We start from the raw sequence: 243,897 nt of genomic DNA on the forward strand, positions 1-243,897 counted from the left end.
CATCCTGGTTTATACTTCTGTGTTGACTCTCCGCTGATGTGGCTGACACGGCTGACGCTTTAAAGAGTGTGACACACTTTTGCGCTGATGTTTGTGGCTTCGCTCTGTCACAAAGCATGCGAGGGCAGCCAGATTGACGTTTTCTGGTCCAGCTTTCTGTTCTACTTGTTTGATTTTGACAGGGGGCAACATCTTGTTTAGAAAACTGAGGCCAATGCAGAAGTGCTAAAAGTTGCTTTTCATCAGCATGTACATGAGGCTGGCTGCAGAGAGACTGGACACCACGTTAATACAGACCTACGCCATCAGCTATAGTGTTGAATCGAAGCAGAAGTATAAACCAGATTTATCTACTGATCACTGTTACCCATCCAAACACGTGTAGGCTCCACTGCTCTGCTGAACTCTGCTGAACTCTGCTAAACTCAGCTTCACGTTTCTGCAAACTGGTCTGATTAAGCTGCCTGAATTTGCTTCAGAAAGAGGAGGAGCAGAGAGGAAAACAAACAGAGAAGTGTGATTACACGATCCACGCAACCAGCTCTCCCACCTGTTTTTACATATGCTCTCGGTTACTAGATTTGAACATCTTTGTAGGTAGTTGTTACTGTGGGTGAATTTTTATTTCACTAAACTTTTAAGTTGTATTTTGTTTTCTCCTAGATTTTTTTTCCACTTGGAGAACTTGGCACAAAGGCTACATCATGATTTAATCAAACAAGATTTAATCAAACAAGGTCATTTGCACTTTTTTTCTCACAAAATTGTCACTTTGTTTACAGCATGTGGTTAAAAACACTTGTGTGATACAGTTTTTTTTTTTTACCAGAATGTTATCTCTGATGCACTTGCATTGTTTTTTTTTTCATGGCATTACCAGTTTACCACTGATTCATTTTGAAGCTTTGTTTTTATCAAACTGATGGTAAACATTGAAATATTTTATAGTTTAAAAAGATATTAACTTCAATAATTCAATTTACTTGTAGGTTGTATTGTTTTTTTTTGCATTTTTACCTAAAACATTACCAGTCTTATCCCAAAGTAGGGCATGCAGGTAATGACGTTACTATGGTATTGAACTAAGTATCTGTACCAGCTGATACCCAAAGCCATGGTACCGGTTTTAGTAACAGGACCAGAAGAGTTAGGTTGGTGTTTCCCTGGTGTGAACTTCTTATCCTGTTTCGCTTTTGTAACTTCACAGCTATGTAAACATCTAAATGAAATACAGAAAAAATCATTGCATCACAGTCTTATCATGTGTTGATGTCTTATTTTTAGAGAAAAAAGGGTCTCACTAGACGTAATATGAGCCACATTTATGTGAAAAGTCCAGAAAGTTGTCTCATTTCCAGATTTTAAAGGGGGGAAATGTCGCCTGAATTGTAAAGAGTTAAAAAAATAAAACATAAACACTTCCTTAGATATCCTAAAAACTTAATCTAATCATGAATGCATTCTTGTAAAGGACTCCAAATCTAGGAACAGGTTTTAAAAAAAGCATCTAAAATTCAGATCTAGAATGTTGATTTCTGAAATAAACTACAGGTCCCTGCTCAGGTGATGTCACTCGATTTTTCTGATCCATTCTCTGTAACAGGTGGTCAAGTTTGACGTCTTAAGATCTGACACATAGGTCGGCTTTTTGGAAGCTGTACTCCTCCTCTGGATGAATTTATTGATCTGTCCTGAGACTGGGATTGGAGAGGGCAGAGGATGGGTCGAACACACACAGTCCAGTCATTCAGGAGATCAGGATTTGACTCCGGAGTCAAACCCGCAGAGAACAGCTTCTTTTAGGCTTTTTTCTTTGAATACAAAACATAAACAGGCTATTTACTTGATACACATAAAGTAGACACTGCTGGAATGATCACATCATTGACAGATGGACTGTCTGTTCTCAAACCTGAAGCAATATTTATGCCTTAGAGAAAAACCAACATTCAGAGCACTGAAGGTGGGTGAAAGTGACAGACAGGTAAGGGTCAGAATCAAAAACGTGCTTTAAACCAGTTAAAACAACATGTAAGATGTTTGTTCAAATGTGTAGTTAGCATTTCTGTTGGTGTCACAGTATTTTATGACCTTTTTACCATTTTTACCAACTAAAGAACCAGTCCTATTAAAGTGTTTAATGGTGTTACCACAAAAATTGGACAAGTATTAAATCATTTTAAAATTAAAAAAATCATTTTTTACTGTGTAATCAGCTACCCAAATAATATTCTTTGTTAGATTTTTTTTTTTTCAATATCAGACGTTTTTTAATTAATTTATTTTTTTCAAATGAAAACACTGATTACACCAACTGACATTCATCAGTTGCATGTCTTACACCCAGGTGTATATCTTGAAGGGAGATGTACATTTTATTTAGTCTTTATTCTGTCCCTCTTATAGCTCTTCATGATTTACTGAAAAAATGCTTTGGTTACACTTGCTTCATTTTAGCTACTGTCTCTTTAAGACTCCCAATTTCACAAACCCCCTTCCCTCTGATTCTCCACTGACATCTACACACAGGCCTGTAAGAGATGGAGCTGTGGGAAGACGTTGGTGTTTGAGGCCTGTACCTTCAATGTTTCATAAACCAGTCAGGAGATGCTCATGTGATGACCTCATCATTTCAAGTCTGGTGAAGATCTGGTGCTATTTTTTATATGGAGTGTTTTGATTCGTTTATGGATAGATTCAGGGATTTCTAAAACATATGATTATGTAGAGGATTGAGGATTCTGAACATCCAGCATTGTTACTTTAAAACCATGTTTAAAATATGAGAAAGCAGAAAACCCCCTCTTTAACATTGAAATAAAAACAGAATACCCCCTCTTTAAACTTGTAAAAGAACTAAAACTCTATCGCAGGGTTATTCAGATACGCAATGCAAAAAGAAGTCAGGACGTGATGCGAGAAGCAGCTGTCACATGTCATACGTTGCCTTGACAACACCTCTGCAGGCTGGAGGAGCATCTTCCTCCCAGTCTGTTTGCTGGGCAGCTTGGATGTGTTTGTTGGTGTGGTGTTGAATTTATAAAATATTTGGAGGGAAATGATAGAATACATAACCACAGGCAGATCTAATTTTAATTTTTTGAGAGCAGGGAACAAATCCAGTTTGTAGAGGTCACATTTCTGCAGCTCTGCAGGGTATGACGACATTAACTCTGAAAATCTACCTCCAGCTTTTTCATCCTAAACTCTACAGAATATTTTCTCCATTTAAAGTCAAACAAAAGCCCTCACAAAGAAGACCCATAATGCCTCTCTTCATTTGATTTTTTCATCACACATACTTTCTCATACACACACACACAGACACACACTTTCTCACCTAAACAAACAGCCTTAAGCCGGCCAAGGCTCCCTCCCTCTCACACACACACTCGTTTGGCGTGCAGCATCTCGATCAGCAGGTTGTTGCAGGGCATCTCTCCGCTCAGGTGCATGTAGGTCAGGTAGTCCTCAGCCTGCGTGCTCAGCGAGCGCAGCTCCGGCAGACGCACCATCAGCTGGCTGAACTTCTCCTGGAACTGAGGGTAAGTGGACAGAGTGTACTCCAGCAGGGCGCCATTCACCTGCTCCTGGACGCCTTCCACGAACGCCTGGTCCTCCAGCAGCTTCACATCTACACACACACACACACACACACACACACACACACACACACACACACACACACACACACACACACACACACACACACACACACACACACACACACACACACACATTAGAGATGTGCCTCTGTTGCCTCTGGGCTGATTTCTGGTATTAGTAGCAGGATGTAAAACATGAAAATATTAGACTGATGTTTTTTCTCGCACCTTGCTCAAAGCCAATAATTCTTCTCACAAGTTCATTAAAATTTCCTTTAAATAATTCATTAAATGTTGGAATTTAGTTTTTTTATAAGAAGATAAAGAAATTCAATTTCAGATGCAGGCATGTGACACATTCATGTATAGTGAGGATTTAATACGGTGTATTGGCTGTATGCATACTTTACGTCAGAAATATGGAAGTGCACGATGCGTGGGTGGCTCAGTGTGTGTGTGAGACAAAAGCCGAGCCCTCCAGTGGACCGGCATTCAGCATCAGCTGAGCCCAGCTCCGAGAGCCCATTCACGCAGTAATTAAATGTTTTGAATCAATGTTCTGAATCATCTTTTCAAGCTGCTTAAGGGCAATTAAATTACCCCCAAAAAAACCTGACTCTGGAGACGAAGGAGAGCGTGAGCAAAGCAGCCACAGGCAAAGACGGCAAATATTTTCTGCCTCTGACAAGTGCTCTCACCATTCAAAAGCTCTTTGTTCCTGCTCTGCCAGCGCTAAACAGCAAACACTTCTGGGAATCTGGGCAAGCCACATCTATGCTCTCTCCATCTGCACGAAGCGCCACATGAATGTCGGTCCTGCCATCGAGTGATAGAGCCATCCATTACGCTTCTTTTGAATGCCATTAGTGGACAATGGAGGAGGATGTCTTTGTTAATGTTGGCTTTTGTCAACCCTAGAAATTTAATTAAGTGAATTTATTGGAGGGAAAAAGGCCAGTTTAGAAAACACTTGTAACCTTAAAAATAAATAGCTACCGCAGATAATCAGCGATTGTGACATTTTTTTTTTTTTTTTCATTACCATGTCAGTCGAGCTATTCAAATTCCGCTAAAGGACAGCATCAGTATGGCCCTGCAGATCCACTCAGGAGATTGATTTTTACATCCAAACACTCTTTTCTTCTGGAAACATCAGCAGCAGCATGTGTATGCTTCTGCTGATGTGTCTGTAAAACACAGTTTTAAGCAGGAAGGAAAGCAAAGCCTGAAGACATGTGTTAAAGGAGGAGGCTCCATAGGTGTTATACGGCCCATTGTAGGCTGATTAGAAATTACAAAATAAATCTATTTTCTAATTTTATTTTTCGTTTTTATTTTGTATTGATCATTGTGTTTTATTTGTTTTTGTATTTACATACACGACGACACAATCTGTGAATCAATACACACACATGATTGAGTTGTCACAAGGTCACAAGATGACTTTAGCCCTTAATGTCGGAATTAGTTAAAACTTATTATTAAAATTAAAAAAGATTGTTTTTATGTGTTTTTGCATTCCTGCAGATGTTGAATTAAGTGGAGGTGTAAATTTGAGTATTGCACATCCAATAGTGATAACTAAGTTACATTATATATCTATAGACATGAGAAGTTCATCCCCAATCAATATATTGTGACACAGTGGATCTGATACAATCTTGTGTTGGTGTAGAATATAAATCTATAGGAAATAATAAAGTACAGAGGTCATTTCAGCTGCATCAGGACCTGACAGGGTATGTCGCCAATCTTCAACAACAGGCATCAAGGGGTTAAAACTGTCTGCTCATGCTGAAAAAAAGAAAGCAAAACTTTGACTGCTGAGTATTTGTCTACTGAAGTCAGAGGTAAAAAAAAGAGTGTTTAGTTTGTGAAGAGCTAATCACTGTGTTAAAGGATTACAAAAACTTGACCAATGCTAAATAGGCGCAAACATCAGAGGCTATGCTAGCTAAGCTACAATGGCAGAAAGTCTTTTTTTTTTTGTTTACAAAGCTTCACTCATCTGGGGCAGCAGCAACCAAGGCCAGCTTTGTGATATCCCAGAAAAACTGCTAAAAAAAAGTAAGACGTTCTCAGAGAGAGGGTTTGTCAGAGAGTGTCTGGTGGACTTGGCAGTGCTAATACGCCCTGAAAAAAAAGAGGAGCATTGAGCAAGTCCTGTGCTCCAGGTGAACTGTGATGAGAGGGATCGAGGACATTATGGGGACTCTGGAGCTTCAGATGCAACGTGAAGTGGTAAGTTTTGACTTTTTCTCTCGCTAAAAAAGAAGACAGAACTAAAAATAAAAACCAAATGAGGCGGTTCAACAACAAATGTAGGCGTTTTAAGGCACCAACTCACAGTGAACTACCATGACACAGACCTTTTCCTCAAAATCACAGTTTGGTAACAACCATTAACAAAATATTTTGTATCTTGCTTAATATTTGGAGAGATGTCTCTAGAAAGCTAAGACGTTTCCAGCAGTACATGAAACTCAAAATGTGTTTTGAGGTGAATGTGACTGAGAATGATCACTAATTTAATGAATCACAAATAGTGAAAACGTTTAACATTGTTGGGGCAAATTTGAGTGAATAAATGACATTTTTTTGCAAGGCGAACTCACTTTTTCATTGCTTCATCATGGCATATACTCTTACCGGTCTTACTAACTTGTCAAAACAAAGCAATTTACTGCTTTTTATAAAGAAACACAATAAATATGACGCAGGATTGAGTCCTGCCTTCTGGCCTGGCTCTACATATTTTCTAATGTGGTCCCATGGAAAAAATAATCGCCCACCTCTGCTCTAAATGTAAAACTTAACCTCTAAACATGATAAAAGTCAGACGTAAGCTGTGACAGGGGAGCTGTTTTTCAACCAGACTTCATTACATCCCCGTGATGCAGAGCAAACATGAGGTGGACTCACTCGGGTTGAACAGGAGGAGGAACTTCATACAGGCGACCTCTCTGCGGTCCACCTGCAGCGCCCGCAGCCTCGCCGCCAGCTCCTGACCTCTCTGGACCAGACCGGACAGAGTGGCCTCAGCCTGGGACAGGATGAACGACAGCTCCACCTGTGGACAGAGAACGGATCAATGTAGGACGTCCAAGATTCATAAGAGTGCCGGGTGATGTTTCTGTTTGCATGCTTCTCATAATAAGTTAAAACTCCTATTTTTTGTCATAGTTTACAATAATGGATGAAAAATGCAACTGTAAATAGTTTTTGATTTTGGATAGCATTCTCAAACCCCCCATCAGTGTTTCAAGACCTCCAAGGGGGTCACAAACCCGACTTTAGGAACCAGCAAAAAATACCTGAATGCAGCAAAGTGTTTTTCATGAACTGGTCTGATGAGGAGACGTAAGATTTATCATTTTTGTTAATTTCAAAAATGTCCTCGGTGTTTGAGTCCAAGTCAAGTCTGAGTCACCAAAGGAAAAAAATCAAAGTTGAGTCCTCTTCATCTGAATATGAGTCCAGGTTGAGTCCGCATTACTTTAGCCCAAGTCCTAGAAAAGCCCCCAAAACAGGACACAGGAAAATTGCCTTGTGGAACTTTAAGTATCTTACTTTTAAAGCATTATGATGAAAATAGCCCAAGATAGGGTTACAGGATAAGGAATGATGCTGTTTGGCTCCAGATTATTTCCTGTGTAAACCTGGACTGACTGCGTTAGACAGTATTAATGTGCAGAAAACACATTCAGTAAATTCACATTAGTGTCTGTTGATGTGAATTTCAGAGTGTGACAGCTGAGGAAGGAGCCTCCACTAGAAACCTTGGCCGAATTGCACAGACTGTAAGTATGATGCTTACAATAAATCCTTGATCAAATCACTCTTTATCCAACTTAGAAGAAAATTATTTTTGTACAGACACATCTGCAGTCAGAATTTATTCATGTGATGTTACTTTGTTAAGTTAAAAACAGATCACAACTTAACCAAACACTGTGGGACCATTGTTTATCTTATTTACATGGCTCTGTCTCTTCATGGTCATGCTTTCACTGTTCTCTGCTGCTCTCTGAATCTCACACGGCAGAGCTCCAACCTGATGTGTACACAGACACACAGACACACTGTGTATCAGACAGAGAGTCAGGAAAAATAATGTCACAACCACCACGAGAAACACAGAAAAAAAATCTTTTACTCAGCGCTGCTTGGGCGTCTCAGTGAAAATGTCCCTGTCTTCTTTTCTTTTTTGTTTCTCCTTTTTTTATTTTTATTTTTTTATAGGGAATGTGTTGCTCCATACATGACAGCATTAGCTATAGTTTTTAAAATCCACAATCTGCGGCCTCCCTTAGACATATTTCCACTCACTGTTGCTGAATGAAACAGCACATGAACGCACATGCAAGTAAACAAACGGTGCCAGCTGTAGTCTGAACACTGATCTGCCATCAGCCCTGAGACCAGAAGAAATAATAAATCAAAACTAACAAAGGATTAATTGAAAATAATCCTTCGAGTCCTCTTGCAGCCAGAGCTCAAGTCCAAGTCTAAGTCATCAGCACACAAGTCCGAGTCAAGTCACAAGACCTACATACACTTGAGTCCTACAACACTGTCTTGAATAAGTATTTAAGAGAAGTGAGATCTTGATGTAGAGTCCTTGTAAATAATTACCACTTAAAGGGCCATAATCATTAGAACACCTGATGAATCTGAAGGTCAAAAAAGACCCTTTTTGTCTTTAAATCCTGAAACATGCAGATGTTTGCTCTGAGCTCAAGAAATATTACATGAAGCGAGTCCTTCTGTTTTTATCTACTTTAACTAAAATATCTGGTTTATCCACATTTTAAAGCAGTTGCAACAGCTCATGCCTCTGACACAGTGTCAGTATATTTCCTGGAAGCTTCAACACTAATGTTATCCCACGTTGTCGACCGCAACCCAAGACAAAGACCTTTGACTGTTCAACAGATCTGTCCAGTTTGTTATACATCTCAACTAAATCTGCTGGATGGGGTTGAGGTCTGGACTTGAGGGGTCCAGTCCATCATTTTCAATGTTCTTGCTTATAAGAAAAATGACCCATACCTCCTTATAAAGGCTCTAATCACTGGTACATAGAGCATTATGTCATCATGAAGTCTTTTTACACGTTTGATTAATTTAATGGATATTTTAATGGCCAATTCTACTTACACAACTGAAACCTTAGACCAGCTGGAACAGTTAGACATTTATACAGTATCTCCAAGGCTGGATGTGTCATGTGCCCTTTGAGTCAGGATCCAATGTGTAGGTTATTTCAGACAGTGTCATCATTATAAAGCCAGCGACGTGCATGTTTTGGGATATTTATTATTTTTATTTATTTATTTAATTTTCATTATTTTGACATGTCACTTTGTTACATTGCCACTGGCAGACAAACATTTTAGTTATTATAATTTGTGTATTTTTTCTTTAACCATTGTTGTTCATTTTTGTTTTTTATTTCATGTTTCTGCTCCAAGACCTGAGATATCAAGGATTTAGAGAACTCTGACAACTATTTTTTTCTCCTGAAAATAGTCAGGTTTGAAGAGATTGTGTACAATTTAGCGCGTGGACAGGGCGTGACCGGTGCACTTTGCAAGTTTCCTGCAGTTCCAAGAGAAGCGCAGTTAAGGCGCAGAGGTGCACGTCCACGCCTCCCTCCCCGCAAATGGCAGAGAGGGAGGAGAAAAGCCGTGAGTGGGTTTAACACAGCCGAGTGCTGTTTTCACCAATCATATGAGCGCCTCTCCTCGCCTTTAAATGCCATGCGGCCGAGGCGCAACGTCTGATTGGTCTGAGTGATCCCCAGCACCACAGAAACATTGGTGGTAGCGGAGACGGTCAGCCCCGCTGTCCCTGCAGCAGGAGAATGGACAGCGGGGCTCATCGGAGGACACGAAGTGCGTCACCTTGTGGGCCAGCTCCCGGGACAGATGTAATCTGTTCCTTTGTCATTAATAGGAGTACAAAATGAAGAGACAGTTACACAGCTGGCTTATCCATTCAGAATACTTTTGATCCACCTGCACTCCTGGTTTGTCATTGCCAAATAGCAGAACCTTTGGAGATATACTGTATACTCTCCTGTTGTTTCTGCCTCATCCTCCTTACAACTTCCCATTATGACAAACAGCTTTAATCTGACATCAGATGTGACGGGACATTAATATAGATATAAATGTATATGCTGGTTCAGACAGTTATATTAAGTAATGAATGCTGTGATTGTTTATTGCATTAAGATGTGCCTGACACTCTGGAAACCTCCACTTTGCGCCGAGAATAGACCAGGTTGGAGCTGGCGAGCTCTCAGCGCACTTTGTGCGCTGTTTTTGGCACAAAATTGTCACTGCGCCAACATGAATCTGCCGACACCTGCCCCTGGTGCGCCGTCAACTTTCCTGGCGCACTGTCACACCCATCTCTGCGCAGACGGCCTATCACATTGTCAAATTGGCTGCGCACAGCAGTGCGCCGCACAAAATTAGCACTGCGCAGGGTGCGCCAGGCTTGCACCCCCTGCTATGCGCCACAAAATCAGAGCCCTATCAGGTGATAATTTTGTAGGTTGTAATGACATGAAGTAATAACATGAAAAACATCTTTATGTATCAAAAAAAACAACCTTTTTTTCATTAAAAAGGGATACAAACCTTTTTTTCACCCAAGTCTAGCAGCAATAAGCTCCCATCCAAATACAGACAAAACTTTGACATTAAGCTCAGATGCCAAATAAAGCCATTAAGGGTGACAACTTCAGGATTCAAGTCAAATATTACCTATGAGGTAATAATTTCTAGAGTAAAGTTGTAAAAACTGAACCATGCCCTTGAGGAAACAGTCAGTGCAAAGCCCTTTCTGTCCCTGGTTTACCCTCTGTGTGCTTCCTTTGCTAACACGACGCTTCAGTTTCTTGTTGCTGCGCCAAAACTGGAGCTAAAAGCAGAAACACAGCCACCTCCAACCACAGTCCCTCATTCAGTCAGCTGTTGAGTTGCTGACTTCAAAGACTCGGTGAGGAAACCTCATTAAAGCACACTCTGACTGCAGCACACTAAGCAGGGGCTGATGGGAAGTGTGTGTGTGGTTACCTCCTGACCGGTCACCAGCAAGATACTCTCTTCCTGTCCGTGCTGCACTTGTCTGAAAATGTGATCCAGGACCAGGAGTTCAGACCAGCAGTTATGGAGCAGCTTCATTTGATCTCCCACCTTCAGGAAGCACACACACAGAAAGAGACAGAGACAGGGAGGAGAGGGGGGAGAAAACACCTTTAGTGGCTGGATGCCCTTTTGTTATTCAATATTCTCATACAAGTCTTTAAAAACACTGTATTCACTATGTAAGAACAAAAAAAAAACTACTCAACAATAAACTCTTGCTTGTGGTGCTCACTAGTCATCTGCAGATCTACTAAATTATGAACTAACTCATTTTTAACAACATTAACACCACAGGCTGCTCAGCTTTGCTTTGCTGAAAGACCTCATAACATTTTCCCTTAAAGGTTGTTTTTTTAAGAGGTGTCACTGGTTTGTTTCTGAGCGTTACGAGGAACAAACGCTGAAGTTTAGAAATACTGACCACCTCCACTGCTCTTATCCATCAACCAGCAGCACCCCTTTATGCACTGAATCATTCACAATGTAAGTTTTCCATCGAAACGCATTTGCCATCAATAAGTTAGATTTGATTTGAATAAAAGCTTTTTTTTTCTTTTTCTTTTTTTCTTTTTTTATTTAATGCATTGGGACATAATTCCTATACTAAAAAAACCAAACGAGCCCATTTTTCTAACCCCACTAGCAGATCTAAAAATATCTCTAGAAAAAAAAAAAATCTTCACAAGAAATTCAGTAATTATTTAAATGATATTTAATTTAAGTTAATTTAATTTAATTTATTTCTTTTATTTTGAAAAAAAAAACATTCTTATATTATATTATTCTTATATTTGGGAGAAGGCCTATTTTTTGTGAGTTTTTTATTTTTTATTTTTTATTTTTTTAACCCAAAAATAAGACGTAAGCACTCCCTTTGATTCTAGTTTGTGCAGTGTGGAGTTAATTTCCTTCTGCTGTTTAAATTAAAGTGGCACACATAAAAAAGAAGATAAGAAAGAAAGAAAGAAAGAAAGAAAGAAAGAAAGAAAGAAAGAAAGAAAGAAAGAAAGAAAGAAAGAAAGAAAGAAAGAAAGAAAACACAACAGTGACTAAAGAAGTTTGGCACAGAGACTAAAACCAGGTTATTAAATGGCCTTTCATGGTGTTTCTTGGTTTCTTGGACACAGCCTCAAATGGACACTCAAGGAACTGCATCTCTTTTTCTTCCCTGTTTTTCTTTTTTTTTTTTTTTAGTATATCATCAAAGGTCACGGCTTAAATTTCCTGAGACAGAGGAGGTTTTTCTGTCTTTGAATAGCCAACAGTCAAAAAGCATCATTCACTGTCACACACAAAGCTGCACATCCTCACATCCAGGGACCTGTTGCCAGCAAATGTTGAACCAAGAGTTTGAAAGAGTGTCAGAGATAAACAACAAAATACCTTACTTCATCATATTTTCTTCTTAGAATGATACAGGTACCATGTTTGAGAGCCAGGTCTGGGAAAACCAGTCTGAAAAATTAGGAGAGGTATTGTTTGTTTGTGGTGTTGTTAAATTGTTTGTTTGCAGCTGTCCTGGAGCTACATCTGCTCTGCCTCTTGTTTACGAGCATCGTCTTCAACCTCATCAACCTGTTCACCTCTTCATTCACCTCTCCTGGCTGCATCTGCTCTGCTCTGCTCTGGGGGATGGGTGTATGTGTGTGTGTGTTCATCTTAACCCCCCCTCCTACAATATTGTCTGTGAAGTGAAGGACACAGCAGTCAGTAATTCTGCAGCCGCAGCTGCTAATAGGCCCAGACACACATTCGTCTGACACAGAGCTGACAGAATTACTGTCCAGCTGAATGAAACTATATATCAGAAGCAGAGAGGGTCCAATCTTGTTGGCCACACACTCATCTGGACTGGAGCAGAGTGGGGGTGGTGGTGTGGGCGTGTGGTGATAAAGGAGGGGGTTAAGGAAGCAAGAGGTCTCGGCGACCTCCTGTGCTTCCTCTCCAAGAGGAGTTGGACACTCAGCCAAAGAATCTCTCTGAAAAACGCTTAAAGGAGCAGAGGGTGGGGAGAGGAGCTTTATTTAATCTCCACCATAATGTTTCTGTCCATGTTACAGCGTGGAGCTGCATGGGCCCAGCTCATACATCAGGTTATATACCTGTCAGGTGTCATGTTGTCCCATTGAGAGCCATATTTTACCTCACAGCCATGGAGGAACAGTATTAGAAAATAAAACCTGTGCATGAGTCTGGCTCAGAGATGAACTGTACGACTGGAGACAACGCTGCCAAACAGACAGCAGAGGAAGAAACAGATGTTATTTATAATTTCCTCTTCTGGAGTTGTTGAATGAGAGAACAAATGTGATAAATCAGAGCAGAGAGAGAAGACAGCCCTGAGGAGTTCTGCTCCAGATTACATCTGAGTTTTTCCCATCATCCTTTTCTTCATTCTGCCTTTTCCCTGACCACTAGGAAAAAGATGCTGCAACAAAACCTGGACTAACAGACTGAAGAAAAGCCTCTTAGCCTCCATCAACCCTCCTCCCCTCAGAGCACACACACTCACACACAAACACAGGTTAAGAAAACAGCTAAGACCCAGACATATTTCACATCTCCTGTACCACTGCTGCAAAACAGACCCATCATTATCTTTTTTCTAATTCACTTGTTTCTAAATCTTTTGTGTTTAGTGTGCAGTCAGCAATCACATGATCTGCCTGAGTGGCTGCGTGTTGCAGCAGCTCTTTCTTTGTTCTTTTTTCCCCTTCTTTTTCTAATATTTTCAGTTATCTTTGTATTTGGAGCCTGCCATTACTTTTTACAGCTCATTTCTTGTCCTTTGACACCAAAATAGTTGTTTTTGCCATGGTGTTTTTACTCTTTTATTCCTTGGTGTGTCTAAATATCTTACATGTAACCATGGTTGCATTGTTTACATGCAAGACTTCACCTGGTAGCAGCCTGTAGCATGTCCGTGCTAAATGGTGCTGAGACCAATGTTCCCTGTGAGCTGAGGAAAAGGTGGTAAGGAAGATGTGCTGATGCTGTCGTGTGAGCTAAGAAGACACAACATTGACCTGTCATTATATCCATGGATACTGTGGGACATGGATCCATACGATGGACAAGCTAGCTGCAAGCAATTACTAGCAGAGTAGCATCATGCTAGTCACAGACATGGCTAATGGAGTTAACACCGACACCAGCAATACATTTAGAAGGATTTTACCTGCTGTACTGCACTATTTACCAATAAAATGCAAATCACACCCTCCTAGCCCTCCCCCCTACACCCTCCCCTCAATTAAAAGAGTACAACTGAAGTTAAAACAACAAAAAAAGACGTTGAAAAAAAGAAAAAAAAACATTGAAAAAAAGACTGTGATTTATAAAACAGTGACTTCAGAATAAATCATACGATTTTTATCCAAAAACATCAGAATGCAGAAATTCATAAAAATGGAACAATTAATAAAATTAGATATTTGTGTATTTACTAATGCCATCACCTGTCTTAATACCATTGTAGTGGTGGCTGGCGATCATGATGCCAAAGGCAATTTTCAACTGTGTTTTAAACCAATGGGCAATAAAGTCATCTATTCTGTTCTATTCTATTCTGTTCTATTCTATTCTATTCTATTCTATTCTATTCTATTCTATTTTATTCTATTCTATTCTATTATAATTTTTAATAACACATATTTTAGATTTCTCTGCTTAAGTTAAAGTTATCATTCAATAATTAAATGAAATACAAAGCACACTGAATGCAACTTCACTCCCTATAGTTATACTTTACTAGCTCTTCCTTTTTCCTTTTTATTTTTTATTTTTGTGCCGTGCTGAACATAAGCCGGACAGAAACAGGGAGTGAAACTGGGTGACGTCACTCATCAGTTTCTGAATGGTGGTTCTGAAACCCAGCGTGGCAGAGGTCAGAGTGGAAATGCTGACTAGAGACAGGGCCAGGGTGGCTTTTGGAGAGAGGAGGAGATTGACTTTATAAATCCTGAGAGGAAATCCATTTTTTTTTAGTTCTGGTGTTGAAGCATGCCTCCCATACAGATGAAATACACACATGCACAAACAGGATATGTGGACATGCACTGATGAAACGAGCAGCTCAGACAAAAACTTAACTGTACGAATTTCCTTTTTATTCCTCATGTTTCTGTGTCTATAATTCTACAAATTTCTCAGTCTTCATCAAATCAGAATGGGAGCACAATAAAACAAAAGCACCGCCACAAACAAAAACGTGAATACTGATAAAGATGATGCCCCCCACTCTGAAGTGTGTTCTGAAGAAGGCAGTAAATATCCTCACTTTAATGAGGAGGCCTTGCTTTGGACAGTTTAGGAACAGCAGCTTCTTCTTAACCATTTTAACAGTCGGTTGTTTGGTTAGTTTATTGAAGGAGCTGTTTTCTGTTCAGTCCCCTGTGGCCCATGGGTCTCTCACAAGTGGATGACAAATGAGTGAGTGTGTTGTACGCAAAGGGGGTTGGTGTTATATTTGATATATATATTGACACTTAACAAAATACATTTGTTGCTCTTGGAAGTTAAAAGCTTTGGATTTGTCTTCCACCCAAAAGTACTTCAGACTCCAGCTTTCAAAGCAGAAACTCCTCAAGATATCATCTGATGTGAATACACACACAGACTCAAGCAATCGATAAATTGATATTTTCGCATGGTACTGAGCAACACACACTGGATAAAGATCCAAATGTAGTGACCTGAATAACATTCCCACGCCATCACCTAATTTGCATAATACATCATTTGCATGTAATTGTTGTGGATGCTGGAAGAGTTGGAGGAATAACATCGGGAGGGACAGAAAGCAGGTTAAAAACACTATAAATATGTTTAGACTAAAAATGACGATTCTCTCTCCAAATACCAACCTTCTCCTTTATTTGGTCTCAGGTCCAGCAAAAGTGATCCAAAAAAAAAAAAAACAATAAACACAATTTATTCAGAGGACTTGTCTGCCTGTGTGTGTTTTGGGTTGGGGAGGGCCCCCGGCACCTGCTGCTTGTTACGAGGTGGAGGGTGCTGGAAATCAATTCACACTTTCACATCAAAGTCCCCAAACTCTGGAATATTGATAGGTTTGTCACTAGTCCCTTTTTTGGAAAAAACAAAACAAAACCAGCGACTGTATAAAACATGGACATAGTCTCGCCGACGTCACCCGTCTGTTTTTGAAATAGTAAATGAAGCACATCAGCTAAAGCAGCCATATTGAAAGTGGCAAAGGCTTCGCGTACAGCTATAGGGCACCTGTCGGCCACGTGACCCTGAGGTGTGCCTCTGATTGGGCAAGCTCAGGATCTTAATATCCTCTGAACTGCTAAGCTAGAAAAAAATTCACCTCGCGTACAGTGTGTGCTGGTAGTGAAATCAGCGACTCAGACAGGAGACGTTTTTTGAACCAGGCTGTAAATAGGTTAATTTCTTCTTTGAAAACTGCTTTTTTTGGCTTGGTGTGTATGTGATTTCCGGTACTTCCGGAGCCAGCCTCAAGAGAACTCTGCAGAAACAGCAGATTTTAGCACTTCATCATTGTCTCATATTCTCAGACAAAACAAAAAATACAGGGAACTAAAGGGTCTGAAACATTGCTAAATGCAACAACAAAGTTGCCAAGTTGGCACTTAGTGCTACTACTACTCTGGTCTTGGCTGCTACTGCTACTTCTTCTTCTTCTGCTCCTGCAAACACGGAGACGAAAAAAAAAAAAAAAAAAAAAACAGGTGACAGGAGCATGCATGCATTCAGCAAAGATGGAGCAACAGCTTGCACTAATTTTCAAAACTGACCACTACTGCATTGTTTAATTCAATGTTTTGGTGTAGTTATTTGTGAGGTTCTGCAACGTGGTCCCCCACAAAAATGAAGGCTTTTAGGTATCGCTTTATATTAAGCATTAATAAGACCTTTGTAAGTACTTATAAGATGATTATTCACATTATTGTTTGTTTATAAGACTATATAACTGCTTAATAAGTGTTGAATAAAGTCATTGTAAGGGTTAGGCCTGAGGCCCCACAGGTTAGGTTTAGGCATGGGGCCCCAAATGTTTAGGTTTAGGGGAAGTGCTGGGGTAGGGCTCATGAGAGACAAAAGCAGAAGACAAAAAACAAAGAGGGTTAGGGTTAGGTTCCATTTAGCTTATAGATTAAGTTGTATTGTATCAACTATAACAATGACCTTATTAAACACTTATTAAGCAGTTATATAGTCTTATAAACAAATAATAATGTTAATAAGCATCTTATAAGTACTTAGAAAGGTCTTATTAATGCTTATTACAGGACCTTTATTTAAAGCGTTACCGGCTTTTATTCTGTAACGTCAGACTAAGTACCATGTACTGAACAGAAAAAAACAAGGCAACATTTTTCTGGTGTTTGGCACAAAACGTGTCACAATTTAAGTCCTTGCATGGAATTTGTTAAATGAACAAAAATTAAATAAATGTCAGTATCCAAAAACTTTGGATCTCTATTAAGTCTACTTCACTCAAAATACAATGATAGACATATGACGCCTGACCACCAAATGATTTAAGTACTTCAAATTCTACTCTACTCTACTCTACTCCCCTTTGACCCCTGTGATCATGAAGTTTCTTCTCTCCCAGCCAAAGAGGGAAACATATTTTTTCAGACTGTTTTTCCCGTCTGCCAGAATTTTAATCCCCCTCTCTGTTACACTTTTCAGCCTTCAGCCTCTCCTACAAACCTCCATATACTGTCCCTTGTTAGCAGAGATAATGCTTGTTTTTTTTCTCATAAATGCACTGTTTGAGTGACTCTAGGAAAAAAGTGTAATATTGTTGAGAAAAAAAGAACACATCAGTGCCAGAGGTTCATGTAGACATATCTTGATACAGGAGAAAAATGATGAAAGTCTGAAATGTACTCCAGCAATTTAAACATCTGTCCGGTTTTTCTATCTCGCAGCACAGAGCAGATATCTATAACATCTATTTTTGAGGAAAAACTCTTCAGATTTTTTTTTAATTGACTGCTCTGAGTGCCGTGCCTCCAGCAGCTGAACATTTGTGATGCTCATTGTGTGCACTCACAGGGAAACATCTTCCAAGTTCAACAGGTGAATGGAAGGTCAATCATAAGGCAGGACAAAGGCCGCCTCTGCTGAACCGCAGCAATCAATGGCTTCCATTCTGTTCACTATTTAACAACAATGTAGACGAGTGCAGCGCAGATCTGCAGAGGAGAGCCCACATTTCCCCGTTATCGGCTGCATGGAATGTAATTATCCAGACGGGGAAACGTCTCTGTCTCTGTGAGCCTTTCCTGGCAAAATATGCACGCTTTGTTCACGCTGTCCACGCCGGCCGTTCAGCCAGTGTTAAAACACTCTGATTTCAACAGAAATACATCAGAGGGTGCACAGTAAAGCTGCACCGCTGCTGTAATGAATGAAAAGAAATGACTATTCATCACATTATGCCTCCACAGTCTGCTTATTTCTTTCTCTCAGGGATTCATTAGATGGCAAAGGTCGCTAATACAAATTCAAAGGTCGCTTTATTTTGAAAGGGGAGTGAGAAATTCACCAGAGTTTTTACAGAGAGAAAAGAATCTACATGTGGATGGTCCATGTTTTGGGAGTTTGTTTTCAGGCATTTAAGGACGGTAAGTTTGCTCTCCTTTTATTTTTTAACTCATCAGATAAAAAATTCACATGCAAACCTTTCAGTCTACACATTTTAATGTTAACTGTTAATGCTCCAAAAACCTGTTCATTGGGTTGACTTGATTAATATTTCACCATTATAAGTTTGACATGGTCTCTTCACCAAAATATCTCTGCTGCCTTACATCTTATTTAAATACATATCCTCTGAATTTAAATTATGATTTTTGAGATTGAGGCTTTGGAAAAACATTCACCTGAAGGTTTTTTGAGGGAAAGGATGTCAATTCTTTACTGACACAGACTTAGAGGAGCTTTCTAGTATTTTAAACCAGGGTCTTAATTCTTTTATGAACATGTTTTATGCTCTGGATGAAAAATGAGGTTGAGAACTTTTGGAGTTGCCTCAACACAGGCTGAAACAGCTAAGACAAGAAGCTACTCAGAGAATTAAGTTTTAGCAAGTAGCCAAAACCTGCTTTAGAATATTATGCTATTATGCAGAAGTATTAAGAACTGCAGTTCAGGGGCGCAGATAGCCTAGTGGTCTAGGTAGGGCCCCATTTGGTTTGCTCTCGAGCAGGTGTCCTGGGTTTGAATCCAGCCTGTGGCCTGTTTCCCACATGTCACTCTCCACACTCACCCCCTTTCCTAATCTCTCTTTTTCTGTCTCATAAAAATGGATCAAAAGCCACAAAAAAGAAAAAAAAAACTGCAGTTCACAGAGTGTCCACATGAAGCTGGCTGCAGAAACACCAGAAACGTATACACACCATTACAGCAAAAATTAACATGTTCACAGCCTGCTTAAAAAAACAGCTCTTGTCTAAATAGCTCATTGCTCCATCAGCATTCACTGTAAGGGCAGTGAATTTGTCAATAACTCGTTATTTAAAAGTTATTAAACTTACAAGTTTTGCCCATATATGGGTATTGCTCACTTGGCTGATAGGTGAGCATCCTGTAGGTGTCCTTGGAGAAGCTTAAGGCCCACCACTTTACCACATCCTAACTCAAACAGAGCTAGGTCAAATCAAGCTTTACCAATATCGAATCCACTGGCTGTTGGCTTCAAAACTCTGTATCAGAAACACATGGGTGATGTCACAGAGATTGTGTACATACATTAAAAGTCAATACTCCGGGTCCAAATGGTTGCCAAGAAGCTAAGAAGAAGAGACCAGCTTGCCTGACATGTTTGATTCAGAATCGATTCTGAGCCAAGGTTTCCTTTGATACTTTTATTTTCCTGCATGGTGGCATCACAACAATTTGTGAAGTGGACAAGACTCTGTTTAGTGCGCATGCAGTCAGCAAAAAGTACGACTTCTTCCCCTCACCCTCCTTCCACCAGGAGGTTCAAACCTGTACTAGTGAATAACTTGTTAATCACCCAACACACCACGTGACCCAAACAATAAATAAAGTTCAGTCATACATATTTGTCACCTACTCAGGTGAGGATGGGTACCGAATTAGGTACTTTTATAGGTACGTACCAAATTCCATCTGTAGTACCCACATTTACCTAAAATTAAACGGTACCATGTTTAGGTACCTGAACGCACCCTTGTGACTGTGAGGGAGTGGAAGAGTAGGCGATTTTCCATGCTGGATTTGAACACAGCATTGCAAGTTAATATATTGTTAAATTTAAAAATGTTGATTTTTTTTTTTATTGGAAAAAAAAATGTTATCAATACAAGCAAAAGTACTGGAAATTGTTACCGTTGAGTACTGATACTGATTGCAAGGTACCGGGCATTGGTACTGCATTGTCTCAAACGTGAAAGGTACCCACACCTACCTACATATATTTTACAGTCTATGTACACTTTTTTAAAGACTATTATGTCCTGTTTTTTTTCTGTCTTTCTTTCTTTTTTAATGCAAAAGTTGCATAACTTTCTCCTCAGTCACTGAACTTGAATTAAAAGTTATCCTACAAGGCAGGAAGCTCCTGCTTCACCTCTTCTGGGATATTTTATAAACACTTGCAATGAAATAAATAAAAAAAACACAAAGCAATGCAAAACACAAAACCAACATTTCAAGTTGTAGTAGTCAAGCAGCTGCTGTGTGTAAGATGATGTCTCTTTCTGTGAAAGACATCTGGTGGATGGAGAGGTTTAAAATGCACAGGAAAGGGTCTGTTTCTGGATGACTACTGTCTGAAATGCTGTTCAGCATTAATAACAACTTCACTGGACAAACTTTGATTTGCAGCTTATGTAGGAAAATAAAATCAGATTTTACATTTTCTTAATATCAAAAAGCACCTGTGCTTGTCTCCTGTATCAGTTTTTAAAAAACATTTAATCCACAGGCAGCACAAAGATTCTTTCTTCTTGTTACTCAGACAAGATACAACAAATCAGTTCAGCTCAACAATGTGCTCTTTCTTTTTTCCAGAAATGGAAGTTACAAGAGTAACAACAACCACAGAGAGACAAATCCTCCTGAATGTGCACAGAAACCACAGAAACATGGTTTCTTAAGCCGAGTTTCACTGCCTGAACACAAACTGCCAAGGTGAAAGAAAATGTGTCTTTATTTGTTTGTTTGCAATAGATTTTCTGTATAAGTCCAAGTTACATGGTTTAGAGATGTGTTTGCTTCATCTGCTGCATCTTAGAGAAAAAACAGTGATGACGAACTGTGTTATACCACTACATCTGTTACTGTGGCAGACTACTGAGCATCATTTAGTGTGTTTACTTATAATCTTAAAAATCCAAGCTTTACAATACATGAAATGACCAAAGCAAAAGGGTGAATTTAAAACTAAGCCACAGCTCAAATAAACACAACAACCAATCAATAACAAACAAACAAAACCAGACGACTGCTTAACAAAAACACTGAAATGACTGACTCTGTCTTTTTGCTCTTTTTTGAAATTCATTAATGATTGAGTCAAACTGTTATAAGGTGGGTGACCACACCCACATTAATATATTTATAGATTACTTTTTATACCCGTCATATTTTGGAGCTGTCCAAGAATAAGGACTTCTTGTATTAAAGAAGAGATGGAAGCAGACATCCCCTGGACCCTTTGGTCTTCCTCTTGGAAATCTGACACCTGCTCACGAAGGATCAGGGTTATGTTCTGCACATTTTGTTGATGTAAACTATCTCCATTACCTGAATGAAGCATAGGGTTCCCTTAGTTGACCAAAGGTTACAAAAGGTCAAACATGTTTACGTGATGGAACATAAAACCACCTAGCTACAGCTGACACTGTCTGGTTTTAAAGGAGACGGAGAACTAGGGGTGGGAGAAAAAAATGATGTATCGTATGTGAATTTTTGGTGAAAGATATTAAATTGTGATTTTTTTGTTTAAAATCTTTTCTTTTTTTTCTTTCTTTTTTTCAAATTGAGTCTTTCATTTTAGTCTTCGTTTATAAGCTAGGTTGAAAAAACATTAAAATGTCGGATCCCCTGAATAAATCTTAAAAACTGACTCTCATGTGATGTTTAATTTTGAGGAAAATATGGCTCCATGGTCCATTACTAGTTCTGGTGTTCAACAAAACTGTTGTCTTTTACTAATAGCAGTAAAGTTAAAAAAAAAAAAAAAAAAAGTTTTGGTTGTGGACGCCCTGTGATAGAGCCCCATACATTCCAAAATCCCTCTCAGCGTCTTCATAATATCATCAACAGAGCTCAATAACAGCAGGATCTCATCATGTCTGAACCCAAACAGGAAGTAGAATTTCATCACATCATCAAAGTGAGCCTTATTCCACAATTTAACCATCCACTTTTCAAGTTTCAAAGATAAATTTGACAATAACAGCAATCACGTTGATGTTACATTGATGATTTACCACATATATCAAGATTTAAAAAGCGTCCTCGTGTTTTCAGTCTGTCTCTTCAAACCTTGAACTGTTTTCAGAGAAAGAAAAGGAATGCAAATATGCAGTTTATGTCACTCACTTTCTTCAATTTCTTTGTCTTTTCACCCACCAGTATAACAAAATCTGCAGATATCCACCTGCTTGGATCTATCTGAGAGAAACTATTTTAGTGTAACTTAATAATAAAAACGGTTTGGAATTATTAACAAGTCTGGACATGAACACAGGTTGTGTCTGAAATAACCCACTCATTCCCTATTTATTCACTAAATGGTGAATTAGATGTAGTGGACTATATAACCCACTCACTAAGAAAAATGAAAACAACATTTCAGACACTGCTTGCTCACTCGCCAGCCACTAATCAATGTCATTGATTTCAGTGATAACTAATGTAATGCTTAGTGTATTTTTCCCAATAATCATATATAATAAATAAATTAACTGCATGTTATCTTAATAAATACCAACCACATATTTGTTCAACAAAGTTGTGTTGGAGAATAACAAGGTCCAGTGAATGCATCACCAGCTATGGCTGTTCAGCGCCAAGTGGCAACATCCAGTTTAAAAAAAATGAAGCCTGTGTGGCAGTGCTAAAAGCTGCTGTGCATCGAGAATCTGATGAGGCTGGCTGCAGAAAGACCGAAAGTCATGTACACATGTACACTAAGAAAGCTCAAAGCTGGTGTTTGATCCAGTGTGGCTGCGTTTGCAGATTGGCTTCATTTCAGGTATCAGGAACAGACCAGGGATGTGGAGGAGACTACGTTCATGTTTTATACAGTCTATGTTCAGCAGCCAATGTTGTGGGAAACACTCATCTGAGAGTTAAACAGAGCTCAGTGTTATTCTTTGGTTACATCCAATTGTAACTGGTTTTGAGTGGTTCAATAAGTGGTTGAAACCTGGTCCAGGTCTCAGGGTCTCTTTTGTAGGTGTTACAATATATCAGAATGATTCTATAATTAGGGCTACATTTCATGTTCATAAGATATACTTATCAATTTTATTGAGTATTAATTTCAAGCAATGACCAATTTGACAGTGGGTGATTTGGCTGATATTCCACCTTGATTTAACACAGAAAGTTAACAGGTTCCATCATTTATTCGACTAAGAATGCAAATCATGTTGGAATTTGCAGTGTTTGTGCTGTCTGATTTCTTAAATAACAAGTTTGGTCTTCAAAATGAACACTATAATACATGTATGTGAATATTATTTTCAGTATTATTTGTTCAAAATAATCAAAAATGACAATACTGGTTTATAAACTATTTTAATAATCTATATGGATAAAATAATTTGTTTTGTGTGCGTCTGAGAAATCAGTGTCAACCATGTTACCTATTGGAAAAAAAAACAATAAATCAGCAATGGTTTGCTCCAAAGTTACATGACTTAAATCAATTGAGGTCCCACCCTTTTTGGTGGGACCCATGAAGAAAGTGTGGCATGTTTCAGCTCCTCCTCATCAATACTTAATTAGAATGATTGTCTGTACATGGGGCGCTTTAACTGTTTGTCAACTGTGTTGCCAACATTTTCTGCTGTTCCCACTATAAACATTAAAAAAACAAACTTTGAAGAAAATGCACAGAAATATGAGGTGATGGAGGTCAGGTAGTGCCATGTTGAAGGTCTGCAGTTAGAACAAGGACCAAAAACGGAGGAAATGTCAACCGTGTTACATGTGATTTTTGTGCCACAAGTCTTTTAAATTTAGTCTAAATTGTGACATTAATAATGAGGGACATTTCTAGAGGGCATAGTCTGACATAGTCTGACATAGAAATGTTAAATAACTCTAATTTCAGCATAATATGGATTTATGTTGAAAAAATAGTCGCAACTTTTGTCCATAGCACGGTTGACAAAATTGTGCTCAAATAATTTTTTCTTTTATTTCAGTCACTTGAATATTTAAAATTTCGTAAGAGCCTAAGCTTTCCTAATGATGGATTTAGTACATTCCAGGTGTATCAATTGCAATCAAACAGTATATACATTAAAAAAAAGAACATAGTCTTCTCACTTTTTTGTAAACCTGAAATGTTCCTCTAATTATAGAATCACTCATCAGCTAATGTGAAAGTATAGCATGTAATGTTGTTTCATGTTATCAGTAATCATGTTATCAGTCATTTCTTCCGTTTGAACCACAATGCATGATGATATTTATACAATGCATTATGCACAGTGAACATTGCTCATACACTACTTTTAAAATGCGTTGTGGGATACGAACGGGCTTTACCGGATGTGACCACACTCACTCAGAATTCGGACAGCACCATAAAGTGGCGTATCTACTAAATCATTGTTTCCTTTGGGTATTTGCAGTGGTTTGCTGTTGAAACAGTGTTTTTCTGAATTTTGTAAACAGACAGGAGGGAACATGGACAAAGTCTCTGGGACGTCACCCATCTGATCCGTCCACGGGGGTCTGTGCGGCCTCGCACAAATGAATGACATAATTTTCACACCTATGCCTCCTTGCACAGTCCTTTTCACGTTGGACACCCTCAACAATTTCTAACCTGCTGGACAGAGATGCATGGACAAGATGGCGGAAGAACGGGATCTCCTAGTGGTCAAAGTGCAGAAATACAGGCATCTGTATGATCATATCACATCAGATCGCCGTAATAATCAAGTGGTAAATAATGTATGGCGTGAAACATCGGCATCTCAGCAGAGAAGAGGAATGGGTTAAAAGAACCTGAAAAATCTCTGGGGCAGATATGTAAATGTGTTGTAAACAAAAGCCAACTTCTTTGACTCTTGGTTGGTACTCTGGTAGATATATATCTGTGATACACCGCCCCGTGCAGTTTGGGAATGGACACCAAAGGACGTGGCGCGGGGTGTAAAAAAGCATAAAAGCTTCACACGTTCTTGCTCGCTGATCTTGTGCGTCGTATTTTCACACATGACGTTCACCCAGAAAGCATGACACAGCCTTAACGAAGTTGAGCGTTGGAGGGGGCCATATTGGATATGATGCAGGCTTTGAGTTTCCCTTTTAACAGCCATAGGTAGGCCTGTCACGATAATCAATAAATCGATTAACCGATCGATAAATAAAAACGTCCTTGGTAAGTTTGCCAGCCTCGATAAACTGACACGTGCATGCATATTTGTTTTCCTCCTATGAGCAAAGAGGCTGAATGAGAAGATGGCTCACTACGTCTATCTTTCCTAACATCAGGGTGCATAGGTTCTATAACGGATTTAGCGGATTTATAGCGGACTGAGCATCTGTCAAAAATGCAATCTTTGGGGTGAAGACGGGGCTGCTCTTGCATACACACGGAGAGAGCTGAAGCAACGTCCTGAGGGGTAAGGAGGAAACACACGCTAATATGAGTGATGGCACGAAAGATACGGTTCTTAAGCCGCTTGCCACAGTCCCAGTGTGGGAATATTTTTTTTTTATCAGAATGAACAAAGTGTGAGCTCATTAACACCAATGAGCTGATATGTAGCATTTGTTTGAAAATAGTGGCGACGAAGAAGAAGAAGGGGAGGTGCAGCAGAGCCTTGTTCTTTGACAATCCGCTCTTACTGAGGCTTTTGGTCGGCAAAGTAAAAAGAAATAAAAGCACCAAATGGTGGGAGCTCAAAGACAGCTACATTGCCAAAGAAATGCAGCCCTTCAATACGGTTGAAAGCCAGAAATGTTCAAAATGTTTGACAGACAGTACGGATTGACTGGGAAAAAGTACATGTTACAAACAATTCAGGAACTGTATAAACTCCCTTTTATTTAGGCTATAGTTTTTATTGTTTTTTTTGTTTGTTTGTTTGTTTTTTTTTGGAGTTTCGTTTTTTCTTCAGAGACAGGGTCTATGTTTTATTGTTTTTGATTAGTATTTATTATTTTCATTGACATGTATTTTTTTCTAAAAGAGAGTCCATTTCATTTTCATTGTATTTTTTTCTCTTTCTTGTTTATTAAATTTATTATATTTTTTGTTTAATTTATTTTATTTAAAAGATCCTGACCTTTTAATTACAGTTAAATACTCTTAAGAAATTAAAGTTTCTTGTTTTTGATATGGTGTACTCACTTTATTATCCCATTTATCATAATTACATCAATGAAAAAATGGAAAAAATAATCAAAATGATATTGACAATAATATCGTTTATCGGCAATAATATTTGGGAAAATTATGGTCGAGCAAAATTTGTTATCGTGACAGGCCTAGCCATAGGGCACCTTTCAGTCTGGTGACCAGAGCTGTGCCTCTGATTGGACCAACTCATCATCTTTATATCCTCTGAACTGCTGAGTTAACCCCCCACCCAGCTGTACAGTGTGTGTCGTCTGTAAAATTAAGGATTGAGACCCAAGCTGTTTCTGAACCAGGCTTTGAATCTGTTTTTAACGCTGGAAAGTCTGTGTACATTTACGGTCTTTCTGCTGCTAGCCTAAAGCCGCTAGTAGTAATTCCACACAGGCTTCAGTTTTCTAATCTAGATGTTGTTCAGTCATTGTACACATTCCACAATCTAAACAGAAAAGCTTGATTCAAACATGTAAGGTAGAAAACAAAACGAATCAATCTATGGCAGGAATTTATCCTGCAGCTGGACTGTTATCAAAGAAAAAACCTGATTAAGACAATAACACGAGGCAGGAGTCTTTAATTTTTTTTTTTTTTAAACTAATCTCTCAGATTGATTTTCAAGCGTTTTCAGTTTAATTTGAAAGAAAAGCCCTTTCTTGTGATTCCATTCCTGCAAACCTGATGACAAACTGACTGTGGACATCAAACCGTGCACGGCTGCGGTGACTACATGTCCAAGCCTGGGATTAATTTTTTAAAGTGAGTGATTTTCAGCAGGAAAAGGAGCGACGCTGTGCTGAATGCATCAGAGTTAATAAAGTGAATCTGATCAAAAGACGGGAGGGATCCTCACCATATTTCACCAAGGTCACAATGGGCCTTTTGTTGCAGTTAAACTGTTTAATTGGTTGATTCAGTCTGGCCATGGCTTGTTGACAGATGTTTATTTGTCCCTGCAGGATGATTTTAACATGACTCACTGCGGTAGGTAATACTTTCATTGTTGTGTAACCTCCTGATTCATCAGAGGAGAGTTCAATTCGTACGTTTCCATGAGGATCTCCGTGTGTGTGAGATCAGGCTTATAATAAACAGGAGCAGCAGCAGCATTGATTTTTCCACCAACGGACCTCGGTTTGACTAAATCATCCGGACTGTTACACGCTGCAATCCACAAAGACAAGCACGGGGCTGAGGATGATGGAGTGAGACAGTGATAAATGTGTCAGCTCATTATCCCCAGAGGTGTGTGTGTGTGTGCATGTGTACATGTGTGTGTAGTGTGATCAGCTACTGTTCACCACCGAGGAAAAACAGCGGCTGAGTGTATTTCACGTCTTTGCTAAAACCCAGCAGACTCAACCTCTTTGCAATACGTTTTCCTATTCATTTCTGGGCTTTTCTTCCCTTTTTTATCACTGATTTTTCTGGATTCAGTCAATTAAGAGGCAGATCCCATAAATTTGAGGAAAATAAAAACATTTCCCATTGTCTTATTTTAATAAAAATGAACTGATAGAAATCAGAGAAATGTGGTTATCACATTTTAGGATTAGCTGTTAATGAAATAAATGATTTAAAACCGTTTTGAGTTTTATAATAAGTGGATTTACCATGGCACCATGATGAACAGACAGTCGGGGAAAAGGCTCAGACTCTGACAGAACAAACTGTAGTCATATCAACGCCCAGAGAGAAAACATAAAAACCGTTAAGTACTACAGAGAAGTCTAAAAAACTGGAGATGGCGCATGAAGTGGATACAGCAATGTTTAAAGAGGGGCTATTCTGCTTCTCCATATTGTAAACATGGACATAAAGTAACAATGCTGGATGTTCAGACTAAACGTGTGCTGACTTTTAAACCTCTGCATCTTCATACATTGTAAAAATCCCTGAAACTGTCTGTAAACTGATCAAAAAATGGCTAAAAAGAAAGCTAAAAGTAGCACCAGATCTTCATGAGACTTGCTAAAAAATAATGAGGTCATCATTTATAAGGATCTCCTAACAGGTGGGCCCCAAACACCAAGGTCTGCCCATAGCTTTGCCCCCAAAAAGGCCTTGCGAGGGCTGGCCAATCAAAGAGAGGGGGTCCATGGAGTGGGGTGCTTTAAAGTGACAGTACCTGAAATGGTAATAAAGGTTTTCTGAAACACCAGGAATTATTTTTTTTTTTACTGTTAATAATATAAAGCTTCTATGGGGACCAGAGGGTTGGGAAAAATAAATAAATAAATAAACAAAAACAACACCCCTTTTTTAAGGCGACCATATGAGAATAAATCTGTAAAACAGCAGATGACAGGCACCTGAACATTTCTGAATGACAGTTGTTTCCATTGAAATGCCAAAACCTTAAACACCCTGCTTGTTTTGGCAAAATAAACAAAGGTACAAGCTACGCTGTGTTATCAGTTAGCATTCACTAAAGAACTGTCAATGAAAACCGTCTGGACTCATCATTAGCCCGCTTTATGCAGTGTCAGATCACCTCTTAGTTTGGTAAGGAACATGGTGGACTTCTACAGATTATTAAACTACAGGTTAAAAGGTTTCAAATGTGTGTGACAGAATCTGTCTAATCCACAGTAAAGTCGACAGCTAATGAATAAAAAAGCCCCCTCTCTATCAGTTTACAACAAAGCCACAGCAGTGCTTCAGGATACTCTGATTATATTTTTTCTGATACAATTTGAAAATTACTTCACAAAGATCTTCACAAAAACATTTTTAAAAAGGACATTCATGTCTTCAGTCATGCTTTAAAATGCCTTTTCACACTGGTGTCTGATCTGTGTGTGTTGGTGTTTTTTGCTGTTATGGTTGTGATGCTGCAGTCAGTCCGCGCTAACTGAATTCTGGTCGTATGAGTCAAACTCATTAATGGTGAATGTGTTCATTTATTTCACAGTGAAGAGCCTCTGAGCCTTTAATCAGCATTAATAGAGACATAGACCAACTCAGCTCATCTATGAAAAAAAAAAAGAAATTCTCTTCAGTTCATGCAAAGCGGATGTTGTGTTAGTATGCTATTTTTATTAACTCTATTAAAACACACTGAGAGAAATCACAAATTAAAAAACAAACAGGATGAAAAGAAGAACAGGATGATGAGTATCTTCCCGCTCATAATCTGTTTACTGTCTTGTTTTTATTTGGATTTTCCTTCTTTTGACTCAATGTGTTTTGATTAAAAATAAAAAGAAGGTGTTGTGGTGTAGCTGGGTTTGATTTAGGGCTGCAGCTATCAAATATTATAGTACTCGAGTATTCTACTGAAAATCCCATCGATCAATCGAGTAATCGGATAAAATACATTTTTGTTTAAAGAGCAGTTGTTTTTCAAATAAAATTTTTCTCTATAAGAAATAGAATTTTCTGATACAGCATGTCAGTAAGAGCACTTGCTTTGGTAGCTCCAAAATTTGTAAAAACACTGTAACACATTTTTTGTGCCTTGTACATCTCATCAAACCCGTTTCGTAGAATGACCCATTAGTCTCCAAACTCCAGAAAAGAAGCTAGATTTGTTGCTAGTTGTTATTTTGTATAAGAGGTAGCTTGAGGGGTCTGAAAACTCTCTTAATATGGCCTCAGCTCTATTTGAAACACCTAACTAAAAGGATTCCTCTAGGTGGAGAAAATTACTCGAGTATTTTTTGTAATCAAGTACCTTGAATAATTTAAGGAATCATTTCAGCTCTAGTTTGATTTCAAGAAGAGCTGGTTCACTAATGTTTGGAGTGTTATGGCAGGGGATGTTAAAACTAACCAGATGAAAATGGACAGAGGGAAGAAACAGACTCAAACAGATGATATTTAAAATGCTCAGTTTCTGCTTTGCCAACACAACTGAATTAAAATGTATTCTTATTTAGAAGCAGTTTTATTTCTCTGTGACAAAGATAAAATGTTGTCATTCTGCAAAAATGTGATGCACAACAGAGGTTTGTTTGTAACACTTGGACTCAGGTCTTTCAGGATGGTGTGATACAGAATCAAAAAAGGTTTTAGACTCACCCTGAGCTCCTTGAAGAAGATGCAGCTGCGGGCCCACTCCACTATGGAGAACAGGGTCTGGTCTGCCATGCGGCTCATGAGGCTGAAGGTGCTGGGCTTGTCCAGGCGGCCCCGGCCATTCTGCTCCTGCTGCAGGTGAGCCACAATCTTATTCTGCACCACCAGCTCATCTGGATCGCAGCGCAGCAGCTCCAGCACCAAGGGGGGCAGGTTGGGGGGCTGCGGCGAGGCAGAGGGGTACATGTCAGGGTACGGGTATCCTGTCAGGGACTCAGGAGAGCTGGTGTAGTCTGGGCACTCGGCTTTGATGGCCCTGCCGGGGAAGGCTGTGTACTGGTACTGAGTAGTGAGGGGCATGTGTGACTGCATGGTCATGCCCAGGGAGGGGGGGCCATAGAGGTTGGCCTCGTAGTCTGTGGGGGCAATGGAGCTCGGGGTGGATGGGAGCAGGCTTTTTGAGATGGTGGGCAGGCCGTGCAGGGTGCTGGTGAAGCTGTAGTCGGTCTGCAGAGGAGAGGTCGGTGGAGGAGCCGTGTTCTCCAGCTTGAAGCCGTTGGATCGTATCAAAGCCTTCTTCTGCTGCTTCAAGGCCCTGTCTCTCTTGTACATGGGGCCAAATTTATTCCTCCCCCCACGCATGCGGTCTGCACGCACGGCTGTCACAGAAAAGAGAAGAAATGAGCAAAGGTTCACAAATAAAGCTCCAATAAACACTCCTGCACTGCGACACTCCTCTACAAGCATTACCCTCACAGAATTAAACCCCAACCTCTTCCCTCCAGGATCCCCAGCTCTCCAGCCAGTACACAACAGACATGTTGGTCAGATCTACTTCCCTTTTTAGGGCTGAGAAGATTCCCCAGAGCCTGTGCTGCTCTCCTCCTTCTCGTAGCCTAAATAAAGCTTTTGATTTAAAACAGGGGAGTCTCCAGGGTTTTATCAGTGAGTGAAGAATGTGTCCTTTTTTCTGCTACGGAAACAGGTGCTTTCCTGCACCGCTGTCTGGGAATTAATCTCATCCCATGTGTAGGAAGCAACATGGAAGCCACCAACCATGTCATGGAAATTTTACATATGATGAACAATGAATTATTTTAAAACTGATTCAAGATAGCACAATATTGTGAAACCTGCACCCCTCTATATGAAACAGCTTCAAACCAAAAGCCTGGAGAATAACTTTATATTCTCTATGATATTATTATTATTATTATTATTATTATTATTATTATTATTATTTTTATTATTATTATTATTATTATTATTATTATTATTATGAGGTGTACCTTCTAGTCTCATCCCGACGCTGAGGCACTTCTGAAAGCGGCAGAAAGGACACCTCTTCCTCTGGGTTTTGTCGATTTTACACTCCTGGTTCTCCGCACATGTGTACCTCTTGTTGTTCTGAACTGTCCTCTTGAAGAACCCCTAAATACAAATAAAAATAAACGGCATGTCAGAAAACGAATGAACCAAAACGAGCAGACTGATTTAATCGAAATTTCCGTGGTACAAACTGACGCTTTTCAAAATAAGATGTTAAAAATTTCCTTATCTCGTACTTAGCCCGAAAAGTGTCTGTTACGTGTGGCAGTATTGATAATTTGCTTAAGGCCTAGGGTTAAAGTAAAATGAGAAAAAAAAATCTTTAAGTTTGTTGTTAAAAATCTCCAAAGAAAAAATAATAATAATTCCAGCAACGAAATTTCGAAAGGCGTTCATTTCATTCCATTTTATTTTGAAATGATTTAACTACCCGTGGTGTGCTGCGTATGAGTTAGCATAAAAAATAATGCTAGCTAAAAGCTGTAACACCTCGTTTAGGTTTTAAGTGTGTGTGTGTGTGTGTGTGTGTGTGTGTGTGTGTGTGTGTGTGTGTGTGTGTGTGTGTGTGTGTGTGTGTGTGTGTGTGTGTGTGTGTGTGTGTGTGTGTGTGTGTGTGAGTGTGTCACCTTGCAGCTCTCGCAGGTAAGCAGACCATAGTGATATCCGGACACTTTGTCTCCGCACACAGGACACAGCTCTTCCAAGTCATCGTCATATGTGTATTCCATTACCTTTATAGTCACACCTGCTGCATACACGCACGTGCACACACACCGACACACGCATGCGCCCCAAAAAAGACATAATGTAAATGAAAAACGTATCCATACACCTGCTATCCGTCAGGAGCAACTTTGAACCACTGAACACCTGAATATGGGTAAAAAATAAATAAATAAATAAATAAATAGATAAATAAAATAAAATAAAATAAAATATACAGAAATCTGTGTGGGGAAAAAACAGTGACACGTGTTTGGTTTCAGACTGCTGAAAGAATATTGTCTTCCGAACATTATTTTTCTTTTTAAATTAAAAAATACGGAAATGTTTATGAGTGCTATTCTGCAGGGTTACTTTTTAACTTAACAAACCAGATAAAGTCCAAAGAGTAGATGACAATAATGCTTTAAAAAGTAGGCTATTTTTCAAAGGTCCAAAGATTACGATGTTCGGAAATGTAGCCTATTTAATCGAATTTTAAAAACTGAAAGGCCGTTAATTGCATATATATCTACAGTGTGTGGGCTATGTGCGCGTAATTCTTATCGAAGGAATACTTCATGTAACGTTTCACCACAATCCTGTTCATCCAAATACATATTAGAGGTCAGAGACGTCATCAAGACGTAATCATCTAAATTTAACAGTTTCCACAGCCTCCGTGGGAGTGATGAGAGATTTCTGAAGGCCTAAAACACTTCCCAGTTTGTGGAGAAAAACAGCGCATTCATCTGCAACAACAGTTGTAATAGTTTACCCAACAGAATTATGACATTAGAAATTTAAAAAAAAAAGGAATTAACCATAAAAATGACAAGGTAATTATAAGCATACAGATGTACATCAAGTTCAAACAATTATTTCCTGTCTTTTGGTTTTCTATTTATTGAAGATATTTGGTTATCCGCACAATAAACAGATTTTTTTTTAATAATCTTTTTTTATTGAAAACTTTTTAGAAATTCATTGTCGATTTTTTATGTCCATCCAAACTAGATATTATTAATTATTAATCAGTGTAATTAGTAAATTAGTACATTGATTAGGATGACGCAGATTAGTAGCTATTTGCGTCAACGTTCAAGAAAAAGTTTCAAATGCTGTTTCATCTGTAGTCCAAAGCCTTTTTAAAGCTGCTAAAAAATAGAAAATATTTTTAAAGGACCCATCACAGGACAAATCCACTTTCTGCGTGGGTATTGTAGGCCTGTGATGCCTTTACGAGCAGGCACACACCTAAAAAGTGTCAGAGAGCCATAAATCAGACTGGAAAGTCTCTGTAGCAACATTCAGCCAGCAGCAGTTTCTAAAAATTAAACCAGGAACGAGATCACGCTCAGCTGCCCCACGGGAGATTATCCTCCGTGAAATTTTACATTTCCGTCACAGCTAACAACACGTCGTATTTTCATAGGCAAAATTAAAATAATACGAGCTGACAAACAGGTGAGGACGTGCGTGGTAAGCGGAAGGTTTCGGTCAGTGGGCCACGCGCGGGTCCCTGATGGATGGGTAAGTGGCGCCGCGCGCGCGAGGAGGAACACAGGTGAGCCTCGTTATCAGACGACAAACGGAATAAATTTACAAACTATTTCTAGATCATTTACATTTTAAAATTTTCTAGTTGATTTTGCTATTTTGAATATTCTTACAAAGATAAAAGATCACAAGGACTTCCAATAATTTTTATCATTTCATCATATTTTCAAATTAATTTTCAGTTTTCAAAATAAGGCCCGTGTCTAAAAAATAATTAAAGATTATTATCATTTCTAATTAAATTTGAATATTTCTCCTTCGTTTTAATTATCAATCCGGACGGCTTTTGCTTTTTTTCCGTTACATGCACCTCAATGCGCTACGACAATCTTTCATATGTTTCAAGACAACTCCGACATGTAATGACTGATCATAAGTCTGAGGATCTTCGTTATAATTTAAAGCTAATTTCTTTGGTCATTGGATCTTTATTTCAACAGTCGCCGTATTTTGTGATTCCCTGACCCGAACATCAGAAGCGCAACTCTCCTTACCGTCCTGGACGTCAAAGCTGTGAAGACAGAGTGAAATTTGCAGACTGACTCACCGTGAGCTTTATCTCCCAACATCTGCTCAGCAGACAGCCGCCGGTCACTGATGATTGTCTGATGATCAAACCTGGATGTGGCTGCAGCCTTGCATGGGCTGCCGAGGAGGACAAAATGAAGAGGGGCGAACAAATCCGGACTCTTGCGGTCTAGGAGAAAGCCGCTCGAAAGGCCAGTCTGGGTCCTACGTGGGTGATGATGACGATGAAGATCTTGGAGTGAAACTCCTTCAATCTGCTCGCTCTTTACTGTGATTCCCTTATCACAAAAGTTAGAGAGCTGCGAGGCCATTGGTGGAGGGGAAGTCACGTGGCATGTGCTCGCTGCCTCCTCCGGGAAAGAGAAGCTCGGACAGGAAAGAAGAGAGCGGTGCTGATGGAGGAGACGCACAGAAAATTGTCCGGCAGAGTTCAGGGAAAGACAAATTTTATCTTTTCAGTTTATTTTTAACTTCAGAATATTTAAATCTGATCACAACCTGTTATTTTTTTTAAATAATCACAGTGATGCCGCGTTTAAGAGTAAAGTTCTGCCAAATGAAGACCGTTTGGAGCAAAATAATGCAGTATAGAGCCAGAATAATACAGTTTAAAGAGGAATTATTATTATTATTATTATTAATAATGATAATAATAATAATAATAATAATAATAATAATAATAATAATAATAATAATAATAATAATTTATTTTATTTTATTTTATTTTATTTTATTTTATTTTATTTTATTTTATTTTAATAGGGGACACCAGGGTTGGTTGTGACAGAAAAGGAGTGGACTCTCAGAGGATGATCAATCTGTGGGAAACTGACACAGATTAAAGTGCCACCGAAACAAAATAAGTCATCAAGATAAAAGAAAATATAGAAAATTTCCCTTGAGACTTCATTCACATGTATGTTATTCTGTTTCCTCCCAGATAGCGTCTGTTTTTTGCGGTGGTCCTGTGACCACCTCATTCAGCGATCGTTGCCATACTCTTTTCATTCAGAAGAACAGCATCAAACTCAAAATGCAGAATATATTAGGAAATGGAATAAATGGAATGACTACAACACCTCCCAGAAGCCATTAACACTCTGTTGAAGAAGGAGACATTCAAAGCTGCTTAGAAAATAATTAAAAAGCTAATATCACCTGTTTGTACACAAGTATACACACACAGCTTGTTCAAGGGTATTTGTAAGTACATGCCGAGGCCTTTGTGTTTATTTCTGTGTTTATAGTGCTCTGTCCTTTATGAAAAACAATGTAATTTAAGTGTTAATGTTATTTAAAAGCACAGTATTTCTGATGGCAGAATGCACTGCACACACAGAAGCTGACATCTCTCAAACTCAATTCCAATCATAGGCATATATGATAATAATATCAATAAAATGACTAAAACAGATAATAAGAATTTAAATGATAATGCTTTTCATTATAACCTCATGGGAAAATATATTTTTAATACATTTACTCGTCTTTTGTGCTGGGAAGTGGTTCAACTCTTGGCCTTATTGTTTATTTTGGGCCTTACATGAATCTTCCAGATGGGGACAAACAGCAGATCTTGTAAAACAGCTGACATTAAGCTGATGGAACAGCGCCCTCTAGTTTTGCCATGATCAGAACCATGATCAACAATTTTTTCTGGTATATTGTATCTTAATTTTGTTAACACTTTAGCCCTTACTGCTATAGTTGGTCTTTTAGTGGTACTGTTCATGTTACAGCTGCCTGGTTTATTTTTACTCTCCTTATAGAAACAATGGTCCATGTCAAATTATAGACACATGAATGCCCCACATGTGAAGAAGTCCCAGCAGCTCCAGGGTGTACCTCAGCAGAATTAAACACACTGGCATTAATACTACTTGATAGTGACAGGACGTTTTGCTTGGTAAGCGCTGTGGAGCGTCAAACCGTCCATTGTTTGCTGAAACAGGAAGCAGTGGGAGGCAGCTGAGGGTCGATGTGTGGAAGCAGAACCAGAGACTGCTTCACCGCTGTAAAGACAGAAACATCAGCACTCAGCTACGATCACTACGTTTACACCGTCAGCTAACGAGCAGTCTCTCTGTGCCCACAGACTCATCTTAAATATTCTCTCTCCCTTCCCTTCATGTTCGTTAACCTCGCATACTTCACAGATAAAAACCCAAAAATGTACAACAATTACATTTTTCCTGCAAAGGAAAGCTGATAATGAAGATCCTCTCAAATGCTGTAATCATATTGTGCACATACAAACCTTCACTGTCATTGACCTTTAACTGTACCGTAAAAAAATATCTCCATCAGAATCTGCATGTTTGAAAAACCTGTATCTAATTTACTGTATGTGCTTAAACCCCTCGGACAGGCACGTCCTAAGTTTTCCTTAACAATGTATTAATTATGTCACTGAAATGAACCATGCTCTAATGATGTGAACATTTACATTTTCTGTCAAGGTCCTAAACCAAACCAGAGTCCATCCAGTGTCGTCTCACTTAACTCCAGCTGGACTGTGCATAGGCTGCTGGTATGAAGCTAAAGCTTGGTAAATTCTGCAAACTCTTCCAGTTGCCTTCTTTAAATGAATGGATGTGAAAATGTGAGAGTTCAAAAACACATCAGAGGACACAAACGTTATGAAATGGAGCAGAAAATACAAAAGCCTGTGCATTAACATGGCATAATGAAGGATCAGAAATATTTGGATGCAAAAATGTTGTTTGCGGGTTAAAATAGTCAGAATCTGAAAAAAATAATTCTAAAAAAATCCAGATCCCGATCACACCATAAAAACATCCTGACATATTTTCTCCATATCGCCCCCTAATGGAGAACATGATCCTTGGTCAGAAGCAGAGTTTGCTGATGTTTACGCAGCACATAACACTGCAGAAAACTGAATACTGATCAACTGGGATCAAGAGACACCTAAGGGGGGTGTGAGCTTTGGTTTCATCAGTCTGTGATGATGGATCAAGGAGGTTTGAGCACACTGACAGACTGATTTTTACAGAAGCCATGAAAAGAATTACTGAACAAACAGCGCATTCGGGGTTAATAAATGTGTCAGTACGAGCTGCTGGCCTTTAGTCCTTTTTCATAAAATCACATGTGGCCCTCTTTGAAAAAAGTTTGGACACCCTCACCTTAGGTGACATGTCTTGTAGAGCAGAGAGAGTAAATACAGCAAAAAGTACTCAATAAGTCCTCATTTAAACCAAAACCCTGTTACGCACAGATACTGCTTTTAATGGTGGGATGTATGGTGGGCTGCAGATGCATCCTGAGTGAAGACAGCTCTCTCCATCTTTCTCTTAATCACTGATTCATTTTAAAATACGTAGTAGGAGTATTAGTTTTCTATTTTAGATTTATTATTTTTCTGGCAAAACTGTTACTTATCCAACCTCCTCTATTCTCTCCTTTCTTTCTTGACAATAACCTTGTTATTTGCCAAAAACACAAAAAGTCAAAATGTTCTCTAACATCAGCTTTTAATCATCACTGTTGGCATGTTTCCTCCCTCCTTAAATAGTCTCTGTTAGCATTGTGGTCTTTTATCACTATTGTTTGTTTTTTTTAATTTATGTCTTTCTACTATTATGTGGAACTATTTCAGTTTTTTATTTATTTTTTATTACATTTTATTGTATTTTATTGTCTCAAGAAAGTATCAACACTGATAAATGAAAATTAAGAAGATCACAGGACTGTTTTTTTTATGTCTCATCAAAGGCACTTCCTCTAAAATGATTCAGTCTTGATGAGTGCTTGGTTAGGAGGTCCAGACAATGAAATTTAAAGCTGGTCTAATAGATTTTATATTTTCAACACCCCCTGCTGGTGACTCTGAGTGGAGAGACAAATGTGCCAACATTACCACACAGGATTCTGAAAGGGCAACAGATATCAAAAATATGCATCTGTATATATAAATCTGTATTATTATTATTATTATTATTATTATTATTATTATTATTATTATTATTATTACATGCAGTTTATTTTTTATTAATTAATTAATTTATATTTTTCTATTTATTTTTATTCAGTTTTTATCATATATGATTTAACCTCACCCTAACTTTTTTTATTTAATTTTTTTTTTTCAAATGCTAGTTGTTTTAATTTGAATGCTTGGTTAGGGATCATGTTGGTACGTGACGTGTTTCTAAAAGTTGGGTTACATTAAAGTTTGATGTTTCGAAAGCAGATGTGTTTTAAAGAAATGATGAACTGATACTTTAAGAGTTGCACAACAAGTACTGAGTTCCCAACAGTGGGGGAAAAAAATAAACAAACATCCATTGGAGTCTATCTTCTCAAATCATAAACCTGGAAATCTTAAAAAACTGAACTCAGGATGAAAAAAAAATAGAGAAAAGGAGAGTTTTGCTCTTCTACTAGATGGGACAGGTGTGTAGGAGCGGAAGAACAAAGTTAGCGAAAAGGTTTTGTACCAGCTGTTCATTTTCTGCCGATGAAAGTCATTCATACTCCGTCGAATTTGACTCCTTCAGTGTTTGCAGAACAGGACCAGTTTTCCCCACGTTAAGAAGGAGATATGTTGAAGAAGACTAACTAAATCTTCTGGCTGTTCGATGCACATATTAGTAAAGTGGTTGAACTCCTGCCCTGTCCCTGACAGAGTTCCTCCTCGCTCAGCGTTTCTCTGTCGTCCGACTGTTTGCTCAGCAGAAGGCACATGCAGGGAGACACTTTCTATCTGTCATTCTGCTTCACCCCTGACCTCACTGCAAGGTCCTCTATTAGCCTATATCTGGTCATCCTGCCATGAGGGAGCACAGGCCACAAACCAGGAGGCCCCGAGCCAGCCGGGCCCTCTGTCAGCGGGGCCGGGTCAGAGAGAAATATGGCCTATCTTCTGTTTGTCTCTGGCACGGTTTTGTTTTGCAAGTGTGCTGTGGCTACAGGTCAGCCGAGCCCCAGCATCAGACAAGCTCTGTCTCTGTCTCCCAGATATATTTGTATAATAAATAAAGGGGACGGGCTCAGGCTCTGCCAGTGTTTTGACTTCATTTATATTTGGTTCATTTTGTGCCCCCACACTGACAACTGTTTTTCTGCTGCAGGGGCAGGATCTCTGTGGATAAAAGGAGATAGCGCTGCAATCAATCTGGGTGAAACCTCCATCCTGATGACTCTTAACGTCTCACTGAACAGATAATTTATGAGATTTCAGATTCAGAGCTGCTGTTCCCTTTTAGACCAGCTGAGAAGAGTCTTTTACGAGTGTTTTGCTGGTCATAATGATCAGCTGAACCACCAAAACAGAGAGTTAACTAAAATACAAACTCAAAAACAAGATTATCTAACAACTTCCAGCATTAACTACAACTGTCACTATTCTATCAATTTAAGAAAAGCAGTTGCTCTAAAGAGCTGATGCAGAAATGTGAGTTTCTTAGCATCTTTTTCTCATGTTTTTGTTGCAGTGAGTATGAGAGGTGTCCTCAGCGTCTGGATATGAAAGCAAATCTAGAAGTGCATTCCAGAAATTACCAGCAATATCCTTTCCTTTTCAGTGACAGGATGTCGATTAAAGCACATGTTTCAAAGATCAAAGAGGTAAAGTGAATTTGTCCATCATTACATTGTCCACTGACTGATAACTTCAAATTCACCAGCCTCCCAGACTCTTAAAAATCCACCTTCTGGGCTTGATGTGGTCCTCTTCGACTCCTAAAAACTGACAGCACAATGACCATGACATCAAAACTTCCAGCTGAACATTCTCTGCCCATGCTACATGGATTATTCTGGCTCTTGTTGGGTGTTGTTTGGTGGATTGGATGATTAAAGTGAAATGGAGAAACAGGGCACAATGGGCTAGGCCATCCCATCCTCTCCACTTCCACTTTGTCACGCCGTCCTATTAAATAGGTTTCTATTCAATTTGATGTGTCAACTAAAGGCCCATTTCTCCTCCCTTTACATATGAAAATGTATCCATCCTTTATAAACATTGTTATTGTCACTGCTCATGAACTTCCATGCGTCCTTTTGCTGTTGACCAATACATCCACTAGGGGTTGGGGGAACAGAGTGTGGAGGAGGTATTGCGACAGGCGTCCGGCAGCAGACCTTTACTCTCAGTGGATTGAGGCCCTGTTTACACAACAATGTTTCATCTGAAAATGCTAAAACACAGTGAAAAAAATCTGCGTTTACACAGAAACACTAAGGGACTAAAAAAAAAGTGTAGTAAGCATGCCAGGCCTGTAGGTGGTGCTACAACTGTCTTGTCCAGAAGCTGCTTTTGGTAGATCGCCACCGAAGTAGAGTTGAGCCAATCATTGGGTGTATTGGGGAATGCTAAGAGCAGAAGTGGAGCAACAGATGCTCATCTTGTGTGAAGACGGCCAGCAGATTTAGCAGATTCCGCAGTACAAGCACAACGCGGTAGTTTGCGACGATCGTAACAACGGCACTGTTGGACTGCTGTATGCGCTCGCACTAAGCAGAGTGTGACGTCAGCGTTCCCACTGAAAGCGCCGGCTTACTGTTTACACAGCAACGGTGTTGGCAAAGTTTCAGAAAAATCCCACTTTGGAGGCCGTTTTTAAAAGTTTGCATTTTCGGTCGGCTAAAACACTGTTTCCCTGTAAACGCAAGGCTAAAACGCAACAAAACTTTTGCGTCTTGCCCTAAAACGGTTGTTGTGTAAATGACCCATCAGACTCCACTCTTTGATCTCCTCTGCCGTCAGGAGGAAGTGACATCAGGACATGAAGTTAAACAATGGCATTCTATTAAGTTTATGAGTTTACCATTAAATAAATATGAAATTGGTCAGTGGATCTGGATATCTCCTGACCTAAATGAATAGAAAATAAGTAAAAATCACACGTCACCTGATGTCCATTGTTTTGTTGTATGGTATTGACTGAAGTACACCATCTAGTGTCTTAAAGTGGATATAACAATGCTTTGAGCCATAGCCATGCGTTTGCACATAACTTTTTGATACCCTTCCTGGTGGAAAACATTTACTTGTTAGTATTTTGACATTTTGAGTTTTCAGTATTGTTCACAGAGACTAACTGTGAAATGTTTCTGTAATGAAAGCTGAAATTCTCGTTTAAAACCAAAGCTATATCAATGTAGGCCAACCGCTAGCACTGAGATGCAATTTGCCATATATGTTACCATTGAGCTAGTGCTATTTTTACTATATGGCTGTTGGATGTATTGAAAAGAAATCTCCTGTGAGACGAGAAACTGTTATCGAATGCTATGCTTAAAATGCTGGGTCATAAAAATTAATGTAAGGTGCACTGCAATGCAAAAAATAGGAATCATCAAGCATAAGGGCAAATGATGTGGATGGATCAAACCATTTGTATCGGAATCAGAAAGAGAATCACTTCATTAATCCTCGGGGTGGAAATTTGGCGTAATCAATGCTTAATGGGAACCAGTTTTTGAAATCCATCCCCAATGAATATAGAATAGAATAGAATAGAATAGAATAGAATAGAATAGAATAGAATAGAATAGAATAGAATAGAAAATACTTTATTTATCCCCGAGGGGAAATTCAGTAGTCACCGCAGCATTTAAGAAAACAAAAGTAAGAAAGAGTATAGGAAGTGCAAAAATATATGGATAAATATATATATATATACACACACACACACGCACATAAGAAAAAGTGTCAAAACCAGGTTATGTCTGTCTTGACTACGACAACAAACAAGACAAAATTATTGAAAATTAGTGGCTGAGTTCATCTGTGCAAAATGATCCGCAAACATTTTTGCTTATTATGGAAAAAGATTTGATCTAAAAAGAATCATCAAACCTTAATCTTTAAATGAAACAGCGGCATAAGTCCCTGATGACATGCAGACTTCACCCTCCATCTGTTACAGCTGCTCTGTTCTGCTGCTTCACAAAGGTTTGGCTCCAAACGTCCTCGTCTGTGGCACAGAGACGTTAAACTGGACCTTCAAGCCCACACAAACCTGTTCCATGACGAGAGTTTTAATTCTGATTTCTGACTCTGTGAACTGATCCAGAAAACCTGTGTGTGTGTGTGTGTGTGTGTGTGTGTGTGTGTGTGTGTGTGTGTGTGTGTGTGTGTGTGTGTGTGTGTGTGTGTGTGCGCATTATTTTGTTTTGAAGGTTTAGTATGAATTTACTCTGACAATAAGGGCATTGTACTTCCTTTGCTTCGAGTGTTCTTGTGATCTTGAGAGTACTTCAGAGCAAAGCGAGTCCAAAACTGATTGTGGTCCTGAAAGCACTCTGAGCCTCATATTTCTGAGTGTTTTGGTGAAACATCAGTCTGATATCTTCTCTTTAAAACTCAACGTTTACCTTGTTTATAGCTGACCTGCTCTGCCAGGCTGTACATCCTCACCTTCTGTGTGGAGGTCCTTTATTTCTTACATTACGTCTGAACACAGTCACTCTAAATTAACTGATGTTATCCTGAAGCTTTTAAGATGTGACATTAAAAAACTCAATCACATCTGTTATTTCTTGAAATAAAGTGCTGTGGATGACTCCCTCAGAAATCTTTTTCTAGTAACATTTTATACAATCTCTACAGATCAGTTTCTCTATAGATTCTTTCATTATGCACATACTCTTTTCTCCCTTTCATAGACTTTTTAACAAAAAAAACGTTGCTAAAAATGTCAAGTCAGGATTTTAATTATTTATTCATTAATTTTTTTTTTTTTTATCTAAGGAAAAAAAAAAGTTTGTGCACATGTCCATTGCGCTGTCTCAGGATGTCTGCGCCATCGGAGAGATGGGATGTGACTCTTCAAGCAGTGATCCTTTCTGGACTGTCTGTCTATTGTTTTGAAGCTTCAAGTTTGGCTTTTGCAAATGCTATTTTGATTTTATGCACTTTATTTATTTATTGTCATCATGTACATTTACTGACAGGGTGGAGGGGATGGAGGATGGAGAGGACCGCATTGTTTGTAAAAGATAAGTTTGTGACTTTGTGTGAATTTGTAAATTTGGGGGGGGGGAACGTCTGTGATTTGTGTGTTTTATCACTTGGACAGGTGATGAGGAAGTGGATCACAGTTTCTACCTGTCCTGTGTTACAGAGCCCACAGACTCTCTGAGAGCTCTAACCACTCATTTATAAATTAACCAGTTTCAACAGCCAGTTTATGATCAGAGCGTCTGTATTTAATGAGGCCTATTTAAGAGATTTCCAATTACTGTTAAATAACCAGACAATTTAAAATCTCTCTTTGATAAGTTGTAACTCTGACTCTAGCAGAGAAAGTGTGGCCACGTCTCCCTGTAGTTAATCTGAGTTTCTCTAAGTCAGTTCAGTGGAACTGAGTTTGTGCAGAGTGAAGTTGTTTTGAGGTCATTTTGAGAACTCACTGACGTCCAGTGATCCCTGGTTAATGCAGGTGATGTTCAGTGTGTCATCTCAAGGTCTCAAGGTTTGTGTAATTCACCCAATCCCAGTGGTGTGTCCATTGCAGTGGCAGCAAGAGCAGGGACACGCCATTGTAGTATGGGATATATAAAAAAAAAAAAAAAGACTTTTTAATTTCTGGCATTAGTCAAACTGATATTGAGGTGTTACGTTGACAACTTTTCAGTTCAACATGGGGGTGACTTCCCGGGGTGGCCCACCCTTCAACCTCAGACCTGTCTGTGCTAAAACCAGGGACCTGGAGCCTTAAGCTCAGTAGGAAAATATGTCCTGTGGTAATAAATAAGCTGGATGTACAGTGGAGGTTCTTTTTAGTTTCTATAAAATCAGATATTTGTTACTGAAGGACACTGATGCCTGTGAGAAAGAGCCCAGGTAAAAAAAACAGCCCCACGCTGGCTTCACCTTTCACACCCTGAGACAGTATCTGTGTCTTATACACAGTCTGTGTTTTAAAGACGTCCTTGTACATCCTCAAATCCTGACCAGAGTATGATTAATGTTAATTAACCTCCATGTTTATTTCAGATTGACATTAACACTCTTACAGATGAATCCCCAAACAACAGTGAGAACATTACCAAATATCACTGATCCCTGCGCTGGCCTCAGAAATAAAAAGATGTTCAGTTTGTCATGGCGGTGACCCACAGGCACAACCTTTCTACTCAGCTAATTGGTTCATCCATACAGCAGAGGAGGACTGTGTAAGTAGGTGAGACCGTGAGGGTCTCCATATCGCACAATGAGAAAGGAAGAATAGCTAAATTTTGTGCTAAACAGCCTGCATTCAGTGTTTGTCTTTCTGTCCTTGACCAAACCAGGGTGCAACCACAACAAACCACTTAGAAAAGGGAAATTAAAGAGAACAATTACAATAGCAGTGAGGAAAGCAGACATGGCAGGGGTTTTCCTCAGAGTCATCCTACAAGGACAGAACAAAAAACCTCATCTATCTTTGTGTGCTTCAACAAACAGCTTCTGAAAATCTGCTCAAGAAAAATGAGCTCAGAGGGTCAGTTGACCTGTGTGTGCCCTGCCCTGATTGGTGGATTGATTCAGGAGGGTGATAAATAATCGCTGTCATCTTCTTTGATGGACTCATGCCCTCTGCTGGTACGCTTTAACCACTGACACTGACATCGTCACACAATATATAGATCACAAGCTTTTAGAAATACGGGCAATAACAGAGCTTCAACTCCTGCAGAACACACAAGGCCGCTAAACAAACATGCAGATAATGTTAAAATGGTCAGGAGAAACCAAAGGAGGACTGTGGAAAGTCAGAAAAACTTTGGAGAGGAAATAAACAACCGCTTTTCTTTTCAGACGGAAGTTTCAGAGGTTTAAAGAACAACCTCTGTCATACACACAGAAACATATTTACACGCAGTCCGTGTAACTGCAAGGTCAGTTCACAAACATACTTACAAATTTATCAGAACAGTTCTTGAATTATCCTCACAATGACTTAGGAACTACCAACTTCCAGAAAGTTTCTAAGTCTATTCACAGTCTGCTTCTGGTTCAAAGAGTTCACTATGATGTGTCCGGATTGCCGGACGGCTGTTTTGATCAGGTTCAGGCAAGGGGGTCAGCTTCATCAGATCTTTGTTTCTCTGAGCAGTTACTGACCTGAAGGATTTGTTGTGATTTCTACATTAGTTCACCTGACCTCTGAACCAGAGATGTCAGCCAATCAGCAACAGGCACAGTGCTGATGGACAACTTGGATCCTTCTTGCTCCCTAAAATAATAGCTATAAAACAAAAATGCTCAAGAGCAACTCTAACCCCAGAGTAGCTAAGCTCACTGCAGGTTGACTTGAAGCTCTTATCTAAAGAGGCCCTAGGGATGGGTATCCTTCACATTTGAAGCCTTTCAGTACTGATGCCCAGTACCTTGCAATCAGTACCTGGTACCCAACAGTACCAGTTTAGGTACTTTTGTGTGTGATGATTTGGTAATAAATGTAAGGTTTTTTAATAATAAAATCCCAAAGATATTCAGTTTAACACATTTATTTCTCAGTGTAGGTTCATGTCCAGTTGGAAAATCACCAACTCTCCCACTCCCTCACAGTCACAAGGATGCAATTAAGTACTGAAACATGGTACAGTTAAGCCGCGTTTCCACCAAGCAGATCGGTTCGGTTCGTCTCGGTTCGGTTCGTCTCGGTACGGCGCATTTTGTGACTGACAGATCCCCAAATAACCAAGACGAGCCGGCATACTTTTTTGGGACCCTTCCATGGGGGTGCCAGACTGAACCGATCTGCTCTCAGAAGGTGGAGCTACAAAACTGCAGACTGTTGATTGGTCAAAAGAATCATAACAGTCGGTACCTATAAAAGTACCAAATTTAGTACCCATCCTTACTGGGACCAGTTTGATTATTCTGTCTCAACCTCTTTTGGAAAATCCCTTTTGTAGTCCAGTGTTGTTATTGGCTCTGGTGTCTGCTGCTCTAATTTTCCTCCTTTCCTCTTACTCTAAAAAAGTAATTGTTAGATCAACACTCAGGATTTGGAATCAGTTTTTGAAGTCGCTTTGGTTTGAAGTCCTTTTCTTTCTCAGCTCCAGTCACAGCCAAACCTGACTTTTCCTCCTTCCCTGATGGATATAATTTTTCTTGTCTGGTCCACTCTCAGTATTACATCATTTTAAATGTATATTTGTATACATACATTTATATATGTTCAGTGGTAACATTTGAACAATAATATAAAAAATAAACACATTCTAAATTTATTGTATTTTTATGTATTTTTTCTACAGCATATGTTCTCATCTTTTCACTGCACCTCTCCTCTTTAGAAATATTAACATTAAATGGGAGGAGGACTTGGGCGAGGAGATGACTGATGACCTGTAGGAGGTAAGTGCATTGAGTCCATTTCTCTTCATTTTGTGCTGGACACAGACTAATTCAACGCGAAAATTTCCATTGTATGCATTTCACTAAAGCAAAAGATCTGTGGAAATACTGATTCTTCCTGTGACAGGTGCCATTATCCCCAGCATCATACAGTCTCATGTTGTGGTCATGCCCTTCTCTGCTTCAACCAAACCATTTCAAGGGGCTCTTCTTAAATGTGTTTAAAGGGGACATATCATGCTTGTTTCTCCTTTTCACTATGCCAGACTAGGATGCCTGTAAAGCATTTCTGCCCTCAGTACAAGTCATTTAGTTCCTTCATTGCCCCACAATAGCGTTCTCAATATCCTCATTTTAGGCCATTCTGAAGATCTTGTTGAAACGCTCCGTTTGGAGAATGACCTCCAGTAACCTCGCAACGTCACAGCCCTTTGTGCTCTGATTGGTCAGTTCTATCAGAAGGGCGGAGGGGGTAGAGCCCCCATGGCAGTATTTACAAAATCGCCACATGAATGAATGAATGAATGGAGCAGACCGAGCGAGTTTGCTGTTTGCCAAAACTTCACTGTAAGGCATTGATAGCACTAATGAAATGGCAGAGTGTAGGATACGTCCTTTTGTATTGGACTCTGAGTCAGACCCGGACGGTTCTGCAGCTCAGGAGGAAGAAAATCCACCTGGACACAGATCATCTCAGGATGCTTCAGTGTGGTGAGTCAAACCGGTACTGTAACATGTATAGTTTATACGTTTATACTCGGCTCTTGGTGGGTGTATCCCTCGGTGGCGGTTGTGTGACTAACTGACATCACAGAGGAGGAGCTGCTTTATCAGATTACTCCAATAAAAAGAAAGGATCCTCGTGTCGTCACGACGGTCGAAATCTCTCGGCTAAATGTCAATGACCTATTTTCAGAGGCATCAAATCTCGTTCTAGGATATCAGAAAAAATACAATATCTCATTTCTTGAAAATTCAGGGGGTGAAAGGTCTTGTTTTCAAATTTATTATATTATATGTAAGTATTAAATCAGGGATCAGCATGATATGTCCCCTTTAAGGGTCTTCACTGACTAGATGACTCATATTGTGTGTGATTACCTCAAAGGTAATGTTTTTGTTTATTTGATCTTTTATATTTCATTTTTTTCTCTTGCCAAAAGCAGTGGAAGTGGTATGTGTACACCCCTCTCTTATGTGTATATCTCACTATATTCATGTTTGTGTGTGCAGGTTACTCAACAGTCCTTCTGCATAATGTGCTACAGCTACTTCAAATACATACTGAGTGTACTTCTTTTTGTACCTCGCTGAACGCTGAGCTTACATTGCGTTATGTTCTAGATGCTTTATTTCTTTGTTTTTATTACTTAAAACTACTCTCACTTTACTAAAGAACCTGTCAAACATATATCTGTACGTTTCAGTAGTCAATAGTCAAAAATAGTCCCCCCACTAAAAAAAGACGTAATCATGGACACCCACACAGTCACCAAACAAAACTGTATTTCTTACAACCAACAATCCAAACACCTTTTGCCAAACTTACCAGAGTCCTGCCAGCTAAGACATCTGTCTTATGTCTCTAGTTTTTAGCAGCTCGCTGAGCTCAAGGCCTCACTGAACTGAAGAGCATGTAATACTCTGAGGTGCCAGTGTGCCCCCTTCTCAGGGTCAGTGCTTAAAATAAAAAAGGAAAAATGAATAAATAAATAAATAAAAGTCAACAATTAATATCAAACAGCAGGCTACCAAACTAAAACAACAACAGCCCTGAGTGGTGATTATAAATAAATAAATAAATAAATAAATAAATAAATAAATAAATACAATCATTTTGTCATCAGCAACATGAACCCATCTGCTAAATAGGTAGTGGTGTTACTACACAGTGCGCCTGCTTTCCTAATGGTCCCTTACATTAACCTCTCCATTACTCGTATTACTCACGACATGCAAAAACTCGTTCTGCAGGTTTTAAAACTGAAATTTGTTTAATTAAATCAAATTAGTTGTTTGACTTGAACTTAACTTTTCAGGAATAATTCTACAACCACACCTCTTAACCAGACATTAAGAGTCCCATGAGCCTCTGCTCCAACATACAGATCCATATCCCAAGAGACCACTTTCATTTCAATGCACATTTTATAACTCTCTGTTTTTGATGTAATTTAACAGATATCCTTGAAAAATGTCTGAGAGCTGTAAGCTGTGCTCCCTGTGGACAACAGCTTCAGGGATAAAGAAGAGTGAGAATAAAGCTGTGAGCAATAAAAGGCCAATCTACGAGGAGTGTGTGCTACAGATATGGAAGCAAGGCAAGCTTATTCAAAGAGCACAATTCATACACAAAGAAATTCAAAGTTCTTTACAGCTGAAATGAAATAAAATCACAAAATTTTTACATTAAACATTATGAAATCATTAATTCATGAAATTAAAAGAGTGCCGATCAAATACTTTCAGCTGTCATATGTGAAGCTAAATAGAACTGTTTTCTGACCGAGTTGGTTCATATGGTTCCATTTGTCAGAGATGTACTTTGGAACTAAACCATGAAGAGACGTGTAAGCAAGCAGAGCTGTTTTAAAAGTCTGTTCTCAGGAAGCCAGTGCAGAGACCTGAGCACTGGACTAATATGGCTGCATTTCTGGATGTACTGCAGCTGGCAAGTTGTACTTTGCTTAAACACGCTTCAACCCTAAAGCCCAGTTAGTTTGGCCAGTGTGCCTAGTGTGCCGTGCTTCAGCTGGAGAAAGCAGTTTTGCATCCACCCACTGATCACACTGATTTGTCTGATGCAGTGACAGAGTGAATCTACGGGCCCATGTTATCCTGCTGTCAGTGACACCTAGATCTGAGTGTCATGGTAGGACACATCTTGGCTGTGTATTAACTGGTCTAATGGAAGCATGTGCGTATTGAACAAAAGTGGTCCCAGGATTGAACCCTGGGGGACCCCACAGGTCATAGCCATTTGGTCTGAGACACAATTTCATTTTCAATTTAATTTCAACAACGTACATCCTATCCTAACGATGGGACTTAAACCAGTTTAAAGCAGTGCCACAGATTCCTACCCAGTTTACTAACCTCTGTAATAAGATCACATTCCAGTTAGTATACAACAGATAGATAATGGTAGATAAAGATTTTGTCCAAACAAAGCCTGAGAGAGCTGCAGTATTTTACCACAGCTGAATGAACAGACATTATGAAATGGGTAACTAAATAAAATTCAAGGCAACAGTTTGTGACCCTTTAAATTTGATCATTTTATTAAACTGCAATGATCCTAAAAAATTGGTTTAGCACTACTTTGCAGAGAAAAAATGAGACATCAAGACAAGTCTTTAATTATCCATAACTCATTCTTTCAATAAAGGGACTGTGAGGGGTATCTAAAGTCGCGTTTCCACCAAGCAGACGGGTGAAGATTTGTGGCATTTCCAGTGCTTATCCCGGGACAGATCCCCAAATAACTGAGACAAGCTGTCCCACTTTTTGTGATCCTTTTGTATGGGTGCCAGACTGAACCGATCCGCTCTCTGAAGGTGGAGCTACAACACTGCAGACCATTGATTGGTCAAAAGAATGATCACTTACTGTGCGACAGCGGCTGCATTTCTCCTAGTGGCACACAGACTTCTCTGAAACAAAACGTGATTGCACTTTGTATCAAAGAGCTACATGCCAATCACAGAGAGGACAAAATGCTGCATGTCTTCCATCTATGCTCTTTGTTTACTGTGTCACGTTTTTCTTCTTCATTGGATTTATTAGCGGGGGTAAACTGTGCTGTACTGCTACGGCGTCACGCTAATATTTTACAGCTGTGGCTTTCGGCATCCAACGAGAGGGCACAGTTTGCTGTGGAAACGCAAACAGGATCAGGCTTAACTGTACCAAACTGTGCCAAACCGTACCGAACCGAACCGGACTGCTTGGTGGAAACGCGGCTTAAATGATCTTGAAAAAGTTTACCTTCTAGTTATCTGCCTGATCGTAATCTACACTTTAAAGTGAGATATCAGAACCAATATAGGTAATCTTTAAATGCTACTTCTTAGCTTCCAGATCGTGTTGGGCAGAACTGGATTGATTTACGGTATGTCCAAGACTATATGACAACACCACGCCGACTGACGAAGTAGTGAGGAGAGATCTGTGTTTTTCTCTGCTGAAAACAATTTCTGGGATTAATTTTGTAGTGATGGTGGACACTGGAGCCTAACTTTCAGACAGAAAAAGAACAGAAGAGCAGAAAAAAGATAAACAGGAGAGAGATAGAGAACTAAAGGCTAACACAGGAGCTAAACTGTTTGTGCTAATGTTCGTTCCAACCCACAGTCAGCAGTTATTCTGCAGTGGTCTGTTCAAACTTGAGAGTCTATCAATAAAATGAAGAGTGAGGTTACGTTAGCTCTGATTGGTAGGTGACTGGTAGGACAAAACCAGGATTTACACATTACTGACAAACTTGCGTTTGCTTGTTTCAAACATTTAAACTCTGTCACTACCTAACTGTACTAATAAATACCCTACCTTGTTGCATTGTATCCAGCAAAAATAGTTTTCTTGAACAAAGAAGAAAATTTGTTCCAATCTGTTCTCGACTTGAATCCAAAACAATCACTCAGGCTCACATGATGTGCACACACCTTGTTAAAAGTCACGTCTTAACGACAGTGTGCATAAGACTCCGGGCAAAAAGGTGGCACTGCTTTCCAATTAAAACAGATCCTCCTCTCAGCCTCTTGAACAAATCTCAAAATTCTTTTTTAGATGTACTGAGTGGGTGAATAATAAAAAGTCCCAGCTTGAGCTAAGTGTCACGCACTTTTGGAGTTTTACAGCATTAATGTAGGTTTGTTTTTTTATTTTATTTTATTTTTAGTGTGTGTGTGTGTGTGTGTGTGTGTGTGTGTGTGTGTGTGTGTGTGTGTGTGTGTGTGTGTGTGTGTGCGCGCGTGTGTGTGTGTGTGTGTGTGCGTTGGGAGAGGCACAATGAATCACAGCCTCTTCATGCCCTTGACAAAGTTCCTGATTTTGAGCAGTTCCTTTTCTTGGCAGTTATGAACGTAGCTTTGTGTTTGCTAACAATAGCAGAACACTGTTAGTTAAGGTTAAACTCCAGTGTAACCTTGTTGGCCAAATATATCTCCTTATCCATCACAGCAGGGACCTGACGGGAATTAAACACGTGTATTTAAAAGAAATCACATGTGAAACAGTTTGTCTTTGAGTTCAAAGCATGAAAACGTCTTTTTTTCCCTGTGTTTTTCTGGAGTTAACAAAGAGAAGAGTCTCATTCATTCATTAAACCTGTTGATTAGGTTCAGCCAGAAGGGTGACCAGCATCAACTGTTGAATGCAGGAGAAGAGAAGGCCTAGCAACATCAACATCAAAACCCATAGACTGTATAAAACATGGACGTAGTCTCGCCGACGTCACCCGTCTGTTTCTGAAACGGAAAATGAAGCACATCGGCTATAGCGGCCATATTGGTAGTGGCAAGGGTTTAGCCTACAGCCATAGGACACCGGCCGTTACGCGACCCTCAGCTGTGCCTCTTATCGGGGGAGCTCACTATCTTAATATCCTCTGAACGGCCGCGTTAGAAAAAAATTCAACCCCGGTACAGTGGGAGCCGGTAGTGAAATTAGCGACTCAGACAGGAGACGTTTTTTGAACCAGGCTGTAAAAAGGTTAGTTTCTGCTTTGAAAACAGCTTTTTTTGGCTTGGTGTGTATGTGACTTCTGCTACTTCTGGAGACAGCCTCAAGTGGACACTCCAGAAACAGCAGATTTTTGCACTTCAGCATTGTCTCATATTCTCGGACCGGAGGTTGCCGCTTGTCAAAACCTGATCCCAGCAGTGAGGTATGGTGGAGCGTAGGGATGGGTCTCCTAGGCACTGCCCTGTTGGTTGTGGCTGCATGTTACACCAGCTCTCTTCTTTGTCTGTTTCTTGTAATTTTTTCATCTCTTTGTTATCATCTTTGTATTTGGAGTGGATCATTACTTTGTATGGATCATTTGTTGGTCATGGACACCAAACTGGTTTTGTCTTCAGTGATTTTTTTTCCCTAGTTTTGCTCCTATGTTTGTCTGCAGATCCTACTTGTAACCATGGCTGCATTGTTTACATGTGAAATCAGCTGTTAGCAGCCTGTAGCATGTCAATGCTAACTGGTGCAAGGCCTGATGTTTCCCCACAAGATGAGGAGAAAGGGGTGTGGTCGACGTGCTGGTCCTCAGAACTTCACCTGCTGTGAGCAGACAGGAGATCCAGGAGACAGAGACTGAACAGACTGCTGAAGAAGCTCAGTCCTGGACCCTGTGGAGGTGGAGGCTGGCTGAACTGGAGAATGATGGATAAGATGTCAGCATCAATTTTCTTATGGACCTTTTTTTGCACTAAATATACACATTCTTTTTTTGTTTTGTTTTGTTTACTTGATTGCATCTGTGACTCCTAATGAATTTCTTCTCAGGGATAAATAAAGTATATTTTATTCTATTCTATTCCACTCCATTCTATTCTATTCTATTCAATGCTCAGTACCTGGCAATCGGTACCAGTATTGAATGGAACCAATTTTTACTTTTGAGTGTTTATGTGGTAATAAATATGGACTCGTTTATTGATAAATTCTCAGAGTTTTTCAATTTAACATATTTGTGTGGAGTTTTCCTATTTTTCAAAATATGTATGTTTATTGCGCCCTCTAGGGGCAGTATTCCAACTTGTGTTTGGATGATAATTAGTCTCTTTTATTGTGCCCCGTGTTAACCGGTGAAGCCGAGCTGGTGAGTTACTGTTTCCAATAAATAATTATAACTTGATATAACTTTGGATAAAACTTATAAGAATGCTTGTGCCTTTCAACATCGTACTTTGTTGTTATTTTGTGTTTTCTAGTTGATTACCTGTTGCTGACGGCACAATCTTTCACTGTTTAAATGCCTATGGAGAGCATGTGTGGAGTTGCTGAAGGCCAATAAACAGGTCATAAAGCACAAAGATTGTGTCCGAGCTGAGTATGACACTGTTTCGCCTGTCAAGCACACCCCGTGCGGTGGGATTATTGGTTTGACACAGTCAAATCCAGTAAAACCGTACAATATTTATTCTTCATATATAACCTTGCAATGCTGTGTCATGTCCACCATGGAAAATTGCTTTCTCTTTCACTCTCTCACAGTCACAATGATGTGTTAAGGTTCCTAAACATGGTACTGTTTTATTTTACATGAATCAGTACTTGAATCAGTACACACAGAATTTGGTTGGCATCTACAAAAGTACCTAGTTAAGTACTCATTGCTGGTGGAGGGGCCTCTTGTTTAGGGGCTGCTTTGCTACCTCAAAAGGCTCTAATTGCGTGGCGCAGCGCAGGGGGCGCAAGCCTGGCGCACCCTGCGCAGTGCTAATTTCGTGCGGCGCACCCCCGTGTGCTGCCAATTTGACAATTTGGAAGACCGTCTGCGCAGAGGTGGGTGTGACTGCGCACCAGGGGGAGTTGACGGCACACCAGGGAGAGGTTTCGGCTGATTCATGTTGGCGCAGTGACAATTTTGTGCCAAAAACAATGCAGAAAGTGCACTGAAAGCTCGCCAGCTCCAACCTGGTCTATTCTCAGCACAAAGCGGAGCGCACCCCACGCAGCTGTAATTTGGTGACAGGCGCACATCTGCGCACATGTCATCAAAGCCTCAGAGGCAGGTTTCCAGAGTGTCAGGCACATTTTAATGCAATAAACAATCACAGCAATCACTATTTAATGTAACCGTCTGAACCAGCATATACATTTATATCTATATTAACTGTCCCATCACATCTAATGTCAGATTAAAGCCGTTTGTCATAATGGAAAGTTAACCTGACGGCAGCTGGAAGTTTGATGCACATCTTACAATTAAACAATAAACAGCCTTAACATCTGATACTGAGTATATCTGGCTTCTCTCATTTCATTTAATTCAAAGTAAAGAGGGAGAGAAAAGACAAAGAAAAAAAGAGACAAAATAAATGTGTGTCACTCAGGATTTACCCGTGATTTCCCATATTTCTCTGTTTTAGTCTTTATTTTTAATGTGATCTAAAAAGATGGAGTACATTATTGTAAGGGGGATGAGGTGGAGACACTGGGAGAGTATACAGTATATCACCAAAGGTTCTGCTATTTGGCGATGACAAACCAGGAGTGCAGGTGGATCAAAAGTATTCTGAATGGATAAGCCAGCTGTGAAACTGTCTCTTCATTTTGTACTCCTATTAATGACAAAGGAACAGATTAAATCTGTCCCAGGAGCTGGCCCACACGGTGATGTATTTCGTGTCCTCCGATGCGCCCTGCTGCCCATTCTCCTGCTGCAGGCACAGCGGCTCTGACCGTTTCCGCTACCAGCACTGTTTCCTCGGTGCTGGAGATCAGTCAGACCAATCAGATGCTGCGCCTCGGCCGCAGGGCATTTAAAGGCGAGGAGAGGCGCTCATTTGATTGGTGAAAACAGCGCTCGGCTGTGTTAAACCCACTCACGGCTTTTCTCCTCCCTCTCTGCCATTTGCACGAAGGGAGGCGTGGACACGCAACTCTGCGCTCCTCTGCGCTCCTCTGCGCTCCTCTGCGCCTTGACTGTGCCTCTCTTGGCACTGCAGGAAACTTGCAAAGTGTGCCGGTCACACCCTGTCCGCGAGGCGAGGGCCGGCGCAGGGCAGGTGCGCCTGCGCTTGCACCTGGTGTATGAAATTAGAGCCCTAAGGGTTCACATCCTGGTTCTCAAGCCTGAAAATGTGAATTTTAACATTGTGTGTTTAATAAAAACATGAAAATGTGTCACTGTGAGTTTGGTATTACTTTAAGCAAACATTGTTTGTCCGTTGTTGTGAGTTAGATGAAGATCAAAACACACACTATATGACCAATTCATGCAGAATTTCAGGTCATTAGAGAGGGTTCGCATACTTTTTCTCACAACTACAGAAGCAAAGACACGACTGAGTGAGAAAACAGAAGCAATAAAAATGGCTGTGAATAAGAACAGTGAAAAACAGGGGGCAAAAAATCATGCTGCCTCATCCAGTGAGTAAACTTTACATAAACAGCCCGATGCCCCTAATGCATCCCTGAGTATGGTGCATGTGCCATACAGAAATATGTAATGCATCATGAAAAGTATTACTTTAAACACTTAAGTAAACATCTTTTAAGCTCCGTGGCACAGCCGGGGAAATACAAAAGTAAATCAAAAAGCAGCTGACTCCAAATCCTCCACAGCAATCCTTGACCATCACTCCCCTCAGAAAATTTGGAGAGAGATCTTAAAAGTTTTGGCATTCATTAGTTTACAACAACTGAAAACAGGGGACCAAACCTGACTCCTTTGGCGTGTGTATGTGTCCCCTCCTCACCAGATAATTGCCTGTCTTATCTCTGTTTATGTTGAGGGAGAATTTGTCTCATTATGAGCCTGGTTCTGGGAGGGTTTACACTACAAACCAGGCTCCAGATGTCAAAGTGGATATTTATGCCAGAATCACATTCACACATTCAAGGTTGTGACAGGCTGTTTGGTTATATAGCTTTGGTAAAAAGAAAAGGCCTTAATCACAGGGATTCCTGTTAAAGGTGGATTTAAGCTCACCTGGTCCAAGAACACAGGGGTCACTATGGGCAGCTGTGGCAATACAATCTCTTCTTTTGTAAAAATTCCAAAAAATTAGATAAATAAAAGAAAACAAGGAACTGTTTTTTTTTAGTGAAGTTAAAGAAATAAAGTACAGGTTCGTAAATCTCTCTAGGTGTCACAGCAAAGAGCGCCACCATAAGGATATATTCAATCTGTTTCCATAAGGAGATGAAACTTGGGCACTGTTACAAATGTTTTTTTCCCTTTTTTTAATGTTTTTTTTTGTGTGTGTGTTTATTGGGTATGTGACTTTTAGCTCCATTACAGAGAAATATAGAAAGTAAATTAAGACCGGTGTTACATGCCAAAATTTACCCTAGTCCAGACCATGCCAAAGGTTTAAGTGTAAGTTTAAGGTTAAGCCCTGCCAGACCAGATCATGTCCCCATATCAGAAGTGATGCATGTATCAAGCACGTTTTTTTTTTTTTTTTTTTTTTTAATTAAGTACAAACCAAAAATTACCCACTGATGGAAAAATTAAACAAAATTCAACATAAGATGAATATTTTATAAAGATTCCAACGCACCATTTTTTGTAACTGTCTTACACATGCAACTTTTTTTTAAATAAAAAATTAGGGATTTATATTATTATTATAATAATTATTATATTTTTATATTAGATGCAGTTTCTGTGGTCTTAAACAAGTTAATCTTGATACCAATGACAAGTAATTGTTGCTCTATTCAAAGGAAGAGTTTAATCAAAAGGATGTGTCACGTTAATATAACTGATAATTGTAATCAAAACAGAAGAAAGTTGCATGCGAAGCAATTTTCAATTTATAAGAACATTTATTCTTCCAAAAGTAAAAATCAAACTGCAAGTCCCAACTGCAATGCATGTTGTCCAAATCAAAGAAAGACAAAGGAGGCTTTCACACCAGCGTTGTTTAGTCCGGACTTTCTGACTTTCCTGTGTGGTCTAAATCAAAATGATAGGCGTGAAACCTCCTCTGGACCCTGGTCTGGACCAAACAGCTGATTCGGTTCATTATGAGATTTCAACCGTTAGCAGGTAGCTAGGTCCAATTCTCTGTAACCTGAGGAGAATTAAGTCCTGGCGCTGCAGTGCGAGCTAAGAAGACATTGACCTGTCCTTCCATCCATTGTCTGTCGAGAATCAGCTGGAGGTTGGCTGCAGAAAGACCGTAAGTCACGTACACACCCAGCCATAAAAACAGACTTTTGCTGCATTAAAAACACATTTACAACCTGGTTCAAAAAAACGTCTTGGGTCTAAAACGCTGATTTCACATCTGCTCACTGTACAGTGAGTGAATGTTTTTCTATCTCTGCGGTTCAGAAGTTGTTAGGATTGTTTGATTTTCCAATCAGAGGCACAGCTCAGGTCATGTGACTGTCGGGCGCCCTGTAGCTGCTCAAAGAAGATACTCACAGCCATGTCATATCAAATGTGGCTGCATCCGCGGATTGGCTTCCTTTTCACAGTTTCAGGAACAAATGGGTGGGTGGGCACTTCGTACATGTTTTATACAGTTTATGGGTGGATATAAGATCTATTTCTAATAAGATAGGTGGGCTAGCGATGTTAACCCAGCAACAGAGGGAATACCAATGAGATGGTAGCATTATGCTATTCACATGCTACTTGCATGATTCTATTTATATATTCTTGAATTTTTGCACTACATACTTTCTTGTTTTGCTGCTGTGACTCTGAATTTCCTCCAGGGATTAATAAAATACATTCTGGTGTATTCTATTAAAATCCTCACTTAGGGGCTGATCAATATTTATATGCAAATGGGGCTGGTCCAAAACGGGGGGGGGGGGGTTCCCAAACTTTTTTTGGAGCACTGGGGGGCCATATGGTTTTTATTTTGGCTTCAGGGGGGGGGGGTCATGCAAGTTTAATTTGTTAAGTTTTGTATGCTTTTTTGTTTGTTTCCCATTCATATTTTACTCAGAGGTTTTGGTTTATACTCCCCTGCATGAAGTTACCCTGCATGGTCCACAATGGTATTTCCCCATAGACTGTATTTCCCACTTGTGCACACGTCACTTTCATAGTGGCACGTTTATCCTCGCGTCACTAGGCTTGAATGAAAGCAGTGGCCAATGGACATACTCTCTCACCCAGCACCCCTGGTTAATGCGATGGTTTAATCCAAGGTGATTTGATTGGTCGTAAAGTACAGTGTGGGTCGTACCAAAAATAGATAGATAGATAGATTAAAATTTAATCACGTCCCAATTACAGCCCGGTCCAATGTAAATAATGATCAGCCCCTTATCAGTCGGTTTGTGCAACAAATTTGGCTTTTTCAGATTGGAAGGAAACAATCACATGAACTCAGTTCATGCACCGTTTTTGCTGTCCATATCTAAATGGAATAATAAACCAATGTTTTTTGGACTGTTTTCATTCAGAGTGATTATTTTTCTTGACTCAAACATTTTGTAAACATGAAACCCCTAAAAGGTGTGTATTTAGGCCTTGAGGGGTTCTGTCTGGCCTGGTCTGTATTACACCCCAAGGTTTATTACAAATCAATTTGCCTGGTCCAGTATATACCCAGGTATAGGCTGGGCAAGAGGTTAATTTGGCCTGTTACACCAGACGCCGTTAAGTGCCTTCTTTTACATTATGCCAACATCAAACACATAAAATGTAGAGCACAGACCCTTCCTTTTGCACATTGCTGGAGTTTTGACTCCCTTGACATTTCTGTCCTCATCCTCATCCAGATCTATAAACACATGATTGTGTTTTTACACGGAGAAGATATTCTCAAAGTGGGTTAAAGAGCTAAATGAAAAGCTTTCTTGATCTGGGTCTCCATGGTGTAAACTGGAGATAATATACGTGTACAAACTGCTGGAAGGACACAGAAAGACGCAAATGGGGAGAGTTCTTTCAGGAGCGAGGAGGAAACAGCAGCATCAGGATCAGAGAAATGTGAGCGAACAAGGTCACCCCCTCTGGAAGTGTGTCAGTTGGCGAGGGGTGAGGAATGGCAGGGCCGTTCTGCCGTTATCAACGCCAAGGTCCCAGTGGGTCAGGGTCAAGGGGAACGAGATGAGAGGGAGAGGGGAGGGAGGAGGGGCAGCGGAGGCTGGGGAGTGCAGAGGGAGGAGGACCACACCAGGTGAAGGCACGCTTCAGGACTGCGGTGGAGCACACGCTCGCCTTACACGGGCCAGAGAGAGCCGGAGAGGAAGAGTTTAGGCAGAGCCGCACAGCCAGTCCCAGCCTTGACATGTGTTCAGACTGACGCAAATACAGAAAGCTCCAACCAAACTCATGTTCAGAGCACGTGGAGGAGGGTCAGAGGGGCCACTTCTCAGTAGAGTCTTCATCTGCAGAGTGGGAGGCTGAACAACTTTAAAACATCATCTTACTTAAGTTTTCTTTGAATTATCCCCAGTCTCTCAGGTATAGATAAAACACGACGACTCGCTGTTGTGTTCAGGTTTTGTCTGCGATCATTTCATCTTCCATCACAAAGTCAGCTCTTCTTTTCACAGCACTTCAAAAAGAAAAAAGTTATCTCTGATTTATTTCTGAGGAAAATGCTTCTCTAAATCCTAAAGACAATAACACAGAGCTCCATGAACCACAGTCTCATAATTGGGTTTGTGTGTTTGTTCATCAGTAATAAATGATAAATTCGGAGCATTTGGATTTTATGAAAAGGATTATAAAACCTGACTGGTTGACTCATTCCAATCTGGACTTGTTCTTCAAATAAAACCTCTGTTTGATGGGTTTCCAAACTTTGAGGAAGGATTCCAATAAAGGTTTTCCAATACAACTACTTTTTTGAACCACTTGTGACCTGGGTTATCTTAAAGTTTACGTCTGGATACATCCATTTTTTTCTTTTGGAAAGTCCAGGACAAAACTGAAAGCTGACCTGATCCTGGAAAGCAAAAAGAAGATACCATCCAGTTAACCAGCAAATGAGCTCTGCAGAAGAGCATGTCTGAACACACAACACGTCCAAACTTGAGGCAGATGGGCTACAGCAGCAGAAGACCACACCGGGTGACCCTCCTGTCAGCTAAGAACAGGAAACTGAGGCTACAATTCACACAGAAACACCAAAACTGGACAATAGAAGATTGGAGAAACGTTGCCTGGTCTGATGAGTCTGGATTTCTGCTCCACATTCAGATGGTAGGGTCAGAATTTGGCCTCAACAACATGAAAGCATGGATCCATCCTGCCTTGTATCAACGGTTCAGGCTGCTGCTGGTGTAATGGTGTGGGGGATATTTTCTTGGCTCACTTTGGGCCCCTTAGTACCAACTGAGCATGGTTTAAAGTCCACAGCCAACCTGAGTATTGTTGCTGACCATGTCCATCCCTTTATGAGCACAGTGTACCCATCTTCTGATGGCTACTTCCAGCAGGGTGTCTCCATCAGAAAATCATTGCAAATCATCTTACACTTTTCCCTTTTCCAACCAAACTGGTGCCAGTGCTACTTCCAGGCCAATGTCTGGCTTAGCACTGGTTCTTTGTGTTTCAACCAGCAAAGCACTGGCTCCAGGAGCTGGACTGACTGTGTCAGGGGCTGGGGGCGGGGCTACTGTGATCAGCAGTGAAAATCAGTCATTCTTAAAAAGGGAAAGGAGAAGGAAAACTTCCAAGCCAGTTGTGTTGTTTTGTTGGAGATTCCTCATATAAAGCTTGAACTGGGGGTGAAATTTAAGCAGCATCAAATTGTCTTTTAAAGATCAGGGCTTGTGTGCATGACAGGCCGTTAGCAGGGAAAAGTTGATTAGCGGTATGCATGTGCCAGGGTAACAGGCCAAAAGAGCGTTAAATTTGATGGAGGTAGACCCCACCATTACAGGCACTAACGTCAGAATTACAGCACCTGTTCAGCAGACATCATGTGATGCGTGACCCTTTAAGACAAAATATGCAAAGACAGTGGACAATTTGTTGGAAGGCTGGCAATGTTGGAGTAATGTCATGGCATGTTGGAGTTCATAAACTGCTCTAATCTAAACTGAGAGTTATTAATCCAGGTACTGGAGCATTACTGCAGCACTTGTTCCTCAATGCAGCTTTCATATTACTGATTTTATTATTGAGGTTTTCTACCCTGCACTCAGAAACACCACAGACATTTATTCTGTTTAAGATCGCCAAACTTTCTCTTTCTTTTTGTTTACCTGATTGTCTCTCTGATAACATCGGTTTGTGTATTCCTGTAATAAAATCCCCATTTCTCTGGCTGAAAAATGTTTTTCTTGATCTTCTCTCAGTCACACTGTTACTGCTCACCGGGTTTATGAGGTTCCCCTTAAAGGGGACATATCATGCTTGTTTCTCCTTTTCACTATGCCAGACTAGGATGCCTGTAAAGCATTTCTGCCCTCAGTACAAGTCATTTAGTTCCTTCATTTCCCCAAAATAGCATTTTCAATATCCTCATTTTAGGCCATTCTGAAGATCTCGTTGAAACGCTCCTTTTCCAGAATGACCTCCAGTAACCTCGCAACGTCACAGCCCTTTGTGCTCTGATTGGTCAGTTCTATCAGGGGACGGAGGGGGTAGAGCCAGGGGGCGGTTTTTGCAGCATGGCAGTATTTACAAAATCACCACATTGAATGGAGCAGACTGAGCGAGTTTGCTGTTTACCAAAACTTCACCGTAAGGCATTGATAGCACTAATAAAATGGCAGAGTGTAGGATACGTCCTTGTATTGGACCCTGAGTCAGACCCGGACGGTTCTGCAGCTCAGGAGGAAGAAAATCCACCTGGACACAGATCATCTCAGGACGCTTCAGTGTGGTGAGTCAAACCGGTACTGTAACATGTATAGTTTATACCTTTATACTCGGCTCTTGGTGGGTGTTTCCCTCGGTGGCGGTTGTGTGACTAACTGACATCACAGAGGAGGAGCTGCTTTATCAGATTACTCCAATAAAAAGAAAGGATCCTCGACGGTCGAAATCTCGCGGCCAACTGACGATGATCTATTTTCTGAGGCATCAAATCTCGTTCTAGGACATCAGAAAAAATACAATATCTCATTTTTTGAAAATTCAGGGGGTGTAAGGTCTTGTTTTCAAATTTATCATATTATATGTAAGTATTAAATCAGGGATCGGCATGATATGTCACCTTTAATTATGACATAATCTGCACCTGCATTTCTTTAAGGAGTAATTTGTTAACTGGATGATTATTTTCAGTCGTGCTTGTGGCTAACGCTGCAGCTTAACAGGCCGTCCCATAAAAGAGCATTAGGACTAATGGTCCCGATTGTTTAATGACTGAATGTGCATATGAGCCCAAGTCTCTACCTTATAATTTCATTTAACAGAGTAAGCAGCCTTGTGTTATTTATCTTATCTTAATGACAGGATGTCATTTCTGCCTTATGGTCATGTGTTCATATTTCTCCTCTGCTCTTTCTATTTTCTATCAAGCTAACATTCAGCCCAATGTGTTCACACACATACAGATGAGCGCACTCTGTGTAGCAGTCAGGAAAGATAATATCATAAAAGCAGAAAACAAAAAAATGATAAATTAAAAAACCTCAGCCAATATTTTAGGCTCTAACTTGGCTCCTTGGTGATAGAAAACCAAACCAGTTCCTGGGAAGAATTTGACTCAAACCAACTAAGCTCTAGCACTGAACAAGCAATGCTGGAAAAGATGGTAACTGGTTTCTTAAACACCACAATGAGTTCCCTGGACTCCAGCGCCCTCTTCAGTCACCAGATCTTCTGATAGAGCTCCTTCGGGATGTGAAGGAACAGGAGATTCTTATCATGGATGTTCATTCTCCCCCGACCTCTGGCATGAACAAGGCATTTAGTCCCACAGAGCTGCTGCTCACTGGATATTTGCTCATCTTGGGAATATGTTTTGTCCTAACCCTAGAGATGGTTGTGGATTAAAATCCCAGTAGATCAGCAGTTTGTCAAATACTCAGACCAACAATCATGCCATGTTCAAAGTCTCTTAAATCACCTTTCCTTCATTCTGATGCTCAGTTTGAGCTGCAGCAGCTCCTCTTCATCATGTCTACATGTGCATTGAGTTGCTTCCATGTGATTGGCTGATTAGATAGTTGTGTTAACGAGCACTCTGGACAGGTGTCACAAAATAAACTAATCAGTGAGTGTATTCATGTCAGTGTTAGAGGTGGTGATATCAATAACAGTGGATGTATGACTGAAACATAGGTAGTTGACGTCATCATTTCTAATATGAAGACCTTCACTTTCACATGATAGTCAAACAGAAAAGCACAGTCTCTTTGATATGAGTTATGAATGAGCACACTGTGGTGTATCTTCGTCCTACAGTACAAAGTATTCTACAAACAACCTGGCTCATTGAATCAGAGCTGTAGAAATAGTCACTGATCTGATGTCAGGCTGGTTTAGTAAACCACACAGAAGTGACGCAGAACATTTCCTGAACAGAGACAAGGTCACATAATAAATAACAAGCATTAATATTGACACAGTTATTCTGAGTGAGGTCATTACATGAGAAATGAAACGAATAAACAAAAAACATCACAGCAGTCCATCAGAGAAGCAGGGCATAGATGTGGGGAGTCAAAGGTGCTCCAACACTCATGGACTAAAAGAAGTAGGCCTTCAAAAGCTGCAAAATCAGACCCATAGAAGAAGTCGACATGGATCTATATATATGGTCATGCTGTTTGTAGATCACTGAGAAAGACCTCACAAACCCTCAAAAGTGACCTCCAGTCCTGATCATCTGTTAGAGTGTTTGAACCTCATAATGAAACAAACAGGAAATCACACAAGAGACTTACTTTAAACTGAGGTGATAGAGTTTGTCTTTCTGATAGTAAACCTATAATAATGTTTTCGAATTTTACCCACATATCCATGCATGTTTTTTTTTCCAGCAGCCTTAAAGGGATAGTTAAGTTTTTTTGAAGTGGGGTTGTATAAGCTCTATGTGACCACTAAGGACATTAGATACAGTAGAAAGAAAACAGGGACAGACGGTACCAAATTCAAAGGCTATTTTCTCTGCCTACAAGAACTAAAATCAAAAAGTAATACCACAGTTTAAGAGTACGCTACATAAAATATTTTTTAAGTGCATTAAGTCTTCAGAAATATAAACATTTATCTGGACCTAACTAACTGGTCATCTGTCCTTCCACGTAGTGCTAGTGCGCTCCCCCCTCCTCCTTTCAGCTGTAGGGAATGTAAACAAGCTATGCTTCGAGCGCTGGTTTTAGCCACGTGTAAGTTTGATCAAGTATCATAATTCTTTTGTTTGTACTCTTAGGATTGTGAGGCAGCGTAGGAAATTCAAAATGAGTGACTATGACAGCGACAATGAAGTTTCATTCACTTTGGAACCAAAAGGATACCTGTATGAACCGGAGCACACAGAAGAAGAGCTGCTACAGATGGCGATTGAAAGGAATACAGAGGAAACATCCACGGACACTGGACATCAAGACAGAGTTGGAAATACTCAGTGGTGTAAATGTCTGAGCTGTGACTCAGTGCCCACAGATGCTGAGTGTTAGTGCTGTCACGAGTGGAACTTGGTTACAGACACTCTTCAGGATTTGTCTGAGGACACTGCTGGCTCTCAAGCCGTCTGTATAACTCATCACACAGATTTCCCTGCTCCTCTAAATTCTGGAGTGTCCTGTAACAGCAACAACAACAACAACAGTCGTGGCAGCAGTAACACTCAGCATCTTGATGTCCAGTGTCCGTGGATGTTTCCTCTGTATCCCTTTCAGTCACCATCTGTAGCAGCTCCTCTTCTGTGTGCTCCGGTTCATACAGGTATCCTTTTGGTTCCAAGGTGAATGGAACTTCATCGTTGCTGTCATAGTCACTCATTTTGAATTTCCTACGCTGCCTCACAATCCTTAGAGTACAAACAAAAGAATTACGATACTTGATCAAACTTACACGAGGCTACAACCGGCGCCCAAAGCATAGCTTGTTTACATTCCCTGCAGCTGAAAGGAGGAGGGGGGACGGAGCGCACTAGCGCTGCGCGGAAGGACACATGACCAGTTAGTTAGGTCCAGATAAATGTTTATATTTCTGAAGACTTAATGCACTTAAAAAATATTTTATGTATCGTACTCTTAAACTGTGGTATTACTTTTTGATTTTAGTTCTTGTAGGCAGAGAAAATAGCCTTTAAATTTGATACCGTCTCTCCCTGTTAGCGTCTATTTCCTCGTTACCATCGATTAAAGTTTGTGTCTTACTGAGGGAGAAGAGACAACTTTCTACTGTATCTAATGTCCTTAGTGGTCACACAGAGCTCATACAACCCCACTTCAAAAAAACTGAACTATCCCTTTCACTCCACTTCCTGCAGGTTTTCAAGGAGCTGTGAGAGGTATGCCAACATTGTCATATGTTACCTACATTGCGTTACAAGATTTATTTGTTGTATCAATGCTTCTTGGTCATAAATATTAAACCTTTGTGAAACCTGTTTATTTCTCTATCAGGTGGAGCCACAGTTGTAAGGGACTTGCTTTTAAGGATTGAGCAGCCGAGCTTGGTATGGGTTGCATTGATAGACTGTAAAATAAATGGATGCCATCTCACACAGCCCAAAGTGAGGATGCTGCAAAAACTGCTCCCCCTGGTGGCTGGCTGCAGTGTAGGTCAAAAACTCTGTCTCCCCAGCCATTCCAGGTGAGCTGTGGTCAAACTTGAAAAAATAATTACACTTGGTAGTAGGGATAGATACAAGTAATTGAGTGATTTTCGTTAACCCCACTATTTAAGTAACATTTTGTTATTTGCACACCTGTGCAAGCTTTTGGCAGCTTTTGGCAACATAACCTGAACACACACAGCTTAACAGTCAGCGTTTTGTGTTCACCTAACTGAAGATACTGGATAGGTGAATTTTTAACACAAAACAACAAACATCAAATGCAGAACCTTCTGCTACAAATGTGACATGTCACTCAAGAGAAGTGATGTCTGCAAGTATAGGTGCTGAGGTGAATGTGTGATAGAATAACCAACTACTTAACCATACGCGCTGAAAGCATAAGCAGAAAACAGCTGACACAGGCAGTTTTGCCTCACATCTTCGTGCTTTTTCCACGTACCTAGCTACGTGGAAAGTTCTTGTCGGTTCCATTCGTGGCAGCAGTAGCGCTCCACCTCTGTTGGCATGACTTCACACTTCTGTCAAGTGCACCACCATTTGTCTGTCACCCTCTCTCTCACGGCTCCAGCTGTGGCCCCAGGAGTGACATGACTGTGCTTTGTCTCTCTCTAGATCCATCTGATGAATTTCAGCATCAGTATATTTGGGTTCATAAAGATATCCCCTTGGCTCTGTGCTAAATGTAAAATCATCTTCATCAGTGTCGTAGTCAGACATGTTATCGTTAACTTTTTTAAGTTGTAATGACGTTGACAACGCACGCCAGTCAGCTGGATGCACCGCGCGGCGCAGTGACACGCACCAGAATGTAGTGCCAAGTGATAACAGAGTCTGACTTTTTCCCCGGTTTGCAGTTTTGTGATGCAAATTTATCACTCTTTTGAACACAAATTGTTTTGAGAGGGAAAATGCTTTATTTTCGTGACCCCAGCCATGTTGCCGGACTACTTTCGTCTGAACCAAAACCGCACCAGATCTTGGGTCACAGGACGCTGACAGGGGTAAGACAGCGCTGATGTTAGTAACTACAGATGAGGATGCCATACAGGTTCATGTCAAAAAACCAGAACTATCCCTTTAAGCTTTGAAGAAGGTGAAGACTTGATAGAGCTGATGGTGTTTGTGGAGCCTGTGTACAAGCCTCCCCCACAGGGCACAACACCTGTGAGTGAAAAAAATGTACATAAAGACTTAAATTAAGGTCCGAGAGGTCCGTGTCAAACAGACCCTATGTTTGTTTATGTTAATGTTTTACAGATAAGCCAGAAATAAAAATGATCTGTGGGTATTTGAATATTCACTCATTAGATATTTAGAATATTCAAATACAAATGTTACTGTGAATTTCTATCGCTACTTGGTAGAAATGCTTCTTATCTGTATGCTGTGGTGATATGCAGATATCATTGGGGGACCTTGTGTTGAAGCCCTCTTTTTTTCTAAAAAGTTTCTTTTTCGTTAGTTATTAATAGTGATGTTACAAGATGTGCCGAGGCTTTGAAGCATGCACTGAGCAATGGGGGCGTTTCCACGAAACATAAATCGAGGCTTGCTGCATTCTGCAGAGGAGCCAAAAATTGTGATGTCTGAAGCCTCCCTGCCCGCCTGTACCACAGGACTGCTTCAGAAGGTGGTTCAGAGCTTACCGCAAAGTTTGACAGCAACATAAGCCCCTTGGGCTCTATTCATAATGTAGGGGTCATTGCTAGTCTGGAAACTAGAGTTTGGATAGCGTTAATAGTTTGAAAAGGTTGAGAAACGTTATTTCTGAATGAAAATGAGTCAAATTTCCCCTGTTCTGTATATTGCCCATACAAACATATTCAGCGCCCTCTAGTTCCAAACTTTCACTGTGCTCTGCAAGTTTAAGCTCATGCAATCTTCCTAAAGCAAAATGATATATTGTATAAATGTGTGATCATTTATGTAGAGAAATTGTTTTTTGAATGAATCATATGTTATGTGGGTAAAACACAACTACCTGTGATTATACAGATTACCTGACCAGCAGGTGGTTTCATGTGCAAATGAAGCTTCAAGAGATGAACCCTTTCTTCAACCAAGTGGTTCGATACCTCATGAGGTTTCATCCCACCATCACCAGTTATTAGAGGTAAAAAAAAAAAAAACATGGTTTGAGCGATAGCTGCCATTCTTGTGTAATTTTCTATTCATTTATTTATTTATTGAGAAAAGTAAGATATGCCAGGAAGGGATCAGACTCTTAATGGAAGAAAAGGAATATTTTTGTCACAGATTCTTTACTGCACAGACTCTGGCTGCACAATGGTGGTGCCTGTATTTTGGCTTCAAAACTGTACAATGGTAAAACACAGAACCACATGGCTGCATTGTCTCTGACAGTGCCAAACAGCTTATTCTGCTGTTTCTACTCACTCTTGTTTTTAGCTTCCAACAGGCCAGCACAGGAGGAAACATCTGAACAAAACTTATCAAAATCAATAAATGAGTAAATAAGTGTGTGGTCTGAAAGTATCAGGAATTCAGAAGTTACAGCTTTATTGTCAACACATTTATTACTCGATGAAAAGAAAACTTCACTTTATGCATTCAGGTTATAAAGGACACAGAACCAAGCTGTGAATAATCCCTCATCTTTGTCTTTGTGGCTTCAGTGTTTCGCCGTAAAAGCATCAGTGTGCAGACAGACACACCTGTGAGTGTGTATGTGTGTGTGTGTGTTACTTCACTGTGTAGGTGTGCTAATGTCACTGCGGCTGGGCTAATGTATAGAAGCTTAAATGACTGAATGTTCCCTCCTGAGGCTCAGCTATGAGCAGGAGTGTCAGACAGCCTTGAACACTCACACTCAGCTTTCTTTCATCCCCTCTGCATCAAAGAACAACAACAATAGAACTTGATGACAAACGCCGACTGTTATCGATCATCCATCGTAAGTGATGTAGATCAACAGGAGTGAACTGAAGTGACCTGAACTCTGCAGGGGAAATCAATGGGAACACTTACTGTGTGCTCCACACAGAGGACAGGGGTTGAGACTTCAGACCCACTTCACTTCTCAGACACTTAGTGTTTGTGATGAGTGCAAACAGCTCCGTGGAGAACCAGGGCATGGCTCCGCCCTGTGGTGACCTACACCTAGTGTGACCACGTTACCTGTAGGAAACGCAGAGAGAGGAACTGAGCTCTCAGCAGCTAGTGAGATTATTGGTGGGTAAAGTTTTGCTTGCTTATCTATAAATAATTTCATAATATATTATTGGTGCTCCCTGTACTGGTTCCCAGTCAAGTTCTGCTCATGGTATATGTAACATCTGTGTGTGTGTTCACAGAGAAAGGGAAGTGGAGCTGGGACAGATAGAGTCCTGATAACATAATCCCTGTGCTTGGCATTTCTGCTGAGCTGTGCCAAGGTGAAACCAGCAACACCAACACACCCTGCAAACACACACCCTCACACACTCTCTGTCTGGCAATGGGACGGCTGTCTCCAGGGAGATATGAAGGCTCAGGTCCGGCGCTCTTATATCATCATGTTAGTGATGCGACCCCCCCCACAGCACCTCTGATGAGTGGTGTTGTGATGCCCAGGGGGATCGGCAGCCTTGACGGACTCAGATCTGATTAGGGGTCTGTTAGGGGGGGGTGGGGACTGGGACTGTCGGTCAAAAGGCCTTCTGTCAGCCTTGAGGAGATAAAGTGATGCTTCCTGGACCTCCGGCCTGCTCCACGCTTATGATGCAATCAGCTGCCCTGCTGACAACCATCACTTACAAGACCAGATAACCATTGTGTGTGTGTGTGTGTGTGTGTGTGTGTGTGTGTGTGTGTGTGTGTGTGTGTGTGTGTGTGTGTGTGTGTGTGTGTGTGTGTGTGTGTGTGAGGTATTTGTAGGTTGAGTAACTCATCATTCTAGCAGGTTACATGGCTGTCATTTGTGTAATTAAAGGAAACATTCAAGTTTTTCATGAATTTGACTACCACAGACCTTATCTTACCCTAAGCCATGCATAGAGTAGCAACTACTTTGTTTCAACCATCAAATATTCTTATATCCATCTGTGCAATGGTCAGCATTTACAGAGCCGGCCCAAGCCGTTATGAGTATATATATGAAGTAGAGGTGTGGTCAGGTTAAAAAAAAAAAAAAAAGGAGATGGAGTGTCTGACTCTGGAGGCAGCTGGAAGCAATTACACTAAGGGGCCGTTAACACGCCAACAGTTTTAGGGTGTAACGCAAAAGTTTTGTTGCGTTTACATGGAAACGGCATTTCAGCTGACCTAAAACACATACTTTTGAAAATGGCCCCCAGAGTGGATTTTTCTGAAATGCTGCTAACAACGTTGCCGTGTAAAACAGTAAGCTTGCGTTTTCAGTGGAAACTCTGACGTCATGCTCCACTCCACGCAAGCGCATACAACAGGACAACAGTACCATTGTTACGAACGTCGCAGACTACCGTATTGTGCTTGTGCTGCTCAATCTACTGAATCTGCTGACTGTCTTTAACAAAATGAGCATCTGTTACTCCACTTCTGCTCTTAGCATTCCCCAATACACCTGATGATCGGCTAAACTCTTCGTCAGTGGAGATCTCCCAAAAGTGGGGTCTGGACAAGACAGTTAAAGCACCACCTACAGGCCTGACATGCTTACCACAGAATTATTAGTCCCTCAGCATTTCCGTGTAAACAAAGATTTTTTTCTACATGTTGTTTAGCGTTTTTAGATGAAACATTCTCGTTTAAACAGGGCCTGAGTCTGAACTCAGTAAATCAGAGTTTTCTGCTAATACTCTGAGCTCATTGAAGGAACTGGTGTAGAGGTTTACTTTTCTAACCTGAATATTTGCGTTCTGCTCATGTCCTGTTTGCAAGGAATCTTGGTATTTTGAGTCCAGGAATTCCACCATGCTTCTGTTGTTGTTGCTGCTGTTGCTATGGATACAGTGAGATGAAGCAGAGATGATGTGCATGACGTCATGACGTTTTCGTTGCATTGAGATGCTGCCCTTGCGTCGCCGTTTTCCATGTAAACAAGAAGAACTCTGTTTGCTAACGCATGTAAACGGGTTATTCCGAACATTCAAGAAACTGGAATATTGACCTGAACCCGAATATTGGCTGCGTGTAACCATAGTCAGTGTATGGGGAGATGGATCTACACACCTTCTGCAATTTTGGGCTAGCTTTACATAATGTGTGTGTGTGTGTGTGAGTGTGTGTGTATGTATGCGTGTGTTGTGCACCTGCCTCAAATGTACTGACACCCACTGTTCAGGATCAATTGTTTGATCACTAACTGATTCCAGTTTCCTTGTACAGCAAATTTTAGTGAGTCAAAGAAAAACAAACACATCAGATTTGGTGTGCAAGGTGTCTCTGCATGACATTTTTCTTTTCTTTTCTTTTCTTTTCTTTTGTCTTATCATCCAAAATCTGAAAAATCCGATAATCCAGTCCAAAAAATAACAGACTCAGTGTTCAAAGGCCTCAAGCCCCCCTTCCAATCTAGCTTGCCTCCTTTCAAGTCTCAACAAATCCACCTGCAGTGCAATAAATCCTCCTATGGTATTATCTGGACTGAATGGTTCTCATTGTTTTTCTTACTGCCCTCTACTGGTCTGGTTGTTTAGTGAAGCTACTTACTACTTATTCCCAACCCTAACCCTATTTTCACTGCACTTCGAGGACATAGGCAATAATGGGGCTTTATAAACAACTTCTTGGAGAGTAGTTCCTGGAACTTCTAAGTGCTTGTCTTGGTGTCACCAGCAAAATATGTCAACCCTTTCAGAGGCTGTGACTAGGACTTCACTGAACAGGGGGCTATAGAAACAGGCTATCGTTAAGAAACTCTGGCTTTGAGTCTATTCAACAGCATTTTACTGCTGGTCTGGAGATACTTTATTTGGATTGTAAGATGACCTTTCATTGTGGGTTAATAACATGTTCTCCTTAGCTTCAAAGAACATATTTTGATGGACAGTCTGCTGATGAGCCACTCATTCCTCTGAACTTGGGTGATGTTAGAAAGAGTCTCACCGTTACCCTCCATCTCTAAGCGTTTTCTGCAGAAAAACACTCTCAGGATCACTACTGGGATAAGCTTTAAACACAAATTCTCTTTACAACACATGATTGCAGCTGAAGTGTCACTGCAGACTGTCCAGTTTCCCTCATGCATGAGCTGATACAGCAGCAGAGACCAGGTGAAAAGGTGTCAGTCTACCTTTCTGCAATGTTTATATCACAGCTGAGAGATAAGAATCCACCTGAGTCTCAGACCATCTAAGAAGAAAAGGAGAAATTAGTCATGTTGTACCAAAACACTTTCCTGTTGTTCTATCAGGAATCCAAAGGGAATTTCAGCCAACTCAATGTTTGGTTTGGTTTAATAACACTTCTCTGTGATCAAGAGACTTAAAACAACAACAAGTTAAACAGAGCTCTGTTTAACTAAAATTCATCAGATACTTACCTTTCCTTGCACTCTAGCTTTAAACTTTGTGCTTTATACCTTTTTAAAAAATGAACTGATTTTCCTGAGATAACTTTTATTTTCCATCAGTACAAAAGCTTTTTATCTTTCATAACATCTGTGTTGATTTAAACTGACAAAGGAGGTTTTAAGTGGTTGAGAACACGTCTCAATCTAACAAATACCCCAAACCACCACATCAGACTAAACTTTCTGTAAAGTCATCCTGCAGGTCTGTAAATACATCATCATTAAACCAGCTCTTGATTCTTTTAGCATCTTCATAAGTCTTGTCAGCTGAAGGAAGCATGAAGAGCTCCTAAATGTCCTGGTAAACGTCTGCTCTGACTCTGGACTTTAGAAAACCCGGTGGACCAACAGCAGTAGATGATATGACCCATCAAACCATCACTGACTGTGCAGACTTTCCTCTGGACTTAAAGCAGCTAAGACTCTGAGCCCTTGATTGGCTGATGTGCTGAAACATGACTTTCATCTGAAAAGAGGACTCTGGAGGGAAGTCGTTCCTCTCCATTGTAACTTACTAAATGCTTTGGAGCTCTGTGCTCATGGTGGCTCAAGACACAGCCGGCCGTAATCAATTTGGTGCCTAGGCAAGATTTCATCCGGTATTCCAGCACCAGTAACAATATTTACATATTTAAATAAAACTATAATACAGCACTATGTCTTAGTGACTTAATTTTTTAAAAAGAAAAAACAGTCAGTCAAGTTAGTAGTAGTGAACATTTATTGATAATAAAGCAAACGTTTGAAAAGCTTAATTCCAGAGGTTCCTGTTTTCTCTTCATCAGAGCAGCAGGGCAAGTGTGCTTCATACTATTTAGATATTTGTTTTTCAAATCAGCTGAATGTTAGCTTACTAAGTGCACAACAATGTTAACTAGAAAAGCAATTTCTGAAGAAATTGCGCTGTGAATGCAGAATGCTGAAGCAGCTTGCGCTGAATTGCTAATGCAACAAAAGCTGAACCTGAATGACTGAAGATATGTCTGAAAATGGTTGAAAAAGTCTTGAAAAGCTTGCGCTCAACTGCTAATGCAGAATACTGAACATTAATGACTGAAGGTTTGTCTGAAAATGGCTGAATGAAGTCTTAAAATGCTTGCGCTGAACTGCTAAAGCAAAATTCTGAACAAGAATGGCTAAAGTTATGTCTGAAATCATTTGAATTAAGTCTTGAAAAGCTTGTGCTCAACTGCAAAAGCAGAATGCTAAACGTGAATGTCTGAATTTATGTCTGAAAATGGTTGAAATAATTCATGAAAAGCTGGCACTCAACTGCTAATGCAGAATGCTAAATTAACCTGCCATGAACTCTTGGATGAAAGGAAATGAATGGATGAATCAGTTAAATGGATAAATGAATTTAAAGTTGAAATGGCTGCATCTTTTCAAAATTTGAAGCAATGAATTAAATTTTAAAGAACAGTTATGGAAATAATGACCTGACTGAGGGAAAATGCAAGTCTCATCTCTGAAACGCTGTTAAAATGAAATTCTGTGTGTCCTGTGTGTAAGTTTTTAATCATGTAAGCCTGTAGGCTCAGGCCCATCTGAAGCCAGATGTTGCCATGGTGATCATTGTTTACCAACTGCCATCAGAGAGCTGGTGGAGTCTGTTGATTCCCAACACATTTCCACTGAAATCAGGGTGTCAAACTGCCTGCAACTGTGACTAAACCAAAGGGCCGATAAGAAAAATGATCACACCGTAGGAATCCTGAGACCCTGAGGAAGCTGTCTGTGTTAATTTCATGTCTAAAGATGCAGAAATACGCCCATGACAGCGATAGATAGATGAGGGAAATTTGACTGATCCCTGAGAAAACCCCTCAGGAATTAACATTGGAGTACATGGGTGCCGGAGCTGACTTTGCCCGACAGTTGGCCATTTTGTGAAAAAGTGCTCCATCCTTTTGCTTTAAAAACCACTTTGTCAGAGGCAGGACAAGACTACTTACATGTTGAGGGCTTATTTGTGTTGATAGCTCAAAAAATGTGGCCAAGAGAGCAGTTTACCCAGCAGTTTCTCAGGTCTTGTTTCCCCCTCTCCCTGCTCTGTCGTTTGAATCTCCCACTCTGAGCTGAAACATTCCGTCCAATACACACCAATGTTAAATGGCTTGAAGAGCTGAAATGCATCATGACCTTTGAAGGGTCATTGTGAAGAAACTATGAATGCTAGGAAACTATGGAAACCCACTGAATGAAGCCAAAAGATAGCTGAATATTTTGAAGTTTGAATGGAGTTTGTAGCTGAAGTTATGACTGAATGAGAAGGGTTTGAAGAAGGCTGAAAAAATGTCCTGAAGGGAGAAAATTTTGAAAATTCCGCATTCATCTCTATGGGACCGAAATTTCGTAAAACGTTGAATATCTCGGAGAGTATTTGTGAAAAGTTTCTGAAGAGTCATAGCCCCCTTGTCCCCACTGAAACACACTTTTTGAAGTTTGAACGGTGAAAATCGGTTGAAGTTTGCAGAAGTTTTAGCGGTCCAAAAAAGCGGGCGGAAGAAGAAGAAGAAGAAGAAGAAGAAGAAGAAGAAGAAGAAATTTTTTTGACACAGAAGAACATATGCTGTGAATGCATTACTGCATTCACAGCAATAAAAAGCAGGACTGTAATGATACCTGCCTCACAAAAGAAAAACTGTAACTCTTTACCTGGTTATTTTATCTACACGTATAAAAATGTTTGTTCACCTGGTTAAAAAGTAGTGAAAATCACTGACGTTAACTCTATTAAAAGTTAGGACTTACACAGTCAAAAGTGACTACCAACCAATAACAAGCTAGCATAAATGCTAGTAAAACTTCTAAATAACATGACGCACATACCTCTGTCTTTGTAGCGTTTCTCCTCCTCCTCTCTTCTTCTCTTTCACCCCTGGGCTCCTGAAGGCTTTGGCTTTTTGACATGATACCTGTTATTTAGCGTACTGTCGGTCAGTATCATTTAAGCAGCATAAACTGCCCGTCCATCTCCTCCACCAATAACAGGTGAGCAGGAGCAGCTTTGATGCTGTGATCATGCGCCCTTCGGGGTCAAGCCGAGTGCAGTAAAGTAGGGCCTTTTTTAGGTTATTGTCATGTTTTGCTAGATCTTTTGTAACATCAATGAATTTAAGTCTGATAATTTTTTTATACAAAAAAACCTTCACTCATAGACACTTTTTCTTCTTACCATACACTGATGATCGAATCATCCACCGGCAAATCATGAGGGCGCAGCGCTGGTGCCCTCATGATTGCCGGCGCCCCTGACATTTGCCTGTACTGCCTATGGGGCTGGCCCTGGCTTAAGATGAGATCAGACTTCTAATCCTGTTAGGGCCCGCAGGTTGGGCGAGAGCCCTATTGAAACCCTTGCGTTTTTTTATTATTTGTTTGGGCCGAAACAACCCCAAATTGCGTGCCTTTCACTTGGAATAAACGTGAACGCGCATGTACCTAAACGTCGAAATTTAGCAGTTTTGGGCTACGTATTTGAACGAACTAGTCCTAAGTTTTTTGACTTATCATCTCCAAACTTGGCCTGAGTATACTACACATACTGAAGATCAAAAATCATAACCAAATTTGTATATTTTTTTTCGGTGTTGCTACAACATCGGCTTAAAGTTTGGAAATTTTCAACTTTTTCCGATATACACGAAAACGGAAACACATGTTAAGTGTTGTGCCCCGGACACAGCTATGTAATTATTATGAAATAAAGAAAGTACAGCGCCCTTTAGTGGCAAAGGACTGAAATTGGCAAAACCTACATGCATAGGGTACATATTTGAACGAACTAGTCCTAGGTTTTTTCTCAGATCAACTCCAAACTTGGACTGTGTAAACAACACATATTAAAGAGAAAAAGTTATTAAAAGATTGTTATAATTTTTTTGGGCGGGGCCACAAATGACCGCCAAAGTTGACCATTTTGCTTCTTTTTTCAAATCTTAATAGCTCTCTTGTACAATGTTGGATCAGGACCAAAATTCACACAAATGTTCACTGTCAGATCCTGATTTTATTTCAATCATTGGTTGCATTAACATTAATGCTCCATAGCGCCACCAAGGGGCAAAAAAATTCCCCCCCCCCGGCTACTTTGAGCTACAGAATTGAAATTTGGTAGGCATAACAAGCATGCCTGGACATACAAAAAATTGTATTCTGACCACAGTCAATTCTGAACAGGAAGTTCGCTATTTGCTATTTGGACGCAAACATCAGATTTTGAGGATTTTAAGCCACAGACTAAATGGAACAATTCCTTGATTTTCCAGGGGATCAATGCCAAACTTGGCTTGTGTACACTACACACACTGACAATGAAAAGTTCCAAATGGATTTTTGCAACGATAATGGGCGTGGCAACAAATGACAGTCAATGTTGGCCATTTTTACAGTTTCATGAAAACCTTAATGGCTCTCCGGAGCAGTGTTAGATCAGGGAAAAAATGCACACAGAGGTTCAGTGTCACAGCCTAAGTGCATTTCTATCACTGGTTGCACTAACATTAATGCTCCATAGCGCCACCCAGGGGCTCATATCTGCAGCCCGTCCAGCTACTTTGAGCTACGGGCATCAAAACTTTTGGGCTTAACCCTCGTGCCTAGACCTATGGCTTTTGGCTGAGCCACAATGTGTGCTAATGCGGTGGCTAGGACGTGATCCGATTGGCAGGCATTGGGCGGGCACATGTGGCAGCTGGGACACCCTCCGACTGGCCCACACAGGGCGAGGGCCTGTTCATCGCTGCTTGCAGCTTTAATCTTGATGTTGGTTTTCCTTTAATGAAACAAAATTTTATTCATGTTACCAGGTCTGGTTAATATTTGTGGAAAGTGTCCTGAGCTAATGTGTGTGATTTGGCGCTGTAGAAATTAAGATTGAATAATCCATTTACAGACAGCTACAGGATGTCTGCCTGCCAGTTGAGTAAACACTCCCAAATTTGACAACTTAAAAAACCACAGTTTATGAAAAAGTCATCACTGGACAGTGTTTGCAGAGTGTGAAAGTTACTGAGACGCAAACTTTTTGTTTGCACCAGGCTGTAAACGTGTTTTTGCTGTAAAAGTTTTCTTTTTGAATTGCTGTGCATGTGGTGTCTGGTGTTTCTTCAGCCAGCCTCTAGTGGACTGTTGATGAACTGCAGTTTTTTAAACGAATGCAAAGTCTGAAGGTGTGTGTGTTTATGATGTGGAGGCAAGTGGATTCACAGATTCCTGTCAGAGCTGCAATCTGTTCATGAAGCTCCTGCTCTGCCACCTGAGCCAACCTGCTCCTACAGCCGGTGTTTGTAAGGAAATCAGATGATTTCTGTCGAGGCTTGTGTACCTCAGTAACTGCTCTGCGTGGATTACTCTTCAACTATGATTCTGTGACTCCTCATGAATTAGTTTCTTTGGCGTGTTGAAAACAGATCACAGCCCTGCAGTCTAGTGTTTATCTTAATGATGGTATCTCAGAGTGAAAACACAGCGGAGTGCGCTGAGCGGCAGGTCAGGGACAAACAATCCAAACAGCTTCAAACTGTGAGTCCTCTGAGAGCGACTGACTGAATGGATCGACTTCACCCCGCTCAGAGGTGGACAGAAAACCAGGGGACACTGGGTGTACTTGCATAACGTTCACATTTAATTGGTTTCAAGTCCTAACACATTCTAAACATGCTTTTAACACGTAATGGATCACATTCTTCACAGGTAGTTAAAGTAACAAGAGCAGACAAGAGATTTCTGGAGAGAAAAACATAAAGGCGTTTCAATTGTCTGTTCACAGGTGATGAGAGTGTGTAAAGCTTTTTGTTCCCTGAGACGTGTCGTTCACTTCCTCCCACACTTCTCTTCTCTTGTGCTCCTGTGCTACAGGGTTGGGAGGTGGTGAGGGCTTCATGGGACGAGACCCGACAGGTTCTGCACGAGCCAGGAGGACAGAGGGGAGGTGTTGGTTTTACAGTTTACCTGCTGCTTATGATGCATTTGAGGTCACTTCTGAGATCTGGTTAGCAGAGATGCCAGACCAGAGGAAGCCCCGAGAGGCAGGTGATAAAATGAGTTATCTTTATCTGATCTTTTCTTGTTGTCTTCAACAAAAGAAGTGTTTTAAAAAGGTTTTAGGAGAAAAAAGGAAACACTGATTCTTTTTTCTTCATTGCCCCAGAGAGCTTCCATACCATTTCCTGCTTCGTTAATCAAATTCAGCATGTGTGCATCTGCAGAAATCGAATTAAAAAATTGCAGATCTGCAGGATTCAACGCCAGTTTACACCTTTAACTCACAAATCTCTGAAATGAAGCTGCACAGACTAAATGCATCATACGTAGAAGGTAAAGCCGAGCCCCCTCCGTCTGTGGTCGCGTGCCACGCTGTCAGGGTCACGTGAGTTAGTCAAAAAAAAAAGCATGTAAACATGAGGAGATGTCAGTTTGACCAAAGTTACACTCTGTGATTGACAATCGATCACAAGCTGCATCAGCAGATATGATAGTGGTCCCGTTGTTAGCGCTACATGTCACCTTGAAACCGCCTTAACAGTGAGCAATCATTGAGCACAATGGGATAAAAAACACACACACACCGGCATATCATGATGTGGTGAATATAGTGTACACAGCTAACAGCCATTCACAAGATAACAAGACGTATTCCAAAAAGGTCAACACAGGAAAATAAAGCACTGGTTCACTGCAGCAAGAACACATCACGTGAAGGCCTTATCAGGACGCTGACATTGTCATTGACATTCTTTCATCTTTGGTATTGATAACAGGGCAGGAGTGAAATGAAAAGTGATGCTAACTTTACATGAAGCAGAACTGAAACAGGGGGGAAGAGGGAGGAAATCAAAGCGGCTGACGACACGTGAGTGAGCCGAGGTAGAGGAGGATGAGGCAACGTGTCCGACAATAAGAGAAGAAGTAAACGGGCGTCAGCGCTTAAATCTGAGAGGTCACTGAGTGAAATAAGAGACACAAAAATCACAGAAAATTGGTGCAATGAAACCAATAAATAAGACAAAAAAAATCACCTATTTGAAAATAAGCAACATGATGACAAATAAAGAGGTAGTTTCAGTACAGAAATTGCAAAATGACATATCCCTTGTCTGCAAAATAATACAAATACAGAAATAAAAAAACACTTTAGTATCAAAATGTGAGAGAAGAGGTCAGAGAGTTGGCGGTAAGGTGAAAGAGTGTTGATATTACTGCTACATTAAAGGAAAAATCCCCCTCATGCCGTCCTCCACGCTCAGATCCCAGCTGTGCGCCATGATCAGTGCATTCCTGGAGTCACTCTGAGAGCCGCTTTCTCTGCTTCTTACTCTAACCGTCCACACACACACTCCTGGAGATGGTGCCGGTACAAAAGGTGGGGCTTTTAGAGATCAGTGCAATTTCTCTTTACATTCTGACGCCCACCTCTGACGGCTGGATGCATTCGTTTTCAGATAGAGGTCAGCGCACGGCTCTGTGTCTGCGGGGAGAGGAGGCTACGGGGGGATTTTTCTCTTTTAAACGGTGCTTCAAATCACTCAGGCTTCTGTTACATAAAACTATATATCCCTGAGATTATGTGGTTTAAAGGGTCAGTTCATAAAAAAAACAACAAAGAAACAACAGAAGAAGGGTATCATGTGGCTAAACTGGCTGGTTTCATCTGTGAGGATTTTGAGAAATGGTTCCCACAGTAGTGACAGAAGCATCTCACAGTCACTTTAAATAAAGCACTGTGTCTTCATGCTGCTGTTTTAGCCGAGAAAGACGTTCTTCTATTGGAAAAACACCAAAGCTATCAGTTTTTGATCGTTGATATTAATCCTTAACTCGTCAACAAACATTATTCTTAATCCAAAGTCTCCAGCCAAATGCTAATCTGGCAGCTAAAACCATTTAAAAATTAAGAAAAGAGGTTAAAACTATCATAGTTCTTCATGGCATGACAGATGTTGGTACTACAGTGGGTTTCAGTGATGATAAAATCCTCACAGATCATATTCAGTTTCTTTATGATTTAGATGAAATGACCCTTTAACCCTGAGAAGCCTGATTGATAATGAACCCATGGTTTGACATCCTTAGTGGCAGTAAGGTCTGGTTTGGAAGCCAACATGACCCCAAAACATCTCAACAGAATCCATGAGAGGGCGTCAGTGTGGACATCCCTGAGTAACACTTTTCAAAGTAAATTAACCCACAGTGGACAAGGGAGTGAGGTATTAAAAATCATGTCCCAAAATAAAAGAATTCATTCAAAGTTTAGAAAAGGACAGGAGTCGTCTTCACTTCCCCCCCAAAAAGACAATGAATACGTGAAAAACAACAAAAACCCAAAACATTCACAATAACTACAAGGTACATGAAAATGTATAAAAATCAAAAGATGAAAAGAGGCTAACTGAGACATTTCAAGAGGAACACTGCATCAGACGCAGAGGAACATCCACCCTGCGTGTGTCACCTTCAAACCACAACCACTGTCCCTGACATGAAGGGGTGAGGGGCGCAGGATGGGACCATGAGGGAAATAAAGTGGGGAAAAGAAACACTTTCTACAGAGGACCTACGATGTCCTGGAACCTACGTCTACTAATACTACAAGTACATCAGCATGGTCACTGAGGAACTCCTGAATGCAATACATAACACTCACTTTACCCTGTTTAGATCCAGGTCTGCAGGGACCTGGGAGAGAGGAACACACCGGGTGGGCAGTGGCCGAGGTCAAAGGTCGAGGGCTCTGAACCTCACCGTCGTGTGCAAAAAAGAGAGTCGTTGCAAGGACTGCATTTCATCTGCATCGTAATTTGATCTTGTGAAACGGCTAAAAACTTGAGGGATCCCAGAAGACACTTCAAGTGGTTTGAAACGATCATCTCATATTTCAAAAATAAAGACCATTTCCTATGGCTATTTTTTTAAACATGTGCATATCTTTCACAGAGGGTATGCCTGATAGAGGGAAGTCATCTAAATTCTCTAAACTCAGCCTGGATCAAGCGGTCAAAAGGGATCAACCTTCAACTTGTTGTTCCCAGTTCACAAAACACATTCTGTCTGTCGGTCTTCAGTCAACCTTAGCCAGTAAAACCCAGAGGACCAGACCTGAATGTGGCCTGGACGTGGGTCTGTGCAAAATTCTGATTGGACCTGAAAGACCGTAAACTTACATGAACTGGGCGATGGATTTGGGCCACAGATCAGCTGGTTGAATCTGCTCCTGGTTCCAAACACCAAACGAAGGTGATTGGACTACCGACCATAGACCCCTGACTTTGCTGATTGAGTGTTAAGAGAAGGCTACGATGCATCAAGATCCTGGCACTGAAGGCAGCAAAGCCCCAAAAAAACCTCTGACCAGCGCCAGAGGGAACACTAGTGACAGGGATTACGTCAGCCCTGTGCGTACAGTGTGCTCAAGAATCAAGTGTGCACGTTTAGCAGGATTTAGAAGGAAATCCAGCAACATACTCATCTGTCCCACAGAGGGTTTTCCCCCTCTGACTGATTTCATTTCTTACTCTGATCCTTCATTGATAAGAAATCTTCTCTTTGTGGAGCTATCAGCTTCCGACCCATCAATGGGTGTTTGAAAAAACGCATTGCATAACACTTTGGTCAAAAAGAAACACAATAAAACTAAAAACCAGCAAAGCTAGCTATCCTTCCCTCCCCCTCCAATAACGCCCTACATCCCCAGTCTATGATTGTAAAAAATACCCGTATGCTCCTTTTCCAACAACTGTCACCTTAACTCATGGAATGTTAATTGACAAGCCTGCCTCCCATCAGCAGGGTTTCTGAGAGTCCATGCAGATAAAGTTTCTGATAATCAAGTTTGCATCTCCAGTGTGACAAAACACTGTTTTCTATCTTTGATTTATGCAGCTCCTTTGAACATTCAGTCTCTGATTGAGGTGCCCAAACACCCACAAGGATTTGGTTTCAGATCGGGTAACTCTTCATTAAACAGCAAGAAAAGGTACCTGAAAATAGCAACAACATCTTCCTGAGGTAGTCTCACAACACTCGTCACGTGTGTCCGTTTGCCCCCGTCTGACTAAAATAAACTCTTTTAAAGTCTAGCTCTAACAATAGCAACACTGACACATTGAGCAAACTGGAAACACACTTGTAAACTCCAAAGACCAATGCATCTACGAGCATTTGTTTTGTACAGAAGCATGTGCACAGTGTAAATCAGCATACATTCAGCTCTGTCGTGTAATAAATATATAAAGAAAAAGTTACAAAAAACAAACTAGCTGCTTGTCACATTCACAAGAGGGGAGACCAGTCCCTCGACTGTGGGGGGTCGGGGGCGTCTAGTTCCCGGAGGAGGTGGTCACGCAGGGCGATGGGCCGGTCCTGTAGCTGGTCAGGCTGGATTTGCAGGAGTGCAAGACTGCTTTGAACAAAAGGGGGAGCTGCTCCAGAGGTACATTCACCAGCTTCCCTGAAACACAGACACATGACATGGAATTCAACACTGAGTTTGGACGTTTACATCAGAAAAAAAATCATCAGGAAGAGAGGAGGAAACATCCTGTTTTAGCTGCTGTTAGGTTTTCAAATGAGAAAAAAACTGCAAAAACTGAGATTTAGGTAAGTGACTGAGTTTTATTTTTATTTATTTTTTTATTTTTTTATTTCGAACATGAGGTCAAAGTGAAATTTCTGTCAAAGACAGAAACAAATACAAACTGTATAGAGCTAAATCAAGGCCCAAAGTTTTGTAAATAAAAAAAAATAATAATAAAAAATAAAACTGACAATTTAAAGTTTGATCCTAAATTTAAAAAAAAATGAAACAAAGAAATAATCGTTACCAATTATTTTTCAATACAAAACTGGTCTTCATTCAGGTTTTTTTTTTATTATTATTTTCTTAATTTTAATCTAAAATATATTTTAACATTTGAGGTGTATTTTTTTTTTCCAGAAGAAACATGCAAATAGCCTATTAATGTTGAAGCCTCTTTAGAGTACAGTTGTAACTTCAGTCTTCAGTTGTCACTGGAAATTTATTTATATGTCTGTTAGAATGTGGACTACAACTCAGTAAATAAAGAAAATAAAATCACTTTGTCTTTCAGTATCTTGAAATAAGACAAAGTGTGGCTCAAGTTAAGTTTAATAAAACACTTTTTAACTGAAAGTAAAATAAAAACCAAACATTTGCTTAGATTTTTGTTTCTGCACAGGGTGGTAAGATGCACCTAACTAGGATGTCAACTTGGTACATGATTATGTCTTAACTGTGTCTGAGAGTACAAGTTGCAGCATGTACTGTTGAGCAGTACATGCTAACATAAGATATTTAAATGTCCAGTGCCACATAAATGATGCCTCAACTTTTCACAAAAATCTGCCAACAAGTTTAGAAAACTTTAGTGTCTTGTATTAAGAGATTATTCGTGTTTTAAAAAACTTGGAACAATTTTTTCTGACCTCTTTGGCAGATTACCATAAAATATGGTGTATGAGTCAAACTTATATGACCTATTCATCATCTAAAAAGTTTCCACAGCCAACTGTGCCCCCTCTTGGGAGACAGTGTGTAAGCTGGATGCTGATAGCCACGTCAGCTACCTAATAGCATGACATCATAGCAGCATGACACAGTGTACCTGTCTTGTATCCTCCAGTTGGTTGACCTGCGTTGTCTCCTCAAAAACAATGTCATTGGCATGTCATTTATGAAGTAACTATTATTTAGCTCCCCATGGGGGGGGGATCATGGGATTACATCAAGATAAGAAATGTTTGAACTTACAATCTTTGCTTTGTCTCTCATTCACAGTTTTTCGCTGTCTGTTCCTAAAGTACGTCTTGAAATAGGAAAAGTACGGTGGCTGGCAACAGAAATGCAGCCATATTGGAAGTTTAGAGGACAGTTATCCTAAGGGACTCTGAAAGTAAGTAAATAATTAATTTCTTTTTTTACCTTCAGCTATGATAAATATAGCCTTTATATATAGCTAACATTATTAATTCATAAGCTTAAAATAAGATGACATATTTTTCCAGTAAATACAAAATGTAAGTACTTTGAAGGATATTCCAAAGTGACCCCTATGAAGCTTTATTTATCATAGATAAAGTTTAAAAAAAACTTACTTTTGTTTCCATTGGGATAGCCTTTTTAACTTCCATTGTGTTGTGGTTTAGCATTTGTGTTGTACCTTTTTGATTCTTGTTTTTGCTCTTGCAAATTTTCTAACACCCATGGGCCACTGTAGAAAAAGGACTTTAGATACTCGTGGGATCTGTTGCAGGAGGAGTTGGGCCTGAGGACGCCAGTCTCTTTGAATCTTTTTAAAAGAGGTCTAAAGGTGTTGGAGGATGCATCAGGTTGTAAATTGTTTGATGGATGATTTTTTCTGATGTTACATTGGATATGATCTGCTTTTGTTAATGTTTTGTATTGTTTTTTGTAACTCTGTTCTGTAACCTGTCTTGATCAGGACACTCTTGTAAAGGAGATTTTTAATCCTATTGAGGTTTTCCTGGTTAGATACATTTCAAATACAATAAATGCCTTGTATCTGGGCAGTGGCGGGGTTCACAAACAGCTGGTTCTGTTCCACTCTCTAAGAATCCTCACCTGCAATGCAGCGGATCTCTGGGAGACACATCATGATCTCAGGGAAGCGTTTGGGCTGGTGTGGGTACTTGTACTCAGTGTAGTCCTGACACACATACCAGTAGCGCTTATTCAGCTGCTCCAGCTGCGAGATGTTGGACAGTCCTCGGATATCTGCAGAGAGTAAAATGAAGGAGACTCATGAAGAGGGGCAGTGAGAGCGTGGACTCAGAAACAGCTGAGCAGGGCAGTGCTCTGTTCTTACCTTGGTTGAGAAAGTTGATGGCTTTCATACAGGCGTACTCTTCATTACTGATCTTCAACTGGTGAAACTTACGAAACAGATATATCAACCTCTCCATCACCTCCATCCCGTCCTCGCTGAAGCTGGAGGATAAAGACACGTGTGTCACTTCAGATGCAAACGTTTGATGTGAGCTGGTGAAGAGGCTGTGCTTATAGACTGCTTCTCTAGTTTCCTGACCACTTTAAACACTTTTACACTCCATGTCACATTCAGTCATTCACAGCACGCTGAATAGGAGTAATTAGGGACTCAGAGTCTCGCCCAAGGACACTTTGACATGTGGACTGCTGGAGCTGCAATCCGTCTGAGTGAGTGAAGACTTCCACTGAACTCACTGAACCCAGAAACACAAACAGTATAAACTAACTATTAAACCACATAGAATTATATTAAAGACATCATCTGCAGGGCTCTACACTAACTTTTACATTACTTTAAAAGAAGACATATCCAACACTTTTTAAATAAAAGCAAAGCATATCAACAGAAATACATGTGTTTACATGTCAGGTTTTATTATAGTTTAATGGAAGAGTGTGCAGAATTTTACTGAAAAATAAATGTTAACTTTTACAGGAAGAACCATCTCCTCTGGGCCTCTATGTGTGTCAGTGTCTGTGTCTGTCTTTACCCCTCCTCTGCCTGTATGTTGATATTTTGGTTGTTTCAGGACGTTTCTGGGTGGAGCGTAAGTGTGGTTACCTCAGCCAATCACAGTACGCCTAATGCACGAGAGACTTTGCCTGTTGATAATAGTGAGTGGCAGAAGCTATTCTGAGTGACTACCCTTGTGGACGTAGCACGAAGGAAGAAAAACAGAACGCCAAACAGATAGAGTTAAGAGCACATGAGTTAGCTTTCTGCTAACCAGGTATGTGTCAAATACCCGTGATTAGCTTGTGCTAACATGTAGTCAGGTGCATGGCTCTTGAGTCTCTCCCACTTAGAAACATTACGCTACAGATTGCTGGGCTAGTGAGTGTTTACGTAGTCACAGTCAGAGGCTGTGGGTGTGTGCTGCTGCTGGCACTGAGCCAAGGAGGAGGAGCTAAGTTTGAAAGCTGCGTCTACCAACAAGTAACCAAAATTCGTGCAGACTCTACCTTTAACAAAAAAAAAAAAGTTACCTGAAATACAAATAAAAAAGAGGCTTTGCAGGAAAATGATGCAAGTTTTTAAATCTGTGTAAAATAAACTAAAACAGAAGAGTGTCTTTAATTTTTGTCTTTGTCAATCTGTCAGTCCAACAGACCAATCAGGAGTCCTGGCAGGCTGCCAACCTGGCCGTGTTGCTTGATTTGGAAGGCAGCCTCCCACTTTTTAACACTTTCTCCCGATTATCCCCCAATTTTTAGTATGGTCCTGTGATCTCCTAAAAAATCATCCATCCTCCTCCTGTAGTTGGGTTTGATCCAAAGATGCTGCATGAGATCTTCTCTGACTGCAGTCACAGAGACAGGTAGCTGTGAAACACTCAATGATGAGGAGATAATCAGAGCATCAGCTGTTTTTTTAAGGTGTTAAACTCTTGCATTGGTTAAAAAGTTGATTCATCCTGTGGTAAGCCCTGATTTCTCTGTCTAAAATAAGCTAGGATGTGCTTTAAGCTAGCATCCCCCTCACTAAAGAGAGTTTAGAGCTGCTTGAATCTTAGAGAGAGGACGCTGACTGTTACTGTCTCTACAAGTAGTGAAGCGCTTGTTGTCGTGAAGTTCTGTCTGGATCTGACATGCGATTAGCTGCAAATGTACGCGACAGTGCTCTCCCTTCAGAACAGGAGAGAGTGCAGGTGGAGGTGACTGACTGAGCCGGCGGAAAAGGCGGAAACTTTCAACCATGTCTAATCCAGAGCCTGTGACAGAGGAAGCATGAAAACATATGAAATTGCATGAACACGACCAAAAGAAACTCTTAGTTACACGCACTAAAATAGGCTGCATGTGTCACCATTAGTCCCAGATATGATCTAGAGGTGTTGAATGTAGCTTTTAGCTACCTTCTGTCCTCATTTTCAACTTCAAATCCACTCTGATAAAACTCAAACCTGTCAGAAAGAGAAAATCCTTACAGCCCTATTGCCTCAAATGTTTATGCTTCAATAAAGAAGTGAAAAGTTAAGGTGGGGATGACTCAAATCTACTCAAAGTGCTTAAAAAAGGCATATTTTTCTGTTTCTCGAACATCCACAGTTTTATTCCACACTCAAACCTATTCACAGAGAAATGAGGTTTATTCAAACCTCATTTCTCTGTCCACTCTGGCTCCAACCATCTCTACGACTCACACAGTCAGAGCTCCTCCTGTAAATCAGACCTCTGCTCCTTAAAATCCTGCTCAATTGAGCAGAGAAGCAAAACAGCCTCATATATTACCAAAAAGTATGTCACAGGGTCAGATAATTCAGCTCTGATTTACACTGAGCAAACCCCCTACACACACCTTCTGCATGTGGATCTCACATACCAGACGGTGCTAGCCACAGATCTGTACTCCCGTTCATGGACCGCTTCACTGGCTCTCATCCCAGACACAAACCTCTTATCCCACCGTCGTACAGAGAAACATTTGAGATGTTGAGCTCACAGAGTAAACGTCTCCTGTCTGCAGTTTAATCTGCTACATCCACCCTCATTCTCTGAAATATCATTCTGGCAGAGCACCTAAAGGTGATATACAACATTTCATTATCTCCTCTGTGTTAATAGAGCGATAGCCTTCACAGAAAGCAAGGTAGGAGGCGAAATGAGTCACTGTAAATGAGATATAACCTTACCTAAACTCATGTGAATGAAGGTAATTCATTCATTCATTCTTCTTAAATGGATCTGGGATCAAATTTATGAAGGAGTGGATGCACAGACTCTACATCCCTCAGTTTTTATTGGACTTTATTTCTCTACACCACGCTTTTCTGTGGTTTGTCGGGCTGGAGCAAAAGAAAAACTGTCACTGCTGAATGTGGACCTTGAAAATAAACAAAAAAAGCTAAAAATAAAAAAGATGAATATGTAATGAAAGAGTTTTCTGAGGCCCAGGCGAGGAGAACTAAGTGAAGCTGATTTTAGAGATGGAGCATTTAGAACTATTTTACAAAAAGGTCTTTTTTATTGCTTTAACTTCAAGCGTCACTCCTCTGCTGCTCACCTCTGCAGTTCATCGTCAGATGGCGTGTACTTGGCGGTGACGTTGGCCAGGTCTCCGAAGATCTGCGCGCTGTAGATGGTGAGGCAGGAGAGCAGGATGAGCTCCTGCCAGGTGGAGCTGAGCAGACAGGTGTAGTCCTCGATGGAGAGCTCGCAGAAGAACGGCAGCTTCTTGATCCAGGAGATCTGACGGAAGAGCAGCTCGTCAGCCAGCCGACACAGCAGGGCGAAGAGCTCCACCTGGGTCACTTTGTACCTGTAGGTCGAACAACACGCCAACACAGAGGAGTGAGATAGATCAGATCACACAAATCATATGCATCCAGTAAGTGTTCACAGTGCTTCAGTTTCTCCACGAAGGAGACGAGGAGAAGAAGAGGAGACGCATCAAAAAGACACAGGTAATGTGTTTCATGTTTTTCATCAATGCCCTAACTGCTATGCTAACTTGTTATTGGTTGATAGTCACATTTGATTCCGTAACTCGTAATAGCAACATATTGCAGCTGCAATGAGCAGGGGTGGGTCCAGACTTTTTAGACTGGGGTGCCCCGACCAGGGCATTGACTTATGCAGGGGGGGCATGAATTATGTGAGCCCACACTCTTTTTCACACTTGATTTGTATGTATTAAAGAGACTGAGTCCTCTCAGTCACACAATCTGTTTTTAATAAGACTGTAGCGCCACCTTTTGGCCCTGAGTTTCACACACACTGTTGTGAAGACCTGATTCTTAACAAATAAAAGAATGGAAATGAGATCTTATTTTAAAACTCTACTTTTATTTAAGACAATTTTTTACCAGCTACACCAAAAGGTAGGGTATTTATTAGCAGTTACTAGGCTAACGTGATTACTAGCAAACATTGTCAGTTTGTGCCTTAGTTTAGTAGCCAGCTATATGCAGCACTACTGACAGCCTTTGCTCTAAGACATGTCCATGATGTGTAACGTTAGTGAATCTTTGTTATAAAAAATAATAATAACAACATTAATAAAGATAACAAACTGGACTTAAAGAAAGCATTAAAAACATTTAAAATTAAAACTTATTTAAACAGTGCTGCAGTGTATCAAAATACTCATATATGCTTTCTTCAGCTGCACTTTATTATTCAAAACTTATAAAACCAAAACCTGTTCGTTAGTAATTCAGAAATACATTTTTTTACAACTATCAATAATCTTTTTATGTTCCTTTATAACAAAGTATATAAACTAGTGCTGTCAGGCAAGTAAAAAAATAATAATAATAATTTCAGGATTTGTTATTAATTAACCTAATTAATTGCATTTTAATCTCATATCTGCTTAAGGTTCCCAAATAAAGAATTTTAATTCTTGGACATTACAAAATTGTAATGCATGACTAATCGGATGAATACACAGAGAAGAGAAGATTTGCAAATCCAAATTTTATCAACTGGCCAATATTAAAATGTCCGTGTTTGCTGCCACTGGTGTTCTGCAACTGTTAACTGCGTCTATAGAAGTAAATAGTTTTTCAGCGGGGGAGGCAGGCAGGCTATGGTGAAGCTTGTGAATCAAAATCCTGCTTGTAACCTACTGCGGGTGAGAGCGGTGCGCTCTTTGGATGAGAGCTCAGCATGGATATGAGGAGAAGATGTGAGATGGCAGAGGCATAGTGAGACGCTGCAAGTCAGAAAAGTTCAGGCAGCTCACGCTCCAACTGAGGATGTGTCGAGGTAGTTCAGAGAGAAAGAGCAGCGTGATCATGACAAAAGACGACGGAGATCATGCAGAGGATCGAAGGATGGAGCGCCAAGACAAACACGATCAAAAAAAGTATGATTTGTCTTTTTTTGGGGTCAAAAACAGGAAGATGAACTAAAATTATTCATTATAATTCCAATCCCACAATTTTGCTAAACCGTGCAGCACTGATGTAGAGTGGGTGACACATTTTCTTATAAACCAACGACAATGATAAAACAAAGCTGTTCCATTTATTTTTGTAAGCGTTTGTAAATCCTCCATGGGGGGGGCACCATATAAAAGCTCGCCAAGAGCGCCACATCGGGTCGGGCCATCCCTGAGAAAACCTAGTGACGAAAAACAAGCTGCTTTGAAACAGCAGGTTTTTAATTTTAACACTAAACCAAAGTGTCCATAATTCTTCCTGTTTTAAAAAATGTTGTAAAGATTGACCCTGGAACTCAAAGTAAAATTTACCCTCAGAAGTAAGTTTGAATAACTTTATTCCCAAATGGAAGATTTAAAACGCCTCTTCTTCTCCTTTTCGTGCCTTCCTTTTATTTCTGAAGCCTGCAAATTCTTCACATTTCACTCCACTTCTGAGGCTGCTTCTCCGTATCTACACAGAGCCCTGGCTGCAGTTTGATTATCATTCAGCATATTTTCTAAATCTTCTGTAGGCTGAGTCACCGACTGAGACAAAACACCTGCAGACACATTTTATTCCCAGGATGTCAATTAATCCACATGTACAGCAGACCAAGAAATAAGAGCACTTGCTTTTGTAAGTCAAGGCGCTGCCTGTGAGAAATGTGCATCACATAATTCATGCTTGTTTATTAACACAGTGTCTTTGTGCAGGATCTCCTGTGCTCATTCACTTACCCGTCCTCTATAAGCATCGGGGTGGACAGAGGGGCCAGGTCTTCAGCTGCCACCAGCTGCAGCACCAGTGGGTGGGACTGTGGGTAGATGCCACGGGGCTGGGGGGCGAGGAGGCCGGACTGGGCGGCGTAGCTGAACAGGTGAGGCAGCAGCTGGTAGTGTGTGGACATGGAGGTGTTGATGTACTGGTCCCTGAGGGCTGCCGTGTAACCGTTCATCTCCACAGAGCGACTGGGAACACAGAAGGTCATATTAAAGCCAGGTAATGGGAAAAAAAAAAAGCAGTTCATATTAGAGGAATATTCTGTCTATTCAAGAAGTTGGCCATGTTACAGAGAGTACACAGCAAAAATGAAGTCTAATCAAGTGTTTATGTACAGTGGGGTATTCCATTCACTTTTAAAAAAATTGGTTTGTTTTTGCCAGATAACTAACCTGTAAAACCAGGAAATTAATTTTTGATTTTCCTGTTTTGACTAGATACCATCTCATAATAACTGAATCTATGTCATCATATACATGCCCACTTATTTGGGCAACGGGAGCAGCGTTTAGCTCCATTCAATCTCTAAACATTTAATTCAACCTATAAGCTGCAGAAAAAATGTCTGGTTAGTCTATGTTCAGTTTCCAGAAACAAGTAAACACTATGGAGTCAACTTCTATTGAGTTCTGACTGTTACAGAGTAACTGGTGTTTGGAGTTAAGGGTGACTGCGCAAACTGCTAACTGCTAACTGCTGAGCTGAATGTGTCAATAGCCGCGTTTCCACAAAGCAGTCCGGTTCAGTTCAGCACGGTTTGGCACGGTTTGGTACAGTTAAGCCTGATCCCATTTGCGTTTCCACCACAAAACTGTGCCCCCTTGTGGTAGGCTGGGTGTAAGTTGGATGCCAAAAGCCGCAGCTGTGAAACAATAGCATGACACCGCAGCAGCGCAACACAGTGTACCCAACTACGGCGATTCTTTTGACCAATCAATGGTCTGCAGTGTCGTCGCTCCACCTTCCGAGAGCGGATCAGTCCAGTCTGGCACCCATACGAAAGGGTCCCAAAAAGTGGGTTATTAGGGGATCTGTCCCTGGATAAGTCAGTGGAAACACCACAAAATGTGCTCCGTACCGAGATGAACCGAACGGGTCTGCTTGGCGGAAACACGGCTAATGATGGTCGGCTGAAGGTCACCAGTTAACAGGGTCACACTTACACTGGAACACCAGCGACTGTTGATATTCTAAACCCAGTTTTGACTTTGTTTATTAAATGCAAAAGTTGGTTTCAGCCAAGTTTCTGGGAGTCATTTAACATCCATCCAATTGTTGTTCTTTTCATAATAAGTGCTTTTTCGGTGGTTACACCCTCACATCATTTGATCAATCATTAAAGCTTTTCAGTGATTCAAAATCAAAAATAATTTTAAAAATTCTGTTTTTATGAGAGTTAATTAAAAAAACAGGATGTTTTTTTAAACCTCTGTAAATCGCATTCGCTTGAAATTAACGGAATTAACGTTTTTTTTCAAGCTTCTTGAGGATTTCATCTCTCACAAAACACATTGTTTACCTAAATAAAGACAATTTGATGGGAGGTAAATGACTCCCATAACCTCGGTCAAATTCAACTTTCATTTAATACCCAAAATAAAAACTGGATTTTACATATCAGTTGTTAATTTTGCTCATTTGCGGTAAAACCTGGTAATCTGAGGTTGGAAAAGGAGATACATTCAATAATACAGCCAAAGATATCATAGGTGTTCTAGTGTAAAGTGTAACCCTGTTAACCGCTGACTCTCAGCTGACCATCAATGACATGTTGGGCTGAGAGTCAGCAGTAAGCACGGTCACTCTTCGCTCCAGAACACCGGTTGCCCTGTCATGTTTAGAACTCGATAGGAGCTGACTCAATGGTGTAGTTTTGTTTCTGAAAATTGAACACAGTGCAACCAGACTTTTTTTTATGCAGACAACAGTTTGAATTAAGTGTTTAAAGAACAATAACTTGTTTGAATGAATGGAGCTTAAGGCCACATCCATTGTCAAAATGCGCGTGCATATTTTTGATGACGTAGGATGTGAGTTCTGACAAATTCTAAAAACAGGTGATTTTTTTTTTTTGTGAATACAATACACCACTGTATTTATGTCTTACATACCTATTAGACTTAATATGAGCCACATTCCCTTGACAAGTCCAGAGAAATGTCTCATTTTCAGATATTAAAAGACCAAATTGACCTGTGAAATTCTTGTTCAGTGTAAAATAAATCTACTCCAGCCACTGAGATCTCCTTGCAGCAGATTGCTTCCTAGTCTGGTAAGAAAAGGTTGAAGGATTTAAGGCTCAGCTCTAATAATTATCCAGTGAAACTAAATGTGTGACCGCTGCAGCTGCACACGAGGTCATTAAAGCACAAAGTGAACACACGGACTGCACCTTTAACCCTGAGGAGACGCAGGTATTCTGTTATTATCGCCCATCTCTGCTCAGAATGTGTTGATAAAACAAAGATTTCTCTCTGCAGCTATCAGGCTGAATGGTCTGGAGATAAACCTCATGTTTATTCTAAATGAGACTGAAATAAATGCCGTCATGCCGCTGCTCAGACAATATTTGTCCTTGATGGGTGCTGATAGACAATGCGCTCGTCTCCATAGCACGAAGAGCAGATAGTGCGAGGAGTTTCTTTGTGTTTGCTATCACCAGCGAGCCTGAGGAGCTGCACATTCTCAGCTGATGAATACTTTAACCAGAGTCTGCCTGAGACGGGAACGAGGTGTTAGACTGTCAGGGACGGCTCATTATCTCATTGGAGGGGCAAGTGGCGGGGCCGCACAGCGCAGCGGGTGAGACGGGCGACTCACTTGGAGGAGAGGGTGGAGGCGGGTGACGGCTGGTTGCCCTCCGAGGCCCCGTTGCTGGGAGAGCTGTGGTCGCTGTCGCCGTTGTTACCCCAGGTGTGCTCCGGGGCGTCCTCCTTGAACTCCTGCCCCGACATGATCCGCTCGATCTCCTCTTCTGTGATCTAAAAACACACGGAGCAGGGAGGGTTACAGCATGCGTTTTGTTTCAGCGTGATTGATCAGCTGCTTTTCACCCAAACACAGGAGCAAGGACGCAATCGCACAATGAAACAGGGAGCCGGGGAGGGAAAGAATGGAGGCAAGCGGGGAGGTGTGTGTGTGTGAGAATAAGCGACTGTGCAGGTTGATGCTGGAGAAGCAGACAAAAGCCATTTATAAACACATTAGCATGCCAGGAAATGTGGTGTTTTATAAGAGTGGCTCAGGTCAGGACACTTTATTTCTATCACTCCTGCCTGTGTTTGTGTGTGTGTACACTGAAACCGCAATTTATTCCATATTATGACAGAAAGATCCTCCTTTCATAAGCGCTGAGAAATAAAGGTGCTCTAATGAAAGCCAGCGTATCTGTGTTTTGACTCACTGAAATGAGCTGGAACGAATAGACTGGCTCTCTGCCGCCCTGAATGGCAGCTCAGTGGTACTTAGCCTCATGTCACACATTCCCCTGACCGCTTGTTCTCCCGCTGGTGTTGATAAAAACTGCTGCTGAATAGGAAATACTCAGCTGCTATATGATTACACTCATTATACAGCAAGGTCAGGGCTCACTCTCATTAAAGCTTCACTGGCATACCTACACCGAAATCATTAGCAGCGCAGCGCTCTTACTCGCTGTTATTTAAGTGAAGGCTGTGGGCTGTGAATGCATTCACGCTGAGGGGAGGGGAACTCAGGGTTCTGAGTCAGAGGGACATGTACACGGGGTCAGAGAGAGTCACAAAAACATCATTTCTGGAGATGATGGAAGGAAAGTTCACCTGAACCGGCCCGATGCTTTTGTTCCTCCCTCCTGGCATGCCATCTTCCCTGATTGCTGTGAGAACAGACAGAAAAACACAGAGTTACACGTGGCGGCACAGGAAACATGATGCACGGTAAAGTATTGCAGCGCTCCCTAGTGGCTGAAACACTTCAATCTGTCTGCTCCCTGTTTGCTCCTCCTCCTGGTCCTGTAAACACTTTATTAAAGCAGGGTGTGGGGCAATAAAAGTGCCAAGACAAGATTTAAAGAATCTCTTAGAGGATAAATGATCCAAAATGAGGGCGTAAGGCTGCAGTGCACTCTGGGAACACTTCTTGTTTTCATCCACTAGGGGGCAGTATATGCATATGGAAGAAGGTGACACCTTGCTGGATCACAAACTCAGGCCACTGAAGGACTGTGTTTGGAGGCAGCTACGATTGATTTGATAAATCTTAATAAGAGGTGTTGGGCTTTTCCTTTTGAAGAAGCGGAAATCTGAGTTTTCTAGTCAGACTGAGAAGTCTGTTGTGCCAAGGGATTGACACCTTTTATAAATCGTACTGTAACGATGCCCAGTGCCTGGCCAACGGTATTAGTACCAATTTCTGGTACTTTTGTGTGTTTTTATGTGGTTATAAATATTGATCTCTTTAAAAATAAAATCTCAAAGTTTCTAAATCTAACATTAATTTCTCTATATTTAAACTTGCAATGCTGTGTTTATGTCCCTCATGGAATATCACCAACTCTTCCACTCCTTCACTCTAAAGCAGGGATGTCAAACTCATGCCATGGAGGGCCAAGAGGCTGCAGGATTTCTTTCCAACCAAAAACTCCATCAGCTGATTTCACTAATTAGTCCTTGCTCTCTGTTTGAGGTGAGGTAATCATTGAAATCAGCTGGTGGAGTTTTTGGTTGGAAGGAAAACCTGCAGCCTCTTGGCCCTCCATGGCACGAGTTTGACATCCCTGCTCTAAAGGATGTACTTAGGTACCTAAATACGGTACCGTTTGATTTCACTTGGATTAGTTCCTGGTACTACAGACAGACATTCGGTTGGTACTAGGGGGGCACTGATCAAAATTTTCTGGCCGATCACCGACCTTTAAACAGCCTGACCTGCCGATACCGATTTGGGCCAATACCGATTTTTATTTTTTACTTTTTATAACTGACAGTATATACCTTCAATGTTCCAATCTTATTTTATTCAAAATCATTAAACGATACCAGTGAAACAATTAAATCTTTACGTTTTAACTTAAACAACCAATAAAGGATCCTGACTTTTAGGTTTCAGAGCAAAAAGCAACAAAGGCCTTCCCGGCAGTTTATAAGATCATTTATATATGTAAGGATTGGCGGATTACCAATTCCTGACCCCCTGTTTACCGATCTCCCAAAATTAAAAAAGTAATTTATAAAAGAAATCTGCAAGAAAAGTTTAAGACAACATGAAACAAAGTAAAGAAATTAGAAAAAGAATCACAGCTAGTTTTTTTTTTTTTTTAAGCTGAGGTTTTGAGGGTGAGAGCTTAAGCCATGTCTAGTTGGTACCTAAAGTGCTTCATTCAGTACCTAGTTGTGTCTTGTCCTTATGAAATAAAATGTTTCAGTTTCAGTAACGGATTAATTTAGGGTTATATAGTAAAATAAGGCCCACTCATATTAAGTGCATCCTGGAAATCCCAGGCAGCAGGGGTTCCATCATTTAAAATCAGCAGGGGAGGCTCTGACTAACATGATAAGTGGTGAATCCAGTTTAAAGAAGATTGGACTGTGTGATATTTCCCTCAGAACTGAGAATGATCTCAAATCTCTCTTCAGTGGAGAGAAATTACTCTGACTCAAACTCAAAAAAACTCATAAACTCATAAAAACTCAAACTGGAATACTGTTCAACGTCAGAAGGGGTGTCTGAATTCTCTGTATGGTCAAGGGGCAGAACTACACAGCCCTTGTATTTAATACAAACCTCACTTAAAACCAAGGGGTGTGACAAATCTTCCATGTCAATAGTTTTCATCAGATATCCAATCCTTTGCTACTCCATGTAAAAATGAGCCATGTTTTGAACAGTTGGTTTTGTTATGAAATCGCTTGACACAATGATCCTGTGAACACTTGCTACAGCAACAGCTTCAGCTATGCTGTGTTTCATGAGTAACTGGACAGATAAACTGCATTCAGGAGCTGCATTAGCTACATAAGCTATGAAAGGCAAAAGTTATGGTATTCAGAAGCAACATTACTTAGCTTCAGAATACCCTAATGTTTGCTCAATGGTTGCTGTTCATGATTTAGCTGCATTTAGTTATGTGATGTGGTGCATTGTGGTGGTGTCTGTTTGCTGTGACTCTGTCGCCCTAATCTGACATCAGTTTCTCATCACTTAGTAAAAATGTGTTTGGTTTGGAAGTGAATTAACAGTCACTTTGCCTATGACAGCCAGCGAGGGGTGATGATGTCGGGGGATCAAGTGGCGTCTTGTTTCTAAGAGATGTTTTTTTCACCCCTTCCTCTTGGCCCTTAAAACACATCTTGTGATTTGTGCTCACGTTACCTTTGCGGTTCATCCCCATCTGCAGACACTTGAGCAGGCGGCAGTACTGGCAGCGGTTGCGCTGCTTGCGCGACATCTCGCAGTTCTTGTCGCGGTTGCAGCGGTACACGCGCTTGTTGCAGATGCTGCGCTTGAAGAAGCCCTTGCAGCCCTCGCAGGAGATGATGCCATAGTGCAGGCCTGTGGCGCGATCTCCACAGATAAGGCAAGTACGCTGGTCAGCTGGATCATCTACACAGGAGAGGAAACAGAGAAAATGGGGACATTAAGAAAAAACGTGTCCACCCACAGCTTCACACTCTTACTGTATATCCCCACTCTGAGGGAAACTGGTTGGAAAAACCTCGCTGAAGGCAGAAGTTTTGATTGAGAACATGAAGGCGGTTTGGACTTAAGCGCTCGCTAATCCAAAGATTCTTTAGCTCTAACTCTCGTTCTGTGAAAGTGGAGGTGTAACAAGCAGCAGGACAGGGAGCTGAGACGTCTTCTTTATGTTTTATTCAGCAGCTCTGATGAGAGGAGGCAGCGAGTGAAAACGACACGACTGATTTCTTTACAGTCTCGCCTTTCTCCCAGAGCCTATCACATGAAAAGGCCTCTTCTTAGACAGAGCTCTCTAAACCCAACACTTTATCGTTAAATGTTAAAATCAAAGGGTTTCAAACCGGATCCTTCCACCAAGCAGCAGTAGAGTTCCCTGAAAAGTCTCAAACTCTCAAAACGTGTGAGTGAAGCATCTGGAGGGCTCCCTCAGTCATTAACCTCCTCATTTCATAAAACAGACCCCTCTTTTTGCTGATTCCTCAAAATGTAAAGGTTTTTAAGACGGGGGATTAGTATGAGCTGTAATTTGGAACACATGTGAGGAGATGTTAAGGAGCTGGAGGCAGGAGGAGGAGGTTGGGGGCTCAGTTCACAGGTGGTTCTGCAGGACAGGACGTCCTGAACAGAGTGCGTTATATAAAGAAGCAGAAATCGCACATGTAAATGCAAAAACAAACTGATAGGGCAATGGTTTTGACTGTGCAGGAGAGGGTGTAACGCTCAGTGTACGGGGAAGATAAGACAAGCAGGTCCTGCTGAGCACCTCCTCTCTGAGCCTCTCTGTGATCATGGAGGTGTCCTCAAACTGTAGAGACCACGTCTAAGGAGCTGTAAAGGATCTGCTTTTAATCCCTCCTTCTACCTCCAGGCCACAGCGTGCACATAATCAAACCCACCGAGGAGGCCCAGAATTAAGAGAGCCCAGGATGCTAGGCTTTATCACACGCACACACAGAGGAGCCCTCCCCCCGTCTCCTGCTTGTGAACAGCCACAGAGCAGATGGGTTGGACTCCATGGTTACAGAGAAGAGCAGAGCTGCAGCAGGAATGTGGTCTGCTGCTGATCTGGATCTCAGCTGAGCTGGGATCACAGGAGCAGATAGAGATGGGACTGGGTGACGTGTTCTTTACAGTTTCTCAAAAGGTCTGACCGTCCTGAGTGAAAGGGATGTCCTCCTCTGATTTCTTTAGGATTTGCACCATTAGGTTTTCTCTCAGCTACATTTTTGTTTTTTAACATCTTGAAATAAAACATTTTACTTGACATTTCAGGTGAAAGTGGCTCATAGTAAGTCCAGTAAGACAATTACTAAACTGAAAATAAGAAAAACATCTGCTTTCTGCAACTACAACTGCATCTTAGTTTCACTGGCACTGGATCCTCTGAACAGTCAACAGTTTGGGTCATGTGATCTTGATCTAAATATTGTTACATCTGAGCCCCCTGTGAGTGATTAAAATAAGTGGATGATGAGAAGAAAAAGAAGGAAAACTGTCTAAATGACTTATATTTATTCATATAAACCATTTTATTGTATTATTTAGTAATGAACGACAAAGGATCCACCAAAATATGTCTATAACCTGTTTATAACAGGCCCCCTCATTTCCTGCATCTAGTGCATCACAACATCAACAACTGCACCACTCCTCCTCCACATTACCTGCTTATTGTGGGCGACAGTTAACCAAACATAAATGACACTGATAAGAAGAAAAGAGTTATTCTGGTCTGTTATCAATTGATAGTCACGTTTGGCCCTGCAACTCCTAAAAGCAACTTAAACATCTGCAACAAGCAGGGGCGGGTCCAGACTTTTTAGACTGGGGTGCCCCAACCAGGGCATGGAGTTATGCAAGGGTGGGCATGAATTATGTGAGCTTAGACTCCAATTAACAAAATATTTATTTGCTTATTTTTTGTTTAAAGAAATCAAGGATTAACAAGCTACAGCTTTAAAAATAATATTAATAATAAGAATAATAACAATGGACCAAAGTAGACTTAAACAGAGCGTCAAAAAATAAAAATTAAAACTTAAATCTAACTTTACAGTGCTACAGTACACCAAAAAAGATCCATACAAACTTTCTTGAGTTGTACTGTATAACAAAAAAAAAATACAAAATCAATCCAAAGTAACAATGTTGAATCTTCTATAAATCTCTGAAGCTGGCTGTGAACTAATCGAAACATTACTTTTTGAAAATTGCACGAGATTTCCATGAGACTTGCTGAAATAAAAGGTATTCGTATGAGGATCTCCTTACTGGCCTCAAACAACAAGGTCTGCCCATAGCCCTGGGCTTTCAGAGGGTGGGCGAATCAAAGGTAAGGGGATTTTTGGAGTAAGGAGCCTTAAAGAGACAGCATCTTAAATGACAGAGTCGAAAATAAGGATTTGCTCAAACACCCTTGTGAGATTTTTTTTTTTTTTTTGCTGTAAATTATGTAAAAATACAACAGGGCCACTGGAGCTACACTATAAAAACAAACAAACAAAAAAGAAAAAAACAAAAACCTCCTTTTTTAATGCATACATCTTGAATCCTGTAACTCCAGCCTTCAGCCTCTACATTCAAGCTGGAGATAAAAGCATGCTGCATGTTTCTGATCACAGGATGGAGATAAAACAGGACCACTGCTGTTTGCTGATGTAAAGAGCTGTAATTTTCCATCAAAGACAGGCGCTTTGTGTGATGTATGTACATACAGACGTATGTTTGTACGTCGCCTGCAGCCTGACGGAGCCGGCACACGCAGAGAAAAACTGGAGTAGACATAAAAGGTCTGCAGGTTAATGCTGCCTGCTGAGCCCACAGATTAACCTGGAGATCTGATTAATGTAAGACGCTTGTGTAATGCAACAAGCGGCACTACACACAGGCAGGACCTTTACCCTCCTCTGGGATTCTGTGGTCTGAAAGCCAATAATGGAGGAGAGCAGGGGGATCTCTGCGAGGCTGAGAGGAGAGAAAAGAGTGTGTGAAATATAGATTACATATGAGGTAGGCTATGTGAATTTAAATCTTACAGCCTAGCTTCTTGTAGCTGTCAGCTCGACTCTTTCCTCTTGATCCAATAAAAGTAAAACAAATCAAATCCCCTCTTGCCTTAGAAACAAAAAGTGGACCATCATCAAACCAAACTCAAGGCCTCCGTCATGCCTCATGTTTTCTGCAGAAAGTCGCTCTTGGCTCTTCAGTTTGGTGTTTTTTTGTGTGTGTATTGTCTTTCCAACTCATTTACAAGTACCAAGCTGTTAGCAACCTGGTGAATGATTCCTCCTCGAAGTAAAAGCCGCTCTGTTTTAGATTTGGCTGAAAAAAAAAAAAAAACACCAGCTTTGGTTAAAACACCTCATGAGTTCCACTCCAGCCCAGGTGGTGGCAGTTTAGCACTTTACACATTGCTGAACAACCACCAGCAACACCACAGAAGAAGAAATCAGAAGAAATCTTCGTGTTTGTTGGAGGATTGAGCAAAGCTGCAGAAAGAAGAGAAAAAGAGCTACAGCAGTTACACACTCTGTTTTCCCCTGGTGGGACGTGACTGGGGGAAACCTGATACTGTGACTGTTGTCTGCGCTGACCCCCCACCCGCTGATTTAAAGGCTCTCTGTTTTGACAATAAACAGGCCACAGAAACATCATCTCTAATATTCTAATGAGCAGGATTAAGCTCTTTTTGTGTGTCTATAATTTAAAGGGCCGGCTAATCAGAGGAATGTGACTGAGCTGTGGGCTAAGCCTCCCAGAGAGGGGGTTTTCATAGTGGGCTGCAGGGTTCATGTACTAAAGGTAATTAGAGGGAGGTGGAGGGGGGCACGCGGCATAAAGCCTCTCCCAGATAATGAATGGTGAATAGAGGACTTCTAAAGCCCACAGACGGATTAACATTTAAATGGTGCGAGGTTTAAATGTGCTGCCTGCAGAAGAGAGCAGGGGCAGTCACACTGTACGGAGACAAAGAGGCGTCACACGGTGAGCCCGGCCCGGGATTAGAATTTAACTATTTTAGTGATTAACTTTGTACGCACAAGGGTTAAGTCCACTCTCAGAGGAAGTCGGAAGAACATCCACACAGCTGCTGGGGACTCTTTTTAACCCCTTCAGCGTCAGCAGCTTTTAGAAGTTTCTTATGCTAAAATAAAACATGATAAAACCAAACACAACGTAACTCCAGGTGCAGTCTGAGAAAGGTTACTACAAACTATCAGCCTGAGACTCACCCTACATTACCAAAGGTCAAACCTGGAGGAAGAATCTTTGTTTCGTGTGTTTACTTTAAGATAAGGTCAGAGATGAAGGAACTGAACAGATTCTTTAATATCAAAGAACAAACTGTGGTTGAATCAATGTGTCATCAGTCTGAGGTGTCACAGTCCTTCTTGTGAATTCTACTGAGTGAAATACAGAGAGAGCTTTAAATTTCATGTGGTTTTACTGTTATTTAAGGACATTATTGAATTTTTAACACTTTTAAACTTAATTTTTACCAGATATTTATTATTTATCTGCCTTTCCTAGTCTCATTTTGAACAAGTTTTAGTCTATTTTTTAATCACCAACTAAGTTTTGACCCTCTAACTTGCAGCTAAACTGTTTGGTAGAGCTGTTTTGAGTCACTTTTTCTCATTAAAAATTATGCTGAGCTGAATAAAACCTGTTATGGTCGTCTCTGCTGCTTAAAATATATTTTTCTTTTTAATTTTGTGGTTTCTGATCTTAGTGCTCCATTAAACAATTCTAAAAAAACATGTTATTTTTATTTATTTCTTGGATTGAATGTTTAAGGGTTGTAAATTGAATAGACTTAATATTTAAAAGGAACTGAAAAAGGAAAGAGTTAAAGGAGGGAAATATGAGAGGTAGTTAAAGAGTTAATAGCTGATTTGTTTTTTTTTTTGGATGATTTTTTATTATTTTTTTAGTTTTTTTTTTGTTTTAGCTTTCAAAACGTTAGTTTTACTTTTTTCCCTCTTCTTATCTTTTTTTTTTTTTTTTTACTTTCAATGTTACCTCAGCTCTACTGTTGTTTTTAACCAAGTCTTTTATTTTGAAAGTGTCTCAAACTGTAAAAGTATTGCGACGGTTATGTTGGGGAGAAAAGATTAGATCTCACCGAATGTGCATTTTGTGTTTCATGAAAAGGGATTTACTGATGAAATCTGAGGGATTGATTTATAATCAAACTTTCAGATAAAATACTGAGGATGGTAAAAGAATGAAGGGAACACTTTCCTCCTTTCAGCTTGTCGTTCAAATTAAGAGACAAAAATTGAGACCTTATTTATCTGTCCATGCAGCATATCAAGCAGACGTCTGTTAATTTCATGCATCACATGAGTTACTTGTTTCTTCTTTCTCGGAATCAGGATCTGGTCGGTGACTAACAAAGGTTCCTCTTATGAGCAGTGGCGTGCGCAGACTTTTTGAAGGGCAGGGGCAAAAAGAAAATTAAAAATCACATACTGCACGTTGTTCCATTGAAGAGGACACTAAGTTCTACATGTTTTTCAAGGGTACTTTAGCTCTTGATTTTTGAAGTTTCTCAAGTTTTTGTACAGATGAGGGGCAGTTAAGTGTGTTATGGGGGCACTTTAGTGCAGCTTTTTCTACAACTGGGTTTAAAGGAGGAGCGCCCCCCCCTCTGTGGACACCACTGCTTATGAGTGTGTGTGTTTTCTGTTTTTCTTCTGTAAAGCTGCACAGAAATAACACACGTCAAAAACTATGAGGCAAATAGTTTTCCAAACTTCAGGATAAAAGAAAATGTTACAATTCTGAAAAAGTCATGGCGCATCTTTAGAACAGAGAATTCAGCATGTTCAGAGATAAAACTGGAGTGTATCAATTCAAGATTAATATAATTTAAAAAAACATTTCATCACCATCAAACCTTATTTAAACCATAACCAGATAAAGTGAGTCTACAGCCGGTTAGGATCAGAGCTGGTGCAGCTGTGTTTGATGAATTAAGTCTTAAATATTAACCAGGGGAAAAGAATCTCATGCATGCCAGTTTAGACTGAATCACACTCCAGCTAACTGAGTTTTCTCTCCCTGCCTCTCTCTGTGAGAGTGTGTGTGTGTGTGAGTTGAGGGGCAGTTCAGCCCAGATTCAGCTGAAGACTCAATAAAGAGCTTTTCAGCAGATAAGCTTCCCTATAAAGAAGAGTGACACCTCCATGAAGCCTGAGAAGAAAAACCCCGCTCTCTTCCCATCATGCTCCTCTCACACAAACACTTCAGCTGAAACCTTTCCTCTACTGTACCCTCTCCTCTGCACCCCGGCTGTTACAGGAGCTCAGGTTGGCCTCATAAAACACCGGGAAGGTCAAATAAATGAGTTTCCTCCTCCGCCGGGCCATTTGTCAGCCTGCATGCTCATTCAGAGATCACTCAAACCGTATATTTCTCTGACCACCTCATGTGAAAACGCCCGACTTCCTTCCATGAGCAGAAAAGCACAAAGGCTATTAAAGTGCCTTCACTCAGCCTGATTTGCCAAATCTATCACCCTGTCTTTCAAGTGCATGGCCACCATATAAACGGGCTGATTCACACCTCCACACACTTGATCTCAGATCCTCACGTCCTATGACTCCTCCTCCTCCTGCCTGCAGATCACAGTTAAATATTCATGACATTCACTCGAGGATTTCACCTCTGACGGTCGCTGTCTGCAGCACGTCTGACCCAGAGTCTGTGGAGGGTCTGGAAACATTTCAAACATTTAACCTGGTTTCACGGAGCAGAGTCAGGTCAGAGGAGGAGAATCAGCGCCAGAGGGGGAACGAGATTAAATGTTTGATTCAACAAGTCGGGACAGGAAACAATAACAGAACAAAGATCTCTACCTGTCCATGAATACATCTTCATTTCTGTTTTTAATCAGATTAAAAACAGTTTTATTAACAATCACTTTGAGCCTTATGCCCTTTTTCTCCTCCATAAGTCAGAGCCAGAAAAAAAAGACTTTTGTCCAGCTTTTAACAGAGGCAGCTGATGTCATGTGCAGTGACTTTAATGAGACTTTGATGAATTATTTGATCATGATGAGATCTTAGGTCCAAGCACTGAGGTGTGTCTCAGAGATTACTACCTTTGCATCAGAAAGATACAGAGTATAAGAGTCAGAGGAACTCATAAAAAACACACTTTTTTGGCCTGACAAATTACATTTGTTTCTGTCGAAATCATGTTGTAGCTCACATTACACTGTCAAAACAGTTGTTTCAGGGTTCACCTCTAAAGCTGTCGCAAAATCTCAACCTATTAAAGTAGAAAAAGAAGCACAAATGTAAACTATTGTAAAATCAAAATCAAACAGAAAATAAATTAAAGGAAAAAAAGGAAAATTGGTGTTTGAGGTTTTAAGGCTTAAAGGAAAGTAAAATTCGTTTAACATGATCCAAAATAGATCAAATTAAAAAGGAAATTTAGAAGCTAAAACCATCAGTCTAGTAAAATCAAAAGGCAAGATTTAAGATTCAAAGGTTTTTATCGTCAATTTCTTTATATACGAGGACATACAGAGAAATGGATTTACTGCACCTGTCTTCTGACAGAATAGATCAAGAAAAAATAAGTTAAAAAAGTAAGTATAAGATAAAACAGCTTTACAAATCAACCTTAAAGTTTAAAGCTCCTCTGAGCGAGTTTAAAGCTGCTGTGTTTTCTGAAAAAAAAATTGTGGTCCTGAATTCAAAAGTCTAACAAAACAACTAAAAACGAACCCCTGGTGTGAAATCACTGAAAGAGACCGACCCCACAGAGAGTCAACAGGGTTTTTATAATTACTGGAGGGATTTCATCTGTTTCTTCCTGGTGGTCCGCTTTGCTTTAACGAGGAGGCAGAGATGAAACCAGAAAACTCCTCACAGTAGCTTTAAGATCACACACACACACAAAAATCTGTATTAAAGAAAAATAAAAAAATTAAAACTGTGGAAACTTTTTTAAACTACAAAATTAAAAAAAAAGCTTTTGACTCCACTTACTCAGATGTTATTGGGAAGAGAAAAAAAAGGAAAAAAATAAAAATTTGCAAATTTCTTCCACTAGAAGACTTATGGAGAGTGTAATTTGGAGATTACACTGATTTTACACCAAGTTGCGCACCCTCGTCAAAGTGTGAAAATGCAACTTAACCAGATGTTAGAAACTTAAATAAGTCAAAGTAAAGTGTGTGAGCATGCAAAGTCATCTTATGCTGTTTAGAGTTTAAAAACTCTGCCTGTCACCAACTTAGATCTTTGTTTCAACAATGCCAGACTCTACAAATCTACTTTTAAACTCAAAACACAAGTGACAAACTCTACACTTCTCTACATCTTTTTAAAAGTAAATGAATAAAGTTTAATTGTAGCATTTGTGTTGAAGAAGGGGGATTTTAAACCCCTTAATTATTGATTAAGAAGTAAAACAACTGCTTCAGCTTGACCTCCACCCTCAGTTTTTCTCTTTAGCTCGAGAGCAGGAACCCCCGATGCTGTTCTGTGTTACCCCTCCACACACACAAATACACACACCCTCATCCCCCCATGGCCCATTAAAGGCTGCATTGTTTCCCAGGGGTCAGCCCGGGTTTCATTCCAAACTTTAACGCAAACCAGGAAATGCAAGTGAAGCATTTTAAGCCCCTGTCGAAGAATTCAAACAGCTCTCTGGTTTCCCACTGCCCCCAGCACGTCACTGCACACGCTCACTGTAAGCAGGTTGAGTGGGACGTGCATGGTTTCAATGAAGAGATGTTCAGAAAGCGTAAAAAAAGAGAGCTGGGTGTGAAATATAAAATAAATTAAGTGTTTTCTTCATCCCTGAGGCTGAAATCTGCTCTGCCCTGTCCATAAATCCCTCCCTGCACACACTGCTGATGCTACTGGGCTGTGTTCATGCTATGCCGGGCCTGAGAAGGTGCCACGGTGAGAACCAGAGTCCAGGTTTCACCGTCTGTGTGACCCTGTGTGAGCCGCGTCATGCTGAGAACAGAGATGTATCGCAGCCAAATCTCCCCTTTGTCCACGGGCCGCGTGCACAAAGGCTGATGTATGGAGCAGAGCGGCCCTTTGAGAGGCTGACAGAACAACAAGGCCTGCTGCTGCTGAAGGGGTTTCTCTTCAGGTTTTGTCTCTGGCTTTTCATCACAAACGTGCCCAGCTGAGAGGGAGCGGGGGTTGGAGGAATCTGCTGTACTTTTCCGCTGCTGGCACCCCCCTCCCCTCCTCTTCCTCCTCCCTCTGCATCTCCCAGCTCCCCCCTCCACTCCCTGTTTATCCTCATATCTCCCCTGAAACTTATCTTCCCTACCTGGGGGTGACGCAGGGGGGGCTGAGACTATGACCGGTATGTACATCTGACTCATTGACAAAGGTTAAAGGCATGTGGAGACCCTCCTTGACGCAGAGCATTCCTGGAAGCCCTCACTGTGATGCTAATCTCTTGAGTTTCATGCATGCAGTTGCAGATTGGGTTCCTGCAGCAGACAATGGCAACCTGTTGACATTGCTGTCCTGATAAAACACAGTCAGGCTCAGAGGCTGCATCGTTAGCATTGAGTTATAGCAGAGCAGATATAGGCTACATATTAATGCTATGCTGATGAGGGCCACATGGGAGGCTGCTTTGTTAAATAATAAGGAAAGGGTTGGGACCACACCCTGGCACCTTTCCTCTGCATATCAGAGGATCATTTTAATGTTTTCTTAAAGTTTTAAAGGTGGAGACTTTGAGAAGTGTGGGTAGCTTTGTGTTTGACTTACTCTGACTCAGCAGATTTTACCATGTATCTCTTCATAGGATACAAACTTTGAGTTATCTTTAAGTTTGCTTTACAAGATCTTGATTTCATGAATGGAGTTTTAGCTTTTACATCCTCAGTTTGAGGAATAAAAGTAAGTGTTTTAATTACACCGCAACAATAAGAGTTAAAATAAAGACTGTTACAGACACAGTATGATCAAATATTGAAACAAAAAAACAAACAAAAAAAAAGTAAACGTAAAATCTTTTACAAAGTCTGATAATTTTTAATAATAACCCAAAAAAGTTTTTATCAAAAATGGTCCTCAAAAAACAAAAAACAAAAAAAAAAACAAAAATTCAAACTCTGCTTCTTTCAGATTCCTACAGCAAATAAAACTGTATCCTGCTCTTTGGCTCTTTACAAAAAAAAAACAAAACAAAACAAAAAAAAAAACAGTAAATCTAGGAAAATTTTCCTGATAATTTTCTATAATAACCCCAAAAATGTCTTAATAAAAATGGACCTTAAAAAGAAATCTAAAAGTCAAACTCTGCTGCTTTCAGAGTCCTACAGTAAATAAAACTGTATCTTGCTCTTTAGCACTTAACAAAAAGAAAAAAAAAAAAAAAAATCAGGAAACGTCACACTTTAAGGAAAATTAAACACATTTGTGGAGCAGCATCTTGAGAAAAAGCAGATTTAGTAAAATTCAATAATTTGTCCGAAACTTTTTTTTTTTTTAAGGGAGTTTGGTTTTAAACCCTGGGGCTTATTAATAGGAACTAACAGTGGAGAGGTGGCTTTTAACTTATAGTTTCTCTTCAGGCATCTCTCTTTCAGCACAGCACCAGAAAAAAAAGGAAGACCTATGTAGAAATTTAATATTTTTTCAAACTTTGTTTTCCTCATCAGGAAGTTTTTTCCTTTGTGTTTTTTATTACTGTGAAGTTAACAGCTCACGTTGATATAAACCATGTGTTGAGGGCTTACAGCCCAGGCTCTGTGATACACACCATTATAAAAGTGCTGTTAATGAATGTTAAACCTCCTTTTTATTAAGTGTGTGTGTGTGTGAGAGAGAGAAGGGGCTCTCCTTGGGGAGAGGCAGTAACACACCCTCTCCCTCTGAGGTTTCACATGCAGTAAAGACCCGTCAAACATCCATCTTTAAAAAGTGTTTGTGTGACTCTGGAACATTTTGATGTCTCAGATAAGATCTAACCTGTGTGACTGAGTGAGTGTGTGGGTGTGTGTGTGTGTGTGTGTTGAGGGGGAGGGGTGCAGGGCAGTTGAAATAACACACCCTCTGAGGACAAAGATCTGCCACATCATGGTGGGGATGTCAGGAGATGGATATGTTTCAGTGAAATTAGGAGAAAGAAGGTAACCCGGCTGCACGGAGCAGCCTCCGTCAGCCTCCGTCAGCGGCTATTTATAGCGGAGCATTACAGAGTCACAGGAGTCCCTGACCTCCCCCCACTGTTACTATTGATCTTCACACAGCTTCTGTCCCCTGCATCTACATCCACATAAACAACCTCCACCCTCCCCTCTGCCTCTGCTGGCACTGTTCTACTCTTCTTCTTCTTCTCCTGCTTTAATTCATCCCCTCTGAAAGTCCACAGCAGCGTGAAGACAGGAGGGCTTCCTGCTGAGGGAAGGTGATGTAGTGGGTTAAAGCAGAGTGGAGTACACCCCCCCTCAGCTGGAGCACAACCAACATGGCTGCTAGCTGAGGGATTAGCATGATGGGGGAGGGGATGCATACAGTAACATGCCTCCTCTGCATGCAACACAAAAGTCCTTGAAGGAAAATGTATCAAATGAAGGACACATAAACAGATATTTATCATTTTTAGCCTCAGAGGGGGTTTAAATCTGTGAGCCCATGAGCTGTGAAATGGTTGGAGTGATTCCAGTGCCACAGATGAGCAGAAAGAGGAGTGGACGTATCAAGGAGCGTGCAGCAGGGATGAGCAGAGCAGCACTCTTCAGATGAGTTTCTCTGCTTTGCCATGTGGGCTATATCTGAAGACTGAGACAGGATCACGTTCCAAATTCCTGCAATACAAGGGGAGGGTGGAGGAAGGGAGGGGGGGTGGATGGTGCTGTGGGTGGGATGTGATGTGGAAACTGCAAAAGGAGGCTATTTTTTTTTAAAGCACTTCATGCAAACAGCCAGAAGAAGTAACAAAAGAGGAACGAGCTGAAAGCGATTTTTGGGAGAGCTTGTCTACAAAGTTCAAGGGAAAGATCAGCTGCTTAAAACGCTCTCTTTGTGTGAAACTAAAACATGAATCAATGCCGAAGAGTGGATCCAACCAAGGTGAGGAGTAAAGACGACAAAGACAAAAGGAGGCGATTTAACAAATGGAGGAAAGTGCTTTCAGCGTGTGGTGACTGGGCAGCGAGCATCATATCAACAGTGCTGACTGTGTGCAAACCCACAGCCACATACCACACGTCAATACATATGGAGGCAGGCTGTGCAGAGAGGCATCATAACACACACACACACACTCACACACACATAAAGCAATCACTCACAGGCAGCCTGAGGTATATCTCATTTAGCCTGGAAACCATGAACATCACAGCGTATTAAAGGCTGCAAATCCAGAAAACATCATCTAAAGACAAAGCAGCGCTCAGCTCAAACTGGGGAAGGGAGCTTTAGAGAAGCTAATGTATGAAACATGAAAGCTCTAGTCAAACACAGCAGATTAAAAGCTGGTGGAAAATGAAGCCTTGTGTGTTGATTTGCAGAATATTTGAGGTAAAATCAAAGGTAAAGAAAGACTTCAGTCACCACACTGCAGCTTAAAAGCATGCTCTCCTTCACATAATCTCTCATTCACCCACATTCAGAAGCAGAAAGAAGTGTCTGCCAGCTCTTCTTACCTTCCCATGTATCCATTTCATGCTTCTCCCAGTCCTCCTGGACCCCATTCATGCATGGACTCAGCTATAGAAAAGTCATCTGGCCTGACTGCCTCATGACTCTCTTCCCTTTTTTCTCTGCCTCACAGCAACCTCTTTCCTCGACAGCCGGCCCCTCTCTGACCACACCGGAGCCAAGCAACAGCACTGGTCACTTTACTGCCTGGTCACATGACCGCAGAGTTCAAGCCCCGGGGTCACGGCTTGCCTTGAGGTCCAATGACAGCCAGGGGTTATCTGAGTGGAACTGATAGTCCTATTTTCGCTGCCGTTTAACAATACTTCTCCCCACCACCCCTGCCCAAATTAGCCTCCCCTCCCCTCTGCCGTGCCTCTGGCTCTTTGACGAGGACCAAAGTGCATGTCCGAGCATAAACACAGATTCAAACTGACAAAACACACAGACATTAACTAATTGAAGCACTTAGTGGAGGTAAAGTTTCACAGCTTGGTTATGAGCTGAGTGGAGGATGGAAGTCAAGAGAAGAGCTGAGAAGGATCCTGATCCTGACAATGCTCTTCATTTCACACATTTCTGGCTTAACCTGCCCGGGATAGTTTAACAGGAAAGGGGAACAAGTTTCTGTCCTACTAACAAAAAAAAAATCTTGAAAATCAAACTGATTCCTGTGAGTTCTTGCAGAGGAATGTCGAATTGAATTCCTCCATTTCTAAACACGCCATGATCTTTTGATAGTCAGCTGATCAAATATTGAACACACAGTCAAAAATTCACTGAAAATCCAGTCCAACATTAGCAATAGCTATAAAGTTTTCTTTGTGAATTTGTCCATTTTTGTACCTTTAAAGATAAAGGATTCAGAGTTTTGAAGAGTCATCTGTGCTGTGAAGTGTTGAAATCAAAAAGGCAAAGACAGCCTTGAAAAGTTTGATGAGATATTTTTACAGGCAAACAGTATTTTTAACTGAAGAAGAGATGTAAAGACATCACTTTCAAGAAATTAAGTGATCTAAAAATGAGAATTTGACTGAGAAAATTCACACTTAGAAAAATAAAAAAAAAACTGAATCAAGTCAAAACTCTACATCTGCACAAAACAAGCAAGCAGCATCTTCCTGCAGTTCACAGAGTGTCCACTAGAGGCTGGCTGCAGAAACACAAGAGTGATTTTTTCAGTGCTTCTTTTTTTCTTTTTTTTAAGAAGAACAGAGTTTAGAATATTCAGTGTGGGAGCCAACAAATCATTGACCTAATAATTCTACATCAGAAACAAATGGGTGACATCACAGAGATTGTGTCCATAAATAACACATTGTTCTTTTCAAACACAAAGTTCAGAAACACATCAAAACCTTTAATCTGTGAGACTGACTATGAGTATCTGAAAACTCTGAGTGCCCAGGTAAAGCATTGAAACTTTGATTGATTTGACGTGTATCAGACTCTTTCTGACAGTTTTTTTCCTGATAATTTCTTCCAATTGAGATTTTCCATATTTAGGACTTTATTTTATTCAATTTTTACATTGTTTGTGTAGCTGTTTACTTTGAGGGGAGTGTTTTGAGAGCTTTGGCTTTTTACTACTCAGTTATATTGACCTAATTAAGTTTGCTTAAATGTTTCTTTAGCAGTAAAAACTAAAACACACCAATAAAATACGGGTTTCTCTACTGGTCTAGCCTCAGGACTCACCCCCACCTCAATGATTCAATGATTCAAAATGGCGTCGGCTATCTTTGGGCTTCAGCTACCGATGGGCAGAAAATAATTATGTTTAAAAAATAAGGTACAATTCAGATGTTATTCTTCATTAAACTTCTTGAAATGATGAATGATTTTCATTAAAAAAGTGGATGGATTACTCCATGAGAGCAGCCACTTTGAAAAGGGCGAAAATACAGCTTCAGCTGCCTGTAGTGAAGTGATAATCCTCAAGGGGGCAGACTACATTTTCAAGAGATTTTAAGTTTTTTTTTTTAAGGAAACTGTTTATCATGTTGATTAGGTAAGAGGCTTTTGAAACTCAAGTATCAAATATGACAAGTTTCACTGTATAAGGTTAAACATGTTCTATACGTCTGGGTTGAGTGTAGGGTAGAGCCCGACCGAAATGGGATTTTTGAGGCCGATATTGATACCAATATTGGGGGCAAAAAGAAGCTGATATCTGATATATAGGCCGATATCTGATATATAAGCCGATATTCGATATATCGGCTGATATCCGATATATCGTCTGACATATGTAATAAATTCATTGATATACACAGGATAAATACTGTTTATGAACACAAATTATGACTAGCTATTGAAAAGTTCCATCTTCCATTTAATGCATGGGGCTAAACTAGATTTTAAGTAACAATGTAGCTGCTTTCAAAAAATTCAATGAATAAAATTACAACAAAGTACATTGAAACATTTTCAAAAATTATTTCAACCAAAACAATAACTGGTGAATCTATAAGCCCAGGTTAATCCTGCATGGTGTTATGAAGTGAGACGCTGTGTAGTAGCCTTATATTAATTAACACACAGGAGCAGGAGCGACAGAATCTCTGCGGAGCAAAAATGTTTATAATCGTCTACATTTTGGCCAATGTTGATTAATCGGTGACAGGCTATAATCGACCGGGCCGATTAATCGGTCGGGCTCTAGTGTAGAGTTGGGCAACTAATGATTACAAGGGGCCACATGAGAAACATGAATGGTGTCAGAGAGTCAAGCTGACAATGACATGACCTTAATTCTGCTCATAATTTTTTTTCCTATTGTAAAATGCTCTTATTTATATATTTGATAAGCGCCACTCTTAACCAGAAGAATAAGGAGATTCTGTAAATATGCTTGTAAATATGTGAAATTGTGGTGTAGATCTAATAGAAAAATACTCCTGTAAAAGTAATAAACAGTGAAAACAAAAACAATCATATAATTCCTTGAATTTTATTTTTAGCCTGTTAGTTTGCACACAAATACTGAAAAAAACTTCTTACAATTTTTTTTTTATTTGACTTCTTTTCGCCTCTTCAGTGAGACAAATCTTGAATCTTGTCAGTCTCATTAAAACAAGCTCATTGAAATGTGGATGAATTTCTGAGGAAGGCCATGAGGGGCAGCAGAGAGGCAATCCCCAGTTAAGAGAGGATCTGTGTTTGAATTTGTTGAGTTTAATCACTTGTCTCTATGCGGCCATAAAAACCAAACTTCACACTTTCCAAAATAAAAGCAGCAGAGATATATTGCGTGAGCAGTTTTTTTTTCTTTATGTATATTTATGATATTTTTAATTTATGATTGACCTCACACGCTAGACAGGGACGCCCAAATTCACCCACAGACCAGAATTCTATGATCTATCTCATAGTGGTCAAAGCCATCGTGAGCACCACAAACTTCTGCAAAGAAGCGTCTGAATTGCACACGAATGTTTCGCCAAACTGTGCCCAAACGTTCACTGGTTGATGCTGATAAATGCTGCAACATCATGGAGCGGCCAATTTAAATAGGCATTTAGGAAAGTTAGAAAATTGATAAATGTGATGCTGCCTGGGGTTTGCAGCTTTGACATGTAATAAAATGGGAAAAAGGTCAACATTAGGCCACATATAGGCTCCAGTGTTAATTTGAGACAAAGTATAATGCAGGATAAACAATAATCACGTGTTTTTTAAAGTTCATGGTGACAGCCAGTATTGGAGTGCATCAGCGCCCCCTGCTGTCCTGACAAATGAACCTAACACAAGACTACTATAGTATGTGTCTTACAAAATAAAGGCAAAGAAAATATTCGCCACCATTCAAAGACCAGGAAGTTTTTGTAATAGAACCCAAAGTCCTGGATGAATGGCGTCCAATCAGAATTCACCTCCATTCCCCTGCCTCTGACCTGTGATCTTACCATCCAGGGGAGCACATTGAGGAGCACCCAGTGTTCCACCAGCGTGCCACACCCTTCACTATCCCCATCACCCTCGCCCAGCCTAGCCAGTCTCTGCCCACCGTCTCCACAGCTCCACCTGGATAACACCACTTGCTCACTCTCACAGGAGCGCCCCCCCCCCCCCATCCTGGCCCCATCCCCCCATGTGAATGCTAACGAGCCGTGTGGCTGCACTAAGTAACATATAAGAAGCTTTTCACATTCAAAGAGAGACAGCTCATGTGAATGCAAACAGGCAGACGCGGGATTGACAGAATCAGCAGAGGAGTGTTACAACGGGCAGGTCGGTCTGCAGGTCGAAGAGCCAGGACATGTGTAACCTGTTGGTGTGACCACAGGCAGTCTCGCCGACTCCCAGTTTACTTTACACTAATACCATAAGAGTCTGTCGCCATATGTTACTGAGAAAAAGGGGCAGATTATAGGAGCAACCTGGCCAAGGTGTGGAGACAGGTTGAATGTGTATCTGCAGGTTTGAGGGATAATTTCATAATAGACTGAGTAGAGCAACAGGAAGCTTCTCTGTTTGTGAATGAGTTCCTACATTCAGTTAAACCAGCTTTCTTTACCATTATTTTCCACTGAGCAAAGACAAAAAAAAGTCAATCTTCCAAGAATTCACCCTGTCTTCACTCTTTTGTATTTTCAGTAACCCTCATATTTGCTGCATTCCTGCAGACTCAGAAAGAGGCGCTGCTGATTGGCGTATCCTCACTCATCGATACTCAAAGGAAATCAAACCTAAGCCACAAAAGGGGGAGGGGAGGGATAAGGTGGGCTGCCATATGTCACCCTTGACCCCAGCACCTTTGCCCCCACGCGCTGAAGATGAACAGCATAATCAGCCATGTTGCCTTTAACCTTGAAGTCAATTGAAGCTGATGCGGCGCTGTTGTGGCTCCCAGCTCTACCTGAGGGCGAGCCAGGCAGTGGGGAGGGGAGGGTGCTTTAAGAAATGAAGCATATGACGCTGGTAGACTCACCATACACTTATACTGCTTCACTTGAACAAGTTTACAAGAATGAAAATGTTCAGGTCAGCTTTGTAACCTGCCCACTGGATATGGGATCCATCCTAGTGTGAAGCCCTAAAGCTCTGTTTTTTTTTTTTTTTTTTTTTCATACTGCAAGTCTCCATCAGCACCACGTCAAAGCCCTGTTGTCTCCACACCTTTGCACTTTCATATTGATCTTGTGATGGTGCAATATTGGTATCCAGGAGGGACTGCAACATTGCGTCACAGCTTTCCAGGGGCAGGAGAGATAAACACACAGCAGGAGGTTCGCACTTACACATTTACATGCACACATGGAGGATGCTTGATATCGGCATGAAAATGAAAATATTGACCAACACGCTGATATCCACTAATACAATAAACCAATAAACTAATAGGCTGTTGTTTATTTGATCCAATGACTAAGGCCCCGTTTACACGGAGACTCCCGCAACGATTCTTCCTTTGCGTTTTCAAAAGCCGCCCGCGTTTACATGAGGACGGCGTGAAAACGATCCGCGTTCATACGACTCCAGGAGGAGAAGTCTCCTCTTCTGTTCTTTCTTTTTCTGCCGTTTTGTTGTGTGAGACGGTCGGCAATCCAACCATAACGCGCATTACCGCCAACTACTGGCTCAACTGGAAATGTGGCTGAGCGCGGAGCCTTTACCTGAAACTGCGAGTGCGCATGCGGTGACGTCAGCGTTTCACCCTGAGACGCTCCGCTCTGTGTTTACACGAAGCTGGATGGAGGAGCGGATTCAGATCTTTCCACTCTGGGGAGCGTTTTCAAAAGTTTGCGTTTTCACTGAAAACGCAACGTGGTCTCGTCTAAACGGAAGGCCAAAACACAACGAAATGTTTGCGGAATCGACCGTTTTCGGCGTCGTGTAAACGGGGCCTGAATTTAGCACCACCAAAACTGCTCCTGATATGTTTTGTGCTTTTTTATTGTTAGCACATCACCTCTTTGTTACACACTACTTATAGCTCATAAAACTGTGCAGTGTAAAGGGAAGACCATCTACTTTTTTCTTATAGGGACTGAAGCTGCATATGCTTTCTGCAGTTTTTATGATTTTGTTTGCGCAGTGCAGATTGAGTGGTCACATATTCGGCTCCTGTTTTAAGTTAAATTTGAATTCAAGCAGCAGTCTGTAAAGTGCATGTAGCTGACTAATTTATGCACATTCACAGTAAAAGAGAAAGACATTTTATTCAATTTGCTGCATTTCTCACATGTTCCCTATGAACAGAGGTTGTGTTTACTAGGGATAGACAGATTATCTGCCAGGAAGATTATCAGGGCCGATATTTGGCATTTTGAGGCATATCAGCATCTGCCGTCCAATGGCCGATAAGAAACACATTTAAAACTGTGTTGTTGCTGCTCTGATGCAGTCACTCCGCTGTTGGCAGTCACTACTGAGTCCCCAGCACTGTCCCACCCACTGTACCATCTGATTGGTTACAAGCAGAGCCATGGCTTGGGATACAACCAATCAGCAGTGCAGTTATTGCAATTACAGTTATTGCAGTAACATTGAAATTTTGGAAAACTTAATTCACTGTAGGAAACTTTAGCTATTTATCTTTTTAAGTTTTCATTTAACTTAATAAAACATGCTGCTGAGCCTGGGAGCTGTTTAATAAACTCAGGCTTAAAGGTATTTGAATGAAGTTAAGTGTTGAAGTTTGTATTGTTCAAAATTTTTACACCAATATTTGCACTCTGACTGCAAATTAATATCGGCTTCAAATATCGGTTATCAGCTTCCTTGACCACAAATATTTGGTATCAGTATCAGCCTGGAAAAATCCATATTGGCCTACCTCTAATGTTTACTTACAATGTCTTGTGTGAAATTGATTGGATTTGCCCTGCTCGTGGGTATTGTTATCAGTATCTCTGGGAGAGCACCATCTAAGCTTTAAGTAGATTTTTTATTGTATTATTTTGTTTGACATAAATTGTCATAATATGCAGTTTTAGGAATTTTGTATTTTTCTTATTTTTTCGTATTTTTTCTAAAAGAAATGAATATCAGCAAAAAATCCAATATTGAGCATCCTAACCTTTTTCCATCACCCTGCTGTTTGTAGCATCAAACTTATCTACAAACACGTAGCAAAAGGCTAATAGGTTGTATTTCGAAAAGGGTAAAAATGTGAACAACTTTATGTTTTTTTTATCTTTCATGCAGTAAAGCTCAGTTGAATAGCCTATGGTATTCCATGTAGAATCAGAAACCTATGTGTAGGTCAGTATGTACTGACTCACAAATGCACCAGCCTCTCCAAGGTAGCGTCAAAATATTCATTTTAGTAATAAAGTGAAAAATAGTATAATAATAACAGTGATGAACATATTTTTTAACGCTAATTTATTCCTTCTTTCACTTTTGTTTTGATTTTCGGGTTGGTCTATTGTTGATTTTATGTTGGTTTTCCCAACCTTTCAAAGGTTATTTGCTTTTGTTGTGCCCATTTGTGTTAAATGTGAAAATAAAAATGCCTGACAAAATATCTATGCGCACTACACTAAATTTCTGACAATTCAATCAAAATAAAAGATATCGTCATCTTCTTTCCTTTCCTTCTTTTTCTTCTCTTTGGTTTTGTTTCCTATCCAGCTTCCTTGTGGAGGAGGTTCCACCTCAGGGTCAAAGCCTGTGGCTGTGAACTCTGGAGCATGGACAAAGTGCCAAGTTCTGTTTGGGGCTGACTGCAGTGTGTGCATGAAACAAAAACTGACCTTTGACAAAAACATTTGGGTCTTTAGTCTAACATTGACAAATGTGACTTGGTGTGATTTTAGTCGGGATGTAGTATCATATAAATTCAGTTTCAGACATACTGAAGCAAAAAATCAGGTTGTCTTTAACACTGTGGGAACGTATGGATTGTTGAGTAATAGTTGCTTGGTTTTGGTTTGAAAAACAGGACATATGTCTGTTCTCGAGGTAGGTAAAACAAAACCACAGAAACTGTACTCTGGACAGCTGTGGAAGAGTAAAACATAGACTTCATAGACTTCAGTTTATTTAGGGAAAACAATCATTGGAAGTTAAAACATAACTAATAAATACAGGTCTAGTGGAGTTTTATTTTGAAAGGACTTGTTCCTGTTTGTTTCTAAAATAAAATTGTATTTCTAGATGTTCTCTGGAGTCTGAATTCTTCGTGTCTCTTTGGCCCCTGACTCACATCCAGCAGATACCTATTAACAAAGCAAAGCTGTTAGCTTAAATGCTAATGTGATTCAATGTCGGCCTGGAGGAACTGTTGTGTGGCTTGTTTTCTGCATTTCCCTAAACATGAGAGCAACAAAGAGCAGGTCTTTGTTTGAGCTCCCCTCCCCCCTCGGCACACTGTCACACAGGCTGAACCTCTCCACTCCACGCAGACAAAGAGCTTCAAGAAAAACAGGAACAAGCCACACAGCTCCTGCTCTGCAGACAAAAACAACCCACTCATGTTTTAATCACAGCAGCAAGAAAGATTCCCAGTGTGCAGCAAAGATGAAAAATCAGAGGTTGATGTTGAAAGAAAGATCAGAAGCTCTCCAAAGCTTCCAGACCTTCTCCACCCCCTGTGGATTTAACCCACTGTGGGTCCTGCTGCATGTTCAGAGCATTCTTCTCTGAGACAGAGCATGAGATGCAGATCTTTGATATCAGAGTTTCCCTCGACCCATTTCTGATACCATGGAGGTTCCCCTTTAAACTCACTCCCAGATCTTTGAGGTGTCGGCTAAAACCAGAACTCAGCCGTCAGAAGCTGCTGTGAAGAATTTTTCCTGATCAAGCCTTTAGATCCACAACAAATATTTGACTTCATGTTATAGACAGATGACACCATGAGAGGTTTTTATTGTCATCAAGACCAAGTTTACATGTTATACTCATAAAAGACGCTTGGCAATTATTATAAGACATCTTTGTCGACAGATTACTTTCTGATCATGAACGGCTGGGAGAAAATGTTGGTTTGAAAAATTGTTCTCATGTCATGGAAGAAAAAAAACAACACAGGATTAAAGGTTTATTTGGGGTAGTGTGAATTAAAAGTGTAAGATTTTAGATGTTGAAGAGTTGATAAATGTTCCCACAGAAACAAAAGATGTCGCTTTGAAAAACACAGAGGCAAGTTTGATGTTTTTACATTCAAAATATTTCTAAAGAAGAAGAGAAGAGCTTTTAACAAGGACAGCATTTTTTCAAAGGAGAAAAAGTAGAGAAAGGCAAAATAAGTATACAGAAAACAAGTCAAAGAGGGAGGAGTGCTCCCACACAAAAAACACTGTGTATGAGTTAAAGGAGTTAATTTGTGGAACGGCTGCTGTGAGAAAATAAAAACATGCAGATCACTCAGTTCACACTCACTTCAAACAGATTTAAATTAATCTTATCCTGAATAGACAGGAGAGTGAGATGGAAACAAACTTAAAGTAATGAAAATAGTATTATCATTATTTTTTTTTATTGTGATGCACTTTCCTTTCTTTTGTTTTGTTTTCCTACACCTGCTCTGATAGATTAGATCATAAATTTGCAAAAGCAAAGGGGTAGGACTAGAAAAGTTTTTTTTAAACTTCATCCTACACCCATTCAAACAAGGTATGATGATTTATGTTATTAGAGTATTTTCTTCTTTTTTCTGCTTAAACACAATGTATATCTTATTTATCTGTTTTCTTTTTTTAAAACCTGTTTGAATAAACAAATAAATGAATGAATGTAATGAAATGAGAAGTTGGAGGAGAAGAGCTGAGATCAAATAGGAAGAAGATAAAGCAGACAAAAGAAGAAAAAAGAAAAGGATGAGAAAAAGGTGACAAATAAAAAGGGTAAAAAAGGAACAAAGTGGAGAGAAGTAAAAAAAGGAGCAGAAAATATAGAGAAATGTTCAAAGAAAGGAGAAGAAGGAGGAATAGAATCAGAATAGAGGGGGGAGAGAGATAAGAAGAGGATGAGAAGCAGAGAAGGAAAAGAAAGAGAAAGAGAAAAAGATGAATAAGCACCAAAAAAGAAAAGGAGAGAAGTTTATAGGAACAGAGCAAAATTAGACAAAGAGGAGGAAGAGTAAGAGAAGTGGAGGAACTGAAAGAAGCAGAAGAAAAGACGAAAGCAGGAGGAGTCAAAGAGGGAGGTAACAAATAGAGAACAAAGATATGAAAAGAAAGATGAAAGACGAAAAAAAAGGTAGGAGAAGAGAAAAAGAAAGATGGATGAGAAACTAACAATAAGAAACTTTTCGACAACTTGATAAAACATTTAAAACTAAATTCTGTTGATATTTAACTTGATGTTTGATGATGAAAAAACGAGAGGAGAGGGAGAAGAGGAAGGAAGAGAAATAAGGAAAAGAGAAGAAAAAAAAGAAGAGCTCCATCTCTTACAAACCTTGAGGACGTCTTTTTTTTCAGTTTCTTGATATGATGTTTGTGTTGTTTAAACTTACTGTTTCTTTCTCTATTTTATTCAAAGTTTACAATGTAGCTCGAATAAAATTAAACTGTCAAACTGAGCAGATTGAGTTGTTTTAGGAGTAACCTTTGCGTTTTTCCCTGGAAATAAACAGTCTGATCAACAGAGTCTGTCCCTGCTCTCTGAACGTGTCACTGACACAGACCTGCAGTCTGGACCGTGTGAATCCGCTCTCTACCAGAGCTGACCCCGGCTCTTTGCTTCGTGCCCACTCCTGCAGATTAGATTTACAATGATCCGTGTTACGTTCTGCAGGATGCGTTTGCTTTCCTGAGGCCCGCTGAGCAGCAGATCAATGCAGCTGTTCTCTGCGTGAACCTCCACAGGGCAAATAAAACCCAGGTGACCCGACCACCATCTTGTTGGAGTTAATGAGCACTAAAACAGCCACTCACACGAGCCGTCCCCAATGAACATCCATCACGCTTTTAATTGTTCTGACAGGGCTGAGACCAGAGGACTGTGCACATCTCCATCAGCTACTTTCAGACTGGTTTGTGGGACAACGCGTAGAGGAAAAGGTTGTTTTCTTTTATTTAACATTTAATCAATGAATCCAAAATATGTTAACTGCTCTGTTACAGGTAAAGAATGGTGCTTTAAGATGCAGCGGGCAGCTTTCCTGTCTTAACCCCTGCAGCCTATCATTCTGTTCCAGAATAAATAATAAATGAATGAAGACGTTTCACTTTAAAGGAGCTGATGTAACACGAGTCGGACTTCAGGCAGCTTACAGTCAGCACCAGGGAGGTCAAAGGTTAAATTCTGCTCTGTCACAAGGCTGAGGAGCAGAGACGGGACTTTCCCTCATCATACAGTTTAAAAATTTCTAAACGGAGAGCTCACAGCTTTCACCAACACAGCAGCAATATATCGCCTGATCAAATACCATTAGAAGAAAAGTCATATAAATGTATTACCTTGATAAAAACAAACAAGAGCCAGAAGAAGCCGCCCTTGCAGGTGTGATGAATGCAGTTTGCTTTCTTTGAATGTACGCTGCTTGAAAAAGTAAAATTTGAGACCGTTCACACAGCACAAACTGAAATCTAAATGTTGGTCTTATTTGTAAAAATTAATTTGTTAAGTTTCTTGTGTTAAAGATTAAAGCTGTGAGGAGGATCTGTTTTAATTAAACTGCAGCGCCACCTTTTGGCCTGGAGTCACACAAACACTGTCATGAAGACGTCACTCTTTCAAGGCTTGTGTTTGTTTTGGGAATGAGTAGAGATCAGATCTTCTATTTAACTCTACTTCTCTGTGTTCAAAACAACTTTTTACCGGATACAATGCCACAAGGTAAGGTATTTATCAACAGCTAGGTAGAGCTACGCTTTGAAATGTGACAAGCTAATTTTGTCAGTTTGTATGTAGTTTAGAAGCTGTTTATATTAATCTCAGCTGACAGCCTGGTGCTCTAAGATGGGTCTGTAATGTGTAATGTTAGTGAATCCTGGTTATGTCCTACCAGTCTTCTACCAAGCAGAGCTAACGTAACCTCACTCTTCATTTTATTGATAGACTCTAAAGTTTGAACAGACCACTGCAGAATAACTGCTGACTGTGGGTTGGAATGAACATAAGCACAAACAGTTTAGCTCCTGTGTTAGCCTTTAGCCTGTGTTGTAGCATTTAGCTCATGTTTTAGCCTTTAGCTTGGGCTCTATCTCTCTCCTGTTTATCTTTCTCTGCTCTTCTGTCCTTTTTCTGTCTGACAGTTAGGCTCCTGTGTCCACCATCACTACAAAATCAATCACAGAAATCGTTTTCAGCAGAGTAAACTAGATTGGGAAGCTAAGAAGTAGCGTTTAGTAATAACCTGTAATATTGGTGCTGATAATCTCATTTTAAATTCTGGTTTATGATCAGACATATATCTTAGACTTTTTCACGATCACTTGGAAACTCCTCACAGGGACTTTAATGTAGAATACATACCTCAAGAAACATAACAAGAACTTTTTTTATTTCTGCGTCACTTTTATCTTTTCATATCTTGAACTAACACAACTAAACTTGGCTTCGGAGATAGAGATTTTTCTTTTTTTTTTTTTTCCAAAAAAGAGAAACAATTGACTTGACTCTAGTTTTTTCTGTGGATACATTTTTTTCTTTCTAAACTTTCATTTCAATGTTTGCTATATGTCTGTCATGAAGTTCACAATGTAGCCCTGGTGTGTAAATGTACTCACTGCCTCAAACACACACCTTCTAGCAAGGTTTACAGTCTTTAAAATCAATTGCACTGCTGACAGCCCTGTTTGCTTTCACAGACCTCATAGAGACATGTTTTAAATCCTGTTTCATTACCACCTTAAAACTCCTCATAAGAGCTTTGATAACCAAACAGCAGCTGTGGGGGCCAGACTTTAGCTTACGGAATCCACTTACTCCCACTCCTTCAACACTAAAGGTTTAACTCATCCAAACTAATATCAAAAACAGACCAAGACATCAGCTGCACAGATAAACTTGAATCGAAACCCTTAAAGCTTGACTAATAATCTCACCTCAGGTCATTAACATGTATTTACTACAGGCTTAAGCTGCAGATGAGCGTTTCCCCTCAGCTGTTTGGTTTTTGAGCCCCAACAACACAAACTATGAGGAAATCCTTCATTACTGTTTTAACTGGAACCCTCTGGGTTAAGATTTACAGTAGATGAGAATAATGTCATTAGGTGACCTTCCTTAATTCATTAAATCACTCTGATAACCTCACTAATCTCTGGATGTAAACAAACACCAGGTTCACTTCTAATGCCTAACTACTCTGACCATGCTGTGTCTTAAAAAGCTGCTGTTTGGTGGTGTAATACTACAGTACGTGACAAAACTTCTGTCAACACGTGCAGAGGCCAAACTGTTATTTCCCTTAACAAGCAGCTTATACAACCTGCATGTTTCTCCCTTTCCTATGGTGAGAGAACAGAACGTATGCACTACAGTTTTCAGATTTACTAGTTCCAGAAAATTTATGAGCGAAATTATTTCACACAGAAGCAAAAAAATCTGTTTGTTTTTCTGAATAAATCCCAACAGAAGCTAACACATAGAGAGAAGACATGAATCCAGCCTGAATTCACCCCAGAAGAAACAACTTAAAAGAGTGATGCATAACAACAGCTCAGCTGAGCCCAGAGAAACACTTACAGATCAGACTAAGCTTCATATCTTAAATGCTGTAATGTCCTAATGTGCCAGTGCAAACTTAAAGACACAATTATTTTAAAATATCCCAGGCACAAACCACAGTTTGACTGGACAGAAGTGCAGTCAGGGCCTGTTTTCTACCTTAACTTAACAACACAGAGGAGAGGGATTTTCAAAGAGGGCAAGCAGCTTCTACTAGGGGTGGGAGAAAAGAACATTTCACATAAGTATCAGGATTTTTCTGTTTAAAACCTTTTTTATTTTATTTATTTTTATTTATTTATTTATTTATTTTACTATTATCTATTTATTTATTTATTATTTTTACTATATTATTATTATTATTATTATTATTATTATTATTATTATTATTATTATTATTATTATTATTATTATTATTAAGTTAATTGATTAATTCATCATTAATATTTTATTAAACCCTTTACTTAAGCCAATTTATAGGCTGGGTTGTAAAAAAAGGAGTTACCGCTTTTCTCCAGCAGAGGGCAAAATGTTTTCATGCAACTATTTGGTAACTGATGTCAGATCCCCTGAATAAATTTGTAGACATCATCACCCTTATTAAACTTTTTCACATGGTCTGGTGTTTCAAAAAAAAATGTGAGTTAAAATTAGCAAAATGTGAAATATCTAAAAATTGCCATTTCAATTAAATCTATGCCCCAAAAATCATTTAAGAATTGCTCTTAGTTCCTATTGACATCTTTATTAACTTTATTAACATCTGTATGCTCTATTTGTTAACTGTTAATTTTGGTAATTTCTCAAGTCTCTTAGTGTGGGCAGAACCTCCTTGTTCCATCATCATAGACTGAGGAAATCAAACCTGTTCCTTAGGTGTCCCTTGATCCAGATGATCAGTGGTCAGTTTTGTACTCTGCTTCTGACCCAAGAGAATGTTCTTCATTGGGTGTGATATGGGTAAAAATTGCAGATTCTTTTTATGGCAGGATCAGGGTATAGATTTTATCAAGATTATTTCATGTTTTTGGGGGAAAAAAATGAAAAAAAAAAACCTTGTAAAATGCGGGCTGGAGGTCATGTTAGACTGAAGCTCAGATCTGAATTTGAACATGGAGCTTTGAGATTTTCAAGACACTGATGTCTTTGAAAATCAGAAAAAAAAATATTTTCCCCCTGGATTATTAGATTAATTTTGAAAACTTGAGCAGATTGAAAACATGGTTTGGATGTAGTATTAAAGAGCTAATTAACTGTCTCTATAACAGCCAGCCTGGAGATGCAATGCAGCTGCCTGTTTTGTTCACCCCCCTGCTGTGCAGTCAGTGTGTTTGACTTATACAATAGGTTTGCACAAACTCAGACTGGTTTAGGCCAAAACCCACCTTTTGATTTCACAAAGAGACTGGATTTTTAAAAGTAATGTCAAAGAATCCCACACTACTCAGCAATAACTGTATCAACTGTGACAGCAGTTTGGTTTTAATTCTTGTAAATCTCAAAGAAGAAAGCAGATTCTCAAAGTGTTTAAACTTTAAAACAAATAAAGATAAATAAAACCTTTCCAGTTTGATGGTTAGTATGTTGCTTCATGTAAGAAAAGAGCCACTTCATACAGAAAGCTGTGTTAATGATGGTTGGTGTTCATGGACTGCAGCAGCACCACACTTCCCCACCAGAGGGCAGTATCATACAAACATGAAGCCTCTGTCAGCCCCCTGTCAGCAGACAAAGAAGCCGATAAGTCAGCAGCATGAGCTGACTTGTTCACTCTCAAATACCACCCGGCTGATCAAAGTGGAGCAGAGTGCGACCTGAGAGCAGCGCAGCAGCCGCATAATCTATAGATGTGGGCCAGCAGCTTTAATGATGGAGCTGCTGAGGGGCTCCCACTCCTAATCGTCTTATCTGCTGCCAAACAACCAACAGCACCTTTGATGTTGTTTGCTTTCTGTTAACACGAGCCGTTTCTCTTCCAGAGGTGGATCGCTCCTCTGGATCAAACTGCAGATTGAGTTTCCAGCCCTCCAAAGTCAAAGTACAAAGATTAAACGTCAAAGTTTGAGACGTGGAGTCGTGTTAGTGGCTTAATGTGGCTGTTTAATGTCAAAGAATTCAAGATGCATGCCAGCTATTTGTTAGTCTCGCATCATTATCCAGAAAGGTGTATTTACGCAGATCAAACAAAAGCAGACAAGCCCAAACAGAAGCCACAACGCTCGGGTTATGAGGGAGAGACCCCACCTCAGAGCTGGTGGGAGACTCCAGAGACAAAAGCTCCAAGCTCCAATTTAGGCCACAAAGAAAAAGCTTCTTCCATTAACTTGTTAACCTACTGAGGCTGAAAATGGTCTGAGCAGATTTTGTTATTATGGCTGTAAAATTGTCTATGAATGCCCCATGCCTGAGTGTGAATTAACAGACAAATCAAGAACAACAGTCTCTTGATTCACAGAAATGGGCTGATCGGACAAACTTGTATTCAGGGGGGCAGAATAAACTAAGTGCTAAGCAATGTGGCTAAAACATTAGCTTGGTAGCATGCTAATTCAACATTGATGTTTTCGTACAAGCATACCCCTTTACTAGGGATGAAGTGATATGAAAATTTTGGCTGATGCGGATATCAGATATTAATATTGCTGTTGTGGCTAATAACTGATATTTACTGACATCAATATTGACAACTTTTTTAAAAAAAAAGGATCAAAAAGGTATGTTTTCTCTGTTTTTTGGATCAAAACAGGAAGAGAGACATGAAAGAAGAGAGTCCATTCCTCTTAGGTAGTTTTGGTGTTTACAGAGTCTTAGAAAACAAGATTATTTAGATTATTATTATGCTCTGAAAATGGCCGGCCGCTAATGAGTAAATATCGGCCCACTTTTACACATTGGCCGATATCAATACAGATACCGATATATCCGACATCAATACCCTTTACTGTTTATAAACACTGCTGCGTGCACATTTTGACTACAGAAGCGCTGTGGAGTACAATAGTCTGTTAAGCGACACCAGGGAGCTAACCACCAAAAAATGCTATTTTTCATTAAATATTGTGATTTTGACAAAGCATGTTTTGAATGTTTTCAAATGAATGTTTTCAGATGATGTTTTAAGAGGAGAAATCCAGAGCATATCCCAGAGAGGAGATGAAACACACAATTATCACCTGATGCTCATGACCGCATTATCCCTGGACACTTACAGTGAGTCTGTGACCTGGTTTATAATAAAGGAGCCAGAAAACTACGTCCAGATGGAGAACTTCACCAAATGTTTATTACAGGATTACTAATAAGACTGATAGATTGTTTGATAATGTATTTTAGTTTTACTTTAAAATTAAAATCTGTTTCTGTTAACCATAATTTATGTCCATTTATCATTTCCTCTCCATATTGAATTCATGGTGTTGGCCTGAAACCAAATTTTACTTTCAATAATCAAATAAGAAACTATTTCAATACATTTCAAACATTGGCAGTTAATATTACTTATTTGTAGTCAAACCCTGGTTAATTGAGCTTTGATTAAGAAGACACATTCAACAACAGCCACAGATGTCGCTGGTGTTTCAGTGTAAAGTGTGACCCTGTTAACTGGTGACTCTGCCAGCCATTGCTGACACATCCAGCTGAAAGTCACCAGTTAAAAAGGTCTCTATTAAATCTAAAACACCGGTTGCTCTGTAGCTGTCAAAACCTAATAGAAGTTGACACAATGGTGTTGTACTGTTTCTGATAACTGACCACAGAACAACTAGACATTTTGATGGTGCTAACAGGTTGAAGTTAGTGTTTAAAGAACACTAACTCATCTGAATGGAGCTTAATGCTGCTTCTGCAGTCAAATTGGCACATACATCTTTATGATGGTAGTTGTAAAAAGGTCTATACGGCGTGTAAGCTGGATGCTGATAACCACGTCAGCTACGTCATAGCATAACACCATAACAGCACAACACAGTGTACCTGCTAACAAATCGAACGAGGAAGAAAAACACTACACAGTAAAAAAAGAGCAACAATGAAAACATCCAGTAATTTATCCTCTTTGTGATTTCGATGTGTCTCTTTGTAACAAAGCACAATTAAGCTTTGTTTCAGGGAAGTCTGTGTGCCACTCGGAGGAATACAACTGCTGCTGTCACACAGGAAGTGACAAGTCTCTCAGCCAATCAACAGAGTACAATGTTTCTAGCTCCACCTTCTGGGGTCAGATGGGTATGACTGGCACCACAACAGAAGGGGACCGGAAAGTGGGATAGTACAGGGTGGTAATTTGGGGGCCTGTCCTAAGTTGCTACAATACTAAATGCTACAAAATGCATACTGTACAGAGACAAACCAAACTGGATGCTTGGCGGAAACGAGGCTCTAGAGACAGCAGCGAGGCAACTTCAGCTTAGCAGCCTCTGAAAACAAACTCAAATCATGAACTGCTGCAATGATAACAGCAAAGTTCAAAGTTGTGACATTCTAGTTCTTTCTAATGATAGTTCAACCACAAAGCTCAGAGAAGAAGCGACAGGTTACCGTTAACACTTACTGACATCAACTTACAGGGACAAGTTTTTAAAAGCTCTATTCATGAATCATTTCAAAACCATTAAATAATCTTTAAGCTGTTTGTATCTTAAATTAGGGGCCAGGGTAATAATGATGGATTACTAATAAGACCTACTAACCATACATTAGTGTGGTTAGCGGGTAGCTCTGTGCAGTGGGTCCCGCCACACCCTGTCTGGGTTCTTTATCCTTTAACTATCTGCTAACCATCCATTATCTCTAACCTTTTTCCTCTGGACCACTTATTTTTCTTATTATCTTTTCATTATTATTTTCTTAACCAGTTGAGGCACAGCATTAGATTACAAAACAAGAGTTTTCTGGTGATCTAAAAATCAAAACAGAAGGAAGATCGTTGTCATTAGCCAAAAGATGGCATGCTGTTCATGAAGTAGTAGGAGTAGTTTTCCCATGAAAAAAAGAGAGTGATTAAATCAAGTCAAGATTCCCTTGCCCAAAACAACCAAAATTAAGCTGTAATCTCAAAAATCTCAATCTCAAAAAATCTAAAAAGAACTCAGAAATAAAAAAAATGAAACTTAACTATGGCCTTTTAGGGCTTCCCTACAAAGCATTAAAGACGATATGAAGAAAATTAGGCAGGAACAGCTACCTGAGGATTGTGTTAACAGTACAAACAAGAAGTGGTTCAGTTTTTGTTGAAAACACACTCGTCTCACTTGATTTCATGAAGATTTGTAAAACGATCTGATATAAGAAAGTTTCCACAGACAGGCGTGAGTCTGGCATCTTTCAACGTGTGCATCAGACAATGCAGAAACACCAACAGCAGCATCTCTGTGTTTGTGTCTGTAATGACTGGTTATGCATGCAGCAGAGCGTCTGCTACGCCTTCCCAAACGAGCTGCAGCCTGAGTGGGACTGGAGCCGTCAAATTACAGTGGGATCCCACCGCACATCTCCACTCCTTCTGTTCGCCTGTCTGCCCGCGACCCCAGCACCAACACTCCTCCGCTCTCCATCTTTTGTCCGCCTGTCAGTGCTGAAGCAGTACATCTCATTTCATGACCTGAAGAGACACGGGCGGACATGTTCTCATATCAACATGGCCACCCTGGCTCGTACTCTCCGATGAATCTTGGTTCAGTGTCGCATTTTAACACGCGCGCGGTGATTTGACCGTGTTTGTGGGATTCCCTCAAAGGCAGATTTCCCGTGAGCGACCACGTCCCACGGTGCAAACTCACCGGGGAGCCTGGATGTGCTGCGCCCTGATAAGTGCTATTTGATGGAGCATTGAAGACTTAACGTTGCAAACCTTCAGCTGCGGCTTTGAGGTCCGCACTTCATTTGAGTGTTTCGAGAAAGTGTTGGGATATCTGGACTTTTAATATGTCACGCTGATAACAAGCGATGGCTCTCAGAGGCAGTTTTCTGCAGCCGGTAACAATAGAGGTCCCTACAGTATCGCCTCTTTAGCCCTTCCCCTCCCATATCCCTCATCCCTGCTTTGTCCATATCTAGCTCATCCCCTATTTCCCTCTCATCCCCCCTCATAAACTCCCACCCCCACTCCATCCCACTCTATCTCTTAACACCCCCCACCAACCCCCGCTCCCTTCCCTCTCTCCTTTTCTGTCCAGCCCTCCTCTTCTTGCTCCAGAACTGTCAGATGGCATTAGCTCCTTTCACGCTCATGGCCTGTAGGAATAACAGCCGTGAACCTCGCCGAACAGCGCCATTCTCCTGCTCCAGTTAGCTCTCCACTCAGCACAGGCTGCTGCGCAAATACCAATGTTATTCACGTTGTGCCCCTTCGCTTACACAACATGCCCCAGTAAAGGGCAAAGTTAGGCGGACGCAAATCTCAGCAGAGAAGGTCACGGCGCTGAGTAAAGATACGCGTGTATTGTATAACACGGTCACACTCACTCATAATTATCAGCTCGTCCTCCCTTTACTCAAGGATCGACCCACAGCTTTCGCTAAGATCTGGTTCACGTGGATCAAACCGGATCTTCTTATCTACTTATGGAGCCACAGGCCTGAAAAAAAAATTGTTAAAGACATCGTGCTCAGCTTATTTCCCATGAAGTTTCAGCTGCGGGGCAAGTTGTGGTTGGTATTAAAAGCCCACTGTGACCAATAAGCTGGAAAATGTGCAGAAGTTTTTATTGTGAGGAGAAACAGGGTAGAATGATTCACGTACGTGTAACAGATGCTGGTTCTGGTCCAGAAAGATCACTTCAAGAGTCGAACATGTGCATCCCAAAAAAAAAGACGCAGCCCAGCTTTAATGACCTGCACACATCGCTACGCGGCAGCACAAAGCTCCGCAGCCTGAATGAGCCGAGCTCCACGACTACCCCTCAGGGTGAGAAACAACACCTGAGACTAATTTAACCCAATTGGAGCAGAGATTTCTACTTGTAGCTGTTGTCGCTGTGTCCACGCTGATTATCAGCCAGTTTCATCTAAGAGTCTCAGGGATCTGAAACAAGTAGCATGGATAATCACATAGGAGGTGACTTTAAGGTGCTTATAAGTTAAACAAACCCATGTGAGGGATGTTTGGACGGTGGTTAGAGAGGAAATAACATGAGATTATCTGTAATAATTGATTAATGTAACGGTGCACATGACTGTGGAGGGATGTTTGCATGTTTGAAGCTGCAGAGACGCTACAAAACACAAGCTTGCGGGGGCGATCTGTATGGGCGACCCAATTATCATTTTGACAAGTAAGCACAGATAGATTAATACAAACATGAGCAGAGCGTAATTTCTCATCTCTCTGTGCTCGACAAGCCCAGCATGGAAGGAAGGCTTAGAGGCTAATAATCAAAGCAGATTAGCCCGAGCTATGATAGATGCTACGCAAGTGTGCTAATCATCCGAGTGATAACCATGAATCATCCAATCACAGTCAGAAATGAAGAGTGTGTTTCAAATTACGATTTTGATGGAATGATCTCTGTATCAGCATCCCATCAAAGTGCCTCTCTTTGACTTTTATTCGCCTCCTCCAGCCCGCGCCGCAGTAATTCCTCCGCGTTAATACAGAATGTGTAAGTCGCTGCATATTAAGTGCAGCGGGGAAGGGTGGGCGTAAACACTGCAGGCTTCAGAGCGCCGGTGTGACTGTGATCTCCGGCCCTGCCTGCCCTGTGATTTAGCCTCCAAATGACAGACTTGTCCTTCATTGGGCTACGGGTGGAGAGCTAATAACATGCTGCGTGGGCTAACATGACTATTAGCCCACTCTGAGCAGCAGGAACTGACAGGAACACAATTCTGTCATTATGCCCCGAGGAGACCTCTAATCAGGGAGGCAGGGACACTGGGAGAGGCCGAGCCCGCGGTACCAGTGTGAAGACAAAGAGGTGCAGGACGAGCGCTTGTCTCACCTTCCTCTGAAGGAGGGCCTGCTGCCAGTGTGCAAGTGACGGGTTGAAGGTGCCATAAAGGGCTTTTCACCATGAGAAGCTGTAATGGACTGTGTTTACGTAGGGAATGGAGAGCACCTCTGAGGGACTGAAAAGTAGGGATGCATCGACATGAAAATTCTTGGCCAAAACCAAAAACCAAAACTAAAAACTAAAACACCAACAACAAAAAAATTATCATTAGTCTCATTGCATTTATGGCTATGACAGGATACTAACTTCATTAAAATCAAGGCATTGCAACGGCATAAAATCATATTTATACTTTAAAGAACAGAGATGGCCCTGGGAGCGCTTTAAAAGGCAGGTGTCGTTTTCTGACTCTCTTTTGGTGGTTGTGACATTATTTTTCCTGACTCTCTGTCTGCTGTGAGCCACTCATGTAGTTTGGAGAGACAAGTTCTTTTTTCTGCGCTTCTCCGCATCCAAGCAGAATTTCCACATCAATCACTGCCTGGATCATTTCTCGGGTGTGCATTACACGCTTTGCGAATCACTATCATTAGCTACATATACATGGACCCAAATATCCCGCTTGCATTCGGTTTATTTGCTCAAACGGAAAGAATTTAACCTTTGTATACACCTCATTCTGAAAGAAAAGTGCCAATCTGAATGGACATTTAATCAGCTTTACAGGGGTGGAATATTCCTTTCCCCAAACTGATTATGGTATCATGTATCCACTCAAATGGAAAGTTGTCTGGGTGCGTTCTTTCAGCGCATGCTCAGATTTGACGTAAGATGCAACTAGAGACTTTCTTTGATAAATCATGCAATGTTAATGTTTTTGTGTGCATGCCCCATTGACTATTCTTTTTGATTAAAGCGGCAGAGACCAGAGATTGGAATATTCCTTTCCATGTCTACTATTGTTTCTGGAAAAATTCATTAAGAAAGATTCTGACGAAAAATCCCCCATGTCACCGTGGCTAGTGGGTCTTTATCGGATATACCCAAATATGTCAAGACTACAGACATGTTATCCAGACAGGACTGTGCTGGCTGTGGTTTTTGCTTTGGTCATCACAACATACTAGCCACGTTTACATGAGGAGTTTTTCGACTTCCAGGTTGGAAACTTTCTGAATGACTTTTCCGGAAACAATAGTATACATGGAAAGGAATATTCCAATCTCCAGTCTGCATGCGCTGCTATTATCAAACAGAATAGTCAATGGGGCATGCGTAGAAAAACGTAAACATCACGAGATTCATCAAAGAAAGTCTCTAGTTGCGTCATACGTCAAATCTGAGCATGCTCTGAAAGAACGCACCCTGACAACTTTCCATTTGAGTGGATACATGAACTTTCAATCAGTTTGGGGAAAGGAATATTCCACCCCTGTGAAACTGATTAAATGTCCATTCAGTTTGGCACTTTTCTTTTGGAATGAGGTGTATACAAAGGTTAAATTATTTCCGTTCGAGCAAATAAACTGAATGCAAGCGGAATATTTGGGTCCATGTATATGTGGCTACTGTTTTGGCTGTGTTGTTCTGGTGATGAAAGTCTTTCGACTGTACATTTTCAGTGCATCTGAACTTAACACAATGCTTTTCTTGGAGAACAGTAAAGCCCCATTTCCACCAAGCAGTTTAGTTCAGGTCATCATGGTACGGCACACATTTTGTGGCATTCCCTTTGACTAAAACCGGCACATGTCCTCAAATTACCGACCTGTACTGTTACGCTTTTTGGGGCCTTTTCTGTTGAGGTGCCAGACATATTGATCCAACCCCAGAAGATGGAGTCTGTTGATTTGCCGAAAGAATTGTCACTTCCCTTGCGACAGCAAGCGGCTCACAGTCTTCTCTGAACAAAACTTGATTGTGCTTAGTAACAACGAGCCACATGCAATCAGAAAGAAGACAAATTGTTGGTTGTCTTCCTTAATTCTTTTTGTTTACTGTGTCACATTTGTCTTCTTCGTTGGTTTTATTAGCGGGGTACACTGCCTGCTCTGCTATGGCGTCACATTGTTGCACAACTGACGCAGCTATTGGCATCTGGCTGACACACAGCCTACCGAAAGGGAGCACGGTTGGACCAAACTGGACTGATCCAAACCAGACTGCTTGGAGGAAACGTGTCTTTAAAGTGATATTTGCCTCACCTATCCTCTACCTGAGTTTGACTTTAAAGAAAACTTTCAAACATTGAAGGAGAGCCTAGTTTTTCTCCTTTATTTGTCCTGTGTTTTAAATCTTTTTGGTCTCAGATGGAGCAAAATCTTTGCAGCCCTTGAGTTTGGCCTTTACTCTTTTTTTAAAACAGCTGGAGAGCAGCTCAAGGCATCTGGATTAGGAAATATACTAATGCATTGAGATTAATGCAGACCCAGATGGTGCATACATACACTCATGCACTCTTCTTTCCCTGTCTGCACGAAGAAGCTGAGACTGACCTTCAGATTAAGAAACATGTTTTATTTTCTTAAACAAATACTCTGGGAGTGTGAGTAACTGGCACAAATTCAGTTTAAACGCAGATTTGGTTTGGTTCATATCAGTGGAGCACCTTTACATTCCAGCTCCTGTTCCCTCTACACGCTGCATAATGAACATTACTCCAGCACATACCTGACACTGTGTGAAATTCCCTACAGCAGTAAACCTCACTCGTCTTACACTTCAAGAGGATTAAAGCAAACAGAGGGAATTATTAGGAAACAGCTCTGCGGCAGGTTGGCCCAGGAACATTCCTCTCTGCCGGAGGTGGAACACAGGAATGTGACAGCAGCCCACAGCCTGTATCACTGCCTTAATCACAGTATAATCAGCACAGGCACATACCTACCTGTCTGGATACCGGGTGGTGAGGCCGAGAAGTGAAATAAACGTCACTCGGCTGCTTCAAACCAGATCACTTCACCTGAGGGGGGTTTATCCAAGTGTTCCTCTAACCTTTATTCAACATCTTATTTTTGTGTCAGAGATCTTTGTTTCTTTAATCTGATGAAGAGACCTGGTACTATAAAATCAGTGCTTGGAGCGTGCCTGAAGCTTTGCTTTTCTTTGTTTTATGCACGACTGACCTTTAGCTTGGAGGGACTATCACTGGCCTTTGTGCATCGACTCACTATGCAAAACATTCAGATGCAAACATTTGGCAAGTTCTGTACAGACACAATGTACAGAAGTCATCCATAATGTTGGGATGCAAATGAGAATTTATTTTCTAGCTAATTACAATCAGTTATAGCTAGTTTCCAATCATTACGAACAGAATTACTGATATTTTTTTGTATTTTGAAAATGTAGATATTTAATGGACACCCTGTAGAACTATTATCGCTCAGACAGCTCCACAAAATAAACTCTAAAACAGAAAAAAATTATGATTGAAGGCACTAAAATGACGCATTTGGGTGTCTTTAACCATCAACGAGCATAGCATCTGGATTCACCTCCTCTCAAGGAAAGTAAGGGATGCTAGTATGGAGCCAAAGCGATGACTTTAATGTGTGTTGAAAATAAAATTACCTATTTTGATGCCATTATAATTTTTAACAATACACATTTTTGAGAGCAAATGTTTCTTTTTGGGTTTCAGGATATGATTTTCAAAATCATATTTTATTTCCAATACCAAACATTTAAGTCATCATTTTGGCGTCATATGCTAGCATCTAGGGATGCAGCGGTGAATTGGTTTTTACCATTAACTGTTATTTAAAATGTCACAGTTATTTAATCCCAATACATTGAGTGTTTTTGTTCTCACTTGCAAAAAAACTGACGTAACGCTGGTGCATTGTTTTCAGCACAGCCCGCACAGAATGAAAACAAAGTTACACCAGTGGTGCAGACATAGAAGCTACGCTACGTTAGCTTAGCAGGGTGCGCGCATAATGAATGGAAGACTCCACTGGGATATCTACCTTTTTCCCATCGGGGCTCTAAAACAGTTGAACTGAACAACTGAACAAAGAGGAAATTTCACTGGAGAGATCACTGGAGCTGGCTGGGATATGATGCACATAATAATTTGGTCTTTTACCAAATCTGCCCAACGATGCCAAGGTATGCAGACAAGTAAGTTGAGTATCTACAGAAAAGACTGTGTAATCCTGTAACTTGTTAACTACCTTTTCTGAACTGTTAAATCTCAACACGTTAACTACAAACTTAATACAGTTCTACAGTTTCATTTAGAAGATGCTTTTGTCCAAAGCGACGTACAACACAAGCAAGAATTTAGACAGAAGGAAAAACCTCAGCGTGACGAAGCCCTACAAGTTATTCTCAACAGGTGCTACCATTAAGTGGAGGAAGAATGTTTTCTTTTGTTTTTTTTGAGTTTTTCCTGTGAAGAATAATGTCCATAACTAACCACAATTTATTGCTGCAATAATAAAGTTCTGCCTTTAACATATTCAATTATCAGTGCAAAATATTCCCTCAGAGCTGCATAGGGGACAGTATAGCTGCGTTTCCACCAAGCAGTACGGGTCGGTTCAGTACGGTTTGGGACAGTTAAGTCTTATCCCGTTTGCGTTTCCACCGCAAACTGTGCCCTCTTGTGGTGGGCGGCGTGTAAGCCGCATGCCGGAAGCCACAGCTGGTAAACAATAGCGCGACGCCGTAGCAGCTTATCCCGCGATTAAATCCAACAAAGAAGAAAACGCGACACAGTAAACAAAGAGCACGGATGGAAGACATGCAGCATTTTGTCCTCTCTGTGATTTTCATGTAACTCTTTGTTACAAAGTGCAATCAAGCTTCGTTTCAGAGAAGTCTGTGAGCCGCCAGGAGAAATGCAGCCGCTGTCGGGGTGAGTGACGATTCTTTTGACCAATCAACCGTCTGCAGTGTGTTGCTCCACCTCCCGAGAGCGGATCGGTTCAGTCTGGCACCCATACGAAAGGGTCCCAAAAAAGTGGGACGGCTCGTCTCGGTTTTTAGGGATCCGTCCCGGGATGAGTCTGTGGAAACGCCGCTAAAAGCGCACCGTACCGAGACGAACCGACCCGGACTGCTTGGTGGAAACACGGCTTATGAGACAACTTCTCTAGTGTGTCATGCTGCCTTTAATGACCATTCATCAGTGAAGGAAAAAAAGCACGTCAAACTAATGTGGCACTTTTACATCATAGTTAAAACAATATCACCCAGAGTGAGCTTAAAGAGGTGGTTCTATATATGAAATAAGTGTTTTTAACTCCACTAGAGAACTCAATGATAACCAAATAAAATATGTAAGAATAAAATAAGAGCTGTTTGGTGTCATTTAAAGTGAATAAGAAAAATAAATCTCATCTTACAGAAGTTTGATTGTAGGAATGACTTTGTGCTCTTCTAATATGAAAATAAATCAGAAGATCTGCTCATTATTAGCTTCAGAAGGTCACTCAGCCTTGCTAAGGTATATCTACATTGTATGAATGTTACAGAGTTTAAGAATAAGAGTCTAACGTAAACCCACAATTATGATAGTATTACGCAAATGGGCCCATAAAAGTCCCTTTGAGATGAAGGAAGATCTTTAAAAAAAAAAAAAATGCTTTTTCATAATTTCCTTCTGCATTCTTTCTGATTTGTTTAATAATTATTTTCTGAATCATAAATACCATTCCTGGGTTGGTGGTTAAAGAGGTGGGGCCAGTAAACTTGATTTTCCTCTGGGCCAGTGGCAAATTCACCCTGACGCCAACCCCTGAATTAATGCATAACGATCATGAAACCCTGATTATTCCTCAGATGATAATCGTGCAGTCAAAATCTATAATCGTTGAATCTCTGCTAGTGTCACCAGCACACATCTCTGACTCCAGTGTGTTTTTTGTTTTTACTTAAAACTAAATGGTATTGTTTCTTCCCGTCAGGACTGTCATTTCACAAAGCGCGCAAGAGGAACTTCCCAGACTTCACTCCGGCTTGGACAACGTCAGCAGCAACTTCACTGAAGCAGGTAAAACAACAATCATACTATAGCATGTCAATGTCTCATTTTTCATTCTGCCTGTTGACCTCCATCAAAGACTTCTTCACAAGATTTAAAATTCAGAGAACTCTTATCTGACTGACTTCTATTGATTTGATCTGAGAAAATAAAAAACAAAGATTTTATCCATAACCGTCATCAGCGGAGATGGAATGTCAGGAGATATTCCTGCAGCATGTCTCTAGTCTTCTTCCCTGCTGATGTTTTGTCTCTGGTTTGAGCGGAGACACTTGTCAGACATGCTGAGGCTTGTTTTTCAGGAAGCAGTAACACAGGTATGCAAACTGAACCTGGAGCAGGGTGACTGCGGCTCAGCAAAATTCACTGTGAGCTAAGTGGGCCGGGAGTTCATTGAAGCTTCTGCTTTAAAAAGACTTATTTCATGAAGGAGCATGTACTGCAGGATAAATGAGTTTACCAATGAGATCAGAATTAAAGCAACCTTTATTCGCAGAGTGGAGTACGAGAGTGTTAATGTGAAGAACCACTAACAACAAAATCAACAACAATTCGTTTCCTCTGAACAGTTTCAGCAAATTATCACTTTAGACTTCATTCTTAAAGGGGCTGAGGAGTTTGAAAGTGATCTTGAAAAGGTCTCCCTTCTAGATATCTGCCTGATCATAATCCACACTCTAAAATGAGATTATCAGCACCATTTTAAGTCATTTTTAAACACTACTTCTTAGCTTTCCAATCAGTTTGAGCAGGACCGGATCGATTTACGGCACGTCAAAGTCTCTATGACAACACCACGCCAGCTGACAAAGCTTAGTAGTGAGAAGAGAAATCTGTGTTTGTCTCTGCTGAAAACGATTACTGTGATTAATTTTGTAGTGATGGTGGACACTGGAGCCTAACTGTCAGACAGAAAAAGGACAGAAGAGTAGAAGAAAGATTAACAGGAGAGAGATAGAGCACGTGCTTAAGGCTAACACAGGAGCTAAACTGTTTGTGCTAATGTTGATTCCAACCCACAGTCAGCAGTTATTCTGCAGTGGTCTGTTCAAACTTGAGAGTCTATCAATAAAATGAAGAGTGAGGTTACGTTAGCTCTGCTTGGTAGATCAGCATCTTTAAAATAAAATAAATCTAATAGCTATTGGTTTTAATTTCACCTTTCCTGTGTGTCCTACAGCTGATGGAGCTCCTGAAAAAAATTTCTGCTTGATTTTCAGCCTCAGGAACTTTCACCCAAGAACTATGGACTTGGAAGCTACTATATGTAAAATGTATTTTATGACTTTAACATCAAAACTAGTTAGGTGTGATTAAATGGAGTGGGTAAACTCAAGAGATATTTCATCTATTTTCTTACCATTCAAAAACAGGGTATATGCTGAAATCCTGAGGTTTAATTCAATACCTTTTTAAGACTTTTTTAAAAACCTTTCAAAAAGTCAAGACCTTATCACGACTTTAAGCTGTTGTCAGCAACCGATCTTTGACAGCTTTAGTTTGCATTTTTACATAAATTAGGTAAACTGAGAAGGAATAAAGCTTGAAAGAATGAATGAAACCAAAGGCAGGTTATTTGACATTCCCATTCCCACAACAAGTAACAGTTATTTAAGGCCAACAAGAATTTATTTCATCGTTGTCAAAATTTAGGACGTGCTTGAGATTGTGTTATTTGCTTTCTATCAGTGCTACATTTAGACGGCTTCTAAACTACTGTACGAAAGCCCAATGAGTTTGTTGTCACATTAGCCTACGGATATGTTGGGCTGCTGGCGCTACGTATAGCCTGCGCCCCACAAAATTACAACTTTGCTTGTTGTCACGTCTCAAACAACAGCGCTATGTAACTGTATTGATAAATACCTTATCTCATGGCGTTGTATCCAGTAAAAAGATGATTTGAACAAAGAAAATTTGTTCCAAAACAACTGAGATCAAGGTTAGCTGGGGGAAGCTTTCTCTAAATTGTAAGAACCCAAGATCCCAGGTCGTCAAAAGTAGGACTGAACGATTTTGAGAAAAGATTGAATTGCGATTTTTCTGGCAGATATTGTGATTTCAATTGGAGTCACGATTTTCTTCAAATCAAGCTTTGGGATATTCACATGTAGGGCTGAACGATTTTAAGAAAAAGATCTAATTTTTCTGGCAGATATTGCAATTCACCATTTTTTAATCGTAATTAAGTGATGATAAATAATCTGTTTTCATCAACTTCTACTCCTAAACAGAGGCTTTGTGTTGTTGACCTGCTTACCAGCACTTTTAACATATAGATTGTCTATAAATTTGTAAACAGAATGTGTATAATACTTGACACAACAGATCCTGAGTCAGTCAGGAGCGGTGCAAAAAATTGATTCTTTGGCGATCTCAAAATTGCATTGTCTAAAATTGTGATTTCAATCTGAAAACGATAAATTGTTCAGCCCTAGTCAAAAGTCTGAGAAATTTTCTCAGGAGGCTTGAGAAACTTATGTGATCTAGAGAGAAATATCTTGAGATGCTAAAGCTTTTTCTGGATCCTCACTACTCCCTGGTCTGTGATGAGTGTGACGAGCAGAATGATCATCCAATCACCAGGTGTGGTTATTTCTAACAGTTCAGCCCCTGAAAACATTTTCCAACCAGATGGACTATTTCCGTGGTGGAAATATGGAACTGTCTGCAGGCGTGTCAGGTTAGTTTGAAACAGTCGCAAGGAGGTAAATAAATATTCATGGATACGTTTGGAGTCAAAGCTTGAATACCAATAAAATTTAATGCCTGACAACATTAAGATTAAAACTTTTTAATACTTTTTAAGGGCCTTAATTTCCCTGATACTGATTTATCAACTTTTAATACTTTGTAAGACCCTGCAAACACCCTGAAAAAGGTATTGGACTGGGACTCGTATTGGCAGATATTACAAAACTTTAAAAACAAACAAACAAGCTTTTCTTATACTTTCCATCACATAAATGGGTAAAATAATCTGTATGCTTTTATATAAATTTGTTTTTGAAATTTGTTGATTTTGTTACTCCTTTTTATAACAATGGATGAATTACACTACAGGCAAAAAGTTTGGAAGCAAGATCAAATGAGTACAAGAAAAGTCATAGTTTCATTGGTTTACTTTGTAACAAATAAACATGATTATTATTATTTGAAAAATAAATCAGAAGATTTCTTCACTACAATTATTGGATATTTGGGTTTTTCTTGCTTAGATTTTGCTTTTATCAAAATAACCTCCTCTGGCTTTAACAGCAGCATATACAAGGTTTTCATTCCACAAGTTTATCAGTAAGAGACTGCTAATCTGTGGGAAGCCCTTTTCTGACTGATCGATCCAGTTCATCCCACACAAGCTCAATTTAAGAGAGGTCGGGACACTGAAGGGTCCAAATCATCTTTTGGAGGATGTCTTCCTCTTCGTTTTGTTGAGGTAACCCTGACAGAGCTACAGCTACAGCTACATTACAGCCTGGCACCATAGCAGAAAGAGCAAAGAGCAACAATGAGCATTTATTTCTGCAGTTTAAACTTCTATTTGCACTTTCCACTGCCTTCAATCGACCTTTTTTGACTTTTTATATATTTTGGTTTTTATTTCTTTGGCAATTTTTACATTTTATTGTTAGCATTTATTGTGGACAGCAAAGAAAGAATTTCATTGTACAGGGAAACACGTTTTTATCAACTCCTGAATCTCCTGAATTCAGGATGAGACTCCTGATATTTCAAAAACAAGATCCTGACATCAGCCCAGGCACCGATATATACGGATCATTTAAAATGCTGCCTGATTAATACACACTGATTCATCAGTGATAATTAGTGCTCTGACGGAGGTCACCTGACAAAGCTTCATCTCCATTTTTGAAATCAGAATATTGCAAAACCATCATCTGTGCTTGTTCATGTTAAAACAGTCACCATTGACCTGTTAGCAGACCAGAAGAGACAGCGTTTGACCTCAACCTGCTTATTTTGTTTTTCATCAACAGGAGTGGAAACATTCAGAACAGTGTGAACATACTAACAGCTGAGTTCGCTCATTTCAGGATCCCTACAACCCTCTCACGACACATCACCCCTAACCACTTACACTATCATTATTATCTGTTTGAATGTCTTATTCATATTGCTTAACGTCCATGTCTTCAGATTGACATATCTCATGCAGATCTTTGTAAATAAAATCAGGACACACTTGTATAAGACGACCCCTCACAGTTCCTGTTTGAATAAAAAAAGCTTGTTGTGGTGATAGAAAGAAATGAGTCAGGTCAAACATAGCGCAGGGACATGTGTGAATATTTAACACTGGTAAATAAATGTCTCAAAAATTGCACATAACAGACCCGCTTGACTAATCAGATTAATCTAAAGGCTACACAACCCCTGCCCTCCTCATCAGCAGCTCAGCCAAATGCTCCTGACATCCTCACACCGAGCGCCGAGAGCGAGGCGGCCTTACGAGGCAGAAATGGTGACATCACCCGAACAACAGCTAAACAAAATAGGGCACAGCTGTTTGCTTCTTTGGGCTACAAATTAGACTCAATATGTCACACAGCATCACATCACAGGGGAGGACTGCAGGAATAAGCAGCGCGCCGTCTCCGGTCGGATGGAGCTGCAGATATCACTTGCTGCACGCTCACTCTTCTCCGCTCTTTTTTTGCACACACACAGATACAGAGATCATGCTAATTTGCAGTAGATGAGGAAGGGGAAACGGAGGGTGTATTGGTGGAGAATGGATGAATTATAGAGGGATTTAAATAATGAATGCTCTCTGTTGAACCAGACCAGAGACTCTTGAAAGAGGGCTGTACTCCGGGAGGTAGCGGGACACTTTGTGGAAGCCATAGTCTCTGTGAAGAGATGTGGGGCGTATAAATTATACCTTACCCCGTCCATTATCGCTTATCAAAGCATCAATGAATTATTCTGCGGAGGCCCACTCACACGTGCATGCTGTGGTTTCACTTCAGCGGGGAAGCAGAAGGACGCAGCGACACGTCCATATGCACACATATGGAAGGAGCGACGCAAACACCTGGGAGGAATCAGTTAAATGTCAGCGTGGAGACATTACGGCTTCATGTATAAAACAGTCCATGAAGCCTTTAATGATGCAGACGCTTCATTATACCACATGGCACGGGAGAAACAGAGAGTATGTTTCTCACACTCGGCTCTTTGGAAGGCTGGATCCTCTGACGGATGAAGCAGAGGGGACAGGAAGTAGGGAAAAGGGGAAAGGGTGGGGGATGTGAAGACAGTGACCCCCATAAATGCTCTTTCCAAGACCTCCACTTAGACACTGTAGTCTAAAAATAACCCACCCAGGCTTGGTGAGCAGACTGAAGCTAACTTAATATTTAACAATGTGGGGAGCATCTCTGAAACAGACAGCCAGGTCTGCAGCAAAGGGTGAACAACACTCTTAAATCTAACTGCTCTGAGCTGTAAACGCCTGGAAAACATGGATAGAAAGACGCGCTCGGTAGGGAACCAGCGAAAGAGGGTCATACCAGACCAGATCGCTGTTTTCTTCCCAACAATTTGTAAAAAAATGATAAATTTTTGACAAAATAGTTCACAGCTAAGCAACATTTTGTCACACTTGCTCAACATCTGTAAGTCTAATACTGCAGTTTAATAACTGCCCCTAAACTAGGGATGGAAGAAAAAATCGTATGGTAGCATGTGGATTTTTTGTTCAAAAGTCTTTTTTTTTTTTTTTTTTTTTTTTTTTTAATTTAAGTCTTTTATTTTAGTCTTTGTTTAAAAACTGGATTGGAAAAAAGTTGAGATGTCAGATCATCTGACTTAATCTTAAAAAACTGACACTGATGTGTATTTTTTGGAAAATACAGCTGCTGATATTGCCTGAAGACATCATCATCATTCAAATTTTTCACATGGTCTGGTGTTAAAAAAAGCAGACTAAAAATCACAAAAATCTGAAATCTCAAATTATTGCAATTTAAATTGAATTGGTACCCCAAAAATCGTAAAAGAATCTGAAGAAAAGCATAGAGTCCCTGCCCTACCCTAAACTCTGGTGTCAGCTCTTGTTTATTTGAGAACAGCCCCATCAATCAGGAATTTCCCCATCAGCATTTTATTCATAGATATGGATCAGATTTTTTGATACTTGGTACCCAGTCACGAGCTGATACTTGGGTACGCGGTATGAAGAGGTAAAGAGTAAATGGTAAATGGACCAGTACTTATATAGCCTATTACTAGTCTCTCAGACCACTCAAAGCGCTTTACACTGCTAGTCTCTTATTCACCCGTTATTCACACACTGATGGTGGCTTTCCTATGGAATCCATCAGTTTAACACATTCATACCTATTCACACACCACTGACCAACAGTGGGAGCAACTCGGGGTTCAGTGTCTTGCTCAAGGACACTTCGGCAGGAGCTGGAATCAAACCCCGCACCTTCCAATTAAGAGGCGACTTCTCTACCACTGAGCTACAGCCGCCCCAGAGGACTCTGCACACTTTCTGTTTTGAGTTTAAACAAAAATGAATACAGAAAAAGTAATTGGTAAAATATGTCCTGAACTTATTAAGTCCATTTAACTTAGTCCACCTTGTTTTGATGTTGAAGTTATCTGATCCGCACACACTGTACGGAGGGTGATTTTTTTCTAACTCGGCTGTTTAGATGATATTAAGATTATTTGATCGTCCAATCGGAGACACAGCTCAGCTCACGTGACTGACTGGTGCCCTGTAGCTGTTATAAAGGAATCTCAAAGCCAGCGTCATATAAAATGTGGCTGCATCCCTAGATTGGCTTCTTTTCACAGTATCAGGAATAGATGAGTGACCTCATGCAGACTATGCTTCAAACAGTGTATGGACAGGACACCTCAGCACCTCAAAGACATGAAAAGCATATTACACCCATAGGCTGTATAAAACATGGACAAAGTCTCTCTGACGTCACTCTGCTGTTTCTGAAATGGAAAATATAGCGCATCGGCTATTGCTACCACATTGGTAGTGGCAACGGCTACATGACCCTGAGCTGTGCCTCTGATTGGTGAGTTTGGGATCTTAATATCCTCTGAATTGCCGAGTTAGAAAAAAATTCACCCCGTACAGTGTGTGCTGATAGTAAAATTAGTGATTCAGACAGGGGACGTTTTTTGAACCAGGCTATAGATAGGTTAATTTCTGCTTTGAAAACAGTTTTTTTTTGGCCTGGTGTGTATGTGACTTTCTGTACTTCCAGAGCCAGCCTCAAGCAGTTACTCGAGAAACAGCAGGTTTTCGCACTTCAGCATTGTCTCATATTCTTAGACTGGAGGTTGCAGCTTGATTAGTCCTCAGACACATACCACCGGCAGGGGTCATTGCAACAAGCCCTCCTGTATGAGGCAACACAACACAACTCTGACAAGATGGTGCGAGACAATAAACATCAATATGAAGCCAAGTTTCCACTAAGCGGTTTAGTTTGGTACAGCACACATTTTGAGGCTTTACTTTTGACTAATCCAAGGACGGGTCCCCAAACTACCAATTGAATTCTTACTTCCTGTGCAACAGAAGTTGTGTTTTGTAACACAGAGCCACGTGCCAATCACAAAGGAGACAAATTTCTGGATGTCTTCCATCGTTGTTCTTTGTTTACTATGTCACTTGTTTTCATCTTTGTTGGATTTATTTGCGGGGTACATTGGGTTGCACTGCTATGGTGTCACACTTCAATGTAGCTGGCGCAGTTATCGCCATCCGGCTTACACTCCGCCAGCCAAGAGGGGGCATTGTTGGCTGTGGAAACGCAAACAGGATCAAGCTTTACGGATCTAACTAGTCCAAACTGTTCTGATCTGTACTGGATCACATGGTAGAAACATAAATTTGTATAGTTTTGATGAGCACAAACTTCAAGTCAGAGTTGCAAATTTCTGCATTTGTACATTTCAATATACCATATATAACATGAACAGTGCATAGCTTTTGGTAAAAAAGAAGGATAGCTACACAGACGCGATGGGGTTCAATATCCATACCAGAGCCAGTCAGTAGGGGGAGTGTTACATCTTTTAGCTGCAGAGTCAGTGAACACTTTTATTACAGAGTCTTTGTGTCTACCATTGTGTTGTTTAGGGTGCCAACATCAAGCTGTACATTGTATTTTTTGAAGTCATCTCCTGCCTCCCCAGACTCATCCCCTCCCAGCAGCCCTCTCATCAGCCGACAGGGAGGACGTCATGCTACAGGGGACGTGTATGAACAAGCAGCTTTGGAAACTTTCAGGGGCAGAAATCCTGAAAATGTGTGTTTGTGACAAAGGCCGTAGAGAGTCAGGGGGAACGTCTACCTCTGGGGGTGTGCTGGGACTGTAGATGGTAACATAAAGGTTAAGTGTGTCAGTTTCTGTTAGGAGTGAGGAGTGCGTGTTTGGCCAAGATGGACTCCTATCAGAGCACTGACAGACGTCTCCATTTGAATGCCCCAAAAGCCCCATGGACCCTGAAAGTCTCACATATGACTTTGTAAAGAAATCAGCTGAGATATTTTTGTACACATGATTTTGTTGAGGACTTTTAAAGTTCAGACAAACTCCAAAAAATCAAAGTGCTGCAAAAAAAAAAAAAAATCAGCACATACAATGGGAAAAAAAGTATTGAACGCGTCAACTTTTTTCTCATTACATTTATTTCCAAAGATGCAATTCAAACAAAATTTCTACCAGACATTGGTATTAACTCAAATAATCTACACATGAAGAGAAATCACAATGTTCAGGTCCATAAATAATGATTATGTGGAATTAAGTACAATAACACAGGAAAAAAGTATTGAACACACCATGGAAAGGCTGTATACTTTGGCAAGGAAAAGCACCATACCACCTGAAATCTGTCAGTAATTATTACTTGAACTTCCAATCAGTGCAAACCAACATCAGCTGGGCTAGAGCAAATTGATGGTCTTGTAAAAAAGATTGTTTTTTCACCAAGCAGTTAAATACCACACATCTCATGATGGGTAAAGGCAAAGAGCTCTCTGAAGACATTCACAACCTGATTGTTGCTCAGCATCAGAGTGGAACTGGTTACAGACCTATATCAAAGCACCTGAATATTCCAGTCAGCGCCGTTGGGGCCATTATTCGCAGGTGGAAGAAGCAACAGGCCACGCACAGGAGCTAGTCAGAAGAGTTCTCAATGAGCCAAGGACCACCCTGAAAGTGCTCCAGAAAGACTTGGAGGCAGCAGGTACAATCGTTACAGAGAAAACAACAGGCAATGCACTCCACCACCATGGCCTCTATGGACGCTCAGCCCGCAAGACTCCATTCCTCAAGAAAAGGCATGTTGAAGCTGGTTTAAAGTTTGCTAAACAGCATCTTGACAAGCCTGTAGAATACTGGGAGAATGTTGTCTGGTCAGATGAGACCAAAACTGAACTTTTGGGCTGTCATACTACAGACCATGTTTGGAGGAGAAATGGCACTGCACATCACCCAAAAAACACTACACCAACAGTGAAGTTTGGAGGTGAAGCATCATGGCATGAGGTTGTTTCTCATCTCATGGTGTTGGCAAACTTCATATAATTAACAGAGCAATGAATGGAGCCATTGATGGGGAAATTCTTGATATGAATCTGCTGCCATCCACCAGGATGATGAAGATGAGACGTGGCTGGACCTTCCAGCAGGACAACGATCCAAAGCACACGGCAAAGTTGACTCTTACATGGTTTCAAACAAAGAAAATCAATCTGTTAGAATGGCCTAGTCAATCACCTGACTTAAATCCAATTGAACATTTGTGGAAAGAACTAAAGAAAAGGGTTCACCAGAGGGCACCAAAGAATATTCCAGATTTAAAGACAATCTGTGCAGAGGAAGGGGCCAAAATCACACCTGAGCAGTGTGGACCATTAGTTAAAACAAGAAGCTTCTGGAAGCTGTCATTGCAAACAAGGACTTCTCCACTAAGTATTAGATGAGTCTCAGTTAGTGTGTTCAATACTTTTTTCCTGTGTTATCGTACTTAATTCCACATAATCATTATTTTTGGACCTGAACGTTGTGATTTCTTTTCATGTGTGGATTATTTGATTTAATACCAATGTCTGGGAGAAATTTCCTTTGAATTACATCTTTGGAAATAAATTTGATGAGAAAAAAGTTGACGCATTCAATACTTATTTTGCCCACTGTATTTGGTTTTTACTGCATCGTATGCTGAGACCTTATTGGATGTCACAGAGGAGCAAGACAAAGTCGACCAACTGCAGAAGCAGCATGAGCCTCAGCATGTTAAGACACCTCCAGCGACTCGGCTCTGTTTGTGTTTGGTCTGAGGCTGCAACAGGATCTGAGGCCCAGGCCGCGGGTGTCACTCCTCAGCTGGCTCCCCTGGGACGTCCCCCCCGCCCTGAGAATAGGGGGGTGGACTGGGAGTGTCGGGGGTCGCCTCGGTGATGTGCCTGCTCACCCCGCTCTAACCCCCCTCCAGCCTCATCCCAGACAAGCAATTCCTGAGAAGCTGCAGCTCTCAAAGTGAAGGTCAAAGAGGCGAAGAGGACCCGTGGAGGCGGGCCTGATCAAAGCCCAGCAGCACCCTCTGTCTGTGCTGGAAATCTGAGCCCTTCTGATGTTGTCTGCAACTCAATTCTGTGGAGAAAAAAAACCCGAAAGCAGCCTGCCTTCTTCCAGCAAACCAATCGTGGTCAGGATTTAACACGATGTTAAATTCAAGAGGAAGGACATCAATCTAATCTGGCATCATTCTGATGCTGATTGGAAGAGCATTCATGTATAAAGAGAGGAAAATAAACACAAGCCCTCTCTTTAAAAAGCCAATTTCCCCTCATTTACATTAAGTATTATCCACACTCTGCATATTTTGACATATTTATCCAGGCCATCTGATGCACCTTGTTATTTTAGCATCCGAGGCTTTGAGCAGCACACTTCTGAATGACAGCGCTGAAAAGAGGGGAAATATTTTTCATTTAGCAGGAGTTTGTGAGTGTTTCATCTTATTGCTCAAATGACGGCTTTTAATGCCGCAGCATTCATAACCCGTGCCTCTTATCACGGCTCCCTCCAACACTTGATGGAATTTGCCTTCACACAATGGTTGGAAAATACACTTCAAAGGCAAGACGCATCTAATCTCCTCCACTCTGCACATTGCAAATTTGCTGTGATAATAAGATCCTGCCTTCCCAAGCGTTCTTAGGGATCTGAACCAAGGATGAGAATTTCATCTCTCTCTGCCGCTCTGCTTCTGTCTATCTCGCTGTCTCGCTGCCGTTGCAGGGACCGGGTGGGGAACGGTGGTGGGTGTGGGGGTTTGTTCCGCAGTTTGAGAGAATCTTCGCAACAGCAATACTGCATATCTGTGGAACCCATCCCATCCTTATGTAAAAGCCCTATTTTACCGTTTTATTCCACACACACACACACACACACACACACACACACACACACACACACACACACACACACACACACACACACACACACACACACAAGGGACACGACTGTCAGCACAGCACAGTGACCTAGTTTCCATGTGGCCCAGAAAGATCAAGCATGACTCCCTCAGAACTGCTACAGGCACAAAAACCTGGTTCAGTGCATTCAGTCAGGCCAGTGCACATCGGCGGGCGGCCAACCCTCCATCACACAGCAACAGTTAAAGATCCATCGCTGCACTGACTCCACTCACAACGCAGAGATGAAGAGCCCCTGATACGGCTCTGAATCCTCACCAAACTCAAGACAAGTGGAGGAGCAGATGAGGAGGGCAGGAAGCCCCGCAGGTAGAGCCGCGTGTTGTGTTTAGTCTGTTGGAGGGCAGGTTGAGGACAGGCTTGTCATCTGAGGCACAGCTGCAGGACATGTTGCAACAACACCCCCAAAACTACCCGCTTCACAGCGTCCTACATACACCACGCCATCCCCCCACCTCCAGGTTATCTGCACACATGGAGAAGGTTATGGATGGAGATGCTATCACAGAGAACACATTAGCACAACAAAGAGGCGTTTTGGAGAAAGGCCCGCCAGGATAATTAACGGCTGCTGCATCAAGGTGCCGCGTTCGACACAGAGCAACATGCTAATGTGAGAGCACAGTTTGAAGTGTAGAGGAGGAGATGCAATCTGAGCTGCAGCCATGCAGAATGTATCTTCTATCAACGAACATACAGCGCTTCACTTTCTCTACGTTTTATGCAACAGCCTCATTCCGTATTGGAATAAATTCACTTTTTCCCTCAAAATTCTGCATTAAATACCCTAAATGACATTTTTTTTTAAATTTATCAAAAAAAAAAAAAAGACTAAGACATCATATGTATTTATCCTGTTTCCACTGATCCTCCTTGAGATGTTGGTACAGCTTCACTTGAATCCACCTGTGGTAAATTCAGTTGATTGGACCTGATTTGGAAAGGCACACAACTGTCCATATAAGGTCCCACAGGTGAAAGAGCATGAGTCAGAGCATAAACCAAGCAGGAGGTCAAAGGAGTTGTCTGTAGACCTCAGAGACAGGACTGTCTCCAGGCACAAATTTCTGGATTTGGAAACATTTCTGCTGCTTTGAAGGTCTCAAAAAGCTCATTGGCCTCCATCATCTGTAAACGGAAGAGGTTCACAACCACCAGAACTTTTCCTAGAGCTGGACCACCAATCAACCAACCAGTCCCACTTTTTTGTACCCTTCTGTACCCTTCTCTGGGGCCAGACATGCTGGTCTGACCCCACAAGGTGGGGGTCATTGATTGGTTAAAAGGATTGTCACTTCCTGTGACACCAAAGAATGATACAGAACCATGCCACTTTTAAATCTCAAGTCAACTTTACAAGAAGAATTTTCTCTTTGTTTGGAAAATGTCATCATAAAACAGAGGTGAAGATGCTGTCAAAACAAAACTTTTACTTTTTTCTTCTTCGTTGGATTTATTAGTGAGGTTCTTTGTGTCACACTGCTATGCCGTCACGCTATTATGTGGTTGATGCAGCTATCAGCATCTGGCTTACACCCTGCCTACCAAGAGGGGGCACAGTTGGCTGTGGAGATGCAAACAGGATTAGGCTTTACTGATCTGACGAAACTGTACTGAGCCATACTGGACTGCTTGGTGGAAACAGGGCTATAGTCAGGGAGGTGACCAAGAACCTGATGGTCACTCTGTCAGAGCTCCAGTGGTCCTTGATGGAGAGAGGAGAACCTTCCAGAAGGACAACCATCTCTACAGCAATCCACCAATCAGGCCTGTATGGTAGAGTGGTCAGAGGAAAGCCACTCTTAGCAAAAGTCACATGGCAGCCCACCTAGAATTTGCCAAAAGGCACCTGAAGAAATCTTAGACCATGAGAAGCATGGTGGTGCCAGCGTCATGCTGTGGGGATGTTTTTCAGCAGCAGGAACTGGGGGATCAGTCAGGATTGAGGGAAAGATGAATGCAGCAACGTACAGCAACGTCTTGGGTGAAAACCTGCTCCACAAAACTCTGACCTCAGACTGGGGCGACGGCCGTGAAAACTTATGACCATGTGACATCTTATTTATTATTTTGTAATAAATTGGCAAAAATTAAAAGGAAAAAAGCAACACTTTTTTAAAATTGTAATTATGTAATTTAATTTTTGACAAGGGCTCTTTGTTGCAACTTGCAGCTTTAATTGCAATATTTACTGCATTATATGAAAAAAAAAATAAGAGAGGCTCCTGTGTAGTGCTGACACAGTTTTCTACCATTTAAAGATCCAACTGTGAATTCCAGTGTGCATTCCTGTCATTTTTCAATTGTCTTAGAATTAAAACATATTAATTTAAGTTTTTGAATTCATACATAGGGAGATATGGTGATTTTGGGGGATTAAAGGAAGTCTCTTTCAGTTTGGTTGGGACTACACTCTGTTGGTTGTTAACTAACAGCATTCTGGAAGGCTCAGGCAATGGCAGGTTAAGGCCCCGTTTACACGACAATGTTTCATCTGAAATCTGCATTTACACGAAAACGCTGATGGACTGAAAACGCTGTAGTAAGCATGCCAGGCCTGTAGGTGGTGCTATAACTGTCTTGTCCTGAAGCATCTTCTGTAGATCTCCACCGAAGTAGAGTTGAGCAGATCATCTGGTGTATTGGTGAATACTAAGTTAAAGAATGGAGCAAAAGATGCACATTTTGTTAAAGACAGTCAGCAGATACAGTAGATTGAGCAGCACAAGCAGAACACGGTAGTTCGCGACGATAGTAACAACGGTACTGTTGTCTTGTTGTATGGGTGGGCAAGGTGGAGTGTGACGTCAGCGTTTCCACTGAAAACGCTGGCTTACTGTTTACACAGCAACAGTGTCGGGAGCGTTTCAGAAAAATCCCACTCTGGAGGCCGCCTTCAAAAGTTTGCGTTATAGGTCGACTGAAGCGCCGATTCCGTGTAAACACGACGCTGAAGCGCGACAAAACTTTTGCATTTCACCCTAAAACAGCTGTCATGTAAACGGCCCCTAAGTGGCTGTATGTAAACATTAGTGAAACATCTACTTGGTATAAGCGTATACCTTGCACACTTCAATGTGCTATTATCCTGCATGCCAAATACTAAAATCAAGGCATGATGTTTCCACACAGTGACTTAAGTCAGGAGAAACAAATGCGCAGTTCTTGATGAGATATTTTCTCTCATAAATTCACGAACTCCACTCTTAGAACTGTATAATACTCTCACCATACAGACTATCCTATGTGTGATAGCTGCTAGCAGTGTTAGACGATGGAAACGTAAAAAGCTGGTATACTTAAGTAAAAGGCTTCCATAAATACAATCTGACTTAAAAGAGGAAGATGATCTATGAACCAATCTTGTACAACCCCTGCCGTTAAAACAGCACAAAGACAACATTTCAAAGTTCAAATCAAATGTTGCTGTTTTATGGAAAAAAAAAGCTCATTTTAACTCTGATGCCAGAGGCGTGTCTCAGGACAGTTTGGACAGAGTCATATTAGCTCTCTGTTGTATAAGCTCTTTTTTAACATCTCTGTAAATGTTGGCTGATCCATGAGACTGATAACTGACATTTAACACACAAAATATGTTCACAATCCTGCTTCATTTACGATTTCATGTACAACTTGCTGTGTTTATGTTCACAATTTGGTCTGACACTGTCTGGCTGGAACAATACATGCCTGTATCTACGTGTCTAAATTCCTTCAAATCTGTTTACAGTGAAGAATCGATGGCGCTGAAACAGTTGGTGGATTTTCCATGCTGCGAGCACTAGTGCACCCCCAAATCATCACCAATGTACAGACTTTTTAAACTGTGAACTGTCAATAATCTGGGTGGTTCCTAATATTTTCAAATCTTTGAGTCCATTTTTTCTAAAGAAAATGTCAAATTCAAATTTTTCAGACCAAAAGAGAGTTATCCACTTCATCTTAGTCCATCTTATAGGGGCTGTGAGGAATATCTTAGTGATCTTGAAAAAGTCTCCCTTCTAGGTATATGCCTAGTCATGGTCCACATTTTAAAATGAGATTACCAGCATTGATATAGGTTATTTCACAGTGCTGTTTCATAGCTTCCCAATCGGGTTGAGCAAGACCGGATTAATGTACGACATGTCAGGTCTCTATGACAACGCCAGCCAGCTGACAAAGTTTGGCAGTCAGAAGAGAGATCTGTGATTTTGCTGCTGAAAACCATTTCTGTGATTATTTTTGTAGTGATGGTGGACACAGGAGCCTAACTGTCAGATAGAAAAAGGACAGAGGAGCAGAAGAAAGATAAACGGGAGAGGGATAGAGCACAAGCTAAAGGCTAACACAGGAGCTAAACTGTTTGTGATAATGTTGATTCCAACCCACAGTCAGCAGTTATTCTGCAGTGGTCTGTTCAAACTTGAGAGTCTATCAATAAAATGAAGAGTGAGGTTACGTTAGCTCTGCTTGGTAGATGATGGCAGGACATAACCGGGATTTACTAATGTTACACATTATGGACATGTCTCAGAGCACCAGGCTGCCAGATACGCTAAATATAAACTGCTACTAATCTACTGTGCACACAGTAGGGATGGGTGCCTTTCACACAATGATATGGTACCGATGCCTGGTACCTGGCAACCGGTACTCAACGGTACCAGTTTGTGTTTATGTGGTAAAAACTATCAAATTGTTTAATAATAAAGTATAAAAAAATATAATTTAGCACATCTATTAATCATTATATAACCTTTCAATGATGTGTTCATGTCCAGTATGGAAAATCACCTACTCTTCCACTTCCTCACAGTCACAAGGATGTGTTTAGGTACCTTAACATGGTACCTTTTGATTTTACGTGAATCGGTACTTGGTACTTTTGACAGAATTCGGTGGGTACCTATAAAATTACTTAATTTGTTACTTAATTGTGTTAGTCTATGGATATGTCGTAGCACCGGGCTGCTAGTAGTGCTACATATAGCTGGCCACTAACGTACGGTATAAACGAGCAATGTTTGCTTGTTGTCACGTTTAAAACAACAGCACTACGTAACTGTTCCAATAAAGAACTTATCTCATGGCATTGTATCCAGTAGAAGTGGTATTTAACAAAGAAGATTTGTTTCAAAACAAATACACACCTCGCTTAAAGTCATTGCCACAGTGTGCGAAGACCCCGAGCCAGAAGGTGGCAAGGCAGTCCAATTAAAACAGATCCTCCTCATAGCATCTTTAAATATGAATTAAAATAAGCATTTGTTTTCTAGTTTTTTTTACATTGCTCTCTGACATGATGCAGATATAACTACATGCATGGATCTAGCAAACTGTGTTCACAGACAATGGTGTTAGATGGTGATTCTGAGCCCATGCAGTGACTTCCACTGCAGAGTCATGTTTGTTATCAATGAGTGCTGCCTGAAGATCACATAGCTTTTGGAGATTCTCTAATCTCTTAAAAAGTTTATGTAAATGATGAAATCTTCAGATTCTTTGCACTTTTTTTTTAAAAAAAGACCATCATTTTGAAAATATTTCACCAATTGCCTGAACAGTCTTCCACAAAGTGAACCCCTTTCTTACTTGACATCATGCACACATCTAGGTCTTTTTTAATAACCTGATAACTTAGCATTAGTTTATTGGTGCCACTGATATCTAACGTCAAACTACACATGATCATCTAGTTTTCCCAGTTTGATAACTTCCAGCTCCAGTGTTTGGTAGGTTGACTTTGTGCAACTTCCCAATAAAAAAGGAGTTTAAGTGTTTCACAAAACCACCACATTCTTTTTTTCACACTTTACACAACATCCATTTTTTTTTAAATAATAAGCATAGGATGATGTCTTGATAGAGGTGAGATAAATGGCTAGTTAACTTCTCTAAAGGAGCAGTAGGTCTTGACTCCACAGCCCTGGCATGCAGCTTTAATCCCCTCGCTCTATCTGTGAGGCAATCGTTGCTGGCGTTGTACTTAGCTGAGGCCAAACAAAAGGCCTCTGCAACAGCGTGTAGCAGCAGAGTGTGCAGCGCTGCATGTTATCCAGGTCAGAGTGATCTAATCAGGTGTGAATGAAAGCACTTGGCGGCGCTCCAGGCCTCACGATGCCGTCATCACTCGGGAGGAAGGACAACACACACACATAATAACACACACACACGCATACATTTGTTTTTGAACCCTGTGAGGACATTTCAAGGCAAAAATTACCAAATAACACGCACAGAGATGAGGTGTTTTAGAGAGATTAACCCCAAAGAATGAAGATAGGTTGTAGTATTTACCATCTGTCCCTCAGATGAGTCATTGTGCTTCATCTAGGGGAACGCAGAAGTTGTAGATGCTGATTACGATTGCTATTGAAAACTAGTTTCAGTAGAGTTTGTTAAAAAATTACGTCCTGCTATCTCTTATGCTGTCTGCTTATGATGTCACTACACATGAAAAATCTGTGATGACATCATCAACAACATTCTAACCTGACCAAACTGGGCAGGAGACAAAGCAATCTGCATCAACAATATTCAAAGCTGCAAGCAGCACTGAACAGACTCTAACCTCGAACACATCAGGGTGCGACACAGGCTGGATGTATTAAAAGCACCAGAGCTGTGTCTTAATGTGGGAGGAACAGTGCTGACGTACTTCCCCAGCATCTTAAAGCTCTGATATAATACAACCTCAGGCCTCTGTCAAACCAGCAGCAGTTTGAGGTCCTCTAATTCAGGAAGCATCCAGAAGTTTAATACTACTCAGAGGAAAGAGGATTGAGCAGAGAGGAGGAGAATCATCTCAGCAAGATGTGATGGCACACTGGAGCAGCTTATAACGGAGGGTAGATCAGAACAAAAACATCCAATGAGGGGAGTCGTAGAACCAATCATAATCGTGTATTGGTTTTATAAACAGTCAGTATGTGATGAGCTGAGATTAAAATTGATTTTCACATGAGTGTTAAAAATGAAATATTGAGCACAACTTTCAAGAAAAATCCCTGAATCAAAGTGTCTCTCCTGAGTTTTTGTATCTGATTTTTTTTCTGATTCACTTTAAAAAAGGGGAAAAAAAAGTTATGTTTTTTTTTTTTGTTTGTTTAATTTAAATTTTTTATGTAATTGTTCACTTTTTGTTTAATTTTTAAAATGATAATTTTTATGTATTTCTTTATCTAAATTTTCAGGTTTTTGCTATTTGATCAGTTATAAGTCTGTTTTTATTTATTTATTTATTTATTGATTTTTGTGGGGGTAACAAAAAGATTAACCCAAATCATTTTATTTACTATGTTTGTGTAACCAAACTCTTCTCAATCTAATTGCTGTATTCAGAGCTAACATTGAGACTTATTGGTAACCTTTTTTATGTAACAAAACATTTTAATGTATCAAAATCAAACAGCAGCCCTGGTCTAGAAATTTAAAGCCTGTGCTAAAGTGCTAAAAAACTGCAGTTCTTTAAGCGTCCACTTGTTAGAGCCCGATTTGTAATAACAACCCAAATTATAATAAAGACCCAAAATGTAATTTAAAAGACAGTGTAATAAAAGTTAAAATGTTACAAATGTTCAATAATGTAACAGCAGTGCTGAGCTTATATTTTGGGTTTTATTACATAAAACCCAAAATGTAACAAGTTGTTACATATCAAGGTCTAACAAGGCTGGTAGCAGGAAAACTAGAAACTAAACAAACACGTTTGCAGTCTTTACCTCATCCTAACTCAGACATAGCTAAGTTCAAAACTCTGTATCAGAAACAAATGGGTGACATCAGAGACGACGTCCAAATTTTATTTAGTGTATGATTTGGCATCTTTTCCATGGAAGACCATCTTTCCAGGTTGAACTATCCCCATGGGTAGGGCTGGGCCATTAATTGAAAAAAAAAAAAAAAAAAAAAAATCATTTAGAGTATCTAAAAAGTATCTACAACTACCATGACAGTTGTTTCTGTCTCTGTCCCCCCCCCCCCTTTAATTCTCTCTACTAAAACACCTTCCACTTAAAAAACACTACAGTCTACTACAGTATGTTTACACCTAGATTAAGAAATAAGACTATGAATTTGGTTAGCACAAGGCTAACCAGACTATTAAGATGCATGTAAACAGCTTAGTCAGACTGAGAATGGACTGAGCATAGTTCGATTGACATATGTAGATGACGTGATTTATCAGGCTGCCGCTGGATTCAGAAAGATTCAGGTCGTCAAGAAAGATCATCACTTTGGCTACAATCAGGAGGACGTCAGCCGAACAGTAGTGAAGTACCTTTTCCATAGGGTGCAAGTTATTTTCTAAATTAATATTTTTTTTTTCCACCAAACATTTAATATGTTCCCAATCCTGGTGTACGTTTCCAATTTCACCGATTCAATAAATTTCCCGTAGATTTTCATCTGTTTCATCAGAATTTTTACACATACTCACAGAACCAACTTAGTTGAGAATTGGATAGCAGTGTATAAACCGAAGATTTATGCTATAAACTATTATCAAGCTCTAATTTCAAAATTTCCTGGTAATTATGCAAACTTCCAAGAATATTAGGAACATTCAACCCCTTAAAATTGCAACATAGATGAAGAATAACAACTATACAGCCACTATCATGGACTCATTGTTTTGATTGTCCCAAACTTCCACATTTTTCATTTTACATTAATGAAAACTAACTATACACCAAACCTTAGTACAATGTTTGTCAATTAAAAAATGATGGGATGACCTAAGTTTAAGATTTTAAAGAAAAAAATAAAATAAAAACAAATTTAAGCTACTTTTTAATATCCAATGTAAGTTATTTATCCACTGGTTTGAAGGGAATTCCCTCCACAGTAGTTCAAACTGTCCAACCACAGCAGTGAGAAGTCTAATAAAGTCTCAGGATGCCGTCGTCTTCTCTTTTTTCTTTTTCTCAGCAGTACTGGACAAACTCCACCCAGAGCAGCAGCCATTCAATGGAGAAGCCTTCCACTTTCAATGGTATGAGTTCAGACCAATCACAGCGCCCCCTACCCCCCTCAGCTCCCGGCTCTTCAGCCAATCACAGCGGCCCTCGCTCCACACATGACTCTGTGTGCTGCTGTCCATCAAGCGCCTCATATATAGTGCAGGCAGGAAAATGTGGAGCAGTTCAATAACTTGCGTGGTAGCCGGGCTCCTGTGTTTGTGTGTGTGTGTGTGTGTGTGAGACAGAGAGAGGAGGGGGGCGGGGGGTGCATGTGGGAATGTGTGTGTGCTTGTTTACCTTTGTAGACGCACTCAAGGAGACGGAGGGAGAGACAGAGGGAGAGATTTGTTAGGCACTTGTATTTGCAAACTACTGGCTGAGCTCCAACTAGAGGCAGGGAGATCAGACTGAAAGGCTGTGTGTCAGGCATGTGTGTATCGACAAGTGTGTGTGTGTGTGTGTGTGTGTGTGTGTGTGTGTGTGTGTGTGTGTGTGCGCGCGTGTGTGTGTCTGGCGTAGACAGGCAGACAGACAGACAGAGAGGAACTCGTTCAACCCAGTCAGCAGCAACTTTTCAGCGTGTCTCCATCAGGCTTTTCTCCAAATGTGGAAGCTTTTCAGTCTCACCGTCCGGTCGCCTCAGATTCACACGGCCAAACTTCTGGTGAGTATCTGAAAGACTCTTCTCTTTTATTCAACTTTTGTCTTCACTTTGTTGCCTTTAATTCATACGTCAACACTGCTTTGAAATGATGCAACTCTCTTCTGGTTGTTTAACATGATCTGATTTTGTGAAATGAATTGAAAAAGGAGTTTTTGGATAAGGTTGGAAATTAAAAGTTGTTTGTTCCTCAAGTGTGTGAGTGTGAGAGTGTTCAAGCTCAGGGCACTGAGTTTTGAACACTGTTTGTGAAACCAGACAGAGGCTCTGTGTGTGGGAGAGTTTTGAAAGGGATGTATGTGCTAAAAAAAAAAAAAATGAAGAGAGGGATTGTGTTGACTGGACAAAGTGTTCCAAGTGAGAAACGAGTGCATGTGTCGTTTTGTTTTCTCAAACCTGCTCTGTGGGAATGCGGACTGCGGTAGCCAGTAGCTGTGTTTGACTGGGAGGAACTGAGCCAGACAGTAGACAAAAGCGAGCAGGGCCATCCAGACAGGGCAGGTCAGCCATTAGGGGCTGCAGCGGAGGGACAGGTCAGCCAGCTGCTGCTGCGCTCCACGAGGGGAGGGGGTACCCCGCCTTTAGCATACGGGTGAGGGTCAGAGCTGCTCTTTGGGGTTAGGGGTGACCACGCTTCGCTTCATGACCATCACTGGAATCACTCACCTTGCACTTACCACTTAGAGAAACCTTACACGCTCTAAAAATGAAACACTGCTTCACATTTTGTTTGTCGTGTCATAAAAATCTTTCTTGCAGAAACTTTGTGCTGCTTATGGTGTCAATGATTCCTAAATCAGAGAGCTGACAGAAAAAAAGAAGCAAAATGCAGCAAAGGAAGTGTAAACGTAGGAGGTGGTTATATATAGACAGCCACAAAAGAGGAAGAACAGGAGGGACTATAATTTTCACAGAGGTTGTTTTTCTCTATTCCCCTTTTCCTCGCCTTCCCTAGGCCAGCTTGCGTGGGGGTCGCTGGGTTTGGAGCGTATTTAGTGACAGGAAACAGCGGCTGTCCCCTATATCTCTCTTCTTTTTTTTTTTTTTTGGGCTCGAGTCTGATTTTGTTAAAGCTCTTAATCCACCGCAAAAAGCCGAGTGCGTGAAGGAGTAACTGAGAAAAACATGGCCCTGGATCACAGATGTGCGGTGCGGCTGCTGCTGCTGCTGCTGCTGCAGCGAGTCAGGAAAACACATTCACAGACAGACAGACAGCGCAGAGGCTTAACGCCGAGGAGAACAAACAACACACTCGACAAGTTAGTCTGGAGTGATGTGTGAAAGACGTGGAGGCTCCTCTGAGCTAAACACAGCTGGCATAGGAAGTAAAAACAAGTGTCATCACTTTAAGGTCGAGACAAACACGACGGAAACAGCAGACCTGGCTTTGCTCGGGTAAACATTCATTAAAAACGCGCAGTGTGAGAGATCATGAGGCTCTGAGGCTGAGTGTGAAATGCCTCTACATGTAGAGTCTTGTTTCACAGATACACATCTGAGTCCTCATCACAGGCAACTCCAGTCGTACACTCTCTAACCCTGAGAGCACGGACGCACAGAGACAAACAGAAACTCAGGCTGGATCAGAGAGGGCACAAACTGCTTTGGTTTTTCTTAAAGGGAGACAAAGTCCAAGTGGACTCTGTGGAAATGAACTTCAGGGCTCCCCGGCTCTGCCATGTCAGAGGAGCTGTCACTTGTTGATCACAGGAGCAGTTGTGTAAGTGGCTCCTGTGACCCCACAGCTCGGCCCGTTCTGACCTGAGCCGAGGTCTGGATGGACTTTGGTCCCAGGCCTGCCGCTCCATGAGCCCTCTTGCACTCCTTGCTCCCGCCTCGGCCTGTGTGTGTACCTGGATTTGAATAGAAACCAGACAGCGATGCCCCCCCTCCTCCTCTCTTCCTCTGTCACCACTCCCGCGCGGGACAATGAGGATTTGTTAGCGCTCAGCCGCGAGCCTGCTGACACAAAGCGTATAGCCTCCCAGTCCCCGGCCCCGGAGTGCAGCAAGCTGAAGCACAGGCGGGCAGGACACCAGCAGGGGGGCCCAGGGTGGAGTGGGGGTTGGGGATATAGTGGGGGCAGTTTGCGAGGGTGGGATTAGCAGACGAGAGCTCTCGGTTGGGGGATGGGGGCCTGAAATGAACAGGAAATTACTGCCTTTGATGAGGCAGAGGCAGATTCGCACAGGCTGAAATCCTCCGGGCCACTTCCCCCAGCCGTAAAAAAAAAAAACCTGTTTGAGTAGAAAACGTCCAAACACTTCAAGGCCCCCCCATGTGTCACTTCCCTCTGGCTACGATGGAGTTGTTAAGGCCAGACACAGGTGCTAAGCAAACACTCGCAAACTTTTCTCCTTTCTACCGACGCCTGCTCGCTGTGATCCCCTGGCCTTCCCTTCCTCCTCTCTTTAAGACGCCTGGACCATGTCCTGGGAATCCTGTTAAACTCCAAGACCGGCACGACCATTTCTGAAAAATCACAGCCCTCATGATATCAATATTTGAAACCCAGCAGAGGAGTGTGTAATGTTGTCAGTCCGCTGGACGCTGCATCAAAGGAAGAGGAGCAGAGATGTGGAGATTAATCCAGGTGTGAAATCTGGATTTCTTTTGCTTTCAGTGAGTAGCGTCTTTATGACTAAAAACCCGGCCCTCAGTTCAGCCAACGTGTATGGCGAGGCCTGCAGCCGCTCCGGAGGAGGAGGGGCTGCGTTTTTCAAAGTTCTACCTCCCGCTCGATGAAATAACGATCCGAGAGAATCGCATTCTTCGCACTGACAACACCACATCTAAATCTCGCCAGCGTCTCAGATGGAGGGCCCTGTCTTCGTGCCGTGTGTGTGTTTGCGTTCCTGAGCGTGAGGGGAGATGGTAATGTGTGCTCAGTGAATATCAGGGTCGATTAGAGAGTCTCGTCTGGTCGAGCTACAGCAGATTAGACAGGCGGAGCAGATACAGGCCGCGGGCTGATCGTCTGGCGCTCTGACCCACATTGCTCTGATGTGCACGTCACTTCCCATTACACTGACAATTGGACACCACATCAGCTGAGCGCACTATGATCTGCATACCCTCCCCGCGGGCAAGGCCTCGCCGCCCGTAACCTCATGCTGTCATACACCATCCTTAGTCGTCCTGCCGCCCGGCCACAGGAAGTGTTGGATGAGTCACAGTGAGGCATCGCCGTCCCCCCCCCTGCTCTTCATCCGAAGTGAGTGGGTGGTAGATTTGGCACGCTAGGAAAATGCTGACCTTGATGCTAATATTCTAATATGTAAGCTTCAGGATGTCAGGTCACATAAGAGAGAGCTTGTGATCCAGCTCGCTCTGAGGAAAAAAAACAGCCCCCCCTCAGAAAAGGGATGTTGAGGACAAATCAAGAGCTTAAAAATCCCCGGGACCATCCGTCACCACTGTGACTTAGACGTGCCTGTCCTATCAGCTGGTTGGGGAACCATCAAACAAACATCTCAAACGAGCCGCATTCTGTTTTTGATTCCGAAGTTGAAGTTTAAGAGCAAATGTTCCCAAAGACGAATGTCAAATCCTCCCTTTACAAGCACCCAAACCAAAAATAAACGTGCCCATGCAGCCTGTCACCGGTCCGCCTGTGCATACTTAGGCACAGAGTGCGAGAGGCCTCGGTGGCGGCGCTGCAGCTGGGCTGACAGAGACAGGTCTGTTTGCAGGCTGCCTCAAAGATAATTGGCAGCTATGGAGTGAAAAGCGGGCTCAGCAACAGATAAGGGCCGTGTGGAAAGCTCCATAATCATCACGGATTAGCAAATGATAAATCATGGGTTCACACAAGTATGCTGTCACTGCTGGAAGAGCTAGGTGCAGAGGACGGATGAGCAGAGATATGGAAAGAGCTGGAAAGTACGAGGGAGAGGGCAATGGAGAGGAAGCGTAGAGATTGAATAGTGGGGAAGATGTGGATGTTTTCGCTGTAATTCAAAAGAAAAAACACAATAATACCATCCAGCAGGTCAGCAGGAGAGGCAGGCTGAGAGGGGGAAATGAAAAGAGAGGAGAAATTAAAAGCTCTGCCAACACTCCGGCTAATACAATCTTCTGCCTGTCAGATTACCTTCTTTAATCCAGAAAGGTTTAACGCCTCTTAGAAATCTGAAAGGAGACATGAATTCAGCAGAGATTTTCCTCCGCGAGAAAGGAGGAAGGTTCCGGGGAGGAGGTTTTTAAGTCTCTGAGCAACTCTGCAAAGCACTGGCCTCAACAACTCTGCAGCACAGTCGTCAAACTGCTCTGCAGAGGATCAGCCGACTCAAAGGCGCCGCAGCGCTCGACGCCTAGCGTAGCGCTCGTGTGCCGCAGACAGCCATGCATTTATTCATCTCTAAAAATATCATACATGAGCGGGATGGGATCGGTCCCCCAGTGGAGGGGAGAGTTTTTGTCTGTTTTCATAAATACAGTAGGACAAAAAGATGAGCTTAACTTTGGCTTAAAGCGAGCCGATCAGGTCAACAGAGCACAAAGCACAGTGCGGCGCATTAAGGACACCGTGTCCCTGCTGGTGTGTTGCAGTGACATGCTCCCCTACTGAGCGCGGCACGATTCTTTGTTAAGTTCGTCACGCAAAGACAGAAAAATAAACGTAGGCAAGTCATCGAGAAGATGACGACCTTGACCGGTCTGGTGATGCTTTCTACGCAAATCGAGTGTTTTTTTGCGTCCGTATTGAAGTGTTTGTCACAGGATTTTTCCAGGGCGCAGTCAAACATTCTTCCGTCTCATCCTTCTGGGGTTGATTTCGCTCGGCACATCATTAGTGACGATGACTCACATCGACTTGGTCTTTGCCAGAAGGTGGCATGTGCCGCATCTGGGCTGGAATAAACGTTGATCAGTAACCAGGTCAGCGCCACGCTGGCCCACCCTGCTGCTGGCACCTTCTGATAACGAAAAATGTGAAATCAGAATTGCTGCTTATGCTTCCCCACTCCCCTGCGTCCCCCCCACCCACCCCCCCTGCTCTGCGCCGCTTCCAAATCTCTCAGTGTGAAGCTCCCCTGCTTTGTGGGTGGGTGGGGTGGGTGGGTGCGGGAGACGGAGGGTGTATTAAGATGATGATGATCACAGTGATGGCCCGGTTTCCTGCCCCCCTGCTGTTTATTACTGCAGTCCAGGGTGCAGCGAGTTCGAGCGCTGGTCAGACGAGGGGAGCGTTGATCCCCGTGCTCGCCGACGATCCCGTCGCTGCACTGCGTCGAGTCGACAGATTAAAATCATGGATTATGTGCCATAAGTAAGTGTTGTATAACCTTTGTTTGGGATTCCTTGAGGATACTTTTGTTTGTGTTGGGGAGATTTTCGCCGGCGCTTTTAATGACTTATTTAAGGCCGTGAGATTCAAACGGACTGCGAGTTCTCGAAATATGATAGTTGGAGTGAGGATTTTGAGGTGTGCGCTCTGACAATGCCAGTGTTCAAAGGGGGCTGGGAGTCTGACCTGGGGATAGAGTCTGTTGGAGATAAAAAGTGGTAGCAGGCTCCAGAGAAATGTCACGGTTAAATCCAGAAGACAACCACAAAGGGCTCTCTCATCCCGCTTTGTTAGAGATCCTCAAAACTGCTGCGAAAAAAGAGCCCGGGATACATATTCATCAGGCTCGGCGCTCAGGACTGAAATGAGCCGACAAAGCTTTGGAAGAAGAGAGGAGTGTGACATACAGTGCAGCTTCTCTCAGGCATGCTGCGGGAGAGGATAAGTCAACTCGAGCCAGACTGACGTGGTGTGATCAAGTGCATCAACGCTGGGTTCAAAGGTGCAGAGGCGAGAGGGAGACGGTGGAAAACAGGGCGCCCAGACAGACGCGTCAATCAGAGCCGCTGAGGGTGAGGATACCTGCTGCTGCAAGGAGGGGGGGAAAGGTAAGTCATGGCGGAGACATTAAAGCTGAGAGAGTCACAGGGTTACGCTGAGAGAGAAGCTGGCAGCCGAGGCGGGAGCTGGCTGGGACCCAGCTAAGGTTGCGAATGAAACCCCTGGAGTCTTGGCAGGATGATCCATGGCACGTGGAGGCAGGGTGGATCTGGGAAAGGTTTGGCGCTCGGCCCGAAGGAGTCCCTGCGCTTGAGCAGGGTTGGCCTGGACGCTGCCTGCGCTCAGGTTCTGACTCTTTGGCGTTTGCACGGTCAGTGTTGAGCCGGCAAAGATTTTCAGTGGAGAGTTTGACGCAATGTTTGATTTTTACGAAAGGCAGGGCTCAACCAGGGGCATGTTTTAGATCAACAAAGAAAATCAAACTAATCTCTGTGACTTAGTTTGACAACACCGGTCGATAAAACGTGACTGATCAACAGTAAAAAATCTGAGAAATGATCGATGACATAACGCCACAGAAAACAGAGCAGTGTCATAACGCTTTGCTAAAAATCACCGCTGAATTTCTGCATTGAAATCCAAAGCAGCATGATTTATTTCCTGACTCTCAAATGTTTTCACAAACTTCCACTTAACAACAAACGCAGTGGTGTGACAGCTAAATATGATACCACATGAACCCTCTGCACTGATAAACCTCATTATAAACTCCTTAACTCCAGCAGATATTAAACTGTCCGATCTGACTTAAAGCCCGTTTGCTGACTGACACAGCAATTAAAACATATTTGTTGAATCCTGATTGCCCACCAAGAGGATCTGATTTAATCTCCTCGTGCGCGTCCATTAGGAGATCTCTCGCAGCGCCCAGTGGATTGTGTAATGATAATTGTCAAGAGGCATGATGGGATGGGGAAGTGTGTGAGCGCACATGCTGGCAGCCGCCCAGGACGAGTATTTCTGAACAGGCATGTGAGCCATGCTGGGAGTGTCAGGTTAACTGTGGGTACAGTTATGTGAGGCAAACATTTGTACTGGCAGACGAGAGGGACGCATGTTCAGCATAACTGGATGAATGGATGAAAGTAGCTGGAGTGTTTTTTTCTTCTTGTTTCAAACGGGCTCAGCTTTCATTTTCAAATTCTCTCTTTTGCAGCTTTAAAAAAAACAGTTTTCCCCCTGTTTTTTTAATGTTTCTCTGACCTGTGTTTCAGACAAACAAACGCTGCAGACAGGGAAAAACAATCCCATTTTCTGCTGTCATGATGTTTACAGCCTGCACAGGAAAAAAACAAAGTGCACCCTGCAGTGCAGCAGCTAAATCCACCAAGCTGATGGAGGGATACCAAGGCTACGCTACATTAGCTCAACTATGAGGGAAAAACCAACGAGTCAATCTAGACCAGTGGCTCCCAAACTGAGGGCCGCAGCCCACCAGATACTGCAAGTGGGCCTGTCAGAGCCCAATATGTAGCAATGACCAAAACGTAATAACCAAAAATGAAATGAACAAAAACTTTGTAAAACCCAAAATCTATCAACCATTTATGATGAAAGAAAAGTGCTAAGCCTAAAAAATTGTGATAACCCAAAACATATTAACTTCTTGTTCAGTCAGTTAACACATTTTTTGTTTCATTATATATTTTTGATTGCATTTCGGGCTAAGGACATTTGTGTCATTATCAAACAGTTATCACACTTTGGGCTTCATCACATTTTTTTAATTTACATTTTGGGTTGTTGTCACATTCCATATCATTGCTACAAATTAGGCTTTAATTTTTGTGTGTGGGTGCAGGGTTAAAATTATATTAAAAAAATACAGAAAAAAAAAAAAAAAAAAAAAAATATATATATATATATATATATATATATATATATATATATATATATATATATATATATATATATATATATATATGGTTTTGTTTTTTCACCCTCAGAGTCTTAGACATGTGCAAAACAAATGAGAGAAAAACGACCTTTGTTAAAAAGTTAAAATTGGGCCCTGAGCTGGAAAAGGTTGGGAACCACTGCTCTAGATGGCAGATCACCTGCCCCTAAAATAAGCTGTCAAAAGTCAAAGACATCAAAGTTGATGCAGAATCACCCACACACATGACGTTAATATAAGAGCAGAGTGATCGTGTTACAGGAGCCATATATTACGGAACTAAATATTGAGTTGTAATTTCAGTATCAAAGTCAAACGTGTCTCCAACAATAAATGATGTCGTGTGAACAGTCATCCCTGTCTGAGTGGACAAACATGAGGGACTGTAGTTAAGTCATCAGGTGTAAAACAAAGAAAATTTCAGACTTCTGCAATATTTCAAAGCTAACTCTGTTATCTATAATAACTCTGCGTCAAAGGAGATCCACCATTAGTATCTAATTATTTTAATTACAGTTGTTTCTTATTAACTTGAATACATAGACTGTATAGAGAATGAACAGAAGAGCTCCACCTTTGAGCTTTGTAGTTTTTGAAGCCAAAATACTCCAGTCACAGGTGCAGCCATTGTGCACACAAGACAGTAGCTGTCAATCATCATTAAACATATGATAATGAATAAAAATTAATGAAAAAGAAACTTTTCAGAAAAAAAGAGGACTGGAAAACAACGCAGCTCAATAATACCTTTATATCACCACAGCATACGGGTGTGAGAAACATTTCTATGAGCTGTATTTTTTTTTTTAACTTTGACCACAACTCCATTAGAATAAATGGGGGAGACAGAGTTTTTGACTTAAACTGCAGCCAGCCACCAGGGGGAGCCGTTTTTGTAGCGATGTATTTCAAGATGACATCATTTTTTATTTTTTTATTTATTCATTGATTTATTTATGTCAATTCTTTAAAATAAATCAAAGTATTATCAAGCAAATTATTCTTGAGCTATTTGTAGATTTTGGTTGAATGTTGAAAACAGATTAAGAAAAAAAAAAAACATGACATGAATTTAACTAATTCGCAATATATGCACATATATACCCATAAACCAGGATGTGATGTCAAGGTCACTTCACACAGTGTCATCATTTTCAAATTATGTGATAAATGAAATGCACCTAAATAAACATGGAGGGAGTGGGAAGTTTAATGTCTCTTCACGTCAGGCTTTTTGCCAGCTACAATGGATGACACTCTCTGAAATGACCATAATGTTGCTACCCAGGAAAAAAATGGAAAAAAAAAAAAAAAACATTGAACTGACCTTTTTATCAAACTCCACAAAAATATTGCTAAATCACTTTGTTATTATAGACTTTTTGCATTATTTTGGATAAACTGGGCAATTTCTGCAACTTTTTAAATCAAAGTTTTTAATAAATACACATTCTCTCAATGCAGAAAATACTAATTTTACAAAATGAGTAACAATTTTTATGTTATTCTTAACAAAACTTCTTGAAAGTGATCAATGATTTTCCTAAACAATAGTATGTGGATGATTTCATGAGAGCAGCCATTTTGAAAAAGGCCAAAATACAACTTCAGCTGCCTGTCTTGAAATGGTAATCCTCAAGAGGGCAGAATACATAAGCTTTATTTTTATTTTTATTTTTTTCAAACAGTTTTTTTAAAGAAACTATTTATCATTTTGATGAAACAAAGGTCTTTAAAAGTAAAATATAAGTTTGGCTTCATAGAGTTAAAGGGATAAACACGTATATGTGGTTTATAAACATAAATGTTGCATCTGGTCCAAAGAGTCTTCAGTTTAACACTTGAATTACATATCTTAAAATGTTTGTGCATCGTGATCATTTGGCAGTGTTATATTGATAACTTTTTATTCTGTTTCACAAGGAACAGACAAATAGTAAACTTTAATATCTAAAGTAGGCTATTATTTTAAACCTAAGTGATAAAGTGGCTTTAAAGAGTAATTACTGTGATAAAGTTGTGAAACTTCACTCTTCAATTATTTGGGCTGGGACAATATTCTTTTCTCTCGCTTCAATTTTACGAGATTGGATGCCGTTTCGACTTAAATTGCAGCTCTTCAATATTTCAGATTTTTGTGGTTTTTAGTTCCCTTTTTTTAAAACCAGACCATGTGACAAAGTGATATGATGCCGATGTCTAGACAGGCACAGACCGATCAGTGCCGCTTTCCTTAATTTTCAGGGATCTTACATTTGACACTAATCTGATATACATCCGGGAAGGTCTGACAGCCAGCCGTTGTTGCTTTTTGCTCTGAGACCTAAAACTCAGAATACTTTGTTGGTTGTTTGAGTTAAAACATAAAGATTTTATTGTTTCATAAGTATTGTTCAATGGTTTTTAATAAAATAAGATTGGAACACTGAAGGTAAATTCTGTCAGTTATAAAAAACAAAAAAACAATAACATCAGTCACTGGACAATCGAAGCAAAACATTTCGCCCTCTGCTGGAGAGAAGCAGTAACTTTTATACGATCTGGCTTATAAACAAAGACTAAAGTGAAGGATTTAATTTTGAACAAAAAAAAAGACTTTTGAATGAAAAAATGGCAATTTAAAAACTTTTAAACAAAAAATCTAGATACTTATGCAAATCATTTTTTTCTTCCACCTCTAATTATCGTACCATCAGAACCTCCAACTGCCCCATCTCTACCTGGGGAAAGCAAATAATTTCAGATAAAATCAGCTGACTTCCAACGTGCTCCATCCTGTCTGTGCAGATACTGGTGTCCTGGCTCGTACTAGCTGCCATATTCTTTGCAACTGTTATAGGTCGCAGGTTTAGTTTAGTGAAGTCTTTATTTCAATCTTAATATCATAAAAATAGAAGTGCAATACAAAACAAAATAGAGAATGAAAAGGAGCAGAAAGAAGAAAAATCGTATAGTATCTGCCGCTTCATTCACCTTATTTAAACAGACAGTTGAAGAGACAACTAAAAGTAAGCATGCCTTTAGCTTTGCTAAAAAAAAATAGAAAAAAAGTTAGCTCCAAGCTCAACACCTTATGCTCCTGGTGCAGAAGGTTTTAACCTGAGAGTAAAAGCTCAGATCAGCCACATCTTCTTGAATTTCTCAAACCAAGAGCCCAAATCCTTATCACTACAGCTGGGTTATACGTCCTGCTGAATCTATGCAGTCTTTACATAACAAAATAATAACCTGTTTGTCAAGAGAGATCCTCTTTAAGTTGTAAGCAGTGTTAGCAAAGGTTTAAAAAGTTGTTTGAAATAATAATAAAAGGGAAAAAAATATATTTTAGAATAAAAAAGAAGGGGAATGTGAGCTTGTGCTGCTGGTTGCTGTGCGTCTCTGTGGCCTTGTATTAGGCAGCACCGAGCTCTGGCTCCAGAGCTCTGCAGGCAACACGACAGAGAGTACACTGTGTGCTTCTCATTGTCCAACCCCTGGAATGTGCTGACGATGCAGGGTTCACACTGGTTCAGTCACACTGTTGCACTCTTCACTCTGGCCCTGTCAGGCTCTCATGCTCACCCAGCTATTTTTACACCCCGCTTTACTTTTGCAAGTTTTTTCAGTTATGCAAACTTTCATGGGAGCGTGCCAGAAGCTGGATTTTCAAAAAACCTGACGCAGAAGTTGGTCCACGCCTTCCCACCCGGCCTGCTGTGTGGTCAGCTAGCATACATTACCCATAAGTCCCCCCAAGAGCTGAAAGGAAAGCGGAAGTGGAGTCAGATTAAGAAGAGAAGGGGGAAAGGTGAGACAGAGTTATTTGAGAGTGAAAAAAAAAAAGAAAAAGAAAAAGTCTCTGTGGAAGTCGGGCGTGCAGCCAAACAGTGCAAGTGCCAAAGAGGGAAGCCACTGAAGCCTGAGCCAGAGGGAGTGAAGGGAGTGTTTCCTCTCACCTTGTGTGTGAGAGGAAACACGGAGAGTCAGGAAAACAAAAGAGGGAGAGTTGGATTCTTTGGAAGAGGAATAAAGCTGGAAGTTTCCTGAAGGAATGAAAAATGATGGAGCTGATTAGGAAAAGCTTCTGAGATCAGGATTTGGATTCAAGGTGAAAGGTTTTTCAAGGCAAATGCTCAGAAACGACTCTTCGGCTCTTCTGGGAACAATGAGCGCCTTGAGAATAATTCATGTGAGGGAAGGAGCTGAGATATGTTTCAGGTTGTTTTTTTTTTGTTAGTGGGGTAATAATGACATCTCCGGCATGGTCAGTGAACTGTGTCAAAGCAGGAGAAAGTGAATTGTGCCTCTCTTCTCCCAAAGTGGTCATTCATTATGCAGAAAGCAGGCGAGTGTGTTCTCTGCAGGCTCTCAAAATGAAGCCACCAGAAAAAAAAAACCTGCAGATCCGATTCCCTCATTTTGCGTTTAATTGAAGTAGCACAACACCAATCCTGCAGAGCTGCAGCAAATCTTTCAACAATGAGTTGCATCATGAATCCCCTACGTCTTTGTCTTCAGCAGGTCTGTGTTACCTCCTCAAATCAAACCCTCTAACCTACATAGAGAGCTCAAACCTGGCGTAAAGGAGGATGCAGAACAAACAAAATACAGTGCTCTGGATTTCTTTTTGTGTTGAGGAAAGGAGGCAAAACAGCAGGGAGAGGAACGATAGACGCAGACAGACAGACAGAGAGGGGGGAGCATTAATAAAACATGACTGCATGATTTTCCAACCTCAAAGAAGCGAACACAGGAAGGCGCACTCCCAGAGCAGGAGCTGAGGTTCAGCGCAGGGTGAAGGGAACAGTAATCTCTAACTAGCTCAACACTGCAGTGCACTAGTTTAGCTTTGGGGCACAGCAGCGCTTCACACTCGTGCCAATTCACAGCCTTCCACTGGTCTGACTGATGTCGTCTTCTCGTCTTTTATTCCTGCCATTTCTGATCCCATTCCTCCCTTTTTTCTCCTTCTTCTCTTTCGCTGCAGGCTGAAGGTAGAAGAATCACAGGCCGGGTGAAGACAGACAGAGAGACGGGAGTTCTGTCACGAGTTTGGCAGGAGGTGAAGATGATGATGATAACTGTTTGTGACGTCTGCACTGAGCTATTAAAGGAGCGAGGCATCTCCTGCCTCGCTCCTGCTGGCTGCTTACCAACGTGATCTGAAGCTCCACGCCGACATGGGTGGTAACACGTCTTGGCACTGAGTTTCTCCGCACAGGCCAAGAGAAACAGAAGAGCACACACACACACACACACACACACACACACACACACACACACACACACACACACACACACACACACAGAGCGTCTCTTCCTCAGTGGTTAACAGCATCGCAAAGTTTGTCTCTGACAGCTGGAGTGAAACAATGTGAGCTCTGACGTCAGACTTTAAATCATTTAGGGATAAATCAACATTTCTCCACCAAGAGGCTTCAGACAAAGTAAAATAAACTTTTTTTGTTATTTATGCTGAACACACATTTTTCTCTCTCCATCCACGGTGCCCACGGTGAACATTCAACGCTGTCGGTGAGTTTGAGCTCAAACCAAACCATCGACCGTTGACTGTACCCTGAGGGACGCCACAGCACAACACTACCCCAAACTGCGCACACAGATCCGTCTGAGAGGTCCGAGTCCAGATCAAACCTTCTTCTCCTTCAGGCCGGCTGTGCTGCAGAGACGTCTCACCAGCAGACGCTCATCATTCAGGCTGCAATAAACATTCATTGCTGTCGGTGGGTTTACATGAGGATAACTCACTGATCAATGAATGCAGACTGCGGTTCAAACACCTCAGTGACCAATCAGAGGAAGAGGGGGGAGGATGTGAGCGCTTGATGTGAGTAAAGCTCCTGTGAGGAGTTTTAATCGACTACTGAACGGACAAAAATGAACACTCAGGCCTCTGTGTGACCACAGCCAGCGAAAAAAAAGAGCATCAGGAAAAGTTTGAGTATTCACACATGAATGTTTAAAGAGTAAAACACTGACAGGGTGCAGGACTCACACCAGGCCATGACAGCAGGATGCTTTATTTTACATTTCCTAAAGCAGAATCACACACAGAGCAATGTTTTGATGGTAAAAATACAAAAGAAAGAGGTTTTTCCAGAAAAAAAAAATCAAGGTTTTCACGATTTGATAATTAATACCAAGTTTTCCTCTTACATTTAAGCATCTCCTACTTACCTCTATAACCTCCATACCTGAACACTTCCTCTTCCTCTAAAGCTTCAGCTCTAGCGATAGGTATCATTTAGGACTGCTGCTAAAAATTAATTTAGTAATCGATTACTCTGACGATTATATTTATGATTAATAATGATGAATCAGGGGAAAAAAGGATGAGAATGCATAATCGTAAAATTTGCCTAATTAAATGTGTTTTTATTTTAGTTGATGACTATTGTTTGCTTAATAATATATAAAAAGAAACAACATATTTGAACATAATTAAACTGACCAGATGCTACATTTATAAAGTATGAAAAGTGATATGAATGTATTGTCACTTTAAGAATCAACAGTTTGGGCAAAATAACAGAAAATATATTATTATGTCATCAGGTGAAGAACTTAGTGGACCAAAAAGGAAAATAAATAAAAATGTGTCCTCAATCTTTTCACCTGCAGGTCAAACGGTTCACCCCCTCTGCCCTACCACTATCTGTAGCAGCTAACGCAAAAGCTAACGTTGGTTTAATGAACTCCTCGTGGTTTTCAAACAGGGTGACAATTCAATAAAAAGAAACGAGTCCTAACAGACATACCATGAATTTTACAACATATAAAGGAGTGTATGTGGGATCTTGTAGCTCCTCACCTAGCTGCTGAGCTCCACGGCTCGTCATTGATGAACTCAACAGTTAGCGTTTTAAGTGCTGTATCATTGTGGTCGTACTGCCTTGCCATGTCAGGTCATTTTTTGTCAGTTAACATGCAGTGTGCTTTTACTAAGCGTGAAATACTCCCAAACTCTGGAGATTTTTTGGACACACGTCTTTCTCCAGCTCTGCCATTATGTTCACGTTTACTTGTTTCCCTCATTTGCAAGCTCATCTTCTCCTCCTCCACACAGATCTAATTTCATGTGACGCATGCAGCCCCGCAGCCCCGCAGCCTAGGTAATCTTCACTCCAGTCAAGTAGGTGGCGGTAATGCACCTTCAGCTAGTTGCTTACCGACAAATAATCTGACAATTAGGAAGAAGACAAACAATCTGGAGAAAAACTGTTACAGTAATGACGCAGCATAATGTATGGATTATGGAAAAACGTTGTTGACGCTTTTACTAATTGATTTTTATTGATTTTATAAATTGGTTGTTGCATCCCTAGTACCTTTAACATTTGAAATGATACAGTACCAAAGCATGGTACCTGGCAACCGCTATCAGTACACAGCGGAACCAATTATCAGTACTTTTGTGTGTGTTAGTGGTAAAAAAAATATAAAATTGTTTAAAAATGAATATCAACGTTTTCAATTTAACACGTTTATTTCTCAATATATAAACTTAAATGCCCAGCATGGAAAATCACCTACTCCTCCACCTCTTCACAGTCACAACGCTGAGTTTAGGTACCTAAACATTGTACCGTTTGATTTTACATGAATCAGTAATCAGTATATCAGTACCTAATTCATTACCCATCCCTACCCCTCTCTTTAAACTAACTCTGCTTCTTTCCCTAGTTTCAGATTTCACCTAAAACCCCCACTTTTTAGAGTTTCATATTCATTTTAACCATAAAATGTTCCCTTGATTTTATTCTCCCTTCACACAGAATCAGAAATGGTTTTATTTGACTGCACATTGTAAAACGCTCACAAATAAAATTCATTGTTAACGTTATGGTAAGATGTTGGGTGACATTAATTTTCAGTTCCACACTGCAAACAGCGCTGGTGACGGTAAAAGAGTTTGGAGGAGACTGAAGGGAGCAGCTCTCTTTCTGTCTGCACTCTGCACCAGGCATAAACTTAATACATATAACATGGGCCTTGTTGCTAAAAGGACTGAAGCCTTGTTGAAAAGCGACCTGTGATTTACAGCGCTGTGTGTTGTGTCTCTGCTTTGTGAGCGCTGCAGGTGCAGACAGTGTGCAGGGTGAAGCACAGAAACAAAATCAGCTGCATAGACTTCTGAATTGGTTCATTAGAGCTCAAACCTGAGACTCAGAAAAGTCAAACCGCTTCTTTTAACCAAAAGACGCACTCTCTCATCACTTCCTTTTGGATCCAATCGACCGCTCGACAGCTTCAGGTGTCGACTTTTTCCTCTAAACTCCTGATGCTTTTATATCCAATGTGAAACAGACATCGTATTCATTGAAAGCATGTCCTACAGACAAGAATCAAAAAATGTGACAACAAGAGAAACAAACGATCAGCTTTGAAGCATCATTTTGTCCACTAGGGGCGCCAAATTCAACACAGAGTGAAGTTACTCATGGGAGCTTTAACCCTTTGTCCTTCTGTTTAAGTCACTATATCCCATTGAAAATAAAGTGAATTAGTTGACCCTGATTGAGTCGTCTCTACAGCTTGAAACATTTTTTGGGGTTTGTGATCAACATAAATATTATCCATTAAAAAAAAACTTTTCCAAGAAAAAAAAAGTTTTTTTTTTTTTTTTTCTTGAATGGAAGGTTTAACGGTTAAAAAATAAGTAGACTTCATAATTCTTACATTTAAAAAGTGAAAGTTAAAATGGTTAAAGGGTAAGAGTCAGGGGGAGCAGGAGTGAAATTATAAGAAAGGAAGAACATCCTTTCTGTCATCATCACCTTGTCGTTAGTTTTGGGTGTTTTATTATCAAGTATCTCTTTAACAGGCCTCAGGGTTACAAAATGGTAATCAAGTCTAGTTTTCAGCGCTACAAAATCTCTCCGCTCACAGTTTGTTGCTGATCTAGTCACAGACTATGAATCAGTTCAGCTGGACAACTGATTTTCACTTTTCTCTTGCTTTGATCATCTTGTCTGACTGTTTAGGTCACAAATGTCAAAGCCCCTCATTAATTAAAGAGTGTGTTTGTCTGTAAGTGTACTTTACTACACACACACATGTGATATTCAGCATGATTTGTTGAGTTTTTATTACTTCCTGTTTGTGTTTCCATGATCTGAATTTCTGACTCAGTCCTGGTTTGTTAATGTTGTTCTCTTTCCACTTGACTTGAAACCAACGACTGCATCAAACGTGTGAAACAAGCTGGAAAATCCTATCAGCTGTGTTTTACGAAACCGCGGTTGGTTGTATAATCCAATATCCTCTGACCTAAAATTCAAACTCTCCGCGTGTCGACGGCCTCGCTTCTAATTCCATGATATTTCAGGAATTCCGAGGCCAGAGGGAAGCCTGTCAAGGACACCTTTGGAGACCGTGTTTGGAGTGTGTGTGGGGGGAGTTGAACCTGAGGCTGCAGGAACTGTCGCACAGATGAACTGTTTTTAACAGAGTCGCACTTCAATGAGCTCGTATCAAACCATCTGAAAGCAGAAAGTTTGAAACAATCTGAGCCTGAAATTCCTGGAAAGTTAATCAGCCTTGTAACCTCATTTGAGTTCAACTTGGGGGGAGACGCAGACACGTGGAAGTAATCTCAAAGTATCTGCCCTGTAAGGTCATGTTAACATGCAGCGACGGTTCAAACACGGAGGTGTTTCCAGCCAGAGTCGATCCAAAGTCATTTATTCACAGCTGAAAGCGTCAGGAAGGCAAACGACGACACTCTGATGGATTATTATTGATTCTAATATCAAACAATTCAAGAGAAATCTTGTAATCTACATATTAAGTCAACAATGAAAACTTTCGCCTGTCTAAAAATAAATCCTCCACTCATCTCTTACTCTGTGTCTAAGTTTCGTATTTTGGTTGCGCTGAAAATGTCTCTGGACGACCTGAAGTTCTATCAAATTAAGCTCCTTACAGTCTGAGGGCCTTTAAAGCTGTGTGAAATACATTCTGACTGTAAATGAGGGATTAATCCAGAGAGAAATAAGAAAAAAAGAGAATGACTTCATGAAATGTCAGCGCTGAGTGCAGCAGTATATCCGCAGAGGCCTGAATGCAGCACATCACACACACACACACACACGAAACATGTGTAAGAGGCCACACAAAAGTGTGCTTGTTTATCCCCGTGGAGTTGGGCTTTGTCATCACACACTGTGAAGTTATAGGCGCTGACACCGGGAACAGCGTGACCCACTTCTCCCTGACCTGGAAACACTCCTCAGGCTGACCCCGAGTCTAATGCCAACGCGTGTCGCATCAAGACAAAATAAATAAATAAACAAACAAAAAAAGGAAGGAGGGAGGGAATCAAATGTAGGCTAATCATGAATTATTGAAGCCTAAAATGATAAGAAAGCACAGAGGTCAGCAGGAGCAGCTCCCCAACACGACGCAGCACTCACGCCATGTTAGAGGAGTGCAGGAGGCAGGGGCACCCATGGGAGCGGAGAGGGGGAAGCAAGTGAAAGGGAAAAGTCGAGCAGTGGCCTTTCATTCTTCACACACTCGTCTATACATTGACTTCAGGGTCTGAGGCCAGATGAGGAAAGCATTTACAGGTCTGAGAGGAGTCCAGATGAATCTGGAGGTCCTGAGTGACTTCAGGAGTCCAGGACACGAAGTGAGTCCAGTTATGTGAGGACAAAGAAAAGGCATGTGCTGGGTTACAGCCAAGTACTTCCATATGGGTGCTGAGTTCACTGGGTCCAGGTGGCACGTGGGAGCATACATCACAAGGGGGTCCAGCATGGATATACTGCCCCCATGTGGTGGGCAGGGTGCAGTGCTGCAAGAGCCTATGAGGGGGTTTCAAGTTAGTCCTTCAACACATGAAGGATTCATAACTGAACACCAGCAAACACTGCTTCTGACCAGGGAAAACGTCTCCAGTAGGGGGCGATGTGGAGAAAATGTCAGGATGTTTTGATGTCAGGATCAGGATCTGGAGTTTATCAGGACTGTTTTTCATTTTCAGACTATTTTGACCTTAAAATAAAAATCTAAGCCCCAAATATTTCTGATCCTACATTTTGAAATGTTTTCATGCGACATTTTTTTTCTTTCCATGACTTAAATCTGGTCTTGTGACCTCTAACGCAGTGATTCCCATCCAGGGAATAAACATTGTAGGGAGTGTGTAAAAATATGAAATAATATATTTCCAACTCGGAAGTCCTGAGATCAGCCCGTCAATAAAATGGTGTGTGTACTATACAGCTTGTTACCCCAGGGAGACAATTGTAGCACAGCTGCACCAAGGTAAAAACAGATGCTTACCTGCAGCCAGGTAAATATGAAAGACAGGCTCAAGTGTCTCATTAAAGCCCAGACAACTGATGAAAAGAAAGTAATACTGCTATTACTGAATATTATTTTGTCAAGCATTTTGTTCTGGATTTTTAATGATTAAAGGCCTTTTTAAGGAGCTCCATTTCTCTTTGCTAAATGTTAAGGGATTTGCATTTATTACAAAGGCAGACTGATTATTCTGATTTCACTTTTTTATTCATTTTTTTTTATTTCCAAGTAAAAATATTAATTATCTTGATGATTAATTTGAGTTTAAAAGAAGGAAATGCCAGCTGTAGGGGTAGGAGAAAAAAAATCTATGTACCATGGTATCAGGATTTTTTCTCTAATGATTTTAAATAATAATTTCTTTTTTTATTATTATTTTGTTCAAAAAGCTCTTTTTTTTCCAAATTTAAGTCCCCTGAGTAAATCTTGAAAACTGTCTCACATGTGGTGTGCATTTTTTGGGAATATGTGGCTCCTGATAAAGTCTGTAAACATCAACATCATTCAGCTTTTCCACTTGTTCTGGTCTTGAAAAAGCAAACTAAATTTTGCAAAACTCTGAACTATCCAAAACATCAACAATTTAAATCGAATCATGAGAAAAAAGTATATTGTGCCAGCTCATTTTATAGGGGACTTATTCAACGTAGCTCCAATCTGTTGTGGTAAATGTTAAAAGAGTTCTAGATGTAAAACAAAGGAAGGCTTTTTTAATAATATTTTTGAAGGTAACATTTTTTTTGTATTAATTTGAGTAAAAAAAAAAAAAGAAAATCTCAGAAAATTAAATGTTCTTATTAAGGATTTTGAGAGAATTTCATTTAATAATCAGCTGTGCTACGTTCTACTTTTGGAGAATCATCAACATGTGTGAGTGATGTCATGGTACAACAGAGAGACACAGGGAGTACACAAGACAAAAACAGTTGGGAACCACTGCTCTAATGTGTTTTCACATTATGATAAGAGAAGCAACCTATGCACAGTCTAAATTAGGACTGGGCAATTCATTGAAAAATAATCAAAACTGACAATACGAGCTTCTAACAGACGTAAAACTGCTGTGTCGATTCTTTTGATTTTTTTAATGATTCTGGTTATTCCCCTCTTATTATTCTCTTTCTCTAGATTTGATTCATTTTCCACAAAACATTTCCATTCCAGCTGATGTGTGTTTTCAATTCCACTGCTCCAATAAATAACCCTAAATTGTTCATCCATACATGTTCATTTCAAAGACTTTTTTCAGAATTACAGAATAATTTGAGTTAAGAGTTGGGATAATCGTGACTTTACTAAAGTAAGTTAGAAGGTTCACTTAATCCTGGTTTTGATTTGAGCTGCCAAGTCCTTTTCCAGATGTAGTTCAGTGACAGAAAATGTAAATGTAAGCAGATCATTCAGGGCATGATTGATTTCAGTGCCACAGTTTTTACATTGGCAGATGAAACCTCAGGCCTGACTTTGGACATGCCTGCCCTAAAGTGTTTCCCACATCAATTTCATTGAAGTTAAAGAGAAAATAAAAGATTCAACATCATCTCTTCATCTCAGCCTGCTGGGATTTCTTCTTGAGAGGTGACGTTTAAAGTGAACAGCAGAGGGATAAACGGTGCATGTAAATCCAGTCAGAGAAACCGCCCGCGGGGCAAAGTTGAGGAGAGAAAGTCTCATTCTCAGCTGGTAATGATTAACCACGCAACACAAGTAGTCACCAAAGAAGCATGATAACCACAGCGACAGCCATTGGTCAGCTGTGGAGTTGGACTTAATGGAGAGAGGGGGTCAGGGATGGGTCAGGGGAGAGGTGATGAGAGGAGGAGTCATGAAGCAAAACGTGCCGGGGACACAAAGAATCAAGAAGGTTTTTATGAAACAGTGGAACCAGCCACGTTTCCAGCCAGTGGAGTTATCATGAAGATTGTAGCGCTCTGATGTTGGAGGGATTGGTGAGCAGCTTCAGCTTTTATGGACTCCTTGATTTGACCGCTGCACCAAACAACTACATCTGACACGGCACTCTCACAGGTTTATAACCCAGTGAACCACGGATCAATCCCCAGTAAACGACCATCTGCGTGCTCAGGGAGAGCAAAGGATGCCCTGCACCTCTGAGGAACATATTTCCAGTATAAGATATCCAACCTAAAACTGCTTCTCCTGAGTCGCTGCTATAAAAACAGCTGTTGCTAACTCAGCTATTTCACCCCTGACCCGGGTTTTTTGGTGACTGAATGGGGGTCTCTGAATTCCCACCCCTGTCAGAGCATTTACAAGCCTGAGGAGCCCTGCCTCAGCCCCCCTTGACCCCAGCATCACCCTTGCCCAGTGCATGCACCAAGGCATCCTGGGAGGAGAAAAAGGGCAGCAGAGAGAGGAGAGGGGACAGAGAGGCTACGGCCACAAGCCCACCTCGTCAAGTTTACAACCCAATCAGGCTGAGCCTCATAAATCCACGCCTCCTCCCGCAGCACCCAACAATGGGCAGCATTCAGTGTGTGTTCAGGTTTAATAGTTCCTCTCCAGCTTCCTTCCACCCCCATCTCCTCCTGCAGGTTTATGGAGGGAGTGATGAGAAAGCCCAGGCCGGAGGAGAGCTGCACACAATCAGGTCAGCGCAGAGTCATGGCGAGGTCAGCGCTTTCTGAACTGTGTCCGACCTCTGACCCCCCCGTGGTGCCACCTGGCGCTGCGATGGCAGCCAGGGGAGTCCTGGGTGAACTTCGCCTGAACCTGGACCTTAACATTGGACCACTGCCTCACCCCTGGCCCTTTGCTCCCTGTTTCCTCTTCACATTTTAGGTTTACAGGTTCAGCATGTAGCAGAGACATTCTGCTGGCAAAAACACTTTGACTCTCCAGCTGCGCTCTCTGCGCAAAACTTATGTACACAAATTTACAAAAACCCTTCAAACAACAGATCCATAGAGGAAACACAGAGGGAATCTGTTCAGTTTCTTTAGTCTCAAACAATAAATAAATATCAACCTGCAGCTGTGTGATGATCTTTAATGATCATCTGTTTTTTTAATTCACACACAAATACACACAGTTTCACTTCTAACAGTTTCAGCATCAGTGAACACACACAGTTTGAGCAGAGCCGGCTCCATCAGACTGAGTTTATACCCCCCTCTGGTGGACTGAACAGGTATTTAAAAGCCATTCAATACAGCTGTAGATCCCTAAGTTGCCTCTAGATGGAGCCACTACATTATGGCTTCATGTTACTGCTCCTCACTCTCACCAACCCAAACAGTTAGCATCCATCTTCTAAAGCAGCCCATGCTGCTTCAGGGACTAAAGTTTTATCAATACACATCTCTAAAATGTGTCCATTTGGTTTGACAAAATATCACACCAACGATCTGCCCCGTCTTGCTTTTAACAGCCAAATCAACAAAAGTATCTGAAACCTCTGGAATATGCTTGGTGTTCTGATCATTTTGGCCACTCCTGTAAACTGTTTCGCTACTCAGAATCTAAGGAGTTTCATCCTGGTAGAGGATATCAGCCACTCCTGAAATCTTCATCAAGGACTTTATAATAAAGCAGAAACCTCTGGTCTTAAAAAGGGACACACGATATATCAGTATCAATATCAGTATCAGCCATTGTTGGTCATGTTTTCAACACATCGGTATGGGCTGGTGTGTAAAAGTGGGCTTTAATTTACTCATTAGCTGCCGGCCATTTTTAGGGCGTGTTGAACGATCTTTCAAGACCCAAATAATATTGTTTTCTATGACTATGTAAACAACTAAGCTACCTAAGAAGAGTGGATTCTCTTCTTTTGTGTTTCTCTTCCTGTTTTTGATTAATAAAAAAAAAAACAGACAAAATGTACTTTTTTGATCACATTCATATTGTGTGCTCCATCCTTTGATCCTGTCCATGGTCGTCTTTTCTCATGATCTCGCTGCTCTTCCTCTCTGAACTACCTCAGCACATCATCTCAGGTTTTTTTTTTTGAAGGTTTTTTTTCTATTGTTATGAACTCTGCTCTGACCTGCGAGGAACAACAGATGAAAATTAGCCTTAGGGCTAATTCTAGCATATTTACAGACATGCTGTGTTGAAATGTTCATTTATATGCACTGTCCCTTTAAAAACTCACAGACTGAGTCACACTCACTCTTTTAAGTTATGAAGTGTAAAATAAGTTCTGGGCGTTACTTGACTGACAGTTGGGCACCCTGTCACTGTTAGCAAGAAGGCTACAGGTAGATTAAGTTAAGCATTTCCAACATGGCTCCTGCTGGCGATATGCTTTAAACTCAGTATCAGAAACAAATGGGTGACATCACAGACAATGGAACAACATAATTTATGCACTGTGTGAAGTATTAAAATGTGCAACCAGTACTGGAACCATGCAAATAGATAGAGTAGTGATGCATTATTTTAAAGGGTTTACTCAAATAAACCCTCTGGATCCCAAACCCACCAACAGAATACGACTTAATTTCAAATGACTTTCATTTAAAATAATTTTTTTAATTCAAAAACGAAAAAAAAAAAACAAAAAACAGCTTTATTTTCAGATTTTCTAGAATACCTCAATGCTTCGATGTCAGCTACTTGTCTAAACAGGCTAGAGAAGACAGGACAATGTCATCAACATCACTTTGTTTGTCATATCTTCTTTGAAAATTTGCAGAAAAAAGTTAGCTTGAGCTAAAATCTGTTAAAAGCAAACAGTTCTTCACTTCTTCCTGCATTCAGTAAACCCTGAATGACTGACATATACATTGCTTTAAAAATCCTTTGAGTTTTGCTCCCCATGGTGTTGCTTTGCAGTTAAATTTCTGCTCAGTCACTCGGCACCAGATCTCATTGTTGAACTGCATTGCAGATTGACACAATGAAGACTGTAAACTGTGTAAACATTTGTGAGTTTATGAGTTTTTCAAGAGTCAACAGCTTGTAATAATATTGTAAGAATTACTGCAATTTGACTAAGTTAGACTGCTGAGGAGCCATTGTTGAGTCACACCTGTCGTGTTTTAGTCATGTTTGTCCTGAACCCACTGAGGTGTAGAACTTCATACTGTGGTGAAACATGAGTCCACAGTGGGTAAAAAAAAACAAACATCAAAATTTGTAGATTTTTTAAATGTAATGCCATCACCACTACTTTCCATCTGTTGCTGTTTCTTAATTTTTAAAAGGATAAAATGGTAGAAAATCAATTTTCTTTCTGACAATTTACAGCTTTTAAATGTTGTTGCACTGCATTAACACATAACTGAGTTACATCATCTTACAGCCATGGTCGTCCTAATTCCATAGAGCTGCAGGACATTACTTTGCATAGGGATGAGCGAGTACCAATACCAGGTATTTGTACCAGGCCGATACCAGCCATTTTTCAAGGTATTGGTACTCCTGAAGGCTGCAGATACCAGGGGCAGATACTCTAGGAAAGGAAATCTTACCTCGAGCAAGTCCTCCTCGCCTGTAGTTGCTGCTAATTGCTGCGGTTTAACACCATGGCAAATGTGCATCAGGTCCAGTTCAGACAACATGAATGAACTGGGAGAGTTAACAGTTAAACTGTTTTATTTTACACTTTAGTTGACTTTAAAGAATACTTAAACTGACAGTTGTTAGTTTTATGAGCACTTTTAATATTATTTTTTCAAATATTTATCCAAAAAATATAAACTCAGAGAGAGTTGTTTGTGTTTTATTTTAGACTTAATGTCAGAGTGAGTGTGCTGTCTTTGATCATAATAATCTGTCACGTTAATTGAAATTTTACATATCAAGAGTTCTAGTAGTACTGGTGCTCAGTATCAGTGAGTACTCATGGGGGAGTACTCGTACTGGTATGGGTCTAAAAAAAAGTGGTATCGAACTTCTCTAATTTTGCACAATATCACACCCTGTCTTCATGTACCCTCAGCAGGAGGGAGTCCAGGTAAAATAAACGTAGGAAGCTGGGATGTTTGAGTTACTACATGCATTTTTAGGAGTTCTGTGCACGTGTAAAAAGAGCTGAAGCTATATGACACAGACTGGAATCGACAACATGAAGATTCTTACATGTTTTGAACTTAACACCCTCTGTGATTTTATTGTGATGAAGTGATTCACAGCACGAAGCCAAAAGAACGACCCAGTGATTCAGTCAGTGTTTTGTAGACGGTTTAGAAGCAGGCATTTGTTGGAAAGAACAAAACAAAACAGTCAAAAAAGGAGAAGCCCCTTTGTTTTCATCATCAAGGTTTGAAGTTTTGAGCTCAGATGTAATGAAATCATGTTTGGAACATTGTTTTTGCGGATGTTAACGTGCTGCTGTTTCATGTACTTCTGACATTTACATTCGTGAGGTTTGATGACAAGTGTTGCACAGCAAAGAAGAACGAAGAAAAAAGTATAAAGACAAAGGTGAGAAACAAGGGTGATAAAGAACGTTTTACTCTGACAGTAATGTTGAAATGGGAGACTCACCCATGTTGTAGCCGTGTTCAGACTCCATTGGATGGTCACTGAAGAAGCCTGGAAGAGCCAAAACAAAGAGGTAAGGTTAGCCCATATCTAAACACTAAGTAACTTCATTTACTTCAGCTTTCTCCAGTAAAATAGTCTTTTAAAACTTAATACAAACAACATTTACCACACAAGTCCAGGAAAAAGTTTGATTCCAAAATATCAAAGGAGAAAAATGACACTTCAATTGTTTTTGGAACAAATCTGCCAACGTGGTGAGAAAGGATTTCTGGATTTTCCAGGTGAACATGGTTCATTTTAAGTCCAATAAAACATTCTTCAGTGAAAAACTCAGATCATCATCAGGCAGGTTTTTGATGAGAGACGAAAAACTCACACAGGCACGGTTTTGATCAAGTAACATGGTCAAGTTATTGGCTTTAGCAGTGATATGAAAAAATGTAGTGTAAATATTCCACATTACACAAATTTATACTGGAAACTCAAAGCAGGGATCCGTAACAACAGATCTGGACCACATCAACAAATCTGATCTCTGTTATGACCGTGTCATGTCATACTGGTACAGTCACAACCCGAGGACAATCTATGTGTTTCATATTGGTTTCAACCTCACGTCCCAGCTTCACTTCATCCCCACTTTCCTCCCCGCCTCGCCTCCTACAGCAGCCCGGCCATCTGTGCGCCAGCGTCTGGAGACACAGCGTCCTCTTCTCACTTTCAAGGCGTCCGGCGAGCTTCATCACTCACAGGAAGACGGGTGCAGAGTGTGCCTCAGATCCCCCTATCTGTGTCGGTGTACCACCCAGCTACCAACAGCTGTAGACCCCTGACCTGACACACGCCAGCTGCCCCCCACTCCACAACCCCCACCCCTCCAACTCCTCCACAGTCAACAGCAGCATATGTTCTCCCTGGAGCATACACCAACACACACACTTTGTTCTAACACACACACTCGTGCCGTGGTTGCACTCACATGGACACACGATTACAGTGGCACACACACACACACACACGTTATCTCTGAACTTGATGAGACTCCAACTCTGAGCTTTGGGTGAAAAAGTTTACTTGTGGATCATTTTTGAAATATAATCTTTTTTTCTTTTTTTTGGATTGATTTAAAGGCAGAACATCACAGTGCATCCTGCACTTATGTGGATTTGTAAAAGAATTTTGCCTTAAGAAAAAAAAATGTAATTTTCTGCAACAGGACTTCACCTCAACTAATGATTACAGCAAAATAATGCTCCCCAGTGTAGGAGTGGAAGAAAAAATAGTTTCAGATAAGTATCGAGAAAAAAAATTATATATATATATATATATATATATATATATATATATATATATATATATATATATAAACCCTACAAACTGACTCACGTGTAATGTGCATATTTGGCTCCTGATATAATCTGTAGAATGGGGATAGAGCCATTATCAACTATTAATTATTGTCAGCATTTTGAGACATATTGGTATCAGCCTTTTTTTTAATCTAGCAACCAATAGTTTACAACTAGGTTATTTTGGCTCTGATGCAGTTGTGCCCCTGTCTACAGTCACTACTCTGTCTCCAGCTTTGTCCCACATGTGGTAACCACACCTCAAGTACTTTAAAACAATGATGAGACAAAGAAAAAACATTTTAGTTACATTGAAATTTTGGAAAACTTTTTTCACAGTATTTTATTTTTTCAGTTAAAGTTTTCAGTTAACTTTACAAGAACGATAAGGCATTTAATAAAAGTTGAGTGTTAGAGTTTGTGTTATTCAAAACTTTCACGCCAATAGTTAATAGTTTCACTTTTACTGCAAATTAATATCAGTCCAGTTATCGGTTATAGGTTTCCTTGACAACTATTAATCAGAATTGGTCCTGAAAAAAAATATCATGTCAACATGTCTATCTCTACAATAGACGCTTACATCATAATTCAACTTTTCACATGGCCTGGTGATAAAAAAAGTAAGGTTAAATTGGCAAAAATTGGAAATATTGAAGAATTACAATTTAAATAGAAGAAGCACCCAAAAAGGGTAAAGGATTTCTTTCTATTATCATTTATTATCATTATTATTATTATTATTATTATTATAATAATAATAATAATAATAATAATAATAATAATAATAATAATAATAATAATGATAATGATAATAATAATAATAATAATAATAATAATAATAATAATCATTAAAAAAAGAGTATTAATAAAAACATAAAACAAAATAAAAAAGCGTCAGAGGGATTTGAATCGGGAGAAAAGCATATTGTCCAAGCCTTAATAGTATGATTTAAAGAAGCAGGCACATCCTCTTGGTTTTTGCTTATAGTGCCTTGAACCTTGGGATGCAGTGGAACAGGAGATTTTCATCATGGATGTTCAGTCACAGATCTGCAGCAGCTGAGTGATGCTATCATGTTAATGTGGAGAAAAATTTCTGGGGGAGGTTTCAGCAGCTTGTTGAATCTAAACACCCAGAATACAGACAGTTCTAAGGGTGATGAGGGGTCCAGCCTGGAACTAGCAAGGACTACCTAATGAAGTGGACAGTAAGAGTGCATTTTTCTTTCTACCAGATTAAAAAAACACACATGTACACATATGGACTTAATTTTCAGGGTAGAAATCTGCAGGTAGCCCCTTGAGTCAAAACCAAACAGGGTAAATCTGCTTCGGCTGAAAAATGCAGCAACAGATGGTCCAAACTTCTCAATGATATCAAATGTTCCAACGCCCTCTACCATCCAGTGTTAGTGAAGAGCTGTTCTCTTCTATTTTTAACAGTCTTCTCTGTTAAAGTTCCTTTAAAGGTAAACGACCACACCTTACTGCTCTTTAATCCTCCACTTTAACAGCTGTACATAAGAAATGTCTGTTTTTAAACTGGTCACATCATGACGAAACAGGTTAATGTTTGTAACCATCTTCCCACCTACAGGTTTCCATCTTTCTCTGCACTGCGCTGTGCTCAGCTCTTAACAGAGGCATTTCAGGGCTGAGGATTAAACCCTGTTTCAATCCATACTCCAAGGCTGCAGTGTGTCCTGATAATGGAGCAGCATTAGAGAAGAATGGAGCTCTCCAGTGTGTGGTCTCTGTTGCTAATCCTCATGACACTTTATTGACCATTGTAGCCCGAGGCTGAGAAGGCTTCCAGCAGCAGCCAATACAGCCGGAGCCTGCTCTGCTGCGGCCCATTGTGTGTTGACAAAGAAAGGCTGCATCTTTAACCTTTCACCTCTAAAAACTCCACAAGCTCCAGCACAATCAGCTCCTCATCAAAATAACATACCGGCTCTCGTCCCCTCTGTCTCACTCCTCGAGGAATGAGAGAAGTTATTACTTCTCAACATGGCATTTTCTAGAAGAATTGGAAGAAGTCTTCACGTCCTGAACTGACGTGAGCAGATTGACTATCTACTCAGTGGCTGTTTCATCAGATCAGATACTCGCACTGTTGAACCAGGCTGAAGTCCTTCACCTCCACTGATATCAACCTGAACATATCTGAATGGGCCTGACGTAGAGAACTGTCAGTGAAAAGAAAATCCATACTGAGCTCTGTTTGTCACCTTTCTGGTATTTGACATGATGGAAAACACTTGAACACAGTAAATTAACTTCTCTCTCCTCTCAAAAAATTATCCAGCAGCATCCACATTTACAGCAACAACGATGTCCCGCAGCTTAAATGACCAAACCAGGCGTTACAACCTCCATCCCCACACAGCAGATCCACACGTCTCATTGTGAAGCGTCTTGTTCCTGGATTTGTTGTTGCACAAAGTCACAAGTCTCTAAATCCTGAACCTTGAGCCCCAGCTCCACAGGAATGCAAGCTCAACATCCATACAACCTCTACCTCAGTCCATCACTGTCTCTGCTCCTCTGTCCCAGATGGTCTGGGTTCTGCATGGCCGGCGGAGGGCAACGCCAGCCTGATACCTGAGCAGGTTGGCCTCTACCTGGCAGTGGAGCCAGCTTTGGGCCAGCCTCGCTCTTATCTCTGAGGAACAAACCACAGTCCACAGTATCACATGTCGAACCGAGCAACAGTGAGAGAAAGAGAGGTGAACCCCTGCTCAAAATGAGCTCCTGACTTATTTTTCCAGGATGTTTAGGATCCAATAGGTCCAGGGACTATGTTTTGAGCAGGAATGGAAGTAGTGGTGTTACAAAATAAAAAGCAAAGTGAAGGTGTTCATGCATTGTGACCTCCTCTCCTCCTTCTCCAAGGAGTTTACAGTGTGATGCTTAACTCAGCGTCTGAGGCCAGAGAAAAGCTGTTTAGTAAAGCTGTGTTTTCTTTGGCTCTCAGTAAGACAACATCTTTAAATGAAGCTATGTGATGTGAATTTTCATTTTATTTGTATTTTCAGACATCTCCGTTTTACGGGTTCAGTCGTGTTAAAGAGACTGTGGGGACTACCAGATTGAATTGGACTGCAGCGACTCCTTTGGCCTGGAGTTGCACACACACTGTCATAAAGATGTGACTCTTCGCAAGGCAACTGTTATGTCATGCTGTTGTTTGACATGTGACAACAAGAAAACTCTGTCAGTTTGTACCGTAGTTTAGTAGAGCTGCAACGATCGGTCATCCTAATCGACTCGTCGACTATAAAAAAATAGACGCAAATTTTAACAGTCAACACGTCATATTATTGTTTTTATTGTTGTAGTCACATGGTGAAATGAAATACCAGGGGTAATGCTCATCTGTAACTTCAGTTCACAGCATGAGGTGCTGTGTTATTGGATACTTTTATGGGAAAAGGTCACCAAGTTCATACATGAGGAATATCAATGAGGAAAAATCTCTGTGCCTCGATGGCACTGCACACTGATGGAGGCTCTGCATCTCTGGCTTGGACAGCCTGACAGCTCCCGGTGTTTAGCATCTGATAACGTGATTTAGAGAGTCTCCTTCACTCTCTGTTAGCTCTCACTCTCAAGCTCACACTGCACCAGTGACACTCAGCGGGGGCGGGTAGCATTAGTGCACATGAGCAGAATAGCGCATGTCGAGAAATAAAACTAAACACATTGTCATGGAGAGCTGGGAGAGATTTAGGCGGGATCATAAAGAGAGCAAAGCAAGCCCCAATAAGAAACTGAACATTAGAAAACAAGCCCAAAATCACTTATAAGCGGTCTTACCAATTTTTCATCTCCCTTGTTACCTGCTTTATTCATCTTGAGCTTTATTTTGTTTCTTTTTGTATAGTACTTATATTTTTTTGTCATTATGAATGAAATAAAGACAAACAAACAAACATGACACAGGGCTGACCAATCAGAGGAGAGAACCTAACTCTGGGTAAGTGCAGTGAAAATGCAACACACAAGTTGAATTTTAAAAATCTGCACTTTTTAAAGGCCAAATTAGGTTGAAACACAAAATAATTGTGATTAGTCCACTAATTGAAAAAAATAACCAATAGATTAGTCACCAGTAAAAATACTCATTGATTGCAGCTCTAATGGAGATCAGATCTTCTTTTTAATTGACTTACTTTTCTTTGTTCAAAAGACTTTGCCCGGTTCTCTGTCAATCCTGGTTATGTCCTGTGGGGATGGGTACCCAATAAGGTACTTTTATAGTTACCAACCAAATTCTGTCTGTCATACAAGGTACCATTCTTCTTAAAATCAAACAGCACCATGTTCAGGTACCTAAAGGGTAGGTGTTTTTCCATGCTGGACATGAACAGCATTGCACGTTTATCTATTGAGAAATAATGTGAAATTGAAAAACTTTGAGATTTTACTATTAAAGAAATTAATAGTTAAAAAAAATAGGTACCATTGAGTATTGACACCAATTGTCAGGTACTGTATCAGTATTCTATCATTTCAAATAAGGGAGGTACCCATCCCTAATGTCCTTCCACTGCTGATCTACCAAGCAGAGCTAACGTCACCTAATTTTATTGTTAGACTCTCAAGTTTGAACAGACCACTGCAGAATAACTGCTGACTGTGGGTTGGAATGAACACTAGCACAAACAGTTTAGCTCCTGTGTTAGCCTTTAGCTCGTGCTCTATCACTTCTTCTGCTCTTCTGTCCTTTTCTGTCTGACAGTTAGGCTCCAGTGTCCACCATCGCAACAAAATTAATCACAGTAATCGTTTTCAGCAGAGAAAAACACAGATCCCTCTTCTCACTTCTAAACTTCATCAAACAGCGTGGTGTTGTCATAGAGACCTAGACGTGCCGTAAATCAATCCTGTCCTGCTCGACCCAATCTGGTAGCTAAGAGAAAGCATTTAGAAATAATCTATATTGGAGCTAATAATCTCATTTTGAAGTGTGGATTACAATCAGGCATATATCTAGAAGAGAGACTTTAGTAAGATTACTGAGAAACTCCTCACAGTGACTTTAAGTTACTGGAAAGAAGCATTTTCCTAACATCATGTTTCAAACTAAGATATTTCAACAACGTTAACTAGATGGGACGTTTTATGAAATGAATTGAATAAATAAAATGTGTGCATAATTAAATTAAGAGATTTTACTGAACAACAGTTGACAGAAATTTTCAGGTGTTTTGGTTTAGCTTCTGACAAGATATCCAAACATCTGTCAAACATCAAAAGCACAAAATCCCTGCCAGACATCCTGAAATGATGAGGTCATCACATGAGGATCTCCTTACTGGTTCATGACACGTTGGAGGTGAAACACCAAGATCTACCTATAGCTCTGCCGCCTACAGGCCTCTTGAGAGCTGGCCAATCAGAGAAAAAGGGTTTGTGGAGCGGGGAACCGTACAGCTGCTAAATTAAGCTCTTCAGACAGAGGCTGAAATAAGAGATTTTTAAACCACCAGTGTGAGAAAAACAGAGATTTGTTTGAGCTGTAAATCCTGTAGAGCCACTACGGAGACACCAGAGGGACAGACCAAGCCTTAAAAGACACTGAACAGCAGCAAACAGCTCTACTATTTTCCCATTGCATTGTTCATGACAAGAAAGGGACAAATCACAATCACAGATGCTGCATATCACTCCAGACAGCATAACCTCTTTTGATTGGTTGATAACGCCCCACTTCTTCTTGCTGAGGGTAACAGGTGGGATGATACAATGACCTTTGCAACATCTGTCTTTTCCATCCTATAAAGATCAGATGAGTGTACAAAAACCTAAGTGCTCACTAAATCCTTGTGTCAGGATGTGAAGCTGGTCACGGAGCTGAAACCTCTTCAAGCATGGATGCATCCTCACCTAAAGCAGACACTTATCTGGTGGCTGGCAGGACGGATCAGGAAATTTGTTTCTGCATGTGCACCTTATCCAGACAATGTCAGGACAATTCCAGGACCGCTGTGCATGTGTGAACGGGCTTCAGGAGGCTTTAGAGGCCGACTCCAGACATCAGAGTTGCCTCGTTAATGTTGAAGCTTAGTGGGGTCAAACCGTTTCTTTGAACCTCTGATGCTCCTGCTGAGTCTTCCTGTTTGCGTGAATAAACCCATTAGCAGAATATTCCGATCTTCTTTGACTGAGGAATTACCCTCGCCGTAAGAATCTGTTTTTCACGCCAACTTGAGCATGGCTTTAACTCTCTCCTCATTTCACAGCTATGAGATAAGAAGAACACTGCTCTGTACAGACTCTGAATCACAGACAGGGCTCTGTCTGACAGCTGAAGGGGTCAGAATCAAACCATGTAGCCCTCCAAAGTGCCAAAGTGAAACTGGTACCCTAAAATCCTAATGAAAGCTCTCATTTAGACCACTTAAGTTAGCAAACATGCTCTGACTGGTCAGTTTGATCCAGTAGTATGTTGGTTTGGGGAGATATCGTATGAGTTTGGCTTATTGGCAGTCTGCAGTTCTTTTAAACGTGTTGCTCATTGTGATCTGAAGGACGTTGCAGAGCACATATGAAATGTTGGTGGATATAAAATGATGCCTCTGTAATGCTTCAGGTCAGCAAAATATTGAATAAGACACAATTTTTTATTGGCATAACTCAAAACTGAAAGTAACTTTCAAAATGTTTTCAACCAGCCAATTTATGCTTAAAGGTATGTTTTTCTTACATTCTTGTAACTCCATACTACAGATAGACTGAATCAGTCAGCTGAATAATAAGGTAAACTACAGGCAATCTGAAATAATCAGCATTGTCCAATAGCTGCAGGCACAAGGAAATGTCAGATTTGTCCAGTCCTGAATGGCAGCATATTGACTGTTAAAATGTATACAATACGCCTGCTTCATTATTTTTTGTGACATGATATAAGTAGGGATGGGCAAGTACTGGTATCGGTATGTGGTAGGGCTGAGCGATTATGGTAAAAATAAGAATCCTGATTATTTTAAGTGATATTGAAATCACAATTAATATACACAATTATTCATTTATTCAAAAATTTCAGTACTGATTTAAACACAACTTTAAAGAACCAGCAAGTGGCACATACAGTATTATTGATACACATAAGTCACACACATTCGTTGTGGCTGCACATGGAACACAGAAGAGCTATGAAGCACAGGAACTTGCATACATCTACACTGTGTGGCATATTAATTACTTTTCTTCAATTATATTGTTTTTATGATTGTCAGATGGCAAAATTGAAATCACGATTAAAATCCAATTAATTGTCCAGCCCTAGTATGTGGTATCGGGCCCATACCAGCCTTTTTTCAAGGTAGCAGTATGTGTAAAGGCTGCCGATACCAGTAGCCGATACTCAAGGCAAAAAAAATCATATGTAAAGTAAGTCCTCCTTGCCACTAGTTGGCGCTACATTGCTACAGTTTGACAACACAGCAAATGTGCATCAGGTCTGGTTAAGGGACGCACAAATAAGGGATGGGAATTGATAAGATTTTATCAAGGCTGACAATGCTGTAAACGATCCTGCTAATCCATCCAGTTCTTTAACGATTCCCTTATTGATTCCAGCAAATATTGCATGTGGGCAAATGGTCTGATTTTCAGTGGCAACAATGCCAAACATACATCCTAGTATAGATAACTGCTTTTGCATGTTGCTGGCTCCACTCACTTAAGGTTGTGCAGTAGGTGTAATTAAAATTAAGACACAATTCAGACCCTTCTAGATCCAGTCAATTGAATGGAATTGATGAGGGAATTAATTAGCAAAAAGATTAATGATATCAATTCTTGGATGGAACTGTTAATGATTCTCAACTGGAATTGGTTTTTGATTCACATCCCTAGCACCAATCCAACTTTTCTGGTTCCGACACTAATACCTGGTCTTTGGGTATCAACCAATACAGATACTGATCCGATACCAGTGTTTATTAATAACCTGTAATAACTGGTAATGTTCTAGGTAAAAGGCAAAACATGAGTAGTTAGAGTTACCGAGTTACTTAATTTTTATTTTAACTGTAAAATAATCAAATGTTTACCAGCAGTTAGGAAGAGCCATGCTTCAGAATGTTCAGACTTTAATATTCATTTGTGATATTTTTTTACCCTCTAGACTGGTAATTCAGCAAAAAAAAAATTTAAAAAAAAGTGCATCAGAGGTAACATTTTAAATTAAGTACCCAAGAGCGCTGTTAAAAAAGAAAAGGGAAAAAGCTGTTTGTCTGGATTGGCACCATGGATTGGCCCCTTTCCACCAATACTGATCCAGCTTTGAAGGGTGCTGATTCACCGTTACCCGATACCTGGATCAGTATCAGTGCATCCCTAGTCTGGTTTAGACAACATGAATAAACCAGGGATAGTTAATTGTTAAACTGTTTTACTGAGCTCTTTCTCTCTACATTTATCTGAAACCTTTAGATCAGTTTTGCAACAAAACCAAAAAGAACATCAATAGTTTTACATATCAGGAGACCTGCTCTTATTGTTCTGCATTGTGCTGTAAAAAAAGACATCAATCAATTTTTCATGCACTTGTTTCTTTATGTTTGGGATTTTTTTTATTTGTTTGTTTATTTATTTATCTATTTCCAACTTTGCTTCTTTCAGCACTTTTTATGGAGGCAAACTTCATCTCTCAGGATTTCATGGTTTAAAATCAGCTTTAACAACAATTCCTGTTGTATTTTTCTTTACTCATCTGCTCACATGCTTTTCTTTCCTTTTTTTGGAAAAAATTTGTTTTTGCCTGAATTATAAAACCATCTATGTCAACACAGACATATCGGCTTTAGGGGATGGGTGTTTGTCTCTTGTTATCTCTCTTAACTTATTACAAAAAGCTTTAACACTTTTTCATTTATAATTACAAAATGTGTTACATGAATAAATAAAGGGGTAGATATTTGTGCCACTAGATAGAAACTGAAATTAAATTTTTATATTGAATTTGAAAAGAATGGTCCGAAGTTGAATTTATGTCTGGAACTGAAATTATTTGCTCGAAAACTACATTCAAGCTACTAGAAGAATCAACTCTATTCAAATACAATTCAAAAATAATAAATATATATTTCTGTTTGCAGAATTCAGATTTAGTTTTAGCGGTTAGGAGTTCAGACACAGCCTGTCATGGGTGTTTCTCACAGACATGAAGAGGATTTCTAGGACTCTTGTCTCAGAGTGTTTTAAATATCTTTTTCAGTCTGTCACTGAAGGCCTGCAGCTTTCAGAGACGGGCTGATGCAGCGAGTGAAGGAGGAACAGATGGGAAACATTCTGCAGGTTACACTTGAACAATACAGTTGTTAGATGTGTGCTGTCAGCTCTTCACTCAATCAATGAATCAATCTATCAATCAATCAGCCCTCCCTGTGCTGACTGTAAGATGGATGAGAGGAAGCAGCAGCCACAGATAGATCATTGTTTGCTCTCTGCAGCAGGACAGAGTGGATCCTGTGCTGACTGAGAGGTCAGAGCGCTAAAGAAGGCCGCTTTAGCCCGTGGGCACCACTCGATCCGACAGCCCCTCCAGCAGACACAGCCAAGCATGACAGTAAGGAGTCTCAGTTTGCCTCGCACAGCCCTGAAGGAGCAGATGGGGCCATACGCAAGTTATGCAACCACCTGTCTTTATACGGCTGCTGCAGGGGCTGAAGGACGCTCACTGAGCCTGCTGCTGCCAGGCGTTAAGGATCAGATGTTGCTCCTGATGAGTTCATCTTAATCAGACATCTTCACTTTCCAGACATCAAACTATACACTTAAAAAACTGAAGGTTTATCAAGTGTTTTTTGTCATATTTTTAGTAAAAATGTCCTAATTATGCTCAATATGAGCCACATTCAACTGGTCCAGTCTAGATCTCTTTTTGTCTTTGAATAAATTGAAATAAGTAATTTTTCTGGACTGGTCAGGTGAATGCGGCTAATGATCCAAGTCTTGTGTCTAAAGAGACATTTTTACTGAAAACAAGTCAAAAAAAATATTTTTTCAGTTTTTTGCAGTGTAAATGGGGGGGCTCTGTGCTGCCCATACTGCTCTGTTCAAGGTGTTCATAAAAATTTGAGAGTTTTTATTTACACCAGTTCAAGCTGGGGGTTCAGGCCACATGCAAAGTGGCTTAGATCTGTAACTTTTAGAAGCTTCACCAAGATACAGTGTGTTCCATTTGTACTCGAAACTTCATTCAAAATTTCTGAGTTCCAAGTAGGAACGCCCAACTGGAACACCCCCTCACCCACCTCAGAGGTCGAAATTTCCGACTTGGAAGTCAGAGCATCCATACCACCCAGAGTTCCCAGTAGAAAATTCCAACTTCAGGGGTAAACAGTAGTTAAGCTCCTGTTATGTTCTGTTTATTTTGGCATTTCTGACTATTGTTTGTCGCAATAAATTAGCCAATTATATATATATATATATATATATATATATATATATATATATATATATATATATATATATATATATATATATTTTTTATATATATATATTATATTTAATATATACATTTAATATATATATATTTATATATACATTTAATATATATATATATATATATATATATATATATATATATATATATATATATATATATATATATATATATATATATATATATATATATATATATAATTGTTCTATTATATATTCTTGTAATAATTGATATAACAGGGTTGATGTATGTATTTGTATATTCAGCACATGATCCATTCATCGGAAGTCTCGATTAGCATTCTTTGCTCCCCGATACCAATCCAATGTTTTACTGCTGAGTATCGGCCCATTCATGATCTGGTTCTTGGGTTTCCAGAGTTAAACTTTGATAAAGAGGGCAGAAAATAAAGTGGCAGACGTTTTGTGTTTTAACAATAATGAATGTTAAAAAACTATATAGTTGCAATATGTACCGAACTTATTAAGTCTGTTTGTCTTAGTCCTGCTAGTTTTGATGTTAAAGTCCAATTCAACATGCTCTCCCTGTGAACTTGCGTTCATCCAAAGCAGCGGGCTGAAAACCAAGGCTGCCCTGAAGGCATCTCTTCCAAGACTGTGCAAGACTGAGAATGTAAATATTAGACACTAACACAACTACCTTGTGTATTATTTTCCTCTTTCATTGAAATGTTTATTTCACCTCAAATTGGATTACAACTTAAACTGACCTGAATCATGCATCATTGCTAATGCTAAGCTAACAGACTTCCCCATGTTCTTTTTCTGCCATTTTGAACAGTAAGTCCCTGGACAGTTACTGTAGGATGCTGTAAAGCAGATGTTATTGCTGTGCTTGGTCTGTTTGGGAGGGTGGGTGAACTCAAAGAGTGTTAATTTAAATAAAAATATTGTATAGATCGATGGTTGGATGGGTGGGTGGGTCTATACATAGGTAGACCAAAATCAAAATTAATGATTGGCTCATTTTTTTTTAGAAATATCAAGTTCTCATGTTTATTTGGAGGTCATGTGACATGACATAAAGACACTACGCTCTGTTATACACACAAACACAAGGGTCATTGAACTTCAGTCATCTTCAAGCAGACACCAGCATCTGTTCTGATGTGGGCTTGACCTAACGAAGGGATCTGACTAATGCTCAAGGCTCAGGATGTTCTGAATTCAGTATTTATAGAGTTTTTCTGTAGCTGAGTAATTTGTAAGGAGGTGAGTTACACTGAACCCTCAGATAACCCACATTCATACTCCAAGCAGAGCATTAAAACAGCATCTGCAGCACATTAACACCGTTAGCACCACATTAGAGGAAGTCGCCTCTGTGTGACAAAAGAAAGGCCAAGTATATGAAAACCCAGTACCTTGTCCCCAGGTAAGCCCTGGTCCAAACACCATGACCCCTCCTTCATCGTGGCACACTGTCTGGGTCCTGATTAGCCGTCTGTCTTTAGCTCAGAGCCGCTCAGCGCTCTGTGGTGGATATTACACATGACAGATTGTGAAGGAACTCAAGTGTTAGCTTCACAGGCTGCTCTGTGGTCATCCCCTGACCCTACACCTGACCCCTGACCCCTGTGTGTAATGCAGCGCAGCACAATGTCTACTCTGTCCTCCCCGCTGCTCGGGGCTGACAAAGTGCTCGGCCCCCACAGTGCCGCCTCAGAGCGCCACTCAAGTTCACAGCGCACGATCTGAGCTCAGCGAGACCACGGAGTGATGAAGGGTGTCAGAAGTCAGCCTGTGATGGGGTTTTTTTTAACACCAAGAAATAAATAAATATCTCACTGCACACAGAGCTGGCTCATTTTATTTCTTTTTCCACAGAGTGTCACCAGGTCCCTAAAAGGTGCTTTAGAGTTACAACTTCCTGAAGAGTTATCTTCAACCTCTGTGACAGAGCAGCTCACAGGGAAAGCATCTTTCATCAATCACACCAGCACCAAAAGAGGTCCTCATGATACAAATAAATCAAGTTTATTAAGACATGATCATCATTTATTTTATTTTACTGCTCAGAAAACACATTGGAGGAGAACCCCCTTGTGCAGTGGTGGAAGAACAGACAACAACAGAACACGGGCGAATAAAATCAGACAGTTCCACATAAATTAGAGAAGGACAAGGGTCAGCAGTGGGAAGGAAAAGAATAAAACATGCAAAGCAAACACTAAAAAAGAAAATAAAAACAGAGGGTTTTTTAAGCATTGAAGCAAAAACTACTGAAATCAAAAGGAACAGAAACTAAACCTCAGAAATGTCTCAGTGGTGTCAGTGTACTTAGCTTGAAGTTTTTATGCAGAAAATTCAAGTATTTGGAGCATAGAAGCAAAGAGCAGATAACGCTGTGAATATTTGAGCCTGTAGGGGGAGCCATGACCAGGAGTGAGTGTGGTGGCTACCCAAAGTAATACAGAGCAGAGATGAAGATGAGAGAGTTTAAAGCTACGCTTTTTTAATAAATAAATAAGTGTGCTCATTCCTTCTAAGTGCTCAGGCAGGAAGACCAGACTTTGGTATAAAAAACGACTTTACCCTCTACCGAGGCTCCCAGATATATTTATAACAAGGCCTTCACCTAATTATTGTCTGAGCAGCAGTATGAAACTGAAATCAAAACTGTCTTATTATACTCTATGAGTCAGGTGAATGTGGCTCATAGAGTATAATAAGACAGTTTACACTTAAAAAGATACATTTAAAAAAAAAGCCAACGAAACCAGAAAAATATGCTCAAAATTGCTTGAAACTCGAACAAAAATGTCTTTATACAAATACCTTTTCTCTTGTTCTATTGGCAGATTTTTTTAACTTGTAACAAGCTATTCAGACCTTAATTTTTGTCTTGAAACAACTTGAAACAAGACATTTCTCTGGACTGGTCAGGTGAATGTGGCTCATATTAAGTCGGAAAGACATTTTCTACTGAAAATAAATCAAAAACACTCAATAAGATTTCAGTTTTTGCAGGGCATGCCCAACTTCTTAAAAACATAAAACAGCATTTTTTTTTGTCATTCAGTAATACAGTACCAATTTGTTGGATGTTCAATGTCTTCTTCCCCCTAACTCTGTTCTATGAAATGTAGAAAACAAAAATGTAGAAAGATATAATAATATCTATAATTAGTGGTGCAACGGATCATCATTGATCCGTGATCCATTCGGATCGACGTAATCGGTTCGGCACACATGTGACCCACAGATTGATTTCTGAAAAAAGCTGTGTGCTCGTCCGCACACATATTTTGACGAGCGGAGAAGGGAGGTGTGCAGACATGGCAAGCGGAGGAGAGGAGGAGCTTGAACGCCCTGCGACACACTGGCCATACACACCATGCTGTGCCTAAAGTGATACTCTGGAATGGAACAAGTTGGGTCCTATCACAAGGTTTAGGGCAGAAATTACCCCTACAGCAGTGTTTTTGTGCAGCAGAAGCCCAGAGCGCTCGCACCAAACACCCCCTCCCTGATCGTTTGCCGGTTTACTCTGCACTCAGAGGGGGCCATATTTTACTTGACCAAAAACACAAATAAACAGACTCCCACCGAAAAACTCTGATATCGGTCTGCATTCACGCTTTATTTAGTGAATTTTCAGCGCGTTACTTTCCCACAAAAACACCGCTAAATAAGGCTCTAGTTCTCATCGTGTCTTAAAACGGCGCTACCTCCGCTGCAGAGCCACAGCTGGCTACGAGGCGCTCGCACCCGGCATGCCAGATATAAACAAACGCAGGTAGTCTGCCAGGACGAATTATGCAGTAACAACGTAAAGATGAGTGATTATGAGAGCGAGAACGATCTGCCGTTCACTTTGCATTCCATTCCCATATTGTTTATATCTGTTTGTTTATATCTGGCATGTCTTTTTGAAAAAAAAAAAAAATCTGAAATTATAAGCTCAGGATCTTTCACTCCCCTTGTTTCAAGGAAGATATCTTCTAATGTTTACCACTGAGTTCTATTTTATTAATGGTTTTTCAACCAATATTAAAAGGAGATTTGCCTTTTTATGTTGCTGTTGCACTTTAAGTTGATTTTTGGTTAATTGTTAAAATTAATAATTAAATTTTAAAGGAAGGAGATATGCCTATATATTGCACTTTAAATTGTTTTTCATTAATAACTATGTTATATAGAAGATATGCCTTGTGCACTTCTTTTATATATTTAATTTAATAATTAAAGTGTTTAATAAACGGACAAAACGTTTTTTTTTTGTTTTTGTTTTTTTTTGCTACTTGCTAATCCGAGGAACGATCCGATCCGTGAGTTTTGTGATCCGTTGCACCACTGTCTATACTGGTCTGTGCTACGTTTACCAAATTGTTGGCAGCTTTCTGCAGCTTCTGTTGCATAGTGGGTGGAAGTCAAGCGGTAAACTCTGTCTAAGAATATGAGACAATGCGGAAGTGCTACAATCTGCTGTTTCCGGAGTGTCCGCTTGAGTCTAGCTCTGGAAGTACTGGAAGTCACATACACACCAAACCAAAAAAAGCCGTACAGAGGATATTAAGATTGTGAGCTCCTCCAATCAGAGGCACAGCTTGGGGTGATGTGACCGACAGGCGCCCTGTAGCTGTACATGAAGCCCTTGCCACTACCAATATGGCTGCTATGGATGTGCTTTATTTTCTGTTTCAGAAACAGATGGGTGACGTCAGGAGACTACGTCCATGTTTTATACAGTCTATGGTGGATGTCTAAAAAACTGTGTCATCTGCATAAAGACGAAAACTGTAGTTTTAAAATGATTTGGTAATGGGAAATAACAAAGGCCCAGGAACTGAGCCTTAAGGTACTCCCTTTGTAATCTGAAGAAAAGAGGACTGCATATCACCTATCGTGCTCCCTGGCTAACATGTAAAACACTGACTCGTCTCACTGAGGCGGAACGATGAAAGAACTTTATAGAAGCTTTATCCTAACAATAATAATTAAAAAAACGAAACACAGCATGAGTGCATCGGTAACCCATCCTAAGGTTAAAAGTCACGACAGTTTGCGATATTGATATATTTGGTTTCACTCCTGCTTGTAATATTTGTTATTAAAACTTAATTTGAGAATGGTTAACTGTGTCAAAGACCATTAAAGTGCTGTACAGTCTTTTTTTTATTATCAAATGTAGAAATAGTGTCACTAACAACCAAAAGAGAGGCAGAAATTGAGCTGTGCTTGGGACTGACGCCAGACTGAAAACAAAACAAAGCTCCACATATCAAAGATACGCTTTTAGAGGCGCAGATGGCCAAGCAGTCCAGGCCAGGCCCCATGAGGTTCACCCTTGCGCGGGCAGCATGGGTTTCTACTGTTTCCACTGTCCTATCCTCTCATTACATGTTTACAATATCTTAGATGATGTTTAGAGAGTTTTACATGAGGTTTGGAGCCTAGATTTGCCTGTCATGTTTTAGGTTCAGGAGAATAAAACTGCAACTTTGCAGAGTTCTTGACAAAAATTAATTTATCGTAAAAACTTTTGTGACAGCAAATACACGATCAGAAAAGTCAACTTCACAATATGAAGGTAAAATAAAAGTGTTCAATCCAATTAATGCAGTGAATATTCTGTACTATTTTTCATCGCCACTGTGTCATTTTTGTTTTTTTACATTCACTTTTTGAGGGTTCTTTTCTTTCATCTTGAACCCTTTCAAAAAAATCACTCTGATCCTTTCTCTGCATGTAGAGAACCACCAAAGGACAGCGTGATGATCTTTGCACAGTGGGATTAGAACTCCTCCCTTCAGCTCTCTCCTCCCTCTCTTAAAGACCTCCACTAAAAACCTGATGAAATGGTTAGTATCAAATTAATAACCTCCTTTGGATTAACCCTTCTTTTATTCAAAGCGACCCTGCAGCCTCTAAAGATCAAACGATGAGGTAAAAGTCTTTTTATAGCCTCCGACACTTTTCCATCGCGCAGTCATCGGCGTATGTTATGTTAAACTAATGAATGTACGTCTTTATCTGCGCTAATCCTGTCGGGCAGGCTGGCCGAGGGTCACGCTGTGGTCAAAGAGACGGGAGGCTCCGTCACCGCCGCTTGACACACTCAAAGGAACAACTTCCCTTTCATCATACCAGGGGTCAGAGTTTTACTGCCTCACAGAGCCGGCCTGCACGCTGCACTGTGCAAACTCAGGCCTGCAGCAGCCATCTGAGAATAATCATCTTACAAAACCAGCCAGGCTCAGAGGAGAGTAAAACATGCCACTGCTGCTGGCTCAGGGCCATCTGATCTCTGAGAGCTCAGGTTTTAGAAGACTGGGTAAAAAGATCAACTCTTCATCCTGACTTCACTTTATCAACACTGGGAATGATGGATGCAGGCCTGGTCCCTCCCTCCACCCTTTAACACTGAGGTGCAGAGCAGCTCAAACCTGGAGAGGGAAAACAGGGATTGTTTGCCTCAAACTGAGTGTGTTTGTGTGTGTGTTCAGTTAATGAGAAAGGTAACCATTTAGCAGATTCATGTTAAAGGAGTCGATGTGCACAGCTCTGTGTGTTTTTTCTGTTGACTGTGAGGTGACAGTGGAGCCACACCAACTAAATAATCACAACAACAGTTTCTGGTCATTGCAGCATGAAATGATCTTTGTACAACATCAGTGTTTGGGTGTGATTTGGATCAGATTTGATATGAAAACACAGGGATGGCTGGAGATGTCCCCATCTCAATCTGAATATCTGGATCAGAGGCATCTTTCCAAATCAGATGCATCATCTGTCAAACTGAGCACAGATTGCAGCAGAGTGAAGATTTGTAACATTCCCTAACGACCCTGTGGCTAAGAACTCAGCAGTAAAAAAAAACTTTAAAGTACAGAGTCAAAACAGTCTAACTGTCACTTAAAGTAAATATAATATGATTGTTCTGTAATGGCCCTTTTCCACTAGCACACTTTGGCCCTACTCTACTCGGCCCTCCGATTTGCAGTGTGTTTCCACTAGCCTGGTACCTCCTAAAACAAGCTAGTTTTAGTACCTACTCCGCTCTGGTTCCAAGCGAGCCTATACCAAAAGATGACTGCCAGCTACTGATTGGTCAGACAATGTCATCATCAATGAGTCATGAGAGAGAGCCACCTGCCATCTTTAAACAACAACTGCAAGAATGGTGTCCCAACAAGTTCTCCTCTTTCATTGGGTTTGTGACAAAAAGCCACAGACCGAGCAACAAGTATACTATTCACTATTGCCTCCAAATCATCCAATGTTTGCCATTGTTGTGTCCCGCTCAAAATGACATGAATGCAGTGTCGCCCAGCTGTTTTATGGAGACCCTGTGCCCCGGTGGTCAAAGAACCGGACCAGTGGAAAACCAGCACAAAACGAGTAGAGTAGAGTCGGGCCAAGGCGTGATAGTGGAAAAGGGCCATAAGATGTTGGCAGCTGAGCTGCAGTCAGCGCTCCTGCAACAGACTGTCCTGTGTTTGGATGTTTTTGCCTTCACATCAAGGGTCAAATTCCAGTTTCAAAAATGAAGCCTATGAGAAAGTGCCACAATTTGCTGCTCTTAGGTGAGGGTATGGCTGACTTGACTGACAGGTGGGCACACTGTAGCTGTCCGTAAAGAGGCTAAAGACCTGCCTCTCTTCTTTACCCAAACTCAAACAAAAGCAGTCTGCATGAGTAGAGTTTGGTACGGGTCCAATCAGTACAGCCGGATCCTGTTAGAGGGGCTGTTTACATGAGAGCTGTTTTGGGGTGAAACGCAATAGTTTTGTCTCAGTGTCACGTTTACAAGGAGACTCCTGACCTAAAATGCAAACTTTTGAAAACGGCCTCCAGAGTGGATTTTTTTAAACGCTGCCGACATTGTTGCCATGTAAACAGTAAGATGATGTTTTGAGTGGAAACCCTGCATCACACGGCGCTTCATGTAAGCTCTTACAACATTACCGTTGTTACGATCGTGGTGGTCTATCATGTTGAGCTTGTGCTGCTCATTCTGTTGAATCCGCTGACTGTCTTTACCAAAATGAGCATCTGTTTCTCCACTTCTGCTTTTAGCATTCACCAATACACCAGATGATCGGCTCAACTCTACTTCAGTGGAGATCTACCAAAAGCTGCTTCTGGACAAGACAGTTATAGCACCACCTACAGGCCTGGCATGCTTACTACAGCATTTTCAGTGTTAACATAGATTTTTATTACTGCGTTTTAGCGTTTTTGGATGAAACATTGTTGTGTAAACCAGGCCTGAGTTTTCACAGCCAACTGTGCTCTTCTTGGTGGGCAGTGTGTAAGCTGAATGCCGAGAGCCATGTCAGCTACATAACAGTGTGATGGCATAGCAGCGGGACATAGAGTACCCCGCTTATAATTCCAACAAAGAAGAAAAAAGCAACACTGCAAACAAAGACCAACACCTTTTTCCAAACAAAAAGTAAGTCATCCTACAAAGTTGACTGGAGAGTTGATCATGGCAGGGTTATGTGTCATTTTTCATTACTGCTGTCGCTCGTCAAGTGACATTTCTTTTAAGGTATCAACAGACTGCAGTGTTTCTAGCTCTACCTTCTGGGGTTAAACCAGTCTGTCTGGCACTCAAACAAAAGGGTACCACAGATGAACTGAACCGCTTCGTGGAAATTAGGGATGGGTACAGAATAAGCTACTTTTATAGGTACTGACCAGTTTCTGTCTGTAGTACCAAGTACCGATTCACGTAGAATCAAAAGGTACTATGTCTAGGTACCTAAACGCATTCTTGTGACTGTGAGGGAATGAAAGAGTAGGTGATTTTTCTATGCTGGACATGAACACAGCATTACAAATTAATATATTGAAGAGTAAACATGTAAAATTGAAAAAATTGAGATTTTATTGTCAAACAATTTAATATTTATTACCACATAAACACACACCAAAGTATTGTCAGGTACCAGGCGTCAGTACTGTATTGTTTCAGTTGTGAAAGGAACCCATCCCTTGTGGAAATGGAGCTAATGCTAAGTTGAGTTCAGTGTTACCACGCAAGGTTACACTTCAACTTTGTATGCCTCCTAAAAACCTTGCCTGCAACAGGACACAGCATTTTCACCAAGCGCTACATCAGGGTTTCCCAAACTGTGGGAATACACCAACAGGCAATCCAAAAACAAACCAAAAAAAAAGAACAAAAAAGACTAAAAACACTTTATCTGATTTTTATTAAACCAAGCTTACTTATTCTCACTTATTTCTATCTTTCCTAAATTAGTGTGCCACCACTGGTCCCGTTGTTTTCCTGGATTTGGTCAGCCTAGGGGTCTTCATCTAACAGATCAAACAGTATCTGTTTGCAAGGTGTAATGCAAAATTTAACCCCTATTTTTTGGATTTCTTAAATGGATGAAATGTGCATTTTGACATACTTTTGGATTTTGGAAAGCATTTTTCCACCAGGGGGCACTTGGTTCCAATGGCTGCAGCTGGGCAGCACACCTGAGCAGACAGCTTTTGGCTTCATCACGTTTGATAAAGTGACTGTCTGATAAATTTAATCTATAACTCATCCAATCCCAAACTCCCCTGGGATGCCTGTCCATCCGATTGCTCATTTCACACGTTTGCTCAAAGCACGTGCAGGACCCAAACAGAAAGGACTCATATTCTTCCCGCTCTAAAACTGTGATATATCCTGAGAACTTTTCCTCCACCTCGCTCTGAGTTAGTCAGGCTCCATTTGCATCCAAACAGCAGCTGGAGAGATCCTCTTCTCTTTATTCAAATACCTGAAAAAGTGTCACCTAGTTGTTACGCCAGCAGACGGGAGACTCTGATATCCCCTCTGAAATGGAAATAGTGTTTCTGAACTCAACCTCCTCAGCTGCTCTTTTACAACCCCCTGACAACTGCATCCTCTGCTCTGCAGTTTCACAGGAAAGCTCTTCCGTCCCTACATACCAAGTTCAGTGTTTTACAGCTGCCTGTAAACTCATCCTCCACCCAAATTCAAACTCAAATTGAAGACGTTTACGGCCTCTGGCTATGCTATGTGTTGAATATCACAGAGCCTTGACAAAAGCTTGGCTCACAGATCTCCAGCGCCACTTTGCCAACTGTCCCCTGTACTAACTCTAATACATCCTTCAAAATATGCTTTATGGCAGCTTCCTGAGCCGCCTGCTGCCTGCTGCCCTCCCCTGCAGCTCATTAGCAGCTGTTAAAGCCTCGAGTTGTGCCAGGACCGGGCTAACAAACATGTCAGCCTCACTGCCAGCCCAGCCTGTAGCTCATGGATCAAGTGGAGGTTGTAAATACTTTCCTGGGTTACGTGGAGGTCAGCACCGAGCGGGCCATTAATGCTTCAAGAGCAACATCCCACTGACCCTGGTCACCGTTCCCATAGTGCTGACCGCCACCTCCCCCACGTGTCCTTCAGTCCACACAACAACAAAATCTCAAACACAGCCTCGGGGGGAGAGGAAGAGCAGAGGAGGAGGATGTTTGTGAGCTCAGACAGAAAACAGAGGATAGCTTATCAACATGACCAACAGGATCTGTTGGTTTATATCTGATCTGATGAGGCTTAAAGACGGAGGAGTTACACGAGATGCCCAAAGAAGAAATGTTTCTGCCAGTTTCAGCTTTGGTGTGCTATTTTTTTCATTTATCTGCAAAAAATTTCACACTCACTAAATGCAGTAGCCGATTTAAACATCTGTTGTCAATTTAATGCAAACCAGTCCATGTTTCAGGCCCCTGTAAGTTTTGTGCTCTGGAAACAAAACCAAATCTTAAATAAAAAAAAAATAAAGAGTGAAAGACATGGGGCAGGTTGGGTTGTAAATTTGTTTTTGGTTTTTTGTTTTATTTTTAGTTTTTTTTTTTATGATAAAAAAGGTGTATTTCAAATCAGTACATGTTTAATTCTTATTTAATATGAATTTTTTTTAGCTATTAAAAGACAAAATGATGTGAATTTTTCACGGACTTATAAAAAAATAATAGAAAGGTCTGCTAATTTTTCTTTTAATATCATGACATAGGGCATTTTTTTCTGGGCTTTTCAGCCAAATGTGGCCTTTTTTTCAGTCAGAACCGTTTTTAGACTTGATAACAAAAACAACATCTTAATGATATTAAATACAATAGTATGTCAGTTATGATTAAATAGGAAACATTCTTTTTAGGTTTTCTTGAATTCAGAAATGTAAACTTTTTACCCTATTGGCAGAATTTTTCATTTAAAAAAAATCATGCATCATTTGTGTGTTTTAAAATCTTGAAATTGGACATTTTTCTGGATTTTAAAGGTGAATGTGGCTCATATTAAGTCAAAAAGACAGTTTTTGCCTTGGAAAAAAGATGTGAATGCTTGTTTGGATTTCTGTTCTCATGGAGATGGAAAATTCTTTTCATTGACTTTTTGAATATAAAGCAGAAAATGTGGCTTCAGTAAAAGTTATTTAAACATTAATTTTTTTATGGTTGAAAAAGTCAAATTGGGTTTAAATTGTCAAAAATCAATCAAATGTTTGTACAAATTTAACAATCTGGATCAGCACCAGCCCTGATTTTCTGAATCAGCACATCCTGAACACTACATGATTAGATGCAATGTAAAGGGAAGATTCTTGTCCTCTCAAACCTGAGCTCTGAAGTCAGCTGAAGCGAAGACGCCTGTCGTAAAGCCACAGGTCGGTTTAAATGTGTTTGTGTGATAATGTAGCATCACCGCGCTGAGGTGAGACTGTGAATGAAGTCCTGATAAGATAAGAGTCTAACAAAGCAGTCGTCTTCCTCTGATGTCAAAGTCAGGACAAACATACTAAGTGTGATCTGAAGGTGTGAATTCACTTACAGCAAAGTGAGCTCCAGCAGATGTGGCTTCACTCGTCAAAACATAAAAATTAAGTTTAGCAATGCCAGCACACTGTCAGATTATGTCACAGTAAAATGTGGAACAAGCTTCTGCAGCAGCAGCTACAGGTCTGTGTAGCCCTGTTCAGGTACAGAAAGCCACGCAAAGAGCTGGCTTTTTATTTTCATACCCACAGCTCAAATTACAGTCAGGAAATGCTCAGGAGCTCTGTGAATATTTGTGTTTGTCTTACAGGGAGAACAGACCTTATTTCAATCTCTTCTTCCTTTTTTTTTAGGCTATATCAAAATACGCACTATGTATCTCCATATTCTGATTTCTCCTCTAAATTGCTAAATTCTAAATTACTGTTAATTTTTACCATTTGATGCAGAAAATGACACATATAATGATCCTTCAGTTGGATTTTTAAGATTTGCATGCAAAAGGGGAAAATCACAATCAAGTAAAGTTTAGTTAAGCCTCTATTCCAAACCACACTTTATGCAGTGACATATTTTCAGTTCCATTTTTTCTGAAAACATCACAGCTTGTAGTATTTTTGTATTCAACTGTAAAATAACACCAAGCAAAGCTTCTCTCTGCCATCGTGCATTGAGCAGTGCACAGCCGAATGCCGTGACTGAACGGCAAGCAGGGGAGGGAGGAGGGGCAGAGCGTAAAGAGAAACGAAAGTGAAACTTAAGAATATGTCACTTTTTTTCTCATTTGTAGAGAGCTGGGAGAGAATCAGACAGGTATCATACAGGCTGCAAAACATAATCTTCATTGAAATGTGCAGAAATACGGACAATATGATCACAGAGCATGGACAGAAGGCGACGTTCATTTCCATATTTCACATTGAGCACCAGTGGGCTCGAAGTGCAATTTACAACCTTAAGGCTTTACACTGCAAAAACTGGAATCAAAGCAAGTCTTTGCCTTATATTAACAAAAACTGTCCATTAGACGTAACATGGGACATGTTGACCTCAAAAGTCCAGAAACATCCCTTTTTTCAAGATATTAAACAAGATCAATTCAGACATGGACCTTTCCCTGGACTTGTCAGGTGAATGGGGCTCAAATTAAATCTAATAAGAAAAGTTTTCCTAAAAAAAATAAATAAATAAATAAAAAACATCTGGTTAGGTTTCAGTTTTGTAGTGTACCAACCCTCCTTAACAGACTTACTAACAGGAGACTCTTCTATCCTGTTAGTGATTCCTGCTCATATCATCGTTACACTCCTCTCATGACAGACCTTTAAACATGTCGATCTCCTCAGAGAAACACGGCTTCACACTGAGTCTGAGAATGATCTCTCATCGATTGGACTGTGTTGTGTTGCTCTCTGGTATGTCGTGTGAAGTTTTGTGTTGCTGTTGTTGCGTCACCCTATGACCCTCTTCATCCTGACCACACATGTTGCCTGGAAACAGCAGTGTCAGGATGAAGGACACTCAGCCGCTCAGAGGAGAGGACAGAGAGCCATCCTTCTCCATATCTGACTTCATTCAGTCATCCCATTGTTTACACATTATCTTCACATGTCTCAGTGTTCTCATATCAGTTCACTACATAATACAGCCAACAGCAAAAATGAAATGTTTGACCAATCAGGGAACAGCTCAGTCAAAAGGTCCAGACTTTATGATGCTCGTATAGACAGTATGAATGAACTAATTAGAAAACAGTGAGAGGGGAAACCTGTTGAAGCTTTTTCATGTGACATTTATTACCCTGAAGGTAGATCTGACATTTTTGCTTCAATCTCCCGGTAAATGACTCCTAAGTCACTTAATACAACCCCAATGTTGATCTAAAGCCTAATTAATACACTCGAGCACAATTAATACACCATCGATTCCAATTTTATAAATATACAAGAGCAGGGCGATTGATGGAAAAATAATCAAAACTGATATTCAGAGCTACTAACAGACGTGAAACCCATGCCAGCCAATCAGAATGAACCCTTGTCATCCAGCTGTGATGTTTAGGAACAGAAGCATCATGGAGGAAAACGCAAACACCGAAACAACAGCACATCATGAGCTGCTTGTCCCCAAAAGGAAGTCACTATCAGTTGTTTGGACACTTTGGCTATGTAAGGATAAAGTCAACCAAAAAGTCGTGAAGAACCTCTTTCATAAGGTGAAAGTTTTTTTCTACATCAAAAACACAGTATTAAAGTTATTTATTTTGCTTGCAAATACGCCTGTCACGATAATCAATTAATCAATTAACAGAACGATAAATAAAAACGTCCTCGGTAAGTTTGCCAGCCTCGATAAACTGACACGTGCATGCATGTTTGTTTTCCTCCTCTCTTTACACCAAAGAGGCTGAATGAGAAGATGGCTCACTACATCTATCTTTCCTAACATCAGGGTGCATAGGTTCTACAGCGGATTTAGCGGATTTGTAGCGGAGTGAGCATCTGTCAAAAATGCGATCTTTGGGGTGAAGACGGGGCTGCTCGCGCGCACACATGGAGAGGGCTAAAGCGAGCGTCCTGAGGGGTAAGGAGGAAACACACGCTAATATGAGTGATGGCACCAAAGATACGCTTCTTAAGCCGCCTGCCACAGTCCCAGTGTGGGAATATTTTGTTTTTTATCATGAACAAAGTGTGAGCTGATATGTCGCATTTGTTTGAAAATAGTGGCGACGAAGAAGAAGAAGGGGAGGTGCAGCGGAGCCTTGTTCTTTGACAATCAGCTCTTACTGAGGCTTTTGGTCTGCAAAGTAAATAGAAATAAAAGCACCAGATGGTGGGTGCTCAGAGACAGCTACATTGCCAAAGAAATGCAGCCCTTCAATACGGTTGAAAGCCAGAAATGTTCAAAATGTTTGACAGACAGTACGGATTGACAGGGAAAAAGTACATGTTACAAACAATTCAGGGACTGCATAAAATCCCTTTTATTTAGGCTATAGTTTTTTTTTTTGTTGTTTTTTTTGTTTTTGGAGTTTCGTTTCTTCTTTAGAGACAGGGTCTATGTTTTATTGTTTTTGATTAGTATTAATTATTTTCATTGACATGTATTTTTTTCTTAAAGAGAGTCCATTTCATTTTCATTGTATTTTTTTCTCTTTCTTGTTTGTTCAATTTATCATATTTTTTTTGTTTAATTTATTTTATTTAAAAGATCCTGACCTTTTAATTACAGTTAAATACTCTTAAGAAAATAAAATTTCTTGCTTTTAATATGGTGTACTCACTTTATCATCCCATTTATCATAATTACATAAATGAAAAAATGGAAAAAAAAATCAAAATAATATTGACAATAATATCGTTATCGGCAATAATATTTTGGAAAATTATCGTCTAGAAAAATTTGTTATCGTGACAGGCCTACTTACAAATAGTACAAGTTTTCTATTTTTTTTCTTTTTTATGATTTTTTTTTTTTTTCCCACAAAGCATTTCCATTCTATTTGATGTGTGTTTTCAATTCCATTGATTCAATAAATAACCTTTAATTGTTTATCCATACGTATTGGTTTCAGTTACATCTTTCAAAATTGTACAAATATTTACAAAACATAATCATGTATTAACATAAATCAAGGAGGAACATTAAATTAATCAGAACTTAGATTTTTGCCATAATCACCCTGCCCTGCTTAGTCATAAAATAAGCCATTGTCACCTGACAAAACCAGAAAAAATGTCTCATGCTGAGACAAAAATGAGGCCTGAGGAGTTTAAAAATGACATACTTTTTTTATATTGACACATTATTCTTGTTTCAAGAAACTAAACAACTTCATGTTCTGACCCCATTAGCAGAATTGTTTTTCTTTCATTCTGACAAGCAACTGTTGTAAAGGATGTTAAGCAACAGGCTGAAATGACACATCTCAAACGTCACTTTCCTGCCATGACTTGTTTCTTTCCTTCACAGCTCTCTGGGTTTCACAGCACATACAGGACCAGGCTTTGATAGCACACTTTGAGATCCTTCCATTCATCATAACATGCTCCCTAATAAATGGTAAACCATCTGCTGCGGAGCATCCTGTGAGATAAATCACTTTGTTTGAAATGCTAATTAGCCTGGCTAAAGAATTTTCCAGAGTCTGGTGACATTATCTCATCCTGAGGTTCCACTTTTTGTTTCTCCGTATTAAAAACCAGTTCAAAGAGGATTTCTAGACGTTTATGTTTTATTTTGTTTGAGAAAATTATCACAATAGGAATGATGAGTATTTGATATTGTCTCTTTCCCACATGAAGTCAATCAGAGGATAAACCTGTCACCATGACAGACACACACAGATAGACAGATAGACAGATAGATAGATAGATAGATAGATAGATAGATAGATAGATAGATAGATAGATAGATAGATAGATAGATAGATAGATAGATAGATAGATAGATAGATGGATAGATGGATAATGTTTTAAGACATTAAAAGCACTCTGCAGGAATTTTCCCTACTTCTTAGTTTACACAACATCCAAGCCGAGCTCTTCCTCCTTGGCTCAGTGCCACCAGCAGCCCACACCCGCTACCTCCAACCAACCTGGGCTTGTGAACAGGCTCACAAGCCCAGCAACCACCTGTAGCATCATGTTTCTAGGTGTGAGAGACTCAAGAGCCGTGTCTTGGCATGTTAGCACACGCTAATTACAGGTGGTCAGCAGAAAGCTAACTCATGCACTTTTCATCCCGTGCTGCTCTCCAAATTCCTGAAAACCAGTGAAAGTTGAGCCCAGCATCAGCCTTGTTCAGTACAAAGCTTGACTGTTTGGCGTTTTGTTTTACTTTGGTTGTTTTTCTTCTTCAGTGCTATGTCCACTATTGTAGCTGTTCAGGGTAGTTTCTCTGCTAATCAACATGCAAAGTCACTTGCACCATGGGCGCGTTGTGATTGGCTGAGGCAACTATGCTTACTCTTCACCCAGAAATGTCCTGAAACAAACATCAACTTACAGGCAGAAGAGGGGGTTGAGGCAGACACAGACACTAACACATGTATAAAGGCCCAGAGTAGACAAGTAAGCAGGAGTATTCCTGAAAAAGCTGACATTCTTTTTTTTTTTTTTTTTTTTGGGGGGGGGGGGGGGGGGTCCGGCAGAATCTACTTTTAATGACTAGCTGTATTTTTAATATTTTTATATTATATGTATCTATATTTTTAATACTAAGCACATTAAAAATTCTCTACAGGAGCTTTAAACATTTTTATTTTGCACAAATTATGAAACCATCTGTCCCTGACTGAGTGAAAAAAAGTTTACATATTGTACAAATGATTTTTAATATTCTTTATTCATGTCAGTGCAGACTTTTCTTGACTCTTTTGCTGTGTCTTGCTTTATGTTTGTGCATTTTTGTCTTTCTTAAACTGAAATAAAACAAATTGAGAAGTAAAAAAAGTCAAATGATCTTACATTGGAGGTCATGTAGAAATCCAGGATGAGTTAGGATTACTTTGCTGTTTCCAGGACTAGAAAAGAGACAACTTTGGCTTCAAATAACAGCTATTTAATATCAAATAAAAAAAATATGTTAATGAATTAAGAGATTAATTCATGAAAGCTGTTTTTATTCAATGTGTATCAAATGAAACGTGAAATAAATTCAGGAATGTGACCCTGAGGAAAGCCTGAGAGAAATAAGTTAATGAGCTAATTTTTATACGTTTTTTAGCTCCCTCCTCCTTAAGAAAGGCATCTGAATATAGATGAATGGGTTCAAATCCAGCATTTTTTTATACTGACTAATTAATTCCTTTTTTCATACTGAAAACTTTTGATACTTCCCTTTGTAGATATAGGATGTGAATACACTAATTTAAAACATTATGAGACTGCTCTGATAAATGCTCCTGAATTCTCCAAACTCTACCTTTACACTCCTATTCTTAGGCCCTGAGTTTGTGTGTGTGTGTGTGTGTGTGTGTGTGTGTGTGTGTGTGTGTGTGTGTGTGTGTGTGTGTGTGTGTGTGTGTGTGTGTGTGTGTGTGTGGCTCTTGTCGCTGCGCTGCTGTTGACACAGATCTTCAGATAGCAGATAGAGTCAAGTTAAGAAGAAGACATGATTGATCACGTCAGCCCGTGGGCCTCCCTCCTCCTCCAGCGGCTCCTCCTCCTCTACTGTACCCTCCTGGCTCATCATTCAAGCATCACAGCAGGAGGGGGGGTGCATCCTGTCCCTGCCCCACCCACTGCCAGCCGTCCCCTTACTCTGCCCTGAGGGACGAGCTCACCCTCCTCCACGCACGCAGGGAGGGAGCCAGAGCAGGGGCTGACAAAGCACTTTCTTTCAGCTTATCTGTCCCACCGTGCCAGCCTGCAAACCCCCGAGGCCCAAACACACAGATCCACACAAATACTTAACCCCCACCCTCACCCCTCACCCTCGCCCTGCCTGTCTTCACTCTTCTCCTTATTCTTCTTCTGCTGAGTTCAATTACATTAAAACAAGCTCAGAGCAGGGTGTGTTTGCACGTGTGAGCACGTGTGTGTGTGTGTGTTTGTGGAGGGGGGGTAAATTTCTGGTCAATTCAAAGATCAATAGAAATTGAGTTTGTTCTTCAAATGTGTTTATGTGGGAGAGCTGCAGCTCAAGAAGACCCCACCGCTTTGTTTTCTGAGCGACAAAACCAGCGAGGTGTGAGAGGCAGTTCCCCCAACACCTCATCGCTTCAGTTAACCTGCTGCTCCCAACGTCTGAAACATCTAAAGCTGATGATGTTTTCCTGACCTGGAGGTGTAATCATAGAGACTTAAAACTGTCTCTTCGTCTGAAAGAGGCTTTGAGCTGCCTGATCTTTGAATTTGATTTGAAAAGTGACAGAAAATGACAAGAAAATGGTTTCACAAGGCACATTTGAGCCACTTAACTCGACTATTTCACCTGATGTGATGTCTTTTTATTCTTCCTCCATTACTCCCCTTTAAATCTTTTTATCTTTACTCTAAAAATCCATCTTTTTCATCACACTTTTGTCTTTAATCTCCTCAGTCTTTTAAACTATGTTCTGTTCTTGCATTTTGAGAATTTTCTGGGCTTTTTTTTGATAAATGTATATTTTTTCATTCTCCTGAATCTCTGCCATGCTTGTTTGTCAAAGCACTCTAAAGATTTGTTTCTTACGGCGCTACATAAATACAGCTGAGAATGCCTAAAGGTTGTGTACAGTCAGATTTCTCCTCTATAAAGCCAAATAAACAAATCGTCACCAAATGTCAAGGTTTTAGGGCTGGAACTGACAATTATTATAAAATTTGATAAATCTGCAGATTGTTGATTTGATAAATCAGATATCAAAGATACATATTTCTTTCTTCTTTGTCTTAAAAATTGTAGTTTCTAAACAGAAACAATGGTTTTGAAAATAAAAGTGCACGTAACAGTTGTTTTTGATTTTTTTTCTTATTTTCAACCTGACTGTTCTCTCTGCCTCTGTCATTTTTCACATATATCATGATCTCATACAATTATTTTTAATTTCTTTAATTTATTTTAATTTAACTTTTTTTTCCATTTTTAACAGGTTAAAAGAAAAAAAAACAATAAAAAAAAGCAAGTGTTTGGACAATAAAAAAAAAAGAATAAAGAGATGGCACTTTAAAAATGTAGACAATCATACCTTGTTTGAAAGGGTGTAGGAAGAAGTGGATACAAGTATCTGGTCCTACCCCTTTTATTGCTGTGTTTTAATCATTTAATCAGTCTGAGCATGTGAAGAAAACAAAACAGGAGAAAAGAAAATGCATCACAGTAAAGTCACATTGCTTACTGTTCTGTATTCATTTTTTTCTCACTTCTTGCTTGTATCCAATCAGGATGAGGTTTCTGTAAATTTGTCTGAACTTATTTTGTAACTTACAAGAATGAACTATTTAACTTAAATGTATTGTTATTTTACTTCTTTAGGTATTTTTTTATCTTTGTAATATTTTGAGTTCATTCTAGGGCTGGGCAACGATTAAAACTTTTAATTGAAATTAATCGAATGATTTCCCTGATTAATCATAATTAATTGCATTGTAAATTAAAAATCTAATAATGAATTCATAAGCAGTGTATAGTGCACTTTAATTGGAATGTTCTGCCATATGAATGAAAGTGCCATAACATCTGTCATGCAAACACTAAATCAGTTATACAGTAATAGTTACATCACATATTTAGTGCAAATCAAATTTACAAAATGTAAATACAAAATTAAAGCTTATTGCCACTGTCAGGGCATTAAAGTGATACTCTGGGATGGAACAAGTTGGGTCCTATCTCAAGGTTTAGGGCAGAAATTACCCCTACAGCAGTGTTTTTATGCAGCAGAAGCCCAGAGCGCTCACACCAAACACCCCCTCCCTGCTCCTCTGCAGGTTTCCTATGCATTGAGATGGGGCCATATTTTACTTGACCAAAAACACAAATAAACTGACTCCCATCGAAAAAATCTGATATCTGTTTGCATTCACGCTTTATTTAGAGAATTTTCAGCGCGTTACTTTCACACAAAAACACTTCTAAATAAGGCTCTAGTTCTCATCGTGTCTCTTCGTCCTGGCAGACTACCTGTGTTTGTTTATATCTGGCACGCCGCGCACGCAGACTGATACACTAAGCGGCGAGCGCCTTTAAGTTCCGTGGCATTGCCCCTCTTCTCCATGCTTATTTTGGTTACTCATTGTGTTTTTCCACCAATTTCACTTCTGGTTCCGGTCAGCAACAGACATTTACAAAATAAAAGCATGTGAGGAACATGCACTAATGTGCGATAAAATATTCAACGGCGTTGATAGATTGACGGGTTAATGCGAAAATAACGCGTTAACTTGCCCAGCACTAGTTTATTCATTAATTCTGCTGAAACAGTGCAGTTCAAACAGAAGTCAAAATTTCCTCTATTCCTGAAGATATCTGGCAAATAAAGGCTGTTCTGATTCTGATTCTGATCTGCAGGTTTTCATTTCAACTCTGCTTTTTTTGTTTTCAAATAATGCATAAGAAAAAAAAAATAACTAAAATTGCGTGCTAAATCGCAATCGCAATATTGGTCCAAAAAAATTGTTCAGCCTTAACATACAGGCTGTTTTTTGAAGAAGCATATTCCTCTGAGACTGTGTTTGTTTTCTCTTTATTTATTCATTGTTTACTTCCAATACTAGCTTTACCATACTTTTACCACACTACACTCATGTTTAATCTTCCTCAGTGGCAGTAATCATTCAACACATCACATTAATAATTTAATATGCAGCATTCACTTTTATTAACAGATATTAAATCACAATATTTTTTTGTCTTTTTTAAGTAAGAGGTTTTATGTCTCAATCAGAGAGGAGAGGACAGTGGATAGAGTCAGAGACACAGGAACAACACAGGCAGGACCCTAACATCTGCTCGAGTACGACAGTCTCTTTTAACTCAACCACTAGGCCGGACCAAAGGGTGCTGGTTCAGAAACATTTGCTGGATTTCTCTTAGTGGAGAATCTAAGAGCTGGAACCACCATAAGACCATGCCAATTCAATTTACTAAATAGTAAAAAATACTTCTTATATGTGTTTACAAAGACAATATATAAGCTATTGAATTATTTATATACATAATAATAGCCCGTATTCAAAAATACTTAATGAAATCTGCATTAACAAAAAGAAAAGTGTTAAACCAGCCAAAATCTAAAGGGAATCAAGCAGCTTGGAGCATAAAACCAAACCAGTTAAAGGAAAACATAAATCACAGCCCCGTGAAGAACATTTCACCTTAAAATATTTTAAGAAAGATTTTTTTTTAATTAACTGACAGACAGTTTTGTTTCCTAACAAAACATGTGGAAGGGTAAGTTTGGGAAATGTCTTTGGTACAATGACTACAAATGATGAAAAAAAAAGTGGACATAAATCATCTCATAAAAAAATCCACAGTCAAGGAATTGAGGGTAACAGATAATTAAAATATTATCCAGACCTGTGTTCGTCTGTTTTCTAGATCATCTTTGTTCAGTTAAGAAAAAATAAACTGTCTTTAAGTCAACATTTCACCCTGTCATTATTTGGATGTATAGTCCAACAATTCTGGTTCCTGTTTCTTTCACTCCTGTTTTTACAGTGCTCTTACAGTATCAAATCTTACCAAGTGTTTTTGTCTTAGTTTTAGTAAAATTAGCATATTGTGCTTGATATGAGCCACATTCACCTGAACGGTCCAGAAAAACGGCATTTTTCAAGGAATCAAAGAACAAAAAAAATAGTTCTGAATTGTATTTAACAAGTAGGTCAAATTTCAGTTTTTTTACAGTGTTATTTTTGGCCATTACTCATTTTTCTCCTCATATGGTCTGTTTATTATTCTGTGATCTAGAGGCACATGTGAATAAACGCCGGAGGAAACACTCCGTGAAACTGTCCACGTAAGTCACGCTGAGTGAGCTCAGAGCAGAGCAGAGTTAGAGGAATTTTAATCTTGGAAATGTCAATAAATCTTCAGTCACCCGCGTGGGGGCACGATATGAGCTGGCGCCTGGAACGGACACTGGCTGCAAGGCATTGTGGGGCTTACTTTAAGCCTGAGACAGGTCGATGTGGGACATATCAGGAAATGATAAAAAACAAACTAGAAGAGAGTGGAGTGAAGTCGAGAAATGTGGGAGAAAAAATCCGTTTAGATAACCACTGAAAACTCCTCCAGCCACTCCTTCCCCTTCACCTCTCCACACCTTCACTTCCAGCTCCTCATCCTCTGCGCGGCACTAACACCGAGTTTGGAGCACTTAAAAAGTTAATGGCTTCAGGGCGTTCTCCAAGTTCAAAAGTTCACTCTTTACGATCTCCTGAGCCTGACTGACCACCTCCAAATAACAACATTCCGACCTCTGTTCCCAGCAAACCCGACCCCTGATCCGCTGCACAGCTCAAAAAGCAGCAAACACACAAAATAAAGAGAATTCATCATTTTCACTCCAGAAACACCAAACACATCACCTAGCATGGTGTGGATTCTGCAGCTACAGCAAACAATTCCCTTCAGCTTCCAGGACGAGCTGTTAAAGGCTTAAAAGTTTGATTTCAGGTGACAAAAAAGAAATCCCGTCCACGGTGCTCTCTCCTGTTTCTGCGTTAACAGGTGTGCAGTGCGAAAAGTGACATGAGGGCTCGTGACTGTGAGATATCAGCATGATGAGCTGATGAGGCTAATGAAAAACAGAGCGGCCACGCTGACATGTCTGCAGGTGAGGAAAGGTGTGTTACACACGACACGTGCGCGTGCAGCAGCAGCACGGGTCGTGTTCGCTTACCGTTCACGGACTTGGCGTTGTTCCTCTCCGGGTAATCGAACCCATTCGCCCTCTTCTCTATCTCCATCCTGGAGCATGGGCTGATCCCGAGTCAGCCCCGCGAAGCGTCTCACCGCTGGTCCGTGCAGGCGGCTGCTGTGACGGTGGTGGAGGGGTGACGGCGCTGCTGCTGCTGCTGCTGAAGGTGCAACTGAAGCTAATTGCTGCTTTGTCCCTGTCCTCTGCCCGGCTGGCTCACTGCTCAGGCCGCCGTCCCATGATGCCGCCTCCTGCTCGCAGTCAGCGTGGAATAACTGGGTCCACACCCCCAGGGGTGGTGCGTTCACTGACTCTGTGGAGGGTAGAGAACGACTGCGTCTCATAAAAAAAAATCATAAAAAAAAATAAATAAAAGAAATAAAAGAAATAATAATAACGTTTGAGTTACTTTCAATTAATTATGTGAAAAATGAAAGTAAAAAAAAAATGCTTTTACATTTTAAAGTTCCTTAAAAGATAATAGTAGGTCTTAAATATTTATAAAACTGTATCTTTTAAAGGAAAAATAAACATTTATGCATTTATCTTTTAAAAAAGTTTTTCTTTTGTTTTTATTTTCCATTACTGACTTTTGATTGTAATTTTACAAAGGGAGAACACTTTCTGTGCGCGAAGCGTAGCAAACGATAACCTGTTGACAAGTTTCGGAGGAGAAAATAAACGCAACACACTCTCAAACACAGACTCGAATGCTTTTATAAGGCCAAATATATACCAATAAGATTTAATTTATCAAATACTTTGCTCACCAGTGTTCCATGCTACGATAATAACGTCTAGCATCACAGTGTCCGGTTTCTCCTGTGTTTCGTAAATGTACATACACACAAACATAAGGTTACGCAACAGATAGACTTCACCACGGGGACATTTAGGGATATGAAGTCCACTTCTTGAAAAGAATGCTTTCGATTTTCGAAAAGTCAGGCTTAAAGCTTGTATGAGAATACTTTATTTGTTTGTACTCTTCTCTGTTTTATTGTGGCTGATAGAAGATGCGCATCAACACAGCGCTCGAAGTTTCAAACACACCGGAGATGGAACTGTCTGGGGAAGTTGCGACCAAGCAGCGCCCACTGGTGGTCACTATGTATCATGAGTGATGAAAAGCTAGAAATATTCCTCGGCCCATTTTTTCGAATAGTTTTACCTGGATCGGAAAGATCTGTATGGAATTGAATTTTAAAATTGAGTATATCAAAAGTAGAGATGGGATCCTGTTCTTACAAAAGTAGGATATACATTCCAGAATCCAGATCAAACGCTGATTCTGGGTGGCTTTATGTTAAAAATCAGGATTGTCCCGATCCCAAGGGTGGATTCAGGGTGGATGTTGTTGTAGTTGTTTTGTTTGTTTGTTGTTTGTTGTTGTTTGTTGTTGTTGTTTTTTTTAACAGAGATTTAACTGCACATATGAAAGAACTACCAGCATGTGCACTGATATTTTTTCTTGTCCTAGAAAAAATATAACTTTGATTTTATAATAATATTAACAATGGTTTTTAAGTACTCCACATTTACTTGAAATATTAGTATTATTGTATCTAATTATCTTGTATCTAATTTGCTACTTGGTTGTTTACTTGTGTTTTTTTTTTTTTTTTTTTTTTTTCTCGATTTTTTTTTTTTTACAGCATTTTACAATGTAAATTTAAATGGCATTATCTGGTAAAATTTACTCAGTTACAGTTTTTATTTTCAGTCACTTTGGTACATTAATTGAATCATCCTCGCCATTTCCAAAACAGTAAGTGGATTTCTCAAAACAGATGGTACTAATTGCAGAACAGAAAAAACCATGGATTACCTGCAAAAGCCAGTCTCTTTCTCAAAATCCCTCAAAACTAAGTTTCTGTGTCAGTGAACGTGTCAGTGCATCAGAATGACGATTCCTTGTGTCAGTGTGAATGGATTATCACTCAAAGAAATACCTTGTAGTGTTTCAAAAAAAATGATAGCTACATTCCCAGCCGTCCGTGAGTGACGCAAGAGTAATTACGTCAGTGTCAGCGGCTGGTGAGTGATCAGTTGTCAGTTGTGTCCGAAATATTGCTTTAATTTAGCTGATTGAGTGGACTATAGAGTCCAGTATCTAATCCCCTATAAAGTAAGTAGTGAGTTTCGTAAACAATTGAGGGTCATTCTCAAAATACGGTGACAAACATGTCCCTGCATATCCCAGACACATAAATACTTGAAATTTTAAAATATTATCCACATTAAAGCAAAATGATTTTATTCAATACAATTTAAATGATAGGTTCAGTTCATTTATTTGCAATTTTATTTTTTTATATCAGTTTTAATTCCCTTTTCATCTAAAAGAACACTTGTTCCACTGCCATGATTCCATGCTATTGGACAATGTAAGAATATTTCTTCTCTTTTTGTTTAAAAAAAATGATAATTGGTCAATTATGGAAAATCACGGGGCTAAATAGCCTATATAAATTGAGTTAAAACTTTATTGGCGTTTTAATGATAAGGAAATATTTTTACAAGAATATCTGTCATTTGATTGGGTGTCATTGGTGTTACTGGTATCACAGACCTTTATTTTGAAAGGACAAGAATATGTAAGACAACTCCCAAGGTCAGAAAGAAGAAGAAGAAGAAGAAGAAGAAGAAGAAGAAGAAGAAGAAGAAGAAGAAGAAGAAGAGGAGGAGGAGGAGGAGCCATTTCAGTCAATATATAGTAAGTGTCTTTTTACTGAGTGAAAGTAATATATTTTCAATTAAAATGTCACCTTTCTATGTGATTCTTTTTGTTTTGTCATTACTTTCATTTGCACCAGAACGACATATTCTTATGGGGGAAAAACAGGTTTATGAGCATAATTTATAGATTTTAAAATGCTGACTCATGCTAGCTTTGAGCTAGCTTGGACACTGTTTTGTGTAATTAGCCTGTTATAGACATTTGTCATTGGTGTTACTGTCATTACAGCCTTTGCCTGTAACACCAATAACTATAGACCTATGTGTGTCAATAGCCTGTTTTAGCTCAACTAAATTAACAAATTGATATACATTTGATATGAAATTAAACAGTTATTTAGATTATTTTCATACTTATTGCAGAATTATGAGTGTGTTAATCTAATTTACAGGGGCACTATGGCAAAAATAAGTGCAGCTGGGAAACAACGATTGTACAGGCAGAGAAAAATGCTGATGCTGCGCTTACAGCTTTTTATCCACAAAAGAGAAAATAAACTTATTTACATGACATCAAAACAGGAAAGAGGAAAAGGATAAAATACTTAAGTGAAAGAGAAAAGAGAGTTCAGCGAAGGAGTGGAGAGTGAACCAGGCAAGGCACAGACAGAGTCAGAGAAGAACAGCAGTGTGAGCCTGGATGAAGTTGCCTTAACATCAAGGTTAGCCAAATATTTAGGCCAGGAATTTATTAGAGAATAAACATTGATATCAATCAGATAAAATGTTGCCAAGGAATTGCATTGTCTCCTTTGTCCAACAGTTTGAATGCCTGGAGCGCTTCCCTAATGTTATGCAAAGACTTACTTTTACTCTTACTTCTTCTTTTCAGAGATAAAGCCAGAGAGATGAAAACATGGAGAGAAAAAAAATTCAAAGAAAAGCCAAAAACTGCAAGAAGAAATTCAAGAAAAAAAAGAGAAAATGTGAAAAATACAAAGAGAGGTTCTATCAACTGAAGGCTACAGCTACATCAAACCCAGGCAGTCCCAAAGAGAAAACAAGAGCAGTCTTAAACAGCAATTCCTCCATCAGAAAAACATTTAACTTCCAATATGCATTAATGCAGACATTAAAGAGACAAAAAGCTTCCAAAATAAAAAAAGGGAAGATCAGACCCTTCACTGGCAAACTCATTAAGAAATACAAATTCAGAGCACTCTGTAAATAGACAATTGGATTTAAATGGAAGCCAATTCAAAACAAATCCAGAGACAACAGAAATAATATATTATAATAATTCATTGTTTGACGTGCGTCACAAACTCATTGTGCAAAGGTCTTAACTGTTAGTTGAATCAAGAGTTCTTGTGTTGAACATGATTTTATACACAGAATTGTTCTTGTTAATGAAGAAGGGGTAATATGTTTTTATTCTTTATTCTGTCCCTCTGGTTCTCCTGTAATATGTCACACAATTATGTGTTTTAGAAAATCCTTTTTTTGCCGTCAAAGGTTTTTTTATTTTATTTTATTTTCATTTTTCATTTATTTATTTATTCATTTATTTTGTTTTATTTTATTTTATTTTATTGTTTTTGTTGTTGTTTTTGTTGTTGCTGTTGTTGTTTTTTTCAGAAAACTCTTATTTCAGCTCTCTCCTTCACAAAACCTCCTCTAGAGGCCTGTTGAGAGTCAAATCTTTGAGCAGTCCTTTGTGTTTGAGGCCCGCCCCTTCAATGTGTCATCGATCAGTTAAGAGATCCTGATTTTAAGACTTCTTACATTTTTATTCTCTAGAGTGGGCCGTTTTGATTGGAAAAATTAAAGGGATTTCAATTATTATTCCATAATATGTCAGTCAAGTTTGCACACTCCATCTGAAACTTTCTTTCATCATTATTTATGACTTTTTGCATCTGCCCAGTTCATTTCCAAGGTAGTTTGGCAATTCAAATGATGTTATAAGTTTGCCTTATAACATCACATTTTAACATTTTCTGACATATTTTCTCTACACATTTCAGGGGAAGTTTAGTTGATGAATGAAGACCTGTCTATATGTGTGTGTGCATGTCAGTCTGTGTGTGTGCATGTCTGTGTGTGTGTGTGTGTGTGTGTGTGTGTGTGTGTGTGTGTGTGTGTGTGTGTGTGTGTGTGTGTGTGTGTGCCTGTGTGTGTGCCTGTGTGTGTGTGTGTGTGCCTGTGTATGTGTGTACACCATAGACTGTAAAATAAATGGACATCATCTTGCTCGGCTCAAAGTGAGCTCACCGCTAAAACTGCTCCCCCTGGTGGCTGGCTGCAGTATAGGTCCAAAAATCTGTCTCTCCAGTCATTTCAGATGGGCTGAGGTCACACTTAAAAAAATTAATACTCTTCAAAAAACTGTCTCTCACGTCTGATTGTTGTGGTGATTTGAAGATATCATTTGGCTGCTTTGTATTCAGGTCCTCTATTTTCTGGAGAGTTTTGTTTTCATTAGTAATAAGAGGTGAAAAACAAGGTTTTATGTAATGTTTAACGATGACTGACAGCTGCTGTTCTTGTGGGGTTTTTTTCCGGGGATTGTAAAATATGTCAAGAGGTAGAGTCAAGAAATGATTAGACTCTCAAATTATTATTATTATTTTTTTGTCACCCAGCTCCACTTAGATTCTCCTAGAATCCCTCACAGGCTCTACTGCTCAGACTCTGGCTGCACAACTGCTTTAATGGCTGCGCCTGTGAAGGTGAATTTTGGCTTCAAAACAGTACAATGGTAACTGGCAGAGCCACACTGTCCACTCTTTATACAGTCTATGGTGTGCATGCTGTGCATACCTTAAACATACTAAAAGACGCTGTTCAGGATCAATTTCTTGATCACTGCTTGATGATCCCATTTTTCTCGTCCTGCGAATTTTTCACAGTTAATAGAACATAAACGCATGGGATTCAGTGTCCAAGTGTCTGTGTGTGAAGTTTTTTTTTTTTGGATTACTGATCCAAAAAAACACAACCCGAAAAAAAAAAGACTTAGTGTGCAAAGACCTTAACTCTGCAATCAGATAAAAGTCCCCCAGAGCTAGTGGCTAAACCCAAATTCAATAACCAGGAAGGCAGAGGGGCAGGACGTGATGAGACATGTCGTCACATAGACAGAAAATTAGGAGTGAAGCTGCAGAGGTTTATCGTGTCCAATACTTTGGTGAATGCAGAGTTTACCGACAAGTTACAGACCGTTTGAGAATAGCAAACTTTGTGCATAATATTTTTTACTGCTTCAGCAAAATGTGGGTTGTCTGAACTTGATTTGCTAATTGTGATTAGCACATTAGCATGTATTTTTTGTGTCGTAGGAGTTGTCGTAGTGTACTGTTAGCATGTGTTAGTGTTGTTAGCTAGTTTGAATCTTATATGCAGTCAGTGTGAAAGGTAAAGAAACTTTAGAGGACTAATATAAGACTGAGAAATGTGTTAGTGTTCACAGTGAACCAGGACGCTCTCGTTGGAGCTGCTGGAAGATAGACGTCTCCCATGACATCAGCTACTACTTCATTCTGCTCTGTTTGCTGCCACTCTGTGAGCCCTCCCTCATTCATCTACCCATTAACCATCACCATGCTCCTCCTCTTCATCCTCACTGCTGAGGAGAACTGAAGGACTGTGAGTTACCACATAGTGCACATGCTACTTCATTGTATGCTTTATTTAACCTGTGATAATTTTGGTTTGACAAACAATACTTGTTTTAATGGATGTTTCAAGTTTACCTAATTCAAAAAATGTGAATCCAAAGTTAAGTCTCTGCATCACATTTCACTTTAAAGGTTTTTTTTTTTTTTAATTTAACTAAAGGAATATTGCTGTTACAAAACCATTCTTATCAGTATTAAAACACACACATTTACAATATCCTACTAAGTGTAGGCACCACCAGTATTTCTGAGATTCATTAGACATCTCAAAGGTTTAGAAATCAGTAATTTTCATGTAGTTACACTGATAAACAGTTAGCAAAAATAGAAAAATACCCAGGGCCCTGCTCATGCTATTACAACATCATTTTATTTTTTCAATATTCATAAAGCTACATGGCTCAGGACACATGCTACACTTTTAAGATTGGTTTAGTAGCAGTCTATATTTAGCGCAGCTGGCAGCCCTGTGCTCTGAGACATGTCTGTAATGTGCAGGGGCGTATTTAGCTTTTTGGGGGCCCAAGGCAAACTCAGTCAATGGGGCCCTCCATGTCCTTGTAGCTCATCTTCCTCAGAGCTAGACTGGCCTTCCCTGGGTCCACTGTCTCTTTCCCAGAATCAAGGCATGAGACAGTGCTAATCTTGTACATGGTAACTTAACACAACTAAATGCATTTCCTCAAGTTCTGTACTTTAGTTTGATTTTGAAAAAAGTGAATACATAATTTAGTCCACTTTGTCCTGGATCTGAAATCTTTTCTGGTCAATTGACAGCTTATTTGTCCCACAGTGGGGAATTTACAGAGTAACAGTAACAAACAAGAAAGTATGAAGTGAAAAACATTACAATAGGTAAATATTGAAAAAAGTAATTTAGTAAAGAAAAAATATGTAAATATCAAGCACAACATAAAACTGGGAAAAAAAAAAAAACTACTGAAAGAGGTGATATTTACAGTTACCATACTTTTTGTTACTATTATTTTAAAGTTAATGTATTTTTATTTGACCCCCTGTCCAGTGAGTTATGTATCAAAAAAAGAGATTTTGTAGAATAATGTTTCTCACCAACTCAAAAAGTTTGATTTTGAGAAAATTATCCTGTTTCCTGGGCTAGATAAAGTCCTTAAAATCCTAAAAGTCTTTTTAAAAATTAGAGCAACATTGTTTTTATTTCTGACTTGGTTGAAAATAAGAAAAAAAATGGGGAAAAGATGTTTTTTTACCACTTTCTTCCCGAATCAAATTTTCAGATGTGTTGTAACAAGGAAGGGAGGGGGAGTACCCAAAAAATCATTAGAGATTAAGCCTTTTGATGTATTTTGAAGCATGTGAAGTAAGATTTAGAAAAAAGAAATGCTTTCAAATGAAGAAAACTTCATAAATCGGTTTTTAAGAGATGCTTTGGGGGCCCTGGGAATCTTGGGGCCCCAGGCAACTGTTTGTGTTTGCCTAATTGTAGCTCCGCCCCTGGTAATGTGAACAGGAAATCATGCAACATGTGTCCTCACCTTTGTACTGTTAGTCCAGATCTTTACTGGACTTGTTCAAGTTGCTATGAATGGAAACAGGAGCTGAAACCTTTAAAGAAAGGACTTATCATGACTAACAATAGACACCACTCACTAACAGTTTTACTTCTTTTTACACCTCACGCCACAACATAAAAACACTCCTTACATGAAATATGAATGAACCATTGAATGTTTTTTTTTTTGTTTTTTTTTTATGCATGTTCAGAAAGATGCCACATAAAGTGCCACAGAGAAAATGAAAGAGGTCTGGGGAGAGGCACAGGGATTTGGGAAGGTGGAGAGGAGAGGAGAGGTCCTCCAGCTCTGTGGCTGCGTCACTTTTAGGAGGTCCCAGGGTTGCGTCCAGACTGATTCAAGTTCTGGGAGAGGAGCATTTGCCTCTCTGTGAGCCTCTGGTGAGCTGATTTATACATCTCCATCTCTCGTCTGGTAGCAGCGTTTGTCCTCCTCTCCTCCAGTATGGCTGCTTTAAACTCTTCCTCCCTGGCGCTGGTCCTTGCTTGAAGCTCCTCGTATTCTTTCTGGACCTTATTCTTGGCCTGGAGCTGAGCGTTTAGCTTCTCCACCTCTTGTCCAAACATCTGCTCTCTATGAGCAGCAAACTGCTTCAGGGAGGTCATCTCCTGCGCCATCTTCTGGCAGGCTGCTTGATGCTCAGCTTTTAAGGAGGTGATTGCTGACCGGTCCTTGGAAGCACTGTTCGTCTTGTGCTGCTGGAGCTCACTCTGTAGTGACTGCAGCACCTGCTCAGCGTGCTGCATATGAGCCTGGTAGGTCTGGCTCTGCTCTGCCATTTTCTGACGCAGGGCGTTTTGCTCTTTCGTCATGGCTTCAATGGCGGCCCTGTCCTTAGACACCTTGTCATCATGAGCCTGTGTTTGTCTCTGAAGCTCCTGCTGCAGGATGTTTGCTGTCTGCCTGACAGTGAGCAGATCAGCTTGGTGCCTCTTGTTTTCCTCCGCTGTCTTCTGGAGGAGAGCTTGCTGTTCAGCTCTGAGGGATGTGTGAGCACCCTGATCCTGAAGAGCTTTGTTGTTGGCGCTCTTCTGCTCCTGCAGCTCACGCTGTTGTGACTGTAGCACCTGCTCGGCGTACTTGAGATGAGCCTGGTATTTCTGGCTCTCTTCTGCCATCTTTTGACGCAGGGCGTTGTTTTCCCTCGTCATGGCTTCCATGGTAGCCTTGTCCTCTGTGCTCTTCTGCAGCAGGGCGTTATGCTCTCTGGTCATCGCCGCCATGGTGGCCTGATCTTGTGCGACCTTGTCAGCATAGACCTGAACTTGTTTTCTGAGGTCTTCCACCATCTTCTTGGCGTCATGTGTCTGACTTTGGTGCAGGACTTGCAGCTGGCTATGAGCACCTTTGAGCTTTTCCAGCTCCTTCTGTAGGCGTCTGTTCCTCCACCTCTCGAGGTCCAGCTGAGCGTTGTCCACCTCCATGTGGTCATTCCCACCATTAGCTGCCTTCGTGGTCTGCAACAGCTGCATGGGAGGAATTTGGGCTGAGGCATTTTTCAGCAGTGCCTCCAGCTCCTTGCACCTGTTCTCGTGGACCTTTCTGAGATTTTTCTCTTTGAGGAGATTCCTCTTGGCCACGTCCAGGTCTTTGCAGAGTGCAGCCTTCTCCTTTTTCTCTAGCTGGCAGGTGTTCCTCTCTTGATTCAGCATCTGGTTGAGCCTGCCTGCATCTCGGCGGAGTTTATCCACCTCTAACGTGCTGGTGTTCACAGCTTTTCCCTGGACCTGATTTTTGAAGGTCTTCAGGTTGAGCTTGCTTCTCACCTTGTTGCTGTTCATGGCGTTGTTGTGAGCAGTTCTTTTTCTGCAGGTCTTTCTGCCGACCTGAGAGTTTCCTGCTTCCTTTTTCTGATACATTTTCTGATTTGTTGGCTCTTAATCAGACACTTGTGTTTCCAGCAAACGACCAGTTTGAAATGACCACTTGGAAAGCTGCTCTCTCATAGACCTGCTCATGGAAAAGGCTCCACTGTGACTCATAATGAAGAGGTTCCAGAATTCTGTTTGTTCTCAGGTTTGAACTCAAATTCAAATGTAAACATGTAGAGGCCACACTTCCACATTCTAAAATGTCACATTACTTGTTTGGGAAATTTATTTCAAAGTATGATTAGAATGAGTTTCCTTTCTTAAATCAAGAGCATTTTTAATTGATTTGAGAGCAGTTTTTTTTTTTTTTATTATTCATTTTGATTCTGTCTCTCAAAACTCTGCTCTTTCACTCAAATTTGCTCTGTGAGTGCTCAAACTGCATCCTCACATCATATACCTGGTGTTATGCCTGAACAATACTACACTTGTATGACAGTAAATAAGCGACCTTACCTTGATTAGCTAATGTGTTCATGTATCTATAACACCAGGTATATGATCAAATACTCAGTACACAGCCTAATATAGTTTTCATTAGTGAATTTAAAACAACTTGCCTGATTTCCTTGACTTTATATGTTGTCCCGCTAGCTTCATGATGGTGACATTGTTTTCTTCACCAGCACACCACAAAGAGCACCGTGTCATGCAGTTATGACTACACAATACAGCTATTTCAGTAAAACACATGGGCGCTTGTATAGTTATTAAATGATATCTTTATTCATTATTATCTTTAATGATACCTTTCGTTGCTAGGCCCAAGTAGCTGCCTGTTGCAGCAACTCTCTCTTCTTTGTCCGTTTCTTGTAAAAAAATTTTCATCTCTTTTTCGTCATCTTTGTATTTGGAGTGGATCATTACTTTGTATGGTTCATTGTTGGTCATGGACACCAAACTTTTTGTGGCTTCAGCAATATTTTTACTACTTTTCTCCTGTGTTTGTCTGGAGATCCTACATGTAACCATGGCCACATTGTTTACATGTGAAATTAGCTGAGAGAAAACACGAGAAAAACACGATCACAGTACAAAAGGTGAAGAAACAAAGGAGACTTCTCTGTGACTCCCCTTTGAATCTGTATTAAAAAATTGTGGCTGAGGAAGGTCAGTTGTTGTCCAACACTAGCTTCTGTCGGAGGAGACCCTTCTGGGTTGTTACACCCACTGAAAGAGACAGAGACACTTGCCTATGTAAAACACATTAATCTACAGTACATGACACATACCCTGAAAAAACTGTGACTTTTGGGCAACAATGCAACAATTCTAAAGAACGTCATTACAGAGAATGCAGAGAGGGCAAGCTGAATGTTTATCCTCTTGTAAGAAATCCCTCAGATGAGGACACAACGGTCACACAGTGGTGCCTTGAAAAAGTGAGCCATTCAAAACCAGGCGAGGAAGAGAAGAAAAGTTCTGTTACATTCAAGAAGACACTCACATTAACAGAGGAGGAACTTCTATCTCAGTTCCGAGACAGATTCCCCAGATTCAGAAAACATATCTTTAACATACAGCAGTACAAATCCTATAAATTAATCTGCGAACAGATGACCGTGAAAGTCTGTCTCGTTCATGTGGATTTCAGCAAAAATTACAACAACACATTTGCTAATGAGAACTAGTCTGTGCATTTTGGAGGGTCCCATAAACAGGTTTCTCTTCATACAGCTGTCCTGTATAATAAGGGTCAAAATCCAGTCCCTTTTAGCTCAGTGTCCCCCAGCAGAAAGGATCCTGCAGCCATATGGGCCCACTTAAACCCAGTGCTAGATATGATAAAAGCACAGCACCCAGCAGTGACAAATCTGCACTTTTTTAGTGATGGTCCTACCACACAGTACAGACAGAAGGGGAATTTCTTCCTCCTGTCTACAGAGCCATCACTTAAAGGTTTTGATAATGTGACCTGGAGCTTTTTTGAAGCTAGTCATGGAAAGGGAGCGCCTGGTGGCAGTTGAAAAGACAAGCTGATACTTTGGCCAGGCAATGTCAAGATACTGAAGATGCAGAGACATTCTACAGCAATGTAAAAACAGCTGGAACATCTGTAAAGTTGTTTTTATAGGCGAGGATGAGGTGACAGCACAGGCTCAAAGGCTGGAAAACGTCCCTCTCCTCCATATTAAAGGGAGAATGAATGTTCACCAAGTGATTTCCACCACTCCTGGAACAGTCAGATACAGGGACATCAGTTGCTTTTTTCAGCTAGCAAAAGGAGTGTGGGACTGTCCCTGTTACAAGCTTCAAGAAAATACTTTTTTAATGGAGGAGAACACAGTTGAAAAAAAATGAGATCGATCCCATAAAGTAGAGATACTTAAAACTTGCATGTAAAAATTACAAAAAGAAAAAATCAAAAAATATTTAGTCTTTTTGACAAATATGAATTTACGGCTATTTCAGAGCTGCAGAGGCTAGTGCCTTGTTTGTTGGCACTTGTATGTTTGCACTAATAACAGAGAGTTGAAATAGCTCTTGAAGTTTGTTTATCGTTAAGCCTGTTTACTCCATGTTATAGACATTTTAATGACTGTTTTAATGGAAGTCTTCAGCTGTTTTATTGTTTTTAAAATGTCAGGTCAATGACTGTTTTGTTAGTTTTTGTGAGATGACTGTAAGTCATTCAGTCATCCTTGCCACTTTTCTTCTCCCTTCATCAGCTATAAATGAAAACAGTTCCTTAATTGTATTTGTACTGAGTTAAAATGCATGAAATTAATTGAAATTGATATTAAATTAACTGTTATACGGTGTTGTACAGTGTCTTTCTTTGAATGTTACGTTTAACAATAAATGGAAACTAATTGTCATACAGTGTACAGTCTTTGGTGTCACATTTGCATCATTGGTGAAACTACCAAAAATCTGAAGGTCATATAACATGAGACATTGTTTAAGATATTATTACTTATGCCATTGCAATTTAACTTTTATCCAAATATGCTATTATTTGACTTCATCCAAATTTCAGTGATTTTATCAGTATATTTTATCTTTTATCAAAAGTAAACATATTCTCCAGTCAAACGTTATCACTGGAATTGAGTAATAATGTTAAATATTGAAAAAAGTAAATTAAAAAAAATACTGTTCTTTGTCATAGTTTTTTCACTAGTTTCCAGATGTTGTGATATGTGTCTTTTGATCCATTTTATTGCATTCATGAATCTTGTGATAACAACCTACAGCGTGTTAACAGCAATGACAAAATTAATAAATAAATAAATACATCATTAAAAAAACGTGAAAATTTTTTAAAAAGACAAATGTTCTAGTTGTCCATTATAGTTGGAAACATGGTGAACATACTGATAAATACTTCCCGTTGAATTATATTTATAAAAACGGAATTGTTATTATTATTATTATTATTATTATTATTATTATTATTATTATTATTATTATTATTATTATTATTATGTTACGTTTTTGACTTGGAAAAATCACCGTTTTTGATAATAACCCTTGATGATTTCACATTTTTTTCTTTAGTTACCTTCCGAGGTCACGCACTGTATCCATGGCAACAACAACGTGACCTTTGAACCCGGTTACTTTAGCGCTCCGAACTTGCATTATTTCACTTTGTAAACAAAATCGACTGCTGCCGGACCTGTTACAAATCGCTCTGCTAAAAAGTAGAAATTTGTTAAAAAGCACAATCTTTACCTACACTTGCACACTTGGATACCTAATAAAGAGGAACACCTGCAAAGACCTTCGTGCTCAAGGATTTCGAGCGAAGAAATGGCGTTTAACTCTCGCCCTGCTGACCACCAGCCTCTGCTGGCCTCGTCCAGCCACCGACAACGAAGTCCAATAGTGAGACATCTTTAAATTTCCACAATAAAGCGACTTATTTATCTGAACTTAACTCATTTGATACTTTTTACTGAAGGTTTGGCTCATTTATGTTGAAGGGTTGAGTTTGAAAACAGTAAATCAGAATTTGAATGACATGCTAAGGGATTTGGAGGTTTTGGTTTTACTCAACATTATCTTGATCCAAAAGGTTTTTGCTCGTTTGAAACTTTCCGATTTAACCGGAACAAACCGTGAAATGAAATCCTCACGATTTACTGGTTGGGAAACTAGTTTACTTCAGTCTTAATATTATTTTCTTAAATTACCGTCAAAATTTGATCATGAAAGATGGCGACTGGGCCTGTTTGGTTCTCTGTTAAATAATGCTAACAATATGTTTTGGTTTTTAACGTGTGAGATGATGGAAGGCAGAGTTAAAGTTTATTTGAACCACTTTGCAGCTGTTTTGTTATTAATATAAAAATGAGTCCGTTAATAGTGATTTATTTTCATGTGTTTAGCTTGTTCATTTTGTATTTTGATCTTTAACGAGGAGAAGAGTGTTTGAAAAACAGCCGCTATGTTACGCACATGATTTCCCGCTCATATCTCTGTTATAAAATCAGAAAAGAAAACGGTTTGGTGTCAAGAGGCAGACAGTTTTATCCAGCTGTTATATTTAACTAAACTTTGACTATAGTTAACAGGTTAGTTTAAATGGAACACTCATTGTAGATGTGCGTACTGACGCAGGAGCTTTGTCCCACATCTGTGGACCATATGAGCACAGCTCAGAGTGTCACACAGAAAACTGCAGACCACAGAGATTGATACCTGCTTCTAAAACACAGTTTTCACCTAGTCATGAAAAACCCTCTTCTTGTAATTTGATCTAATACGATCATGTCTTCTCTGTGTTTTTGATGTGTTTGGGTTTAATTCAAATTTGATGCAGCGTGACTGAAGTTTGCTCTGTTATTAACTTTATATTCTGTCATTATAAAGAAGTATGGACAGGTTTTAAAAATAAAGAAACAGATCAGGAACATGGTCATGAAGAGAAAGTGCTGACACAGGACTCCTTATGGACAGACTGATGTTTTATGAGTTTTGATACAACATCAGGAACAAAATCCAGAAATCTCTTTAAAAACATCAAACTTTACCTTTTTTTAATGTTATAATAATAAAAATAAAACATAACCTTTTTAAAAGCTTTCTGTAAATTGATCAAATGATATTCATTCATCTCTGCCTTATAGAGCAAAAAATGAATCAAGCAGTTTTAAAGCAGTGAGTCTGTTTCAGAGTCCCTGTTCTCTGCAGCTGTTTACTGTTCTTTAGATGCTCTAACACACAGGTCTGCAGCAGTGACTGTGAATATGTGATTATTGACGGAACAAACAAAGATCAGCTCTGTCTGCCAGCTTTGTGTCTCACTCTGTTTGTTGGACGCTCACATCTCAACTTTGTGCTGTTTTCTTTGTTTTTCAGACTTTGGACGTCCGTCTTCTGCTGCTGCTGCTCCTCTTTCTGCCCCTGCTTTTTCTGCCACCACTGTTCTTTCGGCTCCTGCTCCTCTTCCTGCTCCTCTCTCTGTCCATGTTCCTTCTGCTACCTTTCCTTTTGCTCCTGCATCTGCTCCCCCTGCAGCTTTCTGCTCCTGCTCCTTCTGCTCCTGCTCCTTTTACTTCTTTTTCTGCTTCTGCTCTTTCTGCTGCTGCTGCACCTTCTGCTCCAGCCTCTCAGTCAGCGGTCCAGGGGCATGACTCCGAGGACGAGGAAATGGAGGTTGAATACTATCAACCTGATGACTCCGACGTGGAGGACATGGAGGTTGAATACTATCAGCCTGATGACTCCGACGTGGAGGACATGGAGGTTGAGTATTATCAACCAGATCACTCCATTTCTGACGCTGAGGACATGGAGGTTGAGTTTTATCAACCTGATCACTCCATTTCTGACCTTGAGGACATGGAAGTGGAGTACAACAGTGGGCAGGATGAGTCTGAGTCCGTGAAGGAGGGTCATGACTAAGTCAGTGGACAAGGAGGTTGACTCTGAGTCCTCAGACTCGGGCTTCGAGTCAGGGGATAAGTCTTACGACTCTGAGTCTACGGATTCGGGTTGTGGACTACACGACTCTGAGTCTGACTCCAGGGTGGAGAGCGACCTGGATGAGGAGAGCGACCAGGACGAGGAGGATGAGGAGCGTCCTGTGAAGAGGAGTTGGGCAAAGGAGAGGTCTGCAGACTGATTCTGTGGACCTCCAGGAACCATCAGTCCACTTTGGTAGGACTGGTGTAGCCTCAGCTGTCCTCCACGTCTGCAGGACAAGAAATCCAGGAGAAGTACTGGCAGCTGACAGAACCTTCTGGACCCCGGGTAGCGTCTGGCACCGGGACCTTTGGTTTCCAGGGCAGGGATAACGGACCCTTTTTGACCCTGAGGATAAGCCTCTGCGTCTGGCGGGGCTTGGGACAACCTGAGTAGCGTCTAGCACCAGGACCCTTTTTTTATTTCTTACTTTAAAGGGAGATGACCCTTTTAAAGTCTCACCTTTGCGTCTGGCTGGGTGAGCTCACCTGAAGCAGTCTTTGCGTCTTGCGGGCTGTTTCAGTCCCAGGTAGCGTCTGGCACCGGGACTTTTTTAGATGTGTTTTTTCTTCCCTAACACGATGGATGCTTGACTTTTCTTGGATCCTGAGAGCCGGTCTTTGCGTCTGGCTGGACTGGTGATGCCTCAGGTAGCTCTTGTGTCTGGCAGAGCTGTCAAACTCCTTGTGTTAAAAACAGGAAGCTTCAGCGTGATCGTGTGGATGGACCAAATGCAGCGAGGAGGACCTGGAGGAGAACCAACCAAGCAGGATTTACGGAGGACGTCTCAGGAAGGCTCCTCCCACTCATGAAACATGGAGGAAAAAAAGTAAGTAAGAGTTTCTGATTCTGATCAAACATCACTTCTTTCATTAAAGCAAAGACTTTCTGACTAACCACTCTCTGTCTCTCCCCGTCTCCTGAGGACGAAGAAGGTAAGGAGCAACTTTTCAGCTGAAATATAAATCTGATCATTTAAAGAGTTTCTGTCTGTCTTACTAACCCTTGGATATCTCTCTGTCTCTTCCTCCCGAGCGGCGGGGATTCGCCGCAGATGAAGAAGGTAGCAGCTCCTGACGTGTGAACAAAGTGATGTTGGAGAGATTAGACTGTTTTTATTCTCAACATCAGAATGTGTATCTGAGGTATTTTCTTCCCTGTGTTAATGCTCTTATGTAAACCTTCTCACTCAGTGAAGTCAGCTCCCTCAGATGCTGACCTGCAGTAGAGAGCTTTGAACAACATGACAATGACCCACTCTTTCTGTGAGCCAGGATGTTTTTTTAACTTGTTTTTTTTTATTTGTTTCTTTCAGTGCGGTGAGCTCGCTGTTGAAGGTTGTAAACAAAAAATGTTAAAAATGTTATAGTAACAAATGTTCATGTTCTACTCTAACTTGTTTCATGTGGAAAAACAAACAAAAAAACAAACAAACAAAAAACAAAGGGATAAAATTGAAGATTAAAGATTTAAAAAAAAAAAAAAAAAACAGTAACTCCGCCATGGTGTCTCTTCTGGGTCACTTTTGCCGGTCCCAAGCCTGGGTAAAGGAGGAGGGCTGTTATTGTCACATTTAAAACTCAAGGAGGCCGAGGCCTGAGAGTGCAACTAGAAACTTCATTTGAATTATTTGATTGAATTTGAAAAGTATGATCCAAAAATGTAATTTAATGTTTTTAATTTTTCTTTACCTTGAAATAGTTTCAAACCTACTTAACCAACTAAAAACTCTATATTCCCTGAATTCACTTATTGAAATCAGTTTCAGTTCAGAGTGGCACGTCCAGTTCATAGTCTACGACCATGAGGAAGACTAGTTACGACCATGAGGAAGACTAGTTTAGCTCAGATTCAGGCTTCATCAGGCTTGCTTTAAATTTTAAATGACATTCATACCTCTTTTGTCTAAACACACCCTCCAGTGTCACATTAAGACCAAAGAAATTCATTTCTCATCATGTTTTGTAGTTTCAAAGTATCACCTGACTTTCCTTCACAACACTTCAGGGCTGACTAATAACTGGGTCACATTTGGTCCCAACAGTTTCCTGATGTTTCCTGGACTTCATAACTACCACACATGTAAACACAAACTGCTTTGTAAATCCAATTTCAGGTCATTCTTTTCAAATTCAATAAAATAATTCAAATTCAGTCTAAAGTGACGCAAATCTCCCATGTTCTCACTTTTTGTCTCTCCAATAACACTGCTCCTCTCTCCTGCAGGGTTTATGACAACTACATGCAAATAAGCAATTGTGCAAATCAGGTGATGACATCATGAAGCAACTTCTAGCATCTTTATACACTTTAGAAAACTGAAATTCTATAAAGTGTTAATGTCTTATTTTCAGTAGAAATGTCTTTTTAGATTTAAAATGAGACACAATCACCTGACTAGTCTAGAAAATGTCTCTTTTTGTTATTTAAAGACAAAAATGAGGTTTGAATTGCTTGTAACAAGGAAAAATAAACTTCCCAAGGGAACAAAAAAGAAGTCATATTAAGACATTATTCTAGTTTCAAGCAAATTGTCCAGCAAACTTTCGTTTTCTATTGGCAAATTATTGTTCACTTTTTACAAGCAATTCAGACCTCATTTTTGTCTTTAAAAAAACCTGAAACAAGAGATGTTTTTGGACTGGTCAGGTAAATGTGGCTCATATCAAGTATAATTAGACAATATTTAGTTGAAATAAGACAAAAACATTTGATAAGATTTTAGTTTTTTGCAGTGTATCAGAATAAAATCACAAGACTTTCATTCTCAGTCAGCACTCCTGTCAACCTAAAGGAGCTGTGAGGAGTTTGAGTCTCCCTTTTTAGATATATGCCTGATCATAATCCACACTTTAGAATGAGATTATAAGCACCAATATTGCTGGTTATAAGTTATTTCAAATTTCTACTTCTTTGCTTCCAGTTCAGGATCGACCAGGACTGGATTGTTTGTGGCACATCTAGATCGCTATGACAACACCACCCTGGCTGATGAAGTTTAGTAGTGAGAAGAGATAAATCACAGAGATCTGTGTTTTTCTCTGCTGAAAATGATTTCTGGGATATGGAAATATATGGGATGGAAATATATGTCTGAGTGTAGTTATTTTATTGTATACTTAAGAATAATTAAAACCAATTCAATATAAAAATTACATGAAGTAGATAGGTAAAGTAGTAGCTACATACACACACATATACATAAATTCTATTTTCAATATTTAATATTTACAATGATCAAATAATAGAAAAAAATATAAAAAAAATTACAATAATGATATAATGAATAGAAAAATAAAGAGGCAAAGGCATTGCTCTTCTCTTGCTGCAGTTTCTGCACTGTTTTCATGTGGCTGCATCGAGTTTGGCCTTCAGAGCCTTGGGGCAAGAGGGCAACACATATAAATGTTCAGTGGCCTTCCTTTTCTGTCTCTTTTGCCTCTCTCCAGTGGCTGCCTGTTGCAATGGAAAAATATGAGAATATAATAATAATGAAGTTAATAACTAACTTTTTACCAATTCATGTTCTTACATAAATGTTGAGCCCAAATACACTTTAACATAGAGAACACAAATCAGTGTTCTTTTAATAAAATGGTCTTAATAGGCTGGTCAATAAGGCAAAAACATGTTTTGTGTCTTCTGACAAAAATGTCTCTCTTGGTTGTAAAGGTTCCCTATTCCTTGGTGCAGTTTGCACATGTTTTCATCAAACTGTATGAGTGACAAAGAGCAAGTCACATAACCATCAGTTCTCAATCCTCAAAAATATTGGGCTCTTCTAGTAACACCATCATAACCCTTCCTGGGTACCACTGAGATAAACGATTAATGACAGCGATATTACTCTTTCAGGGTTTGACATTAACACCCACCAACCCACCAAATGTGGGTGAATTCCAGCTGTGGCGGGTAACACTGTCACTCCTGCTAGCCACTTTGGCGGGTTGAAATGTTTAACCCTCTTATTATCCTCATACATTACTCACACATCTTACCCTCCGGGTCAATCTGACCCCAGGGATATTTGCCCCCCGAAAATGATTTACAGAAAATAGTTTTTGTTTTTGATTTGTGTCAGGAACTTTGTTCATTTTTTGAATACATAAATAACCCCTTAATAATGACACCTTGACCTGTCCTCTAGCGCCACCATCAGGCCAAACTTTTCAATCAGAAATAATTTATCTTGAAAAGTTTTTATCCAAATCTTCTCAAATTTACTGACAACATTAATGACCACAAGAGTATGAACCCTATTGGTTTTGGTGATGATATGACCTTTCCTGCAGCGCCACCATCAGGTCAAACTTTCAGTTTTAGATTTAATTAATGTTGGTAACCCCCTACGGAAGCGCATTGCATTCACTGGATAAAAAAAAAAATAGACACCTTATCTCGTAATTACAAGATCCTGATCTCGTAATTATGAGATAAGATCTCGTAATTACGAGAAAAGATCTCATAATTACGAGAAAAGATCTCATAATTACGAGAAAAGATCTCGTAATTACGACATCAGGATCTCATAATTACGAGATCTTTTCTCATAATTACGAGATCAGGATCTCATAATTACGAGAAAAGCAAAGTGGAAGTTTCTTCTTCGTGGAATATAATACGGAAGTACAGAAGCGTAAATCCTACTGCAGTGATGGAGCTGTCCCAGTGCTATCAGTGGGGTGGCGTGGGGATTTTTTTATTTATTTATTTTTTGAAGAAGCCAAGTGAGACAAAACCTCCAATCTGTATGATTTTTAGGGAGTGTGGTACATAAAAGACTATGTTGCAGCTTGTATATCGCTATTTCATGTAACGGAGCGACCTGTTAGAGCGCCCAGAGAGCGCTCATTTTACTTACTTTGAACAACGACACACACCCTTTCACTCTCCCACCCTCACTCACTCATTCACACACGTACGTTGTCCTCTTGATTTAGCTTAAACATCTTATTAATTCATTCAACCGCCCACTCATACACACAACCGACCGCTTCATGCACACTGCTAATGTGCTAACCTCCCTGATTTCATTCAGTGGCTTGATGATGACGATACTGTGATTTGATTGGTTTGAGGCCAAAGACAGGGTGGCTTCCCCTGGCACAGTCTTGGCCAATCACAGATGAGCAGTGTCATGACCGTGGCCTCATCTGATTGGCTAATCGTTTTTGTTTTGTTTTTTTTTTCACCAAGGGAAAACAGACAATCACGATTTTCTGTCCTGGTTTTAAAAATGGAAAAACAAAAAATAATAAAAGATTGTGGCAAAATTGTTTGTGTGATATTTTGATATTAAATGTGAACATCTCTATATAAAAATTAGACTAATAACTCACAGTGAAGGTTTATACAGACATGTTCCTGAGCTTTTTCTTTATAAGTAACAGATCGCTGACGATTCACTCCATCTTATCCGCGCGCATCTGCGCACTCCCATGTGTTTCAATGAGACAGTCAGTGCACAGTCTGCTGCTGTCTGATCTGCTCTCAGATAAACCAAGAAACATCAGAGAGGAGCTGGCCCACACGGTGACAGGCTTCGTGTCCTCCAATGCGCCCCGCTGTCCATTCCCCTGTTGCAGGGACAGCGGCTCTGACCGTCTCCGCAACCGGCTCTTTCCAGCACAGTTTCCGCGGTGGCGGGGGTCAGTCTTAATGAGCCCTCAGCTGCAGCGCATTTAATGGCGAAGAGAGGTGGTCATTTGATTGATGAACACAGCGCTCGGCTGTGTTAAACCTACTCACGGCTTTTCCTCCCCTCTAGCATTTAGGGACGCGTGGATGCGTCGTTCTTGGCACTGCAGGAAACTTGCAAAGTGCGCCGGTCACACCCTGTCCGTGCGGCGAAGGCCGGCGCAGGGCAGGTGCGCCTGCGTTTGCGTCTGGTCTACGAATTTAGAGCCCTGATCAAAGTCATGAAATTGATCAGGGCACATCTGATTAACCAAAGTGCTTCTGCGGTGGTAAAAGAGTCTTAAGGCTGACGTGAAGAGGGGCTAAATACCATGAATAAACCAAAAACATGCTGCGCAATGTTGGAGAAGTTCTCATAACACAATCGGATGTTGGGCGGATGAGAAATAAAGGCACAAAGCCGTTAAGCATGAAGTGAGCCAGTATAAGATTACTTCTTGGTATACTTAAATTCTCTTTTTCCTAAATGCAGCCTCTTTACTGATGAGAAAGCGCTGCGGAAGAGAAATTAAGGCAAAGCCATTACGCATGAAATGATTCATAGCTCATGGAACAGGTGAAAACGAAGGAGAGAAAAAAACTTTATCATCTTCTCTGATGTTTCTTGGTTTATCTGAGAGCAGATCAGACAGCAGCAGACTGTGTACTGACTGTCTCATTGAAACACATGGGAGTGCGCAGATGCGCGCGGATAAGATGGAGTGAATCGTCAGCGATCTGTTACTTATAAAGAAAAAGCTCAGGAACATGTCTGTATAAACCTTCACTGTGAGTTATTAGTCTAATTTTAATAGAGAGGTGTTCACATTTAATATCAAGATATCACACAAATAATTTTGACACAATCTTTGATTATTTTTCGTTTTTCCATTTTTAAAACCAGGACAGAAAATCGTGGATTTTCTGTTTTTCGTTCTCATTTTTCATAAACATTTCCCTGTGTCTCAAACCAAGAAGGTGGTTAGAACATAGCACTGGGAAAGCTCCATCACTGCAGTAGTATTTACGCTTCTGTACTTCCGTATTATATTCCACGAAGAAGAAACTTTGCTTTTCTCGTAATTATGAGATCCTGATCTCGTAATTATGAGAAAAGATCTCGTAATTATGAGATCCTGATGTCGTAATTATGAGATCCTTTCTCGTAATTATGAGATCTTTTCTCGTAATTACGAGATCTTATCTCATAATTACGAGATCAGGATCTCATAATTACGAGATAAGGTTTCTATTTTTTTTTATCCAGTGAATGCAATGCGCTTCCGTAACCCCCCCTTTACTCCCATAAACATTTTTATTTACTTGTTTTATCAATTTTTTTGTTACACATTAGTGGTCACTATAAAGCCTCACTCACCCCTCCTCTTTTGTTATCCGGGCTTGGGACCAGCAGTGGCAGAGTTAAAGAGTTTTTTTTTTTTTTTATGATTTATTTTTTATTTATTTATTTTTTGTTTGTGTTTTTGTTTGCTTTTTATGATTTTTTTTTTGAGAGCATGCAGATTGCAGTGCACACAGAGCACAATGAGGAATGATATGGACAGAGAGCTGCAATGCAAGCTTTATGTTTGCTCCTCCCTTAATTTACATGAACTACCAATGTCCTTGCTGGAATACCCCACACTCCACAGTACGGGAAATATCAGTTCTATTTGGCAGGTGTGAGTAGTAGGTCACACACACACACACACACACACACACACACACACACACACACACACACACACACACACACATTCATTTCACCCCCTCATGTATCAACTCAAAAGAGTCAACTCTGCATCTGCAGGTGTGGGAATATAAGGTCACACATGGGTCACACACATACAGACAAGTTTTACACAGCTAAAGCAGTTTGGGGACAGTTTTTGTAGGATAACCATTGAATGGGGTCAAATTGACCCCAAAGATAACAGCAGGGTTAATTGTAGTTTTCTGAAATGGCATCTGAAATACTAAACCCTTTGCAACATGAGACTGAGACACTACAACTCCCATGAGCACTACCTTCACGCAGTGTTTGCTCATTGGTCCATTCGCGAAGTCTTTTGTTGACGTAACTGCTGACAGGCGCTCAGACTTTCACCTACAGCACAGGCGTCCAAGGGTGCTTCTCAAAGCTCCAAAGGGTGCTTCTCAAAGCTCCAAAGTTACATCCACGCCTCCTCCACTCGCCTCCTCCACTTGCGTCTTAGTCCCGCCCACCAGAGATGCATGCCAGAGACGCGAGGAAACGAAGAGAGGAGAGAGGAGACGAGGAGGTTCATTTTATGAGCATTGAGATGTCCTCTCCTCCGGAGCGTCACATGACGTCAGTCTTGTTGTGATGGCGGCGTCACAGCTGGATAAACCGGTCTGAACACACGGGAGAAACTAAATTAAGGAAAATAATGTAAACAACAGGGCGCTCGACCACGGAAAATTCATATTCACTTTTACATCAGTTTAACATGAATATGTTCATGAATGAACAAGAAAAATGTCACGTTTTCCCAGGCCCAGATTGATAGTTTTTAATTCTTATGTTGGGGCCACTTTGTGTTCATAAATAATGTGTTTATTCTGCTATAAGCACTGCTTAGCGCACTGGTGGGACAGGAGGAGAGAGAAGCGGAGCTGTCTGCAGCGGTGCCTTTCATCCATTACGCGCACGCAGAGGGACAGAGGTGAAACTGTTGCTGTATCAGCCAATAATGGTATGATCTCACACCGATCACTGATAAAACAACAGTTTGCTACTGTATGAAAATAGCGTGGTTATGTGTTATTTTTAAAGGCATTATTGAACTAGCTGGAGTGAGCCAGTGGAGCGCGCAGTCAGCTGACCCGGAGCCTTTCA

The 243,897-nt window shown here is 40.4% G+C and overlaps 2 protein-coding genes across 3 annotated transcripts; both read right to left on the reverse strand.

Annotated features, from left to right (window-relative positions):
• Positions 1 to 853: 853 nt before the first annotated feature.
• Positions 854 to 34,715, reverse strand: LOC141791138 (nuclear receptor subfamily 5 group A member 2-like). 2 transcript variants are annotated; one of them, XM_074671391.1, is made up of 7 exons: positions 34,501 to 34,715; positions 32,318 to 32,436; positions 31,652 to 31,793; positions 30,366 to 31,021; positions 10,694 to 10,813; positions 6,528 to 6,675; positions 854 to 3,634 (listed from the first exon to the last, which is right to left on the reverse strand). In XM_074671391.1, the coding sequence occupies exons 1-7, from the start codon at positions 34,520 to 34,522 to the stop codon at positions 3,381 to 3,383; spliced, it is 1,461 nt and encodes a 486-aa protein (XP_074527492.1). In that variant the 5' UTR covers positions 34,523 to 34,715; the 3' UTR covers positions 854 to 3,380. The 2 variants fall into 2 exon arrangements, with proteins under 2 accessions (XP_074527492.1, XP_074527491.1); XM_074671390.1 differs by having other exon boundaries at positions 32,318 to 32,439.
• A 43,552-nt stretch (positions 34,716 to 78,267) lies between these two features.
• Positions 78,268 to 219,962, reverse strand: nr6a1a (nuclear receptor subfamily 6, group A, member 1a). Its single transcript, XM_074670957.1, has 10 exons — positions 219,648 to 219,962; positions 184,734 to 184,781; positions 97,675 to 97,905; positions 95,124 to 95,179; positions 94,144 to 94,304; positions 91,281 to 91,511; positions 88,680 to 88,934; positions 85,494 to 85,615; positions 85,250 to 85,402; positions 78,268 to 83,098 (listed from the first exon to the last, which is right to left on the reverse strand). The coding sequence occupies exons 1-10, from the start codon at positions 219,712 to 219,714 to the stop codon at positions 82,968 to 82,970; spliced, it is 1,455 nt and encodes a 484-aa protein (XP_074527058.1). The 5' UTR covers positions 219,715 to 219,962; the 3' UTR covers positions 78,268 to 82,967.
• Between the last annotated feature and the right edge of the window lie 23,935 nt (positions 219,963 to 243,897).

The sequence above is a fragment of the Halichoeres trimaculatus genome, unplaced genomic scaffold, assembly GCF_033239565.1.
Source record: "Halichoeres trimaculatus isolate MK-OKI-2021-1 unplaced genomic scaffold, fHalTri1.1 fHalTri1_scaffold_5, whole genome shotgun sequence".
Classification (NCBI taxonomy): domain Eukaryota; kingdom Metazoa; phylum Chordata; class Actinopteri; order Labriformes; family Labridae; genus Halichoeres; species Halichoeres trimaculatus.

Bases quoted from the DNA above. Each gene is read 5' to 3' on its own strand.
- LOC141791138 (XM_074671390.1), bottom strand. From the start codon at position 34,522: ATGTTGGGAGATAAAGCTCACG. The intron at 31,022-31,651 runs GTACACCTCATA...TTTCTGTGACAG, and splicing joins CGTCGGGATGAGACTAGAAG to CCGTGCGTGCAGACCGCATG. The intron at 6,676-10,693 runs GTAACCACACAC...CTCTGTCCACAG, and splicing joins TGCTGGTGACCGGTCAGGAG to GTGGAGCTGTCGTTCATCCT.
- nr6a1a (XM_074670957.1), bottom strand. From the start codon at position 219,714: ATGGAGATAGAGAAGAGGGCGAATGGGTTCGATTACCCGGAGAGGAAC. The intron at 94,305-95,123 runs GTGAACTTTCCT...GTGTGTTTTTAG, and splicing joins AAAGCATCGGGCCGGTTCAG to ATCACAGAAGAGGAGATCGA. The intron at 85,403-85,493 runs GTAAGAACAGAG...TACTCTCTGCAG, and splicing joins CATCAACTTTCTCAACCAAG to ATATCCGAGGACTGTCCAAC.